The sequence below is a fragment of the Periophthalmus magnuspinnatus genome, chromosome 13, assembly GCF_009829125.3.
Source record: "Periophthalmus magnuspinnatus isolate fPerMag1 chromosome 13, fPerMag1.2.pri, whole genome shotgun sequence".
In the NCBI taxonomy this organism is placed as follows: Eukaryota; Metazoa; Chordata; class Actinopteri; order Gobiiformes; family Gobiidae; genus Periophthalmus; species Periophthalmus magnuspinnatus.
Window position 1 is genome coordinate 28,740,480 of NC_047138.1, and position 288,358 is coordinate 29,028,837.

The window sequence follows — 288,358 nt, forward strand, 5'->3', positions numbered from 1 at the left end:
GATAAATGTGGCACAAGACCAAGATACAAGGTATTCTAGGTTGATAAAGTCGCCAAATTAAATATAAACTAGTCAGAAGTGCATTAGGTTTTCATATTTTTGTGATTCTGACTTTGTTTGGTTTGGATCCTGAGATAGTTTTACAAATCTGTTAAAAGCAGAAGTGAATGAAGTACTCAATTTTGTTACTTAAGTAAAAGTACAGATACTTGAGCAAAAAAGTAAAAGTATCACATGAAAAAATCTACTGAAGCAAAAGCATTACAGTACCTGTTTAAAACATAAAAAGCATTTTGCACAGATTTTGAAGTCTTATAAAGCTTCAAATGTGGTCATTTTGATACAGATTTGTGCTGTTTCAAGTTTGTTTAGCAGAAAAAAATTCTGTAAAACATCTGCAGCCTCTTTTCAAATTTGGAAATGAAATTATGAACTTCTAAATTAAATAAAAACTAGAAAAAAACAAGGCAATATGTTCTGTAAATAAAATTATATGAACTTGTTTTATTGGCATGAGCAGTCTAACCTGCCATATGCACTATGCAAAAACATTATGTAGTATTTTGGGAAAGAGCTGGATTGTGATTGACTAATTAGAGTTGAGAGGAGTCCTAGCTGGGCTGTGATTGGCCGGAGCAGCTGTCACTCAAACAGAAACCTCTGTCAGTTGCAGTGACAAAATTTTGGACCTCAGTTTAAACATGGGCTCCAACAAAAGTACTCTCCAACACATCCCCAACGCAGAAGAGCTGATGGAGGAGACCGGCTGTGAGTACCAGACCAGGACTGGACCAGGACTGGAACAGGACTGGACCAGGACTGGAACAGGACTGGAACAGGACTGGACCAGGACTGGAACAGGACTGGAACAGGACTGGACCAGGACTGGACCAGGACTGGACCAGGACTGGACCAGGACTGGAACAGGACTGGACCAGGACTGGACCAGGACTAGACCAGGACTGGACTGGGACTGAAACAGGACTAAACCAAGACTAGAACAACAATGAAGTAGGACTGGACCAAGACTGGACCAGGACTGGACCAGGACTGGACCAAGACTGGACCAGGACTGGACTGGGACTGAAACAGGACTAAACCAAGACTAGAACAACAATGAAGCAGGACTGGACCAGGGCTAGACCAGGACTGGATCAGGACTAAACCAGGCCTAGAACAGCACTGGAGCAGCACTGGACCAGGACTGGACCAGGACTAGACCAGGACTAGATGAGGACCAGAACAGGGTTAGAGCAGGACTAGACCAGGACTGGACCAGGACTAAACCAAGATTTGAACAAAACTAGACCAGGACTAAACCAGCACTAAACCAGGACTAAACCAGGACTAAACCAGGACTAAACCAGGACTAAACCAGGACTAAACCAGGACTAAACCAGGACTAGACAGAACTGAAACAAAACTAAACCGGGACTGTTTTCAATGTATAACTGTAGCTGTTGTTATCAAAGGGCCTCCCTAATCTGGCCCAACTGATAACCACTATCAACTGCCACTACTGTTAGAATACTGCTGCTACTACTACTACTACTGCTACTACTATTAGGCTACTACTACTACTGCTACTACTATTAGGCTACTACTACTACTGCTACTACTACTGGATAATTTACATACAAGGAACACCTGACAGCTGACATTAATTTGAAATACTAAATTACATTTGAATTGTGTAAATTAGACTAGTTTTAGAGCTAATTTCCAATATGGTTGCTAAGTAATACTAAAGGAAGTGTCTCTGTGTATAACGGCACCTGGTAACTTCACTGTTACCTTCACTACTTCCTTTTATCGCTGAGGTTTTTTCTGAGTCATGCTACAATTAATAAATACTTAATGAGGTTACGGGGTTAGGGTCAGAAATGGACAGCTGCAGGTGAATGTCACTGAAATGTTAAACACTACACAAATAAAATGAATACTTCACCAGAGACACTTCTGTGTTTAGAAAGAGGCATGTTTGTGTCTCAATGCTAACACTAATGCTAACTTTGAGGCATAATAAATATTAAAACAACAACACCACAAACTAAAGTATTCTACATATAAACAAAATCGGATAGTCTTTATTTTAATTACTTTGAATTTTAATATGTTTATTTTAAGTTTTCTGATTTTTTAAAAAAGTGACTTGCTAGCATACTGTTGTTCACAGAGCCTATTAACCAACCAGGAAGTAAAATGAACAAACTCGCCAAAGATGTTAAACAAAGGAAAACCAGGCAAGATATTGTGTTGTCTTATATATAATTATGTAAAGTATGGTGTAATGAAAAGTGTAGTCTAAATTGTCACATGAGAAATATTTTAAAATAAGTGAAATATCCTAAACAGTAGTAAACTAACATTACGACTAGCTTTGATTGTCTTATGTTTTAGTCTCGGCTGCTCATATCCAGCGCCTGTACGACAGGTTTCAACTTCTGGACCGAGACCAAATGGGAGGACTCAGGTAATCCACCAGTTTGGACTGAATTTTAATTTCACTTATTTCATTCAAGTGTGAACACAGCTTCCTCGTATATTCAACATGTTGAGGGTGTTTTCTCAGGCAAAAGGTTCCATATTATGTAAAATATTGTATCTATCTTAAAGACGCCATTACAGACCCAGCTTTGGACCCACAAGAATGATGTTGAACTTTACATTTACATAGTTAATCACTTCAAACAGAGAGATTCAGAGAGACTTTAAATTGTTAAGGAGCTGTATGTAGCCTTCGCTCTGACAGGTTTAAAAAAGATACTCATCACAACTGAACCTGTTATCAGTGCTTTACCCTGCAGATAGAGATGCATAGAATTGTTTCTCATTCTCAGTATATGGACAGGCCTTATGAAAAAGAGCAGAACCTCCATAAATCACTCACTGAGCTGCAGAGGCCGCACTAGCACTGATGATTGACTGCAGGTGCTGGGGTTTAGGCAGTGACCATTCAGATAAAAGAGTCATTTTAGGGTTAAATCAACTGGATTTCAGCACAGGAACTGGCAACCCAAATTAGACACTCATTCTGCTTTCTGACTGGAGAATTGTCTTTTCCAAAGTTTTCCACTCAGTTTGTTCTTTTCTCTTTGATAAAACACGTCACACACTGTAAACAGTATCATTATTATTATCATCATTACACATGACATTTGAATTTATCCAGAAACGAGGATTTTGAAGCGATTCCAGAGCTGGTGACGAATCCGATCAAAGACAGAATCATTGGAGCCTTCCTCTCTCCAGGGTAAATGTCATTATATAAAAATGCCTGTTTTGCAAAGGATTTTTGTAGCAATAAACGTGTAAATAAACAAATAAATAAATAAATAAAAGCTAAATATATCAATTATTATGACACTTCCTGGCAAAGCAATAACATTTCCATGAGACAAGCAGATTGCGGAAAAATTACATAGTGGTACATAGGTTTAATCCCATATATGGTAAAACAACCTTCCATCAGAAAAGTTCCTTACTGCAGCTTTAAGACTGTACTAACCTTTTTTCCCTCTGCAGTAAAGACATGGTGGACTTTCCCTCTTTTGTCCGTGTTTTGGCTCATTTTCAACCGACCAACTCCAAACGAAGCAAGACCTCCTCCCAGGAACAGTACAATAGCCCCACCAGGAAGCTACAATGTGAGTCACTGTAATAAAGTCTACACATGCAGTATTTATCAGGGCTGGGGACTGGCACAATGATGTCTGTGGAGTACCTTTTAGGAAGCAATATTAAATCACTATTGGAGTAGTGATATCCCATACTAATACTGCTACTACTACTACTACTACTACTGCTGCTACTACTGCTACTACTGCTACTGCTGCTACTACTGCTACTGCTACTACTGGTACTATTGCTGCTACTACTGCTACTAATGCTACTACTACTGCTGCTACTACTACTATTGTTACTACTACTACTACTGCTACTACTACTGCTGCTACTACTACTACTGTTACTACTACTACTACTGCTACTACTACTACTACTACTACTGCTGCTACTACTGCTACTGCTGCTACTACTGCTACTGCTACTACTGGTACTATTGCTACTACTACTACTACTACTGCTGCTACTGCTGCTACTACTGCTACTACTGCTGCTACTGCTACTGTTACTACTACTGCTACTAATGCTACTACTACTGCTGCTACTACTACTATTGTTACTACTACTACTGTTACTACTACTGCTGCTACTACTACTACTGTTACTACTACTACTGCTACTACTGTTACGACTGCTGCTACTATTACTACTGCTTCTACTACTACTACTACTACTACTACTACTACTACTACTACTACTACTACTACTACTGCTGCTGCTGCTGCTGTTATTACTACTACTACTACTACTACTACTGCAAGTACTGGTACTACTACTACTGCTACTACACTATAACTACTGCTTGGCATCATGAGGTTGGTTAAATAGTGCCATCTCCTGGTTGTACACAGCATAACAACAACATTCGTTCCCCATATAATTCCATTTATGTTTTTCCCAGTTGTTTTTCAGTTGTATGATCAGGATCGAGACGGGAAGATCAGCAAAACAGAAATGCTTCAGGTCAGCAGCGATTTTCAAAAACACTTCCTCACAAAATATGTCCCTGAAATAGTTAGGGAGCAAATAATGTAAAATGAATGCAGCATGATTAATCAGGTCTAGCCCAACCTAAACCAGGATGAAACCGGGTCTATAGTTGATCTAAACAGGTCATAGCTAAGCGGAGACTTAACAAAGCTAAAATCCGAGCTCTGCATTTGACCCATCCTTCAATGCCACTTGGGCCAGCTCCAAATCTTAAGCTAGGACTGGTGAGGACTACTTTAGCTTTATCCAGGTTTAAAATAGTTCCACCAAACCAAGTCAGAACCAGGTCTAAACCAGGCCAGTTCTAAAACGGATCTAAACCAGTTCTAAACCCAAGTCTAAACTACTTCTAAACTAGGTCGGAGGTCTAAACTGGTTAGAACCAGGTCTAAACGAGTTCTAAACAAATTCTAAACAGGTCCAAAACAGGTCTCAGCCAGGTCTAAACCAAACCAGTTCTAAATCAGACCAGTTCTAAACCAGGTCTAACCAAGTCTAGCCCAGGTCTAACCCAGGTCTAATCCATTTCTACACCAGTTCTACACCAGTTCTAAACCAGGTCTAACCCAGGTCTAATCCATTTCTACACCATTTCTACACCAGTTCCACATCAGTTCTAAACCAGGTCTAACCCAGGTCTAATCCATTTCTACACCAGTTCTACACCAGTTCTAAACCAGGTCTAACCCAGGTCTAATCCATTTCTACACCAGTTCTACATCAGTTCTAAACCAGGTCTAACCCAGGTCTAATCCATTTCTACACCAGTTCTACACCAGTTCTAAACCAGGTCTAATCCATTTCTACACCAGTTCTACACCTGTTCTAAACCAGGTCTAACCCAGGTCTAATCCATTTCTAAACCAGTTCTACACCAGTTCTCCACCAGGTCTAACCCGAGCTGGTCTGTGGGCAGGTGCTACAGGAGATGCTGAGGATGGAGGAGACTGATGAGCAGTTGCAGAGTGTCATGGAGAAGGCCTTTCAAGAGGCCGACCTGGATCAGGACGACGCCATTTCTTTCGACGAGTTTAAGAAGGTCAGTTCCACTAAACCCGAGCCTAAACCTGAGCGTAAACCATAGACTGTATATATATAAATGGACATCGCTAACCTGCTAGCCACTGTATTCCACATAGGAAGTGAGCATGGGCTGTACTTCTGACTACGGCGATTCAGGCTTCAGTTCACTTTACATTGAAAAACTGTGGGTCCTCTCTCTGTAATTGCTGCTGTCAGGCTCAACGTTTTGGTCTTTAAATATTAAATGTTATACAGACCCCTCCCTTCCATCTGTGATTATGACAATGGTGGGCTAAGAATATAGTATCATTTTGATCTGCTTTATAGTTAATATCTGTGTAATTACTGTGTTTTTCCTTTCAGTCTCTGGAGAAATTGGACATCAGTGAGAAGATGAGTATTGGGTTCTTGTGCTGAAGACACAGTGATATTATAAGAGTTGTTTGCACTTTACATTTTTATTCTGTTATTAAATTCAATTAAAATATATTCCGCACTCATGGTCCATTTTTTAAACAGACAAGGACAATACAAACAGTAAACATGTATGTTTTAAAACGACGACCACATCAATACCTCCTGAAACATATTGCACTGAATCTTTTATTTATTATTGCTTTTCTGGCTCATTCAGCCTGCAGATAAAACTGTACTATATTGATATAGTAAAAATTCAAATCTATTCAAAAAGCTGTAGGAGTGAAGATGTTTCGCTGCTCATCCAAGCCGCTTCAGTTGCTAGTGGACACTGCCTTATATCTTAGTTGAGTGGGTTCTGGCCATACAGACTTGAACTCTATATGCAAATGGATGAGCATTAGTCCTGGTTTAGCCCTGGTTCAGTCCTGGTCCAATCCTAGCTCAGCCCTGGTTTTGTCTTGGTTCCATCCTGGTTCAGCCCTGGTTTAGCCCTGGTTTAGTCCTGGTTTAGCCCTGGTTTAGCCCTGGTTCAGTCCTGGTTCAGTCCTGGTTTATCCCTGGTTCAGTCCTAGCTTAGCCCTGGTTTTGTCTTGGTTTCGTCCTGGTTCACTCCTGGTTTAGCCCTGGTTTAGTCCTGGTTCAGTCCTGGTTTATCCCTGGTTCAGTCCTAGCTTAGCCCTGGTTTTGTCTTGGTTTCGTCCTGGTTCAGTCCTGGTTTAGCCCTGGTTTAGTCCTGGTTCAGTTCTGGTTAAGCCCCGGTTCAGTCCTGGTTCAGTTCTGATTTAGCCCTGGTTCAGTCCTGATTTAGCCCTGGTTTAGCCCTGGTTTAGCCCTGGTTCAGTCCTGGTTCAGTCCTGGTTCAGTTCTCATTTAGACCTGGTTCAGTTATCATTTAGTCCTGGTTCAGTCCTGATTTAGCCCTGCTTCAGTCCTGGTTTAGCCCTGCTTCAGTCCTGGTTTAGCCCTGCTTCAGTCCTGGTTTAGCCCTGCTTCAGTCCTGGTTTAGCCCTGCTTCAGTCCTGGTTTAGCCCTGCTTCAGTCCTAGCTTAGCCCTGCTTCAGTCCTGGTTTAGCCCTGCTTCAGTCCTAGCTTAGCCCTGGTTTTGTCTTGGTTCCGTCCTGGTTCAGTCCTGGTTTAGCCCTGGGTCAATCCCGCTTCTGTCCCGTTTCTGTCCTAGCCTTTTGCTGGTGCCCAGAGTCAGGACAAAACAGTTGTTGCTTTAGTTTTAAATAAAGCAAAAACAGCAGCTTCCTTTCAAAGTCACATTTATTGTTTAGTTCCAGATGTTTCCTCCAGTGCTTCATAGACACATCTTCAGATTTCAAATTACAATGCATCTGATTAAAACATCAAATATACAAACATTGTTGAGGGAATTATACGCATCCAAACAGAGTCCAGTAGTCTTCAGTCTCTCACCAAAATGTCTTTTTCAAAATAAAATCCGTCTGTTTCAAGTACGTCATTCCAACACAAAATGGTTTATGCTGCTGTATAGAAACTAGTACATGTACACAAAGAGGAGAGGAGCGGAGAGGAGGGAGAGCGGAGACAACATGGCCGACTGAGGTTTTCCTGAGATCTGGAGTATTGTTTGTGGATTTAAAACTAGGAATTGGATGGAAATGTAGCCAAAGCGGAATCTTAAATGTTACGCAATTTGGAAACATTCTGATGTGGTACACGGGTATAAAGAACTGGCCTTAGCATTTAAATTTAGTGCAGTAATCTGTCATAAACTAGTCCAAAAGTGATACGGGAATGTCACGCGATACTGAATTATTTTTGATGTAATAAAATGACCATGAACACCATTACAACTGCATGTTTGGACCTAGTTTAAGGCAAATTACTGTACTTATCCTTTCATTTAGTTTTGTATTGTTAGTGTATTTCAAACTAGAAATTAGTTGGGAAAACAAGAGAAAATCGTTATCTGTGGGTTTCAGAGTGATTCAATTTGGGATCGTTAATTAGAACCGTTGCCATAGCAGCTAACAATTAAGGACAAAATATATGAAAAGTCCTCAAAATGGCACCCTTGAAACTCATAATATTACGACTACAGGCCATGAGGAGGATTTGAGAGAGTTTGACAAATTGTGTTAGACATGTGTACAGGTTTAAGTATTCAGGTTTGACACTAAAAATCAAACACTGGTGGATTGGTGAGTTGCAATTTGACATTTTAAAATCACATAATAAATAAATGTACTTGTTTTTGCATGTTTTTACAGTTCAAATGTTTAGAGAAACTATTTGATTTGGACTAAGGAATATCAAAATGCCAAGTGGTTTCAAACTCCTCCATCTGCATTTAAATGGTGCAATATTTCACTTCTTATGGAGGGTATGCTTTGGTTGGAAAGTTCCCCAGTATGGCATTTATGTCATCTCTATGGAAACAAGCAGATGACACTACCAGGCCAAGTTACAGGCCAGATCAACTCTGCGGTGAGGAGACTCTGCTCATGTCTACCTTTCAAGGTAACACAAACACCTGCTTCCAGGTGACACCCCGCATGAAAAGTTACGTAGTGCGCCTTTAAACGACTCTGAAAATGCGTAAATAAATAAATAATGATTTTGTTTGTAGAATGCCGTTGCCGTGAATTCAAAACTCCGCCTCCTCTCGCTTACATCGACCCAGGAGAGGTTCACTAACAGTCGGAAACCGTGGCTATTGGTCAGGTACAAACAGGGCGGATGCAGAGGGGAGGGGGTGGAGAGGAGGGAGGGGTAAGATACAGCAGTGTGGGGTCATGTGACCGAGGACTATTGGTTTAACAGTAGTTCAGGGATAAATGCTTAAACCTCTATATTGCTCAATGGTTATTCTAGAGAAAAGCAGTTTCAACCACAGACTGTATAAAGAAGTGGACTAAGTGAGTGTGACGTCACCCACAGCGTTCGGCTCCAGTCAAATGAAGCTCATCGGGGCTAGAGCATGTTTGGGGCCGAGTTCCGTATTTGGAATTACTACGATAAGTATCATAGCGACCAAAGAGCTGATCAGGAGCGGAGCTGTTGTAGAGCGGGTGAATACGAACATTTTAAGACCAAACTGACGAGTATGACAGCAGCAGTTACAGAAAGAGGGGCCACAGTTTTTCAATAGAAAGTGAACTGAAGCCAGAGTCGATGGAGCCGGAAGCGCGCCTGTGATCACTCCCTATTAGGAACAACGCGGCGGCTAGCAGGTTAGCCATGTCCACTTATATGTACAGTCTATGGGTTCAACGTTTGACTGAAATGCTTTAGCTCTAGTATGTTTTAAGTCTCGTCTTAGTTGACAAAATAAGTAAATATTTCGTCATATTGTTTCACAGAGTTCTCCTACATACACTTGTTCATTAGGTGTCAAGATTGTAACAAGTATTTGCAGGAAACTACTACTCAAGTAAGAGTAACTTCCTGGACAAACATCTGACTTACAATTTGTAGTGTGATTCCAAGGACAAAACAAGAAATAACGCACAAAACTGTAGATTTTCAGAGGGTAAACACAAAAATTTGAAAAACTTTAGGATCTGAACGAGCGGTGCAAGAAATAGACCTGTCACGATAACATAGTTTGAAGTGCGATATATTGCTAAAGTACACATAGATGATAATTATTCACAAAAAAGTATTCTAAAATGTACAAAATTGTTTACAAAAAATTTAAATGAAATAAATAAATGGCAGAACGCAACACTTAAGTCATTTGTTTGGGTCCATGATGAGTTTTACAGCTCAAATCTCATCGTGGTCCAGAAAAATAACCAAAATTTTAGTCCCCACGATAAATACTAAACCCTAAAAAATACTGTTCCATCTGTTATGTTTTCAAGGTGCTATAGTAATTATCATGACAGGCCTAGCAAGAAACACAAACGCTCAAATCATTCCACTTAGATTTACTCACAGTGGGAATTGGAATCACTACTTTTACTCGGGTAAGAGTACTGTTACACTGTTGAATATATTAGAAGTAAAAGTTGCCTGAAAAGTAATCTGAGAAGTAGCAGTTTTTAGCATTTTTAGGCAAATTATGATCAACCAGAGCTGAAACGACTCATCTTATTGGTTGAATTAGGCCCATTACTTTAGTACAGACGGTACCCCACACTGCTGTCCCTTTACACTTGAGTTTTTCAATATAAAACTTCAACTGGACATTCAAAAGATTTGGAAACCGTCTCCGCAGCGTTCTGCAGAGGTAAACAGAGATACTGAGCCCGAGAGGTAGAAACCAACTGCGTTTCATAATATATACAGACCTAACTCTTCACAACAAGGCGTCGACTTCAGGATAGCATCACCAACTCCACAAAAAGTACACAAGTTCTAGGTTTGGTACAGAAATCCTCTACAGATCCTATATTAGCAGGGTAAAAATCAAGAAAATATATACATTTGTATGCAAGTTTTAAAAATAAAATCAACTTCACAGCCTTCCAAAAATGTGCAGGCTAATACAATTTCTATACAGTGGTATCGTCTGGTCTTGAGGAAGTTAGAGGGAGTTAATCTGCGTTTTTCTATCTCTACAATATTTACAAGAAAGCAAGCATGCCATCGCTGGACACAAAACTGGAATAAAAAACAAGTCTAAAAATATATTAAATAATCTCCTTCTAAGATTTTTTTTTTTTCTAAAGACAGAGAGAGAGAGGATGTGGGGAGGACATTTCGTCAAAGTGAGCTCATGCCAGTGGAGATGCTACGTTTAAGCTGCTAGGATGCATTCGATGGTTAAAATGTGGGTCGGTTTTGTCAAAATGGCGTATTGCTGGTTAACTGGTTTCAGACAGGTTTCATTTGGGAGATTTTTGAGAATGCAATGTACAGCTGGGAAGAAATAGCATGTTTTTTAGGGAAGACCAAGTCCAGAAAACCAGCCCCTCTCTCATCGACTCTCATTTAGAAATTTGAAAAATCGGGGTCTTTGTAACCTTGGCCAGTGCAGCTATTTTTGAGATTTTGACTTTTTGAAGTAAAAATCTAAAATCCTGTCATCAAGTTATAAGTTGGATGCATTTTTAAACTTCTTTCATGGATATCTGCATTGTTAAAACCAGCTAAAGCTACACTGTGCAACTTTTCCAATGGAGACTCCACCTCCTACTTGTGTCAATAGAGATGTTGGTGCTTTGCTTGTAATGTTCCACAGTATGGCGCTAAAATGATTAATCTCCATGGAGACAACTCTTTGACGGCAAAAAGCCAAGTCACGGCTCAGATCTGTACCTTGAATAAATGCAAGATAGATACGTTTAATGCCATACTGTGGGGCATTACCAGCAAAGCAACAACAAGCAGGAGATGGACCACTTAATCGTCAGAAAAGTTACAGAGTGTAGCCTAGATTTTTTGATTAAATAGTTGAATAAAGCTATTTTGACCAGCCCAGGTCCAATATAACAGTTTAACTCGATATAACGATATAAACTTCGTTATTATCAACATGGCCGCCTGATTAACCTTTACGTCAACCATTTCAGGTACTTTAAATAAAAGATTAGGTCCATTATTCGTTCATTCTCCACACGCAGTAGCAGCAAGTTACTTCTCTAGCCGGTTAGGGACGCACCGATCCGGAATATTCGATACCAATACCGATTTTGATACGATGGCTTTAACTGATGCCAGTGCAGAGGATGGAAACAGCATTTATTTCCTTAAAACAAACATAATAAGACAGAACTGATCAAAATGTGCTACAAAGCTGTTTTTAGCACTCAAGTAACTACCGAGCAAACTTAAAAATATAAATTCAAACATTATGAGACTTTCTCGGTCAGTAGACGGTCTTATTATTTCAGTGTGTATGTTCAACAAGGAGATCGGCTGTTATCGATATCTGACCCAGCGAATATTTCTGGATCTCCGCTGATATCGAACCAGTATCGGATCAGTGCATCCCTACAGCCAACAGCCTGTCTGACCTGTGAAGTGTCTTGCCCAACGACACAGCAATCAAATAAATAAAAGCACATGGCCAATGCTACCAAAGACCCAGCTCATTTGGGTTACAATAATTTCATTTCTTTCCTTCTTTGGGACACTCAGTCAAATTTGGCTGTCTAATTCGTGAAACATCTGAGTTACAATCATCGTAATTCTATAGGCACACATTAAAAATAAAACCAGTTACCGCCATGTCCACAGACTCTCGTTCAAATCTAAAAATTAAAATAAAAATGAGAAGCACCCTTAGAAACGCAGTCTTCATAGTGGTGTGGATTTCTAAGCAGGACGTGACTTTTGTGGCTTTTCAGACCAAAAATAAATACAGAAATCATTTAAAAACAATATGTGCTAGCAATGTGAAATAAAACTTAAAATTTAGCATCAGGACAGCCTCATGCCAACATGGTTCATTCTTATTATTAGCAACTGGATTTTTTTAAGATTTAAACTGTGAGGAATGCATAAAATCGGACGCAATTTCGTAACGTGAAGTTTCATTAAAGTTGCACTATGGAACTTTTCCGGTCGTCTCCATGGAGATGTCATTGCTTTGTCTTGGACGTTCCGCAGTATGGCATTAAAAGTAGAACACACCGAGTCGCAAGTCAGATCTGCGGAGAGACGACACCGCTCCCTGTAAGAACGTATGTTTTTCAAGGGATTTTTCCAGCACCTGTACTTTGAAATGTTCCACAGTATGGCATTAAACTTATCTATTTAGCACTTATCAAACAAATTGCTCACATTTCCATGGAGACAAGCAGGTGACTGACCCTTCACCAGAAAAATTACATATTGCGGCTTCAAATGAACTGACTGGTAGTATTTATATCAATAGCTGTTGATCCAAAAATGCGTTGGTCTTTTTGTTTCTCTGAATGAACTTTCTAGTTTTAAATTTTCGATTTTTCACCTTTATATGCACAATTCCACAAGGCGCTAATCTTTGGCAAAGGGGCTTTTTAAAATCTTTAAATAAACCTCTAAAATTTGCTCAATAAAATACAAGGTTGGAGATTATTTTTAACATTATCGATTGTCTGAATTCAAAGCTCGTTTTGGCAACTTCCCAGTGTCACAAACCATGTGGGGGGCATCAAAAACATCAATAGATCTACTTAAATATAGACTATCATTTACCCATAATACTGAATATATTAAACAAACGTCTTCATATAGAATCAGTAAGGTCCGCATCTTATGGAAGTGATGGATAAAACCTTTGAGATTTGGTCAACCAAGTTTCCATTCAAAAGTACAGGATGGTTTCTGCCACAACAATGACAACATATTCGTAGAAGCGGTCCACACCTTTGCCACCAGGACGCAATCCATGGGGTTCAGAGTGATGACAAATTAGCACCGTTGCCATAGCAATTAATAATAATATATCTTTTGAATGCCCTTAAAATGTCGCCTTCAAAACAGGAAACTGAAAAAAAAAACTGTATAGACATGTTTTCAAAGCTACCCAAAAAACGTCTTCCATTTTTCTTACATAAAAAGTAATGACATGATAATAAAATAGAAAATATGTGTGATAGAAAGTGTAGTTACATAGTAGTTACTCGTGCATTCAAATTTAAATCATGACAATATGGTAACTGTAAACTGTATCACCTGGGACCAAGAATACACTCTTACTCAATACAAAGATGTGAGTCACCGGTGATTTCAAGTGGGCGTGACTCACAGGTGGATTAGCCAATCAGGGAAACGCATGGTCTGTTTGTATCAAAACAAATATGGCTGCTTACGAGGGAAAAGGGAAGTGAAAAAAATACATCACAAGGGACTGAAAAACATGGCGGATTTCTGCAGAATCAATGAGCGAAGGACTGAACTCTGTTAATCTGATGAGAGAATAATTTGATTTTGTTCAAAATGGTGGTTGACCAATGAGCTCCTTTGTTTCACATTCATCGCTAAAATAAACAAAACTGATTGGACGATTATGTCAAGGTGCGTCGGAGGGAGCGGTGACCTGACTGACATCCGTCTGTATAAAAATATAGATAGAGATAATTTGGATTTGCTTGGGAAATAATAATTGGAAAAAATGGCTGGTATTTTCAAAGCAAAAATATGGGCACTTGCTCACTGCTAAATGGATTCATCAGCCCCTATTAGCACATTTCTATCGTATTGTCATGCCAGTATTTTGAAGTAAAATAAAATGAAATGTATATATTTGGGTAGCTGTTATGTTCACATGACAAAGAATGCTTGGATTAGGTACGCAATGACCCCTCACATACATGGTTACTTCAATGATGCTAATGAAACAGTACTTCAGGTATGTTTAAAGGTGCAAATGCCAATATAAGTTTAATAAAATCTTCAAAACCTTGGTGTAGTCCTGGTTTAGTAAAATGGAGGACCTCGAAATTGTGGCAAAAACCATCCCAAAACCATCAAGACCAAATAAGTCTTCGTCACTCCCGTAAAGCGCTTGTCTTTTGAGTTTTCTTCATTCAGTAGACACAGAGCAGACCTGTCCAGTGAAATGCTACGCAGGTTTAAAGATGAAGAGGAGGGAGGGATGAGGAGGAGGGAGAGATGGTACTCATTCCCACACGAGCGGAGACGGAGGCATCTCAGAGGGCTGTGCCACCGTAGAGCTGCAAAACACAACAGCAGCAAGTAAGTACTCAAAGACAAATCCACTGTTTTTGTTGAACCTGATTAAGCTCTTGGTTTAGTCCCAGTTTGAACCCAATTATGACCTGATATAGACCTGGTTTGGTCTCGTTTTTGTCCTGGTTTGGCTCAAATCACGACACTTCTATATAGTCTTTTTTTGAAAACAGATATGTAGTTGAGTTGTCATATACTTAAAGGCCCTATATTATACAAAATTGATTCTTGTGAGCTTTAAACCTCGTTATAATGCTGTTACCTCACCAAAAACATACCCGGAGTTGTGTTTTGTTTCATTCACACACGTTTGAGTAACTCTTTATTATTAATCTGTCTACATCTCAAAAGCTCAAAATGCTCAGTTCCACCTTGTGATGTCATGAAGCGACGGTTTTCAAGTTAACAACTACCTTTTACCTCTAACTCAGCCTTAAAAATCCAGGTTTTGTGTGTTAAACATGTGTGAATGAAACAAAACACAACTCCAGGTCTGTTTGTGATGAGGAAACAACATTATAACATAGATTAGAAAATAGTGTAACATGGGCCCTTTAAAAATGAGAACTCCAAACTTTTTTGAACACAGCCCATGGGTATGAATTCAGAGTAATGATTCACATGCGTTACAGCTTTGGCGTAAACCCAGGGTGAAGTTGGGAGAAGTTCTGTCCAGGAGACTGTTTTTACCTGATGAAGCTCTTGAAGGCGGCAGACTGAGGGTTGATGCAGAGCGGGACCCGGCTGCCCTTCTGCTGCTCCAGGATGAACTGATGGATGATTTCTGAACAAAAAACAAATACAAAGATTTACTCAGTGAGCGCCTTAAAACGCAGCACTGGATTATTCATTCTACTGTAATGGCCTGGTAACTGGCCTCTCCAAACAAACGTTCAGACAGTTGCAGTACAGCCAGAACTGACTAGAACCAGAAAGTACGAGCACATACGTCTTGCGCTCAGGTCTCTGTACTGGCTCCTGTGGCTCAGAGAATAGACTTTAATATTAGCACTGACCTTTGACCTGGCGCACAGAGCTGAGGTTCTTCTCGAATCCGTCGTCAAACTTGGGGTTGGTGACGGGCTCGAAGTCGCTGGTGTAGACGCGGCCGGAGGAGGTGGTGTAGCAGCATTTGCACATACAGGTGTGGTACCTCAGACGCCCCTCGTCCAGGTACGGGTGAGCCAAGGCGTCCTTCGCTGAGATACGCTTCGACTGCAGAGCACGCAGGAAAGGGAGGGCAAAAGAATTCTGTCATGATGCTACAAAACATACATTAAGTAGCTAACAGCATGCTAAAGCCGATATTATCATTTGAAGACATAAAGTGCAACGACAGGTAAAGACAGGTTGAACTAAAAAAAAAAAAATCGTTAACAAATACATTTAATTGTTTGCCTACTTTTCTCTCATTTCAAAATTTTGGTGATGTTTATAGTTTTACTTCCTAGTTGGACCCGGGCAGCAGATGTGACACACCTAAAGGTAATTGTTGACTGTTACCTAGCAACCATAATGTTAACAAGGGCAAAAGCTCATCTGTTTTACACAATAATTATCATTTGACAAATAAAATTATGTGGAAACAGATTTATTTTGTTAAATGTTTAAACTGTCAAAAAATTGTGTTTTGTGTATACTGGTAAATTTTCCTGCATTTTGAATAGAATATTTGCTAGATTTTTGCCGTCTTTTACAGTTGTTCTAGCTCGACAGGATATCTTGGTGTTTTTATTTTTATTTTTAGGCAGGTCAAGTTGTATTTTAAATGTGTTATATATATAAAATTGAATTGAACTGAATTAAATTAAACTGAACTGAATAAATTGAGCTGTAGTTTTGAGGACTTTTCACTATTTAAAAGAGATAATATATCGTTTTAACTGTTAGTTATTTTGGCAATGATCTAAATTTTTTATTATTCTCAGGCTCACAGATTTATGACTTTAAATAAATCATAGCTAGAAAGAAATTGATTAGACAGAGGGATTACTTTTAACATCTTTCTGTAATTTTCTACCCAACTAACTGCCACTTCACTGAGGTAAAACTATAAGAAATCTTTAGCAGAGGCACAATCCCACAATGCCTACAGGGGTCAAATCGCATCTATTTTACACAATAATTATAATTTGACAAAAATTATGTGACAAGTAATAATTAGAAAATCATGAAAACCACATTCACATTCTAAACCTGTCATATTCACTTTTAAATACGGACCTGGAGCAGTTTGTCGGAGTTGGCAGTGACGTCGAAGATGCCGATAACTCACTGGGGTTAAAGAAGCGGGTGTGCGGTCTCTAATAATACCCTGTGAGTGTGAGTGCGTGTGAATGGAGGAGGGGTATTTTTAGACAGACGAGTGGGTTTCCGGAGGCTCTGACTCACCGGGTCGAACACCAGCATGCGGCAGAGGAGGTGCACCGCTTCATGGGTCGCTTGGCTAGACAGAGTGTAGAGCACGGGCAGAGACGGCTGCACAAAACGACACAGAGTGACATCATTATACTTCATATAGTTTTATCTGGTCCTTGATTTGGACTTCCAATTTAAGCCACTATGCAACTTTTCAGCCAACAAATAGACTTAAAATTTTTTGGTTGTGTCTATTGCACTGTAAAGCACGTGTCCTTATTCTGAACCTGCTTGCATCTCCACAAACCTGACTCTTAGTGGAAACAAGCAGGAGGAGGTCCTGCTCTAAGCCAACTGTTACTCTTATTTGACTATGACATTCCACAGTGTGGTTCTCCAAGGAGAATGTTCCGAAGTTTCTATTTCCATGGAAACATGCAAGTGACCTGCCACCTGCAGAAAGTTACTGTACCTTTAACAGGCTCTGGGGACTTTGGAGGAAGAAATCTGTCTTTTTCGAGAAATTAATATTTAAAGTCATATTTGATTAATGTTGATTAATGTATTTGATCATTTATTTCCATATCATCCAACCCCTCTCCACAGCCAACACCAACAATGTCCCATTCATTCCTCAAAAGTCTGAAACCGGCTCCGAGTGACTAAAACCACATGATGTGGTGGAAAGCCCAAATCTGACCATTGTAATTTGATATTTATCACATTTTATATCATAATCAATCACAGATCATTCACACAGTTTTATCCAATAGAAAAATGTATCAGATAAATTGCAATGATATATTTTCCTGACTTGGTTAAATGTAAATACACAAACAGTTTGCACACTCTCTCACTCAGTGTTTTGTTTTGACTTGATTTTTACTACTTTCTACATTATTTATTTACATACATAACACATCCAATATATGAAGTAAGATATATATGTTATGGAAAAATTTAAATAACTAATTTAACTTATTTAAAATTTTTCTTTGCTACATAATTCCACATATCTTACTTTGATGTCTTCTGTATGTATATAACATGTAGAAAGTAGTAAAAATAACTGTATATATATATGGTCCTGTATGTATAGTTTTCCTCGTGAGCTGTGTCACGTTTGATAGTGACCTTCCGTGTTAGTCCCATTAACACGGCAGTAATCTGGAGTCTGCCCTGAACCTGCACAAATCCTACAGTCACATTGGACTTGAACCCAGCACTGAGCAACGTGTTGAGAAAAACACTGTAATCTGACCCTCACCCTCTGCTTTTCCAAGTGAAATCATTATGTTGTGACTTAATGCTCAACTGTTAAAGCCGCCCCCTCCTCCTATTGGTCAGCCTCTGTCATGCAAGAAAAGAGTGAGGGGGTGTCTCCAAACTCCACCCCCATTCAGGTGTTTGTCCTGATTGCAGCCAGGTGCTTCTGATTACAGTCTTGTGTGATGTCACCTAGTACAGCACATGCTCTGTTTTGAACACAAAGCTGCAAATTGACCTAGTTTCCACAAAACGGTCACAAAAAATGACCAGGAGCTGTAGACAGTGCTATTAAAACACCATATACACAGTTTAGTAGTTTCGTTTTTAGCTCCACTTTAAGCACTATTTGTCCGTTACCTGTTTGTGTGGACCTCTGAGGATGTGCGCTCTGGCTCCTTCACAGGCCGTCCTCATGGCCTCCATCGAAGGCGTCCCCAACAGGTCTGTGATCAGGTCCAACTACAACAGAAAGTCAAATATACAATCATTTAAGGTAAAAGCCCTATACTCGATTTTTCCCCATGTATTTGAGCAAACTTTCCCTTGTCCCAGTACAGATCTATTGCATAAGCAGCTCTTGAGGTCAAAATCTGTCCGCTGCGTGCCATCTGCGTCTAATTATATCAGGAAATGCGTGTTAGCAAGTTGTTGTTAGCTTTAGCGCCATGGTAAAACTCCCCACTGGCCTCTGCTGTGAGTTTATAAGCACTTTTATCAATTTTCACAGCTCTCAGGGAATAATTAGGATGCTCTGAATGCATAAGATAAGTGAGGAGTAACACTGGACCAGTACAAACCGTTTAGAAATGGGAAAAACAGAACTAGTTCATTTTACAGGGGACATATACAGTGGTCCCTTGTTTATCACGGGGGTTACGTTCTAAAAATAACAGGCGAAATCCGTGAAGTAGTCAGCTTTATTTTTTTTACAAAGATTCTCTGTATTAAGTGTGTGGTGAGGGGTTTTACAGCAAAAAACACACTTTTCTCACACAGGCATTAACATTTCCTCACATTTCTCTCTTGTTTAAACACGCTCAAAGTTCAAACCTTCATAGGCGCCTTTGTTGGTACAGAGCGTTTCTTCGACATTGTGGGTTTTGTCGGGGAGAAAACTTGCAAACACACAGCACTTCAGAGTCACACTGCGATCCAACGTTTATGTAAATTTGGCTGAACGCATTCTGTACTGTACAGGAGACACGGCACGGACGAGACTGATGGACAATGGTCTACAGTCCTTAGCCAATCAGGACGCAGAACACAATGCGCTACAATTGCTCTAAAAAAATCCACGAAACAGCGAGGCCATGAAAGGTGAACCGCGATATAGTGAGGGACCACCGTGATGCAAAATGGACTTTATGATCATGATATATTGAAAGTCAGTGGACATTTATTCAGTCGTTTAGATGAATATTGAGATTTAAAATGTGCAAATTTCAAAATAAAGGTCCATGAGTGTCAGAGATTATAACTATATGACAGACAGAAGCAAAAATCTAATTGAAAATTAAGCCCTACTGTGGAACACTCCAAGCAAAGCAACAACTTCAACATGGTGACAAGAAGCAGGGGAGTCGACAAGGGGGCAAAGAGATCTATTGTCCCGGGTCCCAAGGTCTTAGGAGCTCAGAACTGGACCCTCCTCCTATTAATTTATATTAGACGGGGGGCCCATGTGAGGCTTCTTTCCCCGGGCTCCCAAATTTCTGACAAGAAATTAGTAAACCTCCAGCAGAAAGGTTCAACAGTGCACCTTTAACCTCACCTGCTGAATGGGGCTCTGTGCCTGGAAGAGGATCCTCCGCCCCAGCAGCTCGGCGAAGATGCAGCCCACAGACCAGATGTCGATGGAGTTGCCGTAGTGACGACTGCCCATCAGGATCTCGGGGGCCCGGTAATACTGCGTTACCACTTCCTGTGTCATGTGCCGGGATTCATCGGTCTCCTCCACGCGGGCCAGACCAAAGTCACAGATCTGAAAGTGAACAAGGGGCCCAGAGAGTATTTTAGTATTTTAGAGAGTATTTTAGTACAGCTGCCAAAAAGGTGTGTCTCCATGGTAGGATTGTTAAAAGTATTGAAAATCAGTTATCTTGATACTAATTGAAGTGTCTTGCCCAATGACACAATGATAATACGCACTGGTCAAAAGTTTGGACACACCTTCTCAGTGTTTTTTTTTTTTCCCCTACATTTTATATAAAAACAGAAGATATCAAACATATAACGCAAGATATATGGAATTATGTAGAAAAACAACTCTACTAATTATTTTTTTCTGTATTTTGCATTCAAAGCTTCGATGCCCCGACATATTGCATATTACCATTGTGTCATTGGGCAAGGCACCTCAAACATCTTGCTTGTTGAGTAATAACGCGGTGTATGAGTGATCAAGCCAGGCGCAGATCGTCCGTCACACTTCTGTCAGTCTACCCCAGGGCAGATGGAGTCACAGCAGCAGCTTACAACCACCAGGTTTGGAGACCACTTCAAATTGTAAAGAGATTTTAAATAAGACGTTTGCATTGCCTACCTTGAGCACACAGTTGCTGTTGACCAGGAGGTTGCCAGGTTTGATGTCTCGGTGTAAAATGCCAGCAGAATGGAGATATTTTAGACCTGAGGGTTAAAAACAAAAGGTTATAAAGGCTACAGTTTATATATATGTATTTAGGGTGTCCATAAAGTCTCTCTACAGTTTATATCTTATCAATTGCCTTTTGTAATTACATTTTTTTCCCCATTAGATTTGCTCTGTTGTACTCAGTGGCTATAAGAGCTTTTAATCACATTGTAGTTTAGGTATCCTGTTGATTAAAGAGGCATCCTTTTGAATGAGCCCCTAAGAAATGGCTCCTCCTCAAGAGAAAGCACAATGTGTATCATGGTTTATTGAGACAAAGTCAGATACGCAGACTCATGAACAAAGTATAGAAGAGATCCTCCATCTCATCTTTCTATGGGGCTATGTTAAAGATATCATGTGTCAAACAAAGATACAGGACATTACTGAACTAAAGCAAAAGATAACAGATGCGATTAAACCAATGATGAGGCTCTGCTACAGCGAACAAGTCAAGAACATCCAGTCCTGTCTTGATGCGCTTCATAACACTAATAGAGCCCATATAGAGGTGGAGTAAATGAGGTAAAACACTTTGGAAACCACTGAGTACAAAAGAACAAGTCTGATTAAGACATCTTATCAACTTTATGTACACCATGTATTTTTTTTTTCCCCAGCGTGACAAACCTCGGAGGATCTGGTAGAGGAACACTTTGGCGTGGTCCGAGCTCAGAGGCTGCGGAGAAACGATGATTTTATGAAGATCGCTTTGCATCAGTTCAGTCACCACATATCTGACCAATCAGAGTCAAGGATACAACAACATGGACGGAGGGTAAACATTGAAATTAAACGTATTTCATCTCCAGTTTTAATAGGCTGTGTTCACCTTAAAGATGTCAGAATTGTAGATGGAGGACAATGGCCAGTGGTGGAGGAAGCACTCAATTTTGTTAAAGTACAGATACCAGAGCAAAAAATACTGTGTCAAAGTAAAAGTATCACATGAAAAAATGTACTTGTTTAAAAATGTAAAAAGAGTAAAAAGTTAAAATATTTGGTGCAGATTTTGAGGTTATATAAAGCTTCAAATGTGGTGATTTTGGTACAGACGGAAGTTTTTATTTGTATATTTTTGTTTGATCAAATTATGAACATGTTAAAAATAAACCCTCAGCCTTTTCACCAGATCTTAGACAATAATAAAAAAAATAGATTTTTTTAGTCCTGAAGTGGAAAAGAGCGTACAGATATCTGCTCAAATGTAGTGAAGGTAAAAAGTATCCACTTTAAAATGTACTTAAAGCTGCACTGCGCAACTTTTCTGGTGGAGGGTCTGCTACTTACTCATCTCCATGGAGATGTTCTTGCTTGGCCTAGATCGCTCCATGGTATGACATTAAACATATTCATGTAGCATTTACTCATCACGGGTGTTTCCATTGATCAAAAATACAATCATTCCTTCTGTAAATAGGGATGCCTCTCCACAGATCTGAACTGTAACATAGCGTAGTGCTGTAACCTGCTTGCCTTTCTTGTGATAGACAGGTTTAATCTATGCTGTGGAACATTTAGAAAGAAAGATACAAACTTATGCCAAACCTTCTCATTATTATTGGGATTGACTCCACAAAGTTGCCATATTAATCTTATGGCTTAAAGTCCTTTCAACTGACAACAATTACAAGTTTGGGGTTGAATAACTGTCCCACTTTCTGAAGCTACTGTAAGCGAGTGATTTCATTTTTGTTTATTTGTGCTGACAAGACGTTGACTTTGTGCCAGTTTTTGTTTCATGTGGATTGGCCCAGTAATTACGGAGATATTAACCATAAACAAGGTCAAAACATCTGAGAATTCTGACCATAGACTGTGTAAAGAAGTGGACTAAGGGAGAGTGACGTCAATCATAGCGTTCAGCGCCAGTCAAATGAAGATGAAAGAAGGGATTTGTCTGTTATTAATGTTCATATCTTAATTTACAGACACAATAGTGATATAAAAATACCTGAATCATGTAGAGCGGGTTAATACGAACATTTAAGAGCAAAATGACGAGTCTGACAGCAGCAGTTACAGAGAGAGGGGCGAGAGTTTTTCAATAGAAAGTGAATTGGAGCGAGAATCGATGCAGCCGGAAGCGCGCCCATGCTCACTTCCTACTTGTAACACGGCGGCTAGCAGGTTAGCTATGTCCATTTATATATACAGCTCCAGCTCAGTTTAAACTATAGGGACTCTACAGTGTTCTGATATCTGCTTGTTGTTGCGAGTAAAAAGATACATCTCCTCAAAGTAGTCGATGTGTGGAGGTTGGAGAATGTCCAGAGCAGAGAGAACCTGTGGGCACAAACACAAATAGTTTAAACTAAAAAAAACAAAACTAAAATAACTCAAATCTGCAGCGCCACCTACTGATACCATCACATTTAGAGCCTCAACTATTTAAAGCAGACCTATTGTGCTCGTGTCTGCTCTATAGTTATAATCTACGACACCTGTGGATCATTATGTTAGAATTTACACATTTGAAGTCACAAAATTCATTAAAACGACTTCATAAGAGAAACAAGACCGCCGATTTCCAGGTTAGAACACTCCGATGCCGAATGGTAGCTGACGTCGGCGTAAACGTCATCACAACAAAGAGCCGTGTAGCTGTTGGCGCCTCCTATGGGTAGCTGCACATCACACTAGCAAGCCGTGGATTTGTTGTTTTATTTGTACAAAAATGACAATGCAATGCTGCCGAATCCTACGTGTAACACAGACCAAGACAACTAAATTGGAGAATGAAGTGCGTAGGTCACATTGGGCGTGTACAGGTGGAGGTGAAAACGAGGGTTGATCGACAAAATGGAGTCTTGAAAATTAGTGATTAAAGAAAGCTCAAACATGAATCACTCCAAATACAACTTCAGAGGGTAAATGACAAGGGGAAACAACTACAACATGGTTAAAAGCCTCGGGAAAGTCAATTTTGCACAATAGGTCTGCTTCAAGTCTGATTAAAAATGTCTTGCCTCAGTATAAATTGACAAAATGGGGTCAAAATGAGACTGCTGTGTGCTGTCTGCATCTAATTATGAAGCGTTTTTATTGTCCCCAAACCAGGACGTAAAGCTGGTGCGCTGTCAGCATGCTAGTTGTAAGCAGTCTGTTATGAAAAGCACTTATAAATTCACAGTAGTGGGTAATTAGCGTCGGTACAGTGAGGAATATGTATGAACACTGCAAACTGTTCTGCTTTTCATGTTTTTCAGTCTGTAAAAATGTGGTACAGGGCTTTTAATGTTGAGTACTGTTTGAAATAATAGTGATTTTAATAGTACCACACCACACTGAAAAACATGATTCATATTTGAGTAATAGTCTCATTTTGATACATTCCTTTCTTCAGACAATCCAACGATAATATTAAAATGGCACTTACATTTTCATGCTTGAAGAAACACAACATCTTGAGCTCCCGAAACACTCTCTTACAGGACACCAGGTTTTGGAAGACATTTGGCATCTTTTTAAGGGCCACTCTCTTTCCATCTCGCGGGTCTGTTACTGACCTGAGGAGACAAAGAAATTCAGAAAAATAAGTATAATAAAGCCATCTGACCCTCTCCTCTTCCTCCTCTGCTCCATCTGACCCTCTCCTCTTCATCTTCCGCTCCATCTGACCCTCTCCTCTTCATCTTCTGCTCCATCTGACCCTCTCCTCTTCATCCTCTGCTCCATCTGACCCTCTCCTCTGCATCCTCTGCTCCATCTGACCCTCTCCTCTTCATCCTCTGCTCCATCTGACCCTCTCCTCTTCATCTTGTGCTCCATCTGACCCTCTCCTCTTCATCCTCTCCTCTACATTCATTCATTTCTCTTTGCCCTTCCTCTGGGCCTCCTGTCTCCTTGACGCTCTCCATTTTTTTTTTTACCCACAATTCACTACCTCCTCTGTACATGTTAAAAATATTAAAACTAGAAAATTAATATTCTAATTGATTTTCTATAACGTCAAAAGCATATTTTCCAACGAACAGCATGTGTGAATTAAACAAACTCCAGTCGTTTTACCAACATAAAGTACACATGTATAAAAACTGTTAGGGCTGGTGGTACAATACGAATAAGATGTATGTGTCACAACCATTCACCCAATCACACACACATTCATACACCAGTGTACAAGAAATAGTCACATTTCTTTCTCTCTTTGCGATAATGGCGTATTACAACAAAAACATAAGAAATCTCCCCAAGATCTGAGCTGTAGAGGGGTGAAAAACTAACTTCTATGGCTAATTATTGCTTCATTCTGGTATTGCAGCTCGTGACACTTATGATACGGTCTATTTAAAAATGGTTCACTGGGATTATCTTGCAGTATTCTTATTGCATCAGTGACATAAAGTACTTTCAATATTATTGTTTATCGCATCTCCATAGCGACATATGTTTCAAATTTTGCTTTCGTGACAGGCCTATGCACACCCCTCCATTAAAAACACACCGGCTGATCACCGACTGAAACTCGATCTCTCTTAAACTTTAATTACTTGCAAACTATGTCTAGCGTGTAATGAATTGATAAAATTGCATAGGTGCTTTCCTGTATATGTGCAGTACCGGATTAGGCTGTGGTCGGAGTCGCGTTGCCCGCTCCCGGGAGTATAATCCCCGGTTGTTTTGGGAGCAGTGCCTCGTGAGTGTCTTCAGGAGCAGCTTTCTCTGGGCAGAATAAACCCGCTGCAAATAGGATCAAGGCCTGAACAGATGGTGCTCTAAGAACCCAGATCTCACCGTGATCGCTCTATACTCCACTCACCTCCAGGCCACAACCTTCAAAAGGCCACTGGGAGTTGAGCTGTCACGATAACACATTTTGAAGTTCGATATATCTCTTAAGTAAATATAGATGATAAACGATAATACTGAAACTCATTAATGCCACTGACACAACAAACATAGAGCAGATTTAAACCACAAAAACTATTCTAAATCGACAATATTGTTAAAAAACCATGAGCTGCAATAAATAAACAGCAGAATGAGACACTTTAGTACTTAGTTTGCATCTGAATAAATCACTTCTGTAGCTTATTACAACCTTTTTACGGATTAAATCTTATCTACAGCCAACAAAACAACCCAAAAATTCCCAGAAAAAGTACACACATTGAAGACTGACCCCCCAAAAATATTGTTCCAGCTTCATAAACTGAACGATAAGTCGATATAGTGATTGGCGAGACAGGCCTACTTCACCAAGCCATCGGGAAAGTTTGATATATAGCTACAGAGAAATATTGTGATAAACGATAACACTGAAACTACTTTATGCCACTAACACATTAACTACAAATTAGGATCACGAGTAAGCCATTTAGAAATATAGAGTCTCATTAAAAGCGGATGAGCTGCAACATATAAACAGCAGAATTAACCACTCATTAGAGGTCAAAAATCAAATAAATAAAAATAAAAAATATATATAAAAAAAATCAAATAATAAATAAATAAATAAAAATTACTACCCTTTTAAACAACCGTAAATACTAAGCCCCAAAATGTGTTGTTCTTGCATTAATTTACACAATGATTCGACATACACAGACCTACGATTCAGCTGTGTACACAGACTGTGGTGGATGAAATGTCTTGCCCAAGGACACAACAACTGTGGAAGCTAGATTTGAACCGCCAACCTTTGGATCACTGGACAAACACTCTACCAACTGAGCCACTGTCGCCATTTTAATTCAGTTACAGTTAAAGTTAAATTTTTTTTTTTACAGTTAAATTTTTTCCATGTAATTACATACAATCAGTTCTGCTTCAGTACAGACATATTTTAGGGTGAAAATGGGGCCAAAATCTGCTGTCGGCATCAAATTATAGCGTTATAAATTAAATTAAATTAATTTATAGAGCAGGGGGTCTGTTGTCCCAGGCCCCAGGGTTTTAGAGACCCAGAATTGGACCATCATCCTATTCATTTATATTAGAAGGGGGCCCATGTGAGGCGCCGAAATTTCTGTCGACGGCCCTGTCTCTGCAAGTTGCGAAAAGTGCTTATAAACTCATCGTGGTGAATATTTAGGATGTTCTGAATGCATAAGTTAAGTGAGGAATAACTGGACCAATGTGGACTGTTTAATACAGGAAAAACCTTTATTATTCCTGGGTTTGTAAAAAGTAAACTCTAAGCAGAAAACCTCTATTAAAACATATATCGTAAATCAATTTGAAATCACAACGCTTCTTAGAAAAATCCATTATTATTATTATATTTTTCCCCAAACTGTTCAGTATTCCTGTTCTTCCTGATCCTCTGTTTTGGTTCTGGAGATTAGCTCGTTTAGCTCCAGACTTTGATTCCTAAAATAGCCGTGAGTCTGCTGCCACTCACCCCTCGAGCCTCGAAATGTTTGTGTTTGTCTCATGTTTATCAGAAACAACGCGACAGGAAGCAGTACACCCAGACTCCCACAGAGCTTTTCAGACCAAATATAATACGACAGACTACAATGGATCAGCTCACGAGTAAAATAGGAGAGATCAAGCATAATAGTGATGATTAAAAATGGCTTCCCTGTGTGTAAATCGCTCCTGTGTTTTAGATGGAAGTGATGACACAGATAGAGGGATTCTGTTTAAGAACTCACGGCTGCTTCCTCGGCTTTCAAATCCTAGTTGGACATTTAAATTGATGTGATAAGACCAGCGGTGAAAAAAGCACTCAGCTTTCCTCGAGTATTTTTTGCTCCAGTATCTGTACTTTTACACATAAAAAAACTACTTCAGTTCTTAAGTATTAAAGTACCCGTTTAAAAATGTACTTAAAGATTTGGGGATCTATAATAAAGCTTAAAATGTAGTGATTTTGATACAGATTTGTGTTGAATTTTGTTCAACAGAAACAGCTGAATTGATTTTCTATTTGTATATTTTTGTTTGCTCAAACTATGACCTTGATAAAAATAAACCCTCAGTCTTTTCAGCAGGTCTCAGACTATAATCAAAAATACTTTCCCTTTTCAGTCCAGTTCAAAAACGTAGATTGAGAGCAGTATCTGTACTTTTTGCTCCAGTAAAAAGCATCCACTTAAAAATGTACCCAAGTGTATATTTTTAGGTATCTGTCACTGGATAAGACTATTTTCTGGTCGTGGTCGGCCCAGAAAGTCGCATTATGTTAAGTTTTATTTATACAAAGCTGTTCTGTAGTTACTCAAGAGATAAATAACAGCCACATAACACACGTCTTGTTTTACTTTTGTTGTTGTAAATACTGTTTTCAGTCTCTGGCTTTAAGTATCTACCGATCCCTGATATCAGCCAATACCAGAGCAAAGTACTGAAATCGGTATCGGAACTGAAAGAGCTGGATTAGTTGGTAGTTTACCTTTGTGTAGTCAGTATCACATTACACACTCAAATCTCTGCCTTTATCAGGGTTAAAGAGGGGGTATTATGTGAAACGTTTTGGAGCTTTTCTATGTTATAATGTCGTTTACTCATCAAAAACACATCTGAAGAGGTTTTAGATGTCATCCATGCATGTTTGAGTAATCTAGCGATCTCTCACTGAAGCTAAAGCTCAGTCTACGAAACCAGAAAGCTCTCTGCAGCGCCCTCTACGCTCCAGGGTCAAAACCGAAACTTTTAATCAAATTTTTTAATACGTCGTTTTTGATGGATATAGCATTTTCAACATGTAACGTGGTGATCTAAATATGTTATGTGTTAGCAGTTAATACCCCATAGAAGTAAAATACCCCCTCTTTAATAAAAATGCTGCTTTCACATTACAGCAGCAGAGGACCAGGCCTCGTCAGGAGTGAATGAGTCAGACTAAAAGAACACAGGTGCTCCGCTCAGCACAAGACGTTCTGCTCGCAAAATGGACATGAAACTGCTGCAGATTAAGTTACAACAGGAAGATGTGGTCCCATGCAATATGCAAATGTGTGGGTGTATAAAATGGGTCACCTATAACCTTCTGACTACTGCAGGACAAGAGGGCAAAACTCTAAAATTAAAGGAATGCATTAAACTTGTCTGTATCTGAGCTAGAGTTGTCAAAAAGTATCAAAAATCAGAACTGATGTCGAAGCTAGAAACTCATTTGGGCAGGTATCAATACTAAAAAATTACATTCAAAAGACAGAAATGAACCTTTCCTGAATAGCTTTAGAATGATAGAACGAAGTAAAAGACACATAGACTAGTATACACCCATGGACCAGTGGTGGACGGTAACGAAGTACAAGTAATAAAGTAGTGTACTTAAGTAAAGTACAGATACCTAAAATTCGACTTAAGGAAATTTTGCAGTGAATACTTTTACTTTCACTTCACTACATTTGAGAGCAGTACCAGTACTTTCTACTCCACTACATTTTTGAACTGGACTGAAAAGGAACAAGTACTTTTCACATGATTTGAGGCGTTATTTTTACCATGCTCGTGGTAACGTCCTGACTAAAGTTTGAGTTCAAGCTTCAGCTTTGAGCAAACAAAAAGAAATACACAAAATTAAGAAATTAATACAAATTGCTGCTATTGACCAAAATATGTATCACTTTAAATCAATATCACGACATTTACAGTTTAACAAATAGCAACACTGGTGTGAAAACTTAACTCTTACTCTACATTTTTCAAACAGGTACTTAAACGCTTTTAGTTAAGTACATATTTTCATGTGATACTTTTACTTGAGTAACTTTTTACCTGTGTAGTACTTTTACAGTAACAAAATTGAGGACTTCTTCCACCACTGCCATGGACCACTGTGGAACATACCTGGACACTGAGGGATTACACAGATATAAGGCCACATGGGAATATGAAAGAAAGTACTACCATTTAATGCTGAAAATCACATTCTATTGACTAAATAAAGCGTGTTTTTATGCTTGATTACAGTCATTCCAAAGAACTGAGACAGAGAAATTCTAATAGTCATTTTGTCGTACATTCAAATGGAGCAAAGGATCATGGTCTTTGTAGTTCCCTCTGTTTCTAACTGTTGCTATTTTGTGATGGCCCATGATATTATTGCGAGAACTTTAACAATAAAGAGAAATATCATGATGAACGATAATATGTTACATCATTGACACCGTAACAACACACGATAATCCCAGTAAAGTAAACCATTTTTTAAATATGAACCCATAAAAGTTACTTACTCAACCGTCTACAGCTCAAATTGTATAATATTACAACTAAAATAACAAGAATCTGTCCCATTATTGTAACAAAATTGTACCCAAAGTATATTGTTCCAGCCTTCATAAACAGATCAATGAGCCGATATAGTAATGACAGGCCTATTGTTACATCTCTAATCGAAATCTAGTTTTTCAAATCCAAGAAACTTATTCAAAATTATTAATAATGCAGCTCCACCACTATTGAAAAAATATATTCAACTTGAACAAACTACCGGATCCACTCGCTCCTCTGTGAACCCAAATTGCACCGGTCCAAATAGAGCCCTTTGCTTTTCAAACCGTTAGACAGTTAAATCAGCTCTGAAATTGTAGAGTTGAATAATTTTACTAGAAATATGAAAAAGTACATTTTAGCTAATCAAATGTGTCCACATCAGTCTAGTTAATTTGTCCTGTTCTGTTTCGCTGTAAAAACCTGCACATAATGATTTTTTTATTGGTTTGGACTGTAGGAAACTGTCCTGGACATTACTGCTAATGTTAATGATGAACTGTTAGTCAATGTAACTGTGATGAAATGTGTATTTTTAATGTGCCCTTCCCAAGGACTGCACATGGAAAGTAACAGTAGCTAAACCTGGTACAAATCATCTTTTCTTTTCAAAGATTAATGAATTTGTACATGGTCCCTGACAAATAAACAATAAAGAAAGAATCATAACAGCACTACTCTGTAAGGGTGCAGGAGGTAAAGTACAGTTTGGGACTCACCAGACGACCCCGAAGGCCCCGTACCCGATGGGCCGGTCGGGCTCTATGTCGAGCTGAGGCTGCAGGTGGTGCTGGTGGTGATGGTGGTGGTGGTGGGCTTTGACCGAGGCCGCCTGCACCTGGGCGGGGGCAGCTGCGGCGGCTGGTCCTGGAGCCTGTCCCGGAGCCGGAGAGGGGAAGTAGGGCTGCTGCTGCCCCGGGTTCAACATGACCGCAGCTGCCCCAGTGGACGCATGCTGCTGTAGGGAGTGGACAGCCGCCGCGGAGCCTGGAGCCTGGAAGAGACGTGACCAGATGGAGTTATAGAGGTCAGAGGTCAGTGTAGTAGGCCTGTCATGAGGAAACTATATCGACTTGTTCAGTACATTATTCCAGAAATTGTCGTGGGCACCGCCATCATCATTTGGGTTTTATCGTTTTGTATGGAGCTGGCGGTTTTGACAGCAAATAAACTCTATTTGGACTACAAAGCTGTTTTAAAGCCTCCCACAGAAAGGGGGCAGTGTTGACTTGTTGGCGCACATGAACATAAAGCATTGTACACAAATAAACACTACTTTATATTATATTTTGAGGCAAAACTTTTCCCGAATTTGCCATAGAAAAGAATGGGATTTCCTCTTAATTGGAAAAGCCACCACAAAGAAAGTGCAGTTTAGAACGTTTAGAGGCAAAAATGGGAAATAAATAACTAAATATAGATGATAAACGATAATGTTGAAACTAATTTATGCCACAGACACAAAAACCCAAGAGCAGATTTAAACCACAAAAGCTATTCTAAATCTACAATATTGTTAAAAACTCGCAGCAATAAATAAACAGCAGAATGAAACACTAATCGTTAGTTTGCATCTGTAATGAGTCAAGTTATTAATTCACCCTTTTGAGGCTTAAATCTTATCATATAGCCAAAAACTAACCCAAATTTCCCCAGTAGTGCAAAGAAAAAGTACTACTGGAGAATAGTTAACAGTAAATTTTGACCCAAAAAATATTACTCTACCTAGTAATTATCGTGCCTTTTTGGGGGTAAATATTTATATGTGGGACTTTATTTGTACTACTGAGAACTAATCAAGTATTTATTTTTGTACATTTAAAAAGACTTTTTGAAGGATAATTCTGCTTTATATTTTGGTTTCAATAGTATCGTCAGCTTGAGTGCTCAGAAAAATTTCTTTCACCTACCCCCTATCCCCGCCCACTACTCTGTCCTCACTTGTGACCATTATTTCATTCTGACTCATACATGGGGACACACAGAACCAAATATTTGCTGGATAGGATATCGGTTCAGCTGATATCCTGGTTGGACATATATGTTGATGTAATAAGACGTATTCACGGGTCATAATTGGCCCAAAAAGTCTCAATGTTTGAACTTTTATCTATACAAAGTTGTTCTGTCGTTGCGTCAGAGATAAATAACAGCTACATAACACATCTGCCTTATTTTAGTTTTGTTTTAAGGAAATAAATGCTTGGGAATCAGCAGATAGCATCGAAATCGGTAATGGAACTGAAAAAGCTGGGTTGGTGAATCCTTACTCATACATGTTGCGTTCAAAAATGCAATGTAGCCATTTTAGAGCAAGTAAATATAAATATGCTACTTGTTATGGTAAATAGCACTATAAGGGGGTGGAGCTTTATCAGTTCGGCAGCTTTGAACTGGAAGCGAATGGACCCGTTATTGGACCTGTTATTAAACCATTTTAGATGTTCTGATTTTACAGGGAACAAAATGTAAAAAAATAAGGTTTCAATGATCAAGACAAATATGAAAAATCACAGTTTAGAGAGTAGAGTTTGTCAGTGTGCGGTGTGTACCTGCAGGGGGTGCTGTGGTGCATGGTGGTGCTGCAGGTGAGGTCCGGGCAGGTGCTGCAGTTGGTGGTGATGATGAGCCACTGCTGAGGAGCCTCCACTGTACGCCGCCATCGCCCCACACAGAGCCATGTACCAGAGAGGGGCTCGGCGCTACGGGACCAACCGCGGAAAGCTGTGGGACAAACAGAGACCGGGTCAGGGGGCATTTACAACCAATGAAGGAAAGCAGGTAACTGAAGATAACGAATCCCAATACCACTATACACTACTTTTATTAAAGAATGCCATTTACTTGCCGGCATAGACTGTATAAAGAAGTGGACTAAGTGAGTATGACGTCACCATAGCAACACCGTCAATCAAACCTGTTTCTAACTCTAGGAAGAGCGACCTCGGGAAACGGAGGCGCCTGATTTGTCTGTTATTCATGTTCATATCTTGAGGACACAATAGCGAAATATAAAAACACTAAGATCATGTAGAGCGGGTTAATACGAACATTTGAGACCAAAATGACAAGCCTGACAACAGCAGTTACAGAGAGAGGGGCCACAGTTTTTCAATAGAAAGTGAATTGAAGCCAGATTCGATGAAGCCGGAAGATCGTCCATGATCACTCCCTATTTGGAGCAGGGCAGCTAGCAGGTTAGCTATGTCCATTTATATATAGTCTATGATCTCAAGCCAGAACCAAACACGATCGTCCAATCAGATTCTGCAGAAATCCGACATGTTTTTCAGTCCTTTTTCCTCGTAAGCAGCCATATTTGTTTTGATACAGACGGACTATGCATGTCCCTGATTGGCTAATCCACCTGTGAGTCACGCCCATCTGAACTCAGGGGGATTCTATGGGACAAGTGTTTTCTGGATCACAGGCGATTCACAACATAAAGATCCTTTAATGTTTCCATCTGTATATACTAGTTCTGTTATGGACCAAGACCATATTTTTGTTTCGATACTTGTTCAAATAATTCTCTAGTTTGGATTAAAGCTGAGCGATATGACTTTTCTTCCATAAAAATCCCAGATCCTAAACAAGAAACACTTTAATCAGAGCCATTTAACACAAAAGAAGCCCAATGACTCCACTGTCAGGCTCCAATTCACTAAACCTCCAACTTTCAAATTCTCCCACTTCTAACTCTCAAGTTTTAACAATGGAGAAAGAGACTGAGACGAGTCCAGGGAATCAGAGCCATCCTCACAAACACCAAAGGCACTTTCACTGAACTTTACCTAGAGAGGAGAATTAATATGCAGGTAAGAGCGCTGGATGAATCACAATCTAATGAAAATCACCAAAAGAAAGGGAGCAAATACCCAAAAGCTGCAGTTATTTTGGTGATAGAATATTATACAGAACTCAAGGTCCATTCTTTGTGGCGTATCTTTTGTATAAAACTGCTTAAAATGTAGACCTCCAACTACATAAATGTTATTAAAGTCTGTCATGGAACATAACAAAGTAAAAGTAGTACATATACCTACAATTAATACTTAAGTAAATTTTAAACTGGATACTTTTTACTTTTACGTCACTTCATCTGAGAACAGCATCTGTACTTTCTGCTCCATTACATTTTTGAACAGGACTCAAAAGTGAAAGTATTTCGTTATTATTGTTTGAGACCTGCTGAAAAGGCTGAGGGTTTATTTTTAACATGTTCGTAGTTTGAGGAAATAAAAATATACGAATAAAAAACAGCTAGAAAAAAAACCTATGAATTCAATTGTATCTGTTGAACAAAATTCAGCGCAAATCTTTATCAAAATCACTACATTTGAAGTTTTACAAGACCTCAAAATCTGTGAGAAATACTTTTACTTTTTCCTCTTTAAGTAGATTTTAAACATATACTTTAATACTTTTATGTAAGTAGATTCTTTCATGTGATACTTTTACCCGAGCGGAACAAAATTGAGTACTTCTTCCGTCACTGTTAAAGAAGAACTATGTAACTTTTCTGGTTGTGGGTGTCATCTGCCAGGAATGATCTACAGTATGGCATTAAACATCACCATAGTGACACACAGGTGATGCCAACAGAGCAAATTACAGGTCAGGTCTGTGGAGATGCAACCCCGCTCACAGTAAGACACTGCACATTTCACGCCTTTTTTGAGAAATAAAAACACGAAAGAAGAAATGAATTAAAGATTGATAGAATGCAACATTGTGGAACATTCTAGACATAGCAATAACATCTCTGTGTAGACCGGCAGGTGGCGAGGCTTCCCCCATAAAAAATACATGGTGTACCTTTAAAAGCTTCTTCTTATGTAACTTTGGATTAGTTTAGCAGAAAATGTCTCGCTCTAAACGTGCTTCAAATGTGTGGTCTCACTATATAAGCGAAGTTGCACATTTTGATGCAAACGCAATATTAGTCGGAAAATACTACAGCTCCTTCTCATACTTTTAGTGTTAAAAAGGTCCTATATTACGCAAAATGGACTCTTGTAATCTTTAAATCATTTTATAATGTTGATACCTCCTCAAAAACAGACCTGGAGCTGTGTTTTGTTTCATTCACACATGTTTAAGTAATCTGTTATTATTAGTCTGTCTACATTTCCAAAGCTCAAAATGCTCTGTTCCACCTTGTGATGTCATGAAGTGGTAGTTTTCAAATTAACAGCTACATTTTACCTTTAGTTCGGTAGAGTTTGGTAATTCCAGGGCTGAAATCATCCAAATGATTCAGGTGACGGTGTGTGGAGTTTAAAAACACAGTGGAGCACTTCCTGTATCACCACATGACATCACAAGGTGGAACAAGGTGTTTCTGTTTGAGAGAAGAACTCATCCTAAATATGCAGGGTTTGTGTGTTAAACATGTGCGAATGAAACAAAACACAACTCCAGGTCTGTTTGTGATGAGGAAACAACATTATAATATAGATCAGAAAATAAGGTAATATGAGCCCTTTAAAGTAGCAGTAGTAGTAGTTGTAGTAGTAGTAATAGTAGTACTTTTCTCAAGACGATATAAATGTATGTGGTGCGACAGTGAGGCAGATTGTGTGATATTTTAATTCTGATTGGTGACAGTTGGAAAGCTGTTATATCCGAGTTCATTCATTCGTCAGGATCACTGCCCATGACTCACCGACTTTATAAAAAGAATCAAATATGTTGTATTTTTTTATTTTGAGGGTTTGGATGAAGTTGCTCATTTCTACCGTTGAAGGATGTGACCACGTACTGCAAAAGCCAGTTTGGGCTCTTGGGTTCGGGGCTTTCTAAATCAGAAAAACTACTCTTCCTTTAAAGCTACACTGACGGACATTCTCAGAAGACGTGCCCTCGAGTTACTCTAAACTCACAGATCCAGTTTATGTGATATGTTCTGGGACATGCTTCACTTCAGTTAAATAGTAATTATTTTGTAATGAGTTAATTAAATAGGGGAGTATCTTTGAGTGTATATTTTGTTAATGTCCTAGTGATTAATGACTAGTAGTACTGAAATTCTAGTATCGTGACACCAGTACAAGGAAGTACTTTGAATGTACATTTTGTCAATTTCCTGATTGATTCATTCCCGTTCCTGTTAATTCCCATAATTCTTCCTAAATATGTTTACAGCTGCCCCGGGGCAAACTACCAGTGATGTGGGTGTAGTTCTACTATGGCCTTTTCAGTGAGTCACAAATCCATAATCTTTTTTTTTTTCTTGCATTTCACCATCAGCTGAGATATTCTGAATAGGATGCTGTCATAAAACAACTTTAAAAGGATCTATATTACACACAGTTGATTCTTATGAGCTTTAAGCCATGTTATAAGACTGATACCTTCTCACAAACGTTCCTGGAGTTGTGTTTTGTTTCATTCACACATGTTTGAGTAATCCTGCATTATCTGTTTGTCTATATCTGCTAAGCTCAAAATGCTCTGTTCCACCTTGTGATGTCATGAAGTGGTAGTTTTCAAGTTAACAGCTACTTTTTACCTTTAGTTCAGTAGAGATTTGGATGATTTCAGATGTGGAATTGACAATGACTCTAGTGAAGGTGTACGGCGTTTAAAAAACACAGTGGAGCACTTCCTGTATTACCACGTGACATCACAAGGTGGAACTGAGTGTTTTCTGCTTGGAGAACTCAGCCTAAATATGCAGGATTTGAGGGTTTAACATGTGTGAATGAAACAAAACACAACTCCAGGTCCGTTTGTGATGAGGAAACAACATTAAAACATAAATCAGAAAATAGTGTAATATGTGCGCTTTAATTTGACTACTTCTATTTAACATCTTACCTTTGCTACCAACTGGAGAGAGCCATTCACTGTCAATATGCTTCAAATGTGATGTAGGATGCGAGGGCAGAACTTCACCAAACTTAGACAAAACATCTTCAACTTCAATTTACCACTAAAGTCATATCAGAGCTCCTTCAGTTTAAAAAAAAAAACCTTAAAAATATCTCCAACTTTAAATGGCCATAAGGAGCAGAGCAGGATGACAGTATGCCTTGGCCAAACTTGTGAAGCGCTTTGGGTTGAAATGATCCAACATGAGGTCCGTTCAAATCCACGGGGAGAAAGAGCAGTGGCTTTTTATCATAACGCCAGCTAGGATCTGACCCACTTATTAAAAATGAATATTCTCCGCAGGAATGAACCGAGCCAAGTGCACCTGCAACCAAGAAAAAGTGTGTCCAGTATAATAAAACAACCCGCTCCCCCCTTGTGGATGAATAAACCCTAGATGTCCGTCATCATAGCCGAAGAGGGGCGCCCTATCCCCCGATGAAACGCCTCTCCAGGGAACAGTGTGATCCAAAGCGTGTCACATGGGCAGCAACGCATTCATTTTTTAAAAGTGGCCAAGTTTTCCACACGTGTAAGTGGCTCTTCATAGGACAAAACATGTACAAACAAAGCGCAATAACCGTGCGTCTTTTCCGATGAGGTCAGTAGTTACGCGAGGCTAATCTTCCCTTTTCTCCCAGGCGTAATCAACTAACGCGGTGCTGATCCGGTGCAAAGGAGGTGTATCCCTTTAGGCCCGGGTTACAAAGCGGAGAAGCCAAGCGGCGACTGCAGGCCCGAGCCTCGGTCAATCCGCGGTTCGCACTTCACATATTACGCACGGAACAACGCAAACGAACCTGCTTCATCATTTGGACACGGTGGTGACGGAGGCTTCGGCCATGACGCAAAAACCACGACCAGGGAAACGCACGGAAACGCCTGCTACCTCTGCTGCTGGCTTGCTGTAGATCCAACTTCTTTCCCCATAGACAGCGCGTAAGAGTTTAACGTGCGTCCTGCGGTGCCATTTCGCGCGTATCCAAAAAAACGAGAGACTTAAAGATTCAGGGAAAGTTGAGCGGTTTGTCCGAGGTGCTACTGAAATCTCGACAGTGGACTCCAAAAAAGCACCAGCCAAAAGGGGGCTCGTTGACAGCTTGTAGCGAAATCAAAACAAGCACAGCTCTTCTTCCGTTTATCCGCGGCTGTCAGCGCAGGAAGTGAACCGCTGATCCAAAGGCGACAGTGGAGTGGGTTAGGTCAGCGGGCACGACGCGAGCCCACGTTGCGTTGTTACCGCTGACATGTTTGCAAGAAAAAGTCCCCGGGCTAAAATGCAACTAGATTTGGATCCAACATGGTGAACAAAACCGGAGCTGCTCGGCGGTGAGATTATGCAGCGCGCCGGGCCAATAGGAGAGCGCGGAGCCGTGACGCAGGGGGGATCTGGAGTGAGTGAAGGCCGACGCAGCCAGTGGAGCGATGCGCTTCGGGGACGGGATTACCACCAGGCAACAGCACCGTGTGACAGGCGCGGGGAGGCGGGGAGGAGGCGGCGGGGAGGCGGGGACCAGAGCTGAGGGCCAAAAGAATGAACGAACAAGTGCAAGTTCTGTTCATTCCACTGGGGACGATGTGAATAGAAAAGTTGATTTTATTACATTCATTTGTTTGAGGCAGACAAACAAAAACTAAATGCGCAATGAGATTATAATTTCAGATGCTCAAATGTGAATATCAAATACACTGACAATGTAGTATGATACACGACAATTCAAAAGGGAAGCCTATAATAATAATAATAATAATAATAATAATAATAATAATAATAATAATAATTACAATAATGATAATAATAATAATAATAATTACAATAATGATAATAATAATAATAATAATTACAATAATGATAATAATAATAATAATAATAACGATAATGATGATAATAATAATAATACGCCTTACGCTTATAATGCACTTTACAGGTATGTCAACGCCTCTCAAAGCGCTGCACTGTGGTCATTATTCATTCATTCCATACTCTACGGTGGTAAGATACTATTGTAGCCACAGCTGCCTTAGGACAGAGTTACAGAACCGAGGCCGCGCCATCAGCTCCTCCGACAACCGACAATGTTCACACACCACTTTCATACAAGACAATGTGGGTGAAGTGTCTTGCCTAATGACTTGGTCCAAGCGGGAATTGATCCTTCAGGTTGGGGGACCACTGCACTATCCACTGGGCCAACTTTATTGATCTACAAATAAAATTATTTGCAAAAAAACAAAAAACAAAAAAACTTGAAAAACATGCATTCCTACTTTAAGCGGGATCGCCTCTCCACAGATCTGACCTATAACTTTGTATGGTGGTGCTGCCTGCTTGTGTCATGCTGTTGAATATTCTTGGAAAACCATATATCCAAGGAGACAAACAGGTGCCGTACCCTCCACCATAAAAGTTACATAGTGCAGCTTTTAAATGAACATGTAAGGTAAGTATGAGTGCAGTGGTGGGAGCACTCGTCCACCAACTCTGAGGTTCGATTCCCCCGCTGAACAAGTTCTGTCATTTTGTCCTTAGGCAAGACACCTCAGCAGCGGCTACTAATAAATACACGACCACTAAACAGGGAAATTTACAAAATAGCCTCTAATCTTATAATTGTTCATTGTGATCTAGGAAAAAATGCAACCAAAATGAAATTGTCCCCTTATCAGTAAAATAAAAAACACCAAGAACTCTTTTGTGAAATTCATCAGAAACTAAATTGTAGCATTTTTGGCATTACTGACATTTTAGAAGAATTTTGACTTGACTTTTTAAAAACTGTGTCTCAGATTCTCACTCCATGTTACCACTAAAAAGATTATTTAAAGGTCCACTATGTAACTTTTCTGGTAGAGGGTCTGGCATCATCTTGTCTCCATGGAGATATTATTGCTTTTTCCAGAAAGTTTCACAATTACTCATATATTTCAGGGTTTACCTTCCATCAAGTTACATCAAATTATATTATTCTCGTGGATTATTGAGGTTTTATTAATTATTTTTAACCAATTACCTGTTATTTATATTTTGTTTCTATCCTTTATCGTTAGTTAAAAAATATACATTAAAATAGACGGAAACCAGCAGCATTTCTATTTTAATTTGAAGTAACGATCGCTGTTTGAACTTCCGCTTTTATTGTGAAGGCGTCTCCCGGAAGCGCAGTGTTGTTGCCTTCAATGCCACGTCGTGTTCGGTGAGGAGCAGGTTCGTAACTTACTGTACTTCTCTTTTTAGATAACATTTTACCAGAAATATATGAACGTTTAAGTAGAGAACATGCCACGTGCCTGAGCTAAAACTATCTAACTTCTAACTTCCACGTTGTTTTACGCCGGAGTCAGCACAATTTGACAGCGGCGCACAGAACGTTTCCAAAACTTTGTGTGACCTGTGCACTTCCCAACTGCGGAACTTAGTCACTGCACCATTTATAACTCATGTGATTTAGTTAAAATGCAGATTAGACAGATAACGTGTTGTTTTGCGGGATTTGCTCGGGTGTATGGGAGGAAGTATTCGTGTTTCTGTGTTACGTCAGGGCCGGATGGATTTGGGAATGCACTGTTGCGCATTTTTAGGTGTGTTTAATAGACCTAATAACGTAATTAACGACCTGCTTTTCTTCACTAAACAATAGCTCTAATCTGTTATTAGCTAGCCTGTACAACAAGTAACACTATTTATAACTTGTAATTATGTTCTACCACCCAGTAACCCTCTATACCAACTTAATAATTAAAAAAACACCTTAAGAAAAAGACGCTAAGGAAGTTTAGAGATTTAAAGTTCTCATATTATGCCATTTTCTGATCTATGTTATATTGTTGTTTCCTCATCACAAACAGACCTGGAGTTGTGTTTTGTTTCACCCACACATGATTAACACACAAACCCTGCATATTTAGGCTGACGTGTTCTTCTCTCAAACTGAAAACAAGTCTGTTCCACCTTGTGATGTCATGTGGTAATACAAGTGCACCGCTGTGTTTTTAAACTTTGTACCCTTCACTAGAATCATTTGGATAATTTCAGCCATGGAATGTCTAATCTCTACTGAATTAAAGGTAAAAGGTAGCTATTAACTTGAAAACTACCTACTACTACTATGATTACTGCTTTTACTTCGTGACATCACAAGGTGGAACAGAGTATTTTGAGCTTTGGAGATCTAGACAGACTTATAATAAAGGGTTACTCAGACATGTGTGAATGAAACAAAACACAACTCCAGGTCTGCTTTTGAGGAGGTAACAACATTCTAGCATGGCTTAAAGCTCAACAAGAGTTAATTTAGTGTAATATAGGATCTTTAAAGGCATAGTATGTAACGTTTTCTGGTGGAGGCCAAGTTACAGGTCAGATCTGTGGAAAGGCGACCCCGCTGACAGCAAAAATGTTTCTCAAGTTAATTTTTGCCTGGAATTTGTCCATTTATTTCCTAATGAGTATTATTGTTCAAAAATAAACATCTACACTGACATAAGTATGTGGTGGACCACTTACCAGAAAAGTTACATTGTGCACCTTTAATGCTTATGTAGCTCCGGAAGTAAATTTTGACGACTTTTTGTCCATTTGATAGATTTGAATTATTATTATTATTATTTTTTTACAATGAATCATAACTGGACGACTGAGGGATTACACAGTTAAAATATTAAGAGTTCAAAGCAATCGCAGAGGCAAACCAGCTACGTGCTAACCAGCTACTTGCTAACCAGTATCCATAATGCGGTTGTTTTAAGTTCAAAAAGACCGTTTAAAACTCACGATTCTACGAAATGCTTTAATAACTTTGCGGTTTATAAAGTTTCAGAAAAAGATTTTAAATAAAAGTATAGTTCTTGTTGTGATTAGTTACCACAGATCTTTCCAATTTTTTATATATTTTGTTTTAAATGAGTGAATGACTAAAATGAACATAACAACACTTTTGAACTCCTTTGTACCAGAATATTAAGATATTTATTGTTAACCTGCAGCATATTAAAGAGAGTGCACACGTTGATGTTTGTGATTTTTAACTAAGCTGCATTTTTGTAATAACTTAAGCTTATCTAAAGAGTGCACTGTAAACTGAAGAAGCTTTGATGAGCAGCGAAACGTCTTCACTCAAGAAATTATTTGTTTAGATGACAGAATAGAAAAAAGGCAGCTGATCAGTCTGTTATTAATGTTCATATCTTGATTCATGGACAAAATGACAAAATATAAAGACCAGGATCACGTAGCACGGGTTTATGTCAACAAGAGCTGGTTTATGGTTAATATCTCTGTAATTACTGGGACTATCCACAATCACAACGCTTAATGTCTCCGATATAGAGAATATAAAATGGGCTCTTTCCCTCCATCTGATTATCTTTTTAATTCTAGAAAGTTAATGCAGTCTCTTACAGCTACATACATAGAGTTTCAACATATTTTTAAATCTTATAATCTGTGTTATTCAGGCACCATTACCACATCAGTATTAGAAATGGCCTCAAGTGGTTGCATCAAATTATATTTCCTTATTTAAAGCCCCAACGTGTAACTTTTTTTTTTTTTTGCCAAAAAACAGATTTTTTTCATTTTAGGTGCTTTTATCGCACTGGAAAACAGATTAACATGTGGCCTTACTGTGAACAGGCTTGCATCTTCACAAACCTGACTCTTATTTGGCTTGAAGGAGGACCTTTTCCTGCTTGTTTCCATGGAAATGTTGTTTCTTTGCTATAATATTCCACAGTATGGCATAAACGTATGGTATGATTTTAAAGTACAGCATGGTTTTGAAGTATGGGTTTAACTTTGTATTTCCATGGAATCATGCAGCTGACGACATGCCACCTCCAGAAAGTTACACAGTGTTACGTTAATGTCTGTTTACCTTTTTTCATCTGTGCCACAGGTTCCTGCGAAGCACCGCAAAGCCACCACAGCACCACCATGAGGCAGCTCAAGGGAAAACCCAAGAAAGAGACGTCGAAGGACAAGAAGGAGCGAAAGCAGGCTATGCAGGAGGCTCGGCAGCAGATAGCCACTGTGGTGCTGCCGACTTTAGCCGTGGTTGTACTGCTAATCGTAGTGTTCGTGTACGTCGCTACAAGACCCGGGGCTGTGGAGTAAAAACAATATGGAACTAATGAAAAATATTTTTGAAAATGACTGACAACCGTCCAGCTCCAACTTGGAATGTTAACGTCTTAAAAGAGTTCTCCAAATTTCTGCTTTGAGAAATCTCCCAAATGATGGATTTTGTTCCTTGTTGCCTTAGAAACATCTACCGTCTACAGTACAAGCAGCGTGCACTTGCTGGATCCATGGATTACCAAAAACCAAAAAGTTTTAAAATCATTTCACCAAAGGAGTTGTGATTTGCCAAGGATGAAGTGAACTATGTGTCATCATTGGGGAGTCATGTTGATTTCTTATATATGGAGTTAATTAAGGAAAACATTATGACCATCAGCCCGTCGTAAAGCCTAAAATGCACTGTAAGCGATTTCCGTTACCGTGGTTCTTCTTTGGACTGTGTTGCCATAGCAATTAACTATCTCATCTGTGTGATATCCATTTGGAATTTGCCGATTTAACCAACCAGAAGCAGAAAACAGAATATATCCTTTGAGTGGGGAAAAGTCCTCAAAATGTCACCAGTAATATGAAGTTGAAGCCATAAATATTAACCATTGCATACTAGGAACAGTGCACAAGAACTAAACCAGGACTAAACCAGGTCTAATCGAGGACTAAACCAGGTCTCCATGTCTAACCTGGGACTAAACCAGGTCTAACCCAGGATTTAAACACATCCAACCCAAGATTAAACCAGGTCTAAACCAGGATTTAAACACATCCCACACAGTATTAAACCCGGTCTAAACCAAGACTTAAACAGGTCCAACCCAGTATTAAACCAGGTCTAATCCAGGACTTAAACAGGTCCAACCCATGACTGAACCAGGTCTGACAGGATCACCCAGTCTAGTATCACAGTTTGCTCTTTATCAAACTGACTTTATATTATTGCTGTATTTTTGCTGGCTTTAAAATGTTTTACCAAAAAGATGCATCTAGTTGAACAGTGAGGATGACGATGGTGTTTCTCTGTTTAAAACAATGATCCAATGTCTTGTTATGTCAAAGCAGAATGGACAGAGGCAGTTTAAACTAACAGACAAATGTATGAGACATTTCCTCATCGCAGATACAAATGTGGTTTATTTTTTCTAAGGATGTATCGTTATTTCTTAGTGGTGTTGTCACAATGCCAAAATTTCAAACTCAATTTCAATACTAAAGAATAGACCCAATTTTGATACCCAAATCATCATTTTAAAAGCTCTTTTTGAAACGATATTGTAACTTCCAGCACAAAATAACAGCATTTGTTAATTGCATCATGCAGTCTTAGTTCTGATAAAACTCAAGATGAAACGGTTTAGGAAAGGTCCAGTTTTATCCAGTTTTGAGATTGTTTTCAGCATCCATACCTGCTCAAATGAGTATCTAATTTCGATACTGATTTTAGTGTCAGTAAGTATCTGATTTGTGATATTCTTCAGTCTGCTCCAGTCAAATTACGCTACGTTGACTTGACATTTTGACAATCTTAAGCTGCTTCTACTGTCTGCACAAGACTATACAGTAGTGTGGGAGCTAGCCAAAATTGAACTCAAGTCATATCAAAATAATACTTTGTTTTGTTTTTTAATTAAGATAAAACTGCTCCATATTTCGCTGAATGCTATGTATCTTTAGGAATGACATGACCCTTTTTGTGACTATTATTGAAGTATCGATATTTTGGACTGGAAAGCACATAATACTACTATGACTGGCAAGGGAAAAAAACATCTAAATCTGTAGTAACTCTATGAGGCCAGAAAGAGGCGCTGTTCACCATGTTAAAGTCATCTATCTTTTTTATTTTTTTGTTTTTCTCCTTTTGGGTTAAGGGGTGTTTCGTATTAACGTTTATAACACAAAATGTACTGTATTTTGCTCATAATCATCAGTGGTGTGAACGGTTGGTGTATGGCCTTTATTCAAACTGTGTATTAAGTCTTATCTTCTACTGTCTATGCAAACATGTATTGGATGTATGCCACTATATAATGCAAAAAGAGCAGAGTAGATTGTTGAACACTAGGTGGCGCTGTTCCCAAAGTATTTTCTGAATGTTTGAATGCAGTTTATTGAACTCCAGTGTAAAGTCCACGGGGTGTTGTCTGTTCTTGTGTTAACTTATTGACAGCCACAGTAATTGTCATTGTGGAGCTGTGCAGATGTGAAGGTGCCTTAAAATCAGGTCTCAACTGTCAAATAAAGACGTTGTACTGTATGGAACTGTAGGTTTAAATACACATTCACATACTTGCCCTCAAATTCTAAATGCAGTGTCTCACAGATGCGATACAACTAAAACTATCAGGTTAGAACACAAAAAGAACAAAAATGTGATATGTGTAACAATTTCAAGTGAAAAAAGGGCTATGCAACTTTTCTGCAAAGTCTGCTACCGATTGTCTCCATGGAGATGTTTTTGCTTTGCCTGGAATGTTCCTCAGTATGCTATTGATCTTTTCTCTCTCTATAGTGACAAGGTTAGTAAAGTACACACTAAGCCAAGTGTCAGATCAGTGGAGAAGCGAACCGGCTTCAGGGTAATTTTTACAACCAAATAAGTCCATCCATCCATTTTCTTCCGCTTATCCGGGGCTGGGTCCATTTGGCAGCAGTGTAAGCAGAAACTCCCAGACTTCCCACACCCCAGACACTTCCTCCAGCTCCTCCTGTGGGACCCCAAGGCGTTCCCAAGCCAGCCAAGAGACATAGTCCCTCCAGCGTGTCCTGGGTCTTCCCCGGGGGCCTCCTCCCAGTCGGACATGCCCAGACATGTGTAATGCTATATTGTGAAACATTTCCAGGCAAAGTGTTTTGCTTTGAGAACTTGAATCATCATATTTTTTGCAGGAAAATGACTACATGACATATGACAAACAGCATGTGAAAACCCCAAACATTTGTATGACTAAGGTAGTTTCCCAAAAGAATCCTAAAAGAAAGCAAAACTTTAGGCCTATTATTTGTATATTACTCATGAATGGCACTTTTATGATTGAGCTGTAGCCTACACAAGGAGCATAAACGTTTAATAATGAAAATCAGTGGTGGATGAAGAAAAAGTAAAAGTATCACATGAAAAAATCTACTCAAGTAAAAGTATTTAAGTACCCAATTAAAAATGCAGTTTAAGATTAAAAAGTAAAAGTAATTTGTTAAAGTGTTCAATGGAGTATTATTAATAAAAAATATATATGTATTTTGTTCAACAGTAGCAATACAAATCAATGTATTGCTACTTTTCTGATTAATTTTGTGTTTTTATTTTTGTTTGCTCAAAGCCGAAGCTTGAAATCGAAAACTTTAGTCAGGATGTTGCGACAACCATGGTAAAAATAAAAAGTAGGGTAGGGTAGAAAGTACAGATACTGCTCTCAAATGTAGTGAAGTAAAACAAAAATGCATCACTGTAAAACTTACTACTACTACTGCTACTTAAGCATAGATACCTGCTCTGAAATGTAGTGAAATGTAGTGAAACTGTGAAATCTACTTAAATACAGTACTTAACTACTTATACTTCGTTACCTTCCACCACTACTAAAAATATATTAGTAAATGGTCTTTTTTTTAAGCGAACAACAAACATGGGAGGGCAGCATCTCACATGAGTCCTCCTCGTCTGTCTTTGACCCTACCGTAAAGAAGAAGACGAAGAAGAAGAAGCACGTTTGCGTCGCGTCGCGGATCCGGCAGCGCCACCACACGTCGCGCGCACGTCTCCCATCAGTTTGTGTGTGAACAAGACTTCCGGTGGTGTGTCATGGCGGTGGCATGGTGAATCCTGCAGAAAGGGAAAAATACTCGTCCCTCTCTTTCTCCCCCGTGGTTTTTGGACGCTTTTGGATGCAGAAGTGAGCCGTGTGCGAGCCGCGGCCCCTTCGCTCGCTCGCCCCTTCACTCGGCAGCGTTATGGCGGCTCACAAGCCCGTGGAGTGGGTGCAGGCCGTGATCTCCAGATTTGATGAGCAGGTATGGAGCCTAATATGATTCAGTGATGGGTGTAGCAAAGGAAAGCTGCCTGGGACTCGCTAAAGTCTTGGCATTTCGCTCCGAGGCGGGGTTTAGCTATGGATCTCGTCTCATGTCACTCGTTTTGTCGTTAAATGTTTCAAGTATCTACATTAAAACCCATTCTGATGTAATTATTTAATGATGGACAAAGCACAGCGGGGAGGTTCAGTTTGTTGCGTGATCAGATCAGTAGTTAAACGTTAAAATAGCACGAATGTAACGGTACAGCCATCACAAATTACACAAAAACACTCGTTTAATCTAATTCCTAACCAGAAACAAAACAATCAACCTCTTCTTATGTAAATCCCAATCCTTAACTATAACTAATCTCATTGTCAGACTTGGATGTATTCTCAAAAGAGGCTAAAATGTGCTAAGAATCACGGACGCTTCTCAGTAAACCATGCCCACTCGGACGAAATGCCTTGGATTTTTGGTCCCGGGTGTGTAGCAAGCTGCACTGGACTTCGGGCCCCTAGCACTAAAGCTAACGCTACATCCAACACTCCTTTAATTACAAATAAACCCCAATGTTAATCCTTTAATGCTCATTTTCTACTAATTTGCCCCTAAATACTGCTTGCATCTTTTTCTTTTGCCCGTATTCACAGCGCATATTAGCACGACTAGCTCACATCTGTACATAGCATTGGCTTTGTCCTGACTGACTTAACACAGCAATAACACATTTAGCATTACATAACAAGGGCTTTAAGCATTATTAACCGGTGCAAAAGTCTGTCATTTGCACATAATGTTGTGAATATTGACAGCTAACCGGCTAACTTAAGCTAAGGCCTTTTCTCATTAATGTAAACAAATAGGATGTGACCAGTGCACGCTTGGTTCTTAACAGGATCTGGGTTAGCCTTGCTATGATACTCTGTTTAAATGGCAAAAACCCTTTAATATGTGCACAAAACAAGCTTAGAATGTGGTTTATAATATTACTAGAAGTTGCCATACATGCCAATTAAATAAAATGGTGCAATTTCTTTTTATTTGTGGGTGAATTCCAGCTGTTTCTATGTTGTTTTGACCTTGTTTTTGACATGTTTTCCAGACTCCATTACATAATCATATCATGTTATCCAGCATATATTTTATTTATTTACTAAAATCCATATAGCTGTAATTTAGCCTATATTTTTGTTAATTAATTTTTAAAAATAATACCTATTCTGATATGATCATACAAAAAAAAAAAATAGAATGTGATTTTCAACTTTAAATCATAGTACTTTCTTTTATTTTATCATGCAGTGTTATATCCAGGTAGGTTATAGTGGTCCATCGGCGTATGTTAGTCTATCTGGTCTTATACTTGTTCTGATACAGCTCAAAATCAATCAGGAAAGGTTCATTTCTGTCCTGTGAATGACCATTTTAGTATTTATACCTGCTCACATGAGTATCTAGTTTCAATACTAGTTTTAGTATTGATTAGTATGTGATTTTCGATACTTTTGACAACCCTAGTTTGTCCTGTATTAGTCCTGATTTGGGTTGGTATGTCATTGTTGAGTTAATATCTTGTGTAAAGTTTTGCCTGTCACAATAATCACTATATCGACTCATTGTTGTAATAATATGTTATAAATGGAACAATCATTTTTGGGGGTCAATATATATTATGTTACTTTTTCTTTGCACTGTTGGGAACATTTTGGTTATGTTTTCTGCAGTATGATAAGATTTGAGCTGTAGAAGCTTGAATTATCAACTAGAATTACACAAACCAAGTACTTAAGTGTTGCATTCTGCTGTTTATTTTTACAGCTCAACAATTAACAATATCGTACATTTAGAATTCTTTTTGTGAATAATTCTACTTTATGTTTTTGTTTTCATATTATCGTTTATCATCCATATCGCACTTCAAATTTTGTTATCGTGACAGGCCTGTTTGTACTAAGTGACCGATTCTAGTCGGATTGGAGACTCGTCATTTAAAAGTCATTATGACGTCTTAACTGTGTGTGTGAAGTTTAAAGGGGATTTCACATGGTTTAGTGGCTCTGAGCAGATTATTACTGTTACAAGAAAGCAGCATTAGAAACTAGAGCCACTTCCTTATTATTGTTTCACTAAGTCCATTAAACAGGCGCCGTATGACAAAAATGTGAATTATGTTGAATATAGCAATTGACACTAAAAATAAATGATAATATTGAAACAAAATCCCAAGAGCAGATTTAAACCACAAAAACTATTTTAAATCTACAATATAAAAAAATAAAAAAGCTGCACTAACTAATGAAACACTTTAGTACTTTAGTTTGTATGTGTAATGAATCATACAAGTTATGAATTCAACTTTCTACAGCTTAAATCTTATTGTGTTGCAAAAAATAACCACAAATTTCCCAAAGAAAAAGTACACAAGTAAATATCGACCCTAAAAATATACAGTTCCTGCTTCATATGTTGAACGATAAGTGGATATAGTAATTCTCATGACAGACCTATACCTGGTTTGCAAAAGGACTGCTAGAACAATGCTTTCTATGTCTCTGCTGTAGTCCTATAGTCTTATAATAACCATTTTATTTAGATAAGGATTTCTATGGGACAACAACAGAAAAGAGAAGGTAGTGAGTGAGCTAGCTGGAGATTTGATTTGTTCAGTTGTGTACTTTGGGTCAGATCCATAGCGATAGTAGAAATCAATATATCTTGCCGATATTTGCTCTTTTTAGCTCATCAGCTATCGGTCGAATCTCCAGCAGAGGCCGATATTTTGTTTGGCCGACCATCTGCCTCCATCTGCATAAAGAGTATTTTGTTTTATTGGAAGACTTTAGTCCAAAGAGGAACTGCAAAAATGTGACTCCAGGGCTCTCTTACCCAGTTTGTAGTAAGACAAGGTCGTGGATGGGTTTGTACTTAATTCTAATTGGATCAGTTGGGTAAAATTACCAAAATCGTCCCTATACATCAGCCCAAAAATATCGGCAGAACTTGTCGGCCAACGGTTTCTCTGGATTGTACACAATCGGTATCGGCATTGGGCATGAAAAAAAAAAAAAAACTTCATCCGTTGATCTCTAAAAGTTACATAATAGTTTTGAGAGCTTTTGCCACGCCCCCTTTTGTCTTTAGGTAACTACAGCTGTACTTTAAGCTTTTAGGTTTTTCCCTTTTTGCGACGGTGAGACTGCAAACTTTTTATTACAACGTCTATGGAGGCTCCAGATATCCAACAATGGAGTTTTTGTTGTTAATGATGTTTAGCTCTTCACAAACTCCAGACTGAGCTCCATTTTAAATGACTGTGTTACCTGTTGGTGGTAATATCACGTTTGAAAGATGCGGTCACATTATGTGGAGAGGACTGGGCTCGAGCAGCTCCAGAACTGCAGCGTATGTTCCTGATCTGTGATGGTCAGTATCAGTCAAAGGTGGTTTAGTCCTGTCTTAGTCCTGTCTTAGTCCTGTCTTAGTCCTGTCTTAGTCCTGTCTTAGTCCTGTCTTAGTCCTGTCTTAGTCCTGTCTTAGTCCTGTCTTAGTCCTGTCTTAGTCCTGTCTTAGTCCTGTCTTAGTCCTGTCTTAGCCCTGTCTTAGCCCTGTCTTAGCCCTGTCTTAGCCCTGTCTTAGCCCTGTCTTAGCCCTGCTTGAGTGAGACCTGAGTGAGACCTGAGTGAGACCTGAGTGAGACCTGAGTGAGACCTGAGTGAGACCTGAGTGAGACCTGAGTGAGACCTGAGTGAGACCTGAGTGAGACCTGAGTGAGACCTGAGTGAGACCTGAGTGAGACCTGAGTGAGACCTGAGTGAGACCTGAGTGAGACCTGAGTGAGACCTGAGTGAGACCTGGTCAGTGTATTCTCAGACAGCCGGTGCATGTGGATAGTGACAATTTGATATTTCATCATTCCATCACTAAAGAAGTTAATGCAGGTTCTTTTTCTACAGCGTCCAGTGGAGCTGTAGTCAACTAAAGAAATTCTTGGTCAACTAAAGATTTGTCCTGCCGATCGACTAAAAAGGGGCCGTGGCAAAAGCTCTCAAAACACGGACATCTCAGAACTATTACACATCTGTGTCTGACCCACTGTACTCACAATACTACATCTGCAGGGGGAGTTCATGCCAAAACCACTATTTATGGAGAAAAAAAATACTAGAAAACGATGTATTTATATATAGACAGATTAAACTTGTGAATCGTGAGTTTAATCTGCTTTTATACATATAAATACCAAAAAACAACACATCTTCCACTAAATCACGCACTTACCAACTGCTCTCAGCTCCCATAAAAATCCTTATAATCTAAATAAAATTATTAATACAAGTTATTATCGACCAAGACTCCATTGATCCATTAATTGACTAAACTGCAAACAACAGGTGTGTAAGTTTCAGTGTAGTTCATAGACTGTATATATAAATGGACATAGCTAACTCGCTAGCCGACACGTTCCAAATGGGAAGTGATCATGGGCGTGCTTCCGGCTCCATTGACTCTGGCTCTAATTCACTTTACATTAGAAAACTGTGTCCCCTCTCTCTGTAACTCCTGCTGTCAGACTCGTCATTTTGGTCTTAAAATGTTCGTATTAACCCGCTCTGTTCCTATGTTCCTGGTATTCTTATTTCGCTATTGTATCCTTAACTCAAGATATGAACATTAATAACAGACAAATCAGGCGCCTTCTTTCCCCAATGTCGCTCCTGCTAGCATTAGCAACAGGTTTGATTGACAGTGTTGCTAAGCGCCTGCTCCCTGCTGAACCTGTGGTGTGGGGCGTTACCTTCAACAGCTTCAGTCCGGATTGGCTCTTTGGTTGCTTATGGTCAGAATTCCTAATCGGCAACTTGGCTCCAAATTGGCCCCTGTAACTGCTCTAGCCTCGATGAGCTTCATTTGACTGGAGCCGAACGCTATGGGTAACGTCACACTCCCATAGTCCATGTTTTTATACAGTGTATGATGTAGTTAGCGCCTCCCTTCTCGCAGATATAAGGCAGTGTCCACCAGTAATCTGACCAGAACTGAAGAAGCGGTTTTGATGAGCAGCGAAACTTTTTCACTCCTACAACTTTTTTTTTTTTTTTTGTACAGTTGACAGATTAAAATTTTTCTTTGACTATAATTGACTAAAAGCCTTCACCCCTGTGTGTAATATCGTTTGTCCTGGTGGTGGTAGTGGAGAGTGGGGCTGCCCTTGGCTCAGACAAAGGCCCCAGTGACAGTGCGCTCTGGACATAGACCCTGTTGTTTGGTTCATGTGACGCTGTGACAGGACTCCTTCACTCCCACAAGTTTTCCATAAGAACATCCACACACTTCCTTTCCTAGAAATCTGCAGTTTTCTGTTATTAAAGTTATGAAGAACAAAAGGACTGACAGTGGAGTCAGCCTGAAAAGAAGGCCTGCAACGATTAGCCAGAATAATCATGACTAGTTCAATATTAAAATAACTGTAAATGTATTTTAATAATCACAGATATATATTTTTTTCATGGCCTGATATTTCTTATCTAATTAAAACTAAGAAAGCTGTAGAGTCACATTTTTGCAGTTCCTCTTTGGACTAAAATCTTCAAATAAAACTATGTACTCTTTATGCAGCTGGTCGGCAAAACAAAATATTGGCCTCTGCTGGAGATTCAAGACCGATAACCCATACACCTAAAAGTGCAAATATTGGCCCGATATTTCAGCCAACTGTTACTATCTCTAGTTATGTAGACTATACACATGCTTAAATCAAAGCGTCAAGTATAAATGGTTTGTGATTATTTTATTTTTTTAATCAGTGGCGGTGCCATGGGTGGGGTTTGAGTGGGGCCCTAGTCTCCCAAAGAATGGCCAGTGCTCCCTCATAGCACCCCCAAAGACATTTACCCAACTTTCATCACATCCAATCTTGACAAAAAATGCAACTACACTGTGTTCAAAATGAGACCACAGTTAAAAAACTAACCAACCAAACAAAAAAACATATTAGGTTTTTATAAATCACTAAATCACTGTAGGGCTAACTGTTTTTTAAGAACTTCAATGGGGGTTAATTGTATAGCTCAATTTGTACATGTAATTCAAAGTGCTTTACAGAATAAGAAAGACATTAAAATCACAATACAAACAAATCAAAATGTAAATAATAAACTTAGCACTCCCATACAGCCTGCAGTCTTCATATCTGAACCTTTATGACATTCAGACATTTTATATTCCATCAAAAACATGTGTAATGTATGAATCTGGATTTTTGGTTTTATTTTCCCTAAAAACACCACAGCCGATTGTTAATAATGAGACATGTCTGAATCTCTGTGTTAAACCTGCAGAGCTGCATTGTGTTTTTCTCATATCTGTTAAAGCTTTAGTTTACGCCTCTACTACAGCTGTAATGTGATTATTTTTATTGCAAATTTAGATTTTCAATTCACATTTTTAATCAAATATAGGTCAAAATATTCTAACTGAAGGTGTGTATTATTGTCATTATTGTATTATTCTGTGTAAAAGTTGCTAACACTGTAGTTTAGACGTTTCATATATGTTCGGAAATGTCCCTGTGTGTGTCAGATGCCCTCTCTGTGTCCCCATGGGGTATTATTTTGTGTGTAAAAGCTGACATTTCTGTAGCTTAAACCTCTACAAACATGTTCTTAAATGCGTGGGATTCTTGTATTAATTTATCAGTTAATATTTCAATCTTTTCTCAAAAATAAATGCTCCTAAACATGTTGTGAACTGATTTTTGATTTTAAGATAAAACATCGTCAAATCTCACGTGTATATATTTGTATGTTTATCTAATTTCTTTCAAACGTGTGTGTCTCTGCAGCTTCCTATCAAAGTGGGACACCAGAACACTCACACTAAAGTCAGCACGGAGCACAACAAGGAGTGTCTCATCAACATCTCCAAGTACAAGTTCTCCCTGGTCATCAGCGGCCTCACCAACATCCTCAAGAATGTCAACAACATGGTGAGACACGGCCAGGGCAATACCGATCATCTGCAGTCACATCACGCTGTTCAGCATTTATGTCTATGGTGGATTGTTGCAGCAGTTACCACGGAGACACAACACACACATTAGCAAACACTGCCAGGAAAAAAAGGTTTCAAAGATTGTCTAAAAACTCGAGGAAAAAATACAAAATGGATTTAAACGACACATTTTTAGGAGCCTATGATCAAAACAAGCGTTCATGGTCATGTTTAGGTGTTTGATTTTAAACAAAAATGGTGAAAGTGACTGAAAAGTGACTGAAAAACTGTCGGCTAATGCTTGCTAGCTTGTGACTGTAATGCTATTTTGAGAGGGACTTGTTTAACAGCACAAATCAGCTCACCTGTTGTAGCTCCAACTAAGTCAGTTCTTTATGGTCAGATTGTGCTAAAACAAAGCTCAGATTAAAGTCTTAATTTGAGTAACAGAGCTTCAGACAGAGCAATCCCTTTAGTTAGCATCACACGCCCAGGGAATGTGGATGACATCAGCTGCTCTCAAGTATCAATAGGTTGGGCTTATGCTGTAGAATTTGATGATGTCATAATTTACGATGGAGGACAGAGGTCATATAACTCTATGGGAGATTCACTGTTTTTGCAAGAAATGTCCAAACTTATGATCCACAAATGTTGAAATTTATGTTTATTTGTTGGGATTAGGTTCACAAACTTGTCATATTAACCTTATGGCTCACATAGCAAAAAACGAAGTTAAATCTGTCAACTGGACAAATCTTGTAGGAATGAAGACGTTTCTCTGCTCATCCAAGCCGCTTCTTCAGTTCTGGTCACATTGCTGGTGGCCACTGCCTTTAAATCTAACTGAGGGGAGGGGCTAGCTACACTGAAACTGCAAACAGCTATTGTTTTCAGTTTCAGCTGAAACTACCCTATTCAGCCCTTAACGACCCTGCTATTGTTCTCATTGTTCTGGGTCTGAGGATGGAGTTATAGATGAGGGAGAGATTATGTCTCAGGCCCCCATTTCTGTTTAAGGAAGGATTCTCTTTCCTAACAAAAATAGCTTCCTTAACTCCTCTCTCAAACCATTTATTTTCTCTGGCTAAAATCTGAAATTCACTATCTTCAAAGAAGTGGTTAGTGGCTTTAAGATGGAGATGCACGGCGGACTGGGGTCCAGAGGAACTCTCCCGCCGGTGTTGGTACATCCTCTTATGGAGCAGCTGTTTAGTTTCTCCAATGTAACGCTCACAATAATTTCAGTTGATAGCAGTCATGTCTTTGGGGTTGAATAATAGTACCAATTTCTGAACCAGCTGTGGGGAAAAAAAAAATTCTGTATCATTTCTGTTTATTTATACTGACAGAAAAGATGTTGAACTTTGTGGCAGTTTTTGTTTCACGTGGATAGGCCCAGGAATTGGAGAGATATTGACCATAAACCAGGTCAACACATCTACAGTTTAACAGTAAAACAGCAAATTCCACCTGAGAATTCTGACCTGTCTCCTGCTTCATTTGAAACTATAGAGGTTCTGTTATTTTGCAATGTCACATAAACACAACATATTGCTGGGTTTCAGATGACATAACATTCCTTAGGCCAATATTTTTTATTTTGTAATATAGCAAGTTCTTGGGTCAAGTAACTAATAAAAATGATCAGATTCATCATTTGTGAATTTACCTTTTTGTCTTTTTCTTGGCAAAGTACAATGTAATCAACAGGGAAAAACTGGCTCTTGACCCGCGTCTTGGCATGTCATCACCACACTCTCGAATCTGAAAACTACCAATATAACCCCAAAGACATGAGCCAGTTGAAAGGACTTTAAGACGTAAGATTAATGTGACAAGCTTGTGGAGCCAATCCCAAACAAATAATGAGAAAGTTTAAAATTTGTGAATCATAAGTTTGGATATTTCTTTCAAAACCAGTACATTTCCCATAGAGTTACACAGCCCACTGTCTGAAATTATAACAACATCAAATTCTGGAATGTGAATTATAGAGTGTTTATATAAATGGACAGAGCTAACGTGCTAGCCAGCGGTTTCCAAATAGGAAGTGATCGTGGGCGCACTTCCGGCTCCATCGACTCTGGCTCCAATTAACTTTACATTAGAAACAGTGTCCCCTCTCTCTCATTTTGGTCTTAAAATGTTCGTATTAACCCTGTCTGGTGTTTTTATTTTACCAGAATGTCTGTAATTTAAGATATGAAAATTAATAAGGGACAAATCATCTGCCTTCTTTCCCTGAGGTCACTCCCGCTAGCTTTAGCAACATCTTTGATAGACAGCGTTGCTAAGCGTCTGCTCCCTGCTAAACCACCGATGCGGGCGGAACAGATTTAAAAACAAAAAAACAAGTCTTGGTACTAAATTAGCAGTAGTAAAGGGTAAAAATGCTTATGTTTCAAATTTAAACATGCCATTTTTTCTCATTTATCTTGATTTACACAGGGAGAGCCCAATGAGAGCACTCAGACTCTTTTTCATGAGCGCCCTGTTTAAAGTACAGAAACATACAAACAAAAAAAACAAAACTAATATATACAAATATAATATACATAGGTCCATTTAAAACATTAAAAAGCAGGTATGAGTATAAATGTTTATCACCAGATTTTTAAAGTGCTGCAGTGTGTACCCAGTTTTACATGTCCTTGAAATGTGTTCCATTTTTGGCAAGCAAAATAATGAATCGCTTTTTTTTTTTTTTCCCCCCATTTTAGTTCTATTGCGGGAAGTTTATAGACGTGGACAATCATGAGATCTATTAAAAGTTCCCATGTCAAAGTTCAACAAACAAGTGAGATATTCAGCGGTCGGAGTCCCTCATAAATACATTTACACACTGTTATTTTCTTCTGACAAATAGGGATGGCCAACCTGCTTTTTCATAGAGTGTACAGTGATGGGCTTAAATTCATCACCTGTTATGAAATGAAGGGCTGAGTGAAAGAGTCAACCTAAAGTGTCCATGGAGATGTTACTGCTTTGCCTGGAATGTTTCACAGTACGGCGTTAAATGTGTTTTTGTTTCTAACCTTGAACCTTGAAAAACTTACATTTTAACTTTGTAGCGTTGACAGAGCGCAACTGTGACATTGAAGCCAAAGCAATAGCATCTCCATGGCAACATCCACTGGAAAAGTTCCTATCTAAATCTTTATTAAAGGAATTATATGACACAAAATGGATTCTTGTGAAATTTAAACCATGTTATAATGCTGTTACCTCATCAAAAACATACTTGGAGTTGTGTTTTGTTTCATTCACGCATGTTTGAGTTGCCCTTTAATATTAGTCTGTCTACATTTCCAAAGCTTAAAATGCTCTGTTCCACCTTGTGATGTCATGAAGCGGTAGTTTTCAGGTTAGCAGCTACTGTTTACCTTTTATTCAGTAGAGACTGGCAATTCCACAGCTTAAATCATCCAAATGATTCTAGTGAAGGTATATGGAGTTTAAAAACACAGTGGAGCACTTCCTGTATTACCACATGATGACATCACAAGGTGGAACAGAGTGTTTTCTGTTCAAGAGAAGAACTCAGCCTAAATATGCAGGGTTTGTGTGTTAAAAATGTGTGAATGAAACAAAACACAACTCCAGGTCATTATAACATAGATCAGAAATGACATAATAGGGCTCTTTAAGTCTATACATAAAAAAAGAAAGTTGTAGTGAACTAAACGCCATCAGCCTTATTTTGTGTGTGTTTTGTTTTTTAGCGAATATTTGGAGAAGCGTCGGAGAAGAACCTGTACCTCTCTCAGCTCATCATCCTGGACACGCTCGAGAAGTGTCTGGCTGGGGTGAGTCCATGTTTTATTATCATTTTTCAAAATGTATTTTTATGTATTATTTTTATTTATATATTTATTAATTATTTTTTATTTTGTTTAAGCCAGGCCGTCATAAGTGTAAGCATTTTTAAATACAAGCTTATAGGTCCAAGACATATTAATAACAAGACAAACTGATTCAAATAGCACGACAGAAGACATAACGGGACAGTTTGTGGACAAGACAAAAAACCCCCCAAAAAAACAGGAGTGAGTGTTTTATTATTTGGCGTGTGTGTAGCTAAAGCAAGTTGAAAATTGAAGAGAAGAGGAGGCCCCCCACCCACCAATTCTCTAACCCTGTCAGGTGAGGGTCAGGTAGTGCGTTGGTCAAAGTTTTTATTGCATTTTTAAATTATATTTGCATTTTCCTGATTTCTTTTATAATTATTGCTATTATTTGAGTCCACGTTTTAGACCACCACTTATCTTTAAACTGAATCTTGCCTTCGTAGAGCTACGGTGACTTTTTGTGAGCCGTCCCTGCAAAAGTACTTATCTCGTTTATCACTGGAGCAGCTCAGTTTGAACAGGCTGGATTACATTTGCAGACGTTTCCTCACTGTTCACTGGTGGGAGGATACCTGAGCCCCTCCAGTCACTGCGCCATCTCCCTCTGTCTGTAGAAAGCTCAAGTTTAAATTTTAAGTCCACGTTTTCATTTCTGTTCCTGACTGAGTACATTTGAAATTCTAGTGCCCTGAAAATGTAACAAATTGTAACTTTTCAAAATGTTCCTGTTTACAGCTTTCAACATTTCCAAGAAGGTTTGCTGTTATGTTTTATTAGCTGCTCTTCCTTACAAATAGTCCAGGTCCTGGGTTAGTCCAAGTTTCTTTCTTGGATCAAATTCTATCTTTGTGACTTGAGTCTAGTTAGGCCTGTCACGGTATTTACGATATCGACTTGTAGTTAAGTAGATGAAGCCGGAACACCATATTTTGGGGCTCAATGTTTGTCGTGTGTACATTTTCTTTGCAATAGTGGGGAGATTTTGTCGATTTTTATGTAATAAGATAAGATGTGAGCTATAGAAGAATGAATGCACAACCTCTCTGCCTGATTATGAGTTCATTTCGCCATTTTAATGACAAAGTATATTTAAAAATAGATTTACTTCAGATTGTTACAGCAGTATTTCTTTGTACTTCAAAATGTGTTATCATGACAGGCCTAATTCTAGACCTCGTTTAGCAGTAGAGGAATACAGCTGTGTTCTTGTGTAAGATTGTGTTAATGTGTCGACAGCAGCACATTTGGTAGAGTATTTGTCCACTGATCCGAAGGTTGGCAGTTCGAATCCCGCTCTTGACGTAAGCGGTCAGATCCACTGACCCACAGGTTGGCGACGCAATTCCAGCTCCCACAGATGAATACTGTTGTTGTGTCCTTGAGCAAAACATTTAACACGCCCCCTATGAATGCGTGTGAATGGGTGAGTGGTAGTAACTGTTTAGACCTAATTTTGTCAAGGTTGTCCTGTTTTAGTTCAAGATCATCTCTGTTCTAGTCCTCATTTTGTTCAGAGCGCACATTGTAAACGCCTCCAGGAGCGGTAACATTTGAGACATTTTACTGCCATATAAACTGATAAACTAATACAAGAATCCCATACATTTCAGAACGTGTCCTATATGTCCCATTATCTTGTATGTTCTATCATGTGAATAATTAAGGGTGTGGGACAAGATCTCATGCCACAAGATCTCACGAGACACAATTGTCACAAGATCGTACGCACATGAGATGTTGTTTCCATTTTGTTTTGAATTGAACAATAAAAAAGTTATGTTAGTGAGTTCCTGGACTATATGAGGACCTCCTTGAGAGCTGTTATTTCAAAACACGGCACTATAATGACAACAAAAGTATTAAATAGAATAAAAATACTAAATTGCTCGTCCAACTCAGTTCACAATTTTAGTCTATTTACTTATTTATTGCAAATCTCTCAAAATCTCGCCTTGTCTCGTTTATGTGGACCCAGTCTCGTGTCTCGTAGGGATGGGACATTAAACAGTAATATTGTTTATCATGATAAAATTTACAGTAATCGTTCGTGGGACTTGTTATATAGTCATGATACTCGCCAACAGAAACAGTTGCCATTATATCAAAAGAATGTACGGAAAAAAACAACTTCTCCCTGATGTTCTCCTTTAGATCTGTGTTGTTTTCTCTTATAGGAAAGTGCAATACTATAAAAGCTGTTTAGACATGAAAGCTATTCTTAAAATTATGGTAAATGGTCACATTTTTATATGGCGCTTTTCCACCTTCAAGGCACTCAAAGTACATCAAGGAACCACTCACCCATTCACACACACGGGGATTTGTAGAATTTGTACCTCCAACCTTCGGATCAGTGGACAAACGCTGCTGTCAGTTCTACATATGCTCCCCTTTCAGTCATCGTTTAATCCTCGTTTATTGAAAGCTTAGGTCTCTTAAACACACTCACTGATTCTACCACTGTCTCCTCAGCAATCGAAAGACTGCCTGCGGTTGGATGAGACGATGTTGGTGAAGCAGTTGTTGCCTGAGATCTGTCACTTCATCTACACGTTCAGAGAAGGCCAGCAGCACGCCGCCGAGCTCCGCGCCTCTGCCTCCGCCGTGCTGTTCTCTCTGAGCTGCAACAACTTCAACGCCGTCTTCAGCCGCATCTCCACCAGGTAAAAACTACGATCCCTCACTCATCTGTATTTCAAGCTTTGGCAACATTAGCTGTGGTCAAGTACTGTACAGCTACATGCGCCTTTTTTGAGTTTTTGTCTTATAATGTTGTTTCCTCATCACAAACAGACTAATAATAAAGGGTTACTCAAACATGGGTGAATGAAACAAAACACAACTCCAGGTATGTTTTTCATGAGGTCTCACAAGGAACTTTTAAAGGCGTACTCTGTAACTTTTCTGTTGTAGGGTTCTGCATGATGTTGCTGTAAGAGTTTGTACATAGCTTTCCAATTTTTTTATTTTTTTTTATTTATTTATTTATTTTAATTAGGACAGTGCATATTAATCAACATGTCAACAAACAGCATCAATGTAAATATGCCGGAATTAGCACAATAGCTACTTTACACCCGTTGTCCTAAGGCAGGTCAAGAACAGGAAATTTAAAGAAACACAGACAAACCAAAAGTGCACATAGACATGACAACAAGTGAACCACAATAGACCATATTCCGAGTTTAAGATGTCCCAGGAAAACAAAACAAAAAAATAATAATAATAATAATAATAATAAAATCTACATGTGTGAGCATGTTTGATTATTTTTCAACCAGTGTTTCAGAGTGTTCTTGAAGGTTGAAAAGGAGCCACAGTTCCTGACATGAGCAGGTAATGTGTTCCATGACTGTGATCCTCTGACAGATGTCACCATTTGGCCAAACCTGGTCCTGCGTCTCTGTACGGTACAGTCTCCTCTGGTCAATGCTCTGGTATTAACTCGGTCAGTCGTTTTTTTACTTATAAAATCCATTAATGGTGGAGGAGCAAGTCCATTTAAAACTTAAAAAATAAGGCAAGCATCCATAAATACCTGATAACTTTCAAGATCCAGAATGTTATACTTACTTAAGATATTACAATAGTGATACTGTAGAGGCTTTTTATCCAGTGTTTTCAATGTTTTTTTGAAGAGGGACTTTAGGGGCTTCAGGATGGCCTCTGATGTGTGAGACCATGTGGTATAGCAGTAAGACATGTGACTGAATATCATGGCATGCATATACGCCTTTGCTGATTCTGTCGTCAGATAAGGTCTTATGTGTTTGAAGTTTGACAGATTTAATTTAATTATATAAGAAATTTTTTTAACATGCTGTTTAAAATTTAGGTTAGAGTCAAAAACTACCCCAAGGTATTTAAATTGTTCAACCACATCTAATCTCTCCCCATTGACCAACACAGATGGTTGCTCACCCCCTGCTGGCTGTCGAGAGAAAAACATGCAGACCGTCTTTTTAGTGTTGAGATGCAGGCCAGAGTCATGGAGCCAGTAGGACACTGGTACCATGGCACCCGAGAGCACTGCGGCAGCTTCATATTTTGTTTTTGCATGAGTGTACAGTACAGTATCATCTGCATATAATTGCATTTTTACACTCTTACAAACATTTGGTAAATTGTTGACATATAAGCTAAATAAAATTGGACCTAATATTGAGCCTTGTGGGACTCCAGCTGAGCAAGTGAGTAAGGTTGATTGTGAATTTTCAATTTGTACAGCTTGTTTTCTGTCCAATTCACTTTATAGTGCACATTTGATTAAATTAATTGCTCTACAAAACATCAAAACAAAACAAAATCTCTACGAGTGCCTATAAAATTAATTATAAAAATAAAACCAATGAGGAGAATATCTTAAAAAAATAAACGATAGCTAAAAACAATAAATAACAATACAAACCTGCAAAAAAATCTGGAATGTTCTGTTGTGTGGCATTATACTGTTGTAGAGTAAGTTGTAGTAGCTCAAGAGTTAAAGAGAAGAGGCAGGATGCTGGAGTTCTACCGGTAATAGAGGAGAAGTTTATTTACCTCAGAACAGGACCCAGCAGACAGGCATGAACCTTCCAAACACTGGACTAGTGTTGTCATTTCCAGTCTAGTCCCGTCCAGTTTGGCTATACTGTTGTAGGGAGTATTATACCTCTGATGACGTAAGCCAAGATAACAAGGACTGAGCTGGTCGTGAGTGCAGCAGTGCAGTTTCTCTATCATAGACCTTTTAAAATAAAGTATACAATTCCCAAGAAGCAAAAGGGAAAGTTCACAAACGGTTAACCATGAGTGAACTTTGTTTTTCATGTATTTATTTATTATTTATTATTTTTTAGCAGATTAATGAACACAAGAAGACACTGTACATGTATCCCATACACATTAATACACGTTTCACCTATTTTTTCTTATTTAAGCTCAAAAAGGAGGAAGGAATTAACCCTTTAACCCCGGGAAATCCAACCCATACTAGTTTAAAGGAGATAAATGAAGATGAAATAAGTCTAAATATCAATAAAAATATTTATGATATTTTACCTTTTCATATTTGTTTTAGCATTTTAAATATACAATGTGCTGTGTATTTTCTGCTTTCAGACTTCAGGAGTTGACTGTGTGTTCAGAGGACAATGTTGACGTCCACGACATTGAACTGATGCAGTACATCAACGTGGACTGTTCCAAACTCAAGAGGCTGCTGCAAGGTCTGGAGAATACTCACTATATATGATTAAAAATATATATATTATAATTTGTAATAAAATGATTTTCTATATATTTCTGTTGTTTCAGAAACCGTCCTAAAATTTCGAGCCCTAAAGAAACCTGCCCAACTCGCAGTCATCAACAGTTTAGAAAAGGTTTGAGTTTACAGTTAGTCCTTTAGACTTCGTTTAGACTTTGTTTAGACCCCGTTTAGACCCCGTTTAGTGACTTTTTTTAAAGTTGTGTTTTAGCTCTGGATTGGTCCTGGCTGTAGACTGTGTAAAGAAGTGGACTAAGGGATTATGATGTCACCCATAGCTTTCGGCTCCAGTCAAATGAAGCTCATCGAAGCTAGTTGTAGGTGTGAATTTGGAGCTCCATATTTGGAACTCCGACCGTGAGTTTCATAGCAACCAAAGAGCCAATCTGGAGCGAAGCTGTTAATGGCAACAACCCTTCGCTTAGTCAATCTAACTTATGGCTAACTTTGGTGGAAGGGAACGAAGGAGCTTGATTTGTCAGTTATTTATGTTCATATCTTGATTTACACAATCACAATGGTGAAATAAAAACACCAGGATCATGTAGCACGCGTTAATACAAACATTTTAAGACCAAAATGACGAGACTCACTGCAACATTTACAGAGAGAGAGGTGACAATTTTTCAATGTGAAGTGAATTGAAGCCAAAAGCGCACCCGTGAGATGTCCTTATCTGGAACACAGCGGCTAGCGTGTTAGCTATGTCCATTTATATATACAGTCTATGCTGGAGACCTAGCTGTGGACCTGGTTTTGTTCTGTCTGTACTAAATGAAGCTGTTTTTCTTGTAGGCGTTTTGGAACTGGGTGGAGAATTATCCCGATGAGTTTACCATGCTCTACCAGAGACCTCAGGCCGACATGGCAGGTATGACAAATGTACTGTCTTAGTTCTGACCTGGTTTGTCTAAAAATATTCCTACTTTGATTCATGTTTAGACTTGATAAGTTTGGTTTAGGGTTTAAAAACATTTCTCACTGGTAAAATATGTTGCCTTTATGTATCAGTTTCATCCATGTGGGTTATTATGTTTGTAATTTTATTATTATTTGAACCTGGTAAGTTTATAGATGTCATAATCTTACACTTACTTCTGCTGTGTGCTGGGTCGCGTCTCTACAGATCTGGCCTGTAACTTGGCCTGATGGCATAACCTGCTTGTCTCCATGGAGGTAGATACGTTTAATGCCACACTATCAGGCATTCCAGGCAAAAATAAAGAAAAAAAGAATATCCATAGAAACGAGCATTTTCGTTGTCCATTTGCACTAACAGTTATATTTCTCCTTCGTGTTCAGAAGCTGCAGAGAAGTTGTTCGATCTGGTGGACAGTTTTGCCGAAAGCGCCAAAAGGAAAGCTGCAGTTTGGCCCCTTCAGATCATCCTCCTGGTCCTCTGCCCCGAAATCACACACACCATCTCCAAAGACACGGTGGAGGACAGCAAGGCCAACAAGGTCTGGGTTTGGTCTGGGTTTGGTCTGGGTTTGGTCTGGGTTTGGTCTGGGTTTGGTCTGGGTTTGGTCTGGGTTTGGTCTGGGTTTAGTCTGGGTTTAATCTGGGTTTAGTCTGGGTTTAGTCTGGGTTTAGTCTGGGTTTAGTCTGGGTTCAGTCTGGGTTCAGTCTGGGTTCAGTCTGGGTTTAGTCCCGATTCAGTCCCGATTCAGTCCCGGTTCAATCCCGGTTCAGTCCCAGTGTAGTCCGGGTCAGTTCAGTTCCGGTTTAGATCCAGTTCAGTCCCAGTTTAGGTCTTGGCTTTGTTTTGCTCTAGTCCCACTGTAATCCCACTGTAGTCCTTGGTTTTATTTTGGTGTAGTCCAGCTGTAGCCCTCATTCAATCTGCATTCAGTCCCGGTTTAGATGTTGACTGTTGTGGTTTAGTCCTGGTCTAGTCCTGGTCTAGACCAAGCAAAGTGTTGTTTCAGTTTTGGTTTAGTCCTGGTTCAGTCTTGGTTGAGTCCTGGTTCAGTCTTGGTTGAGTCCTGGTTCAGTCTTGGTTGAGTCCTGGTTCAGTCTTGGTTGAGTCCTGGTTCAGTCTTGGTTTAGTCTTGGTTTAGTCCTGGTTCAGTCTTGGTTTAATCTTGGTCCAGTCTTGGTTTAGTCCTGGCCCAGTCTTAGTTTAGTTCTAGTTCATATCCTTCTTTCTCATTCTCCCTGATTTGGTTCTGGTTTAGACATAATTTCTGCTTCAATACAAACTAAGTCAAGTTAAGACCATGTATCTAGTAACTGTATTCATAACTAAACTTGAATATGTTTCTAAATTAATTTTGTGGATTAGTTTATTATTGTGTAGCGGTTTTGTATCGCCCCACTCCCCCCATTTTTCCCCTTTTATTTACTTTTATCTCTGACTCCTAATTTGTTTTTGTTTTTTTCCAGAAATTATTTTTAGAGAACCTGCGTAAGGCTTTGGGTGGAGGGAACAAGCAGCTGACGGAGAGCGCGGCTGTGGCCTGTGTCAAGCTGTGCAAAGCCTCCACCTACATCAACTGGGAAGACCACTCCACCATCTTCCTCCTGGTGCAGTCCATCGTCATAGACCTCAAAGTGGGTGCTGTTTGGGTTATTTATGTGTTAAATTAGACATATTTTGCAAAATGAAGCGTTTAATTGTATTATAATCTGATTTATCCGCTCAAAGTTGTATTTAGTGATTCAGGCATGTTTGGATAATTCTCCAAGCAGTATTGTCAAGATGCCATTGCTCCGTAAATTTCCATTTTCCCTTACCCCCTATAGACGCCCCCTAATTGTTAAAGGTCCTATATTACGCAAAATGGATGGAGCTTTAACCCATTTTAGACTGTTGTTACCTCTTCAGAAACATACCTGGAGTTGTGTTTTGTTTAATTCACATGTTTGAATAAGCTTTTATTATTAGTCTGTCTACATCTCCAAAGCTCAAAATGCTCTGTTCCAACTTGTGATGTCATGAAGTGGTAGTTTTTAAGTTAACAATTACCCTTTATCTTTTGTTTAGTAGAGATTGGCAATTCTAGGTCGAAAATTATCCAAATGATTCTCGTGAAGATGTGTGGAATTTGAAAACATAATGGAGCACTTTCCGCATCACCACATGACATCACAAGGTGGAACAGAGTTTTCTGTTTGAGAGAAGAACTCAACCTAAATATAGAGGGTTTGTGTGTTAAACATGTGTGAGTGAAACAAACACAACTCCAGTTATGTTTTTTGATGAGGAAACATTATAACATAGATCAGGAAACCGTGTAGAAGTCCGCAGCTCCAAGAAGATATTTTGGCATAAATGAAGAAAAAATAAAATAAAACCTGCTACTTACTATTTTTAAAGGGGCGGGCCTGAATCATTGCCTCAGTGTTGAACAGGAAGTCAGAAATGATTTAAAATGTCCAAAATATTCAATTTCATCATAGTATTCATGCCCTCCAGCTTAAAGTTTCTCTCTTGTGTAGTAGACATGTTAAAAAGTCAGCGGTTCTTATTTTACATATGGGAGGCTTATACATAGCACATTCTGGCCCCAGAGACTGCTACACCTGCGCCGCACTCAGCCCTGAAAGTGTCACCTTTGGGTGGAGGGTTGTGGACATAAACCTACTGCTCCACAACTGAGCAAGGTGGTGTCTGTGAGCAGTAGTGATATGTGACGAAGTAAAAGTAGTAAAATGCTGCGCTTACAAATGTACTTTACTAAGTACATTTTATAGTGGATGCTTTTTTTAACTTCACTACATTTTGGAGCAGGTGTCTGTACTTTCTACTGCACCACATTTTTGAACAGGACTGAAAAGTATTATTAATTATTGTCTGAGACCTGCTGAAAGTCTGAGCGTTTAATTTTAACACATTCATAGTTTGGGCAAACAAGAATATACAAATAAAAACTGCAAGAAAACGCTATCGATTTGTTTGTTGAACAAAATTCATCATAAATCTTTATCAAAATCACTACATTTCAAGCTTTTATAAAACCTCAAAATCTACATGAAAAGCTTTTAATGTACTCTTTTAAGTACTTTTTTAAACAGGCACTTTAATACTTTAATACTCATTTTCTCATGTGATACTTTTACTTAGGTAAAAGTATAGATACCAGAGAAAAGAAATACTCAAGTAACAAAATTGAGTACTTCTTACACCACTATCTGTGAGTCTACATGTCACAAGAAGTGCTTAAATAACTTATTTTCCCATCAGGCTTTGCTGTTCAACACAGCCAAACCGTTCTGGAGGGGGACAGGAAGTCAAAACGCAGACGTGGAGCTGATGATGGACTGTTTCGTCTCCTGTTTCCGCATCAACCCTCACAACAACCAGCAGTTCAAGGTACGACTACAGCCACTTTACTACAGTTCAGACTATACGCTCCTGGTTTATACACTTCATAAAGACCATTTATTTAGCTTTTTCCTGAAGATATGTCATAAATTGTTCTAGTTTTTACTGTTTCTAAATTGCTGGCTGCTAATTAACTGTTAAGTCATTAAGTGTTTCATTCTGCTGTTTATTTATTGCAGTGATATCTTGCAGTTCCAAATATGTTATCGTGACAGGCCTACTCTTGTGTTTCTGTTTTCAGGTCTGTTTAGCTTCCTCGTCTCCCTCCACGTTCCACTTTGTCCTGGTCAACTCTCTGCACAGAATAATCACCAATGTAAGACAATATATCTAAACTTAAAAATCTGTAGTACCTGAGGTTATAGTTAAGACTTTTGATATATCTTTAATCTTGTCAGTCTCATCTGGACTGGTGGCCGAAGATTGACACAGTTTACTGTTACTCTGGAGAGCTGCGGTTCATGTTTGCAGACACACTCAACAAAGTCATGCAGGGGCTGGCCAACCACCCCCCCATCAGGATGACACCGGTAAGACACGCAGATAGAGGGCACATAGTTTTTCCTCATTCTCAGTAGGTGGACAGGCTGTGACTCATGTGAAAGCTCAGAACCTCCAGAATTCACTCACTGAGCTGCAGAGGCTGCACTAGCACTGATTCATGATTAATGGCTGCAAGTTCTGGGGTTTAGGTATTGATGACACATGGGCACACACAGGCTGAGGAAGCTTACAAGAAATATTATGACTAAATGTCTGGGATTTTTTCCTGTATTGGACAAATACAGATATATGAAAAAAATCCCCCATCTTCACTGTCTTATACCTTTACACCATTGTTTTGTCAATCCCTAGAAAATGCCCGTACTATTCACCTGCTAATTATCGTCTTAACATTCTTGGCAAAGGCTGGTAGCTTCATTGTGTTATCACTGTCAAATCTTATTTTCCCCAGAGTCTGACGTTCAAAGGGAAGATGTCGACGAGCCTGAAGTTTAAGGAGAAGGCCACAGACCTGGACACGCGCAGCTACAAGTGCCTCCTCCTCGCTCTGGTCAAACTCATCCACGCTGACCCCAAACTGCTGCTGCATGTGAGTCTCCACAAGGGGGCAGGATTTCTGGGTTTTTGATTACAGTGCCACATGTTATGGACCTTATTCTGTGCTGCCCAATTTTGCCTATAAATGTTTCTAAATTGCGATTTTGCTGTTGTGGCACGTTTTGTTTGTTTTTGTTTTTAAATGTATTGCTGACTCTCAGCGAGAAAAAATGTAAATAAGAATGTATATATTATATATATACTCACACACACACCCTCCCATTCACGTCCACTATTGCTATTGCTATTAATTTACAATAAAACAAAACAAAACAACATAAATAAATAAATAAATGAATAAATGAAATAATAATAAAAAAAATTAATAAAATAAATAATAATAGACCTTGAAAAATCCCTGGTCCATATCAGTGCAATTTTTTTTTTTTTTTTGGTCAAATGTTTATTGAGTCCAACTTGGTCAATAAGGGTTCTCAGATCTCACCTGACCTCTAAAACTAAGCAGGATTAAATCTGATTAATACTGGGATGGGAGAAAGTATTCTTCTGTTGTGTCCTCAGGCAAGACACTTCAATGTGATCCAGTGGTGTAGATTGTAACTCGAATGATGTGGGTTTTTTCATGACCGCTTTTCGATACCGATTGTTTAGGATCCAGAGAGACTGTTGGCCGATAAGTTCTGCTGAAATTTCTGGGGCAATATATTTGGACGATTTTGTTAATTTTACCCAAATGATCCAGTATGAATTTAATGCAAACTCTTCCGCGACCTTGTCTTACTACAAACTGGATCAAAGAGCAGTGGAGTCACATTTTTGCAGTGCCACTCTATGCATAAAGTTTTATCTGAACACTGTAGTCTATACTCTTTATGGAGATGGAGGCAGTTTTAACTCGTCCTATACTTCTGTGAATACGGAAGTGGACTGTCCAATCAGAGCTACAAAGCTTACAAAGGTTGGTGGTTAGAATCCCTGTCTGCGTACACTGGTGTATGTGTGTGTGAATGGGTGAGTGGTTCCTTGTTGTAAAGTAAGTGCCTTTTTCTGAGTGCCTTTAAGGTGGAAAAGCGCTGTATAAAAATGGGACCATTTACCATTTAAACTCTGAAAATTCTTGGGTAGACCTCTTTTCAGGGGTAACAAAGTCTTTAAACTAAATCTGCTTCTTGAAACTGGGTAGTAGTATTGAAGTAAGTTGAGGTTGTTAAATTGCCTTGTGTTTTCTTTGTGCAGAATCCGGTGAAGCAGACGGCCGAGATGCAGAGCAGCACAGCAGAGCTCATCACAGGCTTGGTGCAGCTCGTGCCTCTCACCAACACCACACAGCTGTCCCAGGAGGCCATGGAGGTCTGCCCAATCTGTATACGATTATTATGCCATTTTCTGCATTATTGTAACTTAAGTAGTGGGTTCAGTAACCAATAAAATGTAGCATTTGATTTTTAATTAGTTGGACAAAACATTAAAAAGACCAGATTGTTTGCTTTATTTAAAGGATTGACCACAGATTGTGTATATAAATGGACATAGCTAACCTGCTAGCCTCTGCATTCCAAATTCCGGCTCCATTGACTCAGATTCACTTCACATTAGAAAACTGTCACCCCTCTCTCCGTAAATGCTGCTATCAGGCTCGTCATTTTGATCTTAAAAATAACATGATCATGTAGAGCGGGTCAATCCAAACATTGTACTTCACTGTCGTGTCCGTAACTCAAGATATGAACATTAATAAGAGTTGTCACTCCTGCTAACGTTAGCAACAGGTTTGATTGACAGTGTTGCTAAGCGCCCGCTCCCTTCTAAACCAGCGGTGCGGGCAGGAAGGGGAGTTACCTTCAACAGCTTCGCCTAGATAAAAATTACGATCAGCCAAATATGGAACTCTGCTCCATATTTGCCGCTATAACCGCTAGCTAATAAGGTTTATGTTTTGTGTCCAGGCGTTGTTGGTGCTACATCAGCCTGAGACTATTGAGCTGTGGAACCCTGAATCCCCCATAGAGACCTTCTGGGACATCAGGTGAGTCCAGTACTTAAGCAGACATCTTTCGAACATCAACTTCTATTACACTCAAGTTTATTTATATAACACACAAACTACTTCAGATGACCAAAGCGCTTCACATAAAAGTCACCAGAAAAACCCAAATATACAGATACGTTCGATACATAGGAAAAGAACGATAAAACACCAAGATGTACTGTCCAGCTAGTATTAAAGGGCCTATATTGCACTATTTTCTGATCTATGTTATAATGTTGTTTCCTCATCAGAAACATACCTGGAGTTGTGTTTCGTTCATACATGTTTAACACACAAAGCCTGCATATTTAGTATCTCTAACAGCAAACACTCTGTTCCACCTTGTGATGTCATGTGGTAATAGATGGAGTGCTCAACTATGTTTTTAAACTCTATACACCTTCACTAGAATCACTGGGATCATTTTAGACATGGACTTCCCAATCTCTACTGAACAAAAGATATAAGATGGTTGTTAACTTAAACTACCGCTTCATGACATCACAAGGTGAAATGGAGCATTTTCAGCTTTGAGGATGCAGACATCCCAATAAATCAGTTACTCAAACATATGTGAATGAAACAAAACACAACTCCAGGTATGGGTTTGAGGAGGTAACGGCATTATAACATGGCTTAGGTCTCACAAGAATCAGTTTTGCGTAAAAAAGACCATTAAATGCCAGGGAGATCCTCTGGTAAGTCTATAGTAATCTTGTAAAATGTTTGACTCAGATGGTTTCCTTATTGTACAGTTCTCAGGTGCTGTCGATGATTTGCCGGAAGCTGATTGGCCAACAGATCGTGAACGGGACGGAGGTGCTGAAGTGGCTTAGGGAGATCCTCATCTGCAGGAACAAGTTTCTGCTCAAGAACAAGGTGCTCCTTTATACCACCATTTTCCACAGGAGTGCTTACCTGTCCAGCCAGACCCATGCTCTTTCACAAAACTTTACAAAGACGAGTAAATCTGGAGCCCTATCCTGTCTCCTCCTGATTTCATAGGGCGTGACTGTCGGGCGGATTAACCAATCAGAGGGACGCATGGTCTGTTCGTGACAAAAACAAACATGGCTGCTTACATCCCAAAAAAGAATATAAAACAACATAATAGACTAAGAAAAAGTGCAGATTTTTACAGAATTAATAGGCAAGCCACCAAATTTATCTCAGGTAAAATATGTTATGTGTTGTTCTGAATGTTCGGAGAATTTTTGAGAGGATTTTCACCCTCCGTTGTCCGGTTCCAGATCTTGACTGGAGTCGATTAGAATGTAGAAGGGACTGGCTGGTCAGGCATCAGCCGTACTACGCCACAAACCACTGGATCATTTGAATTCAATTTGTTTAGCACGTTAATATATAGATCGATATTTACATTCTGTTCATTATAAAAGACAATATTATAACAGCTTCATATTTACTTCCTGTGCAAAACCATTTAACTGATTCTCTGCTGCATTTCACCAGTAACAAGTAGCAAATGTTCCTGTATTTATATTATGATATATATAAAAATATCTGGAATATATAAAACATGCATCCTTTGCGGTTTACTAATTATGTTCATTCAACTGCGATTTCAAATTGATCACAGTTAAAGGGCCAATATTATGCTGTTTTAGGACCTATGTTATAATGTTTTCTCATCACAAACATGTTTAACACACAAACCCTGCATATTTAGGCTGAGTTCTTCTCTCAAACTGAAAACACTCCTCTTGTGATGTCATGTGGTAATACAGGAAGTGCTCCACTGTGTTTTTAAACTCCAAACACCTTCACTAGAATCATTTGGCTCATTTCAGCCCTGGAATTGTCAATCTCTATGGAACTAAAGGTAAAAAGTAGCTTGAAACTTGAAAACTACCACTACATGACATCAGAAAGTGGAACAGAGCATTTTGAGCTTTGGAGATGTAGACAGACTAATAATAAAGTGTTACTCAAACATGTGTGAATGAAACAAAACACAATTCCAGGTCTGTTTTTGATGAGGTAATAATGTTATAACACAACCTAAAGCTCACAAGAGTTAATTTTGCATAATATAGAACCTTTAATCTTGCAGCACTAGTAAAAGCTCTTAAAAGTTGAATTTGGAAATATAGATATTTGCTTATTCCTTAGCAATGTAGAATGGTTAAAATCCCGAGAACATGTTTGTCTCCAGGATTTAGGGTTGCAAGTTAGATATTTGAAGATTCCCAAGCTAAGAGTTGAATTTTCTTTTCCAGGAGTGTGCGACGATGGGCAGTGCAATCCCCATGTGTCGACAGGCACAGACGAAGTTGGAGGTGTGTCTGTATATGTTTCTGTGGAGCCCGGACACAGAGGCTGTGCTTGTCGCTATGTCCTGCTTTAGACACCTGTGTGAAGAGGCCGACATCCGCAGCGCTGCTGACGAAATGCCAGTCCAGACCATCCTGCCAAACTACGCCACCTTCAGCGAGCTCGCCTCCGTCAGCAACATGATGGGCACAGGTCAGTGGAATAGTTTAAAGTTGTAATATATTATTGCCCTAACGATACTAGAACACTAAGGTCTCTATTTTGGTAAAATGAGGCGACAGTAGCTCAGTTGTTAGAGTGATTGTCCACTGACCTGAAGGTTGACCGTTTGATTCCCGCTCTCGACATAAACATCACTGGTAGAGCGGTCAGATCCACTGTCTGATCCAGTGTCTGTGTACACAGGTGTATAAATGTTAAGGTGTGACCATTGACCAAATATATCACCACAAAACAAACTTCTCTATTTTACAGAAGTGAATTGTTTTTGGAAAGTAATATGGATAAAAAGGCAGATTTTATTCACGATTTTCCTTGTCTTTTTTATTCAGTTTTAATCTTTCCTTATGATTAAATGTGTTCTCCTCGTCTCAGGTCGTTCTACATTACAGAAGAGAGTCATGGCTTTGTTACGTAGAGTAGAGCACCCCACTCCTGGAAACATCGAGGTACAAACTTTAGCCGTTTCCTCACATTCTAATAACTGTACTTTAGCATTTAGCATTTACCATTAGCATTAGCCTAACACTTTCTCATGTGTCTGCTGTATCAGGCCTGGGAGGACACTCACGCCAAATGGGACCAAGTCACAAAACAGATCCTGAACTTCCCCAAAAACAAAGCGGACGATGGGCAGGTAAATATTATGTTTATTTTTAAAGAATTTAAAACATAACTTCATTACTTTTTACCTTAGCTCATAGAAGCGTACACTTGACACTGATTCTGATAGTGTAAACTTTTTACACTGTATCAGCATCAGTATTTATTTTTTAATTTTTTTTTTTAACCATTGCCAGTGAACAAGATTCACTTGCTTTGGCGTTATGATGCAATGTAAAACAAAGAGACTAAGACTAAATAAAAATAAGGACAAGCATTAAAATAAAATAAATACAAATAGACTTTGATTTTCACATACAAATGTATGTACAGTATATTATAGGGATGCTACTGTTCACTACTACTCTGTATGATTTATTTATGCAGAAAAAAGTACTAGGAAACAATGTATTTATATAAAGGAAGATTAAATTTGTCAATCATGAGTCTAGTCTTGAGTTTTTACAGATAAATACCAAACAATACAAAATCTTCAATTTATTTTTGAACAAGATCGTTGATTTAACCAACAGAGCATTAGAAAATCTACAATAAAACTATTTCAATAACTTTTGAATGAGCAGGTGATTGCCTTTTTAATGTTGGCAATGTGTAAATGGCATGAATGTGATATGTGCCTTCAGACATTCAACATTCAGTTTGGATTTTTGCAAATGCGGATTTATTTGGTCACATATGGGTGAAAAAAAATTGGATTTGGCCTGCAGTGTGAACATGGCCTAAATGACCACACCTCTGTTGCTTAGACTATATAGATTCTCCCATATCTAACCCTCATTCTTTCCTCTCTTGCAGCAGGAGTGGATAAACATGACCGGCTTCCTGTGCGCTCTGGGAGGGGTGTGTCTGCAGCAGCGTAGCACCCCAGGACCAGCCACCTACAGCCCCCCGATGGGCCCCATGTCCGAACGCAAGCACTCCATGATCTCTATGGGACTGTGTGACGGCTCCATCGGCCTGGGCTCCTCCTGCTCCTCCTCTGCCTCCAGCGAGAGCCCCGTCAGCAGGTTTCTGGACAGACTCCTGGCCCTCTTGGTCTGTGGACACGATCGGGTCGGACTGCACGTTAGGACCAATGTCAAAGACCTACTGGGACTAGAGCTGAGTCCGGCTCTGTATCCAATGCTCTTCAATAAACTCAGGAACAGCATCGGCAAGTTCTTCGACACACAGGGCCCGGTGAGTTTTAGCTAAAAGTGGTAAAGATAAAATAAAAAATACATACTGATGTCTTTAAGGCAGAGAACAGTTGATGACAAAGAGTGAATTTGAATGTAGGATTGCAGTACGTTGATTGGTGAGTTGGTGGTTTGCTTGTTCTGTGATCAGCGGTTCAAATCCTGCTTTCGACATAAATATTGTGGGTAGAGCGGCTTTGGGCAAGACACTTAACCCCCCTCCCTCCCTTTCTCTCCCTCTCTCTTTCCTTCCCTCTCTCGCTCCCTGTTTCCCTCCTTTTCCCTTCCTCTCTCTTACCCTCTCCTTTGTCCTCTCTCTCCCCCTCCCTGCCTTCTCTCTCTCTATCTCTCTTCCTTTCCTCTGCCCCCCTCTCTCTTTCTCCTTCTCACTCTTTCTTTCTTCTACCCTCTCTCTTCCTCTCCTCTCTCTCTCCTTTCCTCTTTCCCTCTCTCTCTCTCCTTTCCTCTTTCCCTCCCTCCCTCACTCTCTCTCACTCTCTCTTTCTCCCTCTCTCCCTTCCTCCCTCCTCTCCTGTCTACAGGTTCCCATTAACGACACAAATACTCAGTTTGTGGAGCAGACCATCGCCATCATGAAGAACCTCCTGGACAACCACACAGAGGGCAGCTCTGAGCACCTGGGCCAGGCGAGCATCGAGACCATGATGCTCAACCTCGTCAGGTCAGACTTCGACTACAACCTTTGACCTCCACTCTTGAATAAAGACACTGAAGAATGTGTCATTGTTTATATTTTAGATATGTGAGAATTCTGGGAAATGTAGTCCATGCCATTCAGATCAAAACCAAACTGTGCCAACTGGTGGAAGTGATGATGGAGCGACGGGACGACCTCTCCTTCTGTCAAGAGATGAAATTCAGGTAAATGAAGTACTACTACTACTGCTAACTACTACTACTTTTCAAATCACTATATTAATCACTGAAAAAGCTTATTCCTAGTACAAATACACTAATATTACACACTGTACTACACAGTGCTTTAAACATGTGTGAAGCAAAATGTGGCTTGAAATGTGGCCCTTGACTACAGTGCTACTTATTATTACACAGATTTTTGTTTTGTTGTTTCTAAATGTATGGGAATGGGCATACTGATCTCTTCTCTGCCCTCTGCAGGAACAAGATGGTGGAGTATTTAACCGACTGGGTGATGGGAACGTCCAATCAGGCGGCAGACGATGACATCAAGTGCCTGACCAGGTGAGTCAACATTGTAATGATCTGATATTTTGTGTTTAGTTCAAAGTTGACACCTGTTGTTGTTAATGTAGCTGCTTTTGTATGTGACACTTGGTTGCTATGCCGACAAGTTGATGTGAAGGTTACTGGTCTGGCTTTAGGGAGTTGAGACTGCTGTTGTTTTGGTGTGGGTTACGGCCTACAGTAGCTTTTGTGTTCAGAAAAATAAACAACCAGAAGAAATTAGGCATGTTTCCTTACACCAGAATGCTGCAATATTAATTACTTTATTTCAATTTTCTGTTGCTTACAAAATTAAGTGGGCTTTAAAACTATGCAAAAGTTGACGAGGGACAAGCCTTTCGACTGTTCTGTTTACTTGTCGTTGTCTTTGCAGAGACCTGGACCAGGCCAGTATGGAGGCGGTTGTGTCTCTTTTGGCTGGTTTACCGCTGCAGCCCGAAGAGGGAGATGGGGTTGAACTCATGGAGGCCAAATCTCAGCTCTTCCTCAAGTAAGAAACTGAAATTGGCTCAATCTGATCTTCTTTTCTTTATCCTATGTTTCATCTGACCCTCTCCTCTGTTCCATCTGTCCCTCTCTTCTGCATCCTCTTCTCTAACCACGCTCTGCAACCATATATTCACATTTGGTTGAGTCTTCTCTTCTGGCTCGATTCCTTTGTCTCCTCATTACCTCTTGTGTTAAAAAAAAATCTCTTTTTTGTTGTTTTTCAGGTATTTCACTCTCTTCATGAATCTCCTGAATGACTGTTCGGAGGTGGAGGACGATGGTCAGGCTGTGGGAGGGCGTAAAAGGGGCATGTCCCGACGTCTCGCCTCCCTGAGACACTGCACCGTCCTCGCCATGTCCAACCTGCTCAACGCCAACGTGGACAGCGGCCTCATGCACTCCATCGGTAACAGCTCACACCAGCTCTGATAGCGTAATATGAGCTCTTTAACCAAAAACCAGGCTAACTGCCACGTGTTAATTTTGCAAAACAAACAAGTAGTCTGGCAGCAGTTAAATCACATTTTATATCACTGCTCTGCTGCCATCGTTGTTGCAACGGGTAAACAAATACTCGACTGTTTGACTCTAGAATGTAGGGTCTAGCTTCAAAGTAAAGCACAGAAATAACAAATATTTGAGACATTTAAGGACAGTGAACAGGGTTTTCACATTCACAAGCAGAGCCAGATCTAGCCTTCACGGGGCCCTAAGCAAAATGTGGCTTGGAGGCCCTTGACTTCGTGTTACTTATTATTGTCATTAGTATTATTATTAATATTCCAAAACATGATGAACACAGCTGTCATAATCTGCTCTAAATACATCTGTAATACCCACATCAGACAGTGAAATACAGAGACATTTAGAGAGCCTGAGAACACACAGAATTTTGAATGTTATTTATGGGATTTGCACCTTTTGGTATTGCACTTGGTATTACACATCAAAACTATGCAGTGTTTGATGCTCTAAACATCATTTTGCTGTTTTCTTTGACGATGACAACAAATCGTTTGAATTGTTTCAGGTCTGGGCTACCACAAAGACCTGCAGACCAGAGCCACGTTCATGGAGGTCCTTACAAAGATCCTCCAGCAGGGGACAGAGTTTGACACTTTGGCTGAGACAGTTTTGGCCGATCGGTTTGAGCGTCTTGTGGAGCTGGTCACGATGATGGGAGACCAGGGGGAGCTGCCCATAGCCATGGCTCTGGCCAATGTGGTGCCCGGGTCACAGTGGGTCAGTGCAGTTACTGTTATTACAACAAATACTATAATACTACAGATCAGAGGTGGGTAGAACATGAACACGATAGTCCAGTTACTCTGAAAAGTTCAATTTCTTGCCACCTCTGTTGCTACTATTACTACAGTTTCTATTGGGAACATTACATTTACTATTACTTATTACTTATTACTGCTGCTTCTGGTGCTAGTGTTATTATTACTACTACTACTATTATTACTACAGTTTCTATTGGTAACATTGCATCTACTGTTACTACTACTACGGCTACTACTGCTGCTACTACTATTACTACAGTTTCTATTCTTAACATTACATCTATTATTACTGCTGCTACTACTGCTGCTACTACTGCTGCTACTTGTAGTATTACTACTACTATTACTGCAGTTTCTATTGTCAGTGAACGTTTGTAATTATGAAAATCTGTTAAACCTTAAACACTTCTTTCCAACACAATGGTAGCTAGAGATCGACTGAGGATTTTTTTCATGGCCGATACCGATTGTTTAGAATCCAGAGCAACTGATGGATGATATTTTTGGGTCAATATGTAGAAACAATTTTAATAATTTCCCCCAAAGTATGTCGTATGCGTTGTTTTTTTACAACAAACCTGTAAGAGAGCTGTGTAGTCATGTTTTGTGCAGCTGTGTCTTTGTATTAGTGTTAATACAAAGCTTTGTGTATATTTAGTAGGCAGCAGATTTACCAAAACAAAATATCGCCATCTGCTGGAGACTTAAACCTGATAGCCAAGACTCTTGGTCATTTAGTCGATTAATCAGTTGACCAAAATGTGTATTCAATTATAATGATTTATATGAGAAACAACTAGTGAGTGAGTTAGATGAAGATATTTTTTTGGTATTTATATATAAAAAGGCTGATTACACTCAGTGATGATTCACAAGTATAACTCTTTTTTCATAAATACATTGTTTCCTAGTACTTTTTTCCTTATAAATAGTAGTTTTGCATGAACTCCCCTTGCAGGTGTAGCCTTGTGAGTGCACTTTGGGTCAGATACAGTTGAAACCAGAAGTTTACATGCACTATATAAAAAAACATGCATTTTTATTTCTCACTGTCTGGCATAAAATCAGATAAAACCTTTTCTGTTTTCAGTGAATTAGGATTACAACTGGATGTATTTGAAGACACGGGGAAAAAAAGCATATGTGCCTTTTTATATAGTGTATGTAAAGTTCTGGTTTGTGTAAATGAAGATACGTAATAGTTTTGAGAGGTCGACTAAAAACTGGGCATGGCAAAAGCTATCGAGCAGAAGGACGTGTCTTTAGCCCTAGTTGTTGCTGATATTAAAGTGCTTCTGGTTTCTCCTCTTTCCCTGTGTAGGATGAGTTGGCGCGTGTTTTGGTGACTTTGTTCGACTCCCGTCACCTGCTCTATCAGCTGCTGTGGAACATGTTTTCTAAAGAAGTGGAGCTCGCAGACTCGATGCAAACACTGTTCAGAGGAAACAGCCTGGCCAGCAAGATCATGACCTTCTGTTTTAAGGTACACAAGCAGTAACAGATGGCAGCTATTGTTTTTAACCTAATTTAAACTGCCGAACTCCAGTCACATTTCAAATACAGTCATAATTTGGGAAGTACTGTACATTGTCCCCGTAAGAACCACTGGAAGTAATATGAATTCAATGTAAGTTAATGCATTAAAACTGTGATGTTTGGTAAATGGCAAAGCACTTTACATCAAAGAACCACTCACCATTCACACACACATTCATACATGTGGCGGCCAGATGTCCCTATTTACCCTGGTCAGTCCCAATTTTGAGCCCTGTGTCCCCTGTCCTAACAGAGTTATCCAAAACCAGTCATTTGCCCCAGTTTTTACAAGAAATGTCCCAAGTGTCCCCATTTTGGACCAATTTGATACCTGTCAAGAGCAAAAAGGGGTATACAATTTCATATATTTTAGTTTAAATACAGAAAACTGTGAACATGACCAAAAGACTCCCATCTTATACAGGCCTACTGACTCGAACTCCACAAATACTATGAATGAAATGAAGAAAATCATTAATATAGAACGTATTTGAGCCATCATAGTCTGAATTCAATCTATGGTAAACTACATTTACTTGTATTTTGAGTTATCAGTGGGAAACATGGGACAAGGCCAAGTATCTTTAAAGCCTAAACACTGCAGGATATATAGGACCTAAATACAAAACAAATATTTAAATGAAAATTACTTGGTTGAACGTGCATATATGATGCTATGTGTGTTGGTTCAAAGGTCTATGGAGCGGCCTATCTGCAGAAACTCTTGGAGCCACTTTTACGAGGTGTGATCACAACACCTGAGCACATCAGCTTTGAGGTCGACCCCACCAGGTGAATGAGTTTACTTGTATAGCACAATTGATACACAAAGTAATTCAAAGTGCTTTACAGAATAAGAAAGGCATTAAAGTCACAATACAACAAATCAAAACATACATAATCATCATAAAATGAACATTAAAAGAGAAGTGAGCTAAACAACTAATAATAAAACTAATGATATGACTAAAATGACATTTTAGTGAATACAATATAATTAATTAAAAGTGAAACTACAGTTTCTAGTTGACTAAAAGTATAATGATGTAGTCAACAAAATTCGCATGACGTTTGCATTCAACTAAAAATAATTATTTTACGAAATCTTGACACTGCCCAAATGTTCCCTCTGTTGTCATTAAACTGAATGTGTTGCCTCTCGGCTTTTATCCACTGGGGGGTGCTGTTGCTTTGGCAGTTTACTGTACATGATGTGTAAAAAATAAAACAATTGATTCAGGAAAACATTACAAACTTGTGTTAATATACAAATAAATGTAATATAATTTAGTTTGAGTTTAATATAATTTAGTTGAGTTTTTCTGGTTTATCATGTAATTCGTGCTGGTTGTAGTGATCCTGTTGAGTGAGGCTCTCTCCTTAATAGTCAAAAACACTTATAAAATAATTATAAAATAATTATAAAATAATAACACATGTTTTAATATAAATCTTATTATTTTTGCACTGAATTTTGTGGGGCCCGAATCTTTTGGATTCGCTCTTTTCCAAGAGGTGTTCACAAGACTGGCTCTTTTACTATTTATTTATATGACAAAAGCCAATGTGAGAACTCATTTTATCTACACACTAGTCAGAGAGAAACAGTCAAGGCTCAGATGTGTTTAAACTGGTTCAAACTGAGAGTGGGAGTGTATTTACCCCCTCAAATTATGAAAATCTTAATCAAATGTTGCACCAATATGAAAAATTAAAATACATAATATAACATAACTGCTGTTATGATACTAAATATGTTTATTGTGCACAAATCTCTCACTCATGTTGCCCGCTCTGCTTCTGTGCTGATTCTGGTTCAGGGTTAACCTGTTTAAAAATGAATGAAAAGTGGAAAGAAAAAGGTTTGGTTCTTTTAAAAAATGAGATCTGGTTCTACGTTAAGGAACCCTTCAAAAGAGCCGACTCATTCACAAATGTCACATCATTCGAAATTATGTTTAAAACAAAACAATTATTTCAGGATATATTAACTTTAAACTGGAGCTGGATGGTTTAAAAAAAAAAAAATTGCAATCTTTCTCACAAGTATATGTTTAAAAAGTTGTATTCTGTTCAGAGCGCACATAGTAAACCTCTCAAATGCTCCTGGAGATGAGACTGAAATATGAACTGTTACATTAATTCAAGAATCTCATGCATTTCAGAACATGTTTGCAAAGATCTAAATTACAAGTTAAATATTTACTTTTTTTTTCTTCAGACTGGAGCAGGGTGAGAACTTGGAGGAAAACCAAAGGAACCTTCTCCAGATCACGGAACGTTTCTTTCAGGCCATAATCGGTTCATCCAGCGAATTTCCACCTCAACTCCGCAGCGTCTGCCACTGTCTTTACCAGGTACACGCCCTGCCCCCTGCCCCCTGCCCCCTGCCCCCTGACCCCGCCACGACCCCTCTGTGACCCTTCCATGACCTCACCGCGACCCCACTGCTCACTCACAGCCAGTCTCTACTCACTGCTCTGCACACTAAATGTTGCGCAATTTTTAAGTCCAAATTATAATTTTTGCAATGTTTTATTACATTTTTTTAAGTTATAAAGTTGGTTGTAATTTGTTGAAAGATCCTTTACTTTTCTATTTTCACAAAACAAATTATTCACTCACATACCTGGGGAGTGGCTTAAGTTTTCCCCCATTCTTTACAAACATGTTGGTACGGTGTCCATTCATATTGTTAGCAGCCGAATAAACATTTAACACTGACTAGCCAGGCTAAAAGTGGGCCTTAAAGTTTAAACTTATTCAAATATATCCTTTGTGCTTTTTCTTAAAGAGGGGATGTTAAGCAAAATCGAGTTTTTGAAGCTTTCTACCACGTTAGTTCTATTCTTTCATCAAAAACATGAATTCTGAAGGGGTTTTAGATGGCATCTGCGTATGTCTGAGTAATTTAGCGATCTCTCCCAGGCCCTATATGGACAAAATCTTACAGCTAACAGTAAGGGGAGGTTAGCTATAAGATTCTGTCCAATGCCACGCCCATAAGCCTACGTCACTCCTGCTCCCACACAACAATTCTCCATAAATATACAGAAACATGATACAAAACTGTGCACTACAACTTCACAAACCTGATGCGATGTGCTGATTGTGTTGTGGTAGTGCTGTGAAGGGGGAGTGACTTGGCGCTGAGAGCAAAGGGAGGGGAGACTCAGACAGTCGAACAAACTAACGTGGTGTAAATATGTTATGCGTTAGCTGTTAATACCCCATAGAAGTGTAGCACCTCCTCTTTAAGTAAAGTACAAAGGTTTGAGTTAACCGCACACTGCTCCACTGCTTTCACCTCATTCACAATAAACTTTATGGGGCATTTTTCTTACTGTTAAAGCTGCTTCCTGCTTCTCACAAACTTTCTGTACGCTGCCAGCAAACCGGAGAAATAAAGTAAAAGATGGACATGAATGGAGTTGTTTTGAGAATGGAGGATACAGAGGACAGTCAGAGGCTTGTTTTAAAGACGCTGTACCTGATTTTTACTGTCTTAAAAACATGAAAAACAGAACTTGTGTGTTTTTAAACAGTTTTCAGTCGGCCAAAGTTATTCCTCACTTACCGCTATGAGTTTAGAAGCACTTTTCACAACTTTCAGTGGCCAGAATGGAGTTGTGCTGTTACGGTAAAGGTAATAGCAACTAGCATGCTGACAGTGCACTATCAGCTTATTGGATAATGAAAAGCTTTATTATTACTCGTTGCAGACAGCACATAGAGGACTTATGTTGACCTCAAGAGCGGCTTATACAATTATATCTGTGCTGGGGACAATTTTTGCTCTAATACATGGAAAAAGTAGAGTAAGCCAGTGTTATCCCTTAGCCCTCTGGTTTAGTACAGCTTTTGTTGAATTATTCCTGGTCACAGAGGGGCATTTTTAACGCTGATATTACAGCTCAAATAAAGGTTAGCTCTGTAAAATCGCTCTGGAATGGCTCCTGGTGACGTTGTTTTGGAAGACAAGGGACTTTTAGCTGAATTTTTGCCAATCAGTGGAAGCAATTAACAAGCTAAAGCTATATGTGATGTAGCCTGTGTAGCATCTTACCTACCATTTTTGTCCTTGCTAGCTTCTTAGCAAATGTTAATAAAATGTTTTTGTTGGAGAAATGTGCTTTCTCCTTCGGTCTGATTACCCCAGAGCCGTACAAGATAGATTTTTAAATACGATAGAATAGTAAAACCGATTTAAAGAACACATACTATGCAAAATGAATACCTGGAGTTGCATTTTGCTTCAGTGACACTTGCTTGATGAATTTTGTGCATTAAGTCTACTTGCTCTGAGCAGTCACTAAACACTTGGTTGTAACTTTTTCAGGATTGTTACGTCATAGGTAAAAGTCAATGAGCTAACATCCGCATGGTAATTCCCTCTACTGCCACAAGATGGAGCCTAACACCAGATTCTGGGCTGAAAAAACCTGGTTCTTTACAAAGCCATTATTTTAAGTTCTAAAACCTAAAATTCCAAAACAAAGGTACTCCAGAGCATATTTAAAGGCCAATAAAAATAGAAATAATGCATACTATGTGTTCTTTAAGAAAATTAAATGCTCCAGAGATTCACAAACAAATTTTTCAGGGTTTTGGCTATGAGTAGATATTTGTAAAGCAAGTATTTTCAGTGGTAAGTGGTACCGCATTTTGAGAGCCTATGAAGACACGAGGAGAACATGCAAACTCCAGTGTCCTTGATTCAAACCTAGGACCTAGTGAGGTTGCTAATCTCTACGCTGATACTCAATCGCTACATGCTAAAGCTGCACGCTAACCACACAGCAATGCATGGACTCCCTCTCCGCTGAGCAGTGAGCCACGTCAATCTAACATCACAGATCTTTACAAAAACTGTATTTCTTTTCCACCAATCGTCCTCTGCAGAGCTATAGCGCCACCTGCTGCCTGTCTGTATGTGTTGTTGTGGTTCGCCGGTGCTGTGACCATTTGCCATCTCTGTTCTGTAGGCTACTTGCCACTCTCTACTGAATAAAGCTACAGTAAAAGAAAAAAAGGAAAACAAAAAAGCAGTAAGTTTTTGGAGAATTTCACAAACAACTTTTAATTTTTAATTTTTTTTTTTCATTTACACTTCCAGTCAAAAGTTTGACTCACCCTCTCATTCAGTGTTTTTTTCCATTTGTTTATCACTTTTTACATTATATATACACGCAGAAGACATCAAATGAAGTAAGATGTATGGGATTATGTAACAAAGAAACTCAAATAACCCAATATAAACTATTTTATATTCAAATCTTCAAAATATCCACCCTTTGCTTTGTTGACACCTCTGCAAACCATCCTGATGAAGTCTCCTGAAATGGTTTTAACTTCACAGCTGTGCCTTGTCATGGTCAAAGAATGCCAAAAACAAACCAAAACGAAAACAAGTTTAGAGTTATTTTGAGTTTAGTTTTTGTTTCCTACATTTCACGCATGTCCATTCATAGTTTTGATGCCTTCAGTGAGAATCTACACTGTAAATAAATAAGAAACATAAATGGAAAGTGTGTTAAAACTTTTGACTGGTAGTGTATGTTTGATTGGCGTTGATTTGGTGTCTTCTGGAGCTGGTTCTGTTTTATTCTTTTATATAATTTTCCATATATTCCCTATTATTTGAAATCATTGTACTAATATCGGCGTCATTATTAACAGTGAGAACAGTGGCTCTGTCTCTTCCTCTGTCTGTTTGCATCTCAGGAGACATTTTCTCAGAACATCCAAAAAATAAAAAATAAAATCACTTCATTGCTGTAAATTAAATATTAAATTAAGTCATCAAAGTGCTTTTTGTTTTTTTGTTTTTATTTTTTTACTGAATGACTGTGCTCATTGTCGCCATCTCCTGGACAGACCAAAAATAGCACCCCACTGCTTCTTTTGAAACGGTCGCAACTGTCTATCAAATGTCAATCAAAGAGTAACTTTTCTTGTCACCATGGAGTTGTTTTTGCTTTGCCTGGAATGTTCCACAGTATGACATGGGTGACCGGACAAAGTTACAGGTCAGATCTGTGGAGAGGCGATCCCGCTCACAGAGAGAACTTAAATATTGCTTTAGTAATAAAAACACAAAACTTGAGTAAATGCAAAATGTGTAATGCCATACTGTTCCAGGCATAGCAAGCAGGTGGCAGATCTGTCACTAGAAAAGTTACATAGTGCACTTTTAATGTCATCTCTGAGTAAATCATATTTAGGGCTGCAACAAATCATTTATTTTTGAGATCATTATGAATCAATATTGGGTTTTTAGATTAAATCGTATGACTCACGGTATGTGCTGGAAAAAGCCTCATTATAAACACGGTAAAACCAGAAGAATACACATTTAGTTATATTGACAAGTTCTCAAATATTTTCAGTCAACAACTAGCATGCTAACTACGCTGCTGTGCACTCCTTGATTATGGGGCAGTAAAACGCTTTATATTTCAGTGCATTAGAACTGCTTATATTTTATATCTGTACTGTGGTCAGGCCTGTCACGATAACTTATTTTGAAATTCGATATATCGCTGAAGAAAATAAACAATAATATTGACACAAATTTATGACCCTGAAACAAGGATTTCACCCAAAATCTATTCTTTATCGAAATGTACGTTTTTCTTAATGGAAATGAATAAAGGAAACTCTTAATGGGTCATACAAGTTATTAAATCAACCCTCTACAGCTCAAATCTTATTGTCGTATGGAACAAATATGAAAAAAATCACTACTTGTACAAAGAAAAAGTACCTACATTAAATACTGACCTCCCATAATAATTGCTCCATTTATCATGTATTGAGCGATAAGTCATACAGTAATTATTGTGATAGGCCTAACTGGGTTTTGCTGAAATACATGGGGGGAAAAAAACAGGGTACAGGGGCTTTAATCTGTCTTAAAAACTCAAACCAAAGTAGTCCATTAATCAAAATATATATATTTTTTTGTAATGCTGTTTCTAAAAATGCTGTGTTTGTTTCAGTTCCTGCTACGCTTGTTTTATTTTATACTTTTTGTGCATTTTCTCATTTCACTTTTCCCGGTAGCGGCTGCAGCTTGTGTCACAGGAAGGCTCCACACGAGATTAGAACATGTTAATCTTGCAGCTGTGATATTATGAATACAACAAAACAACAAGCGCTGCAGGTGACCGAAAAAAGGGGGCGTGGCAAAAGCTTGCAAAACTGCACCTGCAAGCTTTTTATGGAGAAAGAAAGTACTAGGAAGCAGTGTATTTATATATATATAGACGAATTAAATGTGTGAGTTTAACCAAATCTCCAGCTCACTCACTCACTTCTCCTTTCTGCTGTTGTCTCATTTATTATCTAAAGAAAATGGTTATTCGAGTAATGCAAATTTTGTTTAGTCTTTGAATTGGTTGGCGAATTAGTCAAACAACTAAAAGTCTACGACTCTTAAAACAACACATTTGAACAAAGATTTACAGGCATTTACTCAAAGCTGCTGTCCTAAGTCTATTGTGAAACACTGCTGTATTAAAGAAACCATATGTAAGATAGAGATTTTAAAACCTTAACCTTACCTTAAATATAGGGACACAGATAGATCGACATGTTCAAATCAACTATAGCTTTTACTGATATTGTAAAGCTGATTTTATTTGTTACATTTCGATGTTTTGGTTCTAAAGTCGATTATCCAATCAGAAAGCAGAATGAGCTTCACACGAGTCTCATTTGTGTCGCCAGTTCCAATGCTGAAATCCAGTTGATTTAAACCTAAAAGGACTCTCTCGGATCTGAATCGTCACTGCCTAAATCCCAGCACCTGCAGAACAATCATGAATCAGTGCTAGTGCAGCCTATGCAGCTCAGTGAGTGAATTCTGGAGGTGCTGAGCTTTCACATGAGGCCTGTCCATAAACTGAGAATGAGAAACACTTGTATGTGTCTATCTGCAGGTTCAGTTGTGATTTATTTATTTATTTATTTTAAACAAGAACACAGGCTGCACATAGCTCCTTTTAAGATTACTTTCACAACACTTTTCTCCTATATATTGCCTGATATTTTTGATTAACTATACAATTAAAGACCTTTCATAATGTACCTTAAACGTATTAAAGAGGAGATTAATTCTTGTGGCATTTAAGCATGTTTTAGGCACATTTATATTTTTTTTTTAACGTTTTCTATCAAAAGTTCTCCTTATATTAACGTAAAGAGATCTTTATCAGCTTGTTCTAACAGAGGTATAAACACTAAACCAGAATAAGTACAATCATTCTTCCATATTTTCAACAGTATGTAGATGTAGTATTTTTTTGTGATAAGCTGATACACACGAGCTTGTACGGCTGCAGTATTTCCTTCCTGTTTTATCAATAGAAATCTCCATTCTTCCTGTATTTCTGTATAACTGTGTCACGATTGTCTTAGAAAATGCTCTCCTGTAAAGAGTGGAAACACCAAGGTGGCTGGACTCCATGTTGTGCCCCCCCCTGCATGCTCACGGATCAGTGAACGCTCATCCAAAAATCAGACTAAATCTAAACTAAATGTATACTTGGGTTTGTCATTGGGCTTTACACAGGAGCAGGTCACGCTACTCATCACAAACATACCTGGAGTTGTATTTAGTTTCATTCACAAATATTTAGAGCACAAACCCTCCATATTTAGGCATTTAGAGTTCTTTGCTCAAACTAAAAACACACTGTTCCACCTTGTGATGTCATCATGTGGTAATACAGGAAGTGCTCCACTGTAGTTTTAAACTCCAAACACTTCACTTGAATCATTTCGATGATTTCAGCTAAACAAAAGTTAAAAGTTGGCTGTTAACTTGAAAACTACCACTATATGACATCACAATCATGTAGACCGCAAAATCTGCACAAAATACTTTAACTTTTTACTTTAAGAACATTTTTAAACAGGTACTTTAATACTTTTACTTAGATTTTTTACTTACTTTTTCTGCCGCTGGTTAATGCACACAAAAAAAATTTAAGGGTAATTTTTTTAAACTACTGTACTGTGCCGGAAGTAATTTCACCTTTGTATAGCAATAAAGTTTGTTGAGGTCAGGAAGGGCATCTAGTTTAAAATGTATTCAAAGACAGCTCTGTGTAAACCAGTGACAAACCTTTGCAGTCTGTCTGATTGGAGACGTGAGCCGTTTCACTGTGGACACATCTTTTGGTTTTGGGGTCGTTTCTGGATTCATGCTTCGCTCTTCAACTCATAAATTCATCAGACTGTTTTTAATTTGTCATAACCCACTTTAGATGCCACCATTTTGTCTCCATCGAAGGTTTAAAGCTGGGTGTTGCTTCCCTGTCGTCTCGAGCTGTAACTGGAGTAGTTGGCTCTGGTTACAACCAAATGTATGGGATTTAAAGTCTCTGATGCAGACACAGTACAAATGAATGGACAAAATAATCTCTTTAATACTGTATAGTGTTTTTAATGTTCCACAGTATAGCATTCGACTTCTTATTTATCTTGCATTTATTCCATTGTGTTTTTATCGGTAAAAATACTTGGTAAACATGCATTCTTTCTGTGATCCTGGTCACACCTCCACAGATCTGACCTGTTACTTGGCCCCGTGGGAGAGTAGAGTCTAATGCCAACATGCCAGGCAAAGAAATAACATCTCCATGGAGACAAGGAGGCGGCTGACCCTAACCCAAGTTCTGTTTAATGTCCCATATTTTCAACCTCAAGTCCATTCATTTCTACTGTCAACACTGTTTGACTGTTTCTCCATGGCTCATATTGGCTCGTATAACTCGTACACCAAGGCATTGTTATCCAAAGCTTTCCGTTAATTTATGACACTATATTCCTGTCTCCCTGTCTCCAAACCTGTCTAAATCTCCCATGTTTTGTCCTTTTGTCTGTCTCTGTGTTTCGTTGTGCGTTCGTTTTTGCAGGTGGTCAGTCAGCGCTTTCCTCAGAACAGCATCGGAGCTGTGGGCAGTGCCATGTTTTTGAGGTTTGTGAATCCAGCCATCGTATCGCCGTACGAGGCCGGGATTCTGGACAAGAAACCTCAACCGCGGATAGAACGGGGGCTCAAACTCATGTCTAAGGTGAGGGACACAGGTTTGACCAAATGGGGGCACATGCTCACCAGGCGTAGTTTGAGTTGATATTTTAAAGACAAGGGTAACTTGATGCATTTAAATACTTCCATGTTTGTTTCATGGTTTATTAATAAGTTTAAATTTAGCTATAGTACCCTGTTGTACTTTACAACACATATGTGCAATTTCTTTTTTATTGCAATCTCATTTTGAACTCTGTGATTGCCATTTTAATATTTTTAGTCAAGACTGGATATCCTTTAAAAAGGTACACATTTAAGGAGGTTATGCATGGATCTGTTCGAAAGGATTTTACTCGTAGAGTGCAATGTGATCGCAAACTGCTTGTGTTTGGCTGACAGGGACTCACAGGGCACCTACAACTTTCACAAAGGTTGAATTTTGTGATGATTTTGAACTATTTTCAGATCATAAACTTTTTCTCAGCTCAAAATCCGTCCGTCTTAAATGATTTTTATTGTTTTATCGTTATCTTCTGCTATGCTCTATGTCCGCTCTAGCTAAGCCCGAGTGCTGATTGGTTAGAGAGGTCACGTGGTATGATATGAACAAGCATATGAGAAATCCGAAGAATCCCAACTGTCATGAATGAACCGCAGGTTTAGAGCATGGTTCAGAAGCTCCTGAAAGCACAAACATTATCATTTATTTATTATTCCCTTGGCTCCTTTGTGGCCACTTCACTCGTGCAAAGTCTCATGGGGGGGTAGCTCAACTGCACATGGTTGATGGGCAGGGCGCGGATGTACCGAGCCACTAAAGGCTAAACTTGCAACATGCACCATTGAGCCTGGCCCATTGACTTCAATGGGTGGCTATTTTAGGCCCCGGGGCTTGGGGTTATGAGAGAGCTTTGAGCCTCTTACGGGAGTGTATGCGTAGTGTGAGACAAAGGTAGTAATAGTTGGACAAGTTTAGGGAGGTCACCATCATATTAGCATATGAAAAACAGACTTTTTTAGTCATGACATTTTGCCATTATCAACATATGAGAAGCCTGCATTGATGACACTACACTACTACATTATTACTAATTTTATAAAACTTTTGTTCTCATCCAGATTCTCCAGAGCATCGCGAACCACGTCCTGTTTACGAAAGAGGAACATATGAGGCCATTCAACGACTTTGTGAAGAGCAACTTCGATGCAGCCAGAAGGTACAGTCAGTGGTAGAGGGTTTGTGTATGAAATAAGAAATGCATAAAAATCACAATACAATAAATAAAAACATAAGTAATCATCATAAAATTATCATTAAAAGAGTACAGAATAAAAACCTTTCAGTCATATGCACAGTTGAACAAAACAGTTTTGAGCCTGGATTTAAACATTGTCAAAGTAGAGGCCTGTCTCACATCTTCAGGAAGACTGTTCCAGGTTTTGGCTGCATAAAACTGAAACACTGATTCCCCATGTTTAGTCCTGACTATGGACACCAGCAGGAGGCGCTCCCTGAAGTCCTCACAGTGTGAGATGGTTCATATGGCATTAACATGTGGGAGATGTACTTTGGTGCTGGGCCATGGAGAGACTTTTTCAAGTGTAGAGCTGCTTTAAAGTCTATTCTCTGAGCCACAGGAGCCAGTGCAGAGACATGAGCACAGGACTTATGTGCTCATACTTCCTGCTTCTAGTCAGGACCAGAGCAGCAGCGTTGTGCTGTACTACAGCTGTCTTAACGCTCATTTGGCGAGGCCAGTGATCAGGTCGTTACAGTAGTCCTACTGGAGACAAACGCATCGATAAGACTCTCCAAGTCTGGCAAAATGAATGTATACTGTCTAAACCAGTGTTTTTGTAGATGGTAAAATTTGCAGATGTTATTGATTTGATGTGACCATTAAAGTTCAAGTCTGAGTCCATTATTATCCCTAGATTTCTAGCCTATTACATCGTTAAATATTATTGACAATCATAAGGGTGTCATAAAGGCCAATTTGTGAATCCTAGTTTTAGTGTCTAGTTTATTTCAATGCTAGCCAGATGTATAATACTTAAATGGCTTTTAATTTGCCCCAAGCTAATGTGCGTATGTCTTATTTTTAGGTTTTTCTTGGACATCGCGTCGGATTCTCCTCCCAGTGACTCTGTGAACCACAGTCTTTCTTTCATCAGCGATGGAAACGTTTTGGCTCTGCACCGTTTACTGTGGAACAACCAGGAGCGCATCGGCCAGTACCTCTCCAGCAACCGGTATGAACCACTACAAACACATGGTCTTGGGATTCATTTTAATACTGTTATTTTTTCTTGCAGGGACCATAAGGCAGTAGGCAGACGCCCCTTTGATAAAATGGCGACTCTTTTGGCCTATCTGGGACCCCCTGAACACAAACCAGTGGCTGACACGCACTGGTCCAGCCTCAACCTCACCAGCTCCAAGTTTGAGGAGTTCATGACCAGGTAACTGCTGTAACATCCTTGTAAATAAATAAGACTTTTGTGGGAGGAATGGGTTCAGAAAAAATGTTTACTTTCTCCTCGAACTAACAGTTGCCCAAAAAACTGTACAACCCTCTATACAAAGGCATGGGGTATGGATAGGCCTGTCATGATAACGAATATCAAGTTCGGGAAGAAGCATTACCTTCAACAGGTTCACTCCAGTTTGGCTCTCTGGTTTTTGTGATACTCACGATTGAAATTCCAAGTATGGAACCCTGCTCCAAATTCGCCCCTATAACTGCTCTAGCCTCGATGAGCTTCATTTGACTGGAGCTTAACAATATAGGTGACATCACTCTCCCTTAGTCCACTTCTTTATGGTTTAAATATGCTCTTTTTGTACTATATAAACAAAAACTAAATATTAAAAATGTTTTTGTCCCACAGACACCAGGTTCATGAAAAAGAGGAATTCAAAGCACTGAAGACGCTGAACATCTTCTACCAGGCCGGGACGTCAAAAACAGGGAACCCAGTATTCTACTATGTGGCCCGAAGGTAAGTCCCTTTTCAGAACTGACTGAATCACAACACAAATCTGCATTTTTAACAATTTGATCTGCCCCCATCTGCATTAAATATTATTAGTCTATAGAATGTTGTGATGTCACCTGAAACCCAGCAGTGTTTGGCCTGGCATCTTCCATTGTTCTGTGGTTGTTTGGTGAAATATTTGACCCATTTTACTTGTTTTAGGGCTCACACATGACCTTTACTTTCCTCACGGAGAATGATGAGAAATTTTTAGTGTTATTGCGATGTTCAACTCGAGATCTGAGCGAGGTTTTGGTGTGATTTGTCAGGTAAACTCGCCCAGCCCAGCCCAGACCGTGTGTTAATCTGCGTTAATTCCTGGTTTCGCGTCAGTTTACTTAGGTTAATTGCATGTGTTCACACGTTAACGTTGACAGCCCTATCTATAATTTTAAACAGTTTTGTAATAGTACTTGTGTAATAGTTACATAACAGTTCACAACATGTCATGTACTTTGTGTGAGTCAAAGGAAGTATAGTTGTGATCATGTGACTACTTATGTTTGGCATCTTTAGGTTTGAAAAAGATCTTTGTTTAGTGAATTTAAAGTGTTTACCCAAGTTTACTTTTTATATTAAGTAGTGTGTTGTTGTCAGTGTTGCCAAGTCTGCTGTTTGATGCCAAATTTGGACATATTGAACTGGATAATTTAAGTGATGCTTTTTCATGTTAATAGACCCAGAAATTACCTGTTTTTAATGACAATAATTATGTTTAATATGAAATTTAATTACATTCTAATAGTTGCTTCTTTTGTTGGGCTCATTTTTGTTGGAATGAGGTAGCTTGTTTTTGCTTTTTTCAATGCCTTGATTACTTGCTTCTCTCAAAATCTGGCAGTTGTTGGAACAATTTGCAAAAAGAGTTTGGTTGGAAATGTGTTATGAATTGCTGAATGAATGAATTAATGTTTTTTTTAAATATTTCTCTTTTGTTTGGGTAATTTTATATTTATTGTAAAGTGCATGGAAACTTAGCTTCTTCTTTTTGGAATAACTTTTGCTATTCTTATTGTGGATAAGATTTTGCTACTATGCAGTGTCCTTTATTGAACCACAGGGAACCACGAGAAGGGCAAAGCATTCAATCTTCACTTTTGTGTGCTTGCCATAGACTGAATAAAGAAGTGGACTAAGTGAGTGTGGCGTCACCCATAGCGTTCGCTCCAGTCAAATGTAGCTCATCGAGGCTAGAGCTGTTATAGGGGCCTTTGGAATACTGACCGCGAGTATCATAGCAACCAATCAACCAATCTGGACTGAAGCTGTTGAAGGTAATGTCCCTTCCCATTCCCCGCACTCCTGGTTTACGCAATCAATGCAACCTGCTCTTAACGCTATGCACCTGGTTTGTCTGTTATTAATGTTCATATCTTGATTTACGTACAAAATGGTGAAATACAAATGCTGGGATTATGTAGAGTGGGTTAATATGAACATTTTAAGGTCAGAATGATGAAGCTCACTGGCTCCAATTCACTTTACATTGAGAAATTGTGGCCCCTCTCTCTGTAAATACTGCAGAGTCGATGGAGCCGGAATCGCGTCCATGCTCATTTCCTTTTGGAACGCTGCAACTAGCAGGTTAGCTATGTCCATTTATATATACAGTCCATGGTGCTAGCAAGCCAGAAAATCAAACCCACAACCTCTTTGCCATTTTCTTCATGTAGCCCTTTATTAATAACTGTTCTGGCTTACATTTTTTTTTTTTTTTTTATACAGTTGCTTTAACAACAACTTCTCCTTTTGTCCTATGGAATGTGACAGTGCAGATGAAGCAAGATAGCGTTAGCAGTATTAGCGGTAGCATTAGCAGTAGCATCAGCATCACCAGTTCAAACATGTATATAGATATCTGTTAATGTAGTTTCTATTTTTTAGCTTCTTGGAGTATTGTATGGTAGTGACAGTAGGCAGTAACAGTCATTATAATGAGCTAAAGGAGCTACATAGATTTTGTCTTAACTGATCAGCCATAACATTATGTATCTAGCTAAAATGGAGCATATAAAAAGAGTTGGAGTTAAAGGGTAGCATCTTTTTTTTCTTTTTTTTCTATGAAATACTTTATACGGCTGCAAGATTGATCACAATTGAAACGTAACGTGAATTGAAACGTGGCAGTTTTGAGTGGCAGAATACAGTTAACCAATCAAATCAATATTTATCATATATTATCCTCAAAACATCCTGCTGTCCCTGGTTTTTATATGTACATGATCATGTTCTGAAACCCATTGGGATTCTTGAAATTTCTTCAAATATTTTTATGTTTAGGGCTACAACTAATGATTGTTTTAGCAATTTTTGCATTTTTTGATTGGTCTATAGTCTGTTGTACATTGAGACTTATTAAATACACATTTTTAACCAAATAAAGGTAAAAATGTGTTTAATAAAGGTAAAAACTGAAGGCTTTTGGATGGATATAGAATATTAATGAGTCAAGTGTGTTATTGGTGCAAAATACTTAGAAAATAATGTTAAAATGTTTAGTCTTTATGTCTTGTGTTTCCGTGTCTGTTTAGTTCACTTAACTATTATTAAAATACGATTATTTTTATTAACTCATCCTGATTACTCCGATTTAGCCCTTTTGATGTTATTCTTTGACATGTTTTAAAATGTGAAATCTGAACAGAATGTGGATTTTTAAAACATAAATCGGAAATCTAAAAGCAATACTTGAAAGAAATGCAGTTTAAATACTTTTAGAAAAATCATTCACCTCTATTTCTCAGTACAAGTTTTGTCGTTGTGGGCCTGACCCTATGCAACCTATGCTATGAAACAGACAGCCATTGTTACTGTTTTCAGTTCTTTGTGATAAAACACTTATAACACTTGTAGTGTTTGCACCGTACTAACATTTGAACATTTCATTTCTCTATTTCGACACTAAGGAATAGACTTGATAGTCAATACCGATACCACAATGATATTAAACAACACTTTCTTTAGACAATAGGATATGATTTTCAACGTTAAATGGTAGCACTTTCTTTTCTATTCCCATGTGGCCTTATATTTGTGTACTCCCTCAGTGGTCCAGGTAGGTTTCATAGTGGTCCAGGGGCGTATACTAGTCTATGTGATCTTATACTTTTACCGATACCGCTCAAGATCATTCTAAAGATATTCCGGAAACGTTAATTTCTGTCCTGTGAATGGGACTTTTTTAGTATCGATACCAATGCAATTAGTGTCTATAATGTTATGGCTGACCTGTTATTACACCATTTCATTTTTTAGCACCAATTGAAACTGTATATTGTGGTCAGTGTTACCATTAATATGCCAAGATTTTGAATCTCAAGTCTTTTCCCACTGTTTCTTGAAATGCGTATTTTCTTGGTCGCCATATTGGTTCTTGCTGTTGTGCTTGTTTGCGTGGCTAAACTCGTCAGCTCCAAAGCCTCCATAGAGTCATTGATTTTGTCCTGAAAAATCCCACTTTCAAACATCGCCGACTTAGCCCTGTAGCTCGGCGTGGCTAACACAGTCCTTTCGCTAACCCAATACGGCGGCTCGGTGAAGAGATTCGAAAGCCAATCTGTATTCGAAGTTGCCAGTTGCGAACGTCCACAAACGGGTTTCGTGTAACATGGGCATCCGAATATAGCCGCGCGCGTTTGCTCTGCCCATTTTAATAGTTTTGTCATGTTTTCTTCCTCTTCGCACGCCCAAGGATTGTCGCCCAAACTCATGATCTCCAACGCGGATAGCTTTTCAAACACTCCCTCGTGCAGCCAGGAAAATTTATTGTTATGCAAGAAAAAACGATTCAATTTGGAGAGTCTATCCAGCGATCCAGGCAGAATTTGAACCAAGAAGTTATGCGACAAATCTATAGTCTCCAAATTGTGTGGCATATTAGTTGGAACAGTCCAAAATCGGTTGTAGCTAAGATTTAAAATTTGTAGCCCTGGAAGAGTGTTGTTTATGAACACGATTCGCTCCAGTTCGTTGTCGGATAGGTCTAATACTTTAAGGTTCCAGTGGTAAGCGGTGTCGTTTTTGTCCAGGGAGCGTAGGTGGTTCCCAGTCGCCCGGAAGTCCCACAGCGATCGGGGCAAAGCGGACGGTAGAGTCTGCAGGCGGTTGTAGGATAGGTCCAAAGTGCGGAGGTGGGCATAGTGGCTCAGCTGGCTGTCCAAAGACTGTAAACTGTGGAGACAATGAGAAATACAATACACCAGAATTAGGGATGGGCCCATATGGCTTTACAGATATCCCATATTTGGCCTGCACGACAACACATTTTGAAGTGGGATATACTGCGAAAGTAAGTATAGACAATAAACGATAATACTGAAACCAAACCGTTAAGCAGACGTATCCCTCAGAGTATTCTAAATGTGCAGGAAATACGAGCTGCAAAAAATCGAATGAAATGCAGCACTTAATTAGTTTATATCTAAAATGAGTCATAAAAGTTCATAATTCAAGCGTCTACATCTCAAATCTCATTATAGTACAGAAAAATAACCCAAAATTTCATAGTAGTACAAAGAAAAAGTATCCACCATAAATATAACCCTCAAAAAAACCCCCAAAACTTTAGTTCCATCTAACATTGTGACAGATCTACTGCTGTGGCTGATAAACGATATTTGCTGGTGCCTATATTTCATTTTCGAAATCCATAGCGAGGCCTGTCAATTTATCTTAAGCTGAAGTAAAGGTCACAAGTTAACTTTTTTAGTTTTGTAAAAATAGTAAGAAAATGAATTTGTCTGGGATCTAAAATAATAATAAAACCATATAACACTTTTCCATTTTTATTTTAACTCAGTATGTTCTAAAAGGGCACACAGAGCGAATGGGGAAACGCAAAACATACCACTGTAGAGAGTAGATATTGACGAATCTGTATCGATATCGTCTGATACTGGAACCTATATATTGCCTATCCCTAAAGATAATTATGTTGATGTTTTGCTTTTTTAAAATTTATTTATTTATTTATTTTTTGTTCGTTTAATGAGACAGGAACCGTACACAATATACATTAACCTCAACAGGAGAAATGTACCAGGTTGTAGCATTAGTGCTTGTTTCCAGGCTTATTTTATAATACATTGAGAAATCATGGCATTACACTGACCAATACTAAACATTTTTACATTTTGAAAACATTTTTTTGTTTGGCCTGCTGTAGAGTTGTGGAGCAGTGACATAAAGGGGTTTCACTGTTCTGATTTAGCGTATTTCCTGTAGCTGTATTTTGCACGTCAATGTTTTTTATAGGCCTGTGTAAATGCAGAAAACTAGGAATGTGGAAGTCATTGCATTTAGGTACAAGAAATTGCTATTTTATTCTAACAGTACATGTTGAGAGCCTTAAGATACAAGATGATACCTACAGCCCAATCGGTTTGTGTTGCTGTCTAGGCCTGTCACAATAACACATTTTGAAGTGATATTTTGCAGAAGTAATTTGAGAAGTTAAATATATTATTAAGTATAATTGAACCCAAACCATGAAGCAGAATTATCCACTTTCTACAGCTCAAATCTTATCATAGAACAGAAAAATAAGTCTGCATAGTATTTATCTTAACAGGCCTATTGCTGCTCTCCTTTTCGTTTATAACTTATTTAGAGCTACCTACTCCATGTTTTAGTGTATTTAGACTATTTTAAAGCCACATTAAGGTCTGATGTAGTCCAGCGTTTCATTTGGTGATACTTAAACCAACGACCAACTAAGGTCATATTTGGCTTTTTAAGTGTTAGCGACCAGTGGTTCTCAAATTGCATTCAAACCAGGATTAAACTGGCACTCAAACTGATCCCGAATGAAGACTCTACCTGAATACAACTTCTGCATGGGAAGGTAAAGACCTACCCTTTAAGACTTGTATATTAAAGGTCCTATATTACACAAAATTGACTCTTGTGAGCTTTAAGCCATGTTCTAGTGTGGTGTCCTTCTCAAAAACGTACCTGGAGTTGTGTTTTGTTTCATTCACATGTTTGAGTAATGCTGCATTATTAGTCTATCCACATCTCCAGACCTCAAAGGCTCTTTAATCTAGATTTAGATTAATAAATGACATTACCTGACCCAGTCTCTCACCTGTTAAAGGAAAGGTTGAGGAATCGTATGTTGTGCTGTAGACCGGGGGGCAGTTTGGTGAGACCTCGAGAGGAGCAGTCCACCACTCTATGTCCCCGACTGCAGTGGCACACGGCTGGGCAGATGGACAGCACCGAGGCCCCCAAGAGCTCCAGGAGAACCAGAAGCAGCAGGCACAGGGCTGGAGCAGGGCAGCCGGGCAACCACAGCGCTCTACTGGGGCAAGAGAGAAGAAACAAGGGGCAGGGAAAGGGGGTGGAGAAGAGTGAGTGAACACACATCACTTTTAAAGGCCCCAGATTATGCAAAACTGACTTTTTATTTCTTGTAATATTCTATTTAGCATATGCTGGCCTGTACTGATACTACATTGTGAAGTTCGATATCTGGCTGAAGTAAATATAGACAGTAAACGATAATATTGAAACTCCACAACATCCAAGAGCAGATTTAAACCACAAAAACTATTCTAAATCTACAGTATTGTAAAAAAAAATCATGAGCTACAGTAAATAAACATAAATAAACAGCAGAGTGAAACACTATAGTACTTAGTTTGCATCTGTAATGAGTTATCTTTAATTGAAAGAAGCTGTTAAGCTTGACCGACTTTGTAGTAAATGTATTTTAGCGAGGATTAAAATGAGTCCTGTGATGGTGTTATGTAGATGGGGAAGAGAGCAGCACCTCATGACATCACCAGGTGGCACTGAGGATTTTGAGCTCTTAAGACAACACCGAAAAACATTTTGTCCTACTTTAGAAAATGCCCCGAAATGCCACTCAAACGGGTCATTAATACATGTGAACTCGAACAGGGGCTCCCACTTCACAATTGTATGTTAATAATGGTTGGCCACAAAAATATTGAGTGGTTAACAGCTAGATAAGCGATGCAAACATTTGAGACGGATTAAATACGATATTATAATTCCACGTGCTAAAGACATGCTTCTTTACATTGATTTAGCGCATGGTTAGCCTTAGCCGTATTGTTTACATATAAGTTAAGTTGATATTTTACTTCCTTTAGTGCTTCACAGTAAGAAATGCAAGCTAGTTAGCAGCTAGCGCCCCAGTTTAGGCTGCTCTGACAGTGAGACGTGCGCTTGATGGACAGCTCGGATTCGATTTGGGAATAATTGACCTGAACCAATTCCAGGACTGTTCTCTGAGGATTTCATTCATGTGTGTGTTCCAATAGACCTTTGTACAGCCAAGAGTAGTGGAGTTTTAGTCTATGCAGCACATGTGTGGGAATCTGCAGTTGCAAACAAATCTGGCCTATGACTGTATGGTTAGTATCTCAGTTGTCCTCAAAAAACATAGAAAAAAATTGCTCGGTTGCATGTTTCTGTCTGAAAACCAGGCGACCGTGGTGATTACATAGGAGCATGTTCGTGTCCTCCGAGAGTCATCCCTGGGACTGACTGGCCATTGTCCAAAATGGCTGGGAAGAGATTCCTGCCATCTGTTACCCCAAAGTTTGAGCTGTAGACCCTGTGTGAGTTGAATTATGAATGATTTATAAGGATTTCTATTGGACGATGGCAGAAAGGAGAGTTTTGTGAGTGAGCTTTAGCTTTTTGTAATTATATATAAAAAGTCTTAAGCTCATGATTGCCAAGTTGTTATAGTAATACATAGCTGCATAGTATATTTTATTTATAAGTGGTTGTTTTAAATGAACTCCCATCCAGGTGTAGTCTTGTGAGTGCAGTTTAGGTCAGATGCATAGAGATACATAATAGTTTTGAGAGCAAAGGGTTCAGTTGTCCCAGGCCCCAGAGTCTTTAGGGTCTTTGGGCTCCAGAATCTTTAGGGTCTTTGGGCTCCAGAATTGTGTCGATTGCCCTGTTTATCCATAATGTTCTCCGCTAGAACCTAGTTGTTTTCACTGATAACAAAGTACAATTATATATCAGATGTTTAAACATGGAACTTATTCACAACATTATCCATCCAACAGTTCTCCATTTACTTGTTTTCTGTTGCTTAAGTTGCTTGTCTGTTTCTGTTTCCTTGTTGATTTTCTAACTTTCTGTTGGTTAAATCAATTCTCATGTTCAGCCCTAAGAGGCGACTGCTGTTGTGATTTTTGGGCTTTACAAAAAAATCATAATAATTGAATTGAATATTAAAATGATAATTCTTCATATCCAGAACATTTTTAAACTGTCATCAACTTTAATCATTATTGTGATATAATCATTAATCACAATTATTTTGATAACCACAACACAAAATTTCAATATCGTCCCATGCTTATGTACTTGGGGGTTATATTTTCATAATCTTTCTCCAATCAAACCAACTTAAAATGCAACGCTGTGCTGTCTGACTCACCATTGTGATACTTTTATATTGCTACTTTTTATATATTTTATTAGGCAAAAAAAAAAAAAAGGGCAAATCCTTCTAGAATTGGCTTTGCAGTTGATCGAATTTTAATTGTTCTAGATTGAGTCAGTAGTCAATGTTAATAATTGGCTCGGGGTCTTTTTAATGGAGAGGTCTACATCCAATCCTCTGTCAGTAATTCAGAATTTCAGAATATGGAGGTATATATGAATATAATATATATGTTATATGTTTTTGTTGCAAATTACAATAATTCAAGTCTGTATTATTCAGGAAATTATTGTTGAATTTATAATGAGACAAAATAAAATGAATTCAAATATAAGATTGAGCAATATGAGGAAAAAAATCATGATTGCATTGCTGGTCATATGGTTCAGCCCTATACAGTGTGTGTCTGTGATTTTAAAGCCCCTCTCACGTGTTTTGAAGTTGGGCCAATTATTTTCTAACAGCCCCTATTACTGCAGTGGTACTCCATGCAATATAGCTGCAGATGCATTGGCCAAACTTGCTTCAAAGCTGCTGTTGTGTTAACCAAATGCCATTTAAGTTCATTTTATCCATCTAAACAACGCCTCACGATTCGCTTGCATGTCAAAATATAGTATTCGATAGATTTAACCAAGTATAAAGTGTCTATATGTATCAGTTCCCTGCAGAAATCTTCGGATGTCCTGCTATTTAAGGTTGTTGCCGTTAAAATCACTCACCTCATCTTTCTCAGCCTTGCTTAGTCATCCCTCCATGCGGCAGAGCTCGTTCGCCTCCACAGGGTCAGATAAAACCAGTGTTTGGTATTTTTGTGTTTTATGTGTTTGTTGTAGTTCGCCTTTGGGTCTGCATTGTCCCGTTGCAGCTGTGCATGTGTTTGGATAGAGAGGGAGCGGAGAAAGGGAGGGATGGATGGAGGTGGGAGAGAGAGAGAGAGAGAGGAGGAGGGAGAGATAAGGAGGAGGGAGAGAGAGGGAGAGAATTGCAGCAAAAGTGCACCTCTTTTGCTGATCAGGCATCTGTGTGTCTTTGGATTTGATACGGACTGGACGACTGCTTTGTTTTGTAATTGCTTTAAAAGGAGCAAGATGGATTCTAAAAATATAGATACGAATCATAGACCTTAATTCACCTGAAGGAACTGTGTGTCGCCTCCGCTTTTACAGTTTGAAAAATAAGTCTTACAGTTAGAACTGAACCTGGGTTGCCAGATCCTTAACCTGCAGAGAGACGTGTACAAGTGTAAAAGCTCAGAATCTCTAGAAATCGCTCTGAGCTGCGGAGGCTGCACTAGCACTGATTCAGGATTGGCTGCAGGTGCTGGAGTTTAGATCATGAGGATTCAGATCAGAGAGAGTACTTTTAGGTTTAAATAAAGATTGAAACCGCCAACCGAAATGAGATTAATGTGAGGCTCATTCTGCTTTCTCGACCAAAACATCAAAATATAACATAAATAACTTGACCATCCAATGTTTTTGTAATTGAGAATAAATCAACATTACCATTGTTACCAGTACGCGAGCTACATCTGATTTGAACATGTTTACCTCGTATCTGAAGGCAAAGTTAGGTCTTATAATGAAATTTAAAATTGAAATCTTCCAAACAGCTCCTCTAAAGATCCAATGTTGACTGTAGTTTTAGTAATAATTTTGTCTTTTGTCTGTCTTCCTCATAGACTGTATATATAAATGGATTTAGCTAATCTGTTAGTTGCCACGTTCCAAATAGAAACTGATCCATTGGCGTGCTTCTGGCTTCAATTCACTTTACATTGAAAACCTGTCACCCCTCTCTCTCTATAACTGCTGCTGTCAGGCTCACCATTTTTTGTTCATATTAACCCGTTTTACATAATCCTGGAATTGTGATTGACGGTTTCTAAGCGCCCGCCCTAAACTAGCGGTGTGGGCGGGAAAACTTCAACAGCCTCGCTCCGGATTGGCTCCTTGGTTCCTATGTTACTCGCGGTCAGTATTCCAAATATGGAACTCAGCTTCAGATTCACCACCGTAACCGCTACACTGGCTTAGTCCACTTTTCCTCCAGTGGGCATCCAGGAAGAGCTCCTCGTGCTTTGTCTAAACTGTGTGAAATAACAAAACTATACAATTAGCAAGTTAACTGTTGACTTTTAATGGTAATGTATTGACGCCCCTTTTCATCATCAAAAAATGTATTATTGTTTCAGCCCAGAGTTAAAAGACGCCACAATTTCAAACCTCACTATCATGAAATATCTAATCTATTAATGACAGCAGATTTCAACACCAACACCTACTATTCACTCCATCTCTCTCTTCAGTTCTTGCGTCCTCTGCTGGCCTTTTGTACATTGAAATATCAACTCTATTTAGTTACCGTCAGTAGGCCTGTCACAATAACACATTTTGAAGTTCGATATATCCCTGTAGTAAATATAGACAAACTATTAATATTGAAACTCATTCATGCCACTGACAAAAAAAAACCCAAGAGCAGATTTAAACCACAAAAACTATTCTAAATCTGCAATATGGAATAAATGACTAACAGTTTAGTACTTGTTTTGCATCTTTAAATAGTCATAGTTAAGTAATTTTTTCCATCTTCTACAGCTCAAATCTTCTCATACAGCCAAAAAATATCAAAAATTGTCCCAGTAGTGCAAAGAAAAAGAACCGATAAGTTGATTTAGTAGTGAGCGTGACAGGCCTAACCACCATCCCTTTGTGAGAAAACATTTGTCTGATAAGGAGGGAGAGTTTTCACACGTTTGACCTAAAACCCCTGAACAGGCAGAATATTAGGTGTGAGGTGGAGATGTGCGACTGACTCAGCCCTGGTCCACTTCCTCTTGTCCTCCACAATGAAGTTAACAAGTACCAGCGGCCATGAATGAAGAGAAGTGTTATTCAAAACTATATCACAGAGCTAAACCGGGAGATTAAGAGAATCCGAATTGCTTACTTTTAATTTGAATTTCACTCCTGCTCACTTCAGATACAAGTTTGAGTATATAACCTACTTTTTAAGGTTAAATTTCGCATTTCACTCCTTTTAAACCTCTATACTAAATATCTCCGCAGCGTTATACCTTTTTCTTTACTACTTAAGACTCGTTTGAGGCTATAGAAATGAAAGGACTTATACGATTGATGGGCTTAGATCTAAGGGAGGTTTTTACGCCGCACTAAAGGAAATCCATTTTGTGTTTAGCTTCAATAGGCCACAATAACTCAGGTGAGGAAAAGGCGGTGATGCGCTCTGTGTCAGGGTGTAGAGCACTTTAAAATGGCCTAAATGATCTTTGTTTTTCTATGGCCTGTTTTACAGATCATGTTGGCATTTAGCGTTTTATTTAGAGCTGTGGGCTGATGGTGTCTTGTATTTTAAACTTGTAATTTAGATCATAAGGATTTCTATAGGTCAACAACAGAAAGGGGAATGCATACTGTGTGTATTAGCTGATGATACAGAGAGTGAATCTACCGTTTGAATAATATAAAACAATATTTCTGTTTTAAATAGTTGATTTTGCATGATCTCCTGCAGTTGTAGTCTTGCGCAGATTGGGTCTGATACATGGTCAGATTATAATAATTTTGATCATTTTAGCTAGGGCGTGACCATAGACTGTATATCTAATGGACATGGCTAACCTGCTAGCCGCCGCTTTCCAAATAGGAAGTGATCATGGGCACGCTTCTGGCTCTAATTTAATCACTTTACATTAGGAAACTGTGTCCCCTCTCTCTGTAACTGCTGTCAGACTCGTCATTTTGGTCTTAAAATGCTTGTATGAACCTGCTCTACATGGTCCTGGTATTTTTATTTCACTTTATTTCACTATTGTATCCCTAAATCAAAAAGGTACCCGATAACAGACAAATCAGGTGCCTTCTTTCCCCGCGGTTGCTCCTGCTAGCGTCAGCAATACGTTTGTTTGAGAACATTGCTAAGTGCCTGCTCCCTGCTTAACCAGCGGTGTGGGGAGGAAGGGGCGTTACCTTCAACAGCCTCGCTCCAGATTGGCTCGGATTGGTTGCTATGATACTTGGGGTCGAAATTTCAAATATGGAACTCTGCTCTGCTCCTGTAACTGCTCTAGCCTCGATGAGCTTCATTAACTAGAGTCGAACGCTTTGGGTGACGTCACACTCACTTAGTCGACCTCTTTATACAGTTTATTCTAGTGTCTGAAATGATACCGATTAAAAAAGGTCTTTGAGGGTGCCGATAACCGATATCAAAGCCAGCATATTTAGTGATGGAATAATAAAACTGATTCTAAAACTTAGGTCTGGTTCTTTTATTTTTAAAGCGGGTTTATTTAAGATACTTTTACTGTTATTTTTAAAGACGGCATGAAGGCCTAATGGCATTTTTGCATGGCACTCTTTTCCATCCAGCAAACAAACCGCTTAGCCTTTAGCAGAAAATAGGCTTGTGTGTGCGTGTGAAAAACACGTCAAAACGGAAACATTTACAACACTCACGATTCACGCTGCCGCTCAGATCCCAAGTCTTCACGCATAAGATTCCTTTAAATTCTGCAATCGTTTTCGTTCGTGCAAAGAATATGATCCAGCATTTTGACAGCAGAAGTGTGTCCTGTGTCTATGGCGACAATCCTCTCTCTTCTCTACACTTGCACTTTTAGGAAAAAAAAAAAAAAAAAAGTTGTATTTTTGTTGTGCTTTTATTTTAGAGTCAGAAGTTTAGTTCAGTAACATGAGCATTTAAAGCCAGTGCTAAAAGTGCTGCTTCAGTCACAGCGCACTGGTGTGAATAGAAGCATGTGACTCTGTCTGAATGCTGCATTCAGGTGCAGTACAGCATCACAGAGACGGACTAGTCAAAAGATAAATATTCACGCGGGCCACATATTAGGACATTAATCTGTCTGTAAATTGGATTAAAGGGCTGTAATATAGAGCGTCTGAGCTTTATAATGACGACTATTTGCCCATATTGACTAGATTTAGGTCTATATTTCTCCAAGTGCCCATATCGGTCAGGCCATAGTTTTGCCACGCCCTCTTTTAGTTTACTGATTGGTTGACACGTGGTATTTCTGTATTCGGAATTCCGACCACAAGTATCATAGCAACCAAAGAGCCAATCAGGTTGGAGACTGCTGAAGGTAAAGCTCCTTCAAATGTTGAACCTGATTATTTCTTTTAGTGACTAGACCCAAGAACTTGCTTTTTAATAATCTTAATTTTAGCTGCCCCCCATCTGTATTAAATTTTACTGGCCTAGAGAATGTAGTGATGTCATCTGAAACCCAGCTATGGAGCGTATAGTATAAAAGCTACACTAGCCTGGAATATGTTTTTTAATTTACATACCTCCGTTCATCCTTGCACTGAGCTGAGCGGAAAACTTGTATTGTACTTTTCTGTCATGTTTTTGCATGTTTTGTTTTGTAAGATTGCACTTTATGCTGCCTTTGTACAGCACTTTCGGCAGTTGTGGTTGTTTTTAAATGTGCTTTAGAAATAAATTTGACTTGACATTTTGAAAGTTGCCTAATGCAGCTTAAACAGTGCATAATGGACAAAAGGTCTGATTTAAGTTGTGAAATTGATGTACTCAGACAGATGAAAAAAAAGTAAAGATTCCCAATAATGCACAGAGTGGTATTGTGTGTGTATCATCTTTTGGCTCCTAATTCCCACGTCTCTGCACCCCATTGAATTTACCTTTGAGCATCTACACCACTCACCTATATGTACTAGCTCCATGAATTCTTGTAGGTTACATTTATTTCCGAACGTGGTTTTAGACGGTGACCGTTTCACTTCCTGGTTTCACTGTCTTATGTGTTCTCCATTCAGTCGTGCAACACACAAAGACGGCAACACCGGTTCATTCAAATGCACTGTATAATTTATTCTTACTATTATTTACAACTACAGATGAGGAAAAAGCATTCATCGTTTCTTATAGGACAAAAATAATCAGTAAAACGGTATATTCAACACAATAAGATGGACAAATCATTCAAAAGAACATTTAAAATTATGGTAAAATATACAGATTACAATACTAAGAAGTGTGAATGCAATAAATACGTTAATATAAGGTTTTCAGAAGGGCCAATGCAAAGATTTATGCCCCACTTTCAAAGCACATCCAGTCTCAATTGAAAATGTTCAAATGGCATACACAGAGCCTTCAAAATGAGACTATAATAAGAAAAAAAAAGTAAAAAAAAATCATATTAGCTTTTATAAATCACTAGAGGGCGCTACATTTAAGCATAATACGGGGTGAGGGGGGTACACACCGTCGTGAAAAGGCTCTATATCTACATATTAAGTGAGCACTCACATTGAAGACCTTAGCCCCCCCTCCAAGCTCCTCAAACCAAAAATGTCTGGTGCCGCCCCTGGATACTATAGCTCCAAGTATCTGCAGATATCAAGCGATACCAAAGCAGAAACTGAAAAACACATTTACTTATAAGACTTAAATGCATATTAAAACATTGTGAGACTTTCAGGGCCAACTACAACCGGGAAATTGTCTAATATTTCAGGATTGGTGCCGACAACAATACAACTTTTGAATGGACTTGAGCAGAGTTGCGTCATTCCGGCTTTTACCATCGCAATGTTGATAGTAGTACTTTGGGTTTTGATGTCCGTGCTTAATACTTGTCACCCCTATTTACAATGTACATAGGTATCATATTGACACAACTGATATTTATAGCAAAAAAAAATGTTTATTCACATGCGCACATTTACTCCAGATGCCCTCCCTGACGCAACCATCTCCAGCACTACCAAACTGACCCATTTGGTAGCGTTGTTTTTTTGGCCATAGTTCCTGCTTTATGCTGCTTCTTTCTTCCTAATCATGAGAGATTTAAAATTAGAGCAGTCAGTTTCCATAGCAATAAACTATTCAAAACATTACACTTTTATCCTTTGAGTGGCCAACAGTCCTCAAAATAGCGTCCATTATGTTTGACATTCACACTACGTTGTCTGCACCTTCCTTTCCAGTTTGCTCGTTGGTTTCCTTATTTGGTTCTTTTGAGGGATTTTCAGCAGTTGCAGGTTCAGATGGTTTATTTTCCGATGCTTCGTTCGTTCCTGTTTCATTTTTAACTTGCCCACTTTGGCTTTCTTTGTTTTTAATCTCGCCATTTTTGTCCTTCTCATCAACTAAAACGACATTGTCCGTTTTTGTTGAACTTTCAGACTTGCTTTCAGCTGTTTCTTTTGCCGATTTGTCAACTTTATCAACTTCCGATTTCTCAGTTTTATCCATTTCAGTTTTTTGGGTTTTATCAAGTTCAGATTTATCAATTTTATCAACTTTTGGGCCATTTTCAACTTTTATCTCCTCTTTCCCTATAAAAGTTGTTGGAGTCACAACATTCTGCAACTCCTGCATCTCCTCCACAGATTCGGCCAGCAACGACAACCTTTTGGAAAGTCTTTGGGGCAAAAAACTGGTCAAGGAAATTCTATTGGCTGACCTCAAAGTCACATGACCGTTATTTCCTCCGCTCTCTAAAAATGGCGTCGGTCCTGCCCAATCTGTGGTCGCGATTTGGTGTTTTTGAAGTTTGTGTTTCTTGTACAAAATCACCAAGAATCCAACCATCATTGCCAACAGTGAACCGGCGATTATTCCAGCTACGATTTTACCATGTATTATAGCTTTCTTTTCGTGATCTTTTTCGAATTTGGGTGGCTCTGTGGTTTGCCATGTCAGGATCACAGGTGGACAAACTTCACAACTTGTTGATTTTTGAACTGTTGTTGTGGGTCGTGTTGTTGTAGATTGCGTTCCAAAATTAGTAGTATCTGCCAATTTCGTTGTCAATGTCTCTGAATATTGAGTGGTTGCAGAGAACTTTGCTGTGGGAGCGTGTTGAGTAGTTGTTTTTTCTGTCATTATGTTTTGAGCAGACGTGGGTCGGATTGTTGATGACTGCGTTCTAAAATTCGTAGTATTAACCAATTTAGTTGTCAATTTTTCAAAATTAATTTTAGTAGTTGCAGATACCTTTGCAATGGGAACAACTTGAGTCGTATCAGGTGAGTCTGTCATTACTTCTTGAGCACTTGTGGGTTTCGTTGTTAATTGCATTTGAAATGTGTTAGCTGATTTAGTCTCATCTGATTTTGTCGTCAGTTTTTCAGAAGCCGCAGTGGGAACAACTTGTTTAGGACTTTGTGTGTTTGCTATTACGTTTGGAGCATTTGTTTTCATTTTCGTTGTAAATTGCATTGTTGCTGTCGTTCCCAACTCGGTATAAGTGATTTTACTAGTTGCGGATAACTTTGCTGTGAGAACAACTTGATTAACTGGCGCATCTGTCATTACTGGAGGTTCAGTTTGCAGCGTGCTCGGCGTCTCAACTGGTTCTGTGGTCAATTTTTCAGAAGTTGCCGGTAACTTTGCAGTGGAAACAACCTGATTAGCTGGTGCAGCAATCGTAGTTAATATGACAGTTGGGCTTAAAATAGGTCCGGTGGTGTGGGTTGGCGATTTGAACTGTTGGCTTTCTGTGGGGCTTTCAACCTGCGGAGTTGACGTTTGCTTGGTGTAGATTATTGGAGTTTGAAAAGAACTGGTGGGCTGAGCTTCTGATGTCGTCATCGTCAAAAAGCAGGTGACGTAGAACAGCATTTTGTATTCCTTCATTCTTGCTTCTATGGACACAAATTAAAAAAAATAGAATAAAACATTGGTAAGGCTTTAGAAATCATTATTCATTCTTTGCAGCTGATGTCCTCAACGTTCCCTGGGGGTGTGATGCTAACTGTAGGCACTGCTCTGTCTGAGGCTTTGCTAGACTTTAATCTGACCTTTGTTTTAACACAATCTGATCCCACGATAAATAATGACCCTTAAAATTTTTTGTGGTTTAAATCTAAAGAACTGACTTACACATTTACATACAATCACAAGATAGCTAGCATAGCATTAGCCAACTGTTTTTCAATTAGTCCCTCTCACCTTTTTTGTTGTAAATCAAACACTTGAACAAGACCATGAATATGTGTATTAATCACGGGTTCCTGAAAATGTGTTTAAATCCATTTTGTATTTTTTTTCTTGAGTATTCAGACTATTTTTAAACTTTTTTTGACGTGCGCATCGTGTCACCGTGAAAACTGCTGAACATTTCACCATAGACATGCATGCAGAACACCTACACGCATGAGGTCACTGCACAGTATCATTTTTTAGATGTTTTCCCAAGCATTTATTCTGTGTAATTTTTCATTAAGTGACAAAATGGCATCATACAAAAAGTCAAGTTCTTGTGTATCTGTTCAAAATGGCATAAACAAGACGTCCACTATTTGACTTATTTAAAATGTGAATTGAATGTTTTGTGAATTGTGAGTTGTTTTTGTCAATTTGTAAGAAATGACAAGATTAATCTAATTTATTATTTTATCTTAACCCTTTGTAACTTCGGAGGAAATGAATTCAACATGGGAGGGATGATGTTGTGAAACGTGTGACTTCCTCTCCTCTACTCTGAAAGTGAATATTGTGTACTTTCTAAACTGTAACATTTGACCAGTCCTAATTTTTAAATACTACTACTACTAATCATTTTTATTTTGGCTAGTTGTGTATACGGCTGAACGATTTGGGGGGAGGGGGAAATCGAATTGCATTTTTTCTGACAAGCATTGTGATTCTGTTTTGCAGTTTGTTTTAATAGCTGGATTCTTATTTTAAACACGTCCAGAAGAATTGGCGTAAAACTGCAATATAAACCTGTCACGATAAATACTATATCCACTTTCAATATGTGAAAGCTGGAACTATATATTTTGGGGCTCAATATTTGTCGTGGGGACTTTTTCTTAGCATATTACAACAAAAATAACGCAAATCTCCCCAATTTGACAAAGATTTGAGCTGTAGAGGGTTGAATAAGTCACTTCTATGGTAAATTATCAGTTTATTCAGCTGTTTATTTGTGGCTAATGATGTTGTCTATGTAAAAACTGGTTTAATGTTCATAGCTTCAAAATTTGTTATTAGTAGTTTTTTATGTAGAATAAGACCCCATGGAGACACAGGGACATTCCAGAACATGTTTGTACAGATCTAAACTACAGGGTTAACAGTTTTTATGCAGAATAAGACAGATTTTGTTGTTTGTGGAGGAGATTATGGTACTTAAAAAATGCAGCCTTAATGTTACGGCTCTACTAGGTTATAAGTAAAGGGGTTTTCTTTTGACTTGCACACAACCTGCTTTTGGTTTTGTGGTTAGTGGGGTTTAACTGTGTAAAGTTCATGGCCTCACTCACAACATCACTGTTTTACTCATTTATTATTGGATGGATTATAGTTTTAATACATATAAAACCTGTCTTCCCTGTCTGTCCAAAGCAGAGAGGAGCCAACTGGTGGGAGCCTGTTTCCAAATGACTCATATTTTATTATGATTATCTTGAATTAATTTGTTGTTTATGCGTTTAGCTTAATTAATTGTTTATGTGTCTAGCTCCAATTGGTTTAAGACATATGTAAATACAGCTAGCATCGTATTTATTAAGGCCTTTTTACAAGATCATAATGTTACCGAAAGTTAGTTGGAACAAGACGTCAAAACTGCTCAAGTAATGCGTTCTGCTGACCCGGGCGCTACACCTGAGCAATGGGTCAAATGCAGAAGTCACATTTCCTCGTAGAGATAATCAATAATCTTAAATATGATGCTTTAAGGTTGTTTTGTATGTTTGGATTGTGAGATGTTGATAATAAGTTGCACAAAATTGTCGTTTTGCTGGTATATATAGTGTACTTTTGTCATATTTTAAAGGTATACTATAACTTTTTCTGGTGGACTGTTTGCCTACTCCTCTTCTCTATGGTCATGTTGGTTGTTTGCTTTACCTGGAATGTTTCACAGAATGGCATTTAACTTGTTTATCGCCATGGAGACAAGCAGCTCAGGCTAAGATTGTTGTTGGAACCGTAGTTCATAAGTATTGCATTCTGAACCACCTTCTACAAGTTACTACCAAAGATATTTATCAAACTGGGTTCACTGTCCACTTTTTGTTGTAAGTTAAAAAGTATTTTGACTTTAAAATGTATTCTTTCTCCCTCATGACCTACTTTTAGACTCGCATTTAATTTCCCGACCCGCCAGTTGAGAACCGCATCATTGACGCTAATTCCTCAATCTAGTTCTTAGTCTGAAGTGACCCAATTGTCATGAAAGTACATTGAGGAGTTGGACGGCAAGATTATTTCAAAAATGGAATTTGAACGGACACAATTAGCAAATTACAAATGCTGCAAACAAAATCCTGTCTTATTCTGCGTGAAAAAATGCCAATCCTGTAGTTCAGATCTGCACAACATGTTCTGAAATGTGATTCTTGTATAAATTCGTCTGTTTATGTTTCAGTCTTTTTCTTCTAGACGGGTTTAAAACGTGAACTTTGACCCTCATCCTTAAATTAAAAGCTAAATTGTAAATCAAATCACACTCAATGCTTGTCAGAAAAATTACAATTGGACCTTCTTGCTCTCGCGATGAGCTGTTACCGAGTTCTTTTTAGGTCTAATAGAGGAACAGAAATAAGGATGCTAACTTTTGCACTTGCAGTTGCTGTAGTTTTCAAGCTTGTTTAGTAGGTGTTGTTTGCAAGTACATACCAAAAATAACATAACTTGATTTCACAGTTTCATAGAATTCTGATAAATGCAAATAATAAACATTTGAATATGCATTATGTAGATATGGACAACTGCGTATGTGCTAGTGCAGCATTTTGGCTCTATTTTCTAGAAATGAACCAAACCAATGATATTATCCTGTATTTTGTTCTGAAAAATCGTCATAAGAACTGTTGAATGTCAGTTTGTTTCAAATGCATAGACGATAGACTTCTGTTTTGTGTCTATTTTAAACTCTAAGTGCTATCAGCAATCTTTGAAAAATCCTGTTTCATGTGTTTAGTTTGTAAATAGTCACACCGGCAATTCAAATTTTTATTTCAAGTAATATTTAGCATTTTAACTCTTAAATGTGGTCCATGAAGAAATTAACTTTTGCTATAGAAACTACCTGGACGAATGAGAGATTACACAGATTACTATGGTGTTTTTGTATGTGTTTGCTTTGCATGATCATGATTCTTTACACAATTTTGCATAATTTTGAAGCTTGTATGCAGTTTATATAAAATGCATTGAACTGGGTGTTTTCTTACCGTTGTTCGGGTTCAAGTGTTGCTCCGTTGTTGTCAGCGCTGTAGCCAGTTCATGTTCTGTTGCTGCTGGATGATTGTGAGTGGAGGCAGAGGTGGTTGTCAAGTTTAAAACAATCAAATCAGGAACTAGTTTTTGTTTTTTTGGTCTTTGTTTTCTTCCTTTGCTGAAATTCAAGTCAGTTGCCTCATTGACAGGAAACTTCAAAATGACATTTATAGCAAGGACAGTTTCACACCTAAAGCACTGCGTGGTTAATAAGGGAGTGGTTTGAGTTCATTCAGTTGATGACATTAAGAGTTGGCTCACAGTTTTGAAATTTAGATAGAGCCTTAGATAGAGCCTGAATTTAAACATTGTCAAAGTAGAGGCCTGTCTCACATCTTCAGGAAGACTGTTCTAGGTTTTAGCTGCATAAAACTGAAAAGCTGACTCCCCATGTTTAGTCCTGCTTTAGTCCTGCTTTAGTCCTGCTTTAGTCCTGCTTTAGTCCTGCTTTAGTCCAGCTTTCGTCCAGCTTTCGTCCTGCTTTAGACCTGCTTTAGACCTGCTTTAGTCCTGCTTTAGTCCTGCTTTAGTCCTGCTTTAGTCCTGCTTTAGTCCTGCTTTAGTCCTGCTTTAGTCCTGCTTTAGTCCAGCTTTAGTCCAGCTTTCGTCCAGCTTTCGTCCTGCTTTAGACCTGCTTTAGACCTGCTTTAGTCCTGCTTTAGTCCTGCTTTAGTCCTGCTTTAGTCCTGCTTTAGTCCTGCTTTAGTCCTGAGTGTGTCGGAGATGTACTTTGGCGCTAGGTGCAATTTTGAGCTCATAAATGGCTTTACTTTTATTTGATAGAGACAGTGCATATTAATCAACACTTACAATTAGTAGAGATCCGGCAATATGTTTTTTTTTTTTTTAATGGCCAATACGATTGTTTAGAATCCAGAGGAACCAATGCCCGATAAGACCTGACAATATTTTTTGGGCCGATATACTGGGCAGATTTAGATTATTGTCCCCAAAGTATAACATTTTTATTTATTGCAAACTCACTTTTGGTTAAGGAGCAGATCAGACATGGAACACGCAGCTGCTCGTACACAAAAGCTATAATCTTTCCATATTTATATTTTTAAATGTTCATTAATATGTGCTGCCCCTTTACAAATAAATAAAATGAGAAAATAAGAAAAAGCACATTCCTGTTTCACTGCAAACTGGATAAAAGAGCAGTGTAGTCATATTTTGTGCAGTATAGTGCAGGACTAAGTTGTTCAAATTAACTTTTATACATAATTTTAGTCAAACCAAATATCGCCCTCTGGTGGAGATGCTCATACACAAAAAAGTGCAAATAATTGTCCCCATATATCGCCCAAGTGATCTTTAAAAAAATGTGCAAATATACAAGATTATTGCAGAGATGCCAATGTCTGCCTGTTGTCCTTAAGGAGGTAACACAGTCACACACGAGACACTTACGAAAAAGAGAACATAGAGCAAGTAAAATATCATGAAAGTTATTTTTTCATATAGGCCTCAGAGGGAACATTTTCTTTTTTCATCTGTTGGATCTATTGATAAAGTTAACATTATATTCATCTATCTTATATTTTCACATATAGAGTTAGGCCTTTACAGAGCTCTTCATGTGTGAAAATATGGCATAGTTAATCTCCTAAATACTATATCCACTTATCTCTCAATACATGATCAATGGAACAATATATATTTTTGGGTCAATATTTATTGTGTGTGTATATTTTCTTTTTACTACTGGGAAATTTGGGGTTGTTTTCTGGCTGTATAATAAGATTTGAGCCATAAAAGGTTGAATTGAACACTTCTACATCTCATTACAGATGCAAATTAAGTACTAAAGTGTTTCATTCTGCTGTTTATTTATTGCAGCTCATGAGTTTTTAACAATATTGTAGATTTAGAATAGTTTTTGTGGTTTAAATCTGCTTTGCGTGTTGTTGCGTGGTGCTCAGGCTGGTTTCTTTTGCTGTTTAAGGTGTGATTTGAACGTGAACAGTGGTACATTTTCTCATTATACCAACAGGTTGTGAGTTTGTGTGTCGTGTAATGTGCTGATGATTGTGCCAGTCCAGGGTGTTGTAGATTAAACTGTAGTAGTTTATTTACATCAGTACAGGACCCAGCCAGGTCTGTCATGAAAAACACTATATTGAGTTATCGTTCAATACATGACAGATAGAACAATAGCTTTTAAGGGTCATTATTTATTGTGGGGACTTTTTTCTTTGCACTAGTTGAACATTTTGTTGTTTTTCTGTTCTTCGATTAAAATTTGAGCTGTAGACGATTGAATAAATAACTAATTATAGATATAAACTTACTACTAAGAGTTTCATTCTGCTGTTTATTTATTGCAGTTCATGTTTTTTAATCCTAGTGTACATTTAAAATATTTTTTTGTTCATACTCCTATGTTAGGATTATTGTGTCAGTGGCATAAATTAGTATCAGTTTTATTGTTTATCTTATATTTTTTAGCTAGTTCAGTGTGTTAACGTGACAGGCCTAGACCCAGCACATTCCAGTCTAGTCCAGTCCAGTCTGGCTATGCTTCCGTTGTAGGGAGTATTATACCTCTGATAACACATGTATGGAACTTGTTCGTTATCTATAAGTAGGCTATTCAATACAGATGACAAAATTCTCATAAAAATAATATTACAAGGTGGTTTTGGGTATAGTTTATTGATTCATTTTACAGTTGACATTTGTGTAAAAACATTTAAAAGCCAGTTGTCTTATTGTATTGATAAAAAAGTCAGAACAAAGCTTGGTGTTTTTAATTAACTGAAAAAAACAACAACAAAAAAAAACAAAAAAAAACAAAAAACAGTGGGGTTTATTTAAAGTACTCGCTGGTTAAAAATAATCAAATGGGAAGTTCCCTGTGAACCTTGTGTTTGCTGGTGTTAGAGACTTAAATGAACCAAAGACAGAAGAGAGGCTACAGCACGGGTCTATTTGTTTACACAGAAAACAAAGTGGAACTAAATACGAAATCTTTTTTTTTTTTTTTTTTCACTAGTAAACTGTGTATATGGTGTTCTGAATGGCATCCCCAGTCATTTTTGGGAAACTTAAGGATAAATGAGGTACATTTGCAGCTTTGTGTTCAAAAACATCTTAATCCAAGTGTGTGCTGTTCCCTGTGGCCACTGAAATTCCAAGTACTATGTAACATCACACAAGACTGCCTGTAGTACAGCCAGGTGTTTCTGACTACAAACACCTGGCTTTAGGGGCGGAGTTTGGAGTCCGGATACCTGTTTGACCAATCACACTGTTCCATGAACACATGCATAGGTGTGACCAGGAGGGGGGAACTTCTGCTTCCAGTCTTTTATGTTTTTAGTTTGTTTGGGTGTTTTTTTGTATCTCTTGCCTACAACCTTCAGAATTAAGTGTTTTTAGGTAGTTTACATTATTGACAGTGATCTTTTTTTTTTTCTTTTTCTCATCGTTTTATGGACTTTGTTCTGCTTAACGATATGTATTGGCGTCTCACTTCCTGTTTTGTGGATACGTTATACTCTGGACGTGCTTTTACAACTGAATACACCTGAATACACTGAATGACCGTCAGATGGATTACAACCAGATTGGATCAGATGAGCTGCCAACAAACACACCCCAAAGTTATGGAGAAATGAGGGAAGCGAGGGAAGGGGGAGGCAACAGATTGTGGCCCTTTTATTTACCCCATGAATTCCCGCAGGTACTTCTAAGAACCATATACATACCTCCTCCTAAAGCAAATCCTGCCACTGCAACAAGCACCGTAGTTGACCCGGTGCTTAAACTGAAGCGCCAAATTTTGTACTTGGTGATTTTACCCTTGTGCGTTTGAAAAACTTGCCCAACCAGGAAGGAAAACACCTTGGACCTTTGTTATATAAGAGTTTAGGGGGCTCACAAATCTATGCACTTGCCTCCATTGGGTTCTGCAGACCATAGCAGCGTGCGTCTCTTCCCTACATATAAGACTGTCTTAGAAAGGAAAAGGCCCAGAAAAAAGAGGTGAAAGTCTGATCTGATGGCTTTGTTGCATGTCTGATTCTTTGAAGGACTCCTGTGACAATATGGACTTGGTAAGAACAACCACACTTTAACAAAATGTGATACAAAAATGAACCAAGACCAAAGTTTATCCAAATAACAAACCTTGGATGTCAGGAACAGTGAAACATAGTTTGAAGAAGAAAAAAGTGTCCTTAAACTCAGATGATTCTTCAACCAAATCAACCAAATGAGAAGTTAAAATAGAAACCTTCAGGGCTAAACAAAGGTAAAGATTCAAAGTGGAAACCAAATTGGCACCAAAATCTTGGTTCAGGCTGAACACGCTGAAGGAAATTGCGGGAGTCCACCGGCCTAAAAACAGTACCATTATTATGGAGGGCTGAGCTGTTCTCCACTCAGTGACTGCAGAAGGCCAGGTCTATCACTAGGGACGCCACTCACCTGCAAACTCCAGCTTCATCACTTTGGACAACGCTATGTGGTCCCTCAGGGGAAAACCTAACACTACAGGGAAAGCTTTGCTCCGGCAGCAAAGTTCCCTCCAATGGAGCTGTCTTAAAGCCCTACTTAAAACCTGCATGAGTTTAATATCAAAGTGGTTCCCAAACGGGTACAGATGACCTGGGGGTATGCAAACACTAGTATTTGGAATGATTTATGACTTAAGAGAAAGGTGGCACTGAATTAAATGGTATTTGGATGTAAAATAGTCTTTGTAGTACATTTTCATCCTTAATGTTTCTGTAGGATAATTTTTCCATTAATTAAAACAAGACAAGCTTCATAACTCAGCTCTAAAAGTCAAATCTATTTGTTTTGAACAGTCTTGAACTATTACAGGTGCTGTACGTGATTTTTATTGTCTTAAAAACGTGAAACACAGAACTGGTTCAGTGGTCCTCATTTAACTTATCCATTCAGAACATCCTAATTACTCACCATGGTGAGTTTATAAGCACTGTTCACAATTGTAGTTTTGCTGTCTCAGTAACACTGACAACAACTAGCATGCTAACAGAGTACCAGCCTTACTTTCTGGTTTGTTGCTGATGGTAACACGTTATAATTGGATCCAGACGTAAAAACAGCTCTTACGTTCAAAATGAGACCGCTGTGTGCCAATATATCTGAGTGTGGAAAGACAACTTTTACTTTATTACATGAAAACTGTGTACTGCCCTGGCCCTGTAAAGTACATATGACAGGTTGGACTGCTCATTTCACTATGTAGTTGTTTAGTTTTAGAACTTTGTGCTTTGTGCTTCCTGTATTTTTGTACTTTTCTTCTCAACCTTTTGCCACTTAACTGATTTAAAACTATGATAAATATTCACCACATACAGGTACTATCTCACAATATCAAGTAAGTACAAAAATATGAAAACCTGTCATTTGCACTCTAAGTATGTGTGCTGTAGCCTCTCTAGCGCCATCTGCTGTTACACCACGAGGGGCATGTCCTCCAGATCTTGGGGCAGATCGCACTCTGTGGGCTCGGAGCTATACATTAGTGGCTTTTCCTCTGGACTGACCCCCGCTCCCTCCTCCTCCTCCTCTTCATCCTCCTCTTCCTCTCGGATCTCTCCTAACTCCTCCTCCTCCTCTCTCTCCTCCTCGCCCTCGCATGTCTTCATCTCCTCCATCATTACACTGGTGTCACACGGCCCCACCAGACCGCCCTCACTCTCCATCGTGGCCGCGGCGTTCGCCCAGTATTCTGCGCTCCCAGATAAGTTGAGGTTTGAACGAGAGTTTCGGGGAATGTACACTCTCCTCTGCAGATGACACACCTTGAGTCGAAACAGAAAAAGCAAATACAGAGGTGGGGATTTTTTTTTTATGACAAATAGATTTTTTTTTAACCAACTGCAAAATAAAAGAAAAATATAAACCCTGTGAACTGGACAAAAAAGTTGTAGGAGTGAAAACGTCTTTGCTGCTCATCCAAGTCACTTCTGCTCTAGGCAGGTTACGGACAGACACTGTCTTATATCTATCTGAAGGCAGGAGCTGGACGACTGAGGGATTAAACGGATAACCAGCTGAAATCAATGATCCATAAGCTTTGCTGATTGATTTTATTTTGTAATATTCTAGTTAAATTTGATCCCATTGTCAAGAAGACAAGCCTGTAACGTCATGACAGAACGGTCCTGTGTTGAATATTCAATGTATTTATAAATATTAGCATAATTCCCCCTTTTTTAACCTCCTGAGACCTGAGCTCTTGCTTGGCATGCTTTATTCATTTCTCTTTGTTTTTACATCCATCAGGTCCCAATCAGCCCAAATAACAAAGAATTGTCTTTTTACATTATGTAGTTTTTGAGAAAAATGATGTCGACACATGAGGACATTCGTTCTACGTTTTAATCATTTTGATAGAACATTTGAATAATTTGCAAAAACTTTTATGTGCCTGAACAAAGCAACATTTGTCCTGAGTGTAAAAACAGTTGTGCCTCTTGGAAAAATGTGGCTCATTTGAAGTGCTGCTAAGAGGTGCAGGAAGACATATGCCTTTACAAAAAAAAAAAGAAAAAATATTCTGAACATTCTAAACTCTTAAAAATATTCACAATTGAACATTTTTACATTGTTTCTGTTCTTGTATGCTTGTTCTTCTAAAAATTTGCATTGTGGCCTAGACAACCCAAAATGTGTTGTCCACATATGTGGACGCCAGGTTTCAGGAGGTTAAAGGTGCTTTATGTAAATGTTGTAATGTGCGACTTTAAACGTTACTATATTGCATTCATATTGAAATGCATTCTTATGGTGAGCAAGGTCGCCTCTCAGGTGTGAGATCTGACGTGTAGGTTAACCTACAGCCTAGCAGTGTCATTTGCTTGTGTCCATGGATTTTTACATTAGATGCCATACTGTGGAATGGTGATAAACAGGTGGCGAACCCCTCCCCAAAAAATTGCTAATTAAATGTTTTTAATTTTATTTTCTAACCATTTTAATTATGTAAAACTTGCTTTTATGAGCACTTAAACATGCACAGCAGTGTGCACTCATTAGCTTACTCAAAGTTTCATTTTCAAATTGATTTGCACGTCTACTCAACATACATATCAATTCAGAATGACACAAAGGTCAAAGAGAAAAAAGATGATGTATTTAGAATATTTCCTCTCACCTGACAGGCCAGAATGATCACTGTGAACAGCAGACATACGATGAGTCCTCCTGCAGAGCCAATCGCGATCAAACCCATCTGATTATCAATGAGGCACTCTGCTCCAGTCCCGTTGCGTTCCTGTGGGGTGGTAGAGGTCACAGAGCTTGTGTTCAGGTCAGAGCTCTCTGTGGTGGTGGTCTGCTCAGGAGAGGAGGTTTCAGCCCAACTCAGAGACAGAAGACAGAGGAGCAGACAGAGAAGAGGAGGCAGTCCAGACAGGTCCATGGTTCAGGGTCTGATCTGAAAAAAGACATAAAAGATATGTGCACAAATTAACTCTTGTGAGCTTTAAACCATGTTATAATGTTGCTACCTAAAATCATACCTGGTCGTATTTTGTTTCATTCACACATGATTAACACTTTATCATTAGTCTGTCTACATCTCCAATGCTCTGTATCACCTTGCGATGTCATGAAGTGGTATAGTTTTCAAGTTAACAGCCCCTTTTACCTTTTGTTCAGTAGAGATTGGCAATTCCAGGGCTGAAATCATCCACCTTCACTTGAATCATTTGGATGGAGTTTAAAAACATAGTTGAGCACTTCCTGTATTACCACATGACATCACAAGGTGGAACAGTGTTTTCTGTTTGAGAGAAGAACTCAGCCTAAATACGCAGGGTTTGTGTTTATTGTGTGAATGAAACAAAGCAAAACTCCAGGTCTGTTTGTGACAAGGACACAGCATTATAACATAGATCAGAAAACAGCGTAACATGGGCTCTTTAAAGAATTATAACTTGCAGTACATCTGTTAAGAACTGTATTATCGATATTATTATTTTAATTATTAATTCGTATTACTTATTATATCTCTGTTTAAAAAAAAAACAAAACACATACATTCCTTTCATTTGCAATTCACAGTAAAAACCTGAGATGAAACCCAGATTAAGCAAGGTTAATTTCAATCAGTTTTCATTAAAAGACATTTCCGTTTGATGGGAGAGTCTGGGCGTTACTGCAATATGTTTAGTTTGTTGCAATATTGCGTCAGCCAATATCATTTTGCAATTACGTCTGTGTACACTGGTGTATGAATGTGCGTGTGAATGGGTTAGTGGTTCCTACTTTGAGTGTGTTGAAGGTGGAAAAGCGCGATAAACATGTGACCATTTACCATGTATTTTGCAGCCCTAGTATCTCTACCAGTGTACCCTTTTAAAAGTACAGTACGGTACAGTTTTTCACTCGTTTCAACATTTAAAACATATAAAACTCACCTTAAGTTGCCCGGTCGGTCTCTTTTGAGTGCGCAGAGTGATGAGACGAATTTCAGACTGTGAGTGTTTCTTCTCAGCGTATTTTAGGTTGAGCGTTGAAACCACGCAGTCTCACGACCTAAAACAAGACGCATATATCAATCAGTTATATTTACCTTCACCCCCATCAGAACCATTATGTCTCTATTGAACTAAATAAAACTGTTTGTAATGTTTCCACCCATCAAAACTGTTCTGGATTACTTAATGTTGAGGACAAGGTTTTGCTTTGCACCTTGCAGAGCACAAAGTACGTGCTTATATTTTCATTGTTTAGAAATGACTCTGGTCTGCAGATCTATAGCATGGGTAGGCCTGGTTTAGATCTGGTTTGGTCTTTTATGACTGAAGTGGAATTAGTTTAGTTCTTGCTGAGACAGTTGGTTTAGACCCAGTTTAGTCCTGATTTAGACCTGGTTTAGACAAAGTTTGCTTAATTAGTTCTGAACCATAGTTTTGACCTTGTATAGTCCTGGTAGAGACCTGGTTTTGTTTTGTTTTTAACCTGGTTTGGGCCTGGTTTAGTTTGCTTTAGTCTTGGTTTACACCTTTTTTAAAATTCCTGATTGAGACCTTGTTTTGTACTGGTTTCAACCTGGTTTAGTCCTGGTTCAGTCTTGGTTTAGACCAATTTTTGTTGCTGTTTAGTCCTGGATCATGTTTAATCTGCTAGAGACGTGGTTTGGTTTTGGTTTTAACCTCATTTAGACCTGGTTTGGTCCTGGTTTGGTCCTGGTTTGGTCCTGGTTTGGTCCTGGTTTGGTCCTGGTTTGGTCCTGGTTTGGTCCTGGTTTGGTCCTGGTTTGGTCCTGGTTTGGTCCTGGTTTGAAACTTGCTTAGTCCTGGTTTAGACCCTGTTTAGTGAACACAGTTTTGTCCTGGACTGCTTTTAATTGTCCCTTTTTAATTTCAGTTTAATCCTCGTTTTGTCCTGGGAATACTTTTTTATTGGGAGTCATTTAACTCCATTTTTATCTTTTTAGAAAGGCTTAGAACACAATGTAATTCTCAAAGTCATCCTGTCTATGGCTTTCAGAATGATGAAAAATCAGACCATTACTATAGCAATTAACACTTTAAAACTAAATTTTCTATCTTTTGAATGGTGTAAAGTTCTCAAAATGTCACCTATAACAGGATGCCATGAATATTGTCCAGGTGTAACTTCTTGAACTTAAGCTAACCACCTCCCCTTTTGTGTTTTTGTTTCTGCAGATTCAAAACTGGACAAATTAACGGCGACCTTCTCATCTACCATGTCCTCCTCACTTTAAAACCATACTACGCCAAACCCTACGAGATCGTGGTGGACTTAACTCACGTCGGCCCTAGCAACCGCTTCAAAACTGACTTCCTGTCCAAGTGGTTCGTTGTGTTCCCTGGTTTTGCGTATGAAAACGTGGCGGCCGTGTACGTTTATAACTGCAACACTTGGGTGAGGGAGTACACCAAGTATCACGAGAGACTGCTGACGGGGTTGAAGGGGAGTAAGAAGTTGCAGTTTATAGATTCACCGGCAAAATTGGCAGAACACATAGAGCCAGATCAACAAAAGCTCCCTGCAGCCACTCTGACGCTGGAGGAAGACCTGAAAGTGTTCCACAACGCACTCAAGCTAGCGCACAAAGACACCAAAGTTTCCATTAAAGTGAGTGACAATGTACAGCTGCAATAATTATAAAAGCGAATAAAATAAGACAGATATAGACAATTTCTAAACATTATTCTTATCTGGACGATACAGACTTTAAAAATGAGACTAAAATGTTGGTTACAGCTTGGTAACTATTTCAATTTTGTAACTTTTAAAGCATTAATAGTTTTATATTGATGTTGAGAATTTGGTTTAGTTTGCACAAATCTGACTCTGACTACCAAAGCTTAAAGGGGTACTGCGTAACCTTTCTGCTTGTCTGTTGTTATCGCTTTGCCTGGTTGCTTCACAATATGACATTAAACATATTCATTTCCATGGAGACAAGTAGGTGACGGCGCCAAGTGAAGTTACAGGTCAGGTTTGTGGAGAGGCGACCCCGCTCACTGTTATACATGTTTTTCAGGACAATCTAAAGCAAGTAAAACTCATCTTAATGTTAATAAATGCAGGAATTTAATGCCATACTAAAGAACTTTCCAGTAAAAAGTAATTATACACATGTACGCAATGATAAGTAGGGATGCACAGGTCCAGCTTTTTCATCCGATATTAACCGACACTAGTGCAGAGACTGAAAATGACATTTATTTTCTTAAAACTAAAGTAAAGTAAAACAGAACTTATTGAAATGTGTTGTGTAATTGGTATCCATTTTTGAAATAACCATAGAACAACTGTATAGATACAAATTCAAACATTAGACTGAGACTTTCTGGGTTACCTACAACCAGCAAAATTTTCAGTATCGCCATAGATATCCAATACCAGTATCTGATTGGTGCAAAAATTTTAGGTATCTGTACTTTACTTAGGTACAAGTGGGTACTTTTTACTTCACTACATTTGAGAGCAGGTATCTGTACTTTCTACTCCATTACATTTTTGAAAAGGGCTGAAAAGTTAAAGTATTTCTTATCATAGACCTGCTGCAAAGGCTGATGATTTCTTTTTAACACATTCAAAATTTGAGCAAACAAAAATATACAAATAAAAACGGATGAGGAAAAACAGTTGATTCAGCTGTTTCTGTTGAGCAAAATTCAGCACAAATCTTTATCAAAATCACTACATTTGAAGCTTTATTACATCTCAAAATCTGCACGAGTACTTTTACTTTTTACTCTTTAAGTACATTTTTAGATTTTTTGTTTTTATTCTTTCACTTGAGTATTTTTTTTCTACTCCAGTATCTGTACTTTTACTTAAGTAACAGAATGGAGTGCTTCTTCCCCCACTGTAGGCTTTATTTGCTTTAACAGCGTGATCCTAGCCAGCCTCTTGAGTCTAAACTGTCTCCTCCCGTCTCAGGTGGGCTCCACGGCTGTCCAGGTGACTTCGGCCGAGCGCACCCGCGTCCTGGGGCAGCCCGTGTTCCTGAATGACGTTTATTATGCCTCAGAGATAGAGGAGATCTGTTTGGTGGACGAGAGCCAATTCACTCTGACCATGGCCAACCAGGGCACGCCTTTGACCTTCATGCACCAGGAGTGTGACGCCATAGTGCAGTCCATCATCCACATTCGGACCCGATGGGAACTGTCTCAGCCCGATTCCATCCCACAGCACACCAAGATCAGACCCAAAGACGTGCCGGGGACTCTGCTCAACATCGCACTGCTCAACCTGGGTAGCTCTGACCCCAGCCTCAGGTCAGTGTGGGCGAGTGTTAGTCCCAAAATACTGAAATATCCCATTTTGAAACCACAATCAAACAATAGACTGTGGCCATGTGGGCTTAGACAGTTGTGCTACAGATCAACGCCATTTTGTTTCATTTTTTCTTAATCTTTATTTATACAGAGGAACCCAATGAGAGCACTTGGTCTTTTTCATGGGTGTCCTATTTAAAATACAATACAAGCAGAAAAACAAACAAAACAAACAAGTATACATGTCTATATAAAACATTAAAAGCAGGAGCAGGTGTGTGTATAAAAGTTTGGTACCAGATTATTAAATTGCGATTGTGGCACCAATTTATCCAGTTTTGCTTTTCCTTGGTGTATGTTCCATTTTTGTGAAGCAAAATGGCTAAAAGCTTTTTTCCTGTCTCAGTTCTGGTGCAGCTAGTTCTTAGTCTTATGGAGTCATGTGATCTGGTATTAAATGTCCAGTATCAATGAGTAAGAAGCAGGTGAGGTATTCTGGCAGTTTTTGAAGTAGTCCCTTCCAGATACATTTCATACAGTGCTGTTCTCTTCTAACAGACAATGATGGCCAACCCACTTTTTTATAGAGAAACTGATGGGTTTAAATCCATCACCTGTAATGAAATGAAGGGCAAAGTGAAATAGTAGATCCAGCAGTTTCAAACTATTCAAGAAAGATCACATTTTGTCCTATTTATGTTTTGGGTTTGTTGGGATATTGGATTTTTTATTTAATACAGATACTCTCTAGTTACTCTAGATACAGATACTCTAGTTTCAATACCAGTTTTAGTCTCGATTAGTGGTGTGTAGGCCTGTCCTGATAACACGTTTTCAAATTCGATATATCACTGAAATGAATATGGATGACAAACGATAATATTGAAACTAATTTATGCCACTGACACAATAAGCCAAGCACAGATTTAAACCACAAAAACTATTCTAAATCCACGATATTGTTAAAATGAAACACTTAAGTTGTTAGTTTGCATCTGTAATGAGTCGTGGAAGTTATTAAGTCAGTCTTTTATGGCTTGAATCTTATCTATAGTAAAAAAAATAATAATAATAACCAAAAAATTTTCAGTAGTGCAAAGCAAAAGTTTTAATGTAGCGGGATCAGTATTTCTTGTGTGTACTAACTCAAACTGAACAGGTTAAAAAAACACTGGGCCTGGTCAATTTCCATCTACAGAAAAAATATCAAAATTGATACGCTGAAGCTTTGCAAAATTAGAACATCCAGTATGTTGTTTATAATAAGGAAACTGCAAGGCTGCAAAATGAATCTGAAAAATAAGCAAGACAAATGTGCTGTGTCATCTTCCACCCAAAAGCCTGAGAAGATATTTCTGGACTTTTGTGTTGACGTTTACAGCCAGGCATGTTTTAGCACTTTTTATTCTACGTATCCACACTACAGTTTTTGAACCACTGAGGTATCTTTATATGAGTTTGTTTGAAAAGGGACATTGCACATTAACAAAAGTGGTGGTAGTCACATTTTTATATAACACTTTTCGACCTTCAAGGCAGTCAAAGCACTTTACATCAAGGAGCCACTCACATATTCACACACACATTCATACACCAGTGTACACAGACACTAACAAACACTAACCGCCAACCTTGGGATCAGTGGACAAACGCTCACATCAAACTGTTGAAATGTGCCCGAGTTGGCTGATTTTTAGCTCATTTCCATCACTAGTCTCTTTGCCAGATGTGAAAGGGCGGCCAAAATGTGTATACAGGTAAAAGTCACACATCAAAATGACAAAATATACAATAAAAATTACAAATGCATTAAATATAACCAGTTCCCTCACATCTGTGCTGTGGGTAAGACGATAAAGATTCTATTGTTTTACATCAGTATTTCCCTTTTTCTCCCTCTGCTGATCTGTGGCCCCATAACCTGCTGTTCACTCTGACCTGAACTTTAACATAAAGCTATTTAAAGGGCCCATATTGCACTATTTTCTGATCTATGTTATAATGTTGTTTCCTCATCACAAACAGACCTGGAGTTGTGTTTTGTTTCATTCACACATTTAACACACAAACCCTGCATATTTAGGCTGAGTTCTTCTCTCAAACTGAAAACACTCTGTTCCATTCTGTTCACTACTCATTTAGACTCATAAAGATTTAATAAAGATTCTATTATTTTACACGAGTATTTTAAAATGTCTGTTATTCTCCCTTTGCAGATCTGCAGCCTATAATCTCTTGTGCGCTCTGACCTGTACGTTTAACCTGAAAATCGAGGGCCAGCTGCTGGAGACCTCAGGCCTCTGTATCCCGGCCAACAACACCCTCTTCATTGTCTCCATCAGCAAAACGCTCGCCGCCAACGAACCGCACCTCACACTGGAGTTTCTGGAGGAGTGCATCTCCGGATTCAGCAAATCAAGTAATGTTTTAGATTTAATATTGTTTTTTTTTTTTTAATTTGAAGGTCCTGGACTGAGAAGCTAGAAATTAAAGAGGGGGTATTATACAAAATCGACTTTTTGGACCTTTCTACCATGGTGTGTTCCCACATCAAAAATGCATGCATGTTTGAGTAATTTAGCGATCTGTCCTGACCCTATTCAAGCCCTTCTTACAGTTGGCAGTACCAGCCGCTCCAAGTCTCAGCCCTGCACAAAAATTTTCCATAAATATACAAAAACGGCAAAATATAGCATTTTCTAAAAATTAACAGGTAACATGGTGATTTAAATTGTTTTGTCTTGTCTTACCCCATAGATGTGCAATACCCCCTCTTTAAATGCAATTAGCTTCAGTCTGGTACTTTCAGATTGAAAAAGCCACCTCATCAGATCTCAGATGGTTAGCACTTGGTTGTGAATTTTTGTCACCAGTCGTGCTTAAAATAAAAATGAAAGAAATTTAGGTTTGAATCTTTGTATAAAGTAGTAAATTATGTGTATAAATCTGATATATCTGCACTTATTTCTTGTCTGATACTTAAATCTTAATTAACATACACTACCAGTTGATTCTTCTTTCTTTCCATAATTATTTACATTGTAGATTCTCACTGAGACTTTGAGCATTTGATTATAAAAAAAACATATAGATTCACTTTTAAAACATTGACACGATTGTCTCATGTCAATGTCTAAATATCTCCATGTTCATCGATTTGCAGGTATTGAGTTGAAGCACTTGTGTCTGGAGTATATGACGCCGTGGCTCCTAAACCTTGTGCGGTTCTGTAAACACACGGATGACGCCAAACGCCAACGAGTCACTGCCATTTTGGACAAACTCATCACCATGACGATTAACGAGAAGCAGATGTACCCCTCCATCCAGGCCAAGATCTGGGGCAGCCTGGGACAGGTTAGATTAGGATCTATAAGTTGCTGGTTACAAGCCTGGTTACATGTCTTGTGTTTGTCTAGTGTTCATTAGTGTTTATTTTTAAAGTATTTCCATTTAGGTTTTATTTATTGGTTGATTTTTATTTTTTTTGTGTAAAACATGAAATATCGGCTTTGCATAACATCGCCTGGCAACCCCGGTCTTAGCATCATTATTTCCTACCCAATTGTATCTGTGGGGGTTTTGCTGAGTCATGCTAAAATGAATAAATATTTATTGTTATGAAGAGTAGAGTATGCACGTCTCTGACAACACATTAAAAAACTCCAGTAGTGACACTTTTATGTTTAGAAAGATAGGTGTTGTGTCAATAATAACGCTAATGCTAATTTTGAGGCATAAAAAATACAAAAATAACACCACAAACGGAAATATTCTATAAATAAAAAAAATCAAATAGTTTTTACATTAGTCAATTTAAATTTTAATTGGTTGTTTAGCTTGTATTTTATGCTTGTAATAAAAGTTAGCATTAGCTTTGAGACACCGTGAGCTAGTTAGCATGCTCCTGTGCGCAGAGCCTATTAGACAACAAAAAACACATGACGACAACAAGTGTCCTAATTTAGTGCTGTCGTAGTTCTGCTCTTGATGTTTTAATTAAAGGAATAATGCCATTTTCAGCATGGTTATCTAGTTTTTGTATTATTTGGGAGTTTAGGGCTATAGCTATTACAAGGATTTATCTGGGGCAAAAGCGGAAAGGAGAAGTTAGTGATTTGCTGAAAAATTAGCCTGCCTTTTTACATATAAAAATGGAAATAAAGCCACAAGTTTAATCTGTCTTACATTATTTCCTGTTAGTTTTTGTCTGCATAAATAGTTGCTTATGCATGAATTTCCATGTAGGTGTCGTCATGTGAGCGCAGTTTCGGTCAGATACATAGAGATACATAATAGTTTTCAAAGCTTTTGTCCCGCCCCATTTTTTAAGCTAACTAATCGATTGAGGACATGTCTTTAGTCGACTACAGCCCTGATCTAGAACACACCAGTTCCCTCTTCTCTCTAGGTTTTTCCATGTTTTTGATTCCCTGCGTTTTTCCCTCAGATCACGGACCTCCTGGACGTGGTTCTGGACAGTTTCATTAAGACCAGTGCGACGGGAGGTTTGGGCTCCATCAAAGCTGAGGTCATGGCCGACACCGCAGTGGCTTTGGCATCGGGCAACGTCAAGCTAGTGTCCAGCAAGGTCAGAATGGACTCAGGCCTATCTATACATAACCTATATATTTGTGGTAACACTTAAGGATACACTGCATTTAATCCTACCTCATTACACTCAAACTTTGCTGAACTGGGGGGGAACTGGAGCTTGACTTGATAGAGCCCATGATCACTTAGCTTGATTCAGTTTGATTGGCCAGCACGTTAGCTTTGTCCATTTATATATACAGTCTATCGTCTGAAGGTATAAGGAACAGTGTGATAGGTCTAACAGGTATCGACTGGAGGCAGTACACACAGACTATAGGCTATAAAAACACCACATACTATTTAGTAGCAAAAAAAAAAAAAGAAAAGCACTTGTTATCGTGACAGGCCTATGCATCCCTAATTGACACAATAGATGTAACTTTTTTTTCTCTTTTATTTAATTTGGATATTGTGACCTTTGGCATACTTGGTCATTTGCATTAGGATTATTTGAATCGTAAGTAAATTTAAATAATTTATCAAGTATTCCTGGCCTGCATGTAGAGATATATTTACAATGACGGACTATTCCCTAGTACCGTATGTATAAATACACTTTACTCAGGGGTCATTTAAGGTCAACTATGAGTGGGTAGTTCTATAGAAACATGTACTGTAGTCTCCATGGCAACACGAATGATGCAATGTCAAGAACAAATATCTATAACTGAGTTTTTTCATTAAAAGGCCCATATTACACTATTTTCTGATCTATGTTATAATGTTATTTCCTCATCACAAACAGACCTGGAGTTGTGTTTTGTTTAATTCACACATGTTTGCTCCACCTTGTGATGTCATTTGGTAATACAGGAAGTGCTCCACTGTGTTTTTAAACACCTTCACTAGAATCATTTGGATGATTTCATTTTTGGAAATCTCTACTGAGCTACAGGTAAAAGGAGCTGTTTACTTGAAAACTTCCACTTCATGACATCACAAGGTGGAACAGAGCATTTTGAGCTTTGAAGATGTAGACAGACGAATAATAAAGGCTTACTCCAATGTGTACATTTTGGATTTGTAAAACACAACCCCAAAAGAGTATGACTTGCCTGGTGTTACCAATATTTATCTTCTCCATCCCCTGACTTTTTTTTCAGATATTGCTATGACAACTTTGAAACCGATGACTAGGCACATATGTTTAAATATGTTGTTAACTTTTTCAGATATAACCCAAAACATGAATTATCCAAGGCTACGTTCAAGTGCATCTGAACTCGATAGTAATGATTAGTACTTACAAGTTGTGGAGAGTGGTCTTGGTGCTGCTCTCGGCCGGTCGCTGTCTAAACAATAACAGAGGCTCAATAGAAAGTCAGGCCCTGGCTCCGATTATAACTCAGTCTGAATACAGGCCTTTGTATGGACCCAGAGCAGTGAAGGAGCTAAGAGAGCAGTTTGTCTAATCCTCTACGGGAAGATGGGGTCTGGGTCAGCAGGCTAATGTTTTGTTTTAACCCATGTCATGATAATAATTCTGCATATTACACACATTAGAATTTAACAATGTGGCCCTAGGTAATGATTAATTTGTGGTAAATTTGTTTATATACATTAAATCCATATGTTCAGTATTTCCTGTAGACTGTATATATAAATGGAAGTAGTTAATGTGCTAACTTCTGCGTTCCAAGTAGGAAGTGCTCATGGACACACTTCCGGCTCCATTGTCTTCGGCTCCAATTCACTTTACATTGAAAAATTGTCACCCCTCTCTCTCTCATCATTTTGGTCTTAAAATGCTCAAATTAACCTGCTCTACATGATCCTGGGATTTTTATTTCACCATTTTGTCCATAAATCAAGATATGAACATTAATAACGGACAACTCAGGACTCTTCTTTCCCTGAGGTTGTTCCTGCTAACATTAGCAATGGGTTTGATTGACAGTGTTGCTAAGCGACCGCTCCCTGCTAAACCAACTTTGTAAAATGTATTTGTCATCCCAGCCAACTCAAGAAAAAGGCCTGTTTATAGCAACAGGAAGTAACACATCACACCTTGTATTTCCATACGCCCAGTGGTGTTTCAGGCTACAGTATGAATATGTATGGGTGTGTTCACTGCATGTCATGTGCTGTGTTGCAATAGAACAGAAGTCTGCAACCTTGAACAGCAAAAGTTTGCAGACTTCTGTTAAATGAAATTCAGAAAGAGCCAAATGTTTTTTTGATTAATGTGTTAAAGTTAAAAGAAGTAAATCAACTGTTTCCAGCTATAAATACATTATGAAGGATATATAACATTGTGTATTTATATGGGCTTGTGGACTTATTTGAAGTGTTTTTATATATTATATAAGTTGTATGTAATTTCCTCCATTCTTGTGCATTTTATGTGTAATATTTATTCAACAAAATGATCATTGTTCTTTCCGATTTTATCCATGGGATTTGCTCAGACAAATAGTAAAAAAAATATATATATATTTCTCAAGGGAATGACTACTCGTCGGTATGCTACAAACTCTGACAAATACAAACTTAATAAAGTATACCCAAATAATGCTTTCCTAAACTTTTTTTATTCTCAGTCAAAGTGCAAAGAGCCACACTGAAGTCTTTAAAGAGCCATATGTCACTCTTTAGAGAGTGGTTACAGATCCCTGTAATAGAATGTGTACACGTAAAAATGTAACTGTTTGTACAGACTTACATACAGAACTGAAAGTATTAAGTGGTTAAGTTGTACAAATATGTCACATTGAGCTCCATGTCAGCTCATATCTCACCTTGACCCTGTCTTTTCTTGCAGGTGATTGGGCGCATGTGTAAAATCATAGATAAGACCTGCCTCTCTCCCACTCCCACACTGGAGCAGCACCTGATGTGGGACGACATCGCCATCTTGGCCCGCTACATGCTCATGCTGTCCTTCAATAACTCTCTGGACGTGGCCGCTCACCTCCCGTACCTGTTCCACGTGGTCACTCTGCTCGTAGCCACGGGTCCTCTGTCTCTACGAGCCTCCACACACGGACTGGTCATCAACATCATACACTCGCTCTGCACATGCTCACAACTCAACTTCAGCGGTGAGAAGAAGTTCATATTATATTTTGCTATGAGTATGTTTACAGCAGGGGTATTATGCAAAATCAACCTTTTTTTTTTTAGCTTTGTCCCATGTCTTAAATTTGTTCCCTCATCAAAAACACACCTGGAGAGGTTTTAAATGTCACCCATGCATGTTTGAGTAATCTACTGATCTCTTCCGGGCCCTATTTGAACCCTCCTTCTGGTTAGCTGTAAGATTCTGTGCAAAGCTCCGCCCACAAGACCACAACATGCTCCCACAATACAATTTTCCATAAATATACAAAAATATGATACAAAACCTGATGTGGTGTGCAGTAGTTTCATTAGCAGGATGCACACTGATTGTGTTGTGATGGCGCTCTGAAGGGGGAGTGACTTAATGTGGAGAGAAAAGGGAGGCGGGAGCTTGTATACATTGTTTTTAGCAAATACAGCATTTTCAAAACAATGAAAGGTAACATGGTATGTTACTTAACCGATAGAGCCGATAGAGCGTGGATGCGGACTTTCCAGCAGCGTAACTCTGCAACCAGCCGCGCTCTCAAGTAAATTCAAACGGCGTCTCAAAGCGGAGACATGGGGCTATTTAAATATTTTTCCGTCAGTTACGGTAATCTGCCTCTGTTGCTACATGAAGGTGACAAATGAGAGCGCTGCGGGGATTTTCCCAGTCATTTATTCGATGCGTAAAAGAAAAAATACGGATGGATGTGTAAAATAGAAGTAGATGTGTGAAAAAATGTATAACATTTTTGTATGTAACAAAAATATAAAAGTCTAGGCAACCTATACTGGCCCATAGTGTGCTCAGTCCTTAAAGGGTTAAATATGTTATGTGTTAGCAGTTAATATCCTATAGAAGTAAAAATAACCCTCTTTAATAATTCAACAATTAAACAAGGCTAAACAAGCAAGTGGTTTGGAGCAGAGTTCAGACTTTGGAGGAAGAATTTTAAATATTTTTGTTCTAAATGGCTATTATTTAAAGTTTGTCTTTTTATTTTTTCAGGAAATGTATTTTGAAATCCATTTTAGTTATACAAACCTCAATAGAGTTTGAAAATTGTAGCTTATCAATATGGAAGAAAAAGTTTATACGTGCGGTGAGACATTTTAAATTTGGTCTGCCGAGGGATTTGGGTTGGCCACCCCTGATCTAAAGCAAATGCAACTGGTAGTTTGGCCTTTGCATTAAAACAATTTCCTCTTTTTGTTGTGTTTTTCAGAGGAGACGAAGCAGGTGCTGAGGTTGAGTTTGACCGAGTTTTCGTTGCCCAAGTTTTACCTCCTGTTCGGCATCAGTAAAGTCAAGTCTGCCGCCGTCATCGCCTTCCGGTCCAGCTACAGAGACCGCTCCTTCTCCCCGGGGTCTTATGAGAGAGAGACTTTTGCGCTCTCCTCCCTGGAAACGGTTACCGAGGCTCTGCTGGAGATCATGGAGGTACAGCTACTTCAGTTTGAGTCAAATTCATACTCAAAATCACAACTGTATTTGTTTTAATGAGTATATTTTGTTCTAGGCATGTATGAGAGATATCCCGTCCTGCAAGTGGCTGGACCAGTGGACAGAGCTTGCACAGAAGTATGTTGATTTCTCATTAGACCATCCTTGGGTTTCAGAATGATGAAAAGTTAGCACCGTCCCCATGGCTATTATTAATTCAAAACAAAATATTACATCTTTTTAATTGTCTACTGACCTCAAACTGGCAACATATGTCAGAAAGCTGAAACCCATGAACTAAACTTGAGTTAAAGGTCCAATATTACATAAAATTGACTCCTGGGGCTGTATGCTATGTTATGATGTTGTTGCCTTTTATTAAACTTTGATATTTGGTTGCTTTGAAATCCTTTGCATGTATTACCTATGGACCTGATCTAAACTACACTCTAATGACACTAAAATGTATTATTTACCTTCATTATTACCTTTATGTTATCATGCTTATGGCGACTGTTTGCACTTTGTCAGGTTTGCGTTCCAGTACAATCCATCCCTGCAGCCGCGCGCTCTGGTTGTGTTCGGCTGCATCAGTAAAAGAGTGACTCACGGACAGATCCGGCAGATCATCAGGATCCTGAGCAAAGCCAGTCCTCTGCTCAGCATCGACCGGGTAACACACTCTATGGTCCTAACCTAAACCATGAAACCTCAGAGTGTATATGCTAGACGCTGTGTTCCAAGTAGGAAGTGAGCATGGCTATTCAAACATTAAGTCAGAAATCTTTGTAACAGTTCAGCGAAGAGCAATCCCAGAGCTCCAGAACATGATTTAAAAGTTTAGTTAGAAATACGATAAGAACGATCCAAATGTCAAGTGATGGCAAGCTGTATACAAAGCTGGATGAATGTTTTAATTCATCCGTCCATCCATGTGGGACCCCAAGGTGTTACCAGCCATTAATTCACACAACCTTATTTAATATTTGTAACTTCTGCTGAGTTGGGCATGTTAACCTATATTTGTTCCTTATTCTCTTGTTTTTGGCAGGGTTTGGAGAGTTGTCTGAAAGGACCGGACAATTACAACAGCCAAGTTTTGATAGAAGCCACTGTGATCGCTCTGACGAAGCTGCAGCCTCTTCTGAGCAAGGTAATAAACAGCTTTGGTACAATTTTGCCTTTAGGATTCTGGTCACTGAAAGTTCAAATGAGGAGGAACTATTGATCTTATTCCACCCGCCCATTTTTTCCTCTAAATGCTCCAAACTTTTGGTTAAGCGGAAGTCCCATAATTTCAATGGAAAGTTTGGGAAAAGTTTCACGTAAAAAATATGATATAAAGTTGATTGATTTGTGCAAACTGTCAAGATTGGCAGCCCCATGCAAAATAATACAACGGCAAAGACAATGGAGACTTTACACTTTCCATACAACAAAACTGTCGCCCCTCTCTCTGTAGCTGCTGCACGGAGCCTCGTCATTTTGGTTTTAAAATGTTCGTATTAACCCACTCACCCGCTTGCTATTGTGTCCGTAAATAAGATATGAACATAAATAACGGGCGAATCAGGCGCCTTCTTTCTCCGAGGTCGCTCCTGCAAGTGTTAGCAACAAGTTTGATTGACAGTGCTGCCAAGCGACCTCTTCATACTGATTTGCCGTGTTTTTTTTTTGTTTTTTTTGTTTTTTTTCAGGAGTCTCCGATGCACAAAGCCCTGTTCTGGGTGGCAGTGGCAGTGTTACAGTTGGATGAAGTGAACCTGTATTCAGCCGGAACAGCGCTGCTAGAACAGAACCTCCACACACTCGATTCTATGCGAGTCTTCAACGATAAGGTACGGTTTTTGGGTTTTTTTTGTATTTTCTTGTTTGAAGGCTGTATTGGTCAAGACAGCTGTAGTGTAAAAAGTGGGGGCGAAAGGGAGATTCAAACTCATGACGCAGAGGTCAGAGGCACGAACAATTTTAGGGGTAATTGTAATTTTTTACTATAGATAGATTTGCAGTTTATGTATTCGAATCAGTATTTAGATAGGTAAAGTTGAAAATGTTGTGCTAAATAAAGTTATTCACAGCCAAATTTTTTTTACATTGAAAATAATGTTTAATTTATTTGCTAGATGATCCCAAAAGCTAAGGGGTTAATTCTCTCTCTGCACAACAGCGTCTGGGAACTTCAGTGTTGGCGTCACTACTTCCTCTTCAGTCTATATGAGGGTTTTGCTGAGTCGCACTAAAATGAATGAATGTTTAAAGATCAGGCAGTGGACAGTGACTTTAGAAAGGGAGGTGTCTGTGTCTCAATGCTAACGTTAATTTTGAAGCATGACAAATATTAAAATAACACTAGAAACTGAAATATTCTACATATAAAAGCAATTGTGTGGTCTTTCCATTAATCAGTTTAAATTTGAATAGGTTGGGTTTTTTTATATATATATATATTTTACAATTTAATAAAAGTTGGTCTATCTCTGTAAACAGGGAAAAAAAATTTGGATTGCTATGAATCTTACCCTAATATCTTTCAGAGTCCAGAGGAGGTGTTTATGGAGATACGGCGCCCTCTAGAGTGGCACTGTAAACAGATGGATCATTTTGTCGGCCTCAATTTTGGTGCAAACTTCAACTTCGCTCTCGTGGGACATTTACTCAAAGGTGTGTCTGAAATCTTGTGATGTCAAGTTCATTGTTTGGGTTTATAAACTCACAAAAGTCCATATTTTAAGGACACCGTTGGTCAGTATCTTAACTGTTGGCAGGAAATCGATGGAACCTGTGTGTTAAACATGTGTAAATGAAACAAAACAAAACTCCAGGTCTGTTTGTGACGAGGAAACAACATAATATAGATCAGAAAATAGCGTAATATGGGCCTTTAACACATGTGTATAGCTAGAGAGTTAAACAAGGTCCGAGGCACTCTTAAGGTAAAAGGCCTTTTATGGGGACTTTTGTACAGCAGTGATGTCATGCTGGGTGTGTTCTATGTGTTTCTCTATGGTAGAATATTTTGCAGTTACCATGGAGACACAATGCAGACATTAACAAACACTCAAAGTTTTAGTACAGTCAGTTAAGCTTATTGTCAAATTGTGGTAAAATAAAATAAAGTTCAGAATAAAGTCTAACAAATCTTCAGACAGAGCAGAGCCTTCAGTTAGCATCACACCCCCAGAGAACGTTCAGCTGCAAAATACCAATAGCTTTTAAAAGAAATCTAGTCATTTTAGATTTTGAGACTTTAACACTGTGAGATTTTTTTTTTTTTTTTTTTTAGGCTACAGACACCCGTCTCCCACCACGGTCGCTCGGACAGTGAGGATCCTGCACACGCTCCTGTCTCTCATCAGTAAAAACCTCAAATGTGATAAGTTTGAGGTGAACACTCAGAGCGTGGCCTATCTGGCAGGTACGTCCTGTAGGCTTTATTCATCCTTACACTCTACAATAACCTATGACTTCAGCTTTTACCCATTCTAAAGATATAATTTTTCATTTTGATTTGAATAATTCATTGTTATTGGTGCTTTATGATTGGCCATCTGAAACACAGCAATAGCAATGGTGCCAGATTTGAATCACTGTGAACCCCATGGATACTATAAACCAGTTATTCTCAACTTGGGTGTTACTAAATTATTTTAAGGGGTCCCCCAAATGTTATGGGAAAAATGTATTAATGAATTTATTCTCAACATCTCTTTAAGATGTTTAAACGTTCAAAAGTAAATTTTACAAAGTTCAGTTTTTCTGAAGTGACTTTTCTAAATAATTTTGGACAGTTGTTCTAGGCTTATAATATTGTAACATTTTGCTTCCATTTTGTTTCCACACACAAAAAAGAATAATAATAATAATAAAGAAGAATAAGAATAAAACTAAATGGAAATAGCACAGCCCAGTATCTATGATGACTCTTAAACAGAACATAATTCATTTTAACAATGTGAAATAACCCGTCCTCTTTCTTCGCTTCCCCTTCCTCCACTGTCCTCTTTCCCCCTTTCCTCTCTCTCCTTCTTTCCTGTCTCCCCCTCTCTCACCTGTCTTTCCCACTCCTCTCTCTCTCCGCTCTTTTTTCCCCTCTCTCTTTCTATCCTCTTTCCCTCTCTCCTCTTTCCCCCTCCTCTCTCCTGTTTTTCTCTCCCTCCTCTCTCTCTCCTCTCTCCCCTCTCCTCTCATTCCCCCTCTCTCCTTTCTCCCCGTCTCTCTCCTCTCGTTCCCTCTCATCTCTGTCCTTCTCTACCTCACCCCCTCTCCTTATTGTTCTCTCTCTCTTCACCTTCACCTCACCCCCTTCTCCTCTCTTTCCTCTCATTCCTCTCCCTCCCTCTCTCAGCTCTGCTCACAGTATCGGAGGAGGTGCGCAGTCGGTGTAGTCTCAAACACAGGAAGTCTTTGCTGATCTCAGACCTGTCCATGGACCCCGTTCCTATGGAGACGTACTCAAGCCACGCCCCCGACCCCAGCTGCAGGTCGGCCATCTTGCTCACCCATCATGTCAAATTTCAAACTTACTCCGGGGCCCATATGCAAAACAGCCTTAACTCTTATAATCATGGTTTAATGTTTCCTTCCTTTTAGAACGAAGAAGCTAGAAGGTATTTTTGCTCAAAGACAGATGGAAAATTACGTAAACATTCCCGTATTAAAGGGGTGGTACCCGATATATATATTTTTATTTTCATGTAATAAAGTTGCGTTTTGCCTCAGTACAGAAATATTGTGAAGGCAAAACTCCACACTGGCTTCTGAGAGCTGCAAAAAGTGCTTGTAAGCTCATCGTGGTGAATAATTAGGACGCTTGGAACATGTTAGGGAAGTGAGAAATATAGAGTTTCCATGGGGGAAAAACACTAAAAGTAATGAAATGGATTTTGGAGAAATTAAAGTCTTAAAAAGTATTATATTTAATTTCAAGTGGAATTAGAAAATCAGCAGTTGTTCCAAAAATATTTATAGTATCTAGTTAACATTTATTACATTCAATGAAGTTAATTTTGCTGTCTTAAATGTTGTGTGTGGCACGACTCCACCAGATGTTTATTTCTTGCTGTCGTGAGTCGAATTAGAGAGTAAAACACTGTGGTACATTGGTATTGTAGTACTTTCTTCTTACACTCCTTATTGACTGAAAGTTTTTATTTCCAGGACACTCCGGGAGACGCAGCCATGGACGTCTCCGCAGGTGTCGGAGCGGTACCTCTCGGCTCATTATCCCACAGTGGGACAGATCAGCCCCAGGACAAGGAAGAGCATGAGTCTGGATATGGGCCAGCCCTCACAAGCCAACACCAAGAAACTCCTGGGTACAAAACTAAAACCTAACCCTAGCACACTTCAGTTTTGTAATATATTTGGTCTTGATAATTACACCTGTTTGCTTTTGTGAGTCAGATGAGATGTTAAGGGTGCATCAGATGAGAGTAGCTCAGCTGGTCGAGTGTTAGCCCTCTGATCTGAAGGTTGACAGTTCAAATCCTGCTCTTGACATAAACATCATTGGTTGAGCGGTCAGATCCATGAAGGTATCCATGTATGAATGTGTGTGAATAGGGGAATGTTTCCTTGATGTAAATTGCCTTGATATAAAAATTGGAGGTGGAGGTTTTGCTACATATTGTCAGCAGTGTCACTTTTCCATAGTGCTGACTGGTAACTCAGCCTGGTCGTCACTTGTCTCCATGCTGATAGACACATTTAGTACCATACTCTGGAAAATTCAAGGCAAAGCAATAACATCGCTGGCAGTGGCTTCCCATCAGAAAAGTTACATAATTTTTTCATTTTTATATAGCATTTTCTACCTTCAAGTCACTCAAAGTGCTTTACATCAAAGAACCACTCACCCATTCACACACACATTCATACACCAGTGGCTTAAGTGTCTTGCCCAAGGACACAATGACAGCAGTCATTTGTGGGCGCTCTAATCGCACAGCCAACCTGTGGATCAGCAGGACTGTGGACTAGCAGGGGTCTTTCATCAGAAAAGTTCCATCTTGCATCTTTAATAGACTTACTAGACAAACTTTATTGACCTACAAATTATAATAAAACACATATAAAGTAATAAAATAAAATGTATATATCGATTAAATTTAAGTCATATTTTTGTTAAATGTTTTTTTTAAGTATTCATTTGTTTTGTCTAACTGTAGCCTGTACTGTTGTTTTCCAGGGACCAGAAAGAGCTTTGACCACCTCATCTCAGACTCCAAAGCACCAAAGAGACCGGAGATGGAGGCAGGGATGACCACTCCGCCCAAAATGAGACGAGTGGCAGAGAACGACTACGAGATCGGTAAGAATCTAAACGACAACGGCTGTTTTTTGGGGGGTTTGCAGCCTTATCCCGTCCAAGCCCTTCTGAATTGTCCCAGTAGCTTTGAACCTGCTCAAATGTTATGTATGTGTATATGTATTTTTATATTATAGTTGCTCTAAAAATCAGTAGCTAAGACCAACACAATTAAATTATTTTTTTACATACTACAAATACATATACACATAAATGCATAAAATAAAAATGTAAAATATATAAAAAATAATAAAATAAAATGAAAATGTAATTAAAATACCTAAAAATATATACAAATACATACATACATAGACATAAATAGATGCATATAAATTATAATATAATAATAGTAGTTGTAGTTGTAGTAGTAGTGCCCACACTATGGCCCAGCGCCCTCTGCCTGTCAGTTCCTCTCAGTCTTTAACACAGTTTAAGATCAGACTAAAACCCACCTCTTCTCTCTGGCATTTGGTTGTAGCTTGGGAGTCAATTTTGGTGTTTTATTGTTTTATTGTTCTTTGCCTATGTGCCGTATTTTATGTGCATCTGTTTTTGTTTGTTGTTTATGTGAAGCACTTGCGCAGCTTAAGTTGTATTTTAAATATGCTGTATAAATAAAATTGAATTCTTTTCAAAACTGCTTATCACATAATTTTGTATTTTGATTTTTTTTTTCTTGCAGAAACGCAGAGAATCGCAAACTCACATCTACGCAAAGTTTCTGTTTCGGAGTCAAATGTTCTTTTGGACGAAGAGGTTCTCACTGACCCCAAGATCCAGGCTCTGCTCCTCACTGTGCTGGTGAGGCCTCCGAACAAGACAAAAGCACATCTTTGAAACTAGATTCTTTAGGTCATTTATTCTATTTTAAAAAGATTTTTTCTCACACCAAGGTTTAGTTTGTTTTCATACCTGCCAGTTTGGACTGCTCACTAGGGCTCTTCCTCACGTGATGTTGCTCTGTCATGTCCGGTCAGCTGATTTTAACAGATTTTTGACGCTGTCTTTCTACTGATGGAGGCAGGACAACAGCGCCATCTGTAGTCCGACTTCTTCAGGACAGGTGTGTGAGAGTGTAAAGACCCCCTTATCCCGTTTCGTCCCTCAGCCTTTTTACTCTCACATACCTGGGATGCTGTCCTGAAGACGTTGGACTGTAGATGGCGCTATCATCCTCCACTAAACTGAACCGTGGTCTGGAAAAATAATCTATTAAAATAAACTGAAGGAGGACCAGATGAACCCCACTGGACTTCTTTACGCCATGTTGCTGTATTAATGTAGGGAGTGAATAACACAGTGAAAAGCTGTTTTGAGTTGTCTGGTTAAATTATGGATAAATTCATAAATAAAATTCTACATACTTGTGTTTCTAGGCAACACAAGTGAAGTACACCACAGATGACTTTGACCAGCGGATCTTGTACGAGTATTTAGCCGAAGCTAGCGTCGTCTTCCCAAAGGTTTTCCCTGTTGTGTAAGTATCTCATAGTAATCTTAATATATGGTATTTTTATTCTTTCTACTTTTAGATTATTTTTCAGATAATTTGTATATTTGTACTTATGCAACACCTGCTATAGTTTTTTTCACAATAAAATGTTATACTTTGAAGTATTATTTACTGTAATCTCAAATGTATGCTTTTATCTTAACTTATTTTTGCTTTTTATCAATTTTTTCTGGCCACCGCTATCTGTCAGAAGAGAACAACACTGTACAAAATGCGTTTACAGGGACTATTTTTAGGGAATACTTGATAGACTGCCTGATTATCTCACTTGTTTGTTGAACTTTGATACGGGAACTTTAAATACAAGATTGTCAAGATTTCAAGGACATACAAAACTGGATACATTGGTGCCACAAATGCTCTTTAATAATCTGGTGATAAACATTTATAATCACATCTGCTCCTGTTTTTAATGTTTTAAATGGACCTGTGAATGGGCAGGAGTAATACTTGGATGTATAGAGATTGTATAGACATGGGTGCTTTTTAGTGTAGGGACCCGTCTCAAATACGAAATTGAAAAGAACTGAGGCACTCAAAAAGTACAAAATAATTAAAAGCCTTTTTTATAACATGGCAGATTGAGTTAAATTCATACCAACGCGTTTTGGTAATAAAAGCTTTTAATTATTTAGTACAGTTTAAGTGCATCTGAGCAACAGTGTAATGCCAAATGAGCATCATTACATTGAATTTGCTGTTGACATTGTATGTAAAAATGTATATCCAAAATGTTCTATCTACATATACTTTTAAAATCTATAAAATAAATTACTATAGAACAGAACATAGGAAAAGAAACATTAAAATCTGTCAAATGAACAAAAGGTTGTAGGAGTGAAGACGTTTGGCTGCTCATCCAGGCCACTTCTTCAGTTCTGGTCAGATTACCGGTGAACGCTGCCTTATATCTGTCTGAAAGGAGGAGCTAACTATATACTAGCTATAGAACAGAACTGTGACACAATCAAATACCATTTCATTTTAGTATTCAAGTATTGTTAACATAAATAGCCTATATAGACACACACATACAGTAACAAATCACAAAACTATTAGACTGAATACACACACAAATAATGAAAGAATGTACTGGGGAGGGCAGTGTATTGTTTCAAATACCATTTCTTAATAACAGCCAAATGTAGGCCTGTTCTGATAACACATTTTGAAGTTCGATATATCGCTGAAGTAAATAAAGATGATAAATGATAATATTGAAACTAATTTATGCCACTGGCACAAAAACCCAAGAGCAGATTTAAACCACAAAAACTACAATACTGTTAAAAAAAAAACCATGAACTGCAATAAATAAACAGAACGAAACACTTTAGTACTTAGTTTGTTTCTGTAATGAGTCTAGATGTTACTAATTCAAACTTAAACAACTTAAATATTATTCTATAGCGAAAAATTACAAAAAATTTCCCAGTAGTGCAAAGAAAAAGTACACATGAGAAATATTGACGCCAAAAAAATCTTTTTCCATCTTCATATATAGAACTTTAAGTCGATATAGTAATTATCGACACAGACCTAGTCAAATGCTGAGTTGTTTTGCGTTCTGTACTTTGTTTTGTATTAGAATATGCATTTGTTAACCCACAGTGAGTAAAATGTAAATCTTGTTTGTTTCAGCCACAACCTGCTGGACTCAAAGATCAACACTGTGCTGTCCATGTGCCAGGACACCAACCTCCTGAACCCAGTCCACGGCATCGTCCAGAGTGTGGTTTACCACGAAGAGTCCCCCCCACAGTACCAGCCATCATACCTGCAGAGTGAGCTTCAAAACACTATACACTACCAGTCAAAAGTCTGGACACGCCCTCTCATTCAGTGTTGTTTTTCTTTATTTTTACTACTTTCTATACTTTATATTAACCTTATTCTGCCCACTTTTCCCTGTAAATGCTACTAAACGGCACTTTCTTCGTGGTGGGACTTTAGTCATTTCGTCATTAAAATATGATATAGAGAAGATTAATTTGTGTTAAACATTCTATAAGCAAAAGTAAAAAGCTGCAGTAGTGAAGACATCTGGCCGCTCATCCAAGCCACTTCAGTTCTGATCAGATTGCTGGTGGACACTGCCTTTATATTTATCTGAAGCGAGGAGCAAACTACGCTGAGACTGGAAACAGCTTTTGTTTTCTTACTTCACTCCTGCAACTTTTTGTCCAGTTGACAGATTTTACTTTTGGCTTTTACCCTGGATCTCATCTGGGCGACTGAGGGATTCCACTGCGCCATTTCTCTGAGAGGCTTTAAAACGGCTCTGTTATTCGTATAGAACTTATTTACTCTCCAGATCGGCAGCTCCATGCAAAATAATACAACTCCAATAACGATGGTGGCGCTCACGGCAACTTCCGGAATAATACACTACCAGTCAAAAGTTTGGACACGCCCTCTCATTCAGTGTGTTTTGTGTTTATTTTTACTACTTTCTACACTTGCCACCTGTTTGTATGTATCCAAATATATGAAGCAAGATCTATGGAATTATGTAAGAAAGGAGGAAACTAAAATACACAACTAAATATTTGTGTATTTCATATGGCAATTCCTCAAAGTATCCACCCTTTGCTTTGTTGGCAGCGCTGCAAACCCTTGGCCGTGTCTCAATAAGCTTCATTATGAAATCTCTTTACTTTACAACTGTGTCTTGTCAGGGTCAAAGAATGCTATAGTACAAAGCATTCCATTTAATAGTTTTGATGCTTTCAGTGAGAATTTAAAATGGAAATAATCTTGGAAATGAAGAAAAAATGTGTGTCCAAACTTTTGACTGGTAGTGTAGACCTGTGTAGTTACTTTAACCAAGAAGCGAAATACATGTCTCTATAGACTATTACAGGAGGGACATATTAATCTCATCCATTACAACTTAGCAGCTAAAACAAACGGAACATTACAGGCCAAATATTAGCATCTCCATGGAAACAAGCAGATAGCAAACCCTCCACCACAAATGCACAATATTGCACCTTTTAATAATTACAAATGCACAGAAAAATTCAACTGGACAAAAGGTTGTAGGCGTGAAGATGTTTTGTTGCTTCAGTTCTGATTCTAATTACAATTGCGTTTATGCGTGTGTATTGCTCCATCTGCTGGCCCGAGTGGCTCACTACACGTTGTGCATAGCGTTTGGTTTACGACGTGTCATTTCTCTGCTCATTTCACAGGCTTCGGGTTTAATGGACTTTGGAGGTTCGCTGGGCCCTTCTCAAAGGTACAGTTTGAATCACGACCTCGTCTTCGCTCTCTGCTGCGGCGGCACTGTTTTTGCTGACCGGGCCTTTCCACTGATCCCAGCCAATACCCGGGATTTACAGGGATATAACCCATGCCTCAGTGACGATAAATGAACTGTGACGTGAAGTAAATTCAGAACTAAACTAGGGGTATAACGGGAGGTGAGGACTAGACTACAACACATCCCTTAGGAACTTCATTTAGAGACAGAGAGCCAGTGCAACTAGGGACATATATATTTGTCTTTTCTTTACTAACACAGCAATTAAACCTCATGCAACGTCTATGGAGCAGTGTTTTGTGGATTTTACTAATTGCTACTTAAACTTGAACTAAGCCAGGTCTAAACTAGAACTAAACCAGATTTGAAAAAGGGTTTAACCAGGTCTAAACATGGATTAAACCAGGTCTAACTAAACCAGGCCTAAACTAGAACTAAGCCAGGTCTTAAAAAGGGTTTAACCAGATCTAAACATGGACTACACCAGGTTTGTACTTGGACTAAACTAGACCTAAAGTAGAACTAAACCAGGTCTAAACTTGGACTTTAACCACATCTAGACTAGGGTTAAAACAGGGCTTAACTAAAAGGTTCAAGCAAACCTAAACTAGCACTGAACCAGGTCTAAACTTGGGCCAAACCAGATCTGGACAATGACAAAAATTGTTGTAAACTAAACCTAAACCAGGTCTGTACTTTGACTAACCTTGGCCTTAAGCATCGAGTCTAAGTATACTGTTGTTTCTCCCGCAGCAAACCCAGATCCCGGACTACGCGGAGCTGATCGTGAAGTTCCTGGAGGCTTTGATTGACAGTTACCTCCCGGCAGCGGAGGAGGAGAGGGGGGAGGAGCAGCTGAGGACGCCCACCTCCCCCTACCCTCCCACCAGCCAATCACAGCTCAGCATCACTGCCAACCTCAACCTGTCCAACTCCATGACCTCGCTCGCCACATCGCAGCACTCCCCAGGTCATAACGCTAACTGCTAAATGCTAACTGCTAATTGCTAACTTTCTGTATAAACTTTAAATTCTTGATCGGAGGTAGGTAGTACTCATTTACATTTATCTGAGTAACTTTTTAAACTAATTGTGCTTTTCAGAGTACTTTTATAGCAGCGTACTTTTACTTGAGTAATATTTATCTTGAGTAAAAGTTTTGGTTACTCTTCCCACTGTACGTCCCCAAGTGACAAAAGCTTTATGTTCACAATATGAAATGATTTGAACTTTTGATCCAATTCATAATTTTAGGTTACTCTACTAGTACTACTTTTCCCAAATACTTTTCTACTCTTACTTAAGTCATTTCTTGGACAGCTACTTCGTACTTCTACTCGACTAATATTATTTTGAAGTAATGTGACGATTTTTGCATACTCCACCCACTTCCGTCGCTAACCCGTCCGCTTCTCTCCCTCTTTTCATCTCAGGAGTGGACAAAGAGAACGTGCAGTTGTCTCCCAGCTCCGCTCTGTCCACCGGGGGGCGCACTCGTCACGGGTCGGCCAGCCAGGTCCAGAAGCAGCGCAGTGCGGGCAGCTTCAAGAGACCCAGTATCAAGAAGATCGTCTGACCCTCCCTCCCCCTCCTGCCCCTCCCCCCCGACCCCCTTTTCCTCCTCCCATGTCCCATACGACGACGAGCCCCCCTCACCCTCTCCTCCTCTTCCTCCTCCTCCTCCCCTGCTCTACGCCGCTTCAGGCACCATGCTGCACTCCTTTCTCCTTTCCTCCTTTTTCTCCATTGATTCAAAAGACTTTAAGTTCTTTTTTTTTTATATATATTTTTGTTTCACGGAGGAATATTAATAATAAGGGCAAACTTGAATCTGTGATGCTTGACTCGACACATGGGCTGGAGAACTTTATGAAAACAAAAAACAAAAAAAACAAAAAAAAAACACACCACGAGACAATACTGGACTTCCAAACTGGATTGTCAGTGTTTTGGACGCTCAAATTGACTGACAGCCTTAAACGCACCACCCCAATCCAGCCCTGTATATATGTTAAATAGAGAAATTATGTATAACTTAGTCCTTAGTGCTAATTTCGATGTATACGTTTTTTCCATGGCGTGCCTTTTGTCAGGGTTTTTCAATGTGTACAATTTGTATAGTAAAAATCAGACAGGTACCAGTTCTAAAGGAAGGCGTATACCGTCCCTATTACCGCCTTCAAATGATCGTCAAATATACAACGAACCCATATTAACCCTGTTGCCTGAAACATGTATCCTGTACGACTAAATAGAGCAACAATTTTTTTTTTTTTTTTTTTTTTTTTCTTTATCGGAAACATGAAGATAACAAAACACTAGAGGTTCTTGTAAATAGCTCAACGCGGCGTTCTCCTCCTTTTAATGTTTTTATTTTAAATTTCTTTCATTTCTTGCATTTTTTTATACGTTTTATAACGGGCAATAATCTTCAACCGATTTTTGTCAACCGCTTGTTTTAGACTCAAAATGGCCGCCATGATAGATTCAGTTCGGTTAACTTTTACGCAAACTGACTTGTTGTTTTCATTTTAATTAAGAAGTTTGGGTTGTTGTCTGAAAAAAATCTCATGTGACCACGACTGAAATCAAGCTGTTCATATTTTGAGGTTTTATTTTAAGATTTGCAAATTTTGTCATTAAGTCAATTATATTTTGCTCATGTTAGAATTATGCACTGACACAAACAAAATGAAATTAATTTTAAAATCTAAAACTTAGAAATTGACTTTTGTGAGCTTTTAGCCATGTTATTCTGTTACTTCATCAAAAACAGACTTGGAGTTGTGTTTTATTTCATTCACAAATGTTTGAATAACCCTTTATTATTAGTCTGTCTACATTTCCCAAGCTCAAAATGCTCTGTTCCACCTTGTGATGTCATGAAGTGGTAGTTTTCAGGTTAACAACAGCTAACTTTTACCTTTTTTTTCAGTAGGGATTGGCAATTCTAGGGCTGAAATCATCCAAATGATTCTAGTGAAGCTGTACGGCGTTTAAAAACATAGTGGATTTCTTGTATTACCACATGATGACATCACAAGGTGGAACAGAGTGTTTTCTGTTTGAGAGAAGAACTAAATATGCAGGGTTTGTGTGTTAAACATGTGTGAATGAAACAAAATATAACTCCAGTTTGTCTCTTTGTGATGAAGAAACAACATTATAACATAGATCAGAAAATAGCGTAATATGAGCCCTTTAACGCGTCACTATTCCTCATTGAGATTTTAAAACTATTATCTTTCAAATCTGAGTAATTTATAAACTTGCTGACAATAAATTCTGTAAGCCCAAAAATAACCGAAAATATGAGATTCAATACAATATATATGAGTTTATGAGTTTACAAAGTCCGATTTTTTTACAAATACTTAAAATTGGGAGTTAAAACCTTGTACTGTATATGGACCGTTTAACGCAAAACAGTTTAGAGACACATTTACGATTAACGATTTACAATTAAGCTTCACTGTTTATGTCAATGATCTTGATATGTTTAGAAATAAAGTGTGTTACCTCAACCATCAAATTATCGCAAGATTCTCCAACGAAACTACGTAACTTCTTTTAAAGACGGGGTATTATGCAAAAGAAATGTTGTTTTTATCTTTCCACCATGTTATGACACTGTTCCCTCATCAAAAAACACGCCAGATTCTGTCCAAAGCTCCGCCCACAAGCCTACGTCACCCATAATCCCACATGACGACTCTCCATAGATATACAAAGACATGATGCAAAACTGTGTACTACAACTTCACAAACCTGACGTGATGTGTAGTAGTTTCATAGCGGTAATTGATTGGGTTGTGATGGCGCTCGGGAGGGGGCGTGACTTAGCGCAGAGGGCAAAGCATTTTTTCAAAACAATAAAAGAAAACATGGTGATCGAAATATGTTATGTTTTAGTAGTAGAAGTAAAATACCCCCTCTTTAAACACATTTTCTTCCAGATAAAGACATAATTATTTGCATTTGTGACATTTTTATCCATCGATATAGTTTTTTTTTTAACTCTAAAAACGATTGGCCAGACATTTTAAGTAAACAAAACATTTTAATATCGAAAGGGCTAAGATATATTGCATTGGTATGAACAGGACTCCATTAACACGTGCATTGCATTGTAGAGCTACTTTGCTAACTGTAACCAATCATACTGTATTTGTGATAGTCTTGTTATTCATAAACGTTTTATTTTTGCTTACATATATGTACAAGTGTTATATAAGTTACTGCAGTTCCTTGGTAAATTTGCTCAAATAGCGACTTTCTAACCCAATTTTTGAGTTAAAACACATAAATTACTCTATATTCACACATATAATTAACTTTTCGTTATCATTTCAGGTTTTCAAATCCATTCTAGTTATTTTCTAACAATTTGGACACTACAGTTGCATCCACACAAAATTAACCGTACTTAAAGTCCTATATTAGACAAAATGGACTCTTGTGAGCTTTAAGCCATGTTATAATGTTGGTACCGCCTCAAAAACAGACCTGGAGTTGTGTTTTGTTTCATCCACACATGTTTTAGTAATCCTTTATTATTAGCCTGTCTGTTCCACCTTGTGATGTCATGAAGTGGTAGTTTTCAAATTAATAGCTACCATTTATTTTTATTTATTTTTTTACATTTTTGTTCAGTAGAGATTGGCAATTCCAAAATGGTGTAATGTTGGCCCTTTAAAATGCTTTTTTAAATTTTTTATTTTAATCAGTCCTGTCTGCCTCTAAAATCCCTCAAATCTAGTATCAAATTTCCTCCGTACATTTTGTGTCCTGTGAATACGCTGGTATCACGTTCCCATAGTTATCTCAGCGATTAGGCGTCAACAATGGTTTGGTGACATTAAAACGTGTCAAATACAAAACTGGAGTCTACAATAAGACGCTAGTTATACTGAGACTTAAAGGGGATGATGTAAACTGTTTTTAAAATCCATATGACAGGTTTTTATGTTTTTCTAATTCTGCGGATTATACTCATAGACTGTTTATATAAATGGACATAGCTAACGCGCTAGTCTCCGTGTCCGCTTCTTTATACAGTCTATGCTTGAATCTGTACTAAACATTTATCATAGTTTTACACCAGTTAAGTGGAAAAAAAAAGTTTAAGAATGGTACAAAAATACACGAAATAGCCGTTTTCTGACAGTTTAAACTTTCACTTAACAGAATTAAGGTGTTGCCGTTTACTTTTATTAGTCTAATCATAACTATTGTGCGATTTAGACAGGTTTTGGCCGTTTTTAACATTATGGTTGCTAGGTAACAGTTATGGAATTACCTCTATGTATGTCACATCTGCTGCTTGTGTGGCGTCCAACCAGAAATTGAAAGAAACTAGTCAAGATTTGTAGTAAATTCTTAAATATGATTATGTAATGAGTAGTGTAACCTGTCATATGTACTTTAATTTTAAGTAATCCCAAAAGGTTGTGTTCACAGAATCCCTATAAGTTTAAAATGGAGCTGTTTAACGGTCAGATTGCAGATGATTTGACCTGATTTATGGTTAATATCTCTGTAATTCTTGGGCCTATCCACATGAAACAAAACCTCGAGTAAAGTTCAACGTCTTCTCTGTTAATATAAATAAACAAAAGTGATTTTTTTTTTCCCACAGTAGCTTCAGAAAATGGTGCTATTGTTCAACCCCAAACACGTCATAGCTGAAAAGATAGCATTAAGACCTGGCAATGGCTTCAAATGGGAAGTTATGCTCCAGAAATATGTTGAAGTCAGTTAAATCTAGTAAAAAAAATAAAAAAATAATCCAACTTCATGTCATTTTAACCAATATAATGTTTTGTTGCATAAGACGATTTCCATTCACCAGTACCATAGCAGTTCTCATTTCTGATTGGATTAAATCATACCCTCCTTATTTTAAACGTATAAGCTCTTTTAACTATTACGTAATCACAAGTTTTACTAACGATCCGATCCGTTGTAACCCAGGCAACCCAATTTAGAAAACCACCCAACAGCTCAACTACACCCGTTTTGCCGAACTCGTTACGTCATTTATGGAACATTTTAAACTTTTTTTTTATTGTCAGCATTTTTTTTTTATAACTTTTGAAAATTGAAGGATGTTTTTAATGCCAAATACAAGTTTACGTTCACATCCATGGTACGATTTTCTCATAGATTTTGATAAATTCGCCAATATTACTTTAACCCTGGCTTATTTAGTTTGTGCCAACCAACCAAGGGGGAAATGATAATAGTTTAGTATCATTTTAAAGGGCCACATGTGTTCATAGATAGATTTTCAAGATGTTAACAGTCGAAAAATGAAAAAAAAAACTGCCTTGTTTCAAACTTATTCAAAACCTCTCGCACTACGGAACCTTTCTGTTGGAAGCTACGTCACCTGCTCGTCTCCACGGATACGCTATTTTGCCTAGAATGTTCGGGCGTTAAACTTAGGCCCCATGGAAATTTGAGAAGAAGTAGTTTAACGCCACACTGCGGGACATTCCAGGCAAAACGACGGCTGATAATCCCCAAGGAGAAAAGCAGAAATGTTCCATAGTGCACCTTTCAAAGCGTTTTATTTTCTACTAACTCCTAAAACTCCTAAAACATGGTTGACTTGCACTAAAGAAAAAGTCCTGGGAAGATAGACCTCAAAACGTGGCATGTTTTTCTGAATCGATGTTATGCAAAGCGACGCGTGTGTTGAGTGCGTTTCGTTTTGATGCCATTGTAAATAGTTTGTGTACAATTGGAGGTAGTATATTTACTACGCTGTACATAAATGTGATATTGTATCATTTTGTTTTTGTAAAGCAGTTAGTTTCTGTATTATAATATACAAATTGAACTATTCCAGTGTTAGTAATAAAATGTTTTGCTCTCCACAACCTGGTGTCCTGGGGTTACTGCTGCGACGGCCATAAGAAAACAAATAACTGTTTCTGTACGAGAGTGGGTGATGGAAGAAGTACCTAATGTAAGTAAAAGTAGATACCAGAGCAAAAAAAAAACTGTCAAGAAAAAGTATCACATGAAAAAATCGACTTAAGTGCAAGTACTGTTTTAAAAATGTACATAAAGAGTAAAATGCAAAAGTATTTCATGCTGATTTTGAGGTCTTATAAAGCTTTTATTTGTATATTTTTGATTTGCGCAAATTATGAACGTGTTAAAAATAAACCCTCAGCCTTTTCAGCAGGTCTCGGATAATAATAAAAAAATACTTTTACTTTTCAGTCCTGTTGAAAAATGTAGTGGAGTAGAAAGTACAGATACTGCTCTCAAATGTAGTGAAGTAAAAGTAAAAAGTATCCACTGTAAAATTTATTTAAGTAAAGTACAAATACTTACAATATATACTTAAAGTACTTTACTGCTTTTACTGTGTGACGTTCCACCAGTGGTAATACTAAATCCAGTCACAGTCGGTCCTGTGTGAGTAAACGCCTGTGGTCTGGAGCAGAGCGGAGACTTTGGACCAAGAAATGTGACTATTTTTGTTGTTAAATCACAATAATAAAAGTCTATTGTTTATGTTTATGTTTTGGAAGTTAAAGTCGAAAGCCATAGTTAACAGTAAAAGTAAAAGTAGTAGTTCAAATTATACTTTTACTTCACTACATTTGAGAGCAGGTGCCTGTACTTTCTACTCCTCTACATTTTCAACTGGACTGACAAGTGAAAGTATTTTTTTTATTTTAGTCTGAGACCTGCTCAAAAGGCTGAGGGTTTTTTTTTTTTTTCAAGGTCAGAGTTTGAGCAAAAAAAAAAAAAATACAAATAGAAAAAAATTCAGCTGTTTCTGTTGAACAAAATTTGGCACAAATCTGTTTCAAAGTCACTACGTTTGATGCTTTATACGATCATACTTTTTATTTACTTTTTATTCACTTTTTACATTTTTAATACTTTTACTTAAGTAGATTTTTTAATGTGATACTTTGACTTAAGTAAAAGTTCAGATACCAGACCAAAAAAGAAACAAACTCGCGTAACAAAACTGAGTAATCACCCAGTTTATTTCAAACCTACAAACACTTTAAGACAGAAACTGGTTCACCCAAAGGACAAAACCCCGAGCCATAAACAAAGTAATGTGTCGACTCTATTCAGTGGAGTGAGTATTTACACTGGAGAAACTAAACAGCCACGTCATAAGAGGATGTACCAACACCGTCGTGAGAGTTTCTCTGGACCACAGTCTGTTGTCCATCTCCATCAGTCCAGCAGTCCCAAATGATCTGATGATTATAAACCTGATGTTATGTCCAGGCTTATCTGTGGAATCCCTCAGTCGTCCAGGTTCAGATCTTAGCGAGAAAAAAATAAATGTTGAAAATAATGATTGGAACGTTTTTTTTCTGAGAACTAAATGGCACTTGGGTGTGTATACTAGTCTAAATATCCTTTTTAAATGATTAGATGTTGTGTTTTATTTCCAGTAACTAGATTTGTGCTGCCTACATTTGATTTTGAGTCGGGCAGTGGTGTGGACAGTTACTGTTTACACCTGTGTGAAGGACCCCGCCCCTCCAAGTGCACTCTGGGAGCACTGAGGGAGCAGAGGGACATTTGAATGGGTGATTTACAAACTAAAAGACTAAAAGTTAGTGAAGTTCGGTTTTATCTAAAGTACAGGACAATGAAGAGTCCAGAGGAGATCATTTTGGGGAAAGAGAAGAAGACTTGAAATATGTCTCCATTTTACATCAGTGGATCTGCAGATAAAACAGTGAAGGTGGACATGTGTAATTCTGCAGAGGGACAGAGGACAGACAGGACACACCTCAGAGGGACAGAGGACAGACAGGACACACCTCAGGGAGGGAGGACAGACAGGACACACCTCAGAGGGAGGGAGGGAGGACAGACAGGACACACCACAGAGGGGCAGAGGACAGACAGGACACACCTCAGAGGGACAGAGGACAGACAGGACACACCTCAGAGGGACAGAGGACAGACAGGACACACCTCAGAGGGACAGAGGACAGACAGGACACACCTCAGAAGGACAGAGGACAGACAGGACACACCTCAGAGGGGCAGAGGACAGGCAGGACACACCTCAGAGGGACAGAGGACAGACAGGACACACCACAGAGGGTTGTCTTTTACCAGGTCACACTTTCACACAGATGGACACGCTGTGCCTCATTTAAAACTCTGAACCTGCTCTATTCAGTCGCCAGTTATTATAAGTTTCACTGCAGCACAAGCAAATGATCACCAGCGCCACTTAGCAACGTTAGCATGATACTAGTAAACACAAGCACTGCGCTGATGTCCTCTGAACTATAAAAACCTGTCCTAAAGTCCTAAATATTTGTATATTTCATGTCACATATGATTACAGCTGTGTTTAATGTGCAGTTTTATGTCCTCTGCTCTGCTCAGGCTCACTGCTCTGTGGAGAGATGAGCTGTGAGTCTCTCTTATTTAATGTTCAGTCCTTCCAAATAATCTAATTATAAATCTGATGTTATGTCCAGGATTGTCTGTGTAATAACTCAGTTTTTCAGGTGTGATCCATAGCAAAAGACTAAATTTAAATCTGTTAACTGGACAAATCCCTCACTCAGTCACTCACTTCACTCCTTCAACGATTTTTTTAAGTCCAGGCTGTTTCTCTTAACTTGGACCACTACTTTGTACTTCTTGCGTGATATGATTTTAAAGTAATTGTACCCTTGCTTAAGTGCATCGTTTGGCAATTCTGCATTTTATGACAAAAAGAACTGATACATGTAAGTCCACTTTAGTCATCTGGAACATATTAAAATGCATCAGAAACCAAGAAAGAAATGTCCAGAATTTAAACATTTCTTTGTCAGACCCCCTTCCTTACATGTTTTTCTACTGTTCTACTTGTGGTTCTTGCTGCTGTGAGCCTCTAGAATGTGCAGTCTGTTTATAAGTGATTGCTGTATGATGTCTTAATATTTTCAAATATGAACTGTTGTTGTGATTTTGGGCGTTACAAAAATAAATGAATTGAATTGAATTGAAATTGAATATGTGGCACTGAAGTGATCCTCAGACCACTAAACAAACAGGAACAAAGAGAACAGTAGACGGTCACTACAGGTTGAATAGGGTCGTTAAGGCTGAAACTGGAGACAATAGCTGTTTACAGTTTCAGTGTAGTTAGCCCCTCCCCTCAGATATAAGGCCGTGTCCACCAGCGATCTGACCAGAACTGAAGAATAAGCAACCAAACGTCTTCACTCCTACAATGATTTGTCCAGTTGACAGATTTAAACTTCCTCCTTTGCTATGGATCAGACCTGGAGGAATGAGAGATTACATAGACTTAATTTAAATGGTTTCTCTCCTTATCGCAACATTGGAGAGAAGGAAAGCAGGAGATAGGACATTTGAAAGGAAGTCAAGATAAGATAAAAAAGTGAAATCAACTTGACCTGGTTTTTCGATCGACAGATTAGATTAAAAATGCAAGTTACAGCTTTAAAGTGGTGTTTGTATCATTTCTGTTTTTATAAATTAAGGTTTTTTAAGGCAAAAACAGGGATAAATGTGCAGTGAATTAAGTGTTGTGCGCTTGACACACATACATGTGTGTTCCTGAGAGTATCATAGCAATCCAGAGCGAGGCTATTGAGGGTAACGCCCCTCACCGCCAGCACCACTGGTTTACCAGGGAGCGGGCGCTTAACAACGCTGTCAATCAAACCTGTGGCTAACACTAATGGGAGCAATCTCAGGGAAATAAGGGGCCTGCTTTGTCTGTCATTAATGTTTATATCTTGAGTTACAGACACAATAGCAAAATAAAAACACTAGGATCATGTAGAGCGGGTTAATACGAACATTTTAAGACCAAAATGACGAGTCTGACAGCAGCAGGTACAGAGAGAGGGGGGCCACAGTTTTTCAGTAGAAAGTGAATTTAGAGCCAGAGTCGATGGTCCAATGATCACCTCCAATTTGGAGCAGGGTAGCACCAACTCTTACAAATCCATAAGAAGAGAGAAAAGCAAAAAAAAAAACAACACGTTTACCACCTTAACAGCCTCACACTACTGTAGTTAAACCAGGCTCCTGTGCAGTGCAGCCTGGGCCTTTATCAGCTCTGTTGCCCTGTTTAGACTCTCTCCTCTGTCCTTGGCCCAGTCTGTGACATTTTCACAAAATAGGTTCAATTTGGGGGGTGCGCACCTTGCTTGTCTCTATGGAGATTATTGTTATTGTTTTGCCTCAACAGTGTGACTTTAAATGTATAACTTATCTAAAAAATAATAATAATAATAATAAAGAATACATTATACTAATACTGAAAACATTCTTACTGAGTGGAGTTGCCTCGTCTCAGCTCGTCTCTGTGGAGATAGATACTGTGGAACATCACAGGTTTGTCTCCATGTCGACCAGCATGAACTATGGCAACCCATCCATCAGAAAACCTCCTGACCCACCTCACCCCCAGTGTCTGTGTACACTGGTGTATGAATGTGTACATGAATGGGAGATTGGTTCCTTGATGTAAAGTGAAGGTGGAAAAGCATGAGACTATTTTCCATGTAATCCACAGGCTACAGTTTGAACTACAGTTGAAACCAGACGTTTACATACACAAAGATATATATAAAAAGACACATATGCCTCACAGACCAATCTTTTACTGTTTAAAGTCACTTAGAATTACCAAAATTATTTCTATTTGCTAAATGCCAGGATAACGAGAGAAGGATTTTTTTGGACAATTTTTAATTTGTACATTTCAGACCAAAGCGTGTTCATCTCTGGGACACAGAACGCCTCTCCTTCCTGGTAAATGGTCACGTTTTTCAAGTCACTCAAAGCACTTTACATCAAGGAACCACTCACCCACACACACACATTCATACACCAGTGTGCGCAGACACTGGGGGCGAGGTGGGTTGATGATGATGATGTTTACAGTGAGAGCGGGATTTGAACCACCAGCCAGTCAGTGCTTTACTTTGAACAGATGGACGTGGCGCCTTCAGGCATCTGGAAACTGCACCCGAGGATGAACCGGACTTGTGCAAATCCACTCGTCTTCCTGATCTCTGGACTGATTTCTTTTTGACTTTCCCATGATGTTGCACAAAGAAGCAGGTGCGTCTTCAAATACGTCCACAGGTGCGTCTCTAATTAACTCAAATGTCATCAATAACCAATCAGAAGCGTCCAAAGAAATGACCTCATCATTCAGGTTTCCCCAAACTGTTTAAATTGAAGAATAGTCCTCTCATTATTCTGGCATTTAGCAAATAAAGAAATCATTTTTTGTAATTGACCTAAAGCAGGAAAAGTTTAGTCTGATTTCATGTCAAACTGAGGAAAAAAAGCATGTGTTTTTTTATATATCGTGTATGTAAACGTCTGATTTCAGCTGTTATGACCAGTGTTCAGGCTCAAGAGTGACTCATTTCATCATTGTTTTATGATATTTATAAAATTCACTTCTTCTTTTAATAAATAAACCTTTTGCGTTGGTCCTTTTTGTTCATTAGAAGGACACTGGCCTAGTATTTTTCTGCCAGCGAGCGCAGATACCACTTTACTATGATAATTTATCTCATAACAATTGTGTCAGACTGTATCAGAAACCACTGACAGATTGCATTGTGGGAGTTAATGCAGATACAAGCCTGATTTAAAATGTATTTAAGCCTTTAGTGTGAGCTCAGATTCACAGAGCTGCGACTGCCCTGCGACGGCTGGTGAGTCAGTGTGATTTTTATTTTATATTTATTAGATTTTTAGAATTTCTATCACTTTTATGTGACATTAGAGGCACAATGGCAATGCTAATGGAATCAAAGGCATTTATAAGATATTAATTAAATGTGTATATGCTCTTTCATTTGTTAACTCTTTACTACTACATAGAGAAGTTGCAAGTATTACATTTAACCAAAACAGTAGATTTTAAACTGTAAAAATCACATATGAAATTCTTATGTTATACTTTATATGTTATGGATATAGTTATTTTGAGTCAAACGCTTTTAAAATACAATATACGGGCTTCACAGCATTATACAGACGTCACATTAGAACATAAAACGGTTTGAAATCTTTGTTTGGGTTTCATAAAATTACACTTTCAGACTCCATACTTTTACTCCCACTTGAGTAATACATTGTACAGTGTAACAGTACACTTACTCGAGTAAAAGTGTTGTTCCTCTTCAAATGTGAGTAATTCTACACGTGACAAAAGTGTTAAGTTGTTGCAGGTGCAGAGGTCACTTTCAGTTACTTTTTCTTGAGTAGTAATTTCCCCCAAATACTTTTTTCAACTTTTCCTGGACTGGACCGTGTACTTCTGCTTGAGTAATATTGAAGTATCTCTAACTCGAGTACAGTTTTTGGCCTTTCTAAAACCTCTGTCTGTGTAGGTGATGCAGAGTACTGATACTTCAAGAAAAAAAGTAATATCAAGTAGAAGTACAAAGTAGTGGTTCAAGAAATTGCTTACAAGTATTTGGGAAAAAAAAACTACTCAAGTAAGAGTAACTTAAATATTAACTGTTGGGACAAAGCATCTGATTTATAATTTGAAGTTAATGACGTTTGAAGGACAAAACGTGAAATACTGCACAAAATCTGGTGTTTTCAAAGAGACACAAACATGAGCCAAACTGAATCAAACCTGAAGGAGCCGCAAGAAACACAACAATTTCAATATTATCAACATAAAGGTCAAGAGTCACTTTAAACTTACTCACAGTGGGAAGAGGAACCACAACTTTTACTTGAGTAAGAGTACTGTTACTTCAAAAAGAAAAAAAAAAATTACAAGTATGAGTAAAATAGTATCAAGTACAATTTTATTTATATATATTTTTTCCTCTATAAAGTTAACCTCACAGTATTTGTATTTGTCTAAAGTCGCTGTTTTCCTCTCACAGACTCTACAAAACACCTGCAAACATGGCGTACTGGGTAAAGTACTTATTTATATTCAAATGAAGTGAGTAATTACATTTTCAAAGTTATTTAATGTTTGTCTCCTCGTGTTTTTAGCTCCTCCTCTTCTTCTTAAGTCACGCTCTGCTGTTTGGTGAGTCACTTCTTTGGTTTTACGTTTAACTTTGCTGCAAAATCCACGTGTTTGTCGTTGTATTTTTGGTTTTTAAATGTGTCAAAGTGTGGTCCCGTTAAAGGCGCATTGCGTAACATTTCTAGTGGAAGCTCCGCCACCTGCTCGTTGCCGTGGAAATGTTATTGCTTTGTCTAGAATGTTCCACAGTATACTTAGGTTTAATCCAGCACAAGGGAGACAAAAAAGGTTACAGCTACTACGCTACATTACAGCTCAGATCTGTGGAGAGGCGTCCGTGTTTACAGAAGGAATTATTGTATTTTGAGTAAATGAGTAAATGCTTGATGGATATGTTTAATTCCATGGCAACATCTCCACGGCGACAAGGGAGTAGCGAACCCTCCACCACATCAGCAACTCACAAACCTATTTTTACCAACTATTTTTATTTATACGAACCACAACAGAGTAATATTTTATGGTTTTCTTATCACTGTGTAAACTGAATGACCTTGACTTCACAATTATGGAAAATTTTAATCTTTTTTTTTTCTTTTTTGTTATTTTATTTTTACAGGAAGTTCCCAGGCGTCGAATTTCCAGCTGACGAATTATGTGACCAGGCCCCCAGTTTACACCGTACAGACCCCCATATGGACATTTATCCCCAGTAAGACCCCGACTCCTATCACTCCTGACATTTAAAGCTGTACTATGTAACTTTTCTAGTAAGTCTGTCTCCCGGATTGTTCCGCAGCATGGCTTTGCGCTTGTCTATCTCTGCATTTATTCAGTTACATTTTACAGATCTGACATGTAAACTGGCACTGGTAAACTGGCACTTGCTTGTCTCCATGGAGATTAGTTTAATGCCATACTATGGAACATGGAACTATGATTTAAATTCAATCGTTTTTCACCTGTAGATGGCAGATGTGACGCCTGTACGCTCCTCCTTTCACCTGGTCATTGTTCAAGCCATAGACTCTACATAAAAACAGACATAGCTAACCTGCTAGCCGCTATCGACTCTGGCTCAATTCACTTTCTATTGAAAAACCGTCGCCCCTCTCTCCGTAACTGCTGCTGTCAGACTCGTCACTTTGGTCTTAAAATGTTCATATTAACCTGCTCCACATTATCCTGGGGTTTCTCTTTCACTATTTTGTCCGTAAATCAAGATGAGAACATTAATAACCGACAAATCAGTTACCTTCTTTCCCTGAGATCGGAGGCATGGACCCTCAAAACATTATTAATGGTATTATAGTGTTATTCATTCCATCTAGTCCAGTCCAGTCTGGCTATGCTTCAGTTGTAGGGAGTATTATACCTCTGATGACGTAGGCCAAGATAACAAGGACTGAACTAGCAGTAAGTGCCCTAGATACAGCACGGAAACTTTCTCTAACACTATTTGACTGCTGCGACGTAGATGGCCTCTAGTGGTAACAAGTGAGAATGCAACAGTGATGAGTGACCAGACTAATTACAGATGGTGGCTTTAAAAACGTCTTGGCTCTTCTACTCATTTTTACTTATTTTTTATGCTTTTATATACGTCACTTCCACTTTCCACCTCCAAAAATAACAAATCAACAACATGAGCGTTTGTGTGTCCTTGTTCAGACTGCTGGACGCCGTGGTTCGATCGCGATGACCCCGCCGATACTGGAGACTGGGAGACTCTCTTTGAGCTGAGGCAGGAGCACCCGGGCAAAATCTGTCAAAAGCCGCTGCAGATCCAGGTGCAGACCACAGGGGGCGCTCCAGCAGCCTCCACCGGGGAAGTCTTCTTTAAGTAAGAGCCTGGTTTTGTAATCTCACCAACAAAAACACGAGGGACATTTCAAATTTAAAGAGACAAGTGGCATTTTAAAAGAAAATGCTCTGTTCCACCTTGTGATGTCATGTGGTGATACAGGAAGTGCTCCACTGTGTTTTTAAACTCCATACACCTTCACTAGGATCATTTGGATGATCTGAGCCCTGGAATTGCCAATCTCTACTAAACAAAAGGTAAAAAGAATATATTAACTTGAAAACTATCACCTTATGACATCACAAAGTTAAGTTCTGTAGTTTTGAACAGGAAGTTAATGTAAATAAAAAAAAAAATACACCTATCACATAATATGTCGTCTTGAAATTCAAACTTTACGACCAAACTGTTGTATAGCGCTTGAGTAGTCTTTTTATACTCTATTCTGTGATAATCAGGAAGTGTGTGTTGCTAGTTGTTGTTGTTAGCTTGACTTCGCTCTGATTTCTGAGAGTTCTGAAAAGTGCTTATAAACTCATCATGGTGAATAATTAGGATGCTCTGAATGCATAAGGTAAGTGAGGAATAACTTTGGACCACTGCAAAACATTTAAAACTAACTAGTTCTATTTTCTGTTTTTAAGACAGTAAAAATCAAGTCCCAATTAGTTTTTCGATTTTCCCTCACATAACACCAATCGATATTATCTATTACTTCTGTCTCACATCTGCCACCTACTGGTCAAACAAACACACAGTTGGTAGTTTTAAGTTAACCTTTTGTGGTATTGTTTTTGTTTTTCATGACAATGTTTGTGTGTGTGTGTTAGTTTGTTTGTTTGTCTGTCTGTTTTTGTTTGTTGGTCTGTTTGTTTATTTGTTTGTTTGTCTGTCTGTTTTTGTTTGTTGGTCTGTTTGTTTATTTGTTTGTTTGTCTGTCTGTTTTTGTTTGTTGGTCTGTTTGTTTGTCTGTTTATTTGTTTGTTGGTCTGTTTGTTTATTTGTTTGTCTTTCTGTTTTCTTTGTCTGTTTCTTTGTTTGTTGGTCTGTCTGTCTGTTTGTCTGTCTATTTGTTTGTCTGTTTGTTTATTTGTTGATTTATTTGTTTGTTGTTTGTTTGCCTGTTTCCAGGTTTGACACAGTGACTGGGTTTGCGTGCAGAAACCAGGACCAGGCTCCGGTCTGTAACTGTCACGACTACAGAGTGCGCTTCATGTGCCCCTTCCACTTCTGCCACAGCTTCTGTGAGTCTCCACCAAATATTCTTATGTTTGATTATCAGCAGTGGTGGAACATAAAGTACTACACATAAGTAGAATGTTGAAGTATATGTTCTTTACTTAAGTTAGTTTTACAGTGGATTGTTTTTACTTTTACTTCAGTACATTTGAGAGCAGGTATCTGTACTCTTTCTAGTCCACTACATTACTACAGTACTTTTCATATAATTTGATTTTTTTTTCTTTACCGTGTTTGTGGTAATATCATGACTAAAGTTTTCAAGTTCAAGCTTCGGCTTTGAGCAAACAAAAATAAATACACAAAATTCATATGGAAAATGGAGAAAATCTATCTCCCACAGTTGAATGCTGTCATTGTGTCCTTAGGCAAGACACTTAACCCACCTCACCCCTACTGCCTGTGTACACTGGTGTATGAATGTGTGTGTGAATGGTTTCCTTGATGAGAAGTTTATTTTAATCAGTACAGGACCCAGCACATGGAGACGCGAACCCTCAACATACTGTGATAGTGCTGTCCATTCTGGATATACTTCCATTGTAGGGAGTATTATATCTCTAATGATGTAGGCCAAAAAAACAAGCATTGAGCCGGCAGTGTGAGAAAATGCAGAACCCTTTAAACCCTTGAAATTTAGTTTAAAGGGTTAGGGTTTAAAGTGGGTCAAGGGTCAGAGGTTACGGCGTTAGGGTCAGACAGGGAGCTGCGGGCGGATGTCACTGAGAACATGTTAAACACTACACAAATAAAATGAATACTTCACCAGAGACAATTCCATGTTTAGAAAGAGACATGTTTGTGTCTCAGTGCTAACGCTAATGCTAATTTTGAAGCATAATAAATATTAAAACAACTCCACAAACTGAATTATTCTACATATAAAAATAATGGTGTAGTCTTTATTTTATTTTATTTGAATTTTAATAGGTTGTTTATTTTATGTTTTCATATTTGAATAAAAGTGACTGACAATACTAATCTAATCAGGTTCTTACTAGGCTCCTAATATTTCTTCTCTTATCTGTATTCATGGGTTTCATTAGGACTGTTGTTGTTGCAATTAAAAACTAAATATATCTGTTGAATGGGAAAAAGCAACACAACCGATTATAAATTATAAATATGTTTTTGTTTCTATTTCAGACAAAAGTCAATTTATACCACATGAAACAACTACTCCTCCTCCAACTACTACACCAACTCGTACTCCTCGAATCACTACTCCTCCAACTACGACTATGTTTCATATCAGCCCATATTTCAGTAAGAAATCAGTTTATAACCCTCTGCCCCATCTGACCCTCTCCTCTTCATCCTCTGCTCCATCTGACCCTCTCCTCTTCATCCTCTGCTCCGTCTGACCCTCTCCTCTTCATCCTCTGTTCAATCTGACCCTCTCCTCTTCATCCTCTGCTCCATCTGACCGTCTCCTCTTCATCCTCTGCTCCATCTGACCCTCTCCTCTTCATCCTCTGCTCCATCTGACCCTCTCCTCTTCATCCTCTGCTCCATCTGACCCTCTCCTCTTCATCCTCTGTTCAATCTGACCCTCTCCTCTTCATCCTCTGCTCCATCTGACCCTCTCCTCTTCATCCTCTTCTCCATCTGACCCTCTCCTCTTCATCCTCTGCTCCATCTGACCCTCTCCTCTTCATCCTCTGCCCCATCTGACCCTCTGCTCTTCATCCTCTGCTCCATCTGATCCTCTCCTCTTCATCCTCTGCCCCATCTGACCCTCTGCTCTTCATCCTCTGCTCCATCTGATCCTCTCCTCTTCATCCTCTGCTCCATCTGACCCTCTCCTCTTCATCCTCTGTTCAATCTGACCCTCTCCTCTTCATCCTCTGCCCCATCTGACCCTCTCCTCTTCATCCTCTGTTCAATCTGACCCTCTCCTCTTCATCCTCTGCTCCATCTGACCCTCTGCTCTTCATCCTCTGCAGAGGGGAGGATCTGCTAATAGTGCTTACTTAAAAAAAAACTGTTCTTCAAATTTAGAAATATATTTTTGTCTTGTGAAAATCGCCAAATACACAAGGCAACAAATTAATGTTCTTCCAACTCAACATATTCATTCTTGTTAATATCTCACCTAACGCAACTAATACAAAATGCAACTAAAATAATCAGTTTTGTCCTCTTTTTTTTCAGTCAAATATCCCTTTCTTGTCAAAAGCACGTCCATGACTGTTCGTCCACCTCTGACCAGAGAGACACTCACCACCAGACCCACTCCAGCGATCGCCGACTTTCACCCACGTGAGGAACTATAGTGTTTTTTGGGACACTTTATATTTGTAAAAGTGCACTATGGGAGGTTATGGTACCTCTCTGTCTCTATGGAGATATTTTAGCTGGAATGTTCCGCAGTGGCACACCCTTCACCACAAAATGACACATTGCACCTTTAAATAAATTACAATAGAAAAGAATTAAAGAACAGTTTTTAGTGTTAAAATGGTAAAATTGAGACTCACAAAATTTCAAATTTGTGGTAAAGTTTGTAATATTTCTGTAGATAAAATGAAAAACTGTTGCGTTGTTCCAAAGTAAGGTTTTAACTTTCTGTTTCCATGGAAACTAGCAAGTGAAATAAACAAATAATGTAAACAGCGGTGATAAAGTACTGTACGTAGAATTTTTAGGTATCTGTACTTTACTTAACAAATGTTACAGTTGATAGTTTTTACTTTTACTTCATTACAGGCAGATGTCTGTACTTTCTACTCTACTACATTTTTGAACTGAACTGAAAAGTAAAAAGTACTTTTCATATGATTTGAGGGGTTATTTTTACCATGTTCGTGGAAACATCCTGACTAAACCTTTCAAGTTTAAGGTTCGACTTTGAGCAAAACAAAAATAAGCACAAAAAAAATTCATAAGAAAAATTAAAGATTTGATTCATATTGTTACTGTGACCAAAATATGAATAATTTTAAATCAGTACATTTACACTTTAACAAATGAACAACACTTTTACTTTTTACTCTAAAAGTACATTTTTAAACAGATACTTAAATACTTTTACTCAAGTAGATTTTTCATGTGATACTTTTACTTTTACTTGAGTAATGTTTTACCTCTGTATTTGTACTTTTACTTAAGTAACAAAATTGAATACTTAATTTACTAGTGAATATAAATCACAAGCAGTCTCTGATATCGCTCACGTGTCTCACATGTTTGAATTTGCATTATGTCCCATCGTTCCTTGTGTTGCCAGAGTGCTGGACTCAGTGGTTTGACAGGGACGACCCTGCTGGTAGTGGAGACTGGGAGACTCTTATAAATTTACATCTCCAAAACCCTGGAAAGATCTGCACCAAACCCCTGCAGATCCAGGTCAAGACCACCTCAGGCCAGTCAGTGTTGTCTACTGGCAACGTCATCTACAAGTGAGTCTCTGAGGAAACACTTCTGTTTATGTGGGAAAGGGTCTGTGACTAATCCAGTGCATATGACAGGTTTTCATGTTTTTCTAATTCTGGCCTGGTTTGGTGGGATAGTATTTGTAGTAAATATTTAGCATAATTTTACATCAGTTAAGAAGCAGTTTGTGGAGAAAAGAAAAGAAAAAAACAGCGCTGAGTTCTCATCCAGAATCCCTGTTATAAATAGTGTTATTCCTGTTTCTCTCCAGGAGTGACACAACGACAGGATTCATCTGTAGAAACTCAGACCAGAGAAAAGGCCTCTGTTCAGACTATATGGTTCGCTTCAGATGCCCTCCCGATTTCTGTAAACCTCCTCCACGTAAGTACCACCACAGCTCTACAGACGTGACCTATGGCACCCATGAAAAGTCCATACATTTTAACAATATAGAACTACTTGCTTTTACTTTTATTTATTTATTTATATTTGATTTGCAATTTTAGCAACATTTTTCACTGATATAAAAGTGGAATATTCCGTATGTTATTTTGCATTTATTCAATAATAAAAACTCAAAGTGTTGAAGTTCAACACTGTGACTGGCCGTGATCACCACTTCACAGATCTGACCTGTAACTTGGCCCAACTGTGCTCTTTGTTCTTCTTCTGTTAGACCAAAGCTGTGACACTATCAGACAGCAGTAATGTAGACAGCATCTAGTGGTGATATATGAGAATACAACAGTGCCGGGTTAGCCAGTCAAATTACAAATGGTAGCTTTAATCAGTGGAGGAACATAAAGTCAATCTACTGTACTTAAGTAAAATGGATACTTTTTACTTTTACTTCTCTACATTTGACAACAGGTGTCTGTACTTTCTACTCAACTACATTTTTGAACAGGACTGAAAAGTAAAAGTATTTTTATTACTGTGTGAGACCTGCTGACAGACAGTTTATTTTTTATCAACTTCATAATCTGAGCAAAACAAAAATATACAAATAAAACCAGCTAGAAAAAAACTCAAAGTCTACGTGGAATACTTATACTTTTCCCTCTTTAGCAAGACATCACATTACACAAACCAAATCTTTTCCCTTTTTAAGTACATTTTTGAACAGGTAGTTTAATATTTTTACTTAAGTCAGTTTTTTCATATGATACTTTTACTTTTACATGAGTATTTTACTTAAGTAGCAAAACTGAGTACTTCGTCCACTGACTTTAATGTAGAGAATTCATTTCAAACTTCAGGTCTCTTCTGTTGATCTCGTGGGTTTATAATGTCGTCAGTAAAAAGAATCATTTACATTAAAACAAAATCATATATCGTTCCTTTTAATATTTTTACTTCTTTATTTCTATTTTTACATTTACAAAACAGATGCGTTACTTTCCTGTGTTTGTGTGTGTCTTCTGCAGAGTGTTGGACGGATTGGTTTGACCGGGACGATCCCAGTGGGACCGGAGACTATGAGACTCTCCCGCAACTGAGGTCACAGTATCCAGGTCAGATCTGCACCAAACCGCTCCAAATCCAGGTCGAGACCAAGGGCGGAGTACCACTCAGCGCCACCGGAGACGTCATCTACAAGTCAGTACTGGGTCATATAGGGGACATATAGACACGAGGTAGCACCAAAGAAAAGATCTGGCTTTCTGACTACCACTAGATTTAAACCAGGTCTATAACAGGACTACTCCAGGTTTAATCTAGAGCTAAATCAGTGAACTACATAATTTCTACTGTCGCTCTAAACAAGAAATGATACAGAAGAGAACAGAAAGTGGATAAAATGAACTCTAAATTAAACAAACCCACAAAATGAAAAGATGTCCAAATGCCACCTGATGGATCCCGCGTACCACAATTTGAGAAACAATGAATTATATGGTCTATATTCAGTGAGAATTCAGTATGGGGAGAGAAGTGAGCTCCATTGTCCTAGGTTAAAATTGGGATTTTTATCATATTTTAGTGTTTAAGGCTCTGTACCTGAGTTTTACCGTCTTAAAAACATGAAAAAAAAGAACAAAATCATTTTAAACAGTTTGCAGTGCTCCAAAGTTATTCCTCACTCACCTTATGCATTCTGACCATCTTCATTATTCACCATGATGAGTTTAAAAGCAGGTTTCACAACTTTCCAGAGGTCAGAGGTTTTGCTTATATGTAATGCTTATGTACATCATCATGCTGACAGTGCACTTTCTGATTCTCTGAGGATAAAAGTTCAGAGTCATTTGTACAGCCAAATTTAAAGGTGCAGTCTGTAAATTTCCTGGCGCTGACCTGCTTGTTAACGGAGAGACCGGCGACAGTAGCTCAGTTGGTAGAGTGTTTGTCCACTGGTCGGCGGTTTGAATCCCACTCTCGACATAAACATCTTTTATCTGTCTCCATGGAGATAAGCAGGTGGCACAACAAAGCCAAGTGACAGGTTAAATCAGGTTAACAGACAGAATGCATGTTTTTCCAAGGGATTTTTGGGCAATTAAAAACCCATACAAATGCGTACAACTGTTTTTTTGTGTTTAACTGTTTTTTGAATTACACAACATAACAAAGACGGAAAGGAGGTATTTGAAGCACTGAAATACTGTACGTGATAAATGTATTACTGTCATCTCTTGTCTCACTGTTCAGGGCCGACACTGTGTCTGGATTCATCTGTAGAAACGCAGATCAGAAGAAAGGCCGGTGTAGGGATTACAAAGTCCGCTTCATGTGTCCTCTTAGGTTCTGTGTCCAGTCCAGTGAGTCCCTCCTCTCTTCTTCTACCGAATATCTTTTGCTTTCTCAACCTTTCTTCATCATATCAGCGTCCTTTTGTTTTCTCCTTTGTTTTGTCTTTACTTCTCAACTCAAGTCCTCGCTGCACTTCCACCAGCTGTAAACACTAAATACCAGAACTATGGTGTCCAGAAATGGTTCATAAATCCTGAATAATACATAACACCAAGCCAGTCCACAGAAATTTGGGGGCCCAGGGTAAGAAACCACTCTCGGGCCCCCCTCTAATATAAATTAATAGGAAGAGGGTTCAATTCTGGACCTTAGAGCCCTGGGACAACAGACCCATTTTGTCGCTCCCTGTCAACTTCCCTTGTAACACATGCTCAAAAGTGAATTGTTCAAACATAATATGATCGGATTCATAAAGCTTTGTTTCATTTCTGCATTTCTGCTTCTGTGTATTTCAATTATATGCATGTTGTTTATTATAATTTTTTTGACTATGACTTCTCAATTCAGTTCAATTCAATTCAAATGTATTTACATAGTGCACCCCAACATCTAAGCCAAACCTCTTATTCTGTAAATCACTTTGAATTACTTCGTGTACAAATTGTGCTATACAAATGAACTTTCCTCGCCTAAACGCTGTGATGTTTCCGTGTGTCGTCGCAGGGTGCTGGACGCAGTGGTTTGACAGGGACGACCCCTCTGGTACCGGAGACTGGGAGACGTTAGCTTCCCTTCACATTTCTTACCCAGAGCAGATCTGCGCTGCTCCTCTGCAGATCCAGGCTCAGACGACCACAGGGCTGCCCGCCATCGCAACCGGAAACACCTTCGCATCGTACGTCGCATAAGTGTTCACCTTCGCCGCTGACATTCTCGTTTGTCATCGTCACGGGGCAGTTTGGGGACACAATGTCATACCTGTGCTCCAGCCTCATTCACCGCGTTACACTTGTATTTGGGCAGACTCGAACCTGCTCCAGCGCGCCATTTCAGAACTGACAAAAAACTTTTACCTGTAAAGGAACGGCACATATTAATACAGTTACATATAAATACACTACCAGACACAATTTTGTACACACCCTCTCATTCAGTGGTTTTATTTTTACTACTTTCTACGTTTTATACTGTATACAAACAGAAGACATCAAGATATATGGAATTATGTAGTAAAGAAAAGACATTACAGAACTCTACTAAATAAATAGTTCTGCCTGGTGTCATTTTATACTTGAGCTGCTTATTACTGCACTAAATCTGTCCTTTTATTTATTTATTTATTTATTTTTATTCTATGACCATGACTAAGATGTTTCTTTTCTTCCAAACAGATACGACACGACTGTGGGCCTCATCTGTAAAAACGCGGAGCAGAAGAAGGGCACCAGGTGTCATGACTTCCAGGTGCGCTTCCTATGTCCCCCCGACTTCTGCAGACCCAAAGGTAAAGGAGCAGTTTGTAAAGTATACACATACAGACGGGCAATGAGTTAAAAAATATTTAATTAAAGCTCTGTGTGGCAAAAGCTTGACAACTTTTTGCTTAAAATATTAAAGGTGCTGTACCTGATTTTTATTCTTAAAAACATGAAAAAAACAGAACCTTGCTCATTTTAAACGTTTTGCAGTTACTCCTCACTTACTTTATACATTCTGATTATCCTAATTAGCCGTCGCAGTGAGTTTATGTACTTTTCACAAGACCAGATCGAAATTTTGCCGTGACCGTAAAGCGAACAATAACTATCATGCTAATGCACACTTCCTGATTATCAGACAATGCAATGCTTTCTAATTAGATGCAGACAGCACCACAGCTGACATGTTTTGACCTCAAGCGCTGCTTATACACGTGTTCTGTATACACGATTTGCTCAAATATACCCCTGACCCCATCCTGACCCCTCCTGACCTTTCCTCTCTCATGCTTGTGTCCTACAGGTTGTTTCACAGAGTGGTTTGACCGGGACGACCCCTCTGGCTCTGGGGACTGGGAGACTCTGTTTGCCCTGCGCGCGGAGTATCCAGGACACGTCTGTAACAGCCCCCTGCAGATCCAAGTGCAGACTACAGACGGGTACAGCGTGGCCGCCACAGGCAACGTCCTCTCTGCGTAAGGGTTTACAAAGATTATTATCTTTATTATTATCTAGTGTGGGGTCTGTACTTTCTACACCACTACATGTTTGAACAGGACTGAAAAGTCAAAAATACTTTTCATATAATTGGAGGGTTTTTTTTTTTCCATGTTTGTGGTAACATCCTGACTTTTCAAGTTCTAGCTTCAGCTTTGAGCAAACAAAAATAAATACACAAAATTCATAAGAAAATGAAGAAATTTAATTGATTGTTACTGTGACCAAAATGTGTATCATTTTTAATTATCATCACTACACTAAATTAACAAACTAACAACACTTGTATGAAATACTTCAGTTGTGGCCTCTGCAGTTTCAAGTCGTTAGTGAAGACTCCCCTGATTACACTCAGGTGTTTCTGATCACAAACACCTGGCTGCAGTGGTGGAGTTTGAAGTGCGGATGACCAATCACAGTGTTCCTCATACCCCCTGACCCCGCCCCTTCTCCTCCCTCACTCTGCCCTTTCGTCCTCCAGGCAGTGCCCAGTTTATCAGCTCTATCTGAAATATGATTGTGGGCAGAGTTTAGATGTTTAGTCCCACTTTAAAAATAATACTCATTCACAGATCAAGATTTATGATAATCAAACTTTTTTTCACTTTTTCAGAGCGGATGTGACGACCGGTTTCGTCTGTCAAAACTCAGCTCAGCCCGTGGGCCATTGTCACGATTTTAAAGTGCGCTTTGTGTGTCCAAAAGACTTCTGTCAACAAAAAGGTAAATGTAGCAACAGGGCTGGCCTCTAGAGGGAGACATAATAGAGAGGGAACTAAACTATGCCATGTAATGAATCAAATTTGAATCAGATTTGAACAAGAAATAATAATTCAATATTTAATCTTTGTCTTTAAAATATAAATCCCAGAATATGACTAATACAAGATCAGAGATAGAGTAAATATTTCATAAAATTGTACTTCTCCGAGTACGTTTCAAACACCATACTTTACTCCTACTTGAGTAATAATTTAAAAATAAAAGTTTTGGTTCCTCTTCTCACTGTGAGTAAGTCTAAAAGTGACATAAGTAAGACTGTCACAATAACACAATTTGAAGTTTGATATATCGCTGAAGTAAATATAGACGATAAACGATAATATTGAAACTGATTTATGCCACTGACATAAAAACCCAAGAGCAGATTTAAACCACAAAAACTATAAATCTACAATATGGTCAAAAAAAATCATGAGCTGCAATAAATAAACAGCAAAATGAAACACTTTAGTACTTCGTTTGCATCTGTAATGAGTCATACATTAAATATAATTGTATAGGTTAAAAAAAATGACCAAAATCTTCCCAGTACTGCAAAGAAAAGGTACGCACGAGAAATATTGACCCCAAAAATATTGTTCCAGCTTCATATAAGTCGATATAGTGATTGTCATGACCGGCCTAGACATAAAGTTTATGTCTATCCTTTGAAAATACCAGATTTGGTCAGTTTCATGTTTAATTCTTCCTATTACTTATATGTTATGTCCTGGCAGTTACTCATACTTGACTCTTACTTGAATAGTTTTCCCTAAAATCTCATCTTTCCCCCCACAGTTTGCTGGACTAAGTGGTTCGATAGAGACGACCCCGATGGCACTGGAGACTGGGAGCTTCTGCCTGATCTGAGGAAACTTCATCCAAACGAGATCTGTGACACGCCTCTGTACATCGACGTCAGGACCGTGGACTCCAACCAGCCCATCACTGCTACGGGACAGGTCCTGCACATGTGAGGCCTGCTTTTACATCTATACACTGTACATACTGGGAACGCACATGGATATTATAGACCGTGTATATAAATAGACATGGCTAACCTGCTAGCTGCTGTGTTCCAAATAGGATGTGATCGTGAGCGCGCTTCCGGCTCCATTGACTCTGGCTCCAATTCACTTTACATTGACAAACTGTGGCTCTTCTCTCTGTAACTACTGCTGTCAGACTTGTCATTTTGGTCGCCTCTGAGCCTGCGTGAACACATTTAATCGTATCTTTTCTGTTTCTTTTTCTGTTCGCAGCTATAGTCCAACTCAAGGATTCGCCTGTCGAAACGAAGACCAGCACGGCTGTAAATGCAAAGACTTCAAAGTGCGCTTCGGCTGTCCCTGTAAATGCACCGTAGACATAAACTAAGCCCAGATGTCACTCACACCACATTTAAAGCCGTACTGTTGTACATAAAGCTGTAATTTCCTTTGCTTTGGCATAATCAACCAAATGAAATGTTTTAAAATTATTGAATTAAGTCTCAAATAAAAGTTGTTTTTATGAAATGTGAACTTGTTTGGAGTTTTATATTGTTGCATTAGCAGTACAATGCTCTACCGTGAAAAGTCTATGGCTTTGACACTGATGGTATGAACATTTTGAGTTTTGATTTATTTATGTTTTGGGCCCGTTTCACTTTTTTTTCTCGAAAATCGTAATAACTACATTTCTACTTGCCATTCGAACAAACACCTATTTTTACTTGAACATATTGAGAGCGTTACGAGCCTGATCCAGGTTATGATACAGGAAAATGGTTAGAGAATGGTTAGCATGTAGCATTAGCCAAACTGACCACAAGAGGCAGGTTTAGGGGAAAAGTATAAAATGGTCTAATGCATCATGCACTCACACTGCAACATCTCAGGTATGTTTATTGTCTGGATTTTAACATTATTATTTTAAATTGTTTTATACATTTTCTCTATACTTTATTAAACTTTACTTAGACCTCAAAATGAAAACTGTTCTCAAGCTGGGTCCTGCGTGTCCTGCTGGCATGTTCAGTTCCAGAGTTAACTGAGTCCATGTTGTCCTAATATTTCTCCTCTTTAGGGTTAGTTCTTGTTTAGAGCTTCTGTAGCAAGTGTGTAGACCTAGTTTAGTCCTAGTTTAGACCTGTTTTAGCTCTATTTTAGACCTACTTTACTTCTCATTTAGACCTAGTTTAGAGTTGTTTTAGACCTGGTTTAGTCCTATTTTAGACCTGGTTTAGACCTTATTACATTAGTGAACACAGCCAAAAACGTCTTAAGATGGTTTGAAAACTCAAGAAAACCAGTTGGCTAATGCTAGCTAGCTTGTAACTGTAATGTTATTTGAGGGGGACTTGTTCAACAGCACAAATCAGCTCATCTGTTGTAGTCCAAACTAAGTAAACTCTTTATGGTCAGATTGCGGTCAGATAAAACTCAGATTAAAGTCTAACAAAGCCTCAGACAGAGCATGCCTACAGTTAGCATCACACCCCTAGGGAATGTTAATGATAGGTTATGTTCAAATCATTTCAGATAGAGGGCAGGGGCCTATGTTACTTTATGGGAGAGTCACTGTTTTTGAAAGAAATCTCCAAACTTATGACCCTCAAATGTCAAACCATATTATTATTTATTAGGGGCTGGGTCCACAAACCTGTAATAGTAAACTAAAGGCTTCAAGTCCTTTCAGCTGACAACAAACACATGTTTGGGGATGAATAATAGCACCACTTTCTGGCGCTATTGTGAAAATACAGTACAATAGAATATGATACAGTACAATACAATACAATACAATACAATACAATACAATACAGTACAATGGTATGCTACGCTACGCTATACCTGTGGTGCTGTGTCCCCTTACAGGTCTAGAATACCGGACTGAGTGGTTTGAAATGGATGACCCCTATGACAGAGGCGCTTCCAGCTCCATCGACTCTGGCTCCAATTCACTTCACATTAAGAAGTTGTGTCGCCTCTCTCTGTAACTGCTGCACTGAGCCTTGTCATTTTGGTCTTAAAATGTTCGTAATAACCCGCTCTACATGATCCTGGTGTTTTTATTTTTCCATTAGTAAGTAAACAAGATTAAGTTTAATCTTTGACTATTTGAACTGTTAATTTGTACACTGGTAAATACAATTATTTATTTTTTACACTTACAAATTACAAATTACGCTTTCACAGGTTTTCAACGTGAAGGCATCAGGGGGCGGGGCTACAGGGGACTGGGGTTGCTGTGGCTAAACTGGTTTATATAAAGTAAAAGAGCAGCTAACCTGAATTCAGACAGTACGTTACTTTTATGTGATATTATGATGAGCATTATTAACCTTTGTATACCAAAAAATATACTGTATGTGCTCTATGAATCAGATGTTATGTCCACAGTTACTTTTACAATTACTCTTACTTGAGTAGTACTTACTCCAAATACTTTTAATATGATTATAAAACACAAAAGTCTTTATTTATACAACAACTTGATTACAATATAAATAGTTTGCATCACTGTTCTTTCAAAGGTGCACTGTGCAACCTTTCAGTCACCCGCTGGTCTCCATGGTGATGCTCTTGCTTAGTCTGAAATGCTTCACAGTATGGCATTAGACCAAACTACCCCTATCCCCTTTATTCAAACACAGGTATTTTTTTTATTACTAGATACATTTCTTGAAAGTGTGCATTCCTACTGTGAGCGGGGTCTCCTCTCCACAGATCTGACCTGTAACTTGCCGAGGTGATATCAACTATTTGTCTCTGTGGTGTTTTATACATTTAATGCTACACTGTGGAAGATTCTAGACGGTGGATTCTCTTTCAGAAAAGTGGGAGGAGGGCTAACATGGACAGCTCAGGTCCAACATAATCCTAATCCTAACTTTTTAAAATAAAAACAGAAGGTTTTTTTTTTTTTTTCCAAGTGAACACAATAAGCTTCTGCATGCCCTGGTCCTTTTTGTATAACTTTGTATTGTGTTCAATTACAGAAGAACGAGCGCGTCATTGTCCTGGAATCTGCTCCCATTGTGTTCAAACTAAGGCTTGTCCGGTTGTTTTGCTCCGTTCTTTCCCATCGCACGGAGCTACAGTCGGTCGTATTGTTCTGTTCTCCGTCCTGCTTTGTGGAGAAGTTACTTTTTTCTCGTGAAATGGCGCCCAGACCTTGGTATTAGAAATGTTTCAATGTATATTATTAAGAGGAGAGTTACTTTGGCCTCACACACAAAAGAGCTCATTTACCAGAGATGGCAAAGTAAAGTACGTTTTTCTGATATCTGAAGGAGCGATGCAAGAAACTGAAGTGTTTAAATATATGAATGTGTCACTATATATATATATATATATATATATATATATATATATATATATATATATATATATATATATATATATATATATATATATATACACATACACACACACACACACACACACACACATCTATATATACGTGTTCTGAATTCTCTGAATACTCCTTATTTTTGTTGCCATGTTTGTTATTAATTAATTTACTTAGAGAAGGAAAAAATGCACTCACACGGTTTGCAAGAGCTGTGTTTTCTTCTTCTCTCGCTAATACTGTGCAGCCTGAAGCCATAATTGCATGATCAAGTAGAACAGGGGTGTCAAACTCATTTTCACAGAGGGCCACATCAACATAATGGTTTCTCTCAAAGGGCCAAATGCAACTGTAAGATAAATATAACTAAATGTAACCAAATGTAATGTAAAATAAATTAAACTATTATATTACAAGATATTACTATCTTGTTAATTAACAGTTTCTATATTTATTACTTATTCAAGTTACAAATATTGCATTTGGATTTGCATAGATATGAAAAAATGGCTGTGTAACTGTGTCTTCTGATAAACTGATGTTTTAAGACAGTCATACCTTTTAATTTACTTTGCCGCGGGCCACATAAAATGGGCCTTGAGTTTGACAAAGAATTTGATTTTTGATTTTAGAAAAGTAACTGTTCTCTGAACACCACCAAATGAAAGAGTAACTATACTGGAGTACAGATACTCAAAGTTGGTATTCAGAATATGTATTTTTGGTACATATATTCAGTTACTTCCCAACACTGCTGGTAAATATGTTCATCCCATAGACAGAATACTTTTTAAATAATGCTACTTTTGGTATTTAGCATCTTAAAATCCATTAGTTTAACATTAGCAAGTGATCCGAGCTCTATCGCCCTGTGAGGTTCATCTGGTCGTCCATTAACTTATTTTAATAGATTCTTTTTCCAGACTAAGTTTTAGTTTGTTTTCATCCTGACAGTTTGGACTGCTCACTAGTGCCTCAGTGTGGTCACATGATGTTACTGTGACATGTGCGGTCAGCTGATTTGGCGCTATCTTCCTACCGGTGGAGGCAGGATGACAGCGCCACCTGCAGTCTGACTTCTTCAGGTGCATAAGAGTAAACACAAAGCATAACAGGAGTAACTCAAACGGCCATTTCTGACCAATGCAAAAGAGAGAACCACATTATGGACTGGGGCAGAGCGAACATCACTGAGACAGAGGATATGTCGTAACATCCGGAGAGACCAAAGATACAGACTCAGGAAAACAGTTGAACAGAGTTTATTAACAATACAAAAATGTGAAAGATAGTTGTCGGAGCAAGTGGTGGATGACTGGGTTGGTGGTGGACGTTCGGACACAGGTCGTTGATAACGGGGTCGGGCGCTGGTGTGTTTGTACCGGTTGAGGCGAACTGGGTTGGAGGCTCCAGTGCACAGATACTCCAAGGAGCAAAATCTGGCAAAAACAAGAAAGACCAACTGAGTACGGAGAGCATAGCACAAAAAAAACACGAGACTGAGCCAAGCGGACTCTACCATGAGGATACACTGATGATCTGGCGGCGAGTGTAGGAATCCTCAGCCTCTGTGTGTGGAGGTGGTGCCAGAAGGACATGGAAGGGAGGGTGAAGACAGCACAGATACACAAGAACAGACTGGACTCATCACAGAATAGCTAACATCATTGCTGAATTAATGAGGGTACGGAAATACGGAAACGTGCTCACTGGACTATAAATCAGGACGCGGGGGCCTTTTTAGTCTTACACACCTGGGATACCGCCCTGAAGAAGTTGAACTGCAGATGACAGGACATATCACAGCAACATCATCTGAGGAAGAGTAAAGTACCCTTTATCTGATTTCTGAATTTATCAGATGACTTTAATCTGATATGCGTAATCTGATTTCTTTCTGATTGTTCACACCCGCGCAAATGCTGACAAAGAAAACAATTCCAAAAAATACTATGCAAACTAATGTGGTAAAGTAAAAAAAATGAGGCTTAGCGCTCAAAGACCACAAGGATTCACATTCACACTTGTTCTTTTAAAGTCGCACTATGGATCTTTTCAGTCATCCTGTAGATAGTGAGGTACATCTTAGCCAAAGAAAAGAAATGCTTTGAGAGGGGAGTTAAAGAGGTGTTTTTTGTCAGGAAAGACAATCCATCTTTGAGCAGGAATCGGTGCCTTAGACATCACCTATCTCCTATTTATGACTCCATCCTCAGATCTAAACCTAAACAAGGAAAACAATAATCCTAGCCAGTATGCTAATAGATGTGAAAGCACCCATTAGGGCTGAACGATTATGCAAAATATAACTCAGGCACAGCTCACACTAGACTATGGATCGTCTTATGCAGTGGAAACACCCAGAGTCGGCCCCGTACCGGCTCTATGGAAACAAGGCTTTAGTGTAGTTCAACAGACCTAGCTAACAAACAGAAACGAGGTGTGTTAGTTTCAGTGTAGTTAGCTTCTCCCTTCTGATATGAGGCAGTGTCGATCATTAGTCTGACCACAGTTGAAGAAGCGGCTTGGATGAGCAGCGAAACGTCTTCACTCTAAAACTTTTGTTCAGTTGACCGAATTGATTTTTTCTTTTGCTATTTAAACCTTAACTAGCATGAGCAAAGACTTAATTAAAAATAATTCAGGATTATAATTCAGGATTAATGAAGTAGTTATTAATCCTAAATCATTCTTAATAAACTATTTGTTCATTGTGAAATCTATGAAGAAGTTTATTTAGGCTTGTGTTTAGTGTAGTTAGTGTCAGTTTCTTTTGTGCAAAAACAGATCTGATTATTGAGTTATCTGATTACTCTAGTTGTCTGATTTCACTGCCCATGTTAATATTAAGGTGAATGTCATTGAAAGAAGCCGTTGTCTGAGGTTGTGTTGTTTAGAGATTTAGTCCAGGACAGATGTGATGATCCAAGCGAGACAGGAGACTTGGAAACTCTAAATGCGCTGAGAGTGGAGTATCCAGGAAAACTGTGTATGAAACCCATCGAGATCGAGGCTCAAACACTGTCCAGAGTCACCAAAGAGTTAAAATGTTTCAGATAAAATGACAGATGTGATTTTCATCTGTCTCCACTAGTGATGGCTTTTTCGGTTCTTTTATGGGATCTGAATCTTTGGGTTCCATTAATTTCAAACAGCGATTCAAAAGAATGGATCTTTTCCTATTTATTTCTATGACAGAAGTCAATTTGAGAACTCATTTTATCAACAAACTAATCACAGAGAGAAACGACCAAGGCTCAGATCTGTTTAAACTTGTTCAAACTTAGAGTGAGAGTGTGTTTAAATTTTGACATGATTCAGAATCTAAAGAAAAAGTTTCACTGCAATAATAGTAATAATAATTAAAAATATACTCATAATTTTTTGGTGCACAAATCTCTCACATGTGTCACCTGCCTTGCTTCTGTGCTGAATCATGTGACCATTTAACATTAATCAGCGTAAAAATGCATAAAAACTAGAAAGACAAAGATTGGGTTCATTTAAAACATGTGATCTGATTCCAAAAATCACACTGAGGAATTGTTCAAAAGAGCCGACTCATCACGAACATCACATTTCTAGTCTCCACACAGAGCAGGTGACGTTGGGTGTGGCAGTCAGGCAGCTGATTTTCACCTGAATTCCAGAGTTGTGTTTCTGACTTGTGCTGTGTTCATGTGTATTTTTCAACTTGGAAAAAATATTTTCTGAGTTCCTGAAGAGCACGTGAACGCAGCATGAGTAAATGTACTCTGTCTGTTACTTTAGGTTTGATGTCCACCACGAGTTTCTGTGTAATAACTGTGACCGGGAGGACAGAGAGTGTGAGGACTTAAAGATCAGGCTCAAGTGTCCCCCTGAGTTCTGTGTTCAACCAGGAACAGTACACAGTCAAACTATATATAACCGCATTACTTTGTTTATGACTCGGGGTTTTGTCCTTTGGGTGAACCAGCTTCTATCTTAAAGTGTTTGCAGATTTGAAATAGAATCTCATACGGTCTGAAAATTCTCTAAATTTTTCAGACACACCCGCTGTTTAAGGAAAAGTTATGCCTATCCTTCGAAGTACCTAGAAAGATAGGTGTAACTATTCCAGGTACCTAGAAGTAATGTAGTCTACTCCATTCAGTGTAGTGAAGAGTGCAGTGAGTGTTACAATGGAGAAACTAAACAGCAACTCCATAAGAGAATGTACATGTGAGAGTTCCTCTGGACCCCAGTCTGCTGTACATCTTCATCTCAAAGCCACTAACCACTCCTTTGAAGATAGTGAGGTGCAGATCTTAGCCAGAGAAAAGAAATGCTTGAAGAGGGGAGTTAAAGAAGCTATTTTCGTTAGGAAAGACAATCATTCCTTAAACAGGAATGAAGGCCTGAGACATAACCTCTCAGCCATCTACAACTCGATCCTCAGACCCAGAACAAACAGGAACAAAGAGAACAATAGGCGGCCATTATAGGTTGAATAGGGTTGTTAAGGCTGAAACTGGAGACAATAGCTGTTTACAGTTTCAGTGTGGTTAGCCCCTCCCCTCAGATATAAGGCAGTGTCCACCAGCGATCTGACCAGAGCTGAAGAAGTGGCTTGGATGAGCAGCGAAATGTCTTCACTTCTACAACAATTTGTCCAGTTGACAGATTTAGGTCGTATTCACACTTTAATCGAACTCTAGTTCTTTTGGCCACAAAGTCCGGTTCGTTTGGTCAGGTGTGAATGCGCAATCGAACTCTGGTCCGCCAAAAAACCTAGGTCTCGGTTCGGTTGAAGCGAACTCTGGTACGGTTCGAATGCATATGTGAACGCCAAGCGGACCACAGGCCGCTCCAAAGACAGGAAGCGGATTACATGCAGAGCATTCTGGGTAAATAAAACCAAAACAAACACGAGTGCAAAACTAGCGGAGCGGAGAAATGGCTCGTGGTCAGACGTGGAGTGAAGAGGAGGTAAAAGCCCTCATAGAAATATGGTCTGACGAAAATATATGTCAGTTACTCGTGACCACGCACAAAAACAACGAGGTTTATAAATTAATAAGTGAAAAAATGAAAGCAGTAGGATTCCCCCGCACTGTAGCGCAGTGTCGGACAAAAGTAAAAAAACTTCGTCACCAATACATAAAAATACATGACAAGAAGTTGCGTTGTATTGACCAATAGACAAGCGGCGTTTCTTCTTCATGGTTTTTTGTCTCGTTTCCTTCCATGGTTTTTGGTACAGCGCCACCACATGTGAAGGATTAGACAAGCTTCTCAAAAGGTTTGGTTCGTTTGACAAAAAGCAGTGTGAAAGCAAACCGCTCCAGTTGAAAATGTTAACAATGTTTCAATTTTGGTCCCGAATCGACCCGAGTCTACTGGACTATTAGGTGTGAAAACGACCTTAAATTTCGTCTTTGGTATGGATCAGATAGAAGTAGCATAGATAGCATCTAGTGGTGATATGTGAGAATGCAGCAGGGCATGGTCTAATTCCAGATGGGAGCTTTTAATGTATTTTGTTTACAGTTAACATTTTTTGAGTACTTGAACAAACCAGAAGTTCAAAATCACACATCTCTCTGTATGTTTCTCTTTTTGCAGAATGCTGGACCTCGTGGCTGGATGTAGATGACCCAGTGGGGGACGGGGACAGGGAGGCCATCTTGGATCTGTTGGCGGCGTTTCCAGGCAGAATGTGACACAAAACCACTGCAGAACCAGACCAAAGACAGTAAAGGAACGCTCTACGAAGACCTCCTGTACCAGCCAGTCTTCAGAGCTTAAGAGTTGATACGTGCAATGTCACTTCCGGGTCCAATGCCTGATTGAAAACAATGAACATGTTCACAGTTTCCTCTTTTTTAGCTACATCACATCACGTTAAAAATAGATCGCAGTCGTTTAAAGCTAACAAGGTCATAAGCATGCATCTATGGCTATAACGGTGACAGAAATTGTACGAGGGAGAGTGAAGTAAGAGGCTAGGCTAGGCTAAGCTAACGTTAGAGGTGACCTGCAGTTAGCGAGATATACACACTGGTAATCCTATGTTATGATAGATTATTGCCACATGATTTACATATTTGATACAATTTGAGGTTAAACATGCACTTTTTTTTGTTTGATGAATAAGAACAAAATCAGCTGTGAAATTTCTGGTTGGACCTGGAAGTGACATCACCAACAACTCTGTGGGGCCTTTTAAAATCAAGAAAGGAAGCAATAATATTTCTTTAATTCACTCATCCAAGTGCTGGATGAGAGAATTAGTCCTGGATGAGCTGATCCAGGACTAAACCAAGACTAAACCAGGACTAAACCAGGATTGAACCAGGGACTAAACCAGGCTGAACTAGGACTGAACCAGGAAAAAACTAATACTAAAGCAGGGACTAAATCAGGCCTGCACATATAAGGTGGCTACCAAATTGCTAAATTGCTCGTTTTAATTTGATATTTATTTAATTTAAATGTATTTATTTGATGTTTATTTTAATTGTATTTTTTATTTGATATTTAATTAAATTCATTATATTTTTTATATACATAAAAGTATTTAATTATTTAATAATAATCACGGCAGCAGTGCTAAATACCCACTCCCTTTTTTTCAATGTAAAGTGAACTGGAGCCAGAGTTGATGGAGCCGAAAGTGCGCTCACGATCACTTTCTGTTTGGAACGCAGCGGCTTGCACTTTAGCTATGTCCATTTATATAAACAGTCTATGGGTTCAGCATTTGTGGATCATAAGTTTGGATATTTATTTAAAAAAACATGAATCTTCTATAAACTAATATAGACCTGCCCTCCATCTGAATTATGACATAACACAATTGTAGTCCGTGACCACAGCCCATAGTAACCATAGTAACCCGCTGCTGTGTCTTTGTTGGTGACTTTGCAGACTGCTGGTCCGAGTGGTTCGACTGCCCGTCATCCATCACCACAAACTGGGAGCGCTTTAAAAACCTTTACAACCTGAACCCTGGAAACGTCTGCCAATCCCAACTCAAAATCACGGAGCTACTATGAGCACACTTGTATTTTTTTTTACTTTCTGTTTAAATCATAAATATTTAAAGGGCCGGTACTTAATTTTTCCCATGTATTTGAGCAGCCTTACCCCAGTGCAGACACATTCTACAAGCATCTCATGAGATCAAAATAAGTCTGCTGTGTGCTGTCTGCATCTGATTATTATACATTTTACTGTCCAAAAATCAGGAAATGTGCTTTAGCTTGCTAGTTGTTGTTAGCTTAAACCTCTATTTTCTGAAAGTTGTGAAAAGCTCTTATAAACTCATCATGGTGAGTAATTAGGATGTTCAGAATGCATAAAGTAAGTGAGGAATAACTCTGGACCTCTGCAAACTGTTTAAAATGAACGTGTGTAAAATAAAAGTGGTGTTTTTCATGTTCTAATGACAGAAAAAAAATCAGGTACATGTAAATGGGCAAAACGTCTCGTCATACATTTACTAAAAGATTTGCTATGTAACTTTTCCGGCGGGATGCTTGTCTCCATGGAGATGTTATAGTTTGTCTGTCTTTGTCTGCCTTTAAATTGATTTAAAGGCAGTGGCCACCAGCATTCTGACCAGAACTGAAGAAGCGGCTTGGATGAGCAGCGAAACGTCTTCACTCCTACAAGATTTGTCCAGTTGACAGATTTAACTTTGTTGTTTGCTATGGATCAGACCTGGACGACTGGGGGTCTACACAGACATAAATAACAACTCGTAATACCATATACATACTAGGTAAAACATTTCACCTTATCCCAGAGGTTGCCGTGGGCGCCGCCATCGTTGTTGGGATTGTATTATTTTGCATGGAGCTGATCTCAACAGTAAATAAGTTCTGTCAGGACGGAGACACTTTAGAGCCTCAGAGAGTCGGGGCAGTATTGACTTGTTGGTCACGTGAACTTTTTACACAAATCAGCACAACTTTATATCAGATTTTAGCAGCAAAACATTTCTCATATTCTGCATTCAAATGAAAAAGATTCCTGCTTAACCGGAAATGCCACAAAGAAAATGCATTGAAGCGTCAGAGGCAAAAGTGTACGGGGCCAAATAAGGTCAAAAGGTCTAATTAATCTCCATTACAAAGTGTCAGGCTCTTTATCAGGGAATGTACACAGGAAACCTGTTTGGTTTGGTTGTCCAAAAATAAAGTCTACTAAGTTTATGATTAATATGTTTATAACCGGTAATTGGGCCACAATAAAACACGGACATATTTGCAGCAGGTGTGTTTTGGGTGTGGTGACCACCCACACCAACACAACACAACTGCAATTAACTGCAAGGGCAACACATTTTAAACATGATCTATATAATTATGATAAACCAGGAGGCTCAAACACATCACTCACACAAGCTTATATGGTTTTACGCCCAAAACATTAAGTTTGTTTTCCCTTTTCACATTTACAGTCCTGAAGTCAAATGCGGTTTTAGATATAAATATTCCCGATATGCACAGCAGATGTGAAGTTTACATTTTCCATTATGTTTAGTTTTCAGTCCTAGCCAAAGTGTTGGAACATGATTTAAAAGTGCATCTATCTCTATGGGTAACACTAACAGGCCAAGTTACAGGTCAGATCTGTGGAAACATGATCTCAGTGAGAGGGCATGCTTTTCAAGGTTCAATAAAACACATGAAATTGTAAAAAGTCAAAGTTTCAGTTGTTGTGGAGCAATATTGAGGTCAATGTCGTATATAGGACTTGTCCTCCTGACCGAGGACAAGTGAAAACAGGATCGTGCAGCAATTATGAGGATTAGTCATTAAGATTATAATGAGGTGTTAAACAAACACTGCACATACTGACATACAAATCAGACAAATCAGAGTCATGACAAATCAGAGAAAATGTTCCATAAATCTGTGGAACTAAAACAATGAATTTTACACAAGGCAAAAAACAGGCACAAAACACAGAGAAAAACATAAAAGGGAAGAAAAAGAGCACATATAATACAAAAAACCTGAAATAGTCACACTCCTGTACATCGAGGGATCACAGAATATACAGAGATACAGAGAGCTATGACGAAACACAACATCAATACACCGGTCAAACCACAAACGAAACTCAGACAGTTATTTGTGAAACCAAGGGACAGGATGCAACCGGAACACACATGTGACACAACAGGAACAGCATGTGGAACATGGAAAAAAGAACATCAAAGGGAGTGTGGAAAAAAACAGACAAATAATACACAAGCAAGAGCAATAAAAGAACAAGTAGAACAGGAAAATCTGAAATCAGCCTAATCCTAACTTTCTGTTGGTTAAATTAATTCCCATGTTGAGCCCTAAGAGGCAACTGCTGCTGTGATTTTGGGCTTTACAAAAATGAATTGAACTAAAATCCGACCACGGCAAGGGACAAAAGGACTGGAACGAGGCCAGGGTTATCTGAAGGTGCTGGATCAGATCAAAGAAGGCCATCGAGATCCACAAAAAGGTCCAAATATGTTAATTTGTCAAATTATTGACAAATGAACATATTTTAATTTCTCTAACAATGCCCTCTGCTGGATGAAATCCTACCTGTCGGACAAAAAACAAACCGTACAAATTGAAAATTCGCAATCAGCCTTACTCACTTGCTCAGCTGGAGTCCCACAAGGCTCAATATTGGGTCCAATTTTATTTAGCTTATATGTCAACAATTTACCAAATATTTGTAAGAGTGTAAAAATGCAATTATATGCAGATGATACTGTACTGTACGCTCATGCAAAAACAAAATATGAAGCTGCCGCAGTGCTCTCGGGTGCCATGGTACCGGTGTCCCACTGGCTCCATGACTCTGGCCTGCATCTCAACACTAAAAAGACGGTCTGTATGTTTTTCTCTCGACAGCCAGCAGGGGGTGAGCAACCATCTGTGTCGGTCAGTGGGGAGAGATTAGATGTGGTTGAACAATTTAAATACCTTGGGGTAGTCTTTGACTCTAACCTAAATTTTAAACAGCATGTAAAACAAAATTCATATATAATTGAATTAAATCTTTCAAACTTCAAACATATAAGACCTTATCTGACGACAGAATCAGCAACGGCGTATATGCCATGATATTTAGTCCCATATCTTACTGCTATTCCACATGGTCTCATACATCAGAGGCTGTCCTGAAGCCCCTAAAGTCCCTCTTCAAAAAAACATTGAAGACACTGGACAAAAAGCCTCTACAGTATCACTATTGTAATAACTTAAGTAAGTATAAAATTTTGGATCTTGAAAGTTACCATGTATTTATTGATGCTTTTCTTATTTTTAAAGTTTTAAATGGACTTGCTCCTCCAACATTAATGGATTTTATAAGTAAAAAAATGACTGACCGAGTGAACACGAGAGCATTGACCAGAGGAGGCGGTAATGTACAGAGACGCAGGACCAAATTTGGCCAAACGGTGACGTCTATCAGAGGATCACAGTCATAGAACACATCACCTGCCCATGTCAGGAACTGTGGGTCCTTTTCAACCTTCAAGAACGCTCTGAAACATTGGTTGAAAAATAAACATGCTCAAACAGGTAGATTATTTTATTCTTGGGGCCTCTTAAACTCACACAACAAGCTCATCTATTTCTCATACAAATGGACAGCATGTACCTGCACCTGGCAGTCACCTGTCCTGTACCTGGATGAGTGTTACCTGTACGTGGGTGGGTGGGTGTCACCTGTGCCTGTTAAAGGAAGTTATTTGATAAACACACCACCATCATTATAACATCACTATAAAAAGGATTTTAAAACATTCTTAAACATGTTGAAATCAACTAAACTCACCTGACATGATGAAATGTAACAACTCTACTCCTGAGTCTGTGGCGATGAATCACTCCTCTCTTGCTTATCTCTTGCTCCTGTCTGCTCCTGTTTTTTTAATATGTACTGTCCCTTTAAAAATACATAAAACATAAATATGTATAGATCCTCTGATCTATACATATTTATGTATGGCTCACTAAGAGCCATTTAGTGAGGCACATGTCCCAAAGTTACTTGAAGTGTCTCAAGTCACAAGTGAATATGGATTTACTAACTTGTATTTACTGATGGAAAGATGTAGCAGCATAGAGATGATATTACTTTGCCTGGAATGTTTCACTGTATGGTATTAACCTGATCTGTCTCCATGGAGATAAGCAGGTAATGTCAGGTCAAGTTACAGATCAGCTATATGGAGAAATGACTTAAAGTTATTTTTAAGCTATAAGGATCGATTCCCACTCAGACTCTGTGTCGTTAGGCAAGACACCACCTTTCTGTGAATGTGGTGTGTCTGTGACTGGTGGTTGGAGCTTGTTTCTGTGACTCTGATCTATTAAATGTTTTATAATTAGACAAGTTCTGCTTTTACACATTTAATTACTATTTTATAAAAAAGAAAAGTTAAGATCATTCAGGTTTGAGGATACCCAAAGGAAACTGTGTCTAAAGGTTACATATTACACAATGAGCCGATATTTCTCAAATGGAAAACATGTACCTGTAAGTGGGCGGGTGTCACCTGACTCTGCGTGGGTGTCACTGTCACCTGAGCTGTCAGGGCTCACCTGTACTTGAAATGGACATCTCATTTTCATGGTACAATAAGATAAGACGAGATAAGATCAGATCTTGTTGACAGTATGATTTCAAACTTTTTCAGGTTCATAGTCAGAAAATGAATCGAGTTTCATACAGTTTATTTGATAGGGTTTCTTTTGTTTTTTGACCTAATTTCACAAGAATAGTCATTGTCATTGGTTGAATAATGGATTAAAATAACAAACTGTGTGAAAGAATTTTATTTTAAATTCTACAAACATTACCTGTGTCCCCAGCTTTTACTGATAACAATCCTAATCCTGATTTATTCTTAGTTAGTTACATTAATTACATTGGACAACATGGGTAAGTTGTTAAACTCTGTTGTTTTGGTTCAAGACAATTATCCAATCAGAAAGCAGAATGAGCCTCACATGAGTCACATTTGGGTTGCCAGTTTCAGTGCTGAAATCCAGTTGGTTCAAACCAAAATCCTCACTACCTAAACCCCAGCACATGCAGCCGATCGCTCATAAGTGTTTTTACTGCTGCAGTATGGGCTGTCCATGAGTGAGTGTCACCATTGCCATTCGGGTTGTATTATTTTGCATGGAGCTGCTGATCTTGACAGTAAATAACTTCTACAAGGACTACAAAGTGGGTTTAAAGCCTTCCAGAGAAAGGGGGCAGTGTTGACTTATTGGTCCCATGAACATTGAACAGTTTACACAAATGAACCAACTTTATATCAGATTTTAGCAGCAAAACTTTTCCCAAATTCTCCATTGAAATGAATATGAGTCACTCTTAACCGGAAGTGCCACTACAAAGAACCCACAATTTAAAAGCAAAAGTGAAGAAGGTCAATATAGAGTGATAAAAAGTGATAAAGACATGTATGTGTCTCTGTCCACAGGCTAAGGCTCTAATACATTTTTTAAACTGTGAGATGCAGGCTACATACAGTTTCATTAAAAGCAGGGGGTAATAGAATCTAACAAGAAAAAACTCTTGAGATCTCAGCCTCAAGCAAAATAATACAATAATAATAACGCTGGTGGCGCCCAAGGCAACATCCGCAAGAAGATGAATGCCAATATTTATGACTAGGTTTGTCTCAGTGTTGTCTTGTTGGAGAGTGCAGCTGATGATCTGTATGTTGAGCAATTTGCATTAATAAGATAATAAGACACTTGAGGGATAGAAAACTGGTCGTGTTGCATTGTTGGATGGTTCGTGGTAATTAAAAGTAGGATGGCTGTTTAAACGGATGCAGGGTATTATTACAGTTATCAGTTGCATAAAATGAAGGGAGTTAACTAGAGCCTCAGGGTGTATATAAAGAGCCGGAGCACAGTCGTCTGCTCAGAGCTGCAGACTCTTCTTCTATTTTCAGGTGAGTTTGAAATACATTATACTCATTTTATTTTTTCTAAATAGATCCAACGCAACAATGTCTAAATTATTATTATTATTACTATTATTATTATTATTATTATTATTATTATTATTATTATTATTATTATTATTATTATTATTAAATGTACAAATGCTTAACCTGATCATTTCTATTATTACTACGTATGTGCAGAATACTATTCTCACAATATTCGATAGCCACTATTTTGTGATCAAGTACACAATCTGTTAGAGAAGTAACTGAATTCTGAATATCATCACATGAAAGATTCTCACTATGCCATGAAGTCATCATCTTTGGCTACAAAAACATAGAGAAAATGTCAGCAGTCACCTCCAGTCTCTCTCTCTCTAAAACCTTCAAATCAGGCTAGAAATCTACGGGTAATAATGGACTCAGACTTGAACTTTAACAGCCACATCAAATTAATAACATCTGCAGCGTTTTACCACCTAAAAACATTGCAAAGGTATCAAAGGTATACTGTCAGACTTGGTTGCATTTAAGTAAGCATAAGTCTAAGCATAAGAATAGACTTTAAAGCAGCACCTGTGTGTAAGTCTGTCCATGGACGAGCACCAAAGAACATCTCCCACATGTGAGAGCCATATGAAGCATCTCACACTCTCAGGACCTCAGCGACCGGCCTCCCCTCCCCTTTAAGTGTCCTCTTTACATTCTTTTTCCATTGTCTTGTCTTTCACACAGATTGAGCAGAAGAAAACAACACCTGCAAAGATGAAGGCACAGGTAAAGAATCACCACCACTAATATTCTATGACTCTCCTTACATTTGTAAATGAACACAAGTCTCTTTCCCAAAAGGTGGTCACCATTCTGTTTGCATCTCTGCTCGTGGGTAAGTCACAAAATTCTATTGGTCTGTAGTGTTTCAGTAAAGATGCACACTGTAACTTTTTGATGTTTGTCTTGAATCCTCCACGTATCAAAATTATCGTGCATGTTTTCAGTTGGAGATGTTTTATTAATTGCATGTTTCCACAGTGACACAAATTTAATGCCATTACGTGAAACATTCTAGGTAAAGCAGAAACATTTCCATGGAGATCAGATCAGTAACATTATTATGTAGCTTTAACTTAATTTCCACTTTAATATTCATAAAATTATGAAATTCAGAACAGGTCAAACTAAAGTGCAATGGTAAATATGGTAAATATGATTGTTCTGGTGTGGTTGGTTATAGGGCAATATTTCACCAACGACACCAAAAGTCAGCACATTTACAACAACTTAAGTAACTTTTCAAATGTATAAAAATCTAATAGTTTTACTGTTTTGTGTCATGTAGCGACCCACCAGGAGAGCAGCGTCTATCCAGGCTGCTGGACACAGTGGTTCGACAGAGACAACCCCTCAGGAAATGGAGACTTCGAGAATCTCGCTATTCAACGTGAACAAACCCCGGGCAAAATCTGCGACAATCCACTGGACATAGAAGTACGGACAGTGACAGGCGGCAGTATGGCTTCAACCGGGGACATCTTCACTGCGTGCGTACCTAAGAGAAAAAGTGACACATAAGACTCCCCACAACCACATTTTAAATAGAGCTGCTAAACCGGGCAGTACCTGGAGGACTAAAGAACAGTGTGTATGTGTGTGTGTGTCTTAGGTCCTGTCTTAGGCCTTTTTCACACATCAGTGTGTTCTGTGGAGCGCCCCCCAGTGGAACTAGATTTAGTTCTGTTTACTTCACTTTTGGGTCGTCCATGTTCACAAACACCACACATCATTCACTCCAAACATCATGAGCAACGTGATCAAACAACTATTTCTATGACAACAAGCTTCAAGTAACAGAGACCCGTAAAAATGCATACACACGCTCAATTTCTTTCACCTGTGGCTAAATACACTGTGATGACTGTACGCTCTGGTGGCAGAGGAGAAATAGAGACAGACAGACCCAGACCCAGACAGACCCAGACTCACCTGTGCAGACACTCAGGCTCACCTTGTATTAGTTTGTCAGTTTAGATTTCAGTATCTTTGTTAATTCTCCTGGATTAAAATGTGAACCTTGAACAGAATCCTATTCGTTCTGCCTCTACTGCAGAGATGGCAGGAATTGAACCTCCAGCTTTCTGAGTTAATAATGTTCCACACTGGGGAGTCAGAGTTGTCAAGCCTATTTACAGCAGGGCTCGATCTGGACTTAATCAGGACTAAATCAAGACTAAACCAGGAATCAAACATTTCTCACAATATTTGCTCATTTCAGGGTGCTGTAACGATTTGGATAATGATATAATTATAATTTTCTTCTACAGAGCTGACACGATCACAGGCTTTGTGTGTGAAAACAATAAGCAAACTCAGACAAAGATGTGCAGTGATTATGAAGTGCGCTACTTGTGTCCAGTGGAATTCTGCTACCCCAAAGGTAGGCCCACAATCTCCAGCATTTAAAGGTGCAAAGTGTAACTTTTCTGGTAGAGGATGTGCCAAGTGCTTGTCACCATGGAGACTTGTTACAGGTCAGAACTGTGGAGAGGCGACCATGCTCTCAGTAGGAATGCATGTTTTTCAAGGCATTTTCTAGATAGATAGGTGTGTTTAAAATGCATTTGACAGATTCATATATTTTTATGATTATGACTTTGGTGGGATAGTACCTGTAGAAAATATTCGTCATTCAATTGTCAAGTAGCAGTTTATGATACGGCAGCGAATGTGTCCTTGCTCAGCTATTGGTGATTCACATTTGACAATATTATGACTCATCACCTTGATCAATTGTATTTGTATTTATCTGACCAACATCAGACTGAAAACATCCAAAATGTCACAACTACCACAGTCACAAGAACAGTAGAGAAACATTTAAGGGGAATTAAGAATTCTAGACAAGTTTCTGGTGAATTTTAATGTGTTCCAGTTGGAGACAGTGGACTTAAATTTACATTATGTCGGGTCCTTGCACCAGTGTAGTTGCCCTCACCTGTGCCTGGCTCAAAAACAAATGTAGCAGCAGCAGATATTTTGCTACTATAGATATAAAACAAATGTAATTGTTTAAGAGGGATATTTAGGCTGCTGCAAACGCACAAGCCCTGTGTCCAATAAAACTTGATATTTTATTTTCAACATAAATGTATGGGCTCTTGGGGGCCCTAAGCAGCTGCTTAGTCTGCTTATAGGCTGGGCCGGCCCTCGACAGCATGGCAAACCAGCAGTGCGGGCGGGTTCATCAGTATCACTCCAGATGATCGCCATGATACTCGAGGACAGAATTACAAACATGGAACTTGGCTCCAAATTCACCCCTATAACTGCTCCAGCCGCGATGAGCTTCATTTGACTGGAGCCGAACGCTGTGGATGACGTCAGACTCACTCAGTCCACATCTTTATACAGTCTATGCTTTATTATGTCATATCTGCTGCTGTCGTCCAACCAGGAAGTCAAATTATTACCTTCACCAAAATGACAAAACCAGAAACAATTTTTAGTAAAATCTTGAAACAAATTATGCTAAGTAGACACATTTGTAGTTTATCCTGTCATATGCACTTTAATGCCAGAATGTAGAACAATCCAGGCAAAGCAATAGAATTTCAGTGGAGGTGGTGTACTCTCCATCAGAAAAGTTCCACAGTGCACCTTTAACAGTATAGATGAAGAGTGGAGATAAACAGGTAAAAGGACGGTCCATATATGCTCTGATGCAGGCTGCTGGACTGAGTGGTTTGACAGAGATGACCCCAAACCTTCGGGAAAAAGGAAAACTTTAAAAGATCGTACTAAAATCAGATTAAGTTTTACTTTATTTCTGGTTTGTTTTCATGAAACTGAGGCATTTTCATCTTGGTTTCTGTTCTTATCTGCTACATTTTTCTTTGAACAAAACAAATTGCAATTTTGGTGGTTAGATTTTGGATATATATTCAAAAAGTAGGATTCTGAACTGCTTTGAGAGACTGATATCTGAACTTTAAACTCATTCAAAGATCCCGTGCATTTCAGAACATGTTTGAGGCCTAAAATACAGGTACAACAAGATTTTTCTATAAAGATAGGATATTTTGCCACTTGCAGAGGACCATTCTATTATCTAAATCAGGAGTCCCCAACCTGTTTTGCGCCATGGACTGAAATAATGGAGGTTTTATTTTCACAGACCGGCCATTAACGCATGGCAGATTAATATGGCAAAAATAAGTTCAGTGCAGAAAAAATACAACTCACCATACTGCTGAATCAGTGGGAGTCCTGAGCTTGTTTCTGAGGTGGTCCCATCTAGGAGTGATGGGAGACAATGACATCTGCAGTGTGTTTCTTTTGTCCAGTCTGCTCCATAATTCTGTCTCGGCTGCCGTCACTGCAGAAAAGCTCCCTTCACACAGATCAGATGCTGGAAAGGGTAGTAAGGTTTTCAGTGCACAGACATGCTCGATTCGCCCAGTTTACTTACAAAAAACTCTCTAAAGGCTTATCTTTTAATCCCAGGTGCTTAGTCTCCATGTGCCAAATCAGTTTTGAAGGTTTCATTGCCTCGTTTGCTTTTCCCACATATTATGCAGAGCGAACTCGGCGCGTGAGACTCACCTGTAACGACAAACCCATATTTAAGCCCATATTTAAGTAGGACTTCTGGTCTAGATGAGGGACTGGTGAAAGTTACATCGGAGAAGATGCGGTGGCTGATAAATTATTTACTACTTTTGTGCAGCCCGGTAGCAAATGTGGAACAGACCCGTACTGGTACCTGGCCCGGTGGTTGGGGACCACTGATCTAAACAATTGTAGCCTTTATGATGTAACTGTGCCACCTCAAATTGCAATTTCGATTTGCTCATGATAAATTGTGCAGCCTGCTTTCAACCACATCTCAAAGTCATAATAATCCACTCTTTCCTCTGTTTATATTTCTGCTCTTTGCATCTCCTCTGCCTAATTTCCACCACAGCAGCAGATGCATCAGCCTCCTCAGCCTCTCGAGCTTCTCTTCAAAATGATTTTCACCACGTTCACTAACCTCTTCACCTAAGTGCCAAACTTTATCCATTTAACTAACATTAATTTTACTTTATATGTTAAAGCTGCACTATATAACTTCAGGAACTTCATCAGGATCCATCACCTGCTTGTCCCCAGGGAGGTGTTATTTCTTTGCGTAGAATGTTCCACAGTGTAGCATTAACAGTATCTAATTCCACAGAGACAAGCAGTTGATACCACCAGTACAAGTTACAGGTCAGACAAAGCAATAGCATCACCATGGAGACCAGCAGGTGACTGAAAAGTTCCATAGTGCACCTTTAAATATGTTCCAATTGAAATGATGTAAATACCTCGAAGATTTCAAATTCTTGAGCTTTAATTTTTGTCTTTGTTTGGGTTGCAAGTCCTGTATGAAACAGGTTGGCTTCTTCAGGAAAGATCCTAATGGATTAATGAACATGTGGTTTGCTGCAGGCTGCTGGACAGAGTGGTTTGACAGAGATGATCCCTCAGGCACTGGAGACTGGGAAACTCTGACCGATATCATCAAGGAGAAACCAGGAAAAATCTGTGAGAACCCCCTGTACCTCGAGGCTCAGACCACCTCCGGGAAGAGTGTGGAGTCCACCGGGGATGTCATTTCTGTGTAAGTGACAGTTCTAACTATTGAGCCACACTAAATGATGAAGAAAGACTTCATTCATAATGAACAAATTGTTTATTAAAGAGAGGGTAGTTTGCATAGTCAACTTTTGGAGCTTTCTCCCATGTTATAACGGTGTCCAATCATCAAAAACAGGCCTGAAGAGGTTTAAGATGTCGTCCATGTATGTTTGATTCATCTAATGATCTCTCCCAGGCTTTCTTTGATCCCTCCTTACAGTTATCTGTATGATTCTGTCCAATAACTATAAGAAACATACATAAAGTCAATGAATTTAAGTAGTTAGTGTAGCAATTATCAAAGAAAATTATCATATGAATTGGTGACCAAGTTTGCATAACAATCCCGCACTAAAAACGTGCAGACTCATTTTAAACTTTAAAAGCAACAATGCTTCAACAAACACCAAATAAAGAAGCACCAGGACTGAAGAGCGGCCATTTTGCTGAAGCAATGCCTAAGCAACAACTTCCTGTCAAACGTTCTTCTTCTACTGTTACTAAGAAACAGTAAATTAAAGCGACATTTAGAAATTAATAAACATAAGAAAACAGTAACAGTAACATAAGAAAACAGTAAATGTCGCACATTATATGGGCCCTTTAAAATGACAACTGTAAGTCATTTCAAGACTAGAAACAAGAAGAATACCATATTTCCAATACATTTGTTTTGATTTTCACAGAGCCAGTCCAAGCAGCGGTCTTGTGTGTGAAAACAAAAACCAAAAAGACGGATCCTGTGAGGATTACCAAGTGCGATTCTACTGCCCTGACGAGTTCTGCATGATCAAAAGTGAGATAGATCTTTCTTACGCTGAACATTACAATATTTAACAGTATTTTACAGACCTCATGCTAATGCTAATGCTAATTTGTTGTAGGTAGCATTCAAGTGACATCATTTATTTTGAATCTGATGGGTATTTTCTTCTCTCCACATAAAATAAAACTGGTTAGAAGTTCCCCAAAGACATGATAGTTGTCAGTTGAGAGATTATCATAAGATTAATACGGCAAGTTTGTGGATTAAACATTTGTGGACTATTAGGGAATTTAGCCAATTGTCTGGCTACAAAATTAATTCTGAAAAATGATTAGCTCTTCCAATTGGAGATATAACATACAGTGTAACATGCTTTCACCCCTTCAAGGTAACTACAAATGGGTTTAAATATCTCGGTATATACTTCTCCACAAATTTAAGTAGGTTAATTAAAAATAATCTCTCACCAGCAATTGCAAAAAATGAAAAAACTGACCTCCTTAGATGGACCACTCTTTGTCTTTGATGGATCACGCAGCAGTTATAAAAATGAATGTTCTCCCTCGCCTTGCTGTACATAATATAAATGCTACCTACACATCCCTTCTAAAATCTTCAAACGATAAAAGCTTTTTTATGGAACAACAAGCGACCTCGAATGGAACTTCAAAAACTTCAGCTGCCCATCCAAAAAGGGGCCTCGCGACTGCAAAATTCTGGTTCTATCACTAGGCATCACAATTAAAGTTTGTGCGTGGATTAAAAAAAGGCCTATTCCGCTTCTCTAGGCCTAGACAATGAGCAGTTAGAACACCTCCCATTCCTATTTCTTGAAAAACTATATGCCAATATTATAAAACAACTGTATTCTTAAAAATATTTTCAAATCTCTTAGTGATATTCGTAAACACCTTTTTAAAATCTTGATTGGCCCATTGCAGGTTGCTGGACCGAATGGTACGACAGAGACAACCCCAGTGGAACCGGAGACTGGGAAACTCTGGAAGACCTTTATCTGAAACATCCAGGAGAAATCTGTGAATATCCTCTTGAGATCGACGTCCTAACTACATCTGGGGGGAGTGTGGCGTCAACTGGAGACACGATTGCTATGTAAGTTTCATACTAATTCAGTGCTAAGCAAACTGCCAAACTAAAATAACATGAGAAAAATATTAATATTCTGAATTAATATTTCTTTTATATAACAGATCTGACACATCCACCGGCTTTGTCTGCAAGAACGCTGACCAAAACGGGCACTTGTGTGAAGATTATAAGGTCCGTTTCCGCTGTCCCGAAGAATTCTGTGAATCAAAAGGTAAATCTGTTTGCCGTCAAAATGTTATTACAGTAAATGCTTCATCTATTTCCTCAGTAGACAGTGGGGCCAACTTGAAAAATACAAACTAAACACAAATGACTTTACATTTTAAAAACCAAAACTCCGCCCCCAAACACATTTCAGATACAGCTGCTAAACTGGAGAACAATAAAATAGTTGATTTAATGTTTAGTACCACTTTAAAGGACACATATTATGCAAAAAAATATTTTAACAGTGGAATAACATAAAGGCTCTGAGTCTCTGAGCCACAGAAATCACTCCATTTCAATTTCCCCTGGATTGTGACATCAAAGGTAGACATTTTTATAAAGCCCATAATTGATTGCAGATGGCAGCTTTAAAGACCAACAATATTACACATAATCCTTAATATGTGTCCTTCAAAATTACTTTCAACATTTCAACTGGAGGGAGGAGGCACAATAGAGAAATCACACCTTTTGAAAATAATGAATACTTAAAGATTAGTACACATCTCCATCTGTTCAACCATCTGCTGGGGACAAGCCATAGTCATTATCCTGAAGAGTTCTGTTGTCTACTGCAGGCTGCTGGACTGAATGGTTCGACAGAGACAATCCCAGTGGAAAAGGAGACTGGGAAAATCTGGAATTGCTTCTTCAAGAAAATCCAGGAAAAATCTGCGAGTACCCTCTTCAGATCGAGGTCCAAACTACATCTGGGAACAGCGTGGCTTCAACTGGAAACGTGATCACTGCGTACGTATAATTTCTGATACTGCTATATCTTAAGAAGTGTTGTCAATTTTAAACTCGATTTCGGAAGGAATTTTAATCTGTTCAATCTTATATCATGAGATTTAACTTTAGATACGAAATATTTGTAGATTCTTGAATTTTGCTATGTTGTCTTATGCTCTGATACTGATCAAAACCACAGAAACTATTCAGTAAAGGTCAAATTTGTCCAATTTTTTTTTGTTTTCGGAGCTTTGAAGTACATTTTTAATAGCCTTAATGAAGCATAAACAATTCATAATGAGCTAATAATGTATGTAACTTCTAATCCTAAAACCACAGTCCAGTAGTTGCTAAGCTTGAATCATTTTTCTTATTATGATCCCTAATTCCAAGTATATATTTAAACAGATCTGACCCAAACACCGGCTTTATCTGCGAAAACTCAAAACAGCCAGCGGGCAAAAGATGTGAAGATTTCAAAGTGCGATTTTTCTGTCCTGAAGACTTCTGCAAGTCAGGTAAGATCAGTCTAAAGTCATATTTATGTGATGGGAACCTAATACAAAAATCAGATTTAACGAGTTTCCATCTGCCAATACATAAGATAAAAATGGACGATGTTACTTTTCTGGTGGAGGGTTTGCCACTCACTTGTCTCCATGGAGATATTATTACTTTATAGAACGTTTCATGTTATTTTGCAAAGAAACACATATGCTTTTTTTGTTTGTTTTGCAGTTGTGGACCCTAATGGCGGTCAGCAGAATGATCAGTTTTGTAAATACTACAAGGTGTGCTACAGCAGCTCTGGCGGTTCCTACATCGAAACGCTGAATAACCCACCATGTCCCTGAAGACATTTTTCTGTTTTCACTGTTTGTTAATGGTGTAATAATAAGAAATAAGAATCCAGTGTCATATTTTCAGCTGGAGGGCAGGAGCCTATATAACTCTATGGGAGATTCACTGTTTTAAAAGAACATAAGTTGGGATATAACTTATGCTCTACTAATGTTTAACCTTATATGTTAAGGGATGGATCCAAAAACAACCGTACTATTCCTTTTACCTCCTTTCATCTGATAACGATCACATCTTTGGGGGCAAATGTGCATAATATATTCACTTTAGTTTGTTAAATGCTGACTTTGTATCAGTTTTTGTTTCATATGGACAGATCCAGTTAATAGAGAGATATTAACCATAAACCGGGTCACCACATCCGCAGTCTGACAGGTAAATAGCAAACTCCACCTGAGAAGTCTGACCTGTCTCCAGCTCAGTTTAAACTAGAGAGATTATTGGTGTTTTTTAGATGCTATGTGACGATGTCATAGTCTCAGATTGATTACATTGCAGTTTGCCATGGAATATCCAAAAGGTAAAGGCACAAATGTTGAACCTGATCATTTCTGTTGGTGACTACACCCAAGAACTCACTGTATCGCAACAAAAAAAACAACTACCATTTAACAATATCCAGCGTTTCATCAATAAACCATCACATCCATGTTTCTACATATTGTGTTTATCTTTGGTTGGTTTATAATTAATAAAACAATAACACATCTTCAGTTTTTATTACATATTTTTTCTCCAACAACTGTATTACCTACACTCCTCACATGCAAATAGATACGATATTTGAAGCTCAATATACACATGATTCAATTGTTTAAAGAAAAGATAAATTTGAAGCGCGTCATGCAATTTCAATAATGTATTTCAGTAAAATATATACAGAGGGGGCAGAGTAGCCAAAAACTGGACTAAATTAAAGGTAACATAAATTTAATATTGCTCAAGTAGAAGTATAAAGTAGCAGGGCGGCGCCAGGAAAGTGCTTGAGGGGGCACAAGCATCATTTTGATAGTACATCCAGTTTTACAGAGTACAGAGTGTTCAAAATTATACTACAATAAAAATAAAAGAACTCTATGTTAGGTTTTATAAATCACTAGAGGGCACTAACTACATTTTAACTTTAAGCAGCGAAGCAAACATGGGGGTATGGTCATTGATAAAAGGCTCTAAATGAACATGTTAAGTGTATAAGTGTGTATGTTCTTAACCCCTCCAACTAAAAAGTTCAGGTGCAAAATAGTAGTGGTCCAAGAAATTACTCAAGTGAGAATAACTTAAAGAGTAACATTTGATTTATAATTTGTAGGACAAAATATTAAATAATGCACAAAATGTGATTTTTCAAAGGATAATCACAAAAATGGAACAAACTAAATCACATCTCAAGGAACTTCAAGAAATACAACTGTTCAAATTTCATACTGTCAACATAAAGCTTTTGTCACTTTAGACTTATGGTACATTCACACTGGGGCGTCAGGGGCGTTGGGTTTACATGCAAAGTCTATGGTGGACGTAGGTCTGGGCCGCCCTGCGTTTTTGCGGTGTCCAAAGTGACAGACGCCAGAGTTGAAAAAGCTGAACTTTTGGCATTTGATGTGCAGCGTCAGCCAATCAGATACTACACTAGAGTGATTTAGCGCCATCATTAACTGGGAAAAAGTAGAAAGACACCCGCCACAAACTAGCGGCAACTTAATTATATTGGACACACCGGCTAGTTTAAAGGCTTGTACTGGACTTAGACATGCCAACACAGAGCTGATCGGTTGAGGGGTTTTATGTAATGAATACACTAAAACCACTCGCTCAACCTGGTCTGCCATCGTACACAAGGACACCGGGAAAACTAAATATCCAAAGGCACTCGCAGACTGCAACAGATGCCCTGGACACTCCATGGGCATGATTTGCATCGGAGGAGTTTGTCCTCAAATGCAAAGGCGTCCAACTAGAGGCGTCCAACGTATTTTTGTGGATTCACTTTTAGTCACAGTGGGAAGAGGGACCAAAACTTTTACTCAACTAAGAGTACTGCTACTTCAATAAAAATGTTACTCATGTAGGAGTTTTCGCTGCTAGAAAAGTGCAAAAAAAAGTTATTCAGGTAAATGTAACTGAGCACTATCCACAACTATCCAACAGCACATGGGTGAATAGGGCCATTCATCAGGGCAGTCGAATTCACATTTATTTGATTGACAGTGGGGCTGACTCTTTGTGGGTGGGGCATGAGTTTCTATGGGTGGAGCTTGAGTCTTTGTGTGTGGGAACAGTCCAGGGACATACTTTGATGCTTGAGATCCTTTGAGTTCTGGTCCAGACCCCATAAACCCGACCAAAGACCTGGTTGAACCCTTGTTGGATCTCGGCGGTGCGGACGCCGTAGATGATCGGGTTAACCGCAGCGGGCAGCAGGATATAAACCAGACCCATGAGAGTGTTCAGGTCCGCGGAGAGGCTCAGCTGTAGAGTGTGGGAAAGGAACGCGACCGTGCCCACCAGGTAAAACACCAAGAGAACTATCAGGTGAGTACCACAGGTGTGCAGAGCCTTCCACCTGTCCTCCCTCGCACGATGCACCACCACCAAGATCTGCAGGTACGACAGAAGGATAATGGGGATGTCCAGACCCACGAAGCACACGATCACGGCCACACCTGCCCCTCGACTGGCCCCTGTGTCGCCACAGCCCAACCGTACCAGCGCCATGTGGTCGCAGTACAGGTGCTCGATGACGCGACCGCCACAGAAGTCCAGAGAGCCAGCCAACGCCACCAGGACCGCCATGACAGAACCACTCCGAACCAGAGTGAAGAGGAAGAGGGTCAGGAAGAACGAGCGGCCCACCAGCTGTCTGGACACACAGCAGGGAGTATATGTGAATTTATATTAATACAGTGGGAAATGAGAGGCCAAACTAGTAGTGATGTGGCGTTCATGACCAAGTTCCTTAAAGGTCCTGTACTACTCAAAATTGCCATGTTATAGTATTGTTACCTCCTCAAAAACATACCTGAAGTTGTATTTTGGCCTGGTCTGTCTCACCTGTCCCTGAGCTGGCCTGTCTCACCTGTCCCTGAGCTGGCCTGTCTCACCTGTCCCTGAGCGGGCGTGTCTCACCTGTCCCTGAGCGGGCGTGTCTCACCTGTACTTGAGTGGGTGGCAGATGGCCATGTAGCGATCCAGTGCCATGGCGAGGAGAAGTGTAGACTCCAGTGACGACAGGAAGTGTGTCAGGAACATCTGCGTCAGACACTCGGCCAATGAGATGCTGTGGGTGGGGTTTAGCAGGACTAGAAGAGCATTTGGGACGATGACCAGAGAAGAGAGCATGTCCACCAGACACAGCGCCCCCACCAGGATGTACATGGGACTCCACAAAGCCTCCACGTGGATGACAACCAGCAGCAGACAGCCATTTGCCACTATCACAAGTCCTAAGACTAAGACTAGCGGCAGAGCGATCAGGCTGCGCTGCCACAGCAGGAATGGGAATGCCAGGAACTGAAAGTCTGACTGGTTCAACATGCTGCTGCTCCTACAGGCCTGGAGGAGTACTGCTTTGAGAGCGGCATTTTATATAGAATGTGTCCTGACTGAGGAGATTAGTGCAGAGATTATGAGGATTAGTTATTAGTCATTTAGATTATTTTGAAATGCTAAACAAACATACACACCATACAAGCACACATAACGCACATGTGATGAGAAATGAGAAAATGTAAAAGCTGAAAGAATGAATTTTACACAAAAGTAATACACATTTAAAGGAAAAATACTGTACATTTATATAAAACAATACAATTAACATGTAAAACATCTATGGCTGTGTGTGAACGTCCACACTGTAATGGTTGGTGACCAGTTGGTGAAAAAGTAGTGCACTCTAAATTTCCCACAATGCACCTTGAAAAGACCGGTCAATGTAGACCACAATACAGTGTCTGAAAAAACAACAGCGGACAGCGACAGGTCTGTAACTGGACACAACACGACTGAACGAAGCAGATAAAAGTGCTGGTTTATCTCACTGTTGATCCTGATTATGAATAAAACTCTTAAATAAACCGTTGCTGTATTAAGTTGCTAAGTTTAGCCTTTAGACTGTTTTTCACCCGGACCCAGAGCCACGTGATGTAGTTGAGGGGTCAGGGACTAAGGACGGAGGAGGAAATTCAGACACAGCCTATGACCAGTGATAAATATGTTATAGATCTGATCCCTGTATTTTTTTCTAACAATCTCAGTCCTGCTCAAAACTGAAGACTTTTCACTGAACATAGTAGTGTCCCAAAACCAACACTAACATCAACACAACATGACTACAAGGACACACATTTTGAGTCTCACCTGTTCTGTGTGGGTCGTCTGGTCTTCTGTAAGGATCCCATCTTCACTCATATTTAAATACTTTTCCGTTGTACTCCTGGGAGAATCCTGTTCGCTGATTGGACATGAGTTTACTGTGTTAAATGGTTGTTAACTGTGTCCATGTCCTCTGGGTTGAGTTTGGAAAATCTGACTTTAACTTCACAACATCTAAATGAGCTGCTCTAATGATTATTCTTGTTAAACGACATTTTCAGCTCCTCCCGCCTGCCTGCTCCTCTGGTCCTGCTCCTCTGGCTCTGCTCCTGTCGGCTCCTCTGATCCTGCTCCTCTTGCTCTGCTCCTCTGGCCCTGCTCCTCTGATCCTGCTCCTCTTGCTCTGCTCCTCTGGCCCTGCTCCTCTGGCCCTGCTCCTCTGGCCCTGCTCCTCTGGTCCTGCTCCTCTGGCCCTGCTCCTCTGGTCCTGCTCCTCTGGCTCTGCTCCTCTGCTCTTCATTTAGTTCATTTTAAACTGTTAGCAGTGGTTATTCCCCACTCTCCTTGTACGTTCCTCGCAACTTAATGATTCACCCTGATGAGTTTATAAGCTCTTTTCTAAATGTTTTTGCTATTACAACAACAACTAGCATGCTAACAGTGCTACTTCTTGGAGAAAATACAACACAAACAAATTAGATGCAGCACACAAGATGAATTTCAATGTATTACATGACAATTTAAATTTATTACATAAAAAATAAAAAATCTTACTATCCTTGTAAATATAACATCAGGAAATTGAACCATTTCATTAAGTTTTTATTGTTTTTTTGTTTTGTTTTTTAGCACTTTTTCCATGCATTACACTGAAGGATAATGATTTTAATTGATGAAGTTAAGAGTTCATTTCCCCGCTGCTTTCATCTGTAACTGCTTTGTGCGCTCTACTGCCCCCTGTGGTCGCTGTAATTGTCCCTCTGCTGCAGGTGATTTCCTCAGAGGCAGAACTCGTTAGTATCTCGAAATAATTAATGCTCCCCTCTCCTCCCCTGCAACCATCAGGTATCTGCTCCGTCTGACCCTATCCTCAGTATTAAACAGTGTAACCCACCCATACACCAAAAGGTCAGAGCAGGAACACCAGATTTACACATTTACAAAAACGGTATTGTTTGTTGTTGTTTGTTTTTAATCTGATCACCCATTCAATTATTACCCAGGTCCATTACTGCAATGTTGTCCCAAAATCTGCAGAACAATACATTAACCCTTTAAATATCTCCTTAAAGGGCCCTATGTAATATTAATATTTTCAGGGAAGACCACAAGGTTAAGAAACAGGTCAGATCTGTGAAAAGACGTGCCTGATCAAAGTAAGAATGCATGTTCAAGATATTTTTATTAGCAATGAAAACACACCTTTAAAGGTCCTATATTGCGTAAAACTGACTCTTGTGAGCTTTAAGTCATGTTATAATGCTGTTACCTCCTCAAAAACGTGCCTGGAGTTGTGTTTTTTCATTCACACATGTTTGAGTAACTCTTCATTATTAGTCTGTCTACATCTCCAAAGCTCAAAATGCTCTGTTCCACCTTGTGATGTCATGAAGCGGTAGTTTTCAAGTTAACAGCTACCGTTTACCTTTAATTTAGTAGAGACTGGTAATCCAAATGATTCTAGTGAAGGTGTATGGAGTTTAAAAACACAGTGGAGCACTTCCTGTGTTACCACGTGACATCACAAGGTGGAACAGAGTGTTTTCTGTTTGAGAAAAAAACGAAATATACAGGGTTTGTGTGTTAAACATGTCTGAATGAAACAAAACACAACTCCATGTGTGTTTGTGATGAGGAAACAACATTATAACAGATCAGAAAATATCCTATGACTGTAGTGTTTTAATATTAGTTTGAAATGTAGCTGGAGTAAAGATAGAGACAACACAAGAGTTACTGAGGCTAAAGCTGCATTTACATGTTTTATTTGTAATACTTTGTAGAAAAGATGACATTGCTTATAGTTTAAAGCTACTGATGAGGTGTCTGGTGTTATGGAGTAAGGACGAGTGAAATGACACGGCGTCACTTTTAACCATAGCAGACTCTGGTACTCTGATCTAGAGGTACTATGTGTTTTTAATTGTTTAGTCTTTGTTTAGTCCTGGTTTAGTCTTGTATAGGCCTGATTGAGACCTAATATGACCTATTACACCTAGAGAAGTGACATTGAACAATATATAGCTCCCTCTGCTGTATCAGGTGGAATACTACACAGCTTTTACACCTGTTTAGACGTGTGGAACAGCAGAGGACTATGCACAGACATTAATGAAGATAATCAATTAATTACAATTAGAGTCACATTTACATCATTAACCAAAAAAAAAAAAAAAAAGATCTATTGAACTGCAGAGAGAAAAGCTTTATTTGCCACAGTGAGTGAGTGAACAAAATTCTACCAAATGTGCTGCTTATATGGTACAACATGAAGCGATGAATAATAATAGGAGTAAAAATAGTTAATTCTGCTAAACTAAAAGATGAATACATAAAATAAGGAGTAATGGCTGGAGGTGTACAGTTGTAGTACAGGGCAAAGAGCAGCAGAGAAAGTAAACATAACTCCTATCTTTAAAATGCATTTAGCACGTTGTCAGCTTGTCTTTACAGAGTTTAAATAAAACACAGGTCTGAGCAGATGTAGGATCTGTTTGCGAATCTCCTGAGTCCGGATCCCGAAGGCCAGGGGATTGGTAGTACTGGGCAAGAACAGGTAGAGGGCGCTGCAGAGCAGGCGGGCAGTGTGTGGCAGTTTGTGGTGAACCCGATAGGAGATGAAGGCCACGAGTATCACGGCCAAAGAGATGGACATGACAATGATGTGCGTCACCACGGTGTTTGTCGCCTTGGTGACGATGCGGCCACTCAGAGCCGTCGCCAGGACGACTACGTACGACACGGCGATGAGGATGAAGTCCAGCACCGGGACCAGGCCGATGGTGAGGAGTCCCAGAGCTGAGTTCAGAGACGTGTCTCCACAGGCCAGTCTCACCACAGCCATGTGCTCACAGAAACAGTTCAACAGCACAAAGTCACAGAAGTGCAGCCTGCCCACCAAGACCACCAGCCCCGAGATCAGAGTCACGTTCCTCAGCACAAGAGGGACCGCCAAACCCAACAACACCCTCCCAGACAACCTCGCACTGTACCGCAACGGGCACACCACCGCCAAGCACCTGTCCACAGCCATCCACAGCAAGATGGTGGACTGGAAAGCCCCCAGCAGGTGAACCACAAACATCTGCAGCAGACAGGTCCCCAGAGACATCTGTGTCCAGCCCCACAGGAAACTCAACAGGAGCGGAGACAGGACCAGCAGAGGCAGGGCCCCATCCACACACGCCATCCCTGCTATCAGGAGGTACATGGGAGACTGTAGACTACGGTGCCGCAGGATCACAAACACCAACAGGAAGTTAGCCCCCAAAGACAGGAAGTAGAAGAGAGACAGAGGCAGGAAGAGAAGAGGACGCAAACGACCCAACTCCAGGAAACAGCTGAGCTCAAACACAGTGTGAGAGGTGATGTTTGCCATGGCACCAGTAGGGGGAGCCAACGGAGTCACAGATCTTCAAAATAGTTCTCCCACTGACATGGTTTAGTGCATTTTACATCACAATCTCATTCAGACTCATTCACTGAGGACTGGAGAAATGATCCAGACATTTCCTAAACCTCAGACACAAGAAGTTGAAACTCCAAAAACTAAATAATGAAAAAAAAAAAAAAATCACTATGAAAAAGATCAATAAAAAAAGTGGGGACAAATCAACTGAACTAAAATCACACCAATCACACCTTTATGAATAATCTTGTATTCTGTGGGACCTTTCAGTAAACATTCCCCACATTTGTTCAACATTACATCTAAATAAAAGACGCTCTTATCATAACCTCTGTCATAAAAATGGAGAGATTCTGATCACAGCTGTGGCTCAATGACTCAATAGGAGAATTTTGAGAATATTTAAACATGTCTTCAAATATTGTCTTTTTCTTCACGCACGTTCTTTATCTTTAACATCAATGCAATCAGATATGTTGCCATCAAACCACTTAAGTATTCTGTCTAGATTTCAGTTTTTTAGGACAAAAATGACAAAAAATGTATTATGTCGAAACTCATTTTAAATATCTCATTCATTCTGTTGCCAAAACATGATTTGCCAGAGTCCCTGTCCCGTTTCGGTCCTCAGGCTTTCTGCTGAAACGCCCCAAATGATCATATGTAGTACTTAATGCAGATTTAAGTAATTAAGTAAGTAAACAGTGGAGTGGAGTGTGATCCAGATCTAAAATGTGTGTTCCAAGACAAATGCACCCATCTGAATAAATGTTATAAATGAAAAAAGTTTGGACGTATCTGACTGAGTGGTTTGAATCACTTAACACTTTACCAAAGGATTAAAGACGCAGTTCACAGTGGTCAGTCTCTCATTATTTCGTTCCACATCGACACTAAGAGCACATGGCATCTTTCTTCTTCTCTGATAATCTAAAATGAAAAACAAATACTTGGCCTAACAATATGTAAAACTCATGAATCTGTGAATAAAATAAAAAAAAAAGCAGTAAGTTTCCATAATGGTTCATTTCAGAATTACAGATATGCTTCTCAGATTAGAATCAAAACAGTTAAGTGCAAAATATTTACAGCGAACAAAATAATTATTACAGGATTTCATGTCAGAACAAGTGGAGAGTGAAGAGAACCAATGGAGACACAGCACTTTAATGTCGTCTGTCGGACAATCTGATTGGCTGAGAACTGCGTCATTGATCCTCACTGGAATCATGGTAATTCATTCATCTTCGACCTATGACCCCAGCAGAGTACCCCAAATGATACCACAGAAAGAGAGTACCCCAAATGATACCACAGCAAGAGAGTACCCCAAATGATACCAAAGCAAGAGAGTAACTTCAAATGATACCAAAGCAAGAGAGTACCCCAAATTATACCAAAGCAAGAGAGTACCCCAAATGATACCAAAGCAAGAGAGTACCCCAAATTATACTAAAGCAAAAGAGTACCCCCAAATGATACCAAAGCAAGAGATTACCCCAAATGATACCAAAGCAAGAGAGTACCTCAAATTATACCAAAACAAGAGAGTATCTCAAATTATACCAAAACAAAAGAGTAACCTCAAATTATACCAAAACAAGAGAGTAATTTTGCCAGCTTCAACAGAGCGTCTGGAGGCTTTTCAACAACACATAGTCCATCCCTCTTTGTCAGAGGGGAGAGTTCTAATACTCCATTGTTACTGCAGTGAAAACATCTTCTGCAGCCCAGAAAGCAGAAGGCACTGACATTAACCACTCCTTTAAAGATAGTGACGTACAGATCTTAGCCAGAGAAAAGAAATGGTTTGAGAGGGGAGTTAAAGAAGCTATTTTTGTTAGGAAAGATAATCCTTCCTTGAACAGGAACAGGGGCCTTACACATCACCTATCCCCATATATAACTCCATCCCCAGACCCAAAGGAAACAAAGGAAACAAAGAGAACAATATATCGAGCCAGGATGCCAATAGGTGTGAAAACACCCAAACACCCATTCCTTCAGATAAATATAAGTCAGTTTCCTCCTGCAATCTGACCAGAACTGAAGAAGTGGCTTGGATGAGCAGCGAAATGTCTTCACTCCTACAACTGTTTGTCCAGTTGACAGATTTAACTTTGTCTTTTACTATGGATCTGACCTGGACGACTGAGGGATTACACAGACATCCCTTAATAGGTTTTAGATGTCACTCATGCATGTTTCAGTAATTTAACATCTCTCCTGGGCCCTATTGGAACCCTTCTTATGGTTAACTGTAAGACCCTGAGCAACTGTCAGCCTAGAAGCCTGTGTCACCCATGCTCCCAAACGACAATTCTCCAAATGAAAAAACATGATAAAAAACTGTACACAGCAACTTGACAGACCTGACACAATGTGCATTAGTTTCATTAGTGGGATGTGTTGTGATAGCACTCTGAAGGGGGAGTGACTTAGCATGGAGAGCAAAGGGAGAGGAGACTCAGAACATCAAAAACAAAAGTGAAACTTATAAACCACGTGTGTCAAACTCAAGGCCCCGGGGGCCAAAAGCGGCCCGCCAAGTCATTTTATGTGGCCCGCGAGAAGGTAAATTAAGGCTTGACAGGCTTAAAATGACAGGCTTGTCATTTTAAAATAAGTCTATGCTACTTTAATGTGTGCATTGACAATAAACTAATGAGATTTTCCCAATAAGTGACACTGAGAAATATTTGCAAATAATCATCCCAAATTGTTCAGGAAGAGGAACATTTTTGGCATGGAAGGCAGTTTCAAGAAAGATGGTAAAGGTGAATACAAGCTTGTGCTTTAAGGAGAAAATCTGTATGTTTTTTTGTGTTATGAGGCGGCGTCGGTACAATCTACATCGACATTTTGACACCAAACACCTAGCCTTCAAGAAAAACAACAAACTGTCCAATAATTAAAAGGCTGTTTTTGGAGCAGTGCTGAAGGTTCTGACCGGATACACACTTTTATCAGGAAATACACAGTTACACGGAGTTACACAGACACAAAATACTTGCAACTTGAATAAGTAATAAATACAGAAACAGTTATTTAACAAGTTTAAAAGTAGTTACACTTATTTTGCATGACATTTGTTTACATTTAGTGACATTTATTCTGCCACACAGTCACATCTGGCTCTTGATGGCGGCCATTTTGCTGATATGGCCCTCAGTGAAAATGAGTTTGACACCGCTGTTATAAACCATGCTAATGCGTTGTTTTCAGGGAATATAGCATTTTTCAGAACAAAAAAAGCATGGTGATCTAAATGTGTTAACATATACCCCATAGAAGTAAAATACTCCCTTTTGAACATTCTCCGTCTGGCCTAATTTCATCACTCACATTGCAGACAAGCCCTTCAGTGCAGCGTCCACACTGACCTGATCTGCGACAGAAAAACTTGTATCTACAGAAATGGACTGGAACATCTTTGGTACAGTAGCTAGCTTTTATTTATTTTTATCTGAAGCCACATGACCCACACAAACTAAACACACCCAGAGCAACTCAAACCAGTGTACAGGCTGGGGGTCATTAGTAAACTTATATCGTTCATCTACGGCACTCTACATTTTAAGCCAGTGTTTGAAAACTCACAAATCCTCCATGTTTCTTTCAAAATCCTGATGCATTCTGGGAAACATCAAGTTTACTCTCTTCAGAATGACCAATGTTACAAACAACTGTGCAGGGAGACTAGACTGGACACACAAGCCTCATTATGGGATGTCCCTTGAGTGTGTGTTTGTTAAAGTGTCCTAAGGGTGTGTGTGGTTATTATGGGATGTTTTGGTGATGTCCTTTCTCCACAGGGACTCGTTAAAAGCCGTGTCCCTCTGATCCTCCGGGACCTTTTAGTCCAGTTTGTTTGTTTGAACTTTCCACATGTCCATCGTCTTATTACTCCTGTGTTTATATTATCATGGAATTGCTTCTCGAAGTTTCCAGTGAAGTAAGTGAGTAAAGTTGAATTATATGGCAACTTTAACAGTCTGACAAGGTAAAAAGACATAAGTATTAAAGCAATCTCCCAGCTTCAAAATTTTTCATTTGAGAAAATATAGTGGAGCTGTCCTTCTGTTCATTAAACTATCTGATCCTCCAAAACTTACGGATCAATGGGTTATGGTTTGACTTGACACTATAGGTCAAATCACTTCTTTCTCTGCTTTTCAAGACAAATTATGGAACATTTAAAGTGCACTCACTGAATATTCAAGGTAATGTCCACTTTATTAATATAGTGTAAAACGGAGGATTTGAACTTGTGTCTATTCTGGGTTGATGAGGGAAATTAGAAAGGAGAGGAAACCCACCCAGTTAAGAGGAGAAACCAAAGACTGTTTATATAAATGGACAGAGCTAACCTGCTAGTTGCTGCGTTCCAAATAGGAAGTGAGAGTAGGCGCGCTTCCGACTCCTTCAGCACTGGCTACAATTCACTTTCAATCTTCAGCATGAATCACCTACAATAAGAGCTCACTACTAGACTATAACACAACAACTCCACAAAAGATCTTTCCGCAAAACACTCCGCGAGCTAGGCATCCTGCGCCGGCTAGACCAGGGGTGTGTGCGAGCTAGCATGGAAGCTAACATGGGAGCTAGCATGGAAGCTAACATGGGAGCTACTATGAGCCGCAAGAGATTGCTAGACCTCGCAAGCGGGGCTGTCGAGCTGGTATCAGCGCTAGGCTAAAAGCTAACCCTCACAGGACAGCACTTCCATCTATTCTGCTATCCAACGTTCGCTCACTGGAAAAAAAAAATTGGACTACCTCAAACTGGATTTAACTACACAGAGAAGGGTGAGAGACTGCAACGCCATCATTCTGCCCAAGACGTGGCTCAACCACACCGTTCCGGACAGTGCTATCCAGGTGGATGGACTAACAACATTTTGGGCAGATCAGGACCACACCAGCACCGGTAAATCTCGGGGAGGTGGTGTGTGTATCTTTATTAACAACAACTGATGCACAAACGCTGTAGTTGTCTCAAGTCACTGCTCTGTGAACATTGAATTCCTAACGCTTAGATATCGCCCATTTTATTTGCCAAAAGAATTCACTGCCATGAACATCACAGCTGTTTATATTCCACCCAGTGAAAACACTGAGGACGCGCTGGCTATATTGTATCAGTCTGTGAGTTCGTTACAGGACTCAAACCCGGACTCGATCTGCATAATTGCGGGCCAACCAGGCCAAACTAAAGACTGTACTTCCACATTACCACAAACACGTGAACTTTGCGACCAGGGGAGAGAACACTCTCGACCAGGTCTACACAAACATCAAACAAGCACTCAGAGTTGTTCCCCATCCCCACCTGAGGAGCTCAGACCATCTCTCTGTAATGCTAATTCCAGCCTATAGGCCACTGCTAACTAGCAGCAAGTCAGCTGTGAAGCAGATCAGGGCCTGGCCAGAGGGAGCCATCTCAGCTCAGGACTGCTTTGACCTCACAGACTGGTCTGTTTTCAGGGAGGCAGCCACGACCAACCAGCACATCAACCTCAATGAGTACATAGAGTCTGTGACTGGATACATATCCAAATGAATGGATGATGTTACTGTCACCAAGAATGTCACTGTACGAGAAAACGACAAACCTTGGTTCATGAAGGAGGTACGGGAGCTCCTGAGAGCACCAACACTGCACGGGGACAAAGACTCCCTCAGATCAACCAGGGCTAAACTGCACCGGGGCATGAGAGCAGCCAAGCGGGCCTATGGACAGAAAATCCACTCTCACTTTCGGGACACAAAAGACCCCAGACGACTGTGGCAAGGCACAGACTACAAACCAACCCTCCTGCCGTGCGAGGATAACACAGACTTCCTCAACTCCCTAAACATCTTCTTCAGCCGGTTTGAAGAAAACACCACCACACCGACAAAAGTCCCCACCGGCTCAGACAGCACAGCACTCCAACTCGACCCAGCGGACATGCGGAGGACCCTACTCAAGGTGAACCCCAGGAAAGCTGCAGGTCCGGACAATATACCTGGGCGTGTGATCAGAGGCTGTGCAGACTCACTCACAGATGTCCTCACAGATATTTTCAACATCTCTCTGCGCCAAGCCATCCTTCCAGAGAGCTTCAGCTCCACTTTTAACACAATCATCCCACAACACCTGGTGACCAAACTAAGTACACTAGGCATCAGCACTTCATTATGCAACTGGATACTGGACTTTCTCACCAACAGACGACAGACAGTAAGAGTCGGTAAAAACTCCTCAGAGACCACCATCATTAACACCGGGGTTCCTCAGGCATGTGTGCTGTCTCCATTGCTGTTCACACTGATGACCCACGACTGCTGTGCCAGATTCACATCGAATCACATCATCAAATTCTCTGATGACACAACAGTGGTGACTCGGCATACAGAGAGGAGGTACATCAACTCATCAACTGGTGTGACAGAAACAACTTGCAGCTCAATGTCAACAAAACAAAAGAAATAACTGTGGACTTTAGGAAAAAAAACACAGTACACACATCCCACTCACAATCAATGGCAGTGTCGTGGAGTCTGTGGAAAGCACCAAATTTCTGGGAGTGCACATCACAGACAACCTCACATGGACCAGAAACACCACCTCCCTCGTCAAAAAAGCACAGACGCACCTTCATTTCTTGCACAGGATGAAGAGCGTGAACCTCCCCACTTCTGCACTCATCACCTTCTACAGGGGTGCTATTGAGAGCATCCTCACCAGCAGCCTCTCTGTCTGGCACGGCAGCTGCTCGGCGGTGGACAGGAAGGCTCTACAGAGGGTGATGAGGACTGCTGAAAAGATCATCAGATCACCCCTACCAGCCATCCAGGACTTATACACATCACACTGCTGCAAGAGAGCCACCAATACCATCAAGGACACCACCCATCCAGCACACAAACTGTTCTCCCTCCTACCATCCAGTAAGCGGTACTGCAGCATGCGGTGCTATACAAATAGATTCAGAAACAGCTTCTTTCCACAGGCCATCAGGCTGATCAACCCACTGAAGAAGATACCATGAACATTTGTTATTGTTAGTGACATCCAAATCAATCTCACATACAATAATGTCCAGGCAGCTCAGCACTCTTGCACTTTACAACTGCAATTGCACTTTCATTTTCTAGCTCCTTACATATTGCACATCTCATTCTACCTCAACAACTTTTGCACCTTCCATATGGCACATTCATCGACCTCAAGCTTCCTTCTTGTTGGAAAAGTATATGCTTGCATGTTGTCTCCGTCTGTTTACTGTTGATGCATGTGTACACTTTATGTCGTGTGTGTGTGTGTTTTTAGTCAAATTGCACATTTAGAGTCCGGTGGAACGCAATTTCAGTCCTTTGTGTAATGTCTGTTACATAGTGAATTGACAATTAAGTACACTTTGAACTTTGAACTTTGAACTTTGTATAAAAAAAACGGTCACTTCTCTCTCTGTAACTGCTGCTGTCAGACTCGTCATTTTGGTCTTACCTTGACCAAAATGACGAGCTCTACATGGATGATCCTGGTATTTTTTACCTTACTACTCAAGATATGAACATTAATAACAATCAGATTGACAGTGTTGCTAACTGCCCAATCCTGCTAAACCAGTGGTGTGGGTGGCAAGTGGCGTTACTTTCAACAGCCTGTCTCTGGATTGATTCTTTGATTGCTCTGATACTCATTGGAATTTCAGATATGGAACTTGGCTCCAAATTTGTCCCTATAACTGCTCTAGCCTCGATGAGCGTCATTTGCTTGGAGCCAAACGCTATGGGTGATGTCACACTCACTTAGTCCACTTCTATATACAATCTATGGGAGAAACATACAAACGGTGTGCTTGCCCGTCAGCCACCATGTCACCACTACAAAATGGTGTGATCACTAAATAATGCACTATGTAGAGCAGAGGTGCCCAAACTTTTTTTTTTAATTGAGGGCCAGATCTCAAAACATATTCAAAGTGGGGAGCTACAGATGATGATCAATGCAGTGCGGTGTTTTATACAGAGCTGTGACAGAGCCGCTGTGTATTAATAAGGCTTAAAACACATTAATTTTAGGTCTGTATCACAATGCAATGTGATGTTTGAGGATATAGTGGTACAAATAGTTTAATTTGCTGTTTAAAGTCCTGCGTATGATCAGTTGGGCCAGTTCAGCAGGAGGCCTGAGGGCCAATAAAAACTGGTCTGAGGGCCGCATTTGGCCCCCGGGCCATAGTTTGGACACTCCTGTTGTAGAGAAAGTACGGACTTATCTACACAGTAAGGTCATTATTCAGACTTTGGATGAGGGAGTTGTTCAAGGGCTTTCAGCTGAACTTGAGTCCTATCTCTTACAGTACACTAATAGTAAGGACTAAAAATAAACTATTTTAGGAGCAAAAAAAAGTAATTTCAATACAGTTATTCTTCAAACGCTAAATGTGAAGTCTTTTCATTGAAGAGGACATATTATACTTTTCTTGAGATATTTAAACCGTAACATATGTAGATCATTATTATACATTTTGTTCATTACAAACATCAACATTGACCTAAAACAGCTTAATAACAAACTGATTCATAGACTATCTGTTCAAAAGTGCTGATCTTAATAGCATTTCATCGTAGCAAGCAGCAGGGTTTCATGTACATGTTTTTTATTGTTGGAAATGGCTGTTTGACATTTTTGAACCCTATACACCTGACCTGGAATCAGATAAAAAAAAAAGAAGTAAGTACAGAGCATAGGTGGTAAGTGGAAATTTTCTGCAGACATGTCTCGTTTGCTGGACATTACAGGAATACTCAAACAAGCGTGAATGAATTCTGAGTAAATACTGATAATTTTAACTTTTTCTTTTTTGCATATGTCTCCTTTAGGATGGTCAGGTACTAGGGGGATAGTAATCTACTGGACATGAATGGGAGTAAGTTAATGATTTCACAGTTTGGTTATAGTGCCAGTATTTGTGAATAATCATACCATGTGTAAATTGGTAGTAGAGTACTGGAGTAGTCCCTGGTGAGAGGAGGGGCCTGGGTGCCTTCACAGATAAAACCAAGTTCTAGGCTCAGTCTGGCCCTGGTCTCAGGTGGAGTATGTACTGATTCAAAACTGAGCAGGGGCTGTTTTAGTATATTCTTTTAAAAAATATTTGAATTATATTTGTTATACTATTCATGTTTTATGTATTTGACATATTTTATAGTTGGGTAGTGAAAGGTTTAAATTAAGAAAATCGGATGTAAAAGTCGTTTTTATCGAGATGAAATGTAAAATTGTTATTCATAAAAAGGTGTTTTGGTGATGTCTACATAAATTTGTGGTAATCTTTTGTTTTCTTTATTTTTAGCTTTTTGTTCCTGGTTCGAAACAAAACCATGTGATTTATTTTAAAATGTGTTTCAAAAATCATTTCATTGCATGTTTCAGATGTTTTCTTTGAATCCAATTTTTGTTCAGTTTTCTTTTTCTGAGACAAAAGACCAACCCAAACACAGGATTTTATTTCAAACTGCGTTCTACACCTGTTTTTACTTTGATATTGATATTTTGACTTGATACTGACTTAGATGAACATTTCAAATGATTTAAAATGTTGTACTTTTCATGAAATATTGTACAGCCCATTTAGTTGTCGGCTAAATGGGGATTAATTTTTTTTTTCTGTGATATATTCTGTTCTTTTTCAAATGACACAGATACATACACTTTGAACTTAAATCAACTACTGAATAATATGTTCTCTTCTTAGTTTAGGTTTTGGTAAAAGAAGATTGTGAGTTGTGGCCTCTGACATATGACATTGATATTTCAGTAACTTTTAAGCCGTGGTGCAGAAGGCTGCAGCTGAAACATGTCAAATGTCACTAATTTCACTCACTTCATGTTGACGGCGTACCTGGACCTGGGCATGTTCAGATACCTGGTGTTCTTGCTGCTGCTGGTGCTGTACATTATGACTTTAAGCTCTAACCTGCTGCTCATATCGGTGATAGTTCTGAACCGCACTTTGGCCCAGCCCATGTACTTGTTCCTGTGCAGTCTTTTCCTGAGTGAACTGTACGGCTCCACCATGTTGTTTCCAATGCTCCTCCACCACGTGGTCTGGCAACTCCACCAAATCTCTGTTTCTTTTTGTTTTCTACAGATTTACTGCCTTCATTCCTATGCCACGATTGAATACCTCAATCTGGCTGTTCTTTCGTACGATCGTTACATTGCCATCTGCTTCCCCCTGCAGTACCACAGTCACATGAACAGGGATCGCATGATAAAACTTATTGTCTCGGCATGGCTTTATGGATTTTTCATAGTTTTGACCACAGAAGGCATTACTATTACTCTAAAGCTGTGTGATAATAAAATTCCTAAAGTGTACTGTGACAATTACTCTGTTGTACGAATGGCCTGCTCTGATATTTCGTATGTAAACATCCATGGATTAATTGTTACCTTTGTCACCATCGTCATCCCATTCCTCTACATGCTCTACACCTATGTGCGCATCCTCAGAGTGTGTTTCTCCGGGTCCAAGTCTCTGCGGCAGAAGGCTCTGAGCACCTGTATGCCTCACCTCGTGACCATTCTCAATTTCACCATCGGGGGAAGCTTTGAGCTGGTGCAGAGCCGGTTCAACATGGGTGGTACGCCCATAGCCGTGAGGGTGTTCCTCTCTTTGTACTGCATCTCCAGCCAGCCCCTCCTCAGCCCTCTCATTTATGGATTCAACATCTCTAAGCTTCGATCTATGTGCAAAGGGCTGCTACTCTCACGGCTGCACCAGAGGTAACGTCACAAAGCAAACTACATAAGAGAAAAAAATCTATATACATGTCTGATGTAGCACACTGAGGCAACATAGGTCCATGTGGTATAGTGATTGTCTAATAGCCAGAATTATGAATGTGCTGTGTCTTGACTGAAGACACAATGACAACATGGTCTGGGATGAGCAAAAAACCTCAGATTTTGGATCAGAAAGAAACTACGAATAACGCAACACATTTTTAATTTTTTAATTTTGTTTTTATATATATATAAACAAATGCTCTGAAAATTCAATACATTATTATTGCATAATAAAAAAGCTTTGGTAAGAAAGTGATTCTTTCGTCTGTGATTATTAAACTGGTTCATTTCATGATAATAATAATCATCTTTTACCTCATCATTTTGGTTGTATTTTAAGTGCAAAGGAGCAGTTAAACTGTATTTAATGCTTCATTTTTTCGGCTGGTGGAACCGAGGCCTTCATCCTGGTGGGAGATGCTGAGTCTTTTTCTGAGAGGCATCAGAAGCAAATGCCAAAACCTCTTAAACCTACCATCCACACATCGTTTTTTTTCACCAGTAGATTGGAGATATGAAATCAGGTCAGTCTAATTACAGGTGGTAGCTTTAAGCTTAAAGGTAGACTTTTCTTTAGACAATTTTAATTACTTTCTTCAAAATCAGAAATGTACATACAGTAACATTACAATACATTTCACGAATTTGGCAAAGCTTCTGATTGTTTATTGAAAATATTTGAGTTAATTAGAGACACACCTGTGGATGTATTTGATGGCAGACCTGAAACACACTGCTTCTTTGTGTAACATCATGAGAAAGTCTAAAGAAATCAGCCCAGAGATCAGGAAGACAATTGTGGACTTGTGTCTGGCTCATCCTTAGGCGCAATTTCCAGGTGCCACGTTAATCTGTTCAAACAATTATACACAAGTATAAACACCGTGGGAGTGTCCAGCCTTCATACCGCTCAGGAAGGAAACGACTTCTGTGTCCCAGAAATGAACGTGCTTTGCATAACAACCCAAGAACAAAAGCAAAAGTCCTTGTGAAGATGCTGGCTGAAGCTGGTAAGAGTGTGCTGTTATCCACAGTGAAATGAGTTCTATACCGACATGGGCTGAAAGACCACTCAGCAAGGAAGAAGCCATCACTCCAAAAGCACAACATAGATGGCATCATGAGGAAAGAACATTACGTGGAAATATGGAAGCAACATCTCAAGACATCAGGCAGGGCACAAATGGGTCTTCCAAATGGACAATTACCTGAAGTATGCTGCCAAAACTGGTTACAAAGTGGGTTAAGATTAACAAAGTCAATGGACTGGTCATCATAAAGCCTTGATCTCAATCCTGTTGAAAATTTACGGACAGACCTGAAAAGGCATGTGCGAGCAAGGTGGCCTACAAACTTGGCTCAGTTACACCAGTTCTGTCAGGAGGAATGGGCCAGAATTCCTGCCAACTATTGTGAGAAACTTGTGGAAGGACATCTTTGACCCAAGTCATACAGTTTAAAGGCAATGATACCAAATACTAATGAAACGTATGTAAACTTCTGACTCTGAAAAAAGCAATGAAAAAGTGTCTTAAAAATTAATTCTCTCATTATTCTGTCATTTAGCAAATAGAATTAATTTTAGTAATCGTAATTGACCTAAAACAGGAAAAGTTTTGTCTGATTTCATGTCAGGCAGTGAGAAAAAATTGTGCGTGTCTTTTTACATAGTGTATGTAAACTTCTGGTCTCAACTGTACTCTCAACTCTTGATAGGTTTAAGCAGGTAATACTACCAGTTACAGGTCAGATCTATGGAGAGGCAACACCGCACACAATAAGACTGCTTTTCTGTCAAGGTATTTTTTTGCTTGATAGATCAGTTTAATGCCATACCAAGGAACATTCCAGGCAAAGCAAGGCAAGTTTGTTAGTATAGCACAATTCGTGCACAAAGTAATTCAAAGTGCTTTACAGAATAAGGTCATTTTCACTGATACTGGTGCGCTCTGTGACCCCAGTGCACACTAGATTTATGTTTACTTTACTTTCAGGTCAACCTTGTTCACACACGCCGCGCAAACACCACACTATGAGCCACGTGAGGGGCCATCAGCTAATCACCAAACTTATTTTTATGACGATGCGTTTCAAGCCAGCAACCCCGTGAATATGAGTGGACGTGCTTGCTTCCCCTATACGCAGTGGTCTTTTCTTTCACCTGTTGCTGAATTCACCTGTATGTGATAGGTAGGTCGGCCTGAGGTTGGCTGCGTTCACACCGCACTCGCCCCACTCCAGATTGTGAGTGGAGCCGCTCTGAGCCCAGCCATTTACTGTGGCCCAGTGTGTTCACATCGGTCCAAGCACCGCTCTCAGAGTGAATGCTCTTTTATGTCTAACTACAGGCAGTGTGAAAATGACAGAAGAAAGACATTACAATCACAATACAAACAAATCAAAACATATCATATTTATCAATAATCACTAATTAGCAATAATCAACCAAAAATCACAATGTAGTCAAGAAGGTGGCGACAAACTCACCTCAAAAGTTACATGATGCACCTTTAACCTTTAGGGGTAACATAGGGTTTAGATTTGTAACTTAAAAAAATGCAATAAAATAATATAAATTGTCAGGTGCATTATTGTTTAGGCCTCTTCTTCTCATTTGCTGCAATGACGGAGTTCTGCCTCCAGAGGGAATCTTCAACCAAACAACTATAAAAAGTGGACCACATCTGATCCTGAGGTCAGTCTTGGTTTAAGTGGATCATGTTTACATTATTTTTATTATGAATATTTGATATACCTAAAGTTGATTTTTTTTCTCTGTTTCATGAAATTTGTGGAAGCTTGTCTTGTTGGCTCTGCTGTTTCACTCAATGGATAATGAACAGGAATATTACTTTGTTTCTGTGTGACATATTTTGTGTTATACGTTTTTAGGACTTTTGAATAATCCTTTCTGATTTTCAGTTAATGTTAAAAGATGTGCTTGTTTACTGTAAAGAGTCATGTGTTTTTGAATCCTGTGTGTAGAGGCATTGTAGTTTAGGGGTCCATTTATTGTATCATATAAAAATATCACATTTCTACATATTATTGTAGTTTTGTGGATTTCAAATTCATCCAGGCCATGGAGCCAGCTACAGAGAAATTATTTTGATTTTCGATCCGTTCATCAAAAAACTTGTTGAGTTTGTGGGTTTCTCTCAGTCTTTGTGAGACGTTATTGCTTAGTTGGAACAAACTGAGCTTTTGTTGTTGTTAAAATTTGATAGAATGGAATATACATTACATTTAAATTAATATTAGTCAAGATTAACATTCATTCATTAACATTCATAAACACAATGTAGACATTTGTATTGATAACAGTCAGTGATCAGCTTGGGTGTTTGTAGTAGGTCTATGAGTCAGTCCTTTGGCACGAGATCCTCTATGTGGTTTGGAGAAGAGTTCAGATTTTGGGGGAAATAATTTGACAATTTTTTTTTTTTGTATTTAAAGTCTGTTTGTGTTGTTATATTGTTTTGTTTATATTGTTTTTTTTTATGGCCAAGATATTTACTTTGAAATAATTTGTTTTAATATTTCCAATGACACAAAATCACATCAAATCAATCAACATAAGAAAAAAAAAATAAACCCCCTTTTGTAGAGTAATAATTCTGATGATTGTATATTATTTTCTTCTAATGTTACATCTATGTGTTCTTTAAAACATAGGTATATTCATGATTTTGTGAATTGTGGCAAGAACTACCCTAAACCCTAACCCTAAACAACACTTTATTAATTTTGGAATCAGATTTTCAAAGTTAGCCAGGACGTTTGACCATAACAAGTGATTTGATTTCTATTTTCCACAGGAGTCAGTGCTGGTATATGCTAAAGTGACGGTTATTCCTCTTGTCTATTGTCTTCATATTTGTCTTGTCTTACAACATGTCAAATGTCACTAATTTCACTCACTTCATGTTGACGGCGTACCTGGACCTGGGCATGTTCAGATACCTGGTGTTCTTGCTGCTGCTGGTGCTGTACATTATGACTTTAAGCTCTAACCTGCTGCTCATATCGGTGATAGTTCTGAACCGCACTTTGGCCCAGCCCATGTACTTGTTCCTGTGCAGTCTTTTCCTGAGTGAACTGTACGGCTCCACCATGTTGTTTCCGATGCTCCTCCACCACGTGATCTGGCAACTCCACCAAATCTCTGTTTCTTTTTGTTTTCTACAGATTTACTGCCTTCATTCCTATGCCACGATTGAATACCTCAATCTGGCTGTTCTTTCGTACGATCGTTACATTGCCATCTGCTTCCCCCTGCAGTACCACAGTCACATGAACAGGAACCGGATGATAAAACTTATTGCCTCAACATGGCTTTATGGATTACTCAGTGTTCTTCAGACTTTATGCATTACTGTATCTCTAAAGCTGTGTAATAATGTCATTCCTAAAGTGTACTGTGACAACTACTCTGTTGTACGAATGGCCTGTTCTGATATTTCCATTTTAAATATCCATGGATTAGTCTTTAGCTTTGTTACCATCGTCATCCCATTCCTTTTTATAATATTCACTTATATATGCATCCTCAGATCATGTTTTTTAGGGTCCAAGTCTCTGCAGCAGAAGGCTCTGAGCACCTGTATGCCTCACCTCGTGACCATTATCAACTTCACCATCGGGGGAAGCTTTGAGCTGGTGCAGAGCCGGTTCAACATGGGTGGTACGCATTTGGCCTTAAGGGTGTTCCTCTCTTTGTACTGCATCTCCAGCCAGCCCCTCCTCAGCCCTCTCATTTATGGATTCAACATCTCTAAGCTTCGATCTGTGTGCAAAGGGCTGCTACTCTCACGGCTGCACAGGATAGCCCTATAATTTACACCCAAAAAAAAGAAAGAAAAAAGTTACATCGCAATTACAATCAGTGAAATAATTTGCTTCGTGTCATGACTTGAGTATTATATATGTAGGAAACGTCTCTCACATGTTTGTTTCTGTAAAGACAAAGTGAATACTGGTGTGTTATCATTAAATTAGATGCTACCCATGTATGTGACGGAAATGTTTATCCCTTAATAAATTAATAAAGTTTGAATAAATAAGAGAACAGAGGCTGTGTCATTAATAAAGTGACATGGCCTCCCCCCCTTACTTTTACTTCTCTATTGAAATCAGTGGTCATTTTGCCCACATATAAAACACTGTTTAGAATCAGGCAACACTTTTTAATAACTACACTATTTGCAGCCTTAATAAAACATGAAATGGTTAATTTATGATGAACAAATATTTTATTAAGATGGGCTTAATTAAGGGGTTAATTGAGTAGATGTAGAGTAGTAGGCAGTTAATAAGCCTTCTTAATTAAACAATTGTTCATGAATTAAGTGTTTCCTCATGCTTTATTTCAGGTAATTCAGATTAAGTGTAGTTATAAAGTGTGATAAACTTGGCCTCCTTTATGTTGGCACTATTTCAGAAATCCTTGTACTAGCGGTAACACTTGGAACATCAAATACTGTATATGTGAAAAGTTTGATAAAGTTCGTTTGCATCTCTAGAGAGAGCTGAGAGCAGGTGAAGGTATAAATCCCGCCAGGCCTCAGAGCTGGAGGGCAGGGATGATCACAGCAGTTCTCTATGGACCCGACAGCCTTCCCCACATCTCCTCCGTGAGCCCTGAGCAGAATGAACCCGAACTCCTCTAATGTGGCCTTTTTCTCCCTCACTGCGTACTTCCACCTGGGGCCACTGCGTTACCTCGTCTTTGCTGTCCTTTTGATTTTGTATGTCTTGATGCTTCTCTCCAACGCGCTGATTGTGGCCGTCATCTATCAGAACCGAAGTCTTCACGAGCCCATGTATATTTTAGTATGTAGTTTGTTTGGTAATGGTATCTTTGGTAGCTCCATAATGTTCCCTTTCCTTTTATACCAAATCCTCCAAGACGTACACATTGTTCCGAGCCAGTTCTGCTATTTCCAGGCCTTTGCCATACATGTGTACGGGATCGTTGAATACTTCACTTTATCTGTGATGTCATATGATCGTTATTTGGCCATTTGTGTACCGCTACAATACAACACACGGATGACCAGAGACAAAACAGCTGTGATGATGGTGATACCGTGGTTGTACGCGTGTTTCATTTGCCTTGTTATGATCATGTTAAGTTCATCTCTGCGTCTGTGTGGAAATGCCATCCAAAAAGTGTACTGTGACAACTTTCCCATTGTCAGACTAGCCTGTTCTGACACTTCAATATTAAATGCTTATGGACTGGTCATCAGCATAGTCAACATATTCTCCCCGATGCTGCTAATCCTCATCACATACTTCCGCATTCTCCGTGTGTGTTTCTTAGGAAGCGTTCAAACACGTCGCAAGGCTCTGGCCACGTGCATGCCTCATGTTGTATCTCTGATGAACTTTGGCCTCGGTGCAGCATTTGAGATAATCCAATACAGGTTTAACTTGAGTTACCTGCCTGAATCTGTACGGATTTTTCTATCCCTTTATTTCTGGTTGGTCCAACCGATTTTAGACCCCTTTGTGTACGGACTCAGTATTTCCAAGATCAGGGTCCTCTGCAAAAACCTGTTTGTCTCTAAGATATGACGCTTTAATGAATTTAAATATTAACAGAGGACTGTTTTGGGTTTTTTTTCACGCAACTAGTAACTAGGATTTTTCCACTAGCACAAGGGAAAGTCTTGGAATGCCACTCAAACTGGTTTCCTCTTTGTGAACTGAACTCAGGAATGGTTGTGCGCTTGTGATCTGTTGCATCAATGGAGGTCACCAAGGAAAAGTGTATCGGACTGGTTAACATCAGATAAACTAAGCATTTGTCAGATTCTACAATATTCTATTATTTCACATGTTATAATGTTTACATTTTGTTAAGTTGTGTTTTTAAAATGTTTATCTAGAAACATTCCAAGTGGGAAATAACTTAGATCTCATGTGTCGGATTTTATCATGAAAGCTTTTGACTTTGAAGGCAAATTCAGCTTCACCTGCATTTCTCCTGGTTTAGAACTGAGAATTTCTGAAGCACTGATTTGATTTTCTGTAATCCAGAGGCTTTCTGAAGTCTGTTAAGCCACTTACAGTTTAAAGTTGTGTTCCACTAATGCGTCACAAAGCAGTAAATGATTTTATACCAAGTGTATGTTTAAAAAAGTAAAAAATAAAATAAACTTGACTGTCCCACTGTTTTGTGAAATGAAAGTAAATGGAAACTTAAAGACTGATAGCAAATTCAAAACATTTTGCATGGTTTTATTCTTATGGTGCGTTCAAACCAAGTCGTCAGAGGCATTGAGTTTACAAGGAAAGTCTATGGTGGATGCAAATGTTGGCGGGGCGTTTTCAAGCATCAGAGCAGCATGAATATGACGTTCATGAGCGTGTCTTGAGCGTTCACACGTCCAAAGCGTCATATGCCAGAGTTGAAAAAGCAGAACTTTTGGCGTTTGACGCTCTGTTTCAACCGATCTGAGACTGCACTCCAGTGATGTAGGAAAAAGTATAAAGACATCAGTTACAAACTAGTGGCAACTTAATTATGCAGAGCGCACTGGCTAGCCTGGGGTAATCATGGACCCAGACACGCTGCCGCAGAGCAACTCCGTTGATGGGTTTTATGTAATAAATACACTTATGCCACTTTCTCAACCTGGTCTGCCATCGTTCACAAAGAGACCAGGAAATGAAAGCATCCAAAGTCACTTGCAGACTGCAACGGACACCGTGGATGCACGGCAAGTTTTTTTCACACTGTTCACACCGGGGCGTCAAGAACGCCTCTAGTTTGATGCTTGTAGTAGGACGCCTTTGCGTTTGAGGGCAGATGCCTCATTCTTGATGCACTGGTGTGAACGCACCATTATTGTTCAAAGAAAAAAACGATTTCTGTTGAATATTGGTTTAGATAAATTGTTTGATTTAAAATATATTAAAATTGGTACATGAGGAGTTAACTGTGCAGGTTCTTTAGATGGATCGCACATGATACAGATTTTACACCAAATAAATTTGGGGAAATAGTGCAACAGTGCACTGGGAGATAATGTTTAGTGGAGTTTTATTTGGTCTCAGTAATCAGCATTTTCACAGATACTCAAGGCAGCCAAGGCAAGTTTATTTGTACAGCACAATTCGTACACAATGTAGTTCAAAGTGCTTTACAGAATAAGAAGGACATTAAAACCACACAAATAAAAACATAATAAAATTAACATTAAAACAGAAACGTGCAGAATAAAAACCTTTCAGTCATATGCACAGCTAAACAAAACTGTTTTGAGCCTGGATTTAAACATTGTCAAAGTAGAGGCCTGTCTCACACTCACAGTTTATTATATAAAGCGAGTAGGGAAAAAGGTTAATTTTCTTTATTTCAGCAAGTATTAAACATGTTCTAGATGCTTATAAATCAGACGTAATTTGTAAAGTTATTTCAAACTGTACACATCCGTGAAGGATCTAAAAGTGACACCACAGGATATGGGAAAGAAAGATGAAGGCTCTATGAACATGAATAACATTATTATAAACTAGGAATCTATGCAGTGAGGTTTAAGCTGCTCTTGGAGTTAGCATGGCAGTAGCATTAGCATCAGCATTTGGAAGGTGCTATTCCATATTCTTCAAACCTCAAAAACCACATATACCTCATGTTTGCAGAGTAACTCATCCAAAGAAATGGATTGGACCTGATCAGCCCTCTGAGTGTGATGAGTGAACTTGACAAATAAAATTATTAAAGATAAAATAATTTATTTATATATATATATATATATATATATATATATATATATATATATATATATATATATATATATATATATATATATATATATATATATATATATATATATATATATATATATATATATATATATATATATAGGTCATAGGTCATACCTGTAGGGTTAAAAATGTCCCGTAGCCATTTTTGAACAATAAAAACAAGTAAATTATATCTAACAATGGACCAGTTTTTATAACGTGTTTCAGATTAATATTGCATTTTACAGTTAGCAAAATAGAAGGGAAAGGTAAAGTGATCTGTTTTCAAGGGAGAATTGGACCCTCTTTCTATTAGTTTATATTATTAATTCTGTCAACGAGTCTGAACCAAAGCATAATATTTCGTCTTAAAAATATGGAGAAAGGGGGATTATTTATTGGATTTATTCAGGTAAAGTTGACTTAAGCCTGATTTTGCGACTAAACAGTAGGCTCTTGCACATAAATCGAACTTTTGTCAATGCTAAACCATAGATTAACGGGTTAAAGAGGGGTGGACACAGAAGAAAGTACAGGGACATGAAAATCCGAAACATACTCGGGACACGGCTCATGTCGAATCGTCCCTGCAGAATTTCAAAAACGACGCCGATAGAATAATTTATCAGCGATGCGACGTGGGGAGCACAAGTACTGAACGCTTTGTGGCGCGTTTGCTTAGAGCCCCCCACACACACCTTGAGAATCCTTGTGTAGGTTGTGACAATGCAGATAAGTGGTAGCAGGATGTGGTTAAATGTAATAATCAGACCGTAAAGATTAATACCTGTAGTGTTAACGCATGCCAGTTTCACCACAGGGAAATTGTCACAGTAAACTTTATGAATGATATTCCCGCAAAAACTCAGAGTCGATGTTAACAAGATCATAACTCCACAAATAGCAAAAGAATAGCACCAGGGGACGGCGATGAGTACGGCCAGTCTGCTCTTGGACATGCACATGTTGTACTGTAAGGGGCGGCATATGGCAACGTAGCGATCGTACGACAACACAGCCAAACTAAGATACTCTACCAGACCATACGTGTGCAGCGTGTAGATCTGCAGGAAGCAAGGTGCAGCGGGAACGACATGTACGCGGCGGAGAATGTGGAGAAGCAGAAACGGGAAGAGCCCCGTGCTGCCATAGACTTCGTTCAGGAACAACGCACAGAGAAACACGTACATGGGTTCGTGGAAAGTTCGGTTCAGACAGATGATGGTGATGAGCAGAACATTGGAAAACAGTATGAATATGTAAAGCAGCAACGTGACCAGGAACAAGGGATATTTGAACAACCCTACATCAAAATAAGCAGAGAGAGTGAAGTGGAAGACGTGACTTGAGTTTGACATTGTCCCAACACAATGTGAATCGGTCACACTTTAAAAGTATCTCTACAAAAAATTCTAAAAAATCTAAAAGTAGTTTCAAAGTAAATGTTGTATTAACGCAATCATTAAAAAAAAATCTTGAGTTTAACCACAAAGTAATTCATTGGTTGGTTGTTTGAATTTTCATGACAGAAATGGACCTTGAAAAGTATGAAAAAAAAACACACAAAAAAATCCAGAGACAATTGCACATTAACAATTATGTCTGTATATAAGATAGAATACAGAAGGTTACAAGAAACAAGTAAAATATATTTGCAATTTCTGTGTTAAATAAACTATACAGCAGTGAGTCAACAGTATTTGGACTTCTAAACATTTCACCTCTCATTTCATTCTCTCAATTTTATTGCGTATGTCCCCTTAAATTCATGCAACACTTCATTTAAAAACTCATAAAAGTGTGGTACACAGATAAGACAAACAAAACAATATTGCAAATTACAAATATGCTTTTGTCTTTTAGAAGAAAATCACAATTCACACGTTTTATAACTGATCTGCCTAAAAACTCATATTATCACATTTTCTTGTCACAATTGTGATATACTTAAAATAAATAGTTATGTGTATAAAAATACATATACCTATTTGCAGGAAAAGGCAGGTGGATGTATAATTTGATAAAGTACAATATAGTAATATTTTATAGACAATAGATACAAACATAAGATAAAAACTCTAGACATGGCAGCAGACAAAGACAGAGTGTGCTGGAGCCTGACTCTCTGTTTATATCCACCTTGCACACAAGGGGGTTGTGTACTTTTACTCCACTACTTCATTGAAAGATACATTTGTTTTTTAACTGAATGTGCACAAATGTAAAATGCTCTGGAGCTTTGAACCCACTGAATTAAGAAAACAAACTGGGTGATTTTGACAATTGTCTTTCTTGTTATTCTTCTGCTCTTTTTAGTTTATTTTGTCATGTTTGTTTCTGTTCCTTCTGTATATGACATATACTGTTTTTACTCACTCCATCTAGTTTAACTGGTGCCAGCTGTGAAGAACAAGGCATGCTGGGTAATAAAATTTCCAAGATTCAAGCGCATATGCCGAGCGGGATTCGAACCCCAGTCCTCAGAACTCAAGTCCAGTGTCAGCAGAGAACTTATCAGCAGCAGCTCCACCTTCACCTCTTCCAGACAATGGGTCAGGGGCACCACCATCTCCACCTCCACCAGAGAACAAGTCAGCAGCATCACCACCTCCACCTTTCCCAGAAAATGATTCAGAACCACCACCTCCCCCAGAAATGACTCAGCAGCACCACCACCTTCACCTCCTCGAGAGAACAAAAGTCAGCAGCAAATGAACAACTCCTCTGATGTTTTCCCATCAGGTTTTAGACCTCACCACAGTAAAGAGACTGTTTTCATCAAGGTGACAAATGAGATCCGCCTCAAAACTAAAGGCAGGCAAAGTCTCAGCCTTGATCCTGTTAAGTCTGAGCACTGCTTTTGAAACTTACAGAGACTAGAGGACCTTGTGGGGATCTCTGGTACTGCACTAAACAGATTTAAGTCCTATCTAGACAAAGTACTTTGTTAAAATTGGAAATTGTGTCTCAGATCACATGTCTGACCTGTGGGGTGCCCCAGAGGTCAATCCTGGGACCACTCTTGTTTAAACTCCAAATGTTGCCCTTAGGCCAGTTACTATGCTGCAATAATGTGTCCTACCACCATCATGCATGACACTCAGATCTACACTCACCTGAAAGATTATTAGGAACACCATGCTAATACGGTGTTTGACCCCCTTTCGCCTTCAGAACTGCCTTAATTCTACGTGGCATTGATTCAACAAGGTGCTGGAAGCATTATTTAGAAATGTTGGCCCATATTGATAGGAGCATCTTGCAGTTGATGGAGATTTGTGGGATGCACATCCAGGGCACGAAGCTCCCGTTTCACCACATCCCAAAGATGCTCTATCGGGTTGAGATCTGGTGACTGTGGGGGCCATTGCAGTACAGTGAACTCATTGTCATGTTCAAGAAACCAATTTGAAATGATTGGAGCTTTATGACATGGTGCATTATCCTGCTGGAAGTAGCCATCAGAGGATGGGTACATGGTGGTCATGAAGGGATGGACATGGTCAGAAACAATGTTCAGGTAGCCCGTGGCATTTAAACGATGCCCAATTGGCACTAAGGAACCTGAAGTGTGCCAAGAAACATCCCCCACACCATTACACCACCACCAGCCTGCACAGTGGTAACAAGGCATGATGGATCCATGTTCTCATTCTGTTTATGCCAAATTCTGACTCTACCATTTGAATGTCTCAACAGAAATCGAGACTCATCAGGCAACATTTTTCCAGTCTTCAACTGTCCAATTTTGGTGAGCTCGTGCAAATTGTAGCCTCTTTTTCCTATTTGTGGAGATGAGTGGTACCCGGTGGGGTCTTCTGCTGTTGTAGCCCATCTGCCTCAAGGTTGTGCGTGTTGTGGCTTCACAAATGCTTTGCTGCATTCCTCGGTTGTAACAGGTGGTTATTTCAGTCAACGTTGCTCTTCTATCAGCTTGAATCACTTGGCCCATTCTCCTCTGACCTCTAGCATCAACAAGGCATTTTCGCCCACAGGACTGCCGCATACTGGATGTTTTTCCCTTTTCACACCATTCTTTGTAAACCCTAGAAATGGTTGTGCGTGAAAATCCCAGTAACTGAGCAGATTGTGAAATACTCAGACTGGCCCGTCTGGCACCAACAACCATGCCACGCTCAAAATTGCTTAAATCACCTTTCTTTCCCATTCTGACATTCAGTTTGGAGTTCAGGAGATTGTCTTGAGCAGGACCACACCCCTAAATGCGTTGAAGCAACTGCCATGCGATTGGTTGATTAGATAATTGCATTAAGGAGAAATTGAGCAGGTGTTCCTAATAATCCTTTAGGTGAGTGCATATCTCACTGCAGCAGTTGAATATGGACCAGTGGATTCACTCTGCCACTGCATCCAACAGATCAGTGTGTGGATGTGAAACAGCTTTCTCCATCTAAACCCAGACAAAACTAAAGTCAAAGTTAAAAGTCAAATTAGGCTAGAAATCTAGAGCTAATAATGGATTCAGACTTGAACTTTAACAGCTACATTAAATCAATAACATATGCCACTTTTTACCATCTAAAAAACATTGTATGGGTTCTCTATTAAAAACAAACAAACAATTAAAGTATATAAGTCCATATAAAACATTAAAAACAGCAGGTGTGTGTCTTAAAGTTTATTAAATTGTGACTGTGTCACCAAAGTATCCAATTTTGCTTGTCCTTGGAGAGACTTGCATTTGTCTCTAGTAGGTTAGACTACTGTAAAAGCCTACTCACTGGCCTCTGCAAATGAGCCTTAACACAGCTGCAGTACATCCAGAACGCTGCTGCTCGGGTCCTGACTAGAACCAGGAAGTACGAGCACATAAGTCCTGTGCTCAGGCCTCTGCACTGGCTCCTGTGGCTAAGAGACTTTAAAGCAGCTCTGCTTGTGTATATGTCTCTCCATGGGTTAGTACCAAAGTACATCTCCCACATGTTAGTCCCATATGAACATCTCATACTCTGAGGACTACGGGGACCGGCTCCTGCTGGTGCCCAGAGTCAGGACTAAACATGGGGAATCAGTGTTTCAGTTTTATGCAGCTAACACCTGGAACACTCTTCCTGAAGATGTGATACATTAACAATGTTTAAATCCAGGCTCCAAATAGTTCTGTTTAGCTGTGAATATGACTGAAAGACTGCACTTTTTTTAAATGTTAATTTTATGATGATTATTTACGTGTTTATTGGTTTGTATTATCTTTATTGTTCTCTAAAGCACTTTGAATTATGTTGTGTATGAATTCTGCTAAACAAATAAACTTGACTTGGCTGATGCAGTTCAAAAACTATAAGAATAACAGATGTAGAAGGTTGAAAGGTACCAAAAAATGGGAAACTGTGATGTTATCTGTTTAACAGTGTTAATTTGGCAGGCCACACTGTTCCTTATTCCTGTTTTTTTGGGTTTTTTTTTTTTTTACCTTAGCTGCCATGTTTATTTTGCATTGTCTTTTTATCTGATTGATTACCTGTCTATCAATCACTCACGTCAGAATGCAAGGATATGGGTGGGTCCTGTTATGGCCTCCATCAAAGTAGTATTCACTGTACAATACGGTTAGCTCACTCACTTATGAAGTTAAGTGAAAATTGTGAAAATTTTACACCTAAAGACACACAGAATAAAACAAAAACAATTTATCAGTTCATCATAATCATTATTTTATTTTAGACAGTATATTTTTACAGGCATTTCTCATTTTTGTCAGTTTCAGACCGTACATAAGTGGGTTAAACAGTGGCTGACAGGCGAGATGATACAACGGCAAAATTATTCTCACAATATGTGGCCAGTGGCTCATATTGAACCTGGTCTGAAGCACGAAGAATAAAGCTCCAAAAGCCCCGTTCACCAGTGAGCAGATATGAGGAGTACAGGTGCTCGCAGCCTTAAGACGTGTTTGCTTGGAACCATTAAAACACACTTTAAAAATGTGAATATATGTGAAAATGACGACACATACAGGAAGCATTACTATGATACTAGCAGCCACAAGTTCATACAAGTTGTTTATGGTTGTGTCAAAGCAGGACAGTTTGACAACACAGTAATTATCACAAAGTACAGTGTCAAGAACATTTCCACATAGAGTCAAAGACGATGTGAGTATAGTGGTAATTAAAACAACGACAAATGGAGGCAGCCATATTAAAATAAACAGAAATACAACTTGTCTATTGTTCATACGACTGTTGTATTGCAGAGGAAAGCATATGGCAACGTATCTGTCGTATGAAATCACCGACAAGCTGGAGAACTCCAAAGAACCGTAATAATAAATTGTGAAGATATGCGCAAGACAAAAAGAATAGGAAACTTTATGGACGTCTTGAGGGATCTGGGATAAGAGAAATGGATACAACGCAGTGCTGCCGTAAAGTTCATTCACAAATAAACTACAAAGAAAAATGTACATAGGTTCGTGTAGAGTTCTGTTCAAACATATGACGACAATGAGAAGCAGGTTGGAAAGCAATATCAGAATATACAAAGACAATATAATGACAAAATACAACCATTTCAAAGGCCCAGTGTCAAAATAAGCTCCCAGGGTAAAATGGGAAACCTGACTGAAATTAACCATCATTCTCTTTCTGTTTGAAAACGTAATTTCAACCAAAAATATTCATCAGCAAAATGTTAAAACTCAAATGCTGCAGTGCTAAATAGTCTTTGCCAGAGATAACAGGTGTGGACCTATAGAAAGAAGGGAGTAAATACTTGGGCTATTTCAAAACTATGACTATCAACAATTTAAGTACCTTTTATAACATGAACAAAAGTAGGACCATTCCAATTTTCAAACTGACCTACATGTTAAAATAGGAAAATATATTTATTCAAAAAACAATATTATAAATACAATTATTAATTTCCAGTAGATTCCTCACCTTACTCTGAATAAATTTTAGGTTAGTTAAATAACTGAAGACACGTTTAAACTCTACTGTCAGATGGAGGATCATGGACAACAGAGATCACCTAAACTGGACCTTTATCAAACTGTCTACAGGCCCCTCCCAGTTCATACACCACCAAAATATGTAGCAAATTATGCATGACATCAATGGAAAAACGTCAACACGACTGTCAGTCAGAAATATTTAACCAAACAAAAAAAGAAATATTTGCCAAAATCTAAAATCTTTCAATCATGTGAACATCTCAGTGCCGATGTTTACAAATACTGCACTGTTCTGCACAGACAATGAAATCCTAAATGTTTCTAAAGCCCATCAGCTGATCAAAAGTTTGAGACCACATCTCAAAAAACCCCAACCCCCCAAAATAGAAATACAATTTACAAAAAAGGACTCAGTAATGATTAGTTCCGCCATTCTTGTGAATCACCTCAAAAATTTGTTACAGCATGCTTGATGTTAGTGTTTCCAGGAGGCTAGTGGGAGTGTTGCTCCAAGTGGTGATGATGGCTTCACGGAGGGCATCCACTGTCTGGAACTGGTGTCCATTTTTGTAAACTTCCCTTGCCATCCAACCCCAAATGTTCTCAATTAGATTTAGATCAGGGGAACACGCAGGATGGTTCAGAAGAGTGATGTTATTTCTCTGGAAGAAGTCAGGCTTTGTGAACTAGAGCGTTGTCCTGTTGAAAAACCCAGTCATTACCTCACAGACGATGGCCTTCAGTCATGAGGGATGCCCCCTGCAACATCTCCACATAGCCTGCTGCCATTCTCTGCTCTGCACGACCTGAAGCTCCATTGTTCCATTGAAGCAAAAAGCCCCCCAAATCATGATGGTGCCCCCTCCACTGTGCTATGTAAAAAAACATCTCAGGTGGGATCTCCTTGTCATGCCACTAAGTCGGAACAGTGTAGATACCTGACAGAAAATGACACTGAATCCACATTTTTGCAAAGATTTGAGCTTTTAAAGGCTGTGGTCTTAAACTTTTGATCAGCTGATAAACAGCATATTTCAGTTTAATGGTTGTTTGCAATAAGTTACTTACTCAATTTTTTTTTTTTTTTTTTTTTTTTTTTTGTATCACTCCCATTTCTTCTTTTTGTATTTTGAATCACTGCTTAGAACCTTTTTAAGATCCAACAGTGCAAAATGTGAATTCTAGCAATTTTTCAACTGGTCTTAAAATTTTGACCAGGAGTGTACATCTTGAGGGAAGTGTTATTGTCAGGGGGGCAATACAATGGCTTTGGGTTTGACTTCCAGGCCTTACCATTCATAAAGATCGATGGTATGTTATGGTTACTGGAGAAACTGATGCAGTCCAGGTCTCCCTTTTCTACAGTTATGCTCCTAATGAGGATAAACCAAACTTAATATGTACAATTTTTGACATTGTGCTGGTATGTGGAGTGGGCTTTATTTGTGTTTTGTCATCACATTTGCACAGACAGCCAGGCAGTGTCTCAAATGAGTCAAGCTCTGAAACGTCTAACAACAGAACTGGGTTTGAAAGATGTATGGAGGAACAGGTTCCCCAGGGTCAGCGATTACACCTTCTGCTCATATAGACACTCTTCTTACTTTAGAATAGATTTCTTCTTCACCTCAAAAATTGAGAAGCATAGAATAGATAATATTGGAATTACTCTGTCCAATCATGCACAGACACCATGGGACAGACACCAAAAATTAAGCATTGGAGACTGAATGCTTCACTGTTAAATGTTGGGGAATTTATCTGAGATTAAATTCTACTTCCCAGATACCGCATTGTGGGACTGTGCCATCGCTTATATCAGAGGCTGTATAATATAATTTGTTTGAGCAAAGAAAAAGAAAAAAGAGGCTAGACAGCATGATCTGGAAGTAAAAAGAAAAGAGTTACAGCAAAAACACAAAAAGGCCCAAACAGCTGATCTGCTTAAGGAGTTTACATCTTTGCTTGGAGATTACTGAAAAAATAGAAAGCAATTTAAGATTTACTGAACAAAAGTGCTATAAAATGGCAACAGGGCAAGCAGGTGATAAGGCTTAAGAAGCAAGGTGTAACCCAGGTTAAAATTCTGTCTTATTAAAAATGTTTTATTAAACTCCTGCTTTGACCTGTCGTTAAATCTTGTTTATATAAAAGCTACATTTATATATTTATTTCTGCCCTCCGTGTTTCATACATGCCTTACCGCACCCCTAATCACCTGACCCGAGTCCGCCAATCACAGCACGCAGAGTGTCTTTTCAATCTGTGTCGGCAGCTTCCTAGTCAGAGTTGTGGGGGAAGCTACCGAGGCAGCTGTGAAAAGGTCAGTCCCAAACAATTTGCAATATTCGCTCTTTTCTGTGTTTCTAAGCTTCAACAAACTAAGTAGTTCCACTCCACTCTTAACATTGTAGAGCTAACCTCCGGTCCGTGGGGAGTCCGTTGCCGCCATCATGCGATGTTAAACTTGGGAATTGGTGAGTTTGAAAGTGCTGCTAGCATCCGATGCTAAGCTAATTAGCTTAGCATTAGCATGCCCAGGCTAACGTTTTCTTGTTTGTGCTCATTGTAAAACACATTGAATGCCTTTTTAAATGTAAATTATTTTGTGTACACACTGGAACTGAACACTGTAACGCAGCTAAGGTTAATTACTTTTGACATTTGATTTTTATTTATTCAAGTCATTTATTTAGCCCTGTTAATTCAAATACAGGCCAGGTGCTCTTGATTTCGATGGCGAGCTAAGACCAGAACCTACAGCTTCATCACCCTACGGGTCTGGTAGGAGGCTGACACAGCAGCCCACACCTGGGAAGGATAAGAGGAGCCAGGACCTGACACCCAGTGCCAGATCGTCCCAATTCACCGTTTGATCTACCATCATTTTGCACTTCTGTTGTAAATAAACACTGTTAAACTATTCCCCAAGTTCTGTCTTTTTGGTCCCCCTTACCCGTAGTTCCGACAATAGGTGAGGGTAGGAACGTAGATTGACCGGTAAATCCGGCTCCTTCTTTACCACAATGGACCGATACAGCGACCGCATCACTGCAGACACTGCAGCGATCCACCTGTCGATTTCACACTCCGTCCAACCCTCACTTGTGAACAAGACCCCAAGATACTTGAACTCCTCAACTTGAGGCAAGGACTCTCCACCCACCCGGAGAGGGCAAACCACCTTTTTCCGGTCGAGAACCATGGCCTCGGATTTGGAGGAGCTGATTTTCATCCCATCCGCTTCACACTTGACTGCAAACTGCCCCAGTGCCTGTTACAGGTCCTGGCTCGACAAAGCCATCAGAACAACATCATCAACAAACAGCAGCAATGAGATCCTGTGGTTCCGAACCAGACCTCCTCTGGCCCTTGACTGCGCCTAGAAATTCTGTCCATAAATATAATGAACCGAACCGGTGACAAAGGGCAGCCCTGGCGGAGTCCAACATGCACCGGGAACAGGTCTGACTTACTGCCGGCAATGCGAAGACAGCTCCTGCTCCAGCAATATAGGGACCAGACAGCCGTTAACAAAGGGCCCTGGGCCCCATACTCCCACGAGGACACCATGAGGGACACGGTCGAATTCCTTTTCCAGGTCCACAAAACACATGTGGACTGGTTGGGCAAACTCCGATGAACCCTTGAGCACCCGATGGAGAGTATAGAGCTGGTCTGGGAAGGCCCGAGGAGTGTGAATCCCCTCTAGTTGGAACACACCCTCTGGTCCCCGTTCTTAAACAGATTAACCACCACCCCAGTCTGCCATTCCACAGGTACTGTCGACGACTGCCACGTGATGTTGGAAAGGCATGTCAACCAAGGCAGCCCCACAACATCCAGAGATTTAAGATACTCACGACGGATCTCGTCCACCCCCAGAGCCTTGCCACGAGGAGCTTGCCAACCACCTCAATGATTTCAACCAGGGTCATGGACGAGTCCGCCTCTGAGTCCTTAAACTCTGCTTCCTCCTCTGAAGACGTGACAGAGGGATTGAGGAGATCCTCAATGTATTCTGTCCACTGCCCAACAACATCCCAGTTGAGGTCAGCAGTTCTCCACCCGCACTGTAAACAGTGTTGGTGAAGCACTGCTTCCCCCTACTGTCGGACGGTTTGACAGAATTTCTTCGAGGCCGACCAATAGAGTTCCTCCATGGCCTCCCTGAACTCATCCCAGCCCCGAGTTTTTGCCTCTGCAACTGCACGGGCTACGGCACGCTTGGCCTGACGGTACCTGTCGGCTGCTTCAGGAGCCCCACAAGCCAGCAGGGCCTGATAGGACTCCTTCTTCATCCCTTACTTCCGGCGTCCACCACCGGGTTCGAGGATTGCCACGGCGACAGGCACTAGAGACCTTGCGACCACAGCTACGTGCAGCCGCATCTACAATGGAGGTGGAGAACATGGCCCACTCGGACTCCATGACTCCAGCCTCCCCCGGGATATGGGAGAAGCTCTCCCGGAGGCGTGAGTTGAAGATCCTGCTAACAGAGGGTTCCACCAGACATTCCACCAGACGGCCACATGTCTTGGACACGTGGCCGAAGGTCAGATGACACGACGACAAAGTCGATCATCGACCTCCAACCTAGGGTGTCCTGGAGCCATGTGCACTGATGGACACCCTTTTGTTCAAACACGGTGTTTCTTATTGACAAAGTTGACTAGCACAGAAGTCCAATAACAAAACATCACGTGGGTTCAGATCAGGGAGGCCATTCTTCCCACTCAGGCCCCTCCAGGTGTCACTGGCATTGTCCACGTGGGCGTTGATGTCCCTCAGTAGATTATTATATCTTTGTATAAAAACTCTGACACTGACACATGTAAAGATGACAATTTATTAGGAAATTATTGGGAAAATATTACACTAAAAAATCAAAACATTTCAGAATCATTAGCAAAATAATTAGATGAACCAATTAGTAAACAGGAAATTCAACAGGCAATTTCAGATTTTAAAAGTAATAAAAGCACTGGCCCTGATGGCTTCATTAATGAATTTTCCAAACAATTTAGGGGAAAAGTGGACCCTCTATTGCTGCAAGCTTACTATCATGCATTACAGTCCAAAACCATGACATCTTCCTCGAATGATGTTACACTTGTGGCAATTCACCAAAAGGTCAAAAACCCTACACCCTGTCAATCATACACACCGATATCATTACTTAACACATTCTTACGCCAATTTTAGCCAAATGGGTCAACAAAATCATTACAGAAATTATGAACCCAGACCAACCGGTTCATAACCAGAAGGCACTGTGGGGACAATCTTCGTAGGTTGCTGGATTTGATGACGTTTTCCAAAGCTAAAAAGACGAAGCAATGATATTGTTGCTTGATGCCCAAAATGCATTTGATCGTGTTTCCTGGCAGTACCTAAACCACAAACTACAAAGATGTAAATTCATCCCAGAGTCCATATTTTATATTCTGTAAAGATAAATGGAACAACGTCCAATGTTTTTCACCGGAACATGGCTGTAGGCAGGGGTGCCCATTGTCGCCTCTGCTGTTTGATATAAGTATTGAACCATTGGTGCAATTGATAGAGATGAAGATGATAGACGAGGAGTTTCAATAAATGGAGAACAACATAAACTACATGCAGCCGATGTACTATTATAGATATCCAAATAACTACTCCCCATTTGATAAAACTAATCAGTAAATTCAGTCTTTTTTTTTTTTTTTTTACATAGTCAGCATTGACTTTGTAACCTGAAATAAATGAAAAAACATTGGCAATGGATCTACTGTGCAACATCACAAACCTTTAACAACCAGAGTGGATTTAACAGATAAAATATCTGAGTATTCAGATCCCCCCATGTCTAACAGAACTGTATAATGTAAATGGTAAAGTTGTAATAGGGAAAATTAAAAAAAGGTCTAGAGCAATGGGAAGTCCTACCTCTGTCTCTCACTGGTCGTATAGAGAGTATACATGTGAATGTGGATGGATGGATGGATGGATGCTGCCTATGAACAATTTTTCAAGTTGCAAAAATTAAAATGATCAAAATTACAAGGAGGGATCACAGAGAAATGAGAGGGTCCTAGACCAGGGGTGGGCAAACATTTTGACACACGGGCCACAACGGGTTCTGGGACAGAGGCCGGGCCCGGAAATATATATGTATATATTACATTAGAAATTTGGCCTGTAACATGTAGCAAAGCGTGAATATGCAAGGCTCATTGTACACATTGTTTTCCAAATGCATTCTTTTAAAAACTCGCTTTCAAACGCTTGCTAACCTTTGCTAATTTGAATGCCAGCAAAAAACTTGCCTTGGTACTTGACTCTTAAATCGCTCTTTGGGGGTGAAAAAAATGTTGCTAAGTCTGTAAACTGGCTACCAACCTCTGAGCCGTAGCAGCCCATTTTTGTGTTGACTGCTTGCTAGCATAGTTGGCATGCTTTGTATCAAAGTGACGGCTGATATTGTACTCTTTGAAAACCAGGAGAAGTTTCTTGGCATATTAGGCATACAGCCTTTGATCGGACTTCAGTGAAAAAATATTTTGTCGTCCACTCCAAACACTTGAGCCTCACCATCCACTTTTCTTTTCTTTTTTAAGCACATTTTTGCAAAAGGGCTAATTAGAGAATACGAGAGGAATACACACGTACAAGGTTGATATAGCTGAAGTCCACCATGTTTTGGGAAAACAGCATTACAGGGGAAAGGGAAATTGAACAAGGTTTACCCTTACCTATTTTAGTATAATTTGGTCACGTTCGGCGGGCCGGATTAATAAGCCCAATGGGCCGTGTGTGGTCCCCGGGCCGTAGTTTACCCACCTATGTCCTAGACTGTCATGATTATCTCCAACAAAGGATACTTTTAGCTCACTTTTTTATGCAGTTAAGTGAAAATTGTCTCAATTTTACCCTAAAAACACACAGAATAAAACAAAACAAGTCAGTTTACCCCAATCATTATTTTATTTTTAGATAATATATTTTTACAGGCATTTCTCATTTTTGTCAGTTTCAGACCGTACATGAGTGGGTTAAACAGTGGCTGACAGGCGAGATGATACAACGGCAGAATTATTCTCACAATATGCGGCCAGTGGCTCATATTGAACCTGGTTTGAATGATAAGGAATAAAGCTCCAAAAGCCCCGTTCACCAAGGAGCAGATATGAGGGGTACAGGTGCTCGCAGCCTTTTGGCGCGTCTGTTTGGAACCATTAAAACACACTTTAAAAATGTGAATATATGTGAAAATGATGACACATACAGGAAGCATTACAGTGACACTAGCAGCCACAAGTTCATACAAGTTGTTTATGGTTGTGTCAAAGCAGGACAGTTTCACAACACAGTAATTATCACAAAGTACAGTGTCAAGAACATTTCCACATAGAGTCAAAGACGATGTGAGTATAGTGGTAATTAAAACAGCTACAAATGGAGGCAGCCATATTAAAATAAACAGAAATACAACTTTTCTATTGTTCATACGACTGTTGTATTGCAGAGGAAAGCATATGGCAACGTATCTGTCGTATGAAATCACAGACAAGCTGGAGAACTCCAAAGAACCGTAATAATAAATTGTGAAGATATGCGCAAGACAAAAAGAATAGGAAACTTTATGGACGTCTTGAGGGATCTGGGATAAGAGAAATGGATACAACGCAGTGCTGCCGTAAAGTTCATTCACAAATAAACTACAAAGAAAAATGTACATAGGTTCGTGTAGGGTTCTGTTCAAACATATGACGACAATGAGAAGCAGGTTGGAAAGCAATATCAGAATATACAAAGACAATATAATGACAAAATACAACCATTTCAAAGGCCCAGTGTCAAAATAAGCTCCCAGGGTAAAATGGGAAACCTGACTGAAATTAACCATCATTCTCTTTCTGTTTGAAAACGTAATTTCAACCAAAAATATTCATCAGCAAAATGTTAAAACTCAAATGCTGCAGTGCTAAATAGTCTTTGCCAGAGATAACAGTGTGGACCTATAGAAAGAAGGGAGTAAATACTATTTCAAAACATAAAACCAAACATTCAAAACATAGAACCAAAAACTAGATTATAGATTATAACTAACTCGTATGACTATCAACAATTTAAATGCCTTTTATAACATGAACAGAACTAGAACTATTCCAATTTTCAAACTGACCAACATGTTAAAATAGGAAAATATATATTTGTTCAAGAAATAATATTATAAATAAAATGATTAATTTCCAGTAGATTCCTCACCTTACACTGAATACATTTTAGGTTAGTTAAATAACTGAAGACACGTTTAAACTCTACTGTCAGATGGAGGATCATGTACAACAGAGATCACCTAAACTGGACCTTTATCAAACTGTCTACAGGCCCCTCCCAGTTCATACACCACCAAAATATGTAGCAAATTATGCATGACATCAATGGAAAAACGTCAACACGACTGTCAGTCAGAAATATTTAACCAAACAAATAAAGAAATATTTGCTGAAATCTAAAGCTTTTAATTGTTTCAGATTGTCAGATTACCCTGAAACAGACTTATATCAAGGAGGCGGAAGAATGTCATTACCCTGCAGTTGAACACACCCTTTGGTCCATGTTCTTAAACAGAGGGACCACCACCACCCTGCTCTGCCAGTCCAGAGGCATTGTCCCCAGCCACCACATGATGCTGCAAAGGCATGTTCAAGGCTGTTTCAAGCACGGCTCCACTCGCATTCTGGAGCGGGGCAAGTGTGTGTGAACGCTCTCGAAGCTGCGCTGTTTCAAGTGCAAAATGCAATGCAAGTTATTTTGGAGCTTTAGTTATTTAGTTTAAAGTTATTGATGAATTGACAATATATGATTCTAAAAAAGTGAGTTTTGCATAATGTGTGTTCACTGAGCAAGATTCACAAACTAGGAATGTGTTTTGACACCAGCAAGAAGTAATATCAATGAAACCATACCATTCTGTCAAAGTTCCCTCTCCTCCATTCCAACATTTCTAAACGTTTGATAAAAATATGAGCTTAATCTATTCTTAATAATACCATAACCATAAACATTTCTGACCCTTACCCAAATTAAACCGGCCACCAAAAGTTAAAACCAACATAAAAAATGGAATCGAGGGCGGTTCACTATATGTGGCGAGAAAATGTTAAAAATGTTGGGGAGTAGTTGTTCAACTTTTTCTTTGACGTCATGATTTTGTGAACAGGGAGGATCTGATAAAGGCCATTTCGTGTCAGGACTTCAGATTCACTTGAGGTTTTTGGTGCAGCTCAGGTCCCACTCTAACCAAATTATTATTGAACATGTTCTTGGACGTTTATAATATGCATTTTCAGATTTCAGAACAGAAATCTAAATTAATTTTATTCACTCTGCATTTAACTTTGTTTTACTTTCTATCCAATTTAAAGAATTTGGAAATTATGGAAATTAAAAATTAAAAAGGCTTTAATAATAAACTAAAGAAGAGAATAATTAGACATTTATTCATAAATATATGTAAAGGTTTTACCATAGGGTTTTATAATGAGATGCTTTTTTCTTTGTTTTACTGAATGATGGATCACCCACCTTGAAATAACACTGATAATGCGATTTGCAAAGCCCTGTTTACACAAATATTCTACAATGTGATAGATTTCTTCTACTTATAGTGTGTTTACAAATCAAATGCTATGATGAATTTCAGTCAGGTTTCTTATTTCACTCTAGGAGCCTACTTTGACCCTGGGCCTTTGCGGTGGTTGTATTTTGTCATTATATTGTCTGTGTATGTTCTGATAGTGCTGTCAAACCTGCTCCTTATTGTTGTCATATGTTTGAATAAGACTCTACATGAACCAATGTACATTTTTATTTGTAGTTTATTCATCAATGAGGTAAATGGCAGCACTGTATGTCTAGTTTTCATTGCATATCAAATCCTTCAAGATGTTCACACGATTTCATATAACCTGTGTTTTCTTCAAATATTCTTTTTGTATTCTTACCTTGGAGTTAATTTTACAAACCTGGCTGTCATGTCATACGACCGATATGTGGCCATCTGCTTTCCTCTGCACTACAACACTCACATGACCCTGAGAAAAGTCACATGTCTCATTGTTGTCACTTGGCTGTCTCCATTAGTGGCTGTTGGAATAACAATTGTTCTCACTGCATCTTTAAAACTTTGTGGAAACATCATGGACTCAGTTTATTGTGATAACTACCTCATCATCAAACTGGCCTGTTCAGATGCAACAGTGAATAATTTTTATGAAGTGGTCGCTGCTGCTGTCTTTGTGTCAGTACCTCTAATAATAATTTTCTTTACCTATATACAGATTTTTAGAGTGTGTTTTAATGGAACCAAACAGACACGGCAGAAGGCTGTGAGCACATGCACGCCTCACCTCTTTTCTGTTGTAAACTTTGCTATTGGAACTTCATTCCAAATTTCTCAAACCAGGTTTGATCTAAGCCATTTGCCTCAAATGTTGAGAATAATTTTATCATTATATCATCTGACATGTCAACCACTGTTCAACACACCTATGTACGGCCTGAACCTGACAAAAATCAGAAATGTGTGTAAAAACCTATTTTCTAAATCAAGAAATGCTGTGACGATGATGGAGATGACTTAATGATAAAGACAATCACAATGAGAATATTTATCCTCTAATTTTGTTTCTTTGTATTTATTAATTTTCCTCCAGCCAATGTAGTTCTGACCAAGCCTAGTTCAAGATCTAGATAGATAGATAGATTCCTGGGCACTGTGCTGTGGAACTCACTGCTCCAGTTTTCCCAAGCACCATTGAAGAATGGGTCAAATGCAGAGGAAATTTCCCTACTGGGACAGTAAAGTAAATGTGAGTCTGGTTACTAATGAATCTCCCCGAGTTAACATGAGTGTGATTGACAGGTGGATTATGGGAAATAAACAAATGAAGTCCTTGGGTAATGTGAATGATATGCTAATATAGCAGCACGTTTGTTGTGACCACAATAGAATGAGTCCAGTGATGGCTTATGGTCTTAAAACTGTGAAAGAGAAGTCTGGATTTTTACCTGTGAAGCCACAATCCAGGCAAATGCAAACTGAGCATTATTTTGAAGCTCAGAGAAGATTTTTGATAAATGGATTAAAGAAACAAATTTTTGATGAGGGGACAACAATATAAGATTGTCATTTAAACAAGAGTCACAAACTAGGAATGTGCATTGACGACAACAACAAAAAGTAATACTAATGAAACCTCATCCTTCTGTTAAAGTTCTCTCTCCTCCGTTCCAACATTTCTAAACGTTTGATAAAAACATGAGCCTAACCTATTCTTAAACATACCTTAACCATAAACATTTCTGACCCTTACCCAAATTAAACCGGCCAACAAAAGGTAAAACCAACATAAAAAATGGAATTGTGTGCGGTTCACTATATGTGGTGAGAAAATGTTAAAAATGTTGGGGAATAGTTGTCTTTTTTTTTGACGTCATGATTTTGTGAACAGGGAGGATCTGATAAAGGCCACTTTGCGTCAGGCCGTCAGTTCACTTGAGGTTTTTGGTGCAGCTCACGTTCCACTCTAACCAAATTATTACATAAATATACTCCCAAGAACAGCACAATGTTTTTATATCCATGTTTTGTCATTTTGAAGGGAGTGAATATGCATTTTCAGATTTCACAAGAGAATTCTATATTAATTTTAGCGACTCTGCATCAAACTTTGTTTTCCTTTCTGTTCTATTTAAAAGTATTGTCTAAAATTTGTGAGAATGTATAAGGTGATCTAGCGTGTTACAATTTGAGCCTGTTTTTGTACATAATTGATGGAAAGATTGTGCACCTTTGCTACACGGGTTTCATGTTTTTAATAATACAAATCTTTAATAAATGCACATTTCTAGATAAATATATGGAAAGAGTTTACCTGAACTTTATAATGTTAAAAACAATAGTTGTTATGTCCTTTTTATTAAAGGTGATAATTCTGTTTTCCTTTGTCTAAACTGAGCAGGTTCTCAATGCTGTACTGAATATGTGAATGCTTTCTAAGATCACGCACCTTGAAATCAAATTGATAATGCTATTTCTAAAGCCCTGTTTACGCAAATATTTTACTATACGATAGATCTTGTGTATTTACAAACCAAAAGGAAGTTATGATGAATTTCAGTCAGGTTTCTTATTTCACTCTAGGAGCCTACTTTGACCCTGGGCCTTTGCGGTGGTTGTATTTTGTCATTATATTGTCTGTGTATGTTCTGATAGTGCTGTCAAACCTGCTCCTTATTGTTGTCATATGTTTGAATAAGACTCTACATGAACCAATGTACATTTTTCTGTGCAGTTTATTCATCAATGAGATAAATGGCAGCACTGTATGTCTAGTTTTCATTGCATATCAAATCCTTCAAGACATCCACACGATTTCATATAACCTGTGTTTTCTTCAAATATTCATTTTGTATTCATACATTGGAGTTAATTTTACAAACCTGGCTGTCATGTCATACGACCGATATGTGGCCATCTGCTTTCCTCTGCACTACAACACTCACATGACCCTGAGAAAAGTCACATGTCTCATTGTTGTCACTTGGCTGTCTCCATTTGTGGCTGTTGGAATAACAATTGTTCTCACTGCATCTTTAAAACTTTGTGGAAACATCATGGACTCTGTTTATTGTGATAACTACCTCATCATCAAACTGGCCTGTTCTGATACAACTATGAACAACATTTATGAAGTGGTCGCAGCTACTGTCTTTGTCTCAATACCTGTTTTCATTATTTTCTTTACCTATATACAGATTTTTAGAGTGTGTTTTAATGGAACCAAACAGACACGGCAGAAGGCTGTGAGCACATGCACGCCTCACCTCTTTTCTGTTGTAAACTTTGCTTTTGGATCTTCATTCCAAATTTGCCAAACCAGGTTTGACCTGAGCCATTTGCCTCAAATGTTGAGAATAATTTTATCATTATATCATCTAACATGTCAACCACTGTTCAACACACCTATGTACGGCCTGAACCTGACAAAAATCAGAAATGTGTGTAAAAACATATTTTCTAAATCAAGAAAAGCTGTGACTGTGATTGAGATGACTTAGAATATATATATATATATATATATATATATATATATATATATATATATATATGATCCCCCCCCCAAAAAAAAACAAAAAAAAAAAAACTCACTTTTGGACGCTGCACTTTTCAATTTTGTATTTTATTTGGAAATGATGTATAATTCTCTTTCTACTCAACACTTATGTACCAAAGATCCAGGCGTATGAAAACTTTTGCAAGCCATTGTATAAACTGCACAAACTACAATGGATGTTATATTTGGATGAATAGTGTAAAACTGTAAAACTAAATTAAGCCAATTTTGTGTTGGTCCATGTTTTCTTCCTGGAGAGGGGTTTCTCTACAATCCTTGCTGGCCCATTGTCCAGCGAAGCTTATCTTCCCAGAGCCAGTGCACCGAGCACCAGGTAGTGTGCAGAGGCAAAGCTGCAAACAGGTGAAGGGCTGGGGGTGTGAGACTGTGGATGGGCCCTCACTGGCTACTTTCTGCAGTTGACTCGCTGTAGAGTGTGAGGATTTGGTGTTTCACTGTGGGCACTTTGCATACCATTATTCATATTGTTTGCTGTGCCTCAGTTGACGCAAGTGCACAGCAGGAGTAGTTGGGTATGGTAGGGAGGTTCTCATGAGGATTGGGTTCGAACTTGCGGTGTGCACTCACATTAAACATGAATCAGTACGGAACATGTCTGCAGTGCACTGCTCTGTAACCTTGAGTTAATCGCGGTTATGCAACAGTGGTGCTTCATATGGTCAGTGCATCTATATATGGCTTTGTCTCCAAGTCAGGACTACTAATGCAGGACTAACCCTGCATACTAAGACTGGACCAAAGGGAGCTCCATGCACAAGAACAGCACAAAAACTTAATTTGCTCGTGTGGCAACACGGGTCACCCCGCCGAGGGCAAGTTTTTTTTGTTTTTTTTTGGGGGGGGGGGGGGTCTTAAGGCCCAAGGGTCACAATGAAATTTACAGTGTGAAAGACACAGATAAGATCCTGAATTAAAAGATGAGACGTGACAAACGATTAAAATTGTTTTATTTAAAAAAGGTTTTTCTTTCAAATATTCTGAATCAAATTCTAATATATGGCTAAAACAAAATAAAATTAAACAAGACAAATTTAGGAAAATATATTTATTACAACATTAAGTGAAAATGGTAAAAAAGTTTTTACTTTATTTCAAAGACAAGCTAACAGTTAAGTTGGTACTTAAAATAGGCATAGGAATAAAACAAACAGTTTGAAATTACCAAAAAAACAAAATAAGCTAGCTGGGGCCACCAGTGGTGAGCAGACTATCTTGGGTGTGCCCAGGGGTGATACCACATACTCACCTCAGTGGACACAGCAAACAGCACAGCAAAATGAAAAGTGCATAAAACTAAACTCCTGATCCCAGTGCACTTAATCACATGCAAAGGTGGGGGGAACCTCAACAATGTGCCTAGCCCAACCACCAGAGGGCACCCAGTGTCGCTGAAACAAAATAAAATAATTAGACTCCAGTTGGGATGCAAAGCAATGTACAAAACTGAGTCCAAAAACCGTTTGCAAAACTCTGTACAAAAAAACAGCAGCAGGTTTAGCCTGAAAAACAACAATCTGTTAAAAAGGCTCACCTGTATTACATCATTCTCCCTTGCAACCAACTTACCACCCTTCAAAGCCCAGCAGGAATGAAACAGCCCTCTGTCGCAGATCTACCTGGGGTTGACGCCCCCAGACCAACAGTAGAGATGTTACTCTCAGCTCGACACTGTACCAACCCTATGAAGCGGAAGTGTTGCTGAGCATTGTTTCGATATACGCACTTCACCACGCCAAAAATAACATGACGTCAAACCGAAGCCTCGTTGCGTATTCATGTATCATAATAAACAGGAGAATAAGTTATAAGAGAATAAAAATAAAATTGAAGTGATAAAATTCATTCAGATAAAAGTCACAGAAAAGGGGAGTGGGGGTTAGAGGAAGGAGCGAGGTTCACAGAGCTTTACGTCACATCCACACAAATGTATTACAGACAAATCCAGCAGATGTCGCTCTTCTGACTGTGTCAAATGAGTCGAAGCAGTGTGTCATTTTCAGTGCAGTTGTCTCAAAGTGCTTCAATGTTTCATGAGGTTTCAGTTTTACCATCACTAACCAACAGTGCAGAGTAGGACTAATTTAAGCCATATATTAAGAGCCTCTTTCCTACCTCAGTCAACCCAAGCCAAGGCACAGCAGCGGACAGTGTGGCAGCAGCAAAGAGTGCCATATTGGAAACAGGTGGCTTACATAGTCCCTAACTAGGAGGGCAGGGTCAAGGGTGGAGCCCACAGTAGTGCTTTCAAGGACAGCAAGGGAAAGCAGACAACCCCACTACACTCGCACTCATGAATATTGTAAAAAAGAGAAACATCCACACAAATCCCACAAATGTGCCCACGTACAATACTCCCACTATCCGCGACAAGGCATAGCATCCACCAGACAGTCCGTACGGAAAATAACCGTCAAATCCTCGTTTTTGTTTGCAGTGAGTCAGTAGCCGGTGAGGGCGATCCCCAGCCCTGCTGAACCAAACAGATAGCGCAGCATTCTGTCTAGTAGCCTCAGGGGGGTGATCACCTCTCTGCCTCTGAAAACTCTGTCTCAGAAAGGGTAACACAGAGACATATTTGTGGCTTTGCCTCTGCACAGTACCCAGTGTGCAGCGTACTGGCCACTGGGAAGATAAAAACTGGACAATGGTCCAGCAAGGTTGTTCCAGGAGGAAAACATGGGCAGAAAAACACAAAATCTGCCTAATTTGGATTTACACTCCATCCTACTGTTGCCACTCAGCACCTTTACACATGGCTTTTGTCAACGGCAAAAAAGCAGCTTAATGCGGTGTGCACAACTGTAGACTATGGGCATGTACCTCAGTCTAGGGTAAAGAGGATGACTCCTTCATTCATCTTCCATAACTCGAGTTAATTTCACTCAGCCACAGACTTAGATGTGGAGGATCACAGGTGGCTTACAGCGGTGACACAGTTATTTCATTCCCTCATGGGCTCATGTTACCATCGTTACCATTTACGCACAAGCAGTAGTCCTACTCCTACTCCTAGAGCCGCTATTACTACTACTACTACTACTACTGCTACTACTACTACCACTACTACCAGGGAACTACTACTACTACTATGACAGTGGCAATGGCAATAAAAATACACATCAATGGATAAATCCTCCATTGATGCCATAGTTCCTCATTTTACGTATCACGTTATTTCATGATAATTTTGTCTCATTGTCTCACGTAATTTTGTGAAACCATCACATAATTTCATGATATTAGTATAATGTTAAATGAAAACCAGCAGTGGCAGTTGTACACTGTTGTATATTTCTTATATATTTTGTACTTTGTTTCATCATCCGTTGCTTTTTCTTGATACGTTATATACATATTTTTTTTTCTACTTGCATGTCTTTTTGACACCATGTGTTTTCTTGTATGTTTGATTGCTTTGTTTTACTGGACAATATTTGTCATACAATATTTTAAAACTTTAAAAAATATATTTTGTTGATCTTATTTTCTTTTATAAACCCACATTTTTGCCCTGATAGTTTCTCTTGTAAACTACATGTTGACTATTTTGATTGTAGTCTTCTGCATATAAAGTGCTCCTGTTCTCCAATAATAGTTTGACCGTCAAATAATAATAATAATGTTTTCTAATTAGCATAGGATATAAAGTATGTAATGATACCATCCTATGGAATCCACATGTGTTTACAAACCCTGGAAACATGTTTTTGATTCCAGAGAGTATTACAAAAATTCCTCATCATTGTGTCATGTCACATCTTCCAAAGAGAAAGCAAAGACTGGGGACCCAAAGGTGGACTCGCCCATCACCCTGGCTGAAGTCACTGAAGTGGTTGGCAAGCTCCTCAGTGGCAAGGCTTTGAGGGTGGATGAGATTCATCCTGGGTACCTTAAGTCTCTGGATGTTATGGGGGTCTCTTGGCCCATGTGAATTGGCTGACATGTCTCTGCAAAGCGTGGCGGCCGGAGACAATACCACTGGACTGGCAGACCAGGGTGGTGGTCCTTCTATATAAGAAGGGGGACCGGAGTGTGTGTTCCAATCACAGGGGAATCACACTCCTCAGCCTTCCTGATAAGGTCTATTCCAGGGACTGGAGAGGAGAGCAACCAATAGTTAAACCTCAGTTTCAGGAGGAGCAGTGCGGTGTGAAGTGGCTGGGATGAGAATCAGCTCCTCCAAATCCAAGGTCATGGTTCTCGACCGGAAAAGGGTGGTTTGCACTCTTCAGGTGGGTGGGGAGTCCTTGCCTCAAGGACTCGGGGTCTTGTGCACGAGTGAGGGAAAGATGGAGCCTGAGATTGACAGGCGGATTGGTGCAGCGCCTGCTGATGTGATGTGATCACTGTGTCGGTCCATTGTGGTAAAGAGACTATCTCTCTTGGCTGGCCTGGGAACACCTTGGGGTCCCACTGGAGGAGCTGGAGGACGTGTCTGGGGTGAGGGAAGACTGGGAGTCCCTGCTTAGACTGCTGCCCCCAGCAACCTGGCCCCGGATAAGTGGAAGAAAATGGATGGATGTATCTGTCAAAGTTTCCAGGCCTCTGTTCCCACATTTCAATGACGTAATGATTATGTGAACTGGGAGGAGCTGATAAAAACCAGTTTGCGTCAGACCCTCAGATCCACATGAGGTCTTTTATCTGGTTCAGCTCAGCTTCCACTCTAACCATATACATACATATACTTCCAAGAAAAAGAACATGTTTTTTTATCCATGTTTTTCATAACAGAAATCTAACTTAATTTTATTATCTCAGTTTTTCTACATAATTGATGGAAATGATTGTGCACATTTGCTACACTGCTTAAACTTTTGATTTAAGTCTTAAATGAATGCATATTTATACTCTTTATATAGAAAGAGTTTACCACAGAGCTTTATAACGTTGAAAACAATAGTTATGTCCTTTTTATTAAATGTGATCATTGTGTTTCCCTTTGTACAAACTGGGGAGCTGTAATTTGCTCATGTACCTTGAGATAACAATGATAATGCTATTTGCAAAGTTTTGTTTACACAAATATTTTACTATGCGATAGATCTGTTCTACTTATAGTGTGTTTACAAATCAAATGCTATGGTGAATTTCAGTCAGGTTCCTTATTTCACTCTAGGAGCCTACTTTGACCCTGGGCCTTTGCGGTGGTTGTATTTTGTCATTATATTGTCTGTGTATGTTCTGATAGTGCTGTCAAACCTGCTCCTTATTGTTGTCATATGTTTGAATAAGACTCTACATGAACCAATGTACATTTTTCTGTGCAGTTTATTCATCAATGAGATAAATGGCAGCACTGTATGTCTAGTTTTCATTGCATATCAAATACTTCAAGATGTCCACACAATTTCATATAACCTATGTCTTCTTCAAATATTTTTGCTGTATTCTTATGGAGCAGTTAATTTTACAAACCTTGCTGTCATGTCATACGACCGATATGTGGCCATCTGCTTTCCTCTGCACTACAACACTCACATGACCCAGAGAAAAGTCACATGTCTCATTGTCATTGTCATTTGGCTGTCTCCATTAGTGGCTGTTGGAATAACAGTTGTTTTAACTGCATCTTTAAAACTTTGTGGAAACATCATGGACTCTGTTTATTGTGATAACTACCTCATCATCAAACTGGCCTGTTCTGATACAACAGTGAATAACATTTACGAAGTGGTTGCTGCCACTGTTTTTCTTGCGACACCTGTGTTAGTAATTTTTTTTACCTATATACAGATTTTTAGAGTGTGCTTTAATGGAACCAAACAGACACGGCAGAAGGCTGTGAGCACATGCACGCCTCACCTCTTTTCTGTTGTAAACTTTGCTTTTGGATCTGCATTCCAAATTTTCCAAACCAGATATGACTTGAGCCATTTGCCTCAAATATTGAGAATAATTTTATCATTATATCATCTGACATGTCAACCACTGTTCAACACACCTATGTACGGCCTGAACCTGACAAAAGTCAGAAATATGTGTAAAAACATATTTTCTAAGTAACAAACTGGTGTGACTATGATTGAGATAAAATAATAGATAAAATAATCAATGTTGGTTTGAATCAGTATATTCAGTTTACCTTTCCTTAATTAATAATTTATTATAATCAGGTTTATGTGATTTCACAGAATTACATCTCCATCATCAAAAAAACATAGAAAGATCAATATATTCAATCCATGTTTGAGTCAAACATGTTTTAGTGTGTGTCCCAAACCCTCTGCCATGAAGCAAGATAAGGCCTGTGACCATGTGCCACATACATCTTGGACAATATATGTGTTTAAGCAGCAGTAATCTTCATCTGGATTGTAGGCAAAAACAGGCAGCTGCAGCCAGAGGAGGAGAAAAATGCCTAGAGTCAACTCCACAAGCCCAAGAACAGCCAGGCAGCTTTAGATGAGCGTCTCGGCGGAAGAAAAGCTCTCACATGCATTTTCAAGTGTTGCTCTCAATAAAACTACATAAAACCTTATTTTTTCTGTCTGATTTTACCCATCTGTGGTGATATAAAAGTGAGATGAGATGAGCAAATAAATACATATTTCAAATTAAATGTATCAGAAATGTTTTGTGTTTTGGGTTCTTCTTTTGGGTCCTACTATCTGCTCCTGCAACACCTATACAGCAGTTTGACTACACCGTCCATCTGCAGCCACCGTCACCGCCTTGCTCTTAAATCTTTCAAAGAGTGAAAGTATGTATGTATTTAAATCTATCTAGTTCATAGCTCTCAAACACTTAGGCAAATTCAAAATTTTCAGGCTTGTGCACAGCCTTAAAACTGTTTTTTTTTTTTCAGATGGCAAAGTGAAACAGCCGAAACTCAGTCAATCCTAGAGCAGCTTACAGTTCTTATCAATAACTCCAGGACTTTCCAATGTTAGAATTGCGACTATTAAAATAAAAAAAATCAACAAATCTCCACAAAATTGTGGTCCTCTGCAAATTTGTCCAGTCATTGCAACATTTTTGCAACTAATCAGTTTCTGACCAGTCATCCTTGACAAGGATTGCGTAGTGGTAATTGGAACACAGACTGGCCAACAGCCAAGGCCAAAGGAGCTGTCGCTGGAGAGTTGCAGCCATAGCTCTTTAAGGAGCTGTAAGCCACTGGTCCTCCTTAGTGTTTTTTTTTTTATTTACTAGTGACCCTAAATCTTGGAAATGCTCCTACAGCACATGATGCTATGTCAAAGCTTACATCAACTGAACCCTTTGAAAAGAAAACCTCTGTAGTGAAGAGCTAATGAGTTATTATCTTACATCTGGATTTATAGTGGATAAAATATATAATTATTAGTTGCTATTAGTGTGCAGTGGTCTGATTTTGTCAAGTGTGGCTTCTACAGTGAACCTCGTGCAACAAGATGGAGTCACATGATATCCGTGAGTTCACAAACTTGTGATAATCCATCTTGGCATGCTGCCACTGTTACGATTACGCCTGGCCACAAGTGGGCCAGAGACTGCGAGCCAGCCTCTTCTACATTTTGTTCGAATCCAGAAGGGTTTGGAACCGGACCTTGAAAAACCTCTGTCCTAACTTGGCCTGGTCCAACCAACACATATTCAATCAATAGGTTTGAGATCAGGGCTTTGTGATGGCCAAAACATTGATATGGTTATCCTTAAACCACTTTTTAATCATCTTGGCAGTATGCTTCAGTTCATTATCTATTTTGAAGACCCATTGGCGCCGAAGCTTTAATTTCCTGGCTTACCGGGAACGCTGAGGAGTGTGATTCCCCCTATCATCTTCTTAAACAGACGGTCCAACGTCCAGTCTGCCAGTCCAGAGGTACTGTACCCGACTGCCAAGCGATGTTGTAGAGACGTGTCAGCCAAGACAGCTCCACAACATCCAGAGACCTGAGGTATTCGGGATGGATCTCATCCATCCCCGGAGTCTTGCTACCGAGGAGCTTGCCAACTACCTCAGTGACTTCAGCCAGGGTGATGGACAAGTCCGCCTCCGGGTCCCCAGTCTCTGCTTCGTCTTTGGAAGAGGTGAAGATAGGATTGAGGAGATGCTCAAAATATTCCTTCCACCATCCGACAACATCCCCAGTCAAGGTCAGCAGCTCTTCACCCGCACTATAAAGAAGTGCTGTTGAAGCACTGATTCCCCCTCCTAAGACGTTTGACAGAATCTCTTTGAGGCCATCGGATAGGCCTCCTCCCTAGCCTCCCCAAACTCTTCCCAGTCTCGAGTTTTTGCCTCCGTGACTGTACGAGCCGCAGCATGCTTGGCCTACCGGTGCTCGTCAGCTGCCTCCAGAGTCCCACCAGCCAAAAAAGCTTGGTAGGACCCCTTACTTGGTAGGACTCCCTTACTTCCAGTGTCCACCACCGGGTTCGTGGGTTGCCACTGTGACAAACACCGCAGACCTTACGACCACAGCTATGAGCAGCTGCATTGACAATAGAGGTGGAGAACATGGCACACTCGGAGTCCATGTCCCCAGCCTCCCCCGGAATCAGCTTTCCTGGAGGTGCGAGTAGGACCCCCTGACAAAGGGTTCCGCTAGACATTCCCAGCAGATCCTAACGATATGCTTGGGCCTGCCAAGTCTGTCCGGCGTCCTCCTCTGCCAGCAGATCCAACTCACCACCAGGTGGTGATTGGTTGACAGCTCTGCCCCTTTCGTCAACTGAGTGTCCAAGACACTTGGCTTGAAATCAGGTGACACGACAACAAAGTCGATCATTTACCTCCGACCTAGAGTGTCCTGGTGCCACGTGCAGTGACGGACACCCTTGTGCTCGAACATGGTCTTCGTCATGGACAAACTGTGGCTAGCACAGAAGTCCAATATCAGAACAGCACTCAGGTTCAGATCAGAGAGGCCGTTCTTTCCAATCATGTCCCTCCAAGTGTCACTGTCACTGTCTAGTACCCCTCCCAGGGACTCCAAAAAGACTGGGCACTCTGCACTGCTGTCCAGCCCGTAGGCCAACACAACAGTGAGAGACCTGTCCCTGACCCAAAGGTGCAGGGATGGGACCCTCTGGTTCATCGAGGTGAACTCCAACACATAGTGGCTGAGCTGTGGGGCTATGAGCAAGCCCACACCAGCTTGTCGCCACTCTCCGCGGGCAACGTCAGAGAAATGGAGAGTCCAGCCCCTCTCAAAGTGTTGGGTTCCAGAGCCCAAGCTATTCATGCAGGGGTGGTCGACTATATCTAGTCGGCAGCACTCAACCTCCAGCACAAGCTCAGGCTCCTTTCCCCCCAGCGAGGTGACAGTCCATGTCTCCAGACCCAGACCCCATGTCCAGAGATCCAGTCATCGAGGCCTCTGCCTTCAACTGCCACCCAGATCTCCATGACTGGCCACTTACGGATACTCCCACAGGTGTGTCCCCGGTGGTACGGCCCCACGCCGTTACTTTGGGCTGGTGCCTGGTGGCTGGGGGAGGGCCCAGCCACCAGGCACCCGCTCTCGAGCACCCATGCCAGGTGCGGCTCCAGGATGGGGCCCTGGTGATGCCGGTCTGGACGACGTAGCTGACCTTGTTCTTTCACTCATCATAAAGGACTTCTGAACCGCTCTTAGTCTGACCCATCCCCCGGACCTGTTTGACATGGGTGACCCTACCAGGGGCACAAAGCCCCCGTCAACATAGCTCCAAGGATCATTGGGGTGCTCAGACCCCTCCACCACGTTAAGGTGGAGTTTTTTGCTTGAAACACGAACAAACAACAAGGGTGGAGGTGTGTGTGTGCAGTTTCAGATAATTTAGTTACTCACAGGTTGTCATTTGGGGTGATTTCATCTTTTGAATATGTGTCAAAAGCTAAAGAGTTAAACCCCTCAATACTCTATTTTGTCATATACAAACCTCCCCAGCACTACCTAGGTTTTATTGCTGATGACTGTCCTTGAAACGTTTGGTCTCACTCAGCGAACTCACCCACAACAGAGGGCACACTGGTTCTGCTCTTTACAAAAGGAGTAAATATTTCAAATGTTAATGTGGTGGATGTTGGTCTGTCTGATCATTTTTATGTCTTCTTTGATGTGTTTGTTATTCCTAAAACCAGCAGTTGGTTCTGCAGTTGTTCGAAGGAGACACATAAATGATAACACAGGTGCACTGTTCATGGAAATTATACACTTTGAAAATGCCTCATGTTCTAATGTTGATGATTTGTTGAATTCTGTGACTTCAAGTGTTTTGAATGTTCTGGACACCATTTCCCCGATGAAGATTAAAATGGTTAAAGATAAGCAGAAAGCCCCATGGAGGAATGATCACTCGGTCAGGGCACAGAAAAGGGAGTGCTGGAGGGACAAGCGGGAATGGCGCAAGTCAAAGCTCCAGGTTCATTATGAGATTTACTGAGAAAAGATGCACATGTACAACCACAGTTTATGTAGAACAAGGCAAAGGTATTTTTCTGACATTATTGGAAGTTGCAGTAACAACTCTCGTGTCCTGTTTGCAGCGGTAAACAGATTAACAAACTCTCCAGCTCCACTGCCATTAGAAATAATTTCCACATCTAAGTGCAATGAGTTTGCAGTGTTCTTTAATGACAAAGTTCCGCTTAAAAATGCCATCAATTTCACAACGCAAACAGCACCCCTTCAGCCAACTAGACACTTAGAATTGATTCATTTTGCACTTGTAACTGACAAAACTGTTCAAGTGATTGTCTCCAGTCTGAGTTCATCTACATACCGCTTCAATGTATTGATGTGTTACCCATTACATTTCTAAAGTCTGTTCTTAACAATGTGCTATCACCACTTGCTTGTATAGTTAACATGTCACTTCAATCTGGAATAGTCCCAAGAGCTTTGAAAACTGATATATAAATACTGAACAGTTACAGACCCATCTCAGTCCTTGAAAAAATTGTTTACCAACAGCTTATTAACTTTCTCCAAATGAACAACTCCTTTGATATTTTACAATCAGGTTTTAGACCCCACCACAGCACTGAGACTGCTCTTATCAAGGTGACAAATGACCTTCACCTGAACACTGATGCAGGCAAAGTCTCATTCAGTCCTCTTACAGAAACTAGAGGTCCTGACTAGAACCAGAAAGTATGAGCACGAGTCCTGTGCTCAGATCTCTGCACTGGCTCCTGTGGCTCAGCTGGTATACAAGTCTCTCCATGGCCTAGCACCAAAAGTACATCTCCAACATATTCATGTCATATGCACTCGGAGGACTTCAGAGACCGGCCTCCTGCTGGTGCCCAGAGTCAGGATTAAATATGGGAAATCAGCATTTCTTTTTTATGCAGCTAAACCCTGGAAGATGTGAGACAGGCCTCGACTTTGACAATGTTTAAATCCAGGCTCAAAACAGTTTATTTAGCTGTGCATATGACTGAAAGGTTTTTATTTTGTACTCTTCTGTTTTAATGTTGATTATTTGTGATCATTCATGTGTTGATTTGTTATGTTGTGATTTTAATATCTCTTTTTTTGTAAATGACTTTGAATTACTTTCTGTATGAATTGTGCTCTACATATAAACCTGCCTTGCCAGTGCATATGACTGAAAGATTTTTACTCTGCACTCTTCTCTTTTAATGTTAATTTTATATGATTACTTATTTTTATTTGTTTCTATTGTGATATTTTTTATTTATTTAATTATTTTTTAATTTTCTAAATTTCTCATCCTGTAAAGCAAAGAATGATTTTGTCTATGAATTGTGCTAGACAAACAGATTTGCCTTGTCTGGCAAAGAATTTGGTGCTTCAGTTGTGGATTCTGCTGAAATCCACGGTTCTCAGCACTCTACTCTTTTAACATTAGCCGCTAATGCACAAAGGACGCATGCATTTCTCCACCAGTCAATCATGCCGGTTACGGTTCTATGCCCACACATCTTTGTAAACTTTTGGGAGTTTGGGTGTAGTTGGTTTCTAGAGGCAACATTGTTGAACTTCTTTTACGTCATGATTTTGTGAACGGGGACAGTCTGATAAAAGCCAGTCTGTCTCACGCCCTCAGATCCACATGGGGTCTATTCACTGGTGAACACTTTTAACCAAATGTATATTTAGATATACTTCCCAAAGAAAATACATTGATTTCCATGTTTTGGATGTTTGGATGCTTTATCAGATTTCACAAGATAAATCTATATTAAGTTTATTGTCTCTGCATTTAACTTTGTTTTCACTTCTGTCTTAATTAAAGATGTTTCCTAAATTAGTAAGCTTGTATAAGGTAATCTAGTGTGTTGCAATTTGATTCATTTTTTATACATAATACAAATGATTCTGCAACACTGCTTATATGTCTTATCATTTAAGTGTTAAATAAATTAATTTAAAGTAATCATATGTAAAGAGTTTATCCTAGAACTTTGTGTCTTTTGTGCAAAATGAGCACCTTTTTTTCCTTTGTTTTACTGAATGGTAGTTCACCCACCTTGAAATAACAATGATTATGTCATTTGTAGAGCCTTGTTTACACAAATATTTTACTATGCGATAGATTTGTTCCATTTACAGTGTATTTACACACCAAAAGCTATGGTGAATTTCAGTCACAATTCCTATTTCACTCTAGGAGCCTACTTTGACCCTGGGCCTTTGCGGTGGTTGTATTTTGTCATTATATTGTCTGTGTATGTTCTGATAGTGCTGTCAAACCTGCTCCTTATTGTTGTCATATGTTTGAATAAGACTCTACATGAACCAATGTACCTTTTTCTGTGCAGTTTATTCATCAATGAGATAAATGGCAGCACAGTATTTCTAGTTTTCATTGCATATCAAATCCTTCAAGATGTTCACACGATTTCATATAACTTGTGTTTTCTTCAAATATTCTTTCTGTATTCATATGGAGGAGTTACTTTTACAAACCTGGCTGTCATGTCATACGACCGATATGTGGCCATCTGCTTTCCTCTGCACTACAACACTCACATGACCCAGAGAAAAGTCACATGTCTCATTGTTGTCGCTTGGCTGTCTGTGTTTGTGGCTGTTGCAATAACAATTGTTCTCACTGCATCTTTAAAACTTTGTGGAAACATCATGGACTCTGTTTATTGTGAAAACTACCTCATCGTCAAACTGGCCTGTTCTGATGCAACAGCGAATAACATTTACGAAGCAGTTGCTGTTACTATCGTTCTCACAATACCTCTAATAATAATTTTCTTTACCTATATACAGATTTTTAGAGTGTGCTTTAATGGAACCAAACAGACACGGCAGAAGGCTGTGAGCACATGCACGCCTCACCTCTTTTCTGTTGTAAACTTTGCTTTTGGATCTTGGTTCCAAATTTTCCAAAGCAGGTTTGATCTAAGCCATTTGCCTGAAATATTGAGAATAATTTTATCATTATATCATCTGACATGTCAACCACTGTTCAACACACTTATGTATGGTCTGAACCTGACAAAAATCAGGAATATGTGTAAAAACATATTTTCTAAGTCACAAAATGGTGTGAATATGATTGAGATAAAGTAATAAATGGATAGAATAATCAACGTTGATTTGAATCAGTGTATTCAGTTTACCTTTCTTTTATAATTAATTAATTTATGATCATGTTTGTATGATGAGCATTTTACAGAGTTACTTGTCCACCATCAAATAACCAGTGTTGTCAATCCATATTTCAGACAAACATGTTTTATTGTGAGTCACAATCCCTCAGCCATTTATTTGTATTATGTTATTTATCTTTATTTCTACAGGGGAACCCAATGGGAGCTCTCTTTTTCATGGGTGCCCTGTTTAATATACAATACAAACAGAAAAAAGAAAAACAAACAAGGATACAGCGCCATATAAAACAAACAAAAAAAAAAACAAACAGAAGAAGGTGTTTGTATAAAAGCTTTTTACCAGATTATTAAATTGTGACTGTGTCACCAACGTATTTAGTTTTGCTTTTCCTTGGAGTGCATTTCATTTTTGTGAAGCAAAACAGCTAAAAGCCTCCTTTCCCGTCTTAGTTTTGGTGTGGCTAGTTCTTAGTCTTATGCAGTCGTGATCTGGTATTAAATGTTCCGGTATCAATAAGTCATGTATCATCATGTATCATTTAGCGTATAAAGATTTGTAGCATGCATGTTACTTAAATGTTTTTTCAGAAAAAATCATGTACTCTGTTCTGTTGCCACTGGAAGTCACAGGGAGCATCTGGTGAAGTCCTTTTTCAGATTCTAATAATAATAATAATAATAATAATATTAATAATAATAATAATAATAATAATGGCTTACACTTGTAATGTGCTTTGTCAAAGCCTCTCAAAGCACTACACTATAGTCATTATCCATGCATTTCCACACTTGGTGATAGTAAGCTACTATTGTAGCCACAGCTGCCCTGGGGCAGACTGACAGAAGCGAGGCTGCCAATCTGTGCCATAGGCCCCTCTGACCACCACCTATCATTCGCACACACCCCACTTTCGTACTAGGCAATGTGGGTGAAGTGTCTTGCCTAAGGACACAGCTTGGTCCGAGTGGGACTCAATCCTCTGACCTTCGGGTTGGGGGACCAACACTCTAACCACTGAGCCACTGTCGCCCCAAACAATACATTTTCAATTGAGATCAGGGCTTTGTGATAGCTAGTCCAAAACATTGACTTTGTTATCCTTAAGCCACTTTGTAACCCATTTGTGCCCAAGCTTTAATTTCCTGGCTGATGTCTTGAGATGTTTCTTCAGTGTTTCCCCATAATGTCCTTTTCTCATGATGCCATCTATTTTTTTCAAGTGCACCAGTCCCTCCTGCAGCAAAACATCCCTATAACATAATGCTGCCATCCCCGTATTTCACAGCTGGGACGGTGTTCTCAGGCTTGCAAGATTCCCCCTTTTTCCTCCAACCATATCAACACCCATTATGGCCATACAGTTCAATTTTAGATTTGTCAGACCAGAAGAGGTGTCTCCAAAAATGAAGGTCTTTGTCCCTGTGTGCAGTGAGTGGTATGATGGCTGGACATTCCCATGGTCTTTATACATGGGAAGGTGCCAAGTTCATCTTTGAACAGATGAACATAGCACCTTCAGGCATCTGGAAATTAGTTTGATGCTTCAGTTTTGGAATCTGCCGATATCTGTGTTTCTTAGTACTCTGTTATTTTTTCCACCCTCTTTTTTAACATTAGCCACCATTACACAAAGGGAGCATGAGTCTCTCCGCCTGTCAATCAAGCCCTCTGGAATTGAGGAGACAGGTCTATACCCACACATCTTTGTAAAGTTTTGTCTAAGTACTTTGGGTGTTTAGGTGTACAGCTGTCCCTCACTATGTCGTGATTCACCTTTTGTGGTCTTTCTGTTTCGCAGATTTTTTTGTGTGCAATTTTGCATGTTTTTTTTTTGTTTTTTTTACAGTGTATGAACGCATATTCTGTGTCCTGATTGGCTAAGGGACGTGCTGTGTCTCCTGTACAGTACAGAATGCATTCAGCCAAACTTATGTAACCTTTGATTTATTTGATGTATATTATTTTATGTATTAACATTTATTTGGGTCATTAGTACTTTCTTTTTTTTGTATTAGTTTGCACTTATTTTATTAACAAGAAATATTATTTATTACATTATGCTGGATACAATATTTACTTTCTTCATAATAATATTGGTTTGTACTTATTGTTGTGGTACAGCACATTTGAGGACCGCACCGATAAAAGTGTAACAAAACTGAACGCACACAGGTCATGCACAAGATGAGATGAGTTAAGTTATTGAATAAACACGAGCTGTACACTGTCCTGCTGTGTTGGTTTATTTAAGCAAGCTAAGGGAATGCTGAGGGAAGATAGAAGTTACGCGGCTGTAGGGCGCCATTACGGAATAAATTTATCTTTGGTTCATCACATAAAGAAGGAGGAAAATAACATAAGGATGACAGCAGCAATAAGTTTACACAAGGACGCAAAAATGGTTGTAACTGCAACACGACCATGGTAAGGATGGAGTCTGGTTCAGCTTTGTGGATCAGTGACTGCAGGAAAAGAGGACGAAGAGGCGCGGTCAGAGGAACTGTGAAATACGTGTGAGTCACTGTTCTTATCTGTGCAACCTCGTAGGCTGATCATTAAAATGAAATTTGTTACAGTATTTCTAAAAGCTGTCATTTTTAATCTACGAAGGTTTAAACTTTGAGAGTGTTTAAACAAGAGAGAAATGTGAGAAAATGTTAATGCCTGTGTGAATAAAGTGTATAAAGTGTGTGGTGAGGAGTTTTACAGCCTTAAAATATATACAATAACTTAAAAAATAAAGCTTTCTACTTTGCAGATTTCGCCTATTGCAGGTTATTTTTGGATTGTGATATAAACGAGGGACCATTGTAGTTGGTTTCTAGAGGCAACATTGTTGAACTTCTTTTACGTCATGATTTTGTGAACGGGGACAGTCTGATAAAGTCTCAAGCCCTCAGATCCACATGGATCTATTCACTGGTGAATCTGACTCTAACCATATATATTTTATATATTATATTTAGATATACTTCCCAAAGAACATGTTTTGATTTCCATGTTTTGGATTTTAAGGGGTATGGATATGATTTTTCCGCTTTCACAACATAAATCTATATTAAGCCTATTGTCTCTGCATTTAAGTTTGTTTTCATTTCTGTCTTAATTAAAGGTGTTTTCTACATTAGTGAGGTTGTATAAGGTAATCTAGCGTGTTACAATTTGATTCATTTTTTGTTCATAGTAAATGGAAATGATTGAGCAAATCTGTGACACTGTTTAAATGTCTTACCCTTTAAGTCTTTAATAAATGAATTTATTCATAAGCATGTGTAAAGAGTTTACCATGTCTTTATTATGTTAAAAACAATTGATGTCCTTGTTATTAAGTGTAATTATTAAGATAATTCTGTCATCTGTTGTGTAAAATGAGCAAGGAGCTTTTTTCTTTTTTTTACTGAATGGCAGATCACCCACCTTGAAATAACAATGATCATGTCATTTGTAGAGCCTTGTTTACACAAATATTTTACTATGCAATAGATCTGTTCTACTTATAGTGTGTTTACAAATCAAATGCTATGGTGAATTTCAGTCAGGTTTCTTATTTCACTCTAGGAGCCTACTTTGACCCTGGGCCTTTGCGGTGGTTGTATTTTGTCATTATATTGTCTGTGTATGTTCTGATAGTGCTGTCAAACCTGCTCCTTATTGTTGTCATATGTTTGAATAAGACTCTACATGAACCAATGTACCTTTTTCTGTGCAGTTTATTCATCAATGAGGTAAATGGCAGCACTGTATGTCTAGTTTTCATTGCATATCAAATACTTCAAGATGTTCACACGATTTCATATAACCTGTGTTTTCTTCAAATATTTTTGCTGTATTCTTATGGAGGAGTTAATTTTACAAACCTGGCTGTCATGTCACCGATATGTGGCCATCTGCTTTCCTCTGCACTACAACACTCACATGACCCAGAGAAAAGTCACATGTCTCATTGTTGTCGCTTGGCTGTCTGTGTTTGTGGCTGTTGGAATAACAATTGTTCTCACTGCATCTTTAAAACTTTGTGGAAACATCATGGACTCAGTTTATTGTGAAAACTACCTCATCATCAAACTGGCCTGTTCAGATGCAACAGTGAATAACATTTACGAAGTGGCTGCTGCTACTGTCTTTGTCTCCATACCTGTGTTAGTAATTTTTTTTTACCTATATACAGATTTTTAGAGTGTGCTTTAATGGAACCAAACAGACACGGCAGAAGGCTGTGAGCACATGCACGCCTCACCTCTTTTCTGTTGTAAACTTTGCTTTTGGATTTTCATTCCAAATTTTCCAAACCAGATTTGACCTGAGCCATTTGCCTCAAATATTGAGAATAATTTTATCATTATATCATCTGACATGTCAACCACTGTTCAACACACCTATGTACGGCCTGAACCTGACAAAAGTCAGAAATGTGTGTAAAAATATATTTTCTAAGTCACGGTATGTCGTGACTGTGATTGAGATGACTTAATGATCAACATAAGAATATTTATTAGGGTATGAGAACAAATGTGCGAGGAGGGCGAGTCAGCAACTCGTCTGCCTATTGTATTTGTAAAATACAGTGGTCCCTCGCTATATCGTGGTTCACCTTTTGCGGTCTCGCTGTTTAGTGGCTTTTTTTGGGGGCAATTCAGGATCCTTGTTTTTTTTTTTACAGCATTTGGATCGCAGTGTGACTCTGAAGTGCTGTATGTTTGCAATTTTTCTCCCAACAAAATCCACAGCGAAACGTTCTGCACCAACAGATTGCACTTAAGTCTTTCTTTGCATGGAGAGGTTCCTCTGCGGATACCACTGGAGCAGAGGCACATGAACAACACATTTAAAGTGATCATCGAGGAAGGGGGATATAATCTATGAAGGTTTGAACTTTGAGAGTGTTTAAACAAGAGAGAAATTTGAGAAAATGTGTATAAAGTGTGTGGTGAGGGGTTTTACAGCCTACACAGCCTCTGGAAAATCAGCAAAAAATTTGAGATTGAAATTTTATTTACATAGACTTGCCAGTAATCTACGTTGCGGGACGGCTCAGTGGTGCCTGCCACAGCGATGCAAGTTTCTACTTTGTGAATTATTTTCACTGACAATGGCAATAAAACTCATTCTGACTAAACAAAACCAGGCCTGTAGCCATGTGCCACATTTAATCTGGGCAAGAATTAAAACTGGGGTACCTTATTTTCAAATCACAACAAGAGGAAGTACTTTATGCCTCTAAGGACGCACTCACACTAGTCCTTTTGAACTGTGTCGTGCTAAAGCACAATTTTGGAGCATTCTATGGCTCACAACCAAACTGAGCCACGGCCCTCTGACGTCACACAGCGCTGTTTGTTTACTTGTCGCGTAACAGTGCTACTGCTTTAAAGGTGAAAATATGTCCAACGGCATGAAGCATCTCTTAAATAATGAGAGTGCACCTACAAGAGCAACAGTGACTCTCACAAACCCTTTGGCAGATTGTTAATATTACTTATATAATACTTCTTACAAGCTCTTACTTCCGGGCTTATAAAGGGTATAATATTTTATTAGTACATGCAATAGTGTGCAGTGGTCTGATTTTGTCAACTGTGGCTTTAACATAGTCTCAGAGGGAAAAAAACAAACAAACTATACTTGAATAATTTATGGTTCTTTCTTCTGTTCTGAGTCATAGCTCCTGAAACAGCGACAGTCTTTATAAAGCTAAGCACTACAAAAGTCCTTGGGCACAGTTCTGCTGCACACTCGGCGTCTGCATGTTTACTGAGTTACATGGCTCTGATGTGCACAACTTTGGTTTTATTTGGCGTTATGTAGAAAGAAGCTAGGACCTAATTGGCAACATTATTGTAATTTTTTTTATGTTTTTATTTTTTTAGTTAACATTTTGGTTGGGCACAGAATGATGCTCTGAGTAAAAGCTTCTTGGAAGAAATGCATGCTTAGTTTTAACCATGTATTGTCTTTTGATTTTATGTATAGTCAGTACAACAAAATTTTAAGGTGAACTGCTAATGTTTCACTATGTATTAGTTAATAGAACTGTATGATTAGTAACTCTAAACATTTTTAAGTGTGAAGAAGTCAAAACTTATTCCACCCTAGCAATATGTCAGTTTGATATAAACAGATGCACTTTTTGCATCTTTTTTATCTTCACAAATGTATGTTTAAATTTTATTCAACCAATAATGTTATAGTTGTTGAAAGTCAGCACAATATTGTAAAAAATCGATATCTGCAAAAAAAGGTTTTGTGCACATACATGAATTGTATTACAGTGTTGATTAAATGCTTATTTTTAAAATGAAAAATGGGTAACTCCAGTCAGGTTTCCCACTTCACTCTGGGAGCCTATTATGAAACTGGGCTTTTGAGATGGCTGTATTTCCTTATCATATTGTCAGTGTATATTCTTATCGTGCTTTCCAACCTGCTCCTTATTGTTGTTATATGTTCGAACAGAACTCTACATGAACCTATGTACCTTTTTCTCTGTAGTTTATTTGTGAATGAACTGTATGGCAGCACTACGTTATTTCCATTTCTCTTGGTCCAGATATTGTCAGACTCACACTTGATTCCAATTCCTTTTTGCTTCTTACAGATTTTCTGCATGTATCACTATGCAAGTGCTGAGTTTTTCATGTTAGCTGCCATGTCATACGATCGCTACATGGCTATCTGCTTTCCACTGCAGTACAACACTAAAATGAATGTCACAAAAGTGTCTCTCCTCATTTTCCTGAGCTGGTTTGTTGCGTTTGTGGGAATTGCAGTTATGACGTCTTTGAGTGTGCCTTTAAAACTGTGTGGCACTATAATAGACAGGATCATATGCGGGAACTACTCCATTGTTAAACTGGCCTGTTTCAACACGAAAGCGAACAACATCTTTGGTTTGTTATACACTCTTCTCTCCGTGGTCCCTACCCTTAGCCTTATCTTGTTCACATACGTGCGCATCCTTCAAGTGTGTTTTAGTGGGTCCATGGACATGCGGCACAAGGCTCTGGGCACCTGCGCGCCTCACCTCCTGTCTGTGCTAAACTTCTCCTTTGGCTGTTCGTTCCAGATTGTTCAGAGCAGGTTTGACATGAACTCTATTAATCGTGTGGTGGGGATACTGCTGACTCTTTATTTTTTAACTGTTCAGCCTTTGTTCAGTCCAGTCGTGTATGGACTCAAAATGTCTAAAATCAAAGATCTATGTAAACGCTTGTTGTGTGGAAAATAAATTAAAGAGATCCATCAATTGGTGTCACTGGTCATGTAATTTTTCACTGTGCTCTGTAGGAAGTGGTAAGGAGGAGCTCGGATAAGGCTTTAGTCATTTATTTATTTATTTATTTATTTGCGAGAGACAGGGTACAGTAATTAACATTTCTGTAAACGCAACAGATTTAGCCACAAACCATAGTCAATCAATACATGTTTATTTATATAGTGCCTTCCAACAGTTCCTGAACAAATGGTATATAGTCACCCTCAAAAGACAGATTAAAACAATGTTGGCACAATAGTAGCACAATTGCTGTGTAGGGCAGGGGTGTCTAAAATAAAATATAAATAAATAAAATATTTTCAGTAGATCAAATAATCATTGGCAGTATTCTAGCAATCAGAACCACAATTTTGTGTTTCAAGCATTAATAAAAAGTACTGGGTAATAAAAATACTTATCCGTTAGCGTGCTTGTTGTTACTGCGACGGCAAAGCTCTGGCCTCTAATCAACAATCCTTGCATCATGGCACTGCTACGTCCTGTCCCTGTGGAGATATTATTGCCATGCTGGAATATTCTACAGCATGGTATTAAACTTATCTATCATGCATTTATTAAATCACAGTTTTTTATGTTTAAAAATACCTTGAAAAACCTTGGAATGCCTTGCCAGAGATTTGACCTGTGACATGGCCTGGCAGCGTCCCCTTGTTTCCATGGATATAGAAAAGTTTAATGCCATACTGTGAGACATTTAAGACAAAGCAATCTCGTAAAGACTTCTTAGACACGGCTCAAGAAAAGACTTTTGCAAATGATCCGGATTTTGGACATGTTTAGGCCGTACAGGAGAGGGTTAAATAGTGGCTGGCACGTTAACCAATACAATGACAGAATGATTCTCAGCACATTTGGCACACCGCTCATGTCAAACCGGCTTTGAAGGATCTCAAAACACGCCCCAAAGGAGAAGTTCAACAGTGACGCAATGTGTGGAGAGCACGTGCTTACAGCCTTCTGTCGTGTCTGCTTTGAGCCAGAGAAACACACCTTTAAAATGAGCACATAGGAGTAGAAAATGATGACTAAAGGCACAAAAACGGAGAGAGATGTGATGAGGAGGCCCCAAGCGTTGATGAGTGAAGTGTCAGTACAAGCTGACTTTGTAATGGAGTGGTTATCGCAGTACACTTTTTGAATGACATTATTGCAAAGGTGTAAAGTGGCGCTCAAAGACGTCATGACCACACAAAAAAACAATGGACAAACCCAAGTCAGTGCAATAAGAAAAGAAATTCTGTTGGGTGTCATGCGGGCTTGGTAGTCTAGAGGGCAACATATGGCGAGATAGCGGTCATATGACATTACAGCAAGAATCAACAACTCACTGCCTCCATAGGCGAAGAGACAGAAGTTCTGCAGGAAGCATAGGGGAACAGCAACTTGGTGGACGTGCGACAGAATTTGCACTAAAAGCAATGGGAACAGAGCGCTGCTGCCATACACTTCATTTATGAACAAACTGCAGAGGAAAATGTACATGGGCTCATGCAGACTGCGGTTTACAGAAATTACGTACACAAGCAATGAGTTAGCACCAATAATGCATAAGAACAAACAAAGAATAATCAGGAACAACAAGTACCGGAACCCCCCGACATCAATATAAGCTGACAATGTGAAGTAATATGGAAAAGTGGAATTCAGAGGCTCAGGCATTTCAAACTGTCCAACAGGACAACAAAAGTAACTAACAAACAGCTCAGAGGCGACCAGGCAGCAGCTGTGGATACGCACCACCTAAGGTTCATAGCTGCAGACTCTATCCACCAGCAAACATCATAGGGTTAAACTCTAAATACATTGAATAAAACTGAATTTCAACTTCACAAAAGAAATATGAGTAAAACTTGTTAAATAGATTAACTTGTTATATGACGTACATCAATTTAACTGATCCTACTTTATTCAAATATGTTAATATGATTGAATGCTCAGACAAATTGGAAAAAAAGACAAATATCCAGTGATGTGATTGTGAATGTTAATCATACATGTTGAAATGTCTTCATGAAAGCAGGAAAAAATAGTGACTTAAGGAACTGAATTAAATGTACTCATGTTTACACATTCTCTGCTCTAAAGATGAAAACACAGAAATGGAGGCCCGGTAAGAAATCTATGCAAACATGTATTGCCAAAGATTCAAAATACAAAATATATAAATCTAGTTCACCTGTACCTTTAACTACTGAGTTTGAAAAATCAATAATTAACGATCAGTTCAGTTGTGCATTTTCCCTATATGTTCTATATCAAAATATCTGCTTTCGTTATGTATAACTGGTTCTTAAAATAAATCTTTCTGGTTGTATATGGTTTCAGTTTGTGTCCATACTGACCAGCGTAAAGTCAAATCTTCAGGAGTGTTTCTGACTCTGAACTTGTAAGAGCTGCTTTTAAAGCATGTGTGACGTCGCTGCGTCACACATGCTACTGATTATTCATGATATTTTTTCTTGATTAATTCATAGTTACTTCTCATTTACATGCAGATGAATGGTTATGATCTTCCACGTTAGGTTTTTATCTATAAAAAAGATAACTTGATATAGAATAGTGATCTAACTCACCAGACGTTGTGTTTATACAAAAATAAACCATATTTAGTTTATTCTATTGCCAAAATGTGTCGGGTTTTAAGGCTTAGACTGAAAATTACTGTTTAACTTTTTTTGTATTTCACTTTTGGACTGAATATACAATGATTGCTATTACTGTTTTTACGTCAATGAAATAGCTCCAACTACTGAACACCCTATTGTACACTAATACACACAAATAACTAGCAGATGACATCATAGTGTCTCTTACTTACACTAAATATCACTAATCTTTTTAAATTATATTTAGACCTCTTTTAGAATATGTCACAGCTGACACCAGTGTAACTGGTTAGGTGAACAAAAAAGGCAAGGCAACTGTTGTAAAGCTGGCTGATCGGACCAAGGGACGCAAGACTCGGGGCAGGTTTACAGTGTTTATTTACAAGTTGTGAAAAAACAATCAATAATGTGGGTAGAGCTGGCGCCGGAGCGGGGAGCAGGATGCGAGCCGGGATCCGGGACCCGGGATCCGGGAACGTGGGGTGCAGGGACGGAGATAGGTCGCCCAGAGCCAGGGAGAGGAGCAGGGTGCAGAGCGGGGTCCAGAAGTGTGGAGTGCAGAGACGAGACAAGACTGTACCAGGACTGGGAAGCAGGAACGGAGCCGGGAGCGTGGGAGCTGGGGCGGTCCAGAGAGCAGGATCTGAAGAGCAGCATAAAAATTCCAATGAGCAAGGTAACGAGAGCAAAAAATATCAAAAAGCAAGAGCAAGCTAGATATTCACGTTGACACGCGGACGATCTGGCACTGTGTGTCTGGTCCTGGCTCCTCTTATGTTGATTGTGCTGATGAGCTGCAGGTGCGTACGGGAGAAGCCAGGGGCTTAGCTCAGCTATGGCTCTGGCAGGTGGGGCGAGGGAAGGGGCAAGACAGGAGACAAAACATGGAGCGGAAAGTGCAGATCATGACAGCAACTTTATTTGTAGAGCATAATTTGTACACAAGCAATTCAAGCTGCTTTACAGAATAAGAAATACATTCAAATGACAATAAAAAACAAATTAAAACATAAATAATGATCATAAAATTTACATTAAAAGAAAAGACTGCAGAATAAATAACTGTCATATGCACAGCTAAGCTTTTGAGCAAGTTGAGGCCTGTCTCACATCTTCAGGAAGATGCTGAACACTGATTCCATGTTTATTGTTTCCTATGTTTATGACACACATGCCATATGAACCATATGGCACGTGTGGCACATGTGTCAACATGTGGGAGATGTACTTTGGGCCATGGAGAAACTTGTACATAAGGAGAGCTGTTTAAAGTCTATTCTCTGAGCCACACGAAGCCAGTGCAGAGACCTGAGCACAGGATGTATGGGCTCGTACTTCCTGGTTCTAGTCAGGACCCGAGCAGCAGTGTTCTGGATGTACTGCAGCTGTGTTAAGGCTCGTTTGCAGAGGCCAGTGAGCAGGCCGTTACAGTAGTCTAACCTACTGGAGACAAATGCATGGATAAGTCTCTACAAATCTGATTTTAACAGTTTACCTTTGATTTTGGCAATGTTTTTTTAGGTGGTAAAAAGCTGCAGATGTTATTGATTTGACATGACTGTTAAAGCTCAAGTCTAAGTCCAATATTACCTCTAGATTACTAGCCTGATTTGAAGGTTTTAGAGAGAGAGACTAGTGGTGACTGCTTTTGGTTCTATGGGCCAAAGAATGTGACTTCAGTCTTGCCTGAGTTTAGCTGGAGAAATTTGTTTTGTGTCCACACAATGATTTGCTGGATGCAATGAATCCACTGGTCCATATTCACCTGCTGCAGTGAGACATAGATCTGAGTGTCATCTACATAGTTGTGGTAGGACACATTATTGTTTTATTTTAACTGCCCTAATGGCAGCAATTAGAGACTTAACAAAAGGGGTCCCGGGATGGAGCCCTGGGGCACGTCACAGGTCAGGATCATTTTGTCTGAGACACATTTACCAATTTCAATAAAGTACTCCCTGTCTCCTAGATAGGAGAAACAAGTTTAGCAGCACTCAGGTCTAACAGAATCAAGACTTTGCCTGCGTCAGTGTTCAGGCAGATGTTATTTGTCACCTTGATAAGAGCTGTCTCTAAACCTGACTGAAGAACATCAAAGGAGTTGTTCATTTGGAAACCAAGAGCTCAGTCCAGAATTTTCAGTGTTACTAAAGTGGATACACATTTGAATGCTAAGGTTGTTGTTTTTATGTATATTTATTATGTGCGTATACAAGTAGTCTTTTCATTTGGCATGTCAAACAACTCAGGAAGTTTTAATCAAAGTTTTTAAAAGAGAAGATCCATAGTGGCCAAAGCCTGAAAGGTGATTGGTTATTGATTTGTTTTACTTAGGGGCGGGTCTTTATCTAAAGCAGGTTTTATGACCTTGATCTGGACTAAGGTGAGATGAGTGCCTCCTCTCTCAGATTTTTTAACAACTGTAAATGTTATACCTTTGTTTTTGTCTAAAGTTCAGTATTTCTACACACATTTATCTGAAGAAATGGAATATAATTTGTTTCCCTTGTTTATCCCATGGTTAGGGCTGTGCTTTATAGATGTGTTTAGCAATTGTTTTTTCCTTGAAAAGGTCTAAATATAGAATTTTCACTGATGAATCTGAAATGATTGAATGTCATTGTCTTCAGTTCTGCCAAGTCCAAGAACAAAATCACTATAAAATCCTTCTTATTTTAGGAAAGAGCATTTTTGGAGCTTGTTTTAAAACTGCAGCTGATTATAAAGTGCAATGTGTGTTTATAATTATTGTCATGTAAATGTGGTTATCAAACTATGATGTACACTCAGGTTGCCGAAGTTTTGGTTTACACTTATTCCTGTTAAAGCCCTGTTTATATGTGTGCTGTAATTTACAACTTTTTCTTGTCATTTTATGCTAATGTTGTTCTTGCTTTAGTCCCTGCTTAACTCATCTTTATTATAGTCTGCTAATGTTAAGTTTAATGGTGAGTTTTCAAACCAAAAGGACAACTATGGCTAACTCCAGTCAAGTTTCCCATTTCACCCTGGGAGCCTACTTTGACACTGGCCCTTTTAAATGGCTGTCTTTCCTCATTATAATGTCTGTGTATATTCTTATAGTGCTTTCCAACCTGCTCGTCATTGTTGTTATATGTTTGAACAGGACGCTACATGAACCAATGTATTTGTTTCTCTGTAGTTTATTTGTGAATGAACTTTACGGCAGCACTACATTGTTCCCATTTCTGCTGCTTCAAATTCTCAAAGATTTCCACACAATTCCAGCTCCATTTTGCTTCTTACAAATCTTTTGTATTACGTATTATGGACACGTAGAGTTTCTCACATTAGCTGTTATGTCATATGACCGATACTTGGCTATTTGTTTCCCTCTGCAATATCACTCAAAAATGACTCACACCAAAGTTTTCATCCTCATTGCTTTGACCTGGCTCTTGTTATTGATAGCAGTCATTATTTTGATTTCTCTCAGTGCCCCCTTACCATTGTGTGGAAATACTATTAACAAAGTGTATTGCGATAACTATGCTATTGTAAAACTGGCCTGTTTCGACACCTCTGTTAATAATATATATGGGCTTATTCAGTTGTTCCTGATCATGGTATTGCCGTCAAGTCTGATTCTTTTTACTTATTTTCGTATATTTAAAGTGTGTTTCCGAGGCTCCAAACAGACACGGCAGAAGGCTCTCAACACCTGCACACCTCACCTGGCCTCTCTGCTTAATTTCTCTTTTGGGGTCAGTTTTGAAATAATTCAGAACAGGTTTAATATGAGTTCTGTCCCAAATCTCGTCCGAATTATACTTTCTCTGTACTTTTTAACAGTGCAACCGCTGTTTAACCCCGTCATGTATGGACTGAAAATGTCCAAAATACGGAGCTTGTGCAAAAAGACACTTTTGGGTAAACACATTTTCTAAATTGGAAATGTTTGTTAAGGCAAGATTTGTGTATATTTCATCTGTAAATTGTATAATGTAATTGTATGTACAAATGTTTATTTAATAATTTGTTTCCATATATGCTGAAATAAATAGAATATTAAAGACTGTCCATTCTTCATTATCTGTATGTCCACATATATCCTAGGTTAAAAAAAAAAACACACACACAAAAAAAACATAAAATAAAATAAGCCTCACAGTTAATATTAGTGAAAAAGATGCTATTCAAATGTTGGAGGTGAGAATACAGGAAATGGTTTTATCACAATAAAGTTGGGGGCAATACAATTTGGATAATAAAAGTTGCAGTCAGGCAGATTACAGTAAAAATATTTGAACAATGATTTATTTAACAAAGATAATTTTACTCAGTACTGTAATGACACAAACCTATGAGTCATATATTTGAATTAAATGACAAATTCTCAAAACTGAAATTGATTAAAGCGGCGTTACGCGTTACATTGGTAGAGAGAAGTGAGAGTTGGGGTCACTGGATGAGAGCTACTTTTAGGGTTATTTCATAAAGTAGACAAGGAAAGGCAATGTTCCAGGTTCAGGAAGACTGTTCCAGGTTTTAGCTGAATAAAACTGAAATGCTGATTTAACATGTTAGGTCCTGACTCTTGGCACCAGCAGGAGGCCGTTCCCTGAAGTCCTCAGAGTGTGAGATGGTTCATATGGCTCTAACATGTGGGAGATGGTCTTTGGTGCTGGGCCATGGATAGACTTGTTCACAAGCAGAGCTGATTTAAAGTCTGAGCCAGAGACCTGAGCACTGGACTCATGTGCTCATACTTTCTGGTTCTAGCCAGGACCAGAGCAACAGTGTTCTGGATTTGGAGCAGCAGATGAGCAGACTGTTAGAGTAGTCTAACCTACTGGAGACAAATGCATCGATAAGTCTCTCCAAGTCTGGTTTTAACAGTATACCTTTGATGTATTGTTTTTAGATAGTAAAAACACCCAGAGACCCAACAGTCCAGGACTTTCAGTGGTACTGAATTGGATATACAACTGTTTTTTCTCTCTCTTTTTTTTTATTTGTGTATACAACTAGTCTTTTCAGATGGCATTTCAAACAACTCAGGCAGTTTTAATCAAAGTTTTTTTTTTATTATTATTATTTTTTATCAAAGATCCTCAGATCTTTTGAAAGGTGAGTGGTAATTATTTTTTTAGTTTGGAAACATTTGTTAAGCTGAGATACATGTTTGTTTCCTTTTTTATAAATTTTTTTATTCATGTTTTTATTGGAAAAGGTTAGCATCATTACAGTGACATATCTCTGAATAAAGGGGGGTTCCATGTTCTCTGCCTCTATTGTCGACGCAGCCACTCGTAGCTGTGGTTGTAAGGGATGCGGTGCTTGTCGCGGCGTACCCAACTTGGAGTTTGGATGAGTTCGGGGAGGCCATGGAGGAGGACGTATAATGTTTTTCCAGAAATATTCTCTCCATGTCAATGAGGTAGTGGAAGTCCATTGAAAACTACAGATATTTTCTCAGTCCTCATTACAAAGAACTATTCCTCCTTAATTCTCCCACTTTTACTCAATGTGTAAGGCATCCAGGAGGCATCCTGAGCAGATGCCCGAGCCACCTCAGCTGGCTCCTCTCAAAGTGGAGGAGCAGCGGCTCTACTCCGAGCTCCTTCCATGTGACTGAGCTACTCACCCTATCTTTAAGGGAGCCCAGCCACCCTGTGCATGCTACAGATCCTCTCCGCGTGGAGGTGAGGCCGATTACACTAGCCGGTAGCGTTCAACCTTCCGCACAAGCTCAGGCTCCTTCCCCTCCATGAGGTGACATTCCATGTCCCCAGAGTCTGTCTCCATGTCCAGAGATCCGGTCGCCGAGGCCCCTGCCTTCAACTGCAGCCCAGATCTCCTCACACCAGCCTTCCATGGCTCCTCTCGTAGGTGGTTGGTCCACGGGAGGACAGCCCCACGTCTCTCCTTCGGGTTGAGCCCGGTCGGGCCCTGTGGGGTAAGGCCCGGCCACCAGGCTCTCATTGGCGAGCACCCACCCCAGGGCTGGCTCCAGGGTGGGGCCCCTATATAATCCTTGAATTTAAATTCAAGAATGGGACAAGGTTCCATCTCCATACATCAGATTTTATTGCTAAGGATTGTGGGCCATAATTTGCATTTGACAATTCAGAGATGTATTTCGTGAGATTTATTCCTAGGTATTTTAAAGATTCAGCTTGTACTTGACTTGTCGAGATTTAGAAATGGAAAAGTTCATAGTCATCACTTGTGTTTTAGTTATATTTCATTTGTAACTGTATAACTTCCCAAGATTATCTGTATAATCCCTCAATCATCCAGGTTTGATCCACAGTGAAAGCCAAAAGTAAAATCTGTCGATTGGACAAAAAGTTGTGGGAGTGAAGATATTTTGCTGCTCATCTAAATCGTTTGTTCAGTTCTTTCCAAGGTTGGCCAATGAAGACATCAGCTCCACGAATTATTTGTCACGGTCCCCCAAAAAGACCAAAACATCATCAGCAGGCATTGCAACTTTTAGTTGCTCCTCAGCCACAGCAATACCTTTAATCTCTTTGGTCTGTCTGATGAGTTGACCAAGGGGCTCCATATAGAGAGCGAGTAGAAAAGGGGATGTCGGGCAACCCTGTCTAGTCCCTCTCTCCAGGGGGAAGATGTCTGAGATATTCCCATTGACCTTAACACAAGCTAAAGAGATATAATTTGTGAAATTAAATTTTCTTGAAAGCCAAACTTTTTTAGTACTTTGTACAGAAAGTTCCATTTGAGTCAAAGACATCCAATTGGACCATTACTGTTTGAGTGACAGTGGCTGGTGTTCGGAGGGGTTGACACTGGTGGTCGGCGGGGCTGATGGTGCAGATCGGCAACCTCGCTATCATCAGTCAGCCCCAGGGCACCTGTGGCTATAATAGTAGCTTACTATATCACCAAGTGTGGAAGTGGATGAATAATGACTATAGTGTAGAGCTTTGAGAGTCTTTGAAAAGCCTTTATTATTATTGAGTCTTGTCCCTAATTACTTGTTCTATCACAGGTAGAAAATGTCTTATATTGTCTACTGTGTGTTTTTTTCTGGATAAAACCACACTGCTCTGAATATATCAAGCTAAAATAGCTGTAAATAAATGATAGACTAGATTTAGCTGATGGACTGATAGCAGATACAATCCTGTTGGTCTTTAACCTCCTTTGGAATGAAGGAAATAACAGTGTCTTTCCATGATGGAGGTATTTTCCCATTTCAGATTATCTAATTAAATGTTTTTAACAATATGGGTGACAATTCATCTTTCAAGGTTTTATACCATCCCGTGGTATAACCATCAGGTTCTCCAAACTTCTCTATTTTTAGTTTAGAAATGGTCTTAATTTTATTTGTTGTTATTTATTGTTTGTGATTATTCATGTTTTTATTTGTTGTATTGTGATTATAACATCTTTCAAAGCACTTTGAATTACTTTGTGTACAAATTGCTGTACAAATAAACTTGCTTTGTTTGCCTTTAAATGCTAGGGTTGTTGGTTCAAGCCCTGACTCAGCCACTTTTAAATTGTCTGTATGGGCAGTCACTCTCAATTGCTTCATTCTTCTCTAGATTATTTTTAGATCCATAGTGCCCAAAGCTTTTGAAAGGGGATTGGTTATTGATTTGTTTCACTTAGAGGCGGGTCTTTGGCTGAACAAAATTAAAGCAGGTTTTAGCACCTTGATCTGGTCTAAGCTGAGATGAGTACCTCCTCTCTCTCAGCTTTTAAACAGTTGTAAATGTTATACCTTTGTTGTTGTCTCAACTCAGCAATCGTAATCCTTCAGTATTTTTACAATAACGCATCTAACTGAAGAAAAGAAATCCAATTTAGTTTCCTTGTTTGTCCCAGGGTTAAGGCTGTGTTTTATAGATGTTTTAGTATTTGCTTTTCCTTTGATAAACTTTAAATACAGAATTTTACTGATGAATCTGAAATGACTGAATGTCATTGTCTTCAGTGCTGCTAAGTCCAAGAACAAAATCACTATAAAATCCTTCTTATTTTTTGAAACAAACTTCTTAGAGCTTGTTTTAAAGCTGAATCCTTTCATAAAGTGTGATGTGTGTTTTTAATTAAAGTCATGTAAATGTGGTTATCAAACTATGATGTACACACAGGTTGCTGATGTTTTGGTTTACACTTATTCCTGTTAAAGCCCTTCTCTGAGTCAAGATTATGTGTGTGTGCTGTAATTTACTACTTTTTCTTGTCATTTTATGCTAATGTTGTTCTTGCTTTAGTCCCTTCTTAACTCATCTTTACTATAGTCTGCTGAAGTTAAGTTTAATGGTGAGTTTTCAAACCAAAAGGACAACTATGGGTAACTTCAGTCAAGTTTCCCATTTCACCCTGGGAGCCTACTTTGACACTGGCCCTTTTAAATGGCTGTCTTTCCTCATTATAATGTCTGTGTATATTCTTATAGTGCTTTCCAACCTGCTCCTCATTGTTGTTATATGTTTGAACAGGACGCTACATGAACCAATGTATTTGTTTCTCTGTAGTTTATTTGTGAATGAACTTTATGGCAGTACTGCGTTGTTCCCATTTCTCCTGCTTCAAATTCTCAAAGATTTTCACACAATTCCAGCTCCGTTTTGCTTCTTACAAATCTTTTCTATGTTTTCTTATGGACACGTCGAATTTCACACATTAGCTGTTATGTCATATGACCGATACTTGGCTATTTGTTTCCCTCTGCATTATCACTCAAAAATGACTCACACCAAAGTTTTCATCCTCATTGCTTTGACCTGGCTCTTGTTATTTATAGCAATCATTATTTTGATTTCTCTCAGTGCCCCCTTACCATTGTGTGGAAATATTATTAACAAAGTGTATTGTGATAACTATTCTGTTGTAAAACTGGCCTGTTTCGACACCACTGTTAATAATATATATGGGTTTATTCATTTGTTCCTGATCACTTTGTCACCGTCAAGTCTGATTCTTTTTACTTATTTTCGTATATTTAAAGTGTGTTTCCGAGGCTCCAAACAGACACGGCAGAAGGCTCTCAGCACCTGCACACCTCACCTGGCCTCTCTGCTTAATTTCTCTTTTGGGGTCGGTTTTGAAAGTATTCAGAGCAGGTTTAATATGAGTTCTGTCCCAAATCTCGTCCGAATTATACTTTCTCTGTACTTTTTAACAGTGCAGCCGCTGTTTAACCCCGTCATGTATGGACTGAAAATGTCCAAAATACGGAGCTCGTGTAAAAAGACACTTTTGGGTAAACCCATTTTCTAAATTGGAAATGTTTGTTAAGGCAAGATTTGTGTATATTTCATCTGTAAATTGTATAATGTAATTGTATGTACAAATGTTTATTTAATAATTTGTTTCCATATATGCTGAAATAAATAGAATATTAAAGACTGTCCATTCATCATTATCTGTATGTCCACCTATATCCTAGGTAAAAAAAACAAAAACAACATAAAATAAAATAAGCCTCACAGTTAATATTAGTGAAAAAGATGCTATTCAAATGTTGGAGCTGAGAATATGGGAAATGGTTTTATCACAATAAAGTTGGGGGCAATACAATTTGGATAATAAAAGTTGCAGTCAGGCAGATCGCAGTAAAAATATTTGAACAATGATTTATTTAACAAAGATAATTTTACTTAGTACTGTAATGACACAAACCTATGAGTCATATATTTGAATTAAATGACAAATTCTCAAACTGAAATTGATTAAAGCGGCGTTACGCGTTACATTGGTAGAGAGAAGTGAGAGTTGGGGTCACTGGATGAGAGCTACTGTTAGGGTTATGACATAAAGTAGACAAGGGAAGGCAATGTTATGTTTTACAACACAATTCATACATGAAGTCATTGAAAGTGATTTACAGAAGAAGAAAGACATTAAAATCACAATACATGAAATCAAAACATAAATTATCACAAATAATCATCATAAAATTAACATTAAAATAGAAAATGCAGAATAAAAACCTTTCACTTATTTGCACATCTAAAGAAAGCCGTTTTGTGCCTGACTTTAAAATTATCAAAGTAGAAGCCTGTCTCACATCTTCAGGAAGACTGTTCCAGGTTTTAGCTGAATAAAACTGAAATGCTGATTTAACATGTTAAGTCCTGACTCTTGGCACCAGCAGGAAGCCGTTCCTTGAAGTCCTCAGAGTGTGAGATGGTTCATATGGCTCTAACATGTGGAAGATGTACTTTGGTGCTGGGCCATGGATAGACTTGTTCACAAGCAGAGCTGATTTAAAGTCTATTCGCTGAGCCAGAGACCTGAGCACTGGACTCATGTGCTCATACTTTCTGGTTCTAGCCAGGACCAGAGCAACAGTGTTCTGGATTTGGAGCAGCGGATGAGCAGACTGTTAGAGTAGTCTAACCTACTTGAGACAAATGCATCGATAAGTCTCTCCAAGTCGGGTTTTAACAGTATACCTATGATGCATTGTTTTTTAGATGGTAAAAAGCTATAGATGTTATTCATTTGATGTGACTATTAAAGTTCAAGTCAATCCATTATTACCTCTAAATATATAGCTTATATATTTATAGAGGGTGAGAGAGACTGTAGGTGACTGCAGACACTTCTTCGTTTCTGTGGACCAAAGACTATGACTTCAGTCTTGTCTGAGTTTAGCTGGAGAAAGTTGTTTTGCATCCACACACTGATCTGTTGGATGAAGTGGCAGAGTGAATCCACTGGTCCATATTCACCTGCTGCAGTGAGACATAGATCTGAGTGTCATCTGCATAGTTGTGGTAGGACACATTATTGCTGCATATTAACTGGCCTAACAGCAGCATGTAGAGACTGAACAACAGGGATCCTAGGATTGAACCCTGGGGCACCCCACAGGTCAGAGACATTTTATCTGAGACACAGTTTCCAATTTCAATAAAGTACTCCCTGTATTCTAGATAGGACTTAACCCAGTTTAGTGCAGTACCACAGATGCCCTCCCAGTCCTCTAGTCTCTGTAAGAGGATCTCATGATCTACAGTGTCAAAAGCAGCACTCAGATCTAAAATGATCAAGACCGAGACTTTGCCTACATCAGTGTTCAGGTGGATGTAATTTGTCACCTTGATAAGAGCAATCTGAGTGCTGTGGTGAGGTCTTTCACCTGACTGGAAAACATCAAAGGACATGTTCATTTGAAACCAAAACACCCAGAGCACCAACAGTCCAGGACTTTCAGCGGTACTGAATTGGATATACAACTGTTTTTTCTCTCTCTTTTTTTTATTTGTGTATACAACTAGTCTTTTCAGTTGGCATTTCAAACAACTCAGGCAGTTTTAATCAAAGTTTTGTTTTTGTTTTTTTTAATCAAAGATCCTCAGATCAAAGCTTTTTGAAAGGTGAGTGGTAATAATTTTTTAATTTGGAAACATTTGTTAAGCTGAGATACATATTTGTTTCCTTTTTTATTAATTTTTTTAAATTTATGTTTTTATTGGAAAAGGTTAGCATCATTACAGTGACATATCTCTGAATAAAGGGGGGTTCCATGTTCTCTGCCTCTATTGTCGACGCAGCCACTCGTAGCTGTGGTTGTAAGGGAGGCGGCGCTTGTCGCGGCGGTAATCCCCAAACCCATTCGTGGACACCGGAAGTAAGGGATGCCGTCAGGCTGAAGAAGGAGTCCAATCGAGCCTTGTTGACTTGTGGGACTCCTGAGGCAGCCGACGTGTACCGGCAGGACAAGCGTGCCCAACTTGGAGTTTGGATGAGTTCGGGGAGGCCATGGAGGAGGACGTATAATGTTTTTCCAGAAATATTCTCTCCATGTCAATGAGGTAGTGGAAGTCCATTGAAAACTACAGATATTTTCTCAGTCCTCGTTACAAAGAACTATTCCTCCTTAATTCTCCCACTTTTACTCAATGTGTAAGGCATCCAGGAGGCATCCTGAGCAGATGCCCGAGCCACCTCAGCTGGCTCCTCTCAAAGTGGAGGAGCAGCGGCTCTACTCCGAGCTCCTTCCATGTGACTGAGCTACTCACCCTATCTCTAAGGGAGCCCAGCCACCCTGTGCATGCTACAGATCCTCTCCGCGTGGAGGTGAGGCCGATTACACTAGCCGGTAGCGTTCAACCTCCCGCACAAGCTCAGGCTCCTTCCCCTCCATGAGGTGACATTCCATGTCCCCAGAGTCTGTCTCCATGTCCGGAGATCCGGTCGCCGAAGCCCCTGCCTTCAACTGCAGCCCAGATCTCCTCACACCAGCCTTCCATGGCTCCTCGGGTTCACGGGAGGACAGCCCCACGTCTCTCCTTTGGGTTGAGCCCGCCCGGGCCCTGTGGGGTAAGGCCCAGCCACCAGGCGCTCAATGGCGAGCACCCACCCCAGGGCTGGCTCCAGGGTGGGGCCCCTATATAATCCTTGAATTTAAATTCAAGAATGGGACAAGGTTCCATCTCCATACGTCAGATTTTATTGCTAAGGATTGTGGGCCATAATTTGCATTTGACAATTCAGAGATGTATTTCGTGAGATTTATTCCTAGGTATTTTAAAAATTCAGCTTGTACTTGACTTATCGAGATTTAGAAATGGAATAGTTCATAGTCATCACTTGTGTTTTAGTTATATTTCTTATTTGTAACTGTATAACTTCCCAAGATTATCTGTATAATATAATCTTGGCGCGGTCAGTCAGAGGTGGTTAAGTTACAGATAGCTGCAGTCTGTCAATTGGCTAAGTCGATGTCGGAGTCCGTGTACTTCTCTGGCCCCCTCCCAACCTACACCAATTGTGAAATGTACAGCCGCTTTTCAGCAGTCAACCAGTGGTTGACCAATTGGTGCCCGCAGAATGGTGTCGTCTTCATAGATAATTGGAGGGCATTTGAGGGGAAGCCTAGGCTTATACGTAGAGACGGCATCCATCCCACGCAGGCTGGCTCCGCCCTGTTAGCTCAGAATATGATTGCTAGTCTAGATTGACCAGGTAAGACTAGCACGCAGAATAGCTCAGGGAAGCACAGTGACAGTGATAGTGACGTTAGGGAGCAGTTTAGACCAGTGAAGCACAACTCAGTCAGAGGGAACAGCTCCAAACAGACAGAGACTGTGTGTGCCCCACGTACAAAAAGCACAAATAAAACACCCCTAAACTCTGACAAGGAAGCTGTCAGATCTCATAACTTAACAAAAATAAATAAATGTGCCGCGAATAAACAAAATGATAAGTGTGTAAAATGTGGACTGCTAAACATCAGGTCTCTTTCCTCCAAATCTCTTTTAATAAATGAACTAATTGGCGATCTTAATATTGATCTGTTAGCCCTAACTGAAACATGGCTTCAGGAAAATGATTATGTTAGACTAAACGAATCTACACCATCAAGTCACATGAACTTTCAGAGTGCCCGGAGCACAGGTCGAGGTGGTGGTGTGGCCGTCATCTCTCATTCTAGTCTAATTCTCAGCCCCAAACCCAACTATACTTACCTCTCCTTTGAAAGCCTCGCACTCTCCATTACGTGCCCCAATTGGAAAAACCAAAAAGCTGTTATATTTATAATAATTTATCGACCTCCTGGTCCATATGCCGACTTCCTGACAGAGTTTTCTGATTTCATCTCAAGTTTAGTCTTGAACTGGGAAAGGATTGTTATAGTCGGAGATTTCAACATTCATGTAGATAACGGCAGTGATTGCCTCAGTAATGCTTTTGGTGCACTCCTGGATGGGATCGGTTTCACCCAGAGTGTGAATAAGCCGACTCACTGTCACAATCACACTCTAGATCTCGTTCTAACCTATGGTATTGAGATTAATGATCTAATTGTCCTTCCTCAAAACCCTATACTCTCTGACCATTTCTTAATTACCTTTCAATTTATACTAAAAGACTATCCAGCCCCACGGAAAAAAACTATAATGAAAAGAACATTATCAGATAAATCGGTTACAGAGTTTAAAGAAATTATTGAGCCATTACTGAAAGATATGTCATGTGACAATGGCAATAATTTTAATCCAATTGTCACTGATCGATTGGTTGACAGAACAATGCTCACCTTAAAATCTGCTCTCGATGTTGTAGCTCCGCTAAAACAGAAAAGCATTAAACCAAGACCTCCGGCTCCATGGTACACGTTACAGCTCAGGACACTCAAACAACATGTAAGACGCACAGAGAAGCTTTGGCGCCGCTCGCGCTCTGAGCAGTCTCTGAAGGCATGGAAGCTCTGCCTGCTCACTTATAAGGCCGCTCTGCGGAAAGCCCGAACTAGATACTATTCAAATCTAATAGAAGTAAACAAAAATAACCCCAGATTTTTGTTCAGCACTGTAGCCAGGCTGACAAACTCCCACACTGCTAATGAGTCTCTTATCCCCTCGAACATTAGTTGTGATGACTTTCTTCACTTCTTTGATTACAAAATCACAACCATTAGAGACAAAATTAACAAAGCTACTCCAAAAATCAGCTCTGAGCAAATCCAGTCTGTAATGCCAATATCCCATATGGACCCTCTAATAATATTAGATAAATTTACTCCTGTTGATGAGGTGGAGATTACCTCAGTCATCATGTCGTCAAAACCATCAACCTGTTTGCTCGACCCTATTCCAATCAGACTCCTCAAAGAAGCCCTCCCCCAATAATAGATTCCATCCATAACATATTAAATATGTCGTTAGAAAATGGCTACGTTCCTCAGTCCTTTAAGTATGCTGTGATTAAACCCCTTTTGAAAAAACCTAACCTAAATCCTGATGAATTAGTCAACTATAGACCTATCTCTAATCTTCCCTTCCTCTCAAAAATTCTAGAACGAGTTGTGGTGAAACAGCTCTGCCGCCACCTGCAGGACAATAATATATTTGAAAAATTTCAATCTGGATTCAGAGCTCACCACAGCACAGAGACTGCACTGCTTAAAGTAACAAATGATTTACTACTAGCTGCTGATAACGGGCTGGCTTCAGTCCTGGTCCTACTGGACCTCAGTGCAGCGTTTGACACCATTGATCACAACATTCTACTGCAGAGGTTAGAATGTGACATTGGAATCAGAGGGACCGCCCTCAAATGGTTTAAATCCTATCTATCAGATAGGTACCAGTTTGTTAGTATAAACCAGAGCACCTCTCCCTGTTCTAAAGTAGCCTGTGGTGTTCCACAAGGATCTGTGCTTGGTCCAATCCTATTTACTCTGTATATGTTGCCATTGGGTAACATTATCAGAAAACATGGCATTAATTTTCACTGCTACGCTGATGACACTCAGCTGTACTTATCAATGAAACCAAATCAGACTGATCAAATAGATAAACTCAGTGCCTGTGTGAAGGACATCAAAACCTGGATGACCTTGAATTACCTGCTCTTAAATCCTGAAAAAACAGAGGTCATTGTCGTTGGTCCCAAAGGTCAAAGAGATTCTCTGTCAGACCAGATATTCTCACTCGACAATGTGAATATAGCTTCTAGCCCTACTGTAAAAAATCTTGGAGTCCTATTTGATCAAAATCTCTCATTCACAGCCCATATAAACCTAGCTTGTAAAACCGCATACTTTCACCTGCGAAATATAACTAAAATTAGAAATATTTTACCTAAAAACGATGCTGAAAAACTCATCCATGCATTTGTTACTTCCAGACTTGATTACTGTAATTCCCTGCTCGCCGCCTGCCCCAAAAGTACTATAAGGAGCCTCCAGTTGGTCCAAAATGCAGCGGCCAGAGTCCTAACAGGAACTAAAAGAAGAGACCACATCAGTCCTGTACTAAAATATCTGCACTGGCTTCCTGTCGAGCTTAGAATCAAATTCAAAGTCCTCCTCCTGACATACAAAGCCCTAAACGGTATGGCCCCATCCTATCTGCAAGATGCTATTGTCCCGTACCAGCCAAACAGAGCACTCCGCTCTCAGAATGCAGGACTATTAGTGGTTCCTAGAGTGTCCAAAAGTACAGTGGGAGGGAGAGCATTCAGTTACCAAGCTCCTGTGCTATGGAATCAACTCCCTGCTGATGTTAAACAGGCCCCCACAGTCTCTGTATTTAAGACCAGGCTTAAAACCTTCCTCTTCGGTATAGCGTATGACCAGGTTACTTAGTGAGGGAGTTAGGGTTATTAAAACCCGGGATAAGATAAGCTGCAGTAGGAGTAACTAGCTGGGGGAAGTATGGCAACCTGAGCACTATCCTCTACTTTGCCCTATTTTCTCATCAGCAATGCTATTCACATGTTGTCCCCTGTCCCACTCCCCCTGTGGAGTGTATCTCTTTCAGATGCCCCGATGACAGTTGGACCTCCTCCTTGCCTGGCTCTCCTCCTCCTCGCACGGCTCTCCTCCTCCTCGTCTGGTCTCCTGGCCGATTTCTTATGTTGTCTGATTTTTCCTGTTGTGTCTGATTTTTCCTGTTGTGTCTGATTTTTCTTGTTGTGTCTGATTTTTCTTGTTGTGTCTGATTCTTCCTGTTGTTTTGTTTTTTGTGTCTTGGCGGCACGGTGACTGAGTGCCATCACTCATGTCTCACAGCAAGAAGGTTGGTTCGATCCCCGGGTCACCAGGCCTTTCTGTGTGGAGTTTTTCATGTTTCTCCCCGTGTCTGGATGGGTTTCCTCCGGGTACTCCGGTTTCCCCCATCAACCAAAACATGAACGCCCTTCGAGACAACTGTTGTTGTGATTTTGGGCGTTACAAAAATAAATGAATTGAATTGAATTGAATTGAATTAAATGAATTGAATTGAATAATCCCTCAGTCATCCAGGTTTGATCCACAGTGAAAGCCAAAAGTAAAATCTGTTGATTGGACAAAAAGTTGTGGGAGTGAAGATGTTTTGCTGCTCATCTAAATCGTTTGTTCAGTTCTTTCCAAGGTTGGCCAATGAAGACATCAGTTCCACGAATTATTTGTCACGGTCCCCCAAAAAGACCAAAACATCATCAGCAGGCATTGCAACTTTTTGTTGCTCCTCAGCCACAGCAATACCTTTAATCTCTTTGGTCTGTCTGATGAGTTGACCAAGGGGCTCCATATAGAGAGCGAATAGAAAAGGGGACATCGGGCACCCCTGTCTAGTCCCTCTCTTCAGGGGGAAGAAGTCTGAGATATTCCCATTGACCTTAACACAAGCTAAAGAGATATAATTTGTGAAATTAAATTTTCTTGAAAGCCAAACTTTTTTAGTACTTCGTACAGAAAGTTTCATTTGAGTCAAAGACATCCAATTGGACCATTACTGTTTGAGTGACAGTGGCTGGTGTTCGGAGGGGTTGACACTGGTGGTCGGCGGGGCTGATGGTGCAGATCGGCAACCTCGCTATCATCAGTCAGCCCCAGGGCACCTGTGGCTATAATAGTAGCTTACTATATCACCAAGTGTGGAAGTGGATGAATAATGACTATAGTGTAGAGCTTTGAGAGTCTTTGAAAAGCCTTTATTATTATTGAGTCTTGTCCCTAATTACTTGTTCTATCACAGGTAGAAAATATCTTACATTGTCTACTGTGTGTTTTTTTCTGGATAAAACCACACTGCTCTGAATATATCAAGCTAAAATAGCTGTAAATAAATGATAGACTAGATTTAGCTGATGGACTGATAGCAGCTACAATCCTGTTGGTCTTTAACCTCCTTTGGAATGAAGGAAATAACAGTGTCTTTCCATGATGGAGGTATTTTCCCATTTCAGATTATCTAATTAAATGTTTTTAACAATATGGGTGACAATTAATCTTTCAAAGTTTTATACCATCCCGGGGTATAACCATCAGGTTCTCCAAACTTCCCTATTTTTATTTTAGAAATGGTCTTAATTTTATAATGATTGTTTGTGATTATTCATGTTTTGATTTGTTGTATTGTGATTATAACATCTTTCAAAGCACTTTGAATTACTTTGTGTACAAATTGCTGTACAAATAAACTTGGTTTGTTTGCCTTTAAATGCTAGGGTTGTTGGTTCAAGCCCTGACTCAGCCACTTTTAAATTGTCTGTATGGGCAGTCACTCTCAATTGCTTCATTCTTCTCTAGATTATTTTTAGATCCATAGTGCCCAAAGCTTTTGAAAGGTGATTGGTTATTGATTTGTTTCACTTAGAGGCGGGTCTTTGGCTGAGCAAAATTAAAGCAGGTTTTAGCACCTTGATCTGGTCTAAGCTGAGATGAGTACCTCCTCTCTCTCAGCTTTTAAACAGTTGTAAATGTTTTACCTTTGTTGTTGTCTCAACTCAGCAATCTTAAACCTTAAATATTTTTACAATAACGCATCTAACTGAAGAAAAGAAATCCAGTTTATTTTCCTTGTTTGTCCCAGGGTTAAGGCTGTGTTTTATAGATGTTTTAGTAATTGCTTTTCCTTTGATAAACTTTAAATATAGAATTTTACTGATGAATCTGAAATGGCTGAATGTCATTTTGTATTTTTTGAAACAAACTTCTTAGAGCTTATTTTAAAGCTGAATCCTGCTTTAAAGTGCACACAAGTGCAATGTGTGTTTTTAATTAAAGTCATGTAAATGTGGTTATCAAACTATGATGTACACACAGGTTGCTGATGTTTTGGTTTACACTTATTCCTGTTAAAGCCCTTCTCTGAGTCAAGATTATGTGTGTGTGCTGTAATTTACTACTTTTTCTTGTCATTTTATGCTAATGTTGTTCTTGCTTTAGTCCCTTCTTAACTCATCTTTACTATAGTCTGCTGAAGTTAAGTTTAATGGTGAGTTTTCAAACCAAAAGGACAACTATGGCTAACTTCAGTCAAGTTTCCCATTTCACCCTGGGAGCCTACTTTGACACTGGCCCTTTTAAATGGCTGTCTTTCCTCATTATAATGTCTGTGTATATTCTTATAGTGCTTTCCAACCTGCTCCTCATTGTTGTTATATGTTTGAACAGGACGCTACATGAACCAATGTATTTGTTTCTCTGTAGTTTATTTGTGAATGAACTTTATGGCAGTACTGCTTTGTTCCCATTTCTCCTGCTTCAAATTCTCAAAGATTTCCACACAATTCCAGCTCCGTTTTGCTTCTTACAAATCTTTTCTATGTTTTCTTATGCACACGTCGAATTTCACACATTAGCCGTTATGTCATATGACCGATACTTGGCTATTTGTTTCCCTCTGCAGTATCACTCAAAAATGACTCACACCAAAGTTTTCATCCTCATTGCTTTGACCTGGCTCTTGTTATTTATAGCAGTCATTATTTTGATTTCTCTCAGTGCCCCCTTACCATTGTGTGGAAATACCATTAACAAAGTGTATTGCGATAACTATTCTGTTGTAAAACTGGCCTGTTTCGACACCTCTGTTAATAATATATATGGGTTTATTCACTTGTTCCTGATCACTTTGTCACCGTCAATTCTGATTCTTTTTACTTATTTTCGTATATTTAAAGTGTGTTTCCGAGGCTCCAAACAGACACGGCAGAAGGCTCTCAGCACCTGCACACCTCACCTGGCCTCTCTGCTTAATTTCTCTTTTGGAGTTGGTTTTGAAATTATTCAGAGCAGGTTTAATATGAGTTCTGTCCCAAATATCATCCGAATTATACTTTCTCTGTACTTTTTAACAGTGCAGCCGCTGTTTAACC

At 39.1% G+C, this 288,358-nt stretch overlaps 23 protein-coding genes and 1 pseudogene across 25 annotated transcripts in view; 15 read left to right on the forward strand and 9 right to left on the reverse strand.

Annotated features, from left to right (window-relative positions):
* Positions 1-676: 676 nt before the first annotated feature.
* chp2 (calcineurin-like EF-hand protein 2) lies at positions 677-6,086 on the forward strand. Its single transcript, XM_033976579.2, has 7 exons — positions 677-768; positions 2,401-2,473; positions 3,173-3,253; positions 3,526-3,647; positions 4,526-4,587; positions 5,531-5,653; positions 6,001-6,086. The coding sequence occupies exons 1-7, from the start codon at positions 702-704 to the stop codon at positions 6,052-6,054; spliced, it is 582 nt and encodes a 193-aa protein (XP_033832470.1). The 5' UTR covers positions 677-701; the 3' UTR covers positions 6,055-6,086.
* A 1,219-nt stretch (positions 6,087-7,305) lies between these two features.
* nlk2 (nemo-like kinase, type 2) lies at positions 7,306-38,361 on the reverse strand. Its single transcript, XM_033977553.2, has 13 exons — positions 36,902-38,361; positions 32,632-32,803; positions 30,799-31,073; positions 24,288-24,417; positions 23,139-23,194; positions 21,539-21,645; positions 20,819-20,904; positions 20,048-20,257; positions 18,634-18,735; positions 17,041-17,127; positions 15,666-15,864; positions 15,340-15,433; positions 7,306-14,633 (listed from the first exon to the last, which is right to left on the reverse strand). The coding sequence occupies exons 2-13, from the start codon at positions 32,758-32,760 to the stop codon at positions 14,579-14,581; spliced, it is 1,530 nt and encodes a 509-aa protein (XP_033833444.1). The 5' UTR covers positions 32,761-32,803; positions 36,902-38,361; the 3' UTR covers positions 7,306-14,578.
* An 8,415-nt stretch (positions 38,362-46,776) lies between these two features.
* Positions 46,777-151,415, forward strand: nf1a (neurofibromin 1a). Of its 3 annotated transcripts, none has more exons than XM_033977280.2 (57): positions 46,777-47,039; positions 53,887-54,030; positions 57,761-57,844; positions 60,359-60,549; positions 62,987-63,093; positions 63,182-63,249; positions 63,930-64,005; positions 64,437-64,594; positions 65,520-65,687; positions 67,321-67,449; positions 67,703-67,777; positions 67,860-67,991; positions 68,417-68,554; positions 69,760-69,873; positions 70,470-70,549; positions 71,308-71,431; positions 72,790-73,036; positions 73,439-73,512; positions 73,617-73,700; positions 74,483-74,866; positions 75,408-75,547; positions 75,625-75,747; positions 76,006-76,089; positions 76,466-76,582; positions 76,806-76,987; positions 77,612-77,823; positions 79,189-79,350; positions 80,098-80,195; positions 81,625-81,760; positions 84,389-84,451; positions 89,327-89,485; positions 90,562-90,659; positions 91,549-91,695; positions 91,759-91,905; positions 92,335-92,445; positions 122,833-123,265; positions 124,583-124,923; positions 127,140-127,342; positions 128,087-128,280; positions 129,374-129,514; positions 132,281-132,560; positions 133,791-134,005; positions 134,085-134,146; positions 134,540-134,681; positions 135,060-135,161; positions 135,706-135,846; positions 136,543-136,669; positions 137,292-137,423; positions 138,354-138,489; positions 139,166-139,323; positions 140,196-140,318; positions 140,998-141,116; positions 141,692-141,792; positions 143,470-143,612; positions 145,023-145,069; positions 145,847-146,063; positions 146,527-151,415. In XM_033977280.2, exons 1-57 carry the CDS (start codon positions 46,980-46,982, stop codon positions 146,667-146,669), a joined length of 8,316 nt encoding a protein of 2,771 aa, XP_033833171.1. In that variant the 5' UTR covers positions 46,777-46,979; the 3' UTR covers positions 146,670-151,415. The 3 variants fall into 3 exon arrangements, with proteins under 3 accessions (XP_033833171.1, XP_033833172.1, XP_055081751.1); XM_033977281.2 differs by having other exon boundaries at positions 74,486-74,866; XM_055225776.1 differs by lacking the exon at positions 84,389-84,451.
* On the reverse strand, positions 94,542-101,794 carry omgb (oligodendrocyte myelin glycoprotein b). The gene is made up of 3 exons (XM_055225783.1): positions 101,641-101,794; positions 98,567-98,779; positions 94,542-96,651 (listed from the first exon to the last, which is right to left on the reverse strand). Exons 1-3 carry the CDS (start codon positions 101,643-101,645, stop codon positions 95,733-95,735), a joined length of 1,137 nt encoding a protein of 378 aa, XP_055081758.1. The 5' UTR covers positions 101,646-101,794; the 3' UTR covers positions 94,542-95,732.
* On the reverse strand, positions 116,397-121,629 carry LOC129456708 (uncharacterized). The gene is made up of 3 exons (XM_055225784.1): positions 121,579-121,629; positions 120,312-120,593; positions 116,397-118,956 (listed from the first exon to the last, which is right to left on the reverse strand). The coding sequence occupies exons 2-3, from the start codon at positions 120,576-120,578 to the stop codon at positions 118,606-118,608; spliced, it is 618 nt and encodes a 205-aa protein (XP_055081759.1). The 5' UTR covers positions 120,579-120,593; positions 121,579-121,629; the 3' UTR covers positions 116,397-118,605.
* Positions 151,416-159,016: 7,601 nt separating the features above from the next.
* LOC129456716 (uncharacterized) lies at positions 159,017-172,546 on the forward strand. Its single transcript, XM_055225821.1, has 16 exons — positions 159,017-159,028; positions 159,110-159,146; positions 159,706-159,798; positions 160,758-160,929; positions 162,022-162,134; positions 164,284-164,391; positions 165,359-165,530; positions 165,776-165,888; positions 166,935-167,106; positions 168,160-168,269; positions 168,925-169,096; positions 169,593-169,705; positions 170,203-170,374; positions 171,010-171,119; positions 171,957-172,131; positions 172,421-172,546. Exons 1-16 carry the CDS (start codon positions 159,017-159,019, stop codon positions 172,533-172,535), a joined length of 1,959 nt encoding a protein of 652 aa, XP_055081796.1. The 3' UTR covers positions 172,536-172,546.
* Positions 172,547-188,381: 15,835 nt separating this feature from the next.
* LOC129456707 (mucin-5AC-like) lies at positions 188,382-198,481 on the forward strand. Its single transcript, XM_055225782.1, has 12 exons — positions 188,382-188,436; positions 189,169-189,210; positions 189,286-189,319; positions 189,773-189,974; positions 190,755-190,867; positions 193,903-194,074; positions 194,778-194,887; positions 195,799-195,970; positions 196,069-196,178; positions 196,753-196,924; positions 197,315-197,424; positions 197,645-198,481. Exons 2-12 carry the CDS (start codon positions 189,199-189,201, stop codon positions 197,758-197,760), a joined length of 1,323 nt encoding a protein of 440 aa, XP_055081757.1. The 5' UTR covers positions 188,382-188,436; positions 189,169-189,198; the 3' UTR covers positions 197,761-198,481.
* A 752-nt stretch (positions 198,482-199,233) lies between these two features.
* Positions 199,234-201,301, reverse strand: or55e1 (odorant receptor, family 55, subfamily E, member 1). The gene is made up of 3 exons (XM_033976580.1): positions 200,919-201,301; positions 200,060-200,627; positions 199,234-199,422 (listed from the first exon to the last, which is right to left on the reverse strand). Exons 1-3 carry the CDS (start codon positions 201,299-201,301, stop codon positions 199,234-199,236), a joined length of 1,140 nt encoding a protein of 379 aa, XP_033832471.1.
* Positions 201,302-204,734: 3,433 nt separating this feature from the next.
* LOC117379877 (olfactory receptor 52K1-like) lies at positions 204,735-205,676 on the reverse strand. The gene has a single exon (XM_033976581.1). The coding sequence runs from the start codon at positions 205,674-205,676 to the stop codon at positions 204,735-204,737; it is 942 nt and encodes a 313-aa protein (XP_033832472.1).
* Positions 205,677-215,562: 9,886 nt separating this feature from the next.
* On the forward strand, positions 215,563-216,498 carry LOC117379878 (olfactory receptor 11A1-like). Its single transcript, XM_033976582.1, has one exon. The coding sequence runs from the start codon at positions 215,563-215,565 to the stop codon at positions 216,496-216,498; it is 936 nt and encodes a 311-aa protein (XP_033832473.1).
* A 5,708-nt stretch (positions 216,499-222,206) lies between these two features.
* Positions 222,207-223,136, forward strand: LOC117379879 (olfactory receptor 10A3-like). The gene has a single exon (XM_033976583.1). The coding sequence runs from the start codon at positions 222,207-222,209 to the stop codon at positions 223,134-223,136; it is 930 nt and encodes a 309-aa protein (XP_033832474.1).
* Positions 223,137-225,718: 2,582 nt separating this feature from the next.
* Positions 225,719-226,672, reverse strand: LOC117379880 (olfactory receptor 142-like). Its single transcript, XM_033976584.1, has one exon. It carries the CDS (start codon positions 226,670-226,672, stop codon positions 225,719-225,721), a length of 954 nt encoding a protein of 317 aa, XP_033832475.1.
* Positions 226,673-230,985: 4,313 nt separating this feature from the next.
* LOC117379882 (olfactory receptor 1500-like) lies at positions 230,986-231,918 on the reverse strand. The gene has a single exon (XM_033976585.2). It carries the CDS (start codon positions 231,913-231,915, stop codon positions 230,986-230,988), a length of 930 nt encoding a protein of 309 aa, XP_033832476.1. The 5' UTR covers positions 231,916-231,918.
* Positions 231,919-239,176: 7,258 nt separating this feature from the next.
* On the reverse strand, positions 239,177-241,654 carry LOC117380470 (olfactory receptor 1500-like). Its single transcript, XM_033977284.2, has 2 exons — positions 241,629-241,654; positions 239,177-240,125 (listed from the first exon to the last, which is right to left on the reverse strand). The coding sequence occupies exon 2, from the start codon at positions 240,122-240,124 to the stop codon at positions 239,177-239,179; it is 948 nt and encodes a 315-aa protein (XP_033833175.2). The 5' UTR covers position 240,125; positions 241,629-241,654.
* A 256-nt stretch (positions 241,655-241,910) lies between these two features.
* LOC117379883 (olfactory receptor 11A1-like) lies at positions 241,911-242,864 on the forward strand. Its single transcript, XM_033976586.1, has one exon. It carries the CDS (start codon positions 241,911-241,913, stop codon positions 242,862-242,864), a length of 954 nt encoding a protein of 317 aa, XP_033832477.1.
* A 1,525-nt stretch (positions 242,865-244,389) lies between these two features.
* LOC117379884 (olfactory receptor 11A1-like) lies at positions 244,390-245,343 on the forward strand. Its single transcript, XM_033976587.1, has one exon. It carries the CDS (start codon positions 244,390-244,392, stop codon positions 245,341-245,343), a length of 954 nt encoding a protein of 317 aa, XP_033832478.1.
* Positions 245,344-250,502: 5,159 nt separating this feature from the next.
* LOC117379885 (olfactory receptor 11A1-like) lies at positions 250,503-251,426 on the forward strand. Its single transcript, XM_033976588.1, has one exon. It carries the CDS (start codon positions 250,503-250,505, stop codon positions 251,424-251,426), a length of 924 nt encoding a protein of 307 aa, XP_033832479.1.
* Positions 251,427-257,935: 6,509 nt separating this feature from the next.
* LOC117379886 (olfactory receptor 11A1-like) lies at positions 257,936-258,889 on the forward strand. The gene has a single exon (XM_033976589.1). It carries the CDS (start codon positions 257,936-257,938, stop codon positions 258,887-258,889), a length of 954 nt encoding a protein of 317 aa, XP_033832480.1.
* Positions 258,890-262,452: 3,563 nt separating this feature from the next.
* LOC117379887 (olfactory receptor 11A1-like) lies at positions 262,453-263,402 on the forward strand (annotated as a pseudogene).
* A 1,830-nt stretch (positions 263,403-265,232) lies between these two features.
* Positions 265,233-266,156, forward strand: LOC117380468 (olfactory receptor 11A1-like). Its single transcript, XM_033977282.1, has one exon. It carries the CDS (start codon positions 265,233-265,235, stop codon positions 266,154-266,156), a length of 924 nt encoding a protein of 307 aa, XP_033833173.1.
* A 771-nt stretch (positions 266,157-266,927) lies between these two features.
* On the reverse strand, positions 266,928-267,863 carry LOC117379889 (olfactory receptor 10A3-like). The gene has a single exon (XM_033976590.1). It carries the CDS (start codon positions 267,861-267,863, stop codon positions 266,928-266,930), a length of 936 nt encoding a protein of 311 aa, XP_033832481.1.
* A 3,907-nt stretch (positions 267,864-271,770) lies between these two features.
* LOC117379890 (olfactory receptor 142-like) lies at positions 271,771-272,718 on the forward strand. The gene has a single exon (XM_033976591.2). The coding sequence runs from the start codon at positions 271,786-271,788 to the stop codon at positions 272,716-272,718; it is 933 nt and encodes a 310-aa protein (XP_033832482.1). The 5' UTR covers positions 271,771-271,785.
* A 4,369-nt stretch (positions 272,719-277,087) lies between these two features.
* LOC117379891 (olfactory receptor 142-like) lies at positions 277,088-279,637 on the forward strand. Its single transcript, XM_033976592.2, has 2 exons — positions 277,088-278,016; positions 279,402-279,637. The coding sequence occupies exons 1-2, from the start codon at positions 277,103-277,105 to the stop codon at positions 279,445-279,447; spliced, it is 960 nt and encodes a 319-aa protein (XP_033832483.2). The 5' UTR covers positions 277,088-277,102; the 3' UTR covers positions 279,448-279,637.
* Positions 279,638-287,487: 7,850 nt separating this feature from the next.
* Positions 287,488-288,358, forward strand: part of LOC117379892 (olfactory receptor 142-like) — a 9,022-nt gene continuing 8,151 nt past the window's right edge. Inside the window, exon 1 of the mRNA XM_033976593.2 lies at positions 287,488-288,358. This exon is cut by the window's right edge and continues 60 nt beyond it. Coding sequence (XP_033832484.1) covers positions 287,503-288,358 — 856 coding nt within the window. The 5' untranslated portion in view covers positions 287,488-287,502.

Excerpts from the sequence above, each read along its gene's own strand:
- LOC117379878 (XM_033976582.1), top strand. The coding sequence starts at position 215,563 with ATGTCAAATGTCACTAATTTCACTCACTTCATGTTGACGGCGTACCTG.
- nlk2 (XM_033977553.2), bottom strand. The coding sequence starts at position 32,760 with ATGGCTCTGTGTGGGGCGATGGCGGCGTACAGTGGAGGCTCCTCAGCA. Across the intron at positions 31,074-32,631 it reads CACCACAGCACCCCCTGCAG|GCTCCAGGCTCCGCGGCGGC; the intron begins GTACACACCGCA and ends CGTCTCTTCCAG. Across the intron at positions 15,865-17,040 it reads GCATGCTGGTGTTCGACCCG|TCGAAGCGTATCTCAGCGAA; the intron begins GTGAGTCAGAGC and ends CGTGCTCTGCAG.
- LOC117380468 (XM_033977282.1), top strand. The coding sequence starts at position 265,233 with ATGGGTAACTCCAGTCAGGTTTCCCACTTCACTCTGGGAGCCTATTAT.
- LOC117379877 (XM_033976581.1), bottom strand. The coding sequence starts at position 205,676 with ATGGCAAACATCACCTCTCACACTGTGTTTGAGCTCAGCTGTTTCCTG.
- LOC117379883 (XM_033976586.1), top strand. The coding sequence starts at position 241,911 with ATGATGAATTTCAGTCAGGTTTCTTATTTCACTCTAGGAGCCTACTTT.
- LOC117379886 (XM_033976589.1), top strand. The coding sequence starts at position 257,936 with ATGGTGAATTTCAGTCACAATTCCTATTTCACTCTAGGAGCCTACTTT.
- or55e1 (XM_033976580.1), bottom strand. The coding sequence starts at position 201,301 with ATGTTGAACCAGTCAGACTTTCAGTTCCTGGCATTCCCATTCCTGCTG. Across the intron at positions 200,628-200,918 it reads TGCCACCCACTCAAGTACAG|ACAGCTGGTGGGCCGCTCGT; the intron begins GTGAGACACGCC and ends CTGTGTGTCCAG. Across the intron at positions 199,423-200,059 it reads AAAGGATCTCAAGCATCAAA|TTAATGATGGCGCTAAATCA; the intron begins GTATGTCCCTGG and ends ACTTTTTCCCAG.
- LOC129456707 (XM_055225782.1), top strand. Across the intron at positions 189,975-190,754 it reads ACCGGGGACATCTTCACTGC|AGCTGACACGATCACAGGCT; the intron begins GTGCGTACCTAA and ends TTTCTTCTACAG. Across the intron at positions 196,179-196,752 it reads AGAATTCTGTGAATCAAAAG|GCTGCTGGACTGAATGGTTC; the intron begins GTAAATCTGTTT and ends TGTCTACTGCAG.
- LOC117379879 (XM_033976583.1), top strand. The coding sequence starts at position 222,207 with ATGAACCCGAACTCCTCTAATGTGGCCTTTTTCTCCCTCACTGCGTAC.
- LOC117379880 (XM_033976584.1), bottom strand. The coding sequence starts at position 226,672 with ATGTCAAACTCAAGTCACGTCTTCCACTTCACTCTCTCTGCTTATTTT.
- LOC129456708 (XM_055225784.1), bottom strand. The coding sequence starts at position 120,578 with ATGGACCTGTCTGGACTGCCTCCTCTTCTCTGTCTGCTCCTCTGTCTT. Across the intron at positions 118,957-120,311 it reads TGATCATTCTGGCCTGTCAG|GTGTGTCATCTGCAGAGGAG; the intron begins GTGAGAGGAAAT and ends TTTCGACTCAAG.
- LOC117379889 (XM_033976590.1), bottom strand. The coding sequence starts at position 267,863 with ATGCCTGAGCCTCTGAATTCCACTTTTCCATATTACTTCACATTGTCA.
- LOC117379885 (XM_033976588.1), top strand. The coding sequence starts at position 250,503 with ATGGTGAATTTCAGTCAGGTTCCTTATTTCACTCTAGGAGCCTACTTT.
- chp2 (XM_033976579.2), top strand. The coding sequence starts at position 702 with ATGGGCTCCAACAAAAGTACTCTCCAACACATCCCCAACGCAGAAGAG. Across the intron at positions 3,254-3,525 it reads GGAGCCTTCCTCTCTCCAGG|TAAAGACATGGTGGACTTTC; the intron begins GTAAATGTCATT and ends TTCCCTCTGCAG. Across the intron at positions 4,588-5,530 it reads GCAAAACAGAAATGCTTCAG|GTGCTACAGGAGATGCTGAG; the intron begins GTCAGCAGCGAT and ends GTCTGTGGGCAG.
- LOC129456716 (XM_055225821.1), top strand. Across the intron at positions 159,147-159,705 it reads AAGTCACGCTCTGCTGTTTG|GAAGTTCCCAGGCGTCGAAT; the intron begins GTGAGTCACTTC and ends TTATTTTTACAG. Across the intron at positions 165,889-166,934 it reads TTTCTGTAAACCTCCTCCAC|AGTGTTGGACGGATTGGTTT; the intron begins GTAAGTACCACC and ends TGTCTTCTGCAG.
- LOC117380470 (XM_033977284.2), bottom strand. The coding sequence starts at position 240,124 with ATGATGGTTAATTTCAGTCAGGTTTCCCATTTTACCCTGGGAGCTTAT.
- LOC117379884 (XM_033976587.1), top strand. The coding sequence starts at position 244,390 with ATGATGAATTTCAGTCAGGTTTCTTATTTCACTCTAGGAGCCTACTTT.
- LOC117379890 (XM_033976591.2), top strand. The coding sequence starts at position 271,786 with ATGGCTAACTCCAGTCAAGTTTCCCATTTCACCCTGGGAGCCTACTTT.
- LOC117379891 (XM_033976592.2), top strand. The coding sequence starts at position 277,103 with ATGGGTAACTTCAGTCAAGTTTCCCATTTCACCCTGGGAGCCTACTTT. Across the intron at positions 278,017-279,401 it reads TCGTGTAAAAAGACACTTTT|TTGTCTGAGTTTAGCTGGAG; the intron begins GGGTAAACCCAT and ends ATGACTTCAGTC.
- LOC117379882 (XM_033976585.2), bottom strand. The coding sequence starts at position 231,915 with ATGATGGTTAATTTCAGTCAGGTTTCCCATTTTACCCTGGGAGCTTAT.
- omgb (XM_055225783.1), bottom strand. Across the intron at positions 96,652-98,566 it reads CTCAACCTTTCCTTTAACAG|TTTACAGTCTTTGGACAGCC; the intron begins GTGAGAGACTGG and ends TTGTCTCCACAG.
- nf1a (XM_033977280.2), top strand. The coding sequence starts at position 46,980 with ATGGCGGCTCACAAGCCCGTGGAGTGGGTGCAGGCCGTGATCTCCAGA. Across the intron at positions 123,266-124,582 it reads ACACCAAAGTTTCCATTAAA|GTGGGCTCCACGGCTGTCCA; the intron begins GTGAGTGACAAT and ends CTCCCGTCTCAG. Across the intron at positions 134,006-134,084 it reads CTCTGCTGGAGATCATGGAG|GCATGTATGAGAGATATCCC; the intron begins GTACAGCTACTT and ends ATTTTGTTCTAG.